At 32.5% G+C, this 288358-nt stretch overlaps 2 protein-coding genes across 2 annotated transcripts; both read right to left on the bottom strand.

Moving 5' to 3' along the window:
* Positions 1-81922: 81922 nt before the first annotated feature.
* Positions 81923-202099, bottom strand: LOC100375757 (mediator of RNA polymerase II transcription subunit 17-like). Its single transcript, XM_085507745.1, has 13 exons — positions 201991-202099; positions 201303-201461; positions 192747-192882; positions 192194-192377; positions 191681-191827; positions 191093-191220; positions 190874-191005; positions 156363-156568; positions 94046-94102; positions 86114-86251; positions 85476-85590; positions 83617-83765; positions 81923-82477 (listed from the first exon to the last, which is right to left on the bottom strand). The coding sequence occupies exons 1-13, from the start codon at positions 202080-202082 to the stop codon at positions 82264-82266; spliced, it is 1857 nt and encodes a 618-aa protein (XP_085363871.1). The 5' UTR covers positions 202083-202099; the 3' UTR covers positions 81923-82263.
* A 62517-nt stretch (positions 202100-264616) lies between these two features.
* LOC100375300 (uncharacterized) lies at positions 264617-287854 on the bottom strand. Its single transcript, XM_002741513.3, has 5 exons — positions 287379-287854; positions 265971-266093; positions 265780-265878; positions 265195-265669; positions 264617-264900 (listed from the first exon to the last, which is right to left on the bottom strand). The coding sequence occupies exons 1-4, from the start codon at positions 287554-287556 to the stop codon at positions 265413-265415; spliced, it is 657 nt and encodes a 218-aa protein (XP_002741559.2). The 5' UTR covers positions 287557-287854; the 3' UTR covers positions 264617-264900; positions 265195-265412.
* Positions 287855-288358: the final 504 nt, after the last annotated feature.

The raw sequence follows: 288358 nt of genomic DNA, 5'->3' as shown, positions 1-288358 counted from the left end.
AGATATAAAAAATGACATTAATCATACAGATATAAAAAATGAGATTAAGCATACAAATATACAAAATGACTTTAAGCATACGGATATACAAAATTACATTAATCATACAGATACACAAAATAAGATTAAGCATACAGATATACAAAATGAGATTAAGTATACAGATATACAAAATGACATTAATCATAAAGATATACAAATTGACATTAATCATACAGATATACAAAATGACATTAAGCATACGGATATGCAAAATGACATTAGGCATACAGATATACAAAATGACATTAAGCATACAGATATGCAAAATGAAATTAGGCATACAAATATACAAAATGACATTAGGCATACAGATATACAAAATGACATTAAGCATACAGATATACAAAATGACATTAAGTATACAGATATACAAAATGACATTAATCATAAAGATATACAAATTGACATTAATCATACAGATATACAAAATGACATTAAGCATACGGATATGCAAAATGACATTAGGCATACAGATATACAAAATGACATTAAGCATACAGATATACAAAATGACATTAAGCATACAGATATACAACATGACATTAAGCATACAGATATACAAAATGACATTAAGAATAAAGATATACAAAATGACATTAAGCATACAGATATACAAAATGACATTACGCATACAGATATAGAAAATGACATTAAGCATACAGATATACAAAATGACATTAGGCATACAGATATACAAAATGACATTAGGCATACAGATATACAAAATGACATTAAGCATAAAGATATGCAAAATGACATTAAGCATAAAGATATGCAAAATGGCATTAGGCATACAGATATACAAAATGACATTAGGCATACAGATATACAAAATGACATTAAGCATAAAGATATGCAAAATGACATTAAGCATAAAGATATGCAAAATGACATTAGGCATACAGATATGCAAAATGACATTAGGCATACAGATATACAAAATGACATTAGGCATACAAATATACAAAATGGCATTAAGCATACAGATATGCAAAATGACATTAAGCATAAAGATATACAAAATGACATTAAGCATAAAGATATGCAAAATGACATTAGGCATACAGATATACAAAATGACATTAGGCATACAGATATACAAAATGACATTAAGCATAAAGATATACAAAATGACATTAGGCATACAGATATACAAAATGACATTAAGCATACAGATATACAAAATGACATTAGGCATACAGATATACAAAATGACATTAAGCATACAGATATACAAAATGACATTAGGCAAACAGATATACAAAATGAGATTAAGCATACAAATATACAAAATGACATTAAGCATACAAATATACAAAATGACATTAAGCATACGGATATGCAAAATTACATTAATCATACAGATACACAAAATGAGATTAAGCATACAGATATACAAAATGAGATTAAGTATACAGATATACAAAATGACATTAATCATAAAGATATACAAATTGACATTAATCATACAGATATACAAAATGACATTAAGCATACGGATATGCAAAATGACATTAAGCATACGGATATGCAAAATGACATTAGGCATACAGATATACAAAATGACATTAAGCATACAGATATACAAAATGACATTAAGAATAAAGATATACAAAATGACATTAAGCATACAGATATACAAAATGACATTACGCATACAGATATAGAAAATGACATTAAGCATACAGATATAGTAAATGACATTAGGCATACAGATATACAAAATGACATTAGGCATACAGATATACAAAATGACATTAGGCATACAGATATACAAAATGACATTAGGCATACAGATATGCAAAATGACATTAAGCATACAGATATAAAAAATGGCATTAGGCATACAGATATACAAAATGAGATTAAGCATACAAATATACAAAATGACATTAAGCATACGGATATGCAAAATGACATTAGGCATACAGATACACAAAATGACATTAGGCATACAGATATACAAAATGACATTAAGCATACAGATATACAAAATGACATTAGGCATACAGATATAGAAAATGACATTAAGCATACAGATATACAAAATGACATTAGGCATACAGATATACAAAATGACATTAAGCATACAGATATAAAAAATGGCATTAGGCATACAGATATAAAAAATGAGATTAAGCATACAGATATGCAAAATGACATTAAGCATACGGATATGCAAAATGACATTAGGCATACAGATATACAAAATGACATTAGGCATACAGATATACAAAATGACATTAAGCATACAGATATACAAAATGACATTAGGCATACAGATATACAAAATGACATTAAGCATACGGATATGCAAAATGACATTAGGCATACAGATATACAAAATGACATTAGGCATACAGATATACAAAATGACATTAAGCATACAGATATACAAAATGACATTAGGCATACAGATATACAAAATTACATTAAGCATACGGATATGCAAAATGACAATAGGCATACAGATATACAAAATGACATTAGGCATACAAATATACAAAATGACATTAAGCATACAGATATACAAAATGACATTAGGCATACAAATATACAAAATGACATTAAGCATACGGATATGCAAAATGACATTAGGCATACAGATATACAAAATGACATTAGGCATACAGATATACAAAATGACATTAAGCATACAGATATACAAAATGACATTAGGTATACAGATATGCAAAATGACATTAAGCATACAGATATGCAAAATGACATTAGGCATACAGATATACAAAATGACATTAAGCATACAGATATACAAAATGACATTAGGTATACAGATATACAAAATGACATTAGGCATACAGATATACAAAATGACATTAAGCATACGGATATGCAAAATGACATTAGGCATACAGATATACAAAATGACATTAAGCATACAGATATACAAAATGACATTAGGCATACAAATATACAAAATGACATTAAGCATACGGATATGCAAAATGACATTAGGCATACAGATATACAAAATGACATTAGGCATACAGATATACAAAATGACATTAAGCATACAGATATACAAAATGACATTAGGCATACAGATATACAAAATGACATTAAGCATACAGATATACAAAATGACATTAGGCATACATATATACAAAATGACATTAGGCATACAGATATACAAAATGACATTAGGCATAAAGATATAAAAAATGAGATTAAGCATACAAATATACAAAATGACATTAAGCATACGGATATGCAAAATGACATTAGACATACAGATATGCAAAATGACATTAAGCATACAGATATAAAAAATGGCATTAGGCATACAGATATAAAAAATGAGATTAAGCATACAAATATACAAAATGACATTAAGCATACGGATATGCAAAATGACATTAGGCATACAGATATACAAAATGACATTAAGCATACAAATATACAAAATGACTTTAATCATACAGATATAAAAAATGACATTAGGCATACAGATATACAAAATGACATTAAGCATACAGATATACAAAATGACATTAGGCATACAGATATAAAAAATGAGATTAAGCATACAAATATACAAAATGACATTAAGCATACGGATATGCAAAATGACATTAGGCATACAGATATACAAAATGACATTAAGCATACAAATATACAAAATGACTTTAATCATACAGATATACAAAATGACATTAGGCATACAGATATACAAAATGACATTAAGCATACAGATATACAAAATGACATTAGGCATACAGATATAAAAAATGAGATTAAGCATACAAATATACAAAATGACATTAATCATACAGATATACAAAATGACATTAGGCATACAGATATACAAAATGACATTAAGCATACAGATATACAAAATGACATTAGGCATACAGATATAAAAAATGAGATTAAGCATACAAATATACAAAATGACATTAGGCATACAGATATACAAAATGACATTAAGCATAAAGATATACAAAATGACATTGAGCATACAGATATACAAAATGACATTAGACATACAGATATGCAAAATGACATTAAGCATAAAGATATGTAAAATGACATTAAGCATACAGATATACAAAATGACATTAAGCATACAGATATACAAAATGACATTAAGTATACAGATATACAAAATGACACTAAGCATAAAGATATGCAAAATGACATTAGGCATACAGATATACAAAATGACATTAAGTATACATATATACAAAATGACATTAAACATAAAGATATGCAAAATGACATTAAGTATATATATATACAAAATGACATTAATCATACAGATATACAAAATGATATTAGGCAAACAGATATACAAAATGACATTAGGCATACAAATATACAAAATGGCATTAAGCATACAGATATGCAAAATGACATTACGCATACAGATATAGAAAATGACATTAAGCATACAGATATACAAAATGACATTAGGCATACAGATATACAAAATGACATTAGGCATACAGATATACAAAATGACATTAGGCATACAGATATACAAAATGACATTAGGCATACAGATATGCAAAATGACATTAAGCATGCAGATATACAAAATGACATTAAGCATAAAGATATGCAAAATGACATTAGGCATACAGATATACAAAATGACATTAAGCATACAGATATACAAAATGACATTAATCATACAGATATACAAAATGACATTAAGCATACAGATATACGAAATGACATTAAGCATACAGATATACGAAATGACATTAAGCATACAGATATACAAAATGACATTAAGCATACAGATATACAAAATGACATTAGGCATACAGATATACAAAATGACATTAAGCATACAGATATACAAAATGACATTAGGCATACAGATATAAAAAATGAGATTAAGCATACAAATATACAAAATGACATTAAGCATAAAGATATGCAAAATTACATTAGGCATACAGATATACAAAATGACATTAAGCATACAGATATACAAAATGACATTAAGCATACAGATATACAAAATGACATTAAGCATACAGATATACAAAATGACATTAGGCAAACAGATATACAAAATGACATTAAGCATACAGATATACAAAATGACATTTGGCATACAGATATAAAAAATGAGATTAAGCATACAAATATACAAAATGACATTAGGCATAAAGATATACAAAATGACATTAGGCATACAGATATGCAAAATGACATTAGGCATAAAGATATACAAAATGACATTAAGCATACAGATATGCAAAATGACATTAGGCATACAGATATACAAAATGACATTAATCATACAGATATAAAAAATGACATTAATCATACAGATATAAAAAATGAGATTAAGCATACAAATATACAAAATGACTTTAAGCATACGGATATACAAAATTACATTAATCATACAGATACACAAAATAAGATTAAGCATACAGATATACAAAATGAGATTAAGTATACAGATATACAAAATGACATTAATCATAAAGATATACAAATTGACATTAATCATACAGATATACAAAATGACATTAAGCATACGGATATGCAAAATGACATTAGGCATACAGATATACAAAATGACATTAAGCATACAGATATGCAAAATGAAATTAGGCATACAAATATACAAAATGACATTAGGCATACAGATATACAAAATGACATTAAGCATACAGATATACAAAATGACATTAAGTATACAGATATACAAAATGACATTAATCATAAAGATATACAAATTGACATTAATCATACAGATATACAAAATGACATTAAGCATACGGATATGCAAAATGACATTAGGCATACAGATATACAAAATGACATTAAGCATACAGATATACAAAATGACATTAAACATACAGATATACAACATGACATTAAGCATACAGATATACAAAATGACATTAAGAATAAAGATATACAAAATGACATTAAGCATACAGATATACAAAATGACATTACGCATACAGATATAGAAAATGACATTAAGCATACAGATATACAAAATGACATTAGGCATACAGATATACAAAATGACATTAGGCATACAGATATACAAAATGACATTAAGCATAAAGATATGCAAAATGACATTAAGCATAAAGATATGCAAAATGGCATTAGGCATACAGATATACAAAATGACATTAGGCATACAGATATACAAAATGACATTAAGCATAAAGATATGCAAAATGACATTAAGCATAAAGATATGCAAAATGACATTAGGCATACAGATATGCAAAATGACATTAGGCATACAGATATACAAAATGACATTAGGCATACAAATATACAAAATGGCATTAAGCATACAGATATGCAAAATGACATTAAGCATAAAGATATACAAAATGACATTAAGCATAAAGATATGCAAAATGACATTAGGCATACAGATATACAAAATGACATTAGGCATACAGATATACAAAATGACATTAAGCATAAAGATATACAAAATGACATTAGGCATACAGATATACAAAATGACATTAAGCATACAGATATACAAAATGACATTAGGCATACAGATATACAAAATGACATTAAGCATACAGATATACAAAATGACATTAGGCAAACAGATATACAAAATGAGATTAAGCATACAAATATACAAAATGACATTAAGCATACAAATATACAAAATGACATTAAGCATACGGATATGCAAAATTACATTAATCATACAGATACACAAAATGAGATTAAGCATACAGATATACAAAATGAGATTAAGTATACAGATATACAAAATGACATTAATCATAAAGATATACAAATTGACATTAATCATACAGATATACAAAATGACATTAAGCATACGGATATGCAAAATGACATTAAGCATACGGATATGCAAAATGACATTAGGCATACAGATATACAAAATGACATTAAGCATACAGATATACAAAATGACATTAAGAATAAAGATATACAAAATGACATTAAGCATACAGATATACAAAATGACATTACGCATACAGATATAGAAAATGACATTAAGCATACAGATATAGTAAATGACATTAGGCATACAGATATACAAAATGACATTAGGCATACAGATATACAAAATGAGATTAAGCATACAAATATACAAAATGACATTAAGCATACGGATATGCAAAATGACATTAGGCATACAGATACACAAAATGACATTAGGCATACAGATATACAAAATGACATTAGGCATACAGATATAGAAAATGACATTAAGCATACAGATATACAAAATGACATTAGGCATACAGATATACAAAATGACATTAAGCATACAGATATAAAAAATGGCATTAGGCATACAGATATAAAAAATGAGATTAAGCATACAGATATGCAAAATGACATTAAGCATACGGATATGCAAAATGACATTAGGCATACAGATATACAAAATGACATTAGGCATACAGATATACAAAATGACATTAAGCATACAGATATACAAAATGACATTAGGCATACAGATATACAAAATGACATTAAGCATACGGATATGCAAAATGACATTAGGCATACAGATATACAAAATGACATTAGGCATACAGATATACAAAATGACATTAAGCATACAGATATACAAAATGACATTAGGCATACAGATATACAAAATTACATTAAGCATACGGATATGCAAAATGACAATAGGCATACAGATATACAAAATGACATTAGGCATACAAATATACAAAATGACATTAAGCATACAGATATACAAAATGACATTAGGCATACAAATATACAAAATGACATTAAGCATACGGATATGCAAAATGACATTAGGCATACAGATATACAAAATGACATTAGGCATACAGATATACAAAATGACATTAAGCATACAGATATACAAAATGACATTAGGTATACAGACATGCAAAATGACATTAAGCATACAGATATGCAAAATGACATTAGGCATACAGATATACAAAATGACATTAAGCATACAGATATACAAAATGACATTAGGTATACAGATATACAAAATGACATTAGGCATACAGATATACAAAATGACATTAAGCATACGGATATGCAAAATGACATTAGGCATACAGATATACAAAATGACATTAAGCATACAGATATACAAAATGACATTAGGCATACAAATATACAAAATGACATTAAGCATACGGATATGCAAAATGACATTAGGCATACAGATATACAAAATGACATTAGGCATACAGATATACAAAATGACATTAAGCATACAGATATACAAAATGACATTAGGCATACAGATATACAAAATGACATTAAGCATACAGATATACAAAATGACATTAGGCATACATATATACAAAATGACATTAGGCATACAGATATACAAAATGACATTAGGCATAAAGATATAAAAAATGAGATTAAGCATACAAATATACAAAATGACATTAAGCATACGGATATGCAAAATGACATTAGGCATACAGATATGCAAAATGACATTAAGCATACAGATATAAAAAATGGCATTAGGCATACAGATATAAAAAATGAGATTAAGCATACAAATATACAAAATGACATTAAGCATACGGATATGCAAAATGACATTAGGCATACAGATATACAAAATGACATTAAGCATACAAATATACAAAATGACTTTAATCATACAGATATAAAAAATGACATTAGGCATACAGATATACAAAATGACATTAAGCATACAGATATACAAAATGACATTAGGCATACAGATATAAAAAATGAGATTAAGCATACAAATATACAAAATGACATTAAGCATACGGATATGCAAAATGACATTAGGCATACAGATATACAAAATGACATTAAGCATACAAATATACAAAATGACTTTAATCATACAGATATACAAAATGACATTAGGCATACAGATATACAAAATGACATTAAGCATACAGATATACAAAATGACATTAGGCATACAGATATAAAAAATGAGATTAAGCATACAAATATACAAAATGACATTAATCATACAGATATACAAAATGACATTAGGCATACAGATATACAAAATGACATTAAGCATACAGATATACAAAATGACATTAGGCATACAGATATAAAAAATGAGATTAAGCATACAAATATACAAAATGACATTAGGCATACAGATATACAAAATGACATTAATCATACAGATACACAAAATGAGATTAAGCATACAGATATACAAAATGAGATTAAGTATACAGATATACAAAATGGCATTAAGCATACAGATATACAAAATGACATTAAGCATACAGATATACAAAATGACATTAATCATACAGATACACAAAATGAGATTAAGCATACAGATATACAAAATGAGATTAAGTATACAGATATACAAAATGACATTAATCATAAAGATATACAAATTGACATTAATCATACAGATATACAAAATGACATTAAGCATACGGATATGCAAAATGACATTAGGCATACAGATATACAAAATGACATTAAGCATACAGATATAAAAAATGAGATTAAGCATACAAATATACAAAATGACATTAAGCATACGGATATGCAAAATGACATTAGGCATACAGATATACAAAATGACATTAAGCATACAGATATACAAAATGACATTAAGAATAAAGATATACAAAATGACATTAAGCATACAGATATACAAAATGACATTACGCATACAGATATAGAAAATGACATTAAGCATACAGATATACAAAATGACATTAGGCATACAGATATACAAAATGACATTAGGCATACAGATATACAAAATGACATTAGGCATACAGATATACAAATTGACATTAATCATACAGATATACAAAATGACATTAAGCATACAGATATACAAAATGACATTAGGCATACAGATATGCAAAATGACATTAAGCATACAGATATACAAAATGACATTAAGCATACAGATATACAAAATGACATTAAGAATAAAGATATACAAAATGACATTAAGCATACAGATATACAAAATGACATTACGCATACAGATATAGAAAATGACATTAAGCATACAGATATACAAAATGACATTATGCATACAGATATACAAAATGACATTATGCATACAGATATACAAAATGACATTAGGCATACAGATATACAAAATGACATTAAGCATAAAGATATGCAAAATGACATTAAGCATAAAGATATGCAAAATGGCATTAGGCATACAGATATACAAAATGACATTAGGCATACAGATATACAAAATGACATTAAGCATACAGATATACAAAATGACATTAGGCATACAGATATACAAAATGACATTAGGCATACAAATATACAAAATGGCATTAAGCATACAGATATGCAAAATGATATTAAGCATAAAGATATACAAAATGACATTAAGCATAAAGATATGCAAAATGACATTAGGCATACAGAAATGCAAAATGACATTAGGCATACAGATATACAAAATGACATTAAGCATACAGATATACAAAATGAGATTAAGCATACAGATATACAAAATGAGATTAAGTATACAGATATACAAAATGACATTAATCATAAAGATATACAAATTGACATTAATCATACAGATATACAAAATGACATTAAGCATACGGATATGCAAAATGACATTAGGCATACAGATATACAAAATGACATTAAGCATACAGATATACAAAATGACATTAAGAATAAAGATATACAAAATGACATTAAGCATACAGATATACAAAATGACATTAGGCATACAGATATAAAAAATGAGATTAAGCATACAAATATACAAAATGACATTAAGCATAAAGATATGCAAAATGACATTAGGCATACAGATATACAAAATGACATTAAGCATACAGATATACAAAATGACATTAAGCATACAGATATACAAAATGACATTAAGCATACAGATATACAAAATGACATTAGGCAAACAGATATACAAAATGACATTAAGCATACAGATATACAAAATGACATTTGGCATACAGATATAAAAAATGAGATTAAGCATACAAATATACAAAATGACATTAGGCATAAAGATATACAAAATGACATTAGGCATACAGATATGCAAAATGACATTAGGCATAAAGATATACAAAATGACATTAAGCATACAGATATGCAAAATGACATTAGGCATACAGATATACAAAATGACATTAATCATACAGATATACAAAATGACATTAATCATACAGATATAAAAAATGAGATTAAGCATACAAATATACAAAATGACATTAAGCATACGGATATACAAAATTACATTAATCATACAGATACACAAAATAAGATTAAGCATACAGATATACAAAATGAGATTAAGTATACAGATATACAAAATGACATTAATCATAAAGATATACAAATTGACATTAATCATACAGATATACAAAATGACATTAAGCATACGGATATGCAAAATGACATTAGGCATACAGATATACAAAATGACATTAAGCATACAGATATGCAAAATGAAATTAGGCATACAAATATACAAAATGACATTAGGCATACAGATATACAAAATGACATTAAGCATACAGATATACAAAATGACATTAAGTATACAGATATACAGAATGACATTAATCATAAAGATATACAAATTGACATTAATCATACAGATATACAAAATGACATTAAGCATACGGATATGCAAAATGACATTAGGCATACAGATATACAAAATGACATTAAGCATACAGATATACAAAATGACATTAAGCATACAGATATACAAAATGACATTAAGCATACAGATATACAAAATGACATTAAGAATAAAGATATACAAAATGACATTAAGCATACAGATATACAAAATGACATTACGCATACAGATATAGAAAATGACATTAAGCATACAGATATACAAAATGACATTAGGCATACAGATATACAAAATGACATTAGGCATACAGATATACAAAATGACATTAAGCATAAAGATATGCAAAATGACATTAAGCATAAAGATATGCAAAATGGCATTAGGCATACAGATATGCAAAATGACATTAGGCATACAGATATACAAAATGACATTAGGCATACAAATATACAAAATGGCATTAAGCATACAGATATGCAAAATGACATTAAGCATAAAGATATACAAAATGACATTAAGCATAAAGATATGCAAAATGACATTAGGCATACAGATATACAAAATGACATTAGGCATACAGATATACAAAATGACATTAGGCATACAGATATGCAAAATGACATTAAGCATGCAGATATACAAAATGACATTAAGCATAAAGATATGCAAAATGACATTAGGCATACAGATATACAAAATGACATTAAGCATACAGATATACAAAATGACATTAAGCATACGGATATACAAAATGACATTAGGCATACAGATATACAAAATGACATTAAGCATACAGATACACAAAATGACATTAAGTATACAGATATGCAAAATGACATTAAGCATACAAATATACAAAATGAGATTAAGCATACAAATAATACAAAATGACATTAAGCATACAAATATACAAAATGACATTAAACATACGGATATGCAAAATTACATTAATCATACAGATACACAAAATGAGATTAAGCATACAGATATACAAAATGAGATTAAGTATACAGATATACAAAATGACATTAATCATAAAGATATACAAATTGACATTAATCATACAGATATACAAAATGACATTAAGCATACGGATATGCAAAATGACATTAAGCATACGGATATGCAAAATGACATTAGGCATACAGATATACAAAATGACATTAAGCATACAGATATACAAAATGACATTAAGAATAAAGATATACAAAATGACATTAAGCATACAGATATACAAAATGACATTACGCATACAGATATAGAAAATGACATTAAGCATACAGATATACAAAATGACATTAGGCATACAGATATACAAAATGACATTAGGCATACAGATATACAAAATGACATTAGGCATACAGATATACAAAATGACATTAGGCATACAGATATGCAAAATGACATTAAGCATACAGATATAAAAAATGGCATTAGGCATACAGATATAAAAAATGAGATTAAGCATACAAATATACAAAATGACATTAAGCATACGGATATGCAAAATGACATTAGGCATACAGATATACAAAATGACATTAGGCATACAGATATACAAAATGACATTAAGCATACAGATATACAAAATGACATTAGGCATACAGATATAGAAAATGACATTAATCATACAGATATACAAAATGACATTAGGCATACAGATATACAAAATGACATTAAGCATACAGATATAAAAAATGGCATTAGGCATACAGATATAAAAAATGAGATTAAGCATACAGATATGCAAAATGACATTAAGCATACGGATATGCAAAATGACATTAGGCATACAGATATACAAAATGACATTAGGCATACAGATATACAAAATGACATTAAGCATACAGATATACAAAATGACATTAGGCATACAGATATACAAAATGACATTAAGCATACGGATATGCAAAATGACATTAGGCATACAGATATACAAAATGACATTAGGCATACAGATATACAAAATGACATTAAGCATACAGATATACAAAATGACATTAGGCATACAGATATACAAAATGACATTAAGCATACGGATATGCAAAATGACATTAGGCATACAGATATGCAAAATGACATTAAGCATACAGATATAAAAAATGGCATTAGGCATACAGATATAAAAAATGAGATTAAGCATACAAATATACAAAATGACATTAAGCATACGGATATGCAAAATGACATTAGGCATACAGATATACAAAATGACATTAAGCATACAAATATACAAAATGACTTTAATCATACAGATATAAAAAATGACATTAGGCATACAGATATACAAAATGACATTAAGCATACAGATATACAAAATGACATTAGGCATACAGATATAAAAAATGAGATTAAGCATACAAATATACAAAATGACATTAAGCATACGGATATGCAAAATGACATTAGGCATACAGATATACAAAATGACATTAAGCATACAAATATACAAAATGACTTTAATCATACAGATATACAAAATGACATTAGGCATACAGATATACAAAATGACATTAAGCATACAGATATACAAAATGACATTAGGCATACAGATATAAAAAATGAGATTAAGCATACAAATATACAAAATGACATTAATCATACAGATATACAAAATGACATTAGGCATACAGATATACAAAATGACATTAAGCATACAGATATACAAAATGACATTAGGCATACAGATATAAAAAATGAGATTAAGCATACAAATATACAAAATGACATTAGGCATACAGATATACAAAATGACATTAATCATACAGATACACAAAATGAGATTAAGCATACAGATATACAAAATGAGATTAAGTATACAGATATACAAAATGGCATTAAGCATACAGATATACAAAATGACATTAAGCATACAGATATACAAAATGACATTAATCATACAGATACACAAAATGAGATTAAGCATACAGATATACAAAATGAGATTAAGTATACAGATATACAAAATGACATTAATCATAAAGATATACAAATTGACATTAATCATACAGATATACAAAATGACATTAAGCATACGGATATGCAAAATGACATTAGGCATACAGATATACAAAATGACATTAAGCATACAGATATAAAAAATGAGATTAAGCATACAAATATACAAAATGACATTAAGCATACGGATATGCAAAATTACATTAATCATACAGATACACAAAATGACATTAAGCATACAGATATACAAAATGAGATTAAGTATACAGATATACAAAATGACATTAATCATAAAGATATACAAATTGACATTAATCATACAGATATACAAAATGACATTAAGCATACGGATATGCAAAATGACATTAGGCATACAGATATACAAAATGACATTAAGCATACAGATATACAAAATGACATTAAGAATAAAGATATACAAAATGACATTAAGCATACAGATATACAAAATGACATTACGCATACAGATATAGAAAATGACATTAAGCATACAGATATACAAAATGACATTAGGCATACAGATATACAAAATGACATTAGGCATACAGATATACAAAATGACATTAGGTATACAGATATACAAATTGACATTAATCATACAGATATACAAAATGACATTAAGCATACAGATATACAAAATGACATTAGGCATACAGATATGCAAAATGACATTAAGCATACAGATATACAAAATGACATTAAGCATACAGATATACAAAATGACATTAAGAATAAAGATATACAAAATGACATTAAGCATACAGATATACAAAATGACATTACGCATACAGATATAGAAAATGACATTAAGCATACAGATATACAAAATGACATTATGCATACAGATATACAAAATGACATTATGCATACAGATATACAAAATGACATTAGGCATACAGATATACAAAATGACATTAAGCATAAAGATATGCAAAATGACATTAAGCATAAAGATATGCAAAATGGCATTAGGCATACAGATATACAAAATGACATTAGGCATACAGATATACAAAATGACATTAAGCATACAGATATACAAAATGACATTAGGCATACAGATATACAAAATGACATTAGGCATACAAATATACAAAATGGCATTAAGCATACAGATATGCAAAATGATATTAAGCATAAAGATATACAAAATGACATTAAGCATAAAGATATGCAAAATGACATTAGGCATACAGAAATGCAAAATGACATTAGGCATACAGATATACAAAATGACATTAAGCATACAGATATACAAAATGAGATTAAGCATACAGATATACAAAATGAGATTAAGTATACAGATATACAAAATGACATTAATCATAAAGATATACAAATTGACATTAATCATACAGATATACAAAATGACATTAAGCATACGGATATGCAAAATGACATTAGGCATACAGATATACAAAATGACATTAAGCATACAGATATACAAAATGACATTAAGAATAAAGATATACAAAATGACATTAAGCATACAGATATACAAAATGACATTAGGCATACAGATATAAAAAATGAGATTAAGCATACAAATATACAAAATGACATTAAGCATAAAGATATGCAAAATGACATTAGGCATACAGATATACAAAATGACATTAAGCATACAGATATACAAAATGACATTAAGCATACAGATATACAAAATGACATTAAGCATACAGATATACAAAATGACATTAGGCAAACAGATATACAAAATGACATTAAGCATACAGATATACAAAATGACATTTGGCATACAGATATAAAAAATGAGATTAAGCATACAAATATACAAAATGACATTAGGCATAAAGATATACAAAATGACATTAGGCATACAGATATACAAAATGACATTAATCATACAGATATAAAAAATGAGATTAAGCATACAAATATACAAAATGACATTAAGCATACGGATATACAAAATTACATTAATCATACAGATACACAAAATAAGATTAAGCATACAGATATACAAAATGAGATTAAGTATACAGATATACAAAATGACATTAATCATAAAGATATACAAATTGACATTAATCATACAGATATACAAAATGACATTAAGCATACGGATATGCAAAATGACATTAGGCATACAGATATACAAAATGACATTAAGCATACAGATATGCAAAATGAAATTAGGCATACAAATATACAATATGACATTAGGCATACAGATATACAAAATGACATTAAGCATACAGATATACAAAATGACATTAAGTATACAGATATACAAAATGACATTAATCATAAAGATATACAAATTGACATTAATCATACAGATATACAAAATGACATTAAGCATACGGATATGCAAAATGACATTAGGCATACAGATATACAAAATGACATTAAGCATACAGATATACAAAATGACATTAAGCATACAGATATACAAAATGACATTAAGAATAAAGATATACAAAATGACATTAAGCATACAGATATACAAAATGACATTACGCATACAGATATAGAAAATGACATTAAGCATACAGATATACAAAATGACATTAGGCATACAGATATACAAAATGACATTAGGCATACAGATATACAAAATGACATTAAGCATAATTATATGCAAAATGACATTAAGCATAAAGATATGCAAAATGGCATTAGGCATACAGATATGCAAAATGACATTAGGCATACAGATATACAAAATGACATTAGGCATACAAATATACAAAATGGCATTAAGCATACAGATATGCAAAATGACATTAAGCATAAAGATATACAAAATGACATTAAGCATAAAGATATGCAAAATGACATTAGGCATACAGATATACAAAATGACATTAGGCATACAGATATACAAAATGACATTAGGCATACAGATATGCAAAATGACATTAAGCATGCAGATATACAAAATGACATTAAGCATAAAGATATGCAAAATGACATTAGGCATACAGATATACAAAATGACATTAAGCATACAGATATACAAAATGACATTAAGCATACGGATATACAAAATGACATTAAGCATACAGATACACAAAATGACATTAAGTATACAGATATGCAAAATGACATTAAGCATACAAATATACAAAATGAGATGAAGCATACAAATATACAAAATGACATTAAGCATACAAATATACAAAATGACATTAAACATACGGATATGCAAAATTACATTAATCATACAGATACACAAAATGAGATTAAGCATACAGATATACAAAATGAGATTAAGTATACAGATATACAAAATGACATTAATCATACAGATATACAAATTGACATTAATCATACAGATATACAAAATGACATTAAGCATACGGATATGCAAAATGACATTAAGCATACGGATATGCAAAATGACATTAGGCATACAGATATACAAAATGACATTAAGCATACAGATATACAAAATGACATTAAGAATAAAGATATACAAAATGACATTAAGCATACAGATATACAAAATGACATTACGCATACAGATATAGAAAATGACATTAAGCATACAGATATACAAAATGACATTAGGCATACAGATATACAAAATGACATTAGGCATACAGATATACAAAATGACATTAGGCATACAGATATACAAAATGACATTAGGCATACAGATATGCAAAATGACAATAAGCATACAGATATAAAAAATGGCATTAGGCATACAGATATAAAAAATGAGATTAAGCATACAAATATACAAAATGACATTAAGCATACGGATATGCAAAATGACATTAGGCATACAGATATACAAAATGACATTAGGCATACAGATATACAAAATGACATTAAGCATACAGATATACAAAATGACATTAGGCATACAGATATAGAAAATGACATTAAGCATACAGATATACAAAATGACATTAGGCATACAGATATACAAAATGACATTAAGCATACAGATATAAAAAATGGCATTAGGCATACAGATATAAAAAATGAGATTAAGCATACAGATATGCAAAATGACATTAAGCATACGGATATGCAAAATGACATTAGGCATACAGATATACAAAATGACATTAGGCATACAGATATACAAAATGACATTAAGCATACAGATATACAAAATGACATTAGGCATACAGATATACAAAATGACATTAAGCATACGGATATGCAAAATGACATTAGGCATACAGATATACAAAATGACATTAGGCATACAGATATACAAAATGACATTAAGCATACAGATATACAAAATGACATTAGGCATACAGATATACAAAATGACATTAAGCATACGGATATGCAAAATGACAATAGGCATACAGATATACAAAATGACATTAGGCATACAAATATACAAAATGACATTAAGCATACAGATATACAAAATGACATTAGGCATACAAATATACAAAATGACATTAAGCATACGGATATGCAAAATGACATTAGGCATACAGATATACAAAATGACATTAGGCATATAGATATACAAAATGACATTAAGCATACAGATATACAAAATGACATTAGGTATACAGATATGCAAAATGACATTAAGCATACAGATATGCAAAATGACATTAGGCATACAGATATACAAAATGACATTAAGCATACAGATATACAAAATGACATTAGGTATACAGATATACAAAATGACATTAGGCATACAGATATACAAAATGACATTAAGCATACGGATATGCAAAATGACATTAGGCATACAGATATACAAAATGACATTAAGCATACAGATATACAAAATGACATTAGGCATACAAATATACAAAATGACATTAAGCATACAGATATGCAAAATGACATTAGGCATACAGATATACAAAATGACATTAGGCATACAGATATACAAAATGACATTAAGCATACAGATATACAAAATGACATTAGGCATACAGATATACAAAATGACATTAAGCATACAGATATACAAAATGACATTAGGCATACAGATATACAAAATGACATTAGGCATACAGATATACAAAATGACATTAGGCATAAAGATATAAAAAATGAGATTAAGCATACAAATATACAAAATGACATTAAGCATACGGATATGCAAAATGACATTAGGCATACAGATATGCAAAATGACATTAAGCATACAGATATAAAAAATGGCATTAGGCATACAGATATAAAAAATGAGATTAAGCATACAAATATACAAAATGACATTAATCATACGGATATGCAAAATGACATTAGGCATACAGATACACAAAATGACATTAAGCATACAAATATACAAAATGACTTTAATCATACAGATATACAAAATGACATTAGGCATACAGATATACAAAATGACATTAAGCATACAGATATACAAAATGACATTAGGCATACAGATATAAAAAATGAGATTAAGCATACAAATATACAAAATGACATTAAGCATACGGATATGCAAAATGACATTAGGCATACAGATATACAAAATGACATTAAGCATACAAATATACAAAATGACTTTAATCATACAGATATACAAAATGACATTAGGCATACAGATATACAAAATGACATTAAACATACAGATATACAAAATGACATTAGGCATACAGATATAAAAAATGAGATTAAGCATACAAATATACAAAATGACATTAATCATACAGATATACAAAATGACATTAGGCATACAGATATACAAAATGACATTAAGCATACAGATATACAAAATGACATTAGGCATACAGATATAAAAAATGAGATTAAGCATACAAATATACAAAATGACATTAGGCATACAGATATACAAAATGACATTAATCATACAGATACACAAAATGAGATTAAGCATACAGATATACAAAATGAGATTAAGTATACAGATATACAAAATGGCATTAAGCATACAGATATACAAAATGACATTAAGCATACAGATATACAAAATGACATTAATCATACAGATACACAAAATGAGATTAAGCATACAGATATACAAAATGAGATTAAGTATACAGATATACAAAATGACATTAATCATAAAGATATACAAATTGACATTAATCATACAGATATACAAAATGACATTAAGCATACGGAATGCAAAATGACATTAGGCATACAGATATACAAAATGACATTAAGCATACAGATATAAAAAATGAGATTAAGCATACAAATATACAAAATGACATTAAGCATACGGATATGCAAAATAACATTAATCATACAGATACACAAAATGAGATTAAGCATACAGATATACAAAATGAGATTAAGTATACAGATATACAAAATGACATTAGGCATACAGATATACAAAATGACATTAAGCATACAGATATACAAAATGACATTAAGAATAAAGATATACAAAATGACATTAAGCATACAGATATACAAAATGACATTACGCATACAGATATAGAAAATGACATTAAGCATACAGATATACAAAATGACATTAGGCATACAGATATACAAAATGACATTAGGCATACAGATATACAAAATGACATTAGGCATACAGATATACAAAATGACATTAGGCATACAGATATGCAAAATGACATTAAGCATACAGATATACAAAATGACATTAAGAATAAAGATATACAAAATGACATTAAGCATACAGATATACAAAATGACATTACGCATACAGATATAGAAAATGACATTAAGCATACAGATATACAAAATGACATTATGCATACAGATATACAAAATGACATTATGCATACAGATATACAAAATGACATTAGGCATACAGATATACAAAATGACATTAAGCATAAAGATATGCAAAATGACATTAAGCATAAAGATATGCAAAATGGCATTAGGCATACAGATATACAAAATGACATTAGGCATACAGATATAGAAAATGACATTAAGCATACAGATATACAAAATGACATTAGGCATACAGATATACAAAATGACATTAGGCATACAGATATACAAAATGACATTAAGCATACGGATATGCAAAATAACATTAATCATACAGATACACAAAATGAGATTAAGCATACAGATATACAAAATGAGATTAAGTATACAGATATACAAAATGACATTAATCATAAAGATATACAAATTGACATTAATCATACAGATATACAAAATGACATTAAGCATACGGATATGCAAAATGACATTAGGCATACAGATATACAAAATGACATTAAGCATACAGATATACAAAATGACATTAAGAATAAAGATATACAAAATGACATTAAGCATACAGATATACAAAATGACATTAGGCATACAGATATACAAAATGACATTAGGCATACAGATATACAAAATGACATTAAGCATACGGATATGCAAAATAACATTAATCATACAGATACACAAAATGAGATTAAGCATACAGATATACAAAATGAGATTAAGTATACAGATATACAAAATGACATTAATCATAAAGATATACAAATTGACATTAATCATACAGATATACAAAATGACATTAAGCATACGGATATGCAAAATGACATTAGGCATACAGATATACAAAATGACATTAAGCATACAGATATACAAAATGACATTAAGAATAAAGATATACAAAATGACATTAAGCATACAGATATACAAAATGACATTACGCATACAGATATAGAAAATGACATTAAGCATACAGATATACAAAATGACATTAGGCATACAGATATACAAAATGACATTAGGCATACAGATATACAAAATGACATTAGGCATACAGATATACAAAATGACATTAGGCATACAGATATGCAAAATTACATTAAGCATACAGATACACAAAATGACATTAAGCATACAGATATACAAAATGACATTAAGAATAAAGATATACAAAATGACATTAAGCATACAGATATACAAAATGACATTACGCATACAGATATAGAAAATGACATTAAGCATACAGATATACAAAATGACATTATGCATACAGATATACAAAATGAGATTAAGCATACAGATATACAAAATGAGATTAAGTATACAGATATACAAAATGGCATTAAGCATACGGATATGCAAAATGACATTAGGCATACAGATATGCAAAATGACATTAAGCATACAGATATAAAAAATGGCATTAGGCATACAGATATAAAAAATGAGATTAAGCATACAAATATACAAAATGACATTAAGCATACGGATATGCAAAATGACATTAGGCATACAGATACACAAAATGACATTAAGCATACAAATATACAAAATGACTTTAATCATACAGATATACAAAATGACATTAGGCATACAGATATACAAAATGACATTAAGCATACAGATATACAAAATGACATTAGGCATACAGATATACAAAATGACATTAAGCATACAGATATACAAAATGACATTAATCATACAGATATACAAAATGACATTAGGCATAAAGATATGCAAAATGACATTAGGCATACAGATATACAAAATGACATTAGGCATACAGATATGCAAAATGACATTTAGCATGCAGATATACAAAATGACATTAAGCATAAAGATATGCAAAATGACATTAGGCATACAGATATACAAAATGACATTAAGCATACAGATATTCAAAATGACATTAAGCATACGGATATACAAAATGACATTAGGCATACAGATATACAAAATGACATTAAGCATACAGATACACAAAATGACATTAAGTATACAGATATGCAAAATGACATTAAGCATACAAATATACAAAATGAGATGAAGCATACAAATATACAAAATGACATTAAGCATACAAATATACAAAATGACATTAAACATACGGATATGCAAAATTACATTAATCATACAGATACACAAAATGAGATTAAGCATACAGATATACAAAATGAGATTAAGTATACAGATATACAAAATGACATTAATCATACAGATATACAAATTGACATTAATCATACAGATATACAAAATGACATTAAGCATACGGATATGCAAAATGACATTAAGCATACGGATATGCAAAATGACATTAGGCATACAGATATACAAAATGACATTAAGCATACAGATATACAAAATGACATTAAGAATAAAGATATACAAAATGACATTAAGCATACAGATATACAAAATGACATTACGCATACAGATATAGAAAATGACATTAAGCATACAGATATACAAAATGACATTAGGCATACAGATATACAAAATGACATTAGGCATACAGATATACAAAATGACATTAGGCATACAGATATACAAAATGACATTAGGCATACAGATATGCAAAATGACATTAAGCATACAGATATAAAAAATGGCATTAGGCATACAGATATAAAAAATGAGATTAAGCATACAAATATACAAAATGACATTAAGCATACGGATATGCAAAATGACATTAGGCATACAGATATACAAAATGACATTAGGCATACAGATATACAAAATGACATTAAGCATACAGATATACAAAATGACATTAGGCATACAGATATAGAAAATGACATTAAGCATACAGATATACAAAATGACATTAGGCATACAGATATACAAAATGACATTAAGCATACAGATATAAAAAATGGCATTAGGCATACAGATATAAAAAATGAGATTAAGCATACAGATATGCAAATGACATTAAGCATACGGATATGCAAAATGACATTAGGCATACAGATATACAAAATGACATTAGGCATACAGATATACAAAATGACATTAAGCATACAGATATACAAAATGACATTAGGCATACAGATATACAAAATGACATTAAGCATACGGAATATGCAAAATGACATTAGGCATACAGATATACAAAATGACATTAGGCATACAGATATACAAAATGACATTAAGCATACAGATATACAAAATGACATTAGGCATACAGATATACAAAATGACATTAAGCATACGGATATGCAAAATGACAATAGGCATACTGATATACAAAATGACATTAGGCATACAAATATACAAAATGACATTAAGCATACAGATATACAAAATGACATTAGGCATACAAATATACAAAATGACATTAAGCATACGGATATGCAAAATGACATTAGGCATACAGATATACAAAATGACATTAGGCATATAGATATACAAAATGACATTAAGCATACAGATATACAAAATGACATTAGGTATACAGATATGCAAAATGACATTAAGCATACAGATATGCAAAATGACATTAGGCATACAGATATACAAAATGACATTAAGCATACAGATATACAAAATGACATTAGGTATACAGATATACAAAATGACATTAGGCATACAGATATACAAAATGACATTAAGCATACGGATATGCAAAATGACATTAGGCATACAGATATACAAAATGACATTAAGCATACAGATATACAAATGACATTAGGCATACAAATATACAAAATGACATTAAGCATACAGATATGCAAAATGACATTAGGCATACAGATATACAAAATGACATTAGGCATACAGATATACAAAATGACATTAAGCATACAGATATACAAAATGACATTAGGCATACAGATATACAAAATGACATTAAGCATACAGATATACAAAATGACATTAGGCATACAGATATACAAAATGACATTAGGCATACAGATATACAAAATGACATTAGGCATAAAGATATAAAAAATCAGATTAAGCATAGAAATATACAAAATGACATTAAGCATACGGATATGCAAAATGACATTAGGCATACAGATATGCAAAATGACATTAAGCATACAGATATAAAAAATGGCATTAGGCATACAGATATAAAAAATGAGATTAAGCATACAAATATACAAAATGACATTAAGCATACGGATATGCAAAATGACATTAGGCATACAGATACACAAAATGACATTAAGCATACAAATATACAAAATGACTTTAATCATACAGATATACAAAATGACATTAGGCATACAGATATACAAAATGACATTAAGCATACAGATATACAAAATGACATTAGGCATACAGATATAAAAAATGAGATTAAGCATACAAATATACAAAATGACATTAAGCATACGGATATGCAAAATGACATTAGGCATACAGATATACAAAATGACATTAAGCATACAAATATACAAAATGACTTTAATCATACAGATATACAAAATGACATTAGGCATACAGATATAAAAAAATGAGATTAAGCATACAAATATACAAAATGACATTAATCATACAGATATACAAAATGACATTAGGCATACAGATATACAAAATGACATTAAGCATACAGATATACAAAATGACATTAGGCATACAGATATAAAAAATGAGATTAAGCATACAAATATACAAAATGACATTAGGCATACAGATATACAAAATGACATTAATCATACAGATACACAAAATGAGATTAAGCATACAGATATACAAAATGAGATTAATCATACAGATACACAAAATGAGATTAAGCATACAGATATACAAAATGAGATTAAGTATACAGATATACAAAATGGCATTAAGCATACAGATATACAAAATGACATTAAGCATACAGATATACAAAATGACATTAATCATACAGATACACAAAATGAGATTAAGCATACAGATATACAAAATGAGATTAAGTATACAGATATACAAAATGACATTAATCATAAAGATATACAAATTGACATTAATCATACAGATATACAAAATGACATTAAGCATACGGAATGCAAAATGACATTAGGCATACAGATATACAAAATGACATTAAGCATACAGATATAAAAAATGAGATTAAGCATACAAATATACAAAATGACATTAAGCATACGGATATGCAAAATAACATTAATCATACAGATACACAAAATGAGATTAAGCATACAGATATACAAAATGAGATTAAGTATACAGATATACAAAATGACATTAATCATAAAGATATACAAATTGACATTAATCATACAGATATACAAAATGACATTAAGCATACGGATATGCAAAATGACATTAGGCATACAGATATACAAAATGACATTAAGCATACAGATATACAAAATGACATTAAGAATAAAGATATACAAAATGACATTAAGCATACAGATATACAAAATGACATTACGCATACAGATATAGAAAATGACATTAAGCATACAGATATACAAAATGACATTAGGCATACAGATATACAAAATGACATTAGGCATACAGATATACAAAATGACATTAGGCATACAGATATACAAAATGACATTAGGCATACAGATATGCAAAATGACATTAAGCATACAGATATACAAAATGACATTAAGAATAAAGATATACAAAATGACATTAAGCATACAGATATACAAAATGACATTACGCATACAGATATAGAAAATGACATTAAGCATACAGATATACAAAATGACATTATGCATACAGATATACAAAATGACATTATGCATACAGATATACAAAATGACATTAGGCATACAGATATACAAAATGACATTAAGCATAAAGATATGCAAAATGACATTAAGCATAAAGATATGCAAAATGGCATTAGGCATACAGATATACAAAATGACATTAGGCATACAGATATAGAAAATGACATTAAGCATACAGATATACAAAATGACATTAGGCATACAGATATACAAAATGACATTAGGCATACAGATATACAAAATGACATTAAGCATACGGATATGCAAAATAACATTAATCATACAGATACACAAAATGAGATTAAGCATACAGATATACAAAATGAGATTAAGTATACAGATATACAAAATGACATTAATCATAAAGATATACAAATTGACATTAATCATACAGATATACAAAATGACATTAAGCATACGGATATGCAAAATGACATTAGGCATACAGATATACAAAATGACATTAAGCATACAGATATACAAAATGACATTAAGAATAAAGATATACAAAATGACATTAAGCATACAGATATACAAAATGACATTAGGCATACAGATATACAAAATGACATTAGGCATACAGATATACAAAATGACATTAAGCATACGGATATGCAAAATAACATTAATCATACAGATACACAAAATGAGATTAAGCATACAGATATACAAAATGAGATTAAGTATACAGATATACAAAATGACATTAATCATAAAGATATACAAATTGACATTAATCATACAGATATACAAAATGACATTAAGCATACGGATATGCAAAATGACATTAGGCATACAGATATACAAAATGACATTAAGCATACAGATATACAAAATGACATTAAGAATAAAGATATACAAAATGACATTAAGCATACAGATATACAAAATGACATTACGCATACAGATATAGAAAATGACATTAAGCATACAGATATACAAAATGACATTAGGCATACAGATATACAAAATGACATTAGGCATACAGATATACAAAATGACATTAGGCATACAGATATACAAAATGACATTAGGCATACAGATATGCAAAATTACATTAAGCATACAGATACACAAAATGACATTAAGCATACAGATATACAAAATGACATTAAGAATAAAGATATACAAAATGACATTAAGCATACAGATATACAAAATGACATTACGCATACAGATATAGAAAATGACATTAAGCATACAGATATACAAAATGACATTATGCATACAGATATACAAAATGACATTATGCATACAGATATACAAAATGACATTAGGCATACAGATATACAAAATGACATTAAGCATAAAGATATGCAAAATGACATTAAGCATAAAGATATGCAAAATGGCATTAGGCATACAGATATACAAAATGACATTAGGCATACAGATATACAAAATGACATTAAGCATACAGATATACAAAATGACATTAGGCATACAGATATAAAAAATGAGATTAAGCATACAAATATACAAAATGACATTAAGCATACGGATATGCAAAATAACATTAATCATACAGATACACAAAATGAGATTAAGCATACAGATATACAAAATGAGATTAAGTATACAGATATACAAAATGACATTAATCATAAAGATATACAAATTGACATTAATCATACAGATATACAAAATGACATTAAGCATACGGATATGCAAAATGACATTAGGCATACAGATATACAAAATGACATTAAGCATACAGATATACAAAATGACATTAAGAATAAAGATATACAAAATGACATTAAGCATACAGATATACAAAATGACATTACGCATACAGATATAGAAAATGACATTAAGCATACAGATATACAAAATGACATTAGGCATACAGGTATACAAAATGACATTAGGCATACAGATATACAAAATGACATTAGGCATACAGATATACAAAATGACATTAGGCATACAGATATGCAAAATGACATTAAGCATACAGATATACAAAATGACATTAAGCATACAGATATACAAAATGACATTAAGAATAAAGATATACAAAATGACATTAAGCATACAGATATACAAAATGACATTACGCATACAGATATAGAAAATGACATTAAGCATACAGATATACAAAATGACATTATGCATACAGATATACAAAATGACATTATGCATACAGATATACAAAATGACATTAGGCATACAGATATACAAAATGACATTAAGCATAAAGATATGCAAAATGACATTAAGCATAAAGATATGCAAAATGGCATTAGGCATACAGATATACAAAATGACATTAGGCATACAGATATACAAAATGACATTAAGCATACAGATATACAAAATGACATTAGGCATACAGATATACAAAATGACATTAGGCATACAAATATACAAAATGGCATTAAGCATACAGATATGCAAAATGACATTAAGCATAAAGATATACAAAATGACATTAAGCATAAAGATATACAAAATGACATTAGGCATACAGATATACAAAATGACATTAGGCATACAGATATACAAAATGACATTAGGCATACAGATATGCAAAATGACATTAAGCATACAGATATACAAAATGGCATTAAGCATACAGATATGCAAAATGACATTAAGCATACGGATATGCAAAATTACATTAATCATACAGATACACAAAATGAGATTAAGCATACAGATATACAAAATGAGATTAAGTATACAGATATACAAAATGACATTAATCATAAAGATATACAAATTGACATTAATCATACAGATATACAAAATGACATTAAGCATACGGATATGCAAAATGACATTAGGCATACAGATATACAAAATGACATTAAGCATACAGATATACAAAATGACATTAAGAATAAAGATATACAAAATGACATTAAGCATACAGATATACAAAATGACATTACGCATACAGATATAGAAAATGACATTAAGCATACAGATATACAAAATGACATTAGGCATACAGATATACAAAATGACATTAGGCATACAGATATACAAAATGACATTAGGCATACAGATATACAAAATGACATTAGGCATACAGATATGCAAAATGACATTAAGCATGCAGATATACAAAATGACATTAAGCATAAAGATATGCAAAATGACATTAAGCATAAAGATATGCAAAATGGCATTAGGCATACAGATATACAAAATGACATTAGGCATACAGATATACAAAATGACATTAAGCATAAAGATATGCAAAATGACATTAAGCATAAAGATATGCAAAATGACATTAGGCATACAGATATGCAAAATGACATTAGGCATACAGATATACAAAATGACATTAGGCATACAAATATACAAAATGGCATTAAGCATACAGATATGCAAAATGACATTAAGCATAAAGATATACAAAATGACATTAAGCATAAAGATATGCAAAATGACATTAGGCATACAGATATACAAAATGACATTAGGCATACAGATGTACAAAATGACATTAAGCATACAGATATACAAAATGACATTAGGCATACAGATATACAAAATGACATTAGGCATACAGATATACAAAATGACATTAGGCATAAAGATATAAAAAATGAGATTAAGCATACAAATATACAAAATGACATTAAGCATACGGATATGCAAAATGACATTAGGCATACAGATATGCAAAATGACATTAAGCATACAGATATAAAAAATGGCATTAGGCATACAGATATAAAAAATGAGATTAAGCATACAAATATACAAAATGACATTAAGCATACGGATATGCAAAATGACATTAGGCATACAGATATACAAAATGACATTAAGCATACAAATATACAAAATGACTTTAATCATACAGATATACAAAATGACATTAGGCATACAGATATACAAAATGACATTAAGCATACAGATATACAAAATGACATTAGGCATACAGATATAAAATATGAGATTAAGCATACAAATATACAAAATGACATTAAGCATACGGATATGCAAAATGACATTAGGCATACAGATATACAAAATGACATTAAGCATACAAATATACAAAATGACTTTAATCATACAGATATACAAAATTACATTAATCATACAGATACACAAAATGAGATTAAGCATACAGATATACAAAATGAGATTAAGTATACAGATATACAACATGACATTAATCATAAAGATATACAAATTGACATTAATCATACAGATACACAAAATGAGATTAAGCATACAGATATACAAAATGAGATTAGGTATACAGATATACAAAATGACATTAAGCATACAGATATACAAAATGAGATTAAGCATACGGATATGCAAAATGACATTAGGCATACAGATATACAAAATGACATTAGGCATACAGATATACAAAATGACATTAAGCATACAGATATACAAAATGACATTAGGCATACAGATATACAAAATGACATTAAGCATACGGATATGCAAAATGACAATAGGCATACAGATATACAAAATGACATTAGGCATACAAATATACAAAATGACATTAAGCATACAGATATACAAAATGACATTAGGCATACAAATATACAAAATGACATTAAGCATACAGATATGCAAAATGACATTAGGCATACAGATATACAAAATGACATTAGGCATACAGATATACAAAATGACACTAAGCATACAGATATACAAAATGACATTAGGTATACAGATATGCAAAATGACATTAAGCATACAGATATGCAAAATGACATTAGGCATACAGATATACAAAATGACATTAAGCATACAGATATACAAAATGACATTAGGTATACAGATATACAAAATGACATTAGGCATACAGATATACAAAATGACATTAAGCATACAGATATACAAAATGACATTAGGCATACAGATATACAAAATGACATTAGGCATACAAATATACAAAATGGCATTAAGCATACAGATATGCAAAATGACATTAAGCATAAAGATATACAAAATGACATTAAGCATAAAGATATACAAAATGACATTAGGCATACAGATATACAAAATGACATTAGGCATACAGATATACAAAATGACATTAGGCATACAGATATGCAAAATGACATTAAGCATACAGATATACAAAATGGCATTAAGCATACAGATATGCAAAATGACATTAAGCATACGGATATGCAAAATTACATTAATCATACAGATACACAAAATGAGATTAAGCATACAGATATACAAAATGAGATTAAGTATACAGATATACAAAATGACATTAAGCATACAGATATACAAAATGGCATTAAGCATACAGATATGCAAAATGACATTAAGCATACGGATATGCAAAATTACATTAATCATACAGATACACAAAATGAGATTAAGCATACAGATATACAAAATGAGATTAAGTATACAGATATACAAAATGACATTAATCATAAAGATATACAAATTGACATTAATCATACAGATATACAAAATGACATTAAGCATACGGATATGCAAAATGACATTAGGCATACAGATATGCAAAATGACATTAAGCATACAGATATAAAAAATGGCATTAGGCATACAGATATAAAAAATGAGATTAAGCATACAAATATACAAAATGACATTAAGCATACGGATATGCAAAATGACATTAGGCATACAGATATACAAAATGACATTAGGCATACAGATATACAAAATGACATTAAGCATACAGATATACAAAATGACATTAGGCATACAGATATAGAAAATGACATTAAGCATACAGATATACAAAATGACATTAGGTATACAGATATACAAAATGACATTAGGCATACAGATATACAAAATGACATTAAGCATACAGATATACAAAATGACATTAGGCATACAGATATACAAAATGACATTAGGCATACAAATATACAAAATGGCATTAAGCATACAGATATGCAAAATGACATTAAGCATAAAGATATACAAAATGACATTAAGCATAAAGATATACAAAATGACATTAGGCATACAGATATACAAAATGACATTAGGCATACAGATATACAAAATGACATTAGGCATACAGATATGCAAAATGACATTAAGCATACAGATATACAAAATGGCATTAAGCATACAGATATGCAAAATGACATTAAGCATACGGATATGCAAAATTACATTAATCATACAGATACACAAAATGAGATTAAGCATACAGATATACAAAATGAGATTAAGTATACAGATATACAAAATGACATTAAGCATACAGATATACAAAATGGCATTAAGCATACAGATATGCAAAATGACATTAAGCATACGGATATGCAAAATTACATTAATCATACAGATACACAAAATGAGATTAAGCATACAGATATACAAAATGAGATTAAGTATACAGATATACAAAATGACATTAATAATAAAGATATACAAATTGACATTAATCATACAGATATACAAAATGACATTAAGCATACGGATATGCAAAATGACATTAGGCATACAGATATACAAAATGACATTAAGCATACAGATATACAAAATGACATTAAGAATAAAGATATACAAAATGACATTAAGCATACAGATATACAAAATGACATTACGCATACAGATATAGAAAATGACATTAAGCATACAGATATACAAAATGACATTAGGCATACAGATATACAAAATGACATTAGGCATACAGATATACAAAATGACATTAGGCATACAGATATACAAAATGACATTAGGCATACAGATATGCAAAATGACATTAAGCATGCAGATATACAAAATGACATTAAGCATAAAGATATGCAAAATGACATTAAGCATAAAGATATGCAAAATGGCATTAGGCATACAGATATACAAAATGACATTAGGCATACAGATATACAAAATGACATTAAGCATAAAGATATGCAAAATGACATTAAGCATAAAGATATGCAAAATGACATTAAGCATAAAGATATGCAAAATGACATTAGGCATACAGATATGCAAAATGACATTAGGCATACAGATATACAAAATGACATTAGGCATACAAATATACAAAATGACATTAAGCATACGGATATGCAAAATGACATTAGGCATACAGATATACAAAATGACATTAAGCATACAAATATACAAAATGACTTTAATCATACAGATATACAAAATTACATTAATCATACAGATACACAAAATGAGATTAAGCATACAGATATACAAAATGAGATTAAGTATACAGATATACAAAATGACATTAATCATAAAGATATACAAATTGACATTAATCATACAGATATACAAAATGACATTAAGCATACGGATATGCAAAATGACATTAGGCATACAGATATACAAAATGACATTAAGCATACAGATATACAAAATGACATTAAGAATAAAGATATACAAAATGACATTAAGCATACAGATATACAAAATGACATTACGCATACAGATATAGAAAATGACATTAAGCATACAGATATACAAAATGACATTAGGCATACAGATATACAAAATGACATTAGGCATACAGATATACAAAATGACATTAGGCATACAGATATACAAAATGACATTAGGCATACAGATATGCAAAATGACATTAAGCATGCAGATATACAAAATGACATTAAGCATAAAGATATGCAAAATGACATTAAGCATAAAGATATGCAAAATGGCATTAGGCATACAGATATACAAAATGACATTAGGCATACAGATATACAAAATGACATTAAGCATAAAGATATGCAAAATGACATTAAGCATAAAGATATGCAAAATGACATTAGGCATACAGATATACAAAATGGCATTAAGCATACAGATATGCAAAATGACATTAAGCATACGGATATGCAAAATTACATTAATCATACAGATACACAAAATGAGATTAAGCATACAGATATACAAAATGAGATTAAGTATACAGATATACAAAATGACATTAATAATAAAGATATACAAATTGACATTAATCATACAGATATACAAAATGACATTAAGCATACGGATATGCAAAATGACATTAGGCATACAGATATACAAAATGACATTAAGCATACAGATATACAAAATGACATTAAGAATAAAGATATACAAAATGACATTAAGCATACAGATATACAAAATGACATTACGCATACAGATATAGAAAATGACATTAAGCATACAGATATACAAAATGACATTAGGCATACAGATATACAAAATGACATTAGGCATACAGATATACAAAATGACATTAGGCATACAGATATACAAAATGACATTAGGCATACAGATATGCAAAATGACATTAAGCATGCAGATATACAAAATGACATTAAGCATAAAGATATGCAAAATGACATTAAGCATAAAGATATGCAAAATGGCATTAGGCATACAGATATACAAAATGACATTAGGCATACAGATATACAAAATGACATTAAGCATAAAGATATGCAAAATGACATTAAGCATAAAGATATGCAAAATGACATTAAGCATAAAGATATGCAAAATGACATTAGGCATACAGATATGCAAAATGACATTAGGCATACAGATATACAAAATGACATTAGGCATACAAATATACAAAATGACATTAAGCATACGGATATGCAAAATGACATTAGGCATACAGATATACAAAATGACATTAAGCATACAAATATACAAAATGACTTTAATCATACAGATATACAAAATTACATTAATCATACAGATACACAAAATGAGATTAAGCATACAGATATACAAAATGAGATTAAGTATACAGATATACAAAATGACATTAATCATAAAGATATACAAATTGACATTAATCATACAGATATACAAAATGACATTAAGCATACGGATATGCAAAATGACATTAGGCATACAGATATACAAAATGACATTAAGCATACAGATATACAAAATGACATTAAGAATAAAGATATACAAAATGACATTAAGCATACAGATATACAAAATGACATTACGCATACAGATATAGAAAATGACATTAAGCATACAGATATACAAAATGACATTAGGCATACAGATATACAAAATGACATTAGGCATACAGATATACAAAATGACATTAGGCATACAGATATACAAAATGACATTAGGCATACAGATATGCAAAATGACATTAAGCATGCAGATATACAAAATGACATTAAGCATAAAGATATGCAAAATGACATTAAGCATAAAGATATGCAAAATGGCATTAGGCATACAGATATACAAAATGACATTAGGCATACAGATATACAAAATGACATTAAGCATAAAGATATGCAAAATGACATTAAGCATAAAGATATGCAAAATGACATTAGGCATACAGATATGCAAAATGACATTAGGCATACAGATATACAAAATGACATTAGGCATACAAATATACAAAATGGCATTAAGCATACAGATATGCAAAATGACATTAAGCATAAAGATATACAAAATGACATTAAGCATAAAGATATGCAAAATGACATTAGGCATACAGATATACAAAATGACATTAGGCATACAGATGTACAAAATGACATTAAGCATACAGATATACAAAATGACATTAGGCATACAGATATACAAAATGACATTAGGCATACAGATATACAAAATGACATTAGGCATAAAGATATAAAAAATGAGATTAAGCATACAAATATACAAAATGACATTAAGCATACGGATATGCAAAATGACATTAGGCATACAGATATGCAAAATGACATTAAGCATACAGATATAAAAAATGGCATTAGGCATACAGATATAAAAAATGAGATTAAGCATACAAATATACAAAATGACATTAAGCATACGGATATGCAAAATGACATTAGGCATACAGATATACAAAATGACATTAAGCATACAAATATACAAAATGACTTTAATCATACAGATATACAAAATGACATTAGGCATACAGATATACAAAACTGAGATTAAGCATACAGATATACAAAATGACATTAGGCATACAGATATACAAAATGACATTAAGCATACAGATATACAAAATGACATTAGGCATACAGATATACAAAATGACATTAGGCATACAGATATACAAAATGACATTAGGCATAAAGATATAAAAAATGAGATTAAGCATACAAATATACAAAATGACATTAAGCATACGGATATGCAAAATGACATTAGGCATACAGATATGCAAAATGACATTAAGCATACAGATATAAAAAATGGCATTAGGCATACAGATATAAAAAATGAGATTAAGCATACAAATATACAAAATGACTTTAATCATACAGATATACAAAATTACATTAATCATACAGATACACAAAATGAGATTAAGCATACAGATATACAAAATGAGATTAAGTATACAGATATACAAAATGACATTAATCATAAAGATATACAAATTGACATTAATCATACAGATATACAAAATGACATTAAGCATACGGATATGCAAAATGACATTAGGCATACAGATATACAAAATGACATTAAGCATACAGATATACAAAATGACATTAAGAATAAAGATATACAAAATGACATTAAGCATACAGATATACAAAATGACATTACGCATACAGATATAGAAAATGACATTAAGCATACAGATATACAAAATGACATTAGGCATACAGATATACAAAATGACATTAGGCATACAGATATACAAAATGACATTAGGCATACAGATATACAAAATGACATTAGGCATACAGATATGCAAAATGACATTAAGCATGCAGATATACAAAATGACATTAAGCATAAAGATATGCAAAATGACATTAAGCATAAAGATATGCAAAATGGCATTAGGCATACAGATATACAAAATGACATTAGGCATACAGATATACAAAATGACATTAAGCATAAAGATATGCAAAATGACATTAAGCATAAAGATATGCAAAATGACATTAGGCATACAGATATGCAAAATGACATTAGGCATACAGATATACAAAATGACATTAGGCATACAAATATACAAAATGGCATTAAGCATACAGATATGCAAAATGACATTAAGCATAAAGATATACAAAATGACATTAAGCATAAAGATATGCAAAATGACATTAGGCATACAGATATACAAAATGACATTAGGCATACAGATGTACAAAATGACATTAAGCATACAGATATACAAAATGACATTAGGCATACAGATATACAAAATGACATTAGGCATACAGATATACAAAATGACATTAGGCATAAAGATATAAAAAATGAGATTAAGCATACAAATATACAAAATGACATTAAGCATACGGATATGCAAAATGACATTAGGCATACAGATATGCAAAATGACATTAAGCATACAGATATAAAAAATGGCATTAGGCATACAGATATAAAAAATGAGATTAAGCATACAAATATACAAAATGACATTAAGCATACGGATATGCAAAATGACATTAGGCATACAGATATACAAAATGACATTAAGCATACAAATATACAAAATGACTTTAATCATACAGATATACAAAATGACATTAGGCATACAGATATACAAAACTGAGATTAAGCATACAGATATACAAAATGACATTAGGCATACAGATATACAAAATGACATTAAGCATACAGATATACAAAATGACATTAGGCATACAGATATACAAAATGACATTAGGCATACAGATATACAAAATGACATTAGGCATAAAGATATAAAAAATGAGATTAAGCATACAAATATACAAAATGACATTAAGCATACGGATATGCAAAATGACATTAGGCATACAGATATGCAAAATGACATTAAGCATACAGATATAAAAAATGGCATTAGGCATACAGATATAAAAAATGAGATTAAGCATACAAATATACAAAATGACATTAAGCATACGGATATGCAAAATGACATTAGGCATACAGATATACAAAATGACATTAAGCATACAAATATACAAAATGACTTTAATCATACAGATATACAAAATGACATTAGGCATACAGATATAAAAAATGACATTAAGCATGCAGATATACAAAATGACATTAGACATACAGATATAAAAAATGAGATTAAGCATACAAATATACAAAATGACATTAAGCATACGGATATGCAAAATGACATTAGGCATACAGATATAAAAAATGACATTAAGCATACAAATATACAAAATGACTTTAATCATACAGATATACAAAATGACATTAGGCATACAGATATACAAAATGACATTAAGCATACAGATATACAAAATGACATTAGGCATACAGATATAAAAACTGAGATTAAGCATACAAATATACAAAATGACATTAATCATACAGATATACAAAATGACATTAGGCATACAGATATACAAAATGACATTAAGCATACAGATATACAAAATGACATTAGGCATACAGATATAAAAAATGAGATTAAGCATACAAATATACAAAATGACATTAGGCATACAGATATACAAAATGACATTAATCATACAGATACACAAAATGAGATTAAGCATACAGATATACAAAATGAGATTAAGTATACAGATATACAAAATGGCATTAAGCATACAGATATACAAAATGACATTAAGCATACAGATATACAAAATGACATTAATCATACAGATACACAAAATGAGATTAAGCATACAGATATACAAAATGAGATTAAGTATACAGATATACAAAATGACATTAATCATAAAGATATACAAATTGACATTAACCATACAGATATACAAAATGACATTAAGCATACGGATATGCAAAATGACATTAGGCATACAGATATACAAAATGACATTAAGCATACAGATATAAAAAATGAGATTAAGCATACAAATATACAAAATGACATTAAGCATACGGATATGCAAAATTACATTAATCATACAGATACACAAAATGAGATTAAGCATACAGATATACAAAATGAGATTAAGTATACAGATATACAAAATGACATTAATCATAAAGATATACAAATTGACATTAATCATACAGATATACAAAATGACATTAAGCATACGGATATGCAAAATGACATTAGGCATACAGATATACAAAATGACATTAAGCATACAGATATACAAAATGACATTAAGAATAAAGATATACAAAATGACATTAAGCATACAAATATACAAAATGACATTAAGCATACAGATATACAAAATGACATTAGGCATACAGATATACAAAATGACATTACGCATACAGATATAGAAAATGACATTAAGCATACAGATATACAAAATGACATTAGGCATACAGATATACAAAATGACATTAGGCATACAGATATACAAAATGACATTAGGCATACAGATATACAAAATGACATTAGGCATACAGATATGCAAAATGACATTAAGCATACAGATATACAAAATGACATTAAGCATACAGATATACAAAATGACATTAAGAATAAAGATATACAAAATGACATTAAGCATACAGATATACAAAATGACATTACGCATACAGATATAGAAAATGACATTAAGCATACAGATATACAAAATGACATTATGCATACAGATATACAAAATGACATTATGCATACAGATATACAAAATGACATTAGGCATACAGATATACAAAATGACATTAAGCATAAAGATATGCAAAATGACATTAAGCATAAAGATATGCAAAATGGCATTAGGCATACAGATATACAAAATGACATTAGGCATACAGATATACAAAATGACATTAAGCATACAGATATACAAAATGACATTAGGCATACAGATATACAAAATGACATTAGGCATACAAATATACAAAATGGCATTAAGCATACAGATATGCAAAATGACATTAAGCATAAAGATATACAAAATGACATTAAGCATAAAGATATGCAAAATGACATTAGGCATACAGATATACAAAATGACATTAGGCATATAGATATACAAAATGACATTAAGCATACAGATATACAAAATGGCATTAAGCATACAGATATGCAAAATGACATTAAGCATACGGATATGCAAAATTACATTAATCATACAGATACACAAAATGAGATTAAGCATACAGATATACAAAATGAGATTAAGTATACAGATATACAAAATGACATTAATCATAAAGATATACAAATTGACATTAATCATACAGATATACAAAATGACATTAAGCATACGGATATGCAAAATGACATTAGGCATACAGATATACAAAATGACATTAAGCATACAGATATACAAAATGACATTAAGAATAAAGATATACAAAATGACATTAAGCATACAGATATACAAAATGACATTACGCATACAGATATAGAAAATGACATTAAGCATACAGATATACAAAATGACATTAGGCATACAGATATACAAAATGACATTAGGCATACAGATATACAAAATGACATTAGGCATACAGATATACAAAATGACATTAGGCATACAGATATGCAAAATGACATTAAGCATGCAGATATACAAAATGACATTAAGCATAAAGATATGCAAAATGACATTAGGCATACAGATATACAAAATGACATTAAGCATACAGATATACAAAATGACATTAAGCATACAGATATACAAAATGACATTAGGCATACAGATATAAAAAATGAGATTAAGCATACAAATATACAAAATGACATTAAGCATACAGATATACAAAATGACATTAAGCATACAGATATACAAAATGACATTTAGCATACAGATATATACAAAATGACATTAAGCATACAGATATGCAAAATGACATTAGGCATACAGATATACAAAATGACATTAAGCATACAGATATGCAAAATGACATTAGGCATACAAATATACAAAATGACATTAGGCATACAGATATACAAAATGACATTAAGCATACAGATATACAAAATGACATTAAGTATACAGATATACAAAATGACATTAATCATAAAGATATACAAATTGACATTAATCATACAGATATACAAAATGACATTAAGCATACGGATATGCAAAATGACATTAGGCATACAGATATACAAAAGGACATTAAGCATACAGATATACAAAATGACATTAAGCATACAGATATACAAAATGACATTAAGCATACAGATATACAAAATGACATTAAGAATAAAGATATACAAAATGACATTAAGCATACAGATATACAAAATGACATTACGCATACAGATATAGAAAATGACATTAAGCATACAGATATACAAAATGACATTAGGCATACAGATATACAAAATGACATTAGGCATACAGATATACAAAATGACATTAAGCATAAAGATATGCAAAATGACATTAAGCATAAAGATATGCAAAATGGCATTAGGCATACAGATATACAAAATGACATTAGGCATACAGATATGCAAAATGACATTAAGCATACAGATATACAAAATGACATTAAGCATACAGATATACAAAATGACATTAAGCATAAAGATATGCAAAATGACATTAAGCATAAAGATATGCAAAATGACATTAGGCAAACAGATATGCAAAATGACATTAGGCATACAGATATACAAAATGACATTAGGCATACAAATATACAAAATGGCATTAAGCATACAGATATGCAAAATGACATTAAGCATAAAGATATACAAAATGACATTAAGCATAAAGATATGCAAAATGACATTAGGCATACAGATATACAAAATGACATTAGGCATACAGATATACAAAATGGCATTAAGTATACAGATATAAAAAATGAGATTAAGCATACAAATATACAAAATGACATTAAGCATACGGATATACAAAATTACATTAATCATACAGATACACAAAATGAGATTAAGCATACAGATATACAAAATGAGATTAAGTATACAGATATACAAAATGACATTAATCATAAAGATATACAAATTGACATTAATCATACAGATACACAAAATGAGATTAAGCATACAGATATACAAAATGAGATTAAGTATACAGATATACAAAATGACATTAAGCATACAGATATACAAAATGAGATTAAGCATACAGATATACAAAATGAGATTAAGTATACAGATATACAAAATGACATTAATCATAAAGATATACAAATTGACATTAATCATACAGATATACAAATTGACATTAATCATACGGATATACAAAATTACATTAATCATACAGATACACAAAATGAGATTAAGCATACAGATATACAAAATGAGATTAAGTATACAGATATACAAAATGACATTAATCATAAAGATATACAAAATGACATTACGCATACAGATATACAAAATGACATTAAGCATACGGATATGCAAAATTACATTAATCATACAGATACACAAAATGAGATTAAGCATACAGATATACAAAATGAGATTAAGTATACAGATATACAAAATGACATTAATCATCAAGATATACAAATTGACATTAATCATACAGATATACAAAATGACATTAAGCATACGGATATGCAAAATGACATTAGGCATACAGATATACAAAATGACATTATAGCATACAGATATACAAAATGACATTAAGAATAAAGATATACAAAATGACATTAAGCATACAGATATTCAAAATGACATTACGCATACAGATATAGAAAATGACATTAAGCATACAGATATACAAAATGACATTAGGCATACAGATATACAAAATGACATTAGGCATACAGATATACAAAATGACATTAGGCATACAGATATACAAAATGACATTAGGCATACAGATATGCAAAATGACATTAAGCATGCAGATATACAAAATGACATTAAGCATAAAGATATGCAAAATGACATTAGGCATACAGATATACAAAATGACATTAGGCATACAGATACACAAAATGAGATTATGCATACAGATATACAAAATGAGATTAAGTATACAGATATACAAAATGACATTAATCATAAAGATATACAAATTGACATTAATCATACAGATATACAAAATGACATTAAGCATACGGATATGCAAAATGACATTAGGCATACAGATATACAAAATGACATTAAGCATACAGATATGCAAAATGACATTAGGCATACAAATATACAAAATGACATTAGGCATACAGATATACAAAATGACATTAAGCATACAGATATACAAAATGACATTAAGCATACAGATATACAAAATGACATTAAGCATACAGATATACAAAATGACATTAAGAATAAAGATATACAAAAATGACATTAAGCATACAGATATACAAAATGACATTACGCATACAGATATAGAAAATGACATTAAGCATACAGATATACAAAATGACATTAGGCATACAGATATACAAAATGACATTAGGCATACAGATATACAAAATGACATTAAGCATACAAATATACAAAATGGCATTAAGCATACAGATATGCAAAATGACATTAAGCATAAAGATATACAAAATGACATTAAGCATAAAGATATGCAAAATGACATTAGGCATACAGATATACAAAATGACATTAGGCATACAGATATACAAAATGACATTAAGCATACAGATATACAAAATGACATTAAGCATACAGATATACAAAATGACATTAAGCATACTGATATGCAAAATTACATTAATCATACAGATACACAAAATGAGATTAAGCATACAGATATACAAAATGAGATTAAGTATACAGATATACAAAATGACAATAAGTATACAGATATACAAAATGACATTAATCATAAAGATATACAAATTGACATTAATCATACAGATATACAAAATGACATTAAGCATACGGATATGCAAAATGACATTAGGCATACAGATATACAAAATGACATTAAGCATACAGATATGCAAAATGACATTAGGCATACAAATATACAAAATGACATTAGGCATACAGATATACAAAATGACATTAAGCATACAGATATACAAAATGACATTAAGTATACATATATACAAAATGACATTAAGCATAAAGATATGCAAAATGACATTAAGTATACAGATATACAAAATGACATTAAGCATACAGATATATACAAAATGACATTAGGCAAACAGATATGCAAAATGACATTAAGCATAAAGATATGCAAAATGACATTAAGCATAAAGATATGCAAAATGACATTAGGCATACAGATATGCAAAATGACATTAGGAATACAGATATACAAAATGACATTAGGCATACAAATATACAAAATGGCATTAAGCATACAGTTATGCAATATGACATTAAGCATAAAGATATACAAAATGACATTAAGCATAAAGATATGCAAAATGACATTAGGCATACAGATATACAAAATGACATTAGGCATACAGATATACAAAATGGCTTTAAGTATACAGATATAAAAAATGAGATTAAGCATACAAATATACAAAATGACATTAAGCATACGGATATACAAAATTACATTAATCATACAGATACACAAAATGAGATTAAGCATACAGATATACAAAATGAGATTAAGTATACAGATATACAAAATGACATTAATCATAAAGATATACAAATTGACATTAATCATACAGATACACAAAATGAGATTAAGCATACAGATATACAAAATGAGATTAAGTATACAGATATACAAAATGACATTAAGCATACAGATATACAAAATGAGATTAAGCATACAGATATACAAAATGAGATTAAGTATACAGATATACAAAATGACATTAATCATAAAGATATACAAATTGACATTAATCATACAGATATACAAATTGACATTAATCATACGGATATACAAAATTACATTAATCATACAGATACACAAAATGAGATTAAGCATACAGATATACAAAATGAGATTAAGTATACAGATATACAAAATGACATTAATCATAAAGATATACAAAATGACATTACGCATACAGATATACAAAATGACATTAAGCATACGGATATGCAAAATTACATTAATCATACAGATACACAAAATGAGATTAAGCATACAGATATACAAAATGAGATTAAGTATACAGATATACAAAATGACATTAATCATAAAGATATACAAATTGACATTAATCATACAGATATACAAAATGACATTAAGCATACGGATATGCAAAATGACATTAGGCATACAGATATACAAAATGACATTAAGCATACAGATATACAAAATGACATTAAGAATAAAGATATACAAAATGACATTAAGCATACAGATATACAAAATGACATTACGCATACAGATATAGAAAATGACATTAAGCATACAGATATACAAAATGACATTAGGCATACAGATATACAAAATGACATTAGGCATACAGATATACAAAATGACATTAGGCATACAGATATACAAAATGACATTAGGCATACAGATATGCAAAATGACATTAAGCATGCAGATATACAAAATGACATTAAGCATAAAGATATGCAAAATGACATTAGGCATACAGATATACAAAATGACATTAGGCATACAGATATAAAAAATGAGATTAAGCATACAAATATACAAAATGACATTAAGCATACGGATATACAAAATTACATTAATCATACAGATACACAAAATGAGATTAAGCATACAGATATACAAAATGAGATTAAGTATACAGATATACAAAATGACATTAATCATAAAGATATACAAATTGACATTAATCATACAGATATACAAAATGACATTAAGCATACGGATATGCAAAATGACATTAGGCATACAGATATACAAAATGACATTAAGCATACAGATATGCAAAATGACATTAGGCATACAAATATACAAAATGACATTAGGCATACAGATATACAAAATGACATTAAGCATACAGATATACAAAATGACATTAAGCATACAGATATACAAAATGACATTAAGCATACAGATATACAAAATGACATTAAGAATAAAGATATACAAAAATGACATTAAGCATACAGATATACAAAATGACATTACGCATACAGATATAGAAAATGACATTAAGCATACAGATATACAAAATGACATTAGGCATACAGATATACAAAATGACATTAGGCATACAGATATACAAAATGACATTAAGCATACAAATATACAAAATGGCATTAAGCATACAGATATGCAAAATGACATTAAGCATAAAGATATACAAAATGACATTAAGCATAAAGATATGCAAAATGACATTAGGCATACAGATATACAAAATGACATTAGGCATACAGATATACAAAATGACATTAAGCATACAGATATACAAAATGACATTAAGCATACAGATATACAAAATGACATTAATCATACAGATACACAAAATGAGATTAAGCATACAGATATACAAAATGAGATTAAGTATACAGATATACAAAATGACATTAAGTATACAGATATACAAAATGACATTAATCATAAAGATATACAAATTGACATTAATCATACAGATATACAAAATGACATTAAGCATACGGATATGCAAAATGACATTAGGCATACAGATATACAAAATGACATTAAGCATACAGATATGCAAAATGACATTAGGCATACAAATATACAAAATGACATTAGGCATACAGATATACAAAATGACATTAAGCATACAGATATACAAAATGACATTAAGTATACATATATACAATATGACATTAAGCATAAAGATATGCAAAATGACATTAAGTATACAGATATACAAAATGACATTAAGCATACAGATATATACAAAATGACATTAGGCAAACAGATATGCAAAATGACATTAAGCATAAAGATATGCAAAATGACATTAAGCATAAAGATATGCAAAATGACATTAGGCATACAGATATGCAAAATGACATTAGGCATACAGATATACAAAATGACATTAGGCATACAAATATACAAAATGGCATTAAGCATACAGATATGCAAAATGACATTAAGCATAAAGATATGCAAAATGACATTAGGCATACAGATATACAAAATGACATTAGGCATACAGATATAAAAAATGAGATTAAGCATACAAATATACAAAATGACATTAAGCATACGGATATACAAAATTACATTAATCATACAGATACACAAAATGAGATTAAGCATACAGATATACAAAATGAGATTAAGTATACAGATATACAAAATGACATTAATCATAAAGATATACAAATTGACATTAATCATACAGATATACAAAATGACATTAAGCATACGGATATGCAAAACGACATTAGGCATACAGATATACAAAATGACATTAAGCATACAGATATGCAAAATGACATTAGGCATACAAATATACAAAATGACATTAGGCATACAGATATACAAAATGACATTAAGCATACAGATATACAAAATGACATTAAGTATACAGATATACAAAATGACATTAATCATAAAGATATACAAATTGACATTAATCATACAGATATACAAAATGACATTAATCATACGGATATGCAAAATGACATTAGGCATACAGATATACAAAATGACATTAAGCATACAGATATACAAAATGACATTAAGCATACAGATATACAAAATGACATTAAGCATACAGATATACAAAATGACATTAAGAATAAAGATATACAAAATGACATTAAGCATACAGATATACAAAATGACATTACGCATACAGATATAGAAAATGACATTAAGCATACAGATATACAAAATGACATTAGGCATACAGATATACAAAATGACATTAGGCATACAGATATACAAAATGACATTAAGCATAAAGATATGCAAAATGACATTAAGCATAAAGATATGCAAAATTACATTAGGCATACAGATATGCAAAATGACATTAGGCATACAGATATACAAAATGACATTAGGCATACAAATATACAAAATGGCATTAATCATACAGATATGCAAAATGACATTAAGCATAAAGATATACAAAATGACATTAAGCATAAAGATATGCAAAATGACATTAGGCATACAGATATACAAAATGACATTAGGCATACAGATACACAAAATGAGATTAAGCATACAGATATACAAAATGACATTAGGCATACAGATATACAAAATGACATTAAGCATACAGATATACAAAATGACATTAGGCATACAGATACACAAAATGAGATTAAGCATACAGATATACAAAATGACATTAAGCATACAGATATACAAAATGACATTAGGCATACAGATACACAAAATGACATTAGGCATACAGATATACAAAATGACATTAGGCATACAGATACACAAAATGACATTAGGCATACAAATATACAAAATGACATTAGGCATACAGATATACAAAATGACATTAAGCATACAGATATACAAAATGACATTAGGCATACAGATACACAAAATGAGATTAAGCATACAGATATACAAAATGACATTAAGCATACAGATATACAAAATGACATTAAGTATACAGATATACAAAATGACATTAAGCATACAGATATACAAAATGACATTAGGTATACAGATATAAAAAATGAGATTAAGCATACAAATATACAAAATGACATTAAGCATACGGATATGCAAAATTACATTAATCATACAGATACACAAAATGAGATTAAGCATACAGATATACAAAATGAGATTAAGTATACAGATATAAAAAATGACATTAATCATAAAGATATACAAATTGACATTAATCATACAGATATACAAAATGACATTAAGCATACTGATATGCAAAATGACATTAGGCATACAGATATACAAAATGACATTAAGCATACAGATATACAAAATGACATTAAGAATAAAGATATACAAAATGACATTAAGCATACAGATATACAAAATGAGATTAAGTATACAGATATACAAAATGACATTAATCATAAAGATATACAAATTGACATTAATCATACAGATATACAAAATGACATTAGGCATACAGATATACAAAATGACATTAGGCATACAGATATAAAAAATGACATTAGGCATACAGATATACAAAATGACATTAGGCATACAGATATGCAAAATGACATTAAGCATGCAGATATACAAAATGACATTAAGCATAAAGATATGCAAAATGACATTAGGCATACAGATATACAAAATGACATTAGGCATACAGATATAAAAAATGAGATTAAGCATACGGATATACAAAATTAGATTAATCATACAGATACACAAAATGAGATTAAGCATACAGATATACAAAATGAGATTAAGTATACAGATATACAAAATGACATTAATCATAAAGATATACAAATTGACATTAATCATACAGATATACAAAATGACATTAAGCATACGGATATGCAAAATGACATTAGGCATACAGATATACAAAATGACATTAAGCATACAGATATGCAAAATGACATTAGGCATACAAATATACAAAATGACATTAGGCATACAGATATACAAAATGACATTAAGCATACAGATATACAAAATGACATTAAGCATACAGATATACAAAATGACATTAAGCATACAGATATACAAAATGACATTAAGAATAAAGATATACAAAAATGACATTTAGCATACAGATATACAAAATGACATTACGCATACAGATATAGAAAATGACATTAAGCATACAGATATACAAAATGACATTAGGCATACAGATATACAAAATGACATTAGGCATACAGATATACAAAATGACATTAAGCATACAAATATACAAAATGGCATTAAGCATACAGATATGCAAAATGACATTAAGCATAAAGATATACAAAATGACATTAAGCATAAAGATATGCAAAATGACATTAGGCATACAGATATACAAAATGACATTAGGCATACAGATATACAAAATGACATTAAGCATACAGATATACAAAATGAGATTAAGCATACAGATATACAAAATGACATTAAGAATAAAGATGAACAAAATGACATTAAGCATACAGATATACAAAATGACATTACGCATACAGATATACAAAATGACATTAAGCATACGGATATGCAAAATTACATTAATCATACAGATACACAAAATGAGATTAAGCATACAGATATACAAAATGAGATTAAGTATACAGATATACAAAATGACATTAAGTATACAGATATACAAAATGACATTAATCATAAAGATATACAAATTGACAATAATCATACAGATATACAAAATGACATTAAGTATACGGATATGCAAAATGACATTAGGCATACAGATATACAAAATGACATTAAGCATACAGATATGCAAAATGACATTAGGCATACAAATATACAAAATGACATTAGGCATACAGATATACAAAATGACATTAAGCATACAGATATACAAAATGACATTAAGTATACATATATACAAAATGACATTAAGCATAAAGATATGCAAAATGACATTAAGTATACAGATATACAAAATGACATTAAGCATACAGATATATACAAAATGACATTAGGCAAACAGATATGCAAAATGACATTAAGCATACAGATATACAAAATGACATTAAGCATACAGATATATACAAAATGACATTAGGCAAACAGATATGCAAAATAACATTAAGCATACAGATATATACAAAATGACATTAGGCAAACAGATATGCATAATGACATTAAGTATACAGATATACAAAATGACATTAAGAATACAGATATATACAAAATGACATTAGGCAAACAGATATGCAAAATGACATTAAGCATACAGATATATACAAAATGACATTAGGCAAACAGATATGCATAATGACATTAAGTATACAGATATACAAAATGACATTAAGCATACAGATATATACAAAATGACATTAGGCAAACAGATATGCAAAATGACATTAAGCATACAGATATACAAAATGACATTAGGCATACAGATATACAAAATGACATTAAGCATAAAGATATGCAAAATGACATTAGGCATACAGATATACAAAATGACATTAGGCATACAGATATACAAAATGACATTAGGCATACAGATATACAAAATGACATTAAGCATACAGATATACAAAATGACATTAAGCATACAGATATACAAAATGACATTAAGCATACAGATATACAAAATGACATTAGGCATACAGATATACAAAATGACATTAAGCATACAGATATACAAAATGACATTAAGCATACAGATATACAAAATGACATTAAGCATACAGATATACAAAATGACATTAAGCATACAGATATACAAAATGACATTAGGCATAAAGATATACAAAATGACATTAAGCATACAGATATACAAAATGACATTAAGCATACAGATATACAAAATGACATTAAGCATACAGATATGCAAAATGACATTAAGCATACAGATATACAAAATGACATTAAGCATACAGATATACAAAATGACATTAAGCATACAGATATACAAAATGACATTAGGCATACAGATATACAAAATGACATTAAGCATACAGATATACAAAATGACATTAAGCATACAGATATACAAAATGACATTAAGCATACAGATATACAAAATGACATTAAGCATACAGATATACAAAATGACATTAGGCATAAAGATATACAAAATGACATTAAGCATACAGATATACAAAATGACATTAAGCATACAGATATACAAAATGACATTAAGCATACAGATATACAAAATGACATTAAGCATACAGATATGCAAAATGACATTAGGCATACAGATATACAAAATGACATAAGGCATAAAGATATACAAAATGACATTAAGCATACAGATATACAAAATGACATTAAGCATACAGATATACAAAATGACATTAGGCATAAAGATATACAAAATGACATTAGGCATACAGATATACAAAATGACATTAGGTATACAGATATGCAAAATGACATTAAGCATACAGATATACAAAATGACATTAAGCATACAAATATACAAAATGAGATTAAGCATACAAATATACAAAATGACATTAAGCATATGGATATGCAAAATTACATTAATCATACAGATACACAAAATGAGATTAAGCATACAGATATACAAAATGACATTAAGTATACAGATATACAAAATGACATTAAGCATATGGATATGCAAAATTACATTAATCATACAGATACACAAAATGAGATTAATCATACAGATATACAAAATGACATTAAGCATACGGATATCAAAATGACATTAGGCATACAGATATACAAAATGACATTAAGCATACAGATATGCAAAATGACATTAGGCATACAAATATACAAAATGACATTAGGCATACAGATATACAAAATGACATTAAGCATACAGATATACAAAATGACATTAAGCATACAGATATACAAAATGACATTAAGCATACAGATATACAAAATTACATTAATCATACAGATACACAAAATGAGATTAAGCATACAGATATACAAAATGAGATTAAGTATACAGATATACAAAATGACATTAATCATAAAGATATACAAATTGACATTAATCATACAGATATACAAAATGACATTAAGCATACGGATATGCAAAATGACATTAGGCATACAGATATACAAATTGACATTAAGCATGCAGATATACAAAATGACATTAAGAATAAAGATATACAAAATGACATTAAGCATACAGATATACAAAATGACATTACGCATTCAGATATAGAAAATGACATTAGGCATACAGATATACAAAATGACATTAGGCATACAGATATAAAAAATGAGATTAAGCATACAGATATACAAAATGACATTAAGCATACAGATATACAAAATGACATTAAGCATACGGATATGCAAAATTACATTAATCATACAGATACACAAAATGAGATTAAGCATACAGATATACAAAATGAGATTAAGTATACAGATATACAAAATGACATTAAGTATACAGATATACAAAATGACATTAATCATAAAGATATACAAATTGACATTAATCATACAGATATACAAAATGACATTAAGCATACGGATATGCAAAATGACATTAGGCATACAGATATACAAAATGACATTAAGCATACAGATATGCAAAATGACATTAGGCATACAAATATACAAAATGACATTAGGCATACAGATATACAAAATGACATTAAGCATACAGATATACAAAATGACATTAAGTATACATATATACAAAATGACATTAAGCATAAAGATATGCAAAATGACATTAAGTATACAGATATACAAAATGACATTAAGCATACAGATATATACAAAATGACATTAGGCAAACAGATATGCAAAATGACATTAAGCATACAGATATACAAAATGACATTAAGCATACAGATATATACAAAATGACATTAGGCAAACAGATATGCAAAATGACATTAAGCATACAGATATATACAAAATGACATTAGGCAAACAGATATGCATAATGACATTAAGTATACAGATATACAAAATGACATTAAGCATACAGATATATACAAAATGACATTAGGCAAACAGATATGCAAAATGACATTAAGCATACAGATATATACAAAATGACATTAGGCAAACAGATATGCATAATGACATTAAGTATACAGATATACAAAATGACATTAAGCATACAGATATATACAAAATGACATTAGGCAAACAGATATGCAAAATGACATTAAGCATACAGATATACAAAATGACATTAGGCATACAGATATACAAAATGACATTAAGCATAAAGATATGCAAAATGACATTAGGCATACAGATATACAAAATGACATTAGGCATACAGATATACAAAATGACATTAGGCATACAGATATACAAAATGACATTAAGCATACAGATATACAAAATGACATTAAGTATACAGATATACAAAATGAGATTAAGCATACAAATATACAAAATGACATTAAGCATATGGATATGCAAAATTACATTAATCATACAGATACACAAAATGAGATTAAGCATACAGATATACAAAATTACATTAAGTATAGATATACAAAATGACATTAATCATAAAGATATACAAATTAACATTAATCATACAGATATACAAAATGACATTAAGCATACGGATATGCAAAATGACATTAGGCATACAGATATACAAAATGACATTAAGCATACAGATATACAAAATGACATTAAGCATACAGATATACAAAATGACATTAAGCATACAGATATACAAAATGACATTAAGAATAAAGATATACAAAATGACATTAGGCATACAGATATACAAAATGACATTAGGCATACAGATATACAAAATGACATTAAGCATACAGATATACAAAATGGCATTAAGCTTACAGATATGCAAAATGACATTAATCATACAGATATACAAAATGACATTAGGCAAACAGATATGCAAAATGACATTAAGCATACGGATATACAAAATGACATTAGGCATACAGATATACAAAATGACATTAGGCATACAGATATGCAAAATGACATTAAGCATACAGATATACAAAATGACATTACGCATACAGATATACAAAATGACATTAAGCATAAAGATATGCAAAATGACATTAGGCATACAGATATACAAAATGACATTAGGCATACAGAAATGCAAAATGACATTAAGCATACAGATATAGAAAATGACATTAAGCATAAAGATATACAAAATGACATTAAGCATAAAGATATGCAAAATGACATTAGGCATACAGATATACAAAATGACATTAGGCATACAGATATACAAAATGACATTAAGCATACAGATATGCAAAATGACATTAGGCATACAAATATACAAAATGACATTAGGCATACAGATATACAAAATGACATTAAGCATACAGATATACAAAATGACATTAAGCATACAGATATAAAAAATGACATTAAGAATAAAGATATACAAAATGACATTAAGCATACAGATATACAAAATGACATTACGCATACAGATATAGAAAATGACATTAAGCATACAGATATACAAAATGACATTAGGCATACAGATATACAAAATGACATTAGGCATACAGATATACAAAATGACATTAAGCATACAAATATACAAAATGGCATTAAGCATACAGATATGCAAAATTACATTAATCATACAGATACACAAAATGAGATTAAGCATACAGATATACAAAATGAGATTAAGTATACAGATATACAAAATGACATTAATCATAAAGATATACAAATTGACATTAATCATACAGATATACAAAATGACATTAAGCATACGGATATGCAAAATGACATTAGGCATACAGATATACAAAATGACATTAAGCATACAGATATACAAAATGACATTAAGAATAAAGATATACAAAATGACATTAAGCATACAGATATACAAAATGACATTACGCATACAGATATAGAAAATGACATTAAGCATACAGATATAGAAAATGACATTAGGCATACAGATATACAAAATGACATTAGGCATACAGATATACAAAATGAGATTAGGCATACAGATATAAAAAATGAGATTAAGCATACAGATATACAAAATGACATTAAGCATACAGATATAGAAAATGACATTAAGCATACGGATATGCAAAATTACATTAATCATACAGATACACAAAATGAGATTAAGCATACAGATATACAAAATGAGATTAAGTATACAGATATACAAAATGACATTAAGTATACAGATATACAAAATGACATTAATCATAAAGATATACAAATTGACATTAATCATACAGATATACAAAATGACATTAAGCATACGGATATGCAAAATGACATTAGGCATACAGATATACAAAATGACATTAAGCATACAGATATGCAAAATGACATTAGGCATACAAATATACAAAATGACATTAGGCATACAGATATACAAAATGACATTAAGCATACAGATATACAAAATGACATTAAGTATACATATATACAAAATGACATTAGGCAAACAGATATGCAAAATGACATTAAGCATACAGATATACAAAATGACATTAAGCATACAGATATATACAAAATGACATTAGGCAAACAGATATGCAAAATGACATTAAGCATACAGATATATACAAAATGACATTAGGCAAACAGATATGCATAATGACATTAAGTATACAGATATACAAAATGACATTAAGCATACAGATATATACAAAATGACATTAGGCAAACAGATATGCAAAATGACATTAAGCATACAGATATATACAAAATGACATTAGGCAAACAGATATGCATAATGACATTAAGTATACAGATATACAAAATGACATTAAGCATACAGATATATACAAAATGACATTAGGCAAACAGATATGCAAAATGACATTAAGCATACAGATATACAAAATGACATTAGGCATACAGATATACAAAATGACATTAAGCATAAAGATATGCAAAATGACATTAAGCATAAAGATATGCAAAATGACATTAGGCATACAGATATACAAAATGACATGAGGCATACAGATATACAAAATGACATTAGGCATACAGATATACAAAATGACATTAAGCATACAGATATACAAAATGACATTAAGCATACAGATATACAAAATGACATTAAGCATACAGATATACAAAATGAGATTAAGCATACAGATATACAAAATGACATTAAGTATACAGATATACAAAATGACATTAAGCATACAGATATACAAAATGACATTAAGCATACAGATATACAAAATGACATTAGGCATACAGATATACAAAATGAGATTAAGCATACAAATATACAAAATGACATTAAGTATACAGATATACAAAATGACATTAAGCATATGGATATGCAAAATTACATTAATCATACAGATACACAAAATGAGATGAAGCATACAGATATACAAAATGACATTAAGTATACAGATATACAAAATGACATTAATCATAAAGATATACAAATTGACATAAATCATACAGATATACAAAATGAGATTAAGCATACAAATATACAAAATGATATTAAGCATATGGATATGCAAAATTACATTAATCATACAGATACACAAAATGAGATTAAGCATACAGATATACAAAATGACATTAAGTATACAGATATACAAAATGACATTAAGCATACAGATATACAAAATGACATTAAGCATACGGATATGCAAAATTACATTAATCATACAGATACACAAAATGAGATTAAGCATACAGATATACAAAATGAGATTAAGTATACAGATATACAAAATGACATTAATCATAAAGATATACAAATTGACATTAATCATACAGATATACAAAATGACATTAAGCATACGGATATGCAAAATGACATTAGGCATACAGATATACAAAATGACATTAATCATACAGATACACAAAATGAGATTAAGCATACAAATATACAAAATGACATTAAGCATACGGATATGCAAAATTACATTAATCATACAGATACACAAAATGAGATTAAGCATACAGATATACAAAATGAGATTAAGTATACAGATATACAAAATGACATTAATCATAAAGATATACAAATTGACATTAATCATACAGATATACAAAATGACATTAAGCATACGGATATGCAAAATGACATTAGGCATACAGATATACAAAATGACATTAGGCAAACAGATATGCAAAATGACATTAAGCATACAGATATACAAAATGACATTAGGCATACAGATATACAAAATGACATTAGGCATACAGATATGCAAAATGACATTAAGCATACAGATATACAAAATGACATTACGCATACAGATATACAAAATGACATTAAGCATAAAGATATGCAAAATGACATTAGGCATACAGATATACAAAATGACATTAGGCATACAGAAATGCAAAATGACATTAAGCATACAGATATACAAATTGACATTAATCATACAGATATACAAAATGACATTAAGCATACGGATATGCAAAATGACATTAGGCATACAGATATACAAAATGACATTAGGCATACAGATATACAAAATGACATTAGGCATACAGATATGCAAAATGACATTAAGCATACAGATATACAAAATGACATTACGCATACAGATATAGAAAATGACATTAAGCATACAGATATACAAAATGACATTAAGTATACAGATATACAAAATGACATTAGGCATACAGATATACAAAATGACATTAGGCATACAGATATACAAAATGACATTAGGCATACAGATATACAAAATGACATTAGGCATACAGATATACAAAATGACATTAGGCATACAGATATAAAAAATGAGATTAAGCATACAAATATACAAAATGACATTAAGCATACGGATATGCAAAATTACATTAATCATACAGATACACAAAATGAGATTAAGCATACAGATATACAAAATGAGATTAAGTATACAGATATACAAAATGACATTAATCATAAAGATATACAAATTGACATTAATCATACAGATATACAAAATGACATTAAGCATACGGATATGCAAAATGACATTAGGCATACAGATATACAAAATGACATTAATCATACAGATACACAAAATGAGATTAAGCATACAAATATACAAAATGACATTAAGCATACGGATATGCAAAATTACATTAATCATACAGATACACAAAATGAGATTAAGCATACAGATATACAAAATGAGATTAAGTATACAGATATACAAAATGACATTAATCATAAAGATATACAAATTGACATTAATCATACAGATATACAAAATGACATTAAGCATACGGATATGCAAAATGACATTAGGCATACAGATATACAAAATGACATTAGGCAAACAGATATGCAAAATGACATTAAGCATACAGATATACAAAATGACATTAGGCATACAGATATACAAAATGACATTAGGCATACAGATATGCAAAATGACATTAAGCATACAGATATACAAAATGACATTACGCATACAGATATACAAAATGACATTAAGCATAAAGATATGCAAAATGACATTAGGCATACAGATATACAAAATGACATTAGGCATACAGAAATGCAAAATGACATTAAGCATACAGATATACAAATTGACATTAATCATACAGATATACAAAATGACATTAAGCATACGGATATGCAAAATGACATTAGGCATACAGATATACAAAATGACATTAGGCATACAGATATACAAAATGACATTAGGCATACAGATATGCAAAATGACATTAAGCATACAGATATACAAAATGACATTACGCATACAGATATAGAAAATGACATTAAGCATACAGATATACAAAATGACATTAAGTATACAGATATACAAAATGACATTAGGCATACAGATATACAAAATGACATTAGGCATACAGATATACAAAATGACATTAGGCATACAGATATACAAAATGACATTAGGCATACAGATATACAAAATGACATTAGGCATACAGATATAAAAAATGAGATTAAGCATACAAATATACAAAATGACATTAAGCATACGGATATGCAAAATTACATTAATCATACAGATACACAAAATGAGATTAAGCATACAGATATACAAAATGAGATTAAGTATACAGATATACAAAATGACATTAATCATAAAGATATACAAATTGACATTAATCATACAGATATACAAAATGACATTAAGCATACGGATATGCAAAATGACATTAGGCATACAGATATACAAAATGACATTAAGCATACAGATATACAAAATGACATTAAGCATACAGATATACAAAATGACATTAAGCATACAGATATACAAAATGACATTAAGCATACAGATATACAAAATGACATTAGGCAAACAGATATGCAAAATGACATTAAGCATACAGATATGCAAAATGACATTAAGCATACAGATATATTAAATGACATTAAGCATAAAGATATGCAAAATGACATTAATCATACAGATATACAAAATGACATTAAGCATACAGATATACAAAATGACATTAAGCATACAGATATACAAAATGACATTAAGCATACAGATATACAAAATGACATTAAGCATACAGATATACAAAATGACATTAAGCATACAGATATAGAAAATGACATCAAGCATACATATATGCAAAATGACATTAAACATACAGATACACAAATTGACATTAATCATACAGATATACAAAATGACATTAAGCATACAGATATACAAAATGACATTAAACATATATATATATATACAAATTGACATTAATCATACATATATGCAAAATGACATTAAGCATACAGATATGCAAAATGACATTAGGCATACAGATATGCAAAATGACATTAATCATACAGATATACAAAATGACATTAGGCAAACAGATATACAAAATGACATTAGGCATACAAATATACAAAATGACATTAGGCATACAGATATACAAAATGACATCCAGCATACATATATGCAAAATGACATTTAACATACAGATACACAAATTGACATTAATCATACAGATATACAAAATGACATTAAGCATACAGATATACAAAATGACATTAAGCATACAAATATACAAAATGACATTAGGCATACAGATATACAAAATGACATTAGGCATACAGATATACAAAATGACATTAGGCATACAGATATACAAAATGACATTAAGCATACAGATATGCAAAATGACATTAGGCATACAAATATAGAAAATGACATTAGGCAAACAGATATACAAAATGGCATTCAGCATACAAATATACAAAATGACATTAGGCATACAGATATACAAAATGACATTAATCATATATATATACAAATTGACATTAATCATACATATATGCAAAATGACATTAAGCATACAGATATGCAAAATGACATTAGGCATACAGATATGCAAAATGACATTAATCATATATATATATATATACAAATTGACATTAATCATACATATATGCAAAATGACATTAAGCATACAGATGTGCAAAATGACATTAAGCATACAGATATGCAAAATGACATTAATCATACAGATATACAAAATGACATTAAGCATACAGATATACAATATGGCATTAAGCATACAGATATACAAAATGACATTAAGCATACAGATATACAAAATGACATTAAGCATACAGATATACAAAATGACATTAAGCATAAAGAAATACAAAATGACATTAAGCATACAGATATACAAAATGACATTAATCATAAAGATATACAAATTGACATTAATCATACAGATATACAAAATGACATTAAGCATACGGATATGCAAAATGACATTAGGCATACAGATATACAAAATGACATTAAGCATACAGATATACAAAATGACATTAAGCATACAGATATACAAAATGACATTAAGCATACAGATATACAAAATGACATTAAGAATAAAGATATACAAAATGACATTAAGCATACAGATATACAAAATGACATTACGCATACAGATATAGAAAATGACATTAAGCATACAGATATACAAAATGACATTAGGCATACAGATATACAAAATGACATTAAGCATACAGATATACAAAATGACATTAGGCATACAGATATACAAAATGACATTAAGCATACAGATATACAAAATGGCATTAAGCATACAGATATGCAAAATGACATTAAGCATAAAGATATACAAAATGACATTAAGCATAAAGATATACAAAATGACATTAGGCATACAGATATACAAAATGACATTAAGCATACATTTATACAAAATGGCATTACGCATACAGATATAGAAAATGACATTAAGCATACAGATATACAAAATGACATTAGGCATACAGATATACAAAATGACATTAGGCATACAGATATACAAAATGACATTAAGCATACAGATATACAAAATGGCATTAAGCATACAGATATGCAAAATGACATTAAGCATTAAGATATACAAAATTACATTAAGCATAAAGATATACAAAATGACATTAGGCATACAGATATACAAAATGACATTAGGCATAAAGATATGCAAATGACATTAAGCATACAGATATACAAAATGACATTAAGCATACAGATATACAAAATGACATTAAGCATAAAGATATACAAAATGATATTAAGCATAAAGATATACAACATGACATTAGGCATACAGATATACAAAATGACATTAAGCATACAGATATACAAAATGACATTAAGCATACAGATATACAAAATGACATTAGGCATACAGATATACAAAATGACATTAAGCATAAAGATATGCAAAATGACATTAAGCATACAGATATACAAAATGACATTAAGCATACAGATATACAAAATGACATTAAGCATAAAGATATGCAAAATGACATTAAGCATACAGATATACAAAATGACATTAAGCATACAGATATACAAAATGACATTAAGCATACAGATATACAACATAGTTGAACTCTGGTGACCTTGCCCTTTGTTATATAATATAATTCCCTTTAACATAGTTTGTTTCAATATAAATATACATTGTCATAATTAATTTTGAATACAAAAAAGTTTTGGGGTTGAACTAACAGTGGGGAGTCAGTCTACCGAATGTCCTTTAAAGATGTAAATATCTTACAAAAACATTTGTGCCTTATTTGTTTAATTATTTTAAGGGACATAATTTCCAGCTTTATTCAAAATAATTCAGATATTTTAGTATAAAAACAAATGCCTCATTGCAAAAAAAAAGTGCTGCATTTAGACGTGAATAGATTCATAAAACATGCAAGAAAACAGAAAATCTTAGCTGGCTTTTGTCCAAGTATTTTGTACAGGTGTCTGTCAAAAATTAATGATTCACTGAGACAAATATGAACTGCCTCATTGTGTGACTACTTTATTATATGAAAAGTAAAAAAAACCACCTTTTATGAATAGCTATCATGTTGCAAGCTCTGCTTTGTATGCAAATCAACTTAAATAGTTAGTTGGTGTCCAGTGGAGGGAGAAGTCAACAGTACTGTTGCCTCCTGAGAACCTACATCTTCAAACACTGCAATCTTTGTTTGAAGTGAGTTTTTAAACTAGTATTATAAAAACTCTATCATTCTGTTCTAATAGCTGAAACATATTCCTGTGAGTTTTCATTTGTCGAATGAACTGTTTGTCAAATACAGAATACATATATTTTAGAACAATTTTCTTTTTAAAATGTGGATGAAATGTTTGGTTTTTATGTATTTTTTATGTATTGTTTTTGATTTGATAACTTTGAACTAAACAGATTTTCTATTAGCTTCAGATCTTGATCAAAGTTTGGCACCCAGTTCATAGGAGTGCTTATATTGATTTTCTGACATCTTGTTTTCTGTAAAGATTTATTGGTAGGTTTGCAAATGTGTATCAGACTGTGCAATCTCTCCATGAGTTGGTTTTGAAACCCAGTAAGGGATTCTGAGATACATTACCAAGGATATTATTATAAGATAAATCATTTGCTTCATTGAACACATACAACAATGCATATTTCCACTGAGATCAGTGACCTTTGATGTGTATCACCAGTGATCAGTCAAGTAGAAACAGTCAAAATATTTTATCAGTTTTTCTCAATTTTTGCATGATATTTTCATACAGGACATCTGTTGTTCAAACTCAGGGAAGACTTTATACTGATGAACAAGGTGACCAAGTTTGATGAAGTTTGGAATAGAATTAGTAAAGTTATCATGCACACAATAACAATTATTAACGACGACGACGACGACGACGACGACCACGCAGGACAAAAATTTTCCCTTAATATACCTTTCCCTTCCATCTTTGATGGTACGGGCAAGGTAAAAATGACATTAAGCATACAATATACAAAATGACATTAAGTATACAGATATACAAAATGACATTAAGCATACAGATATACAAAATGACATTAAGTATACATATATACAAAATGACATTAAGCATAAAGATATGCAAAATGACATTAAGTATACATATATACAAAATGACATTAGGCAAACAGATATACAAAATGACATTAGGCAAACAGATATGCAAAATGACATTAAGCATAGAGATATACAAAATGACATTAAGTATACAGATATACAAAATGACATTAGGCATACAGATATACAAAATGACATTAGGCATACAGATATACAAAATGACATTAGGCAAACAGATATGCAAAATGACATTAAGCATAGAGATATACAAAATGACATTAAGTATACAGATATACAAAATGACATTAGGCAAACAGATATACAAAATGACATTAAGCATACAGATATGCAAAATGACATTAAGCATACAGATATGCAAAATGACATTAAGCATACAGATATACAAAATGACATTAAGCATACAAATATACAAAATGACATTAATCATACAGATATATACAAAATGACATTAAGCATACAGATATACAAAATGACATTAAGTATACAGATATACAAAATGACATTAAGCATACAGATATACAAAATGGCATTAAGCATACAGATATACAAAATGGCATTAATCATACAGATATACAAAATGACATTAAGCATACAGATATACAAAATGACATTTACCATACAGATATACAAAATGACATTAAGCATACAGATATACAAAATGACATTTACCATACAGATATACAAAATGACATTAAGCATACAGATATACAAAATGGCATTAATCATACAGATATACAAAATGACATTAAGCATACAGATATACAAAATGACATTAAGCATACAGATATACAAAATGACATTAAGTATACATATATACAAAATGACATTAAGCATAAAGATATGCAAAATGACATTAAGTATACAGATATACAAAATGACATTAGGCAAACAGATATGCAAAATGACATTAAGCATACAGATATACAAAATGACATTAAGTATACAGATATACAAAATGACATTAGGCAAACAGATATACAAAATGACATTAAGCATACAGATATACAAAATGACATTAAGCATAAAGATATGCAAAATGACATTAATCATACAGATATATACAAAATGACATTAAGCATACAGATATACAAAATGACATTAAGTATACAGATATACAAAATGACATTAAGCATACAGATATACAAAATGGCATTAAGCATACAGATATACAAAATGGCATTAATCATACAGATATACAAAATGACATTAAGCATACAGATATACAAAATGACATTTAGCATACAGATATACAAAATGACATTAAGCATACATATATGCAAAATGACATTAATCATACAGATATACAAAATGACATTAAGCATACAGATATACAAAATGGCATTAAGCATACAGATATGCAAAATGACATTAATCATACAGATATACAAAATGACATTAGGCAAACAGATATACAAAATGACATTAGGCATACAGATATACAAAATGGCATTAAGCATACAGATATACAAAATGACATTAGGCATACAGATATGCAAAATGACATTAATCATACAGACATACAAAATGACATTAGGCAAACAGATATACAAAATGACATTAGGCATACAGATATACAAAATGGCATTAAGCATACAGATATGCAAAATGACATTAGGCAAACAGATATACAAAATGACATTAGGCATACAGATATACAAAATGACATTAGGCATACAGATATACAAAATGACATTAGGCAAACAGATATACAAAATGGCATTCAGCATACAGATATACAAAATGACATCAAGCATACATATATGCAAAATGACATTAAACATACAGATACACAAATTGACATTAATCATACAGATATACAAAATGACATTAAGCATACAGATATACAAAATGACATTAAACATATATATATATACAAATTGACATTAATCATACATATATGCAAAATGACATTAAGCATACAGATATGCAAAATGACATTAGGCATACAGATATGCAAAATGACATTAGGCATACAGATATGCAAAATGACATTAATCATACAGATATACAAAATGACATTAGGCAAACAGATATACAAAATGACATTAGGCATACAGATATACAAAATGGCATTAAGCATACAGATATACAAAATGACATTAGGCATACAGATATACAAAATGACATTAGGCAAACAGATATACAAAATGGCATTAATCATACAGATATGCAAAATGACATTAATCATACAGATATGCAAAATGACATTAGGCATACAGATATGCAAAATGACATTAATCATACAGATATACAAAATGACATTAGGCAAACATATACAAAATGACATTAGGCATACAGATATACAAAATGGCATTAAGCATACAGATATACAAAATGACATTAGGCATACAGATATACAAAATGACATTAGGCATACAGATATACAAAATGACATTAGGCAAACAGATATACAAAATGGCATTAATCATACAGATATACAAAATGACATTAAGCATACAGATATGCAAAATGGCATTAAGCATACAGATATACAAAATGACATTTAGCATAAAGATATGTAAAATGACATTAAGCATAAAGATATACAAAATGACATTAAGCATACAGATATACAAAATGACATTAAGTATACAGATATACAAAATGACATTAAGCATAAAGATATGCAAAATGACATTAGGCATACAGATATACAAAATGACATTAAGCATACAGATATACAAAATGACATTAAGTATACATATATACAAAATGACATTAAGCATAAAGATATGCAAAATGACATTAAGCATACAGATATACAAAATGACATTAGGCATACATATATAAAATGACATTAAGCATACAGATATACAAAATGACATTAAGCATACAGATATACAAAATGACATTAAGCATACAGATATACAAAATGACATTAAGCATACAGATATACAAAATGACATTAGGCATACAGATATACAAAATGACATTAAGCATACAGATATACAAAATGACATTAAGCATACAGATATACAAAATGACATTAAACATACATATATACAAATTAACATTAAGCATACAGATATACAAAATGACATTAAGCATATAGATATACAAAATGACATCAAGCATACATATATGCAAAATGACACTAAACATACAGATACACAAATTGACATTAATCATACAGATATACAAAATGACATTAAGCATACAGATATATAAAATGACATTAAACATATATATATATACAAATTGACATTAATCATACATATATGCAAAATGACATTAAGCATACAGATATGCAAAATGACATTAGGCATACAGATATGCAAAATGACATTAATCATACAGATATACAAAATGACATTAATCATACAGATATACAAAATGACATTAATCATACAGATATACAAAATGACATTAGGCAAACAGATATACAAAATGACATTAGGCATACAGATATACAAATTGACATTAATCATACATATATGCAAAATGACATTAAGCATACAGATATACAAAATGACATTAGGCATACAGATATACAAAATGACATTAAGCATAAAGATATACAAAATGGCATTAAGCATAAAGATATACAAAATGACATTAGGCATACAGATATACAAAATGACATTAAGCATACAGATATACAAAATGGCATTAATCATACAGATATACAAAATGACATTAAGCATACAGATATACAAAATGACATTAAGCATACAGATATACAAAATGACATTAAGTATACATATATACAAAATGACATTAGGCAAACAGATATACAAAATGACATTAAGCATACAGATATGCAAAATGACATTAAGCATACAGATATGCAAAATGACATTAAGCATACAGATATACAAAATGACATTAAGCATAAAGATATGCAAAATGACATTAATCATACAGATATATACAAAATGACATTAAGCATACAGATATACAAAATGACATTAAGTATACAGATATACAAAATGACATTAAGCATACAGATATACAAAATGGCATTAAGCATACAGATATACAAAATGGCATTAATCATACCGATATACAAAATGACATTAAGCATACAGATATACAAAATGACATTTAGCATACAGATATACAAAATGACATTAAGCATACAGATATACAAAATGACATTAGGCATACAGATATACAAAATGACATTAAGCATACAGATATACAAAATGACATTAAGCATACAGATATACAAAATGACATTAAACATACATATATACAAATTAACATTAAGCATAAAGATATACAAAATGACATTAAGCATACAGATATACAAAATGACATTAAGTATACAGATATACAAAATGACATTAAGCATAAAGATATGCAAAATGACATTAGGCATACAGATATACAAAATGACATTAAGCATACAGATATACAAAATGACATTAAGTATACATATATACAAAATGACATTAAGCATAAAGATATGCAAAATGACATTAAGCATACAGATATACAAAATGACATTAGGCATACATATATAAAATGACATTAAGCATACAGATATAGAAAATGACATTAAGCATACAGATATACAAAATGACATTAAGCATACAGATATACAAAATGACATTAAGCATACAGATATACAAAATGACATTAGGCATACAGATATACAAAATGACATTAAGCATACAGATATACAAAATGACATTAAGGATACAGATATACAAAATGACATTAAACATACATATATACAAATTAACATTAAGCATACAGATATACAAAATGACATTAAGCATATAGATATACAAAATGACATCAAGCATACATATATGCAAAATGACATTAAACATACAGATACACAAATTGACATTAATCATACAGATATACAAAATGACATTAAGCATACAGATATATAAAATGACATTAAACATATATATATATACAAATTGACATTAATCATACATATATGCAAAATGACATTAAGCATACAGATATGCAAAATGACATTAGGCATACAGATATGCAAAATGACATTAATCATACAGATATACAAAATGACATTAATCATACAGATATACAAAATGACATTAATCATACAGATATACAAAATGACATTAGGCAAACAGATATACAAAATGACATTAGGCATACAGATATACAAATTGACATTAATCATACATATATGCAAAATGACATTAAGCATACAGATATACAAAATGACATTAGGCATACAGATATACAAAATGACATTAAGCATAAAGATATACAAAATGGCATTAAGCATAAAGATATACAAAATGACATTAGGCATACAGATATACAAAATGACATTAAGCATACAGATATACAAAATGGCATTAATCATACAGATATACAAAATGACATTAAGCATACAGATATACAAAATGACATTAAGCATACAGATATACAAAATGACATTAAGTATACATATATACAAAATGACATTAAGCATAAAGATATGCAAAATGACATTAAGTATACAGATATACAAAATGACATTAGGCAAACAGATATGCAAAATGACATTAAGCATACAGATATACAAAATGACATTAAGTATACAGATATACAAAATGACATTAGGCAAACAGATATACAAAATGACATTATGCATACAGATATGCAAAATGACATTAAGCATACAGATATGCAAAATGACATTAAGCATACAGATATACAAAATGACATTAAGCATAAAGATATGCAAAATGACATTAATCATACAGATATATACAAAATGACATTAAGCATACAGATATACAAAATGACATTAAGTATACAGATATACAAAATGACATTAAGCATACAGATATACAAAATGGCATTAAGCATACAGATATACAAAATGGCATTAATCATACCGATATACAAAATGACATTAAGCATACAGATATACAAAATGACATTTAGCATACAGATATACAAAATGACATTAAGCATACAGATATACAAAATGGCATTAATCATACAGATATACAAAATGACATTAAGCATACAGATATACAAAATGACATTAAGCATACAGATATACAAAATGACATTAAGCATACAGATATACAAAATGACATTAAGCATACAGATATACAAAATGACATTAAGCATACAGATATACAAAATGACATCAAGCATACATATATGCAAAATGACATTAAACATACAGATACACAAATTGACATTAATCATACAGATATACAAAATGGCATTAAGCATACAGATATGCAAAATGACATTAATCATACAGATATACAAAACGACATTAGGCAAACAGATATACAAAATGACATTAGGCATACAGATATACAAAATGGCATTAAGCATACAGATATACAAAATGACATTAGGCATACAGATATGCAAAATGACATTAATCATACAGACATACAAAATGACATTAGGCAAACAGACATACAAAATGACATTAGGCATACAGATATACAAAATGGCATTAAGCATACAGATATGCAAAATGACATTAGGCAAACAGATATACAAAATGACATTAGGCATACAGATATACAAAATGACATTAGGCATACAGATATACAAAATGACATTAGGCAAACAGATATACAAAATGGCATTCGGCATACAGATATACAAAATGACATCAAGCATACATATATGCAAAATGACATTAAACATACAGATACACAAATTGACATTAATCATACAGATATACAAAATGACATTAAGCATACAGATATACAAATTGACATTAATCATACATATATGCAAAATGACATTAAGCATACAGATATGCAAAATGACATTAGGCATACAGATATGCAAAATGACATTAGGCATACAGATATGCAAAATGACATTAATCATACAGATATACAAAATGACATTAGGCAAACAGATATACAAAATGACATTAGGCATACAGATATACAAAATGGCATTAAGCATACAGATATACAAAATGACATTAGGCATACAGATATACAAAATGACATTAGGCAAACAGATATACAAAATGGCATTAATCATACAGATATGCAAAATGACATTAATCATACAGATATACAAAATGGCATTAAGCATACAGATATACAAAATGACATTAAGTATACAGATATACAAAATGACATTAAGCATACAGATATGCAAAATGGCATTAAGCATACAGATATACAAAATGACATTAAGCATAAAGATATGTAAAATGACATTAAGCATACAGATATACAAAATGGCATTAAGTATACAGATATACAAAATGACATTAAGCATACAGATATGCAAAATGGCATTAAGCATACAGATATACAAAATGACATTAAGCATAAAGATATGTAAAATGACATTAAGCATAAAGATATACAAAATGACATTAAGCATACAGATATACAAAATGACATTAAGTATACAGATATGCAAAATGGCATTAAGCATACAGATATACAAAATGACATTAAGCATAAAGATATGTAAAATGACATTAAGCATAAAGATATACAAAATGACATTAAGCATACAGATATACAAAATGACATTAAGTATACAGATATACAAAATGACATTAAGCATAAAGATATGCAAAATGACATTAGGCATACAGATATACAAAATGACATTAAGCATACAGATATACAAAATGACATTAAGTATACATATATACAAAATGACATTAAGCATAAAGATATGCAAAATGACATTAAGCATACAGATATACAAAATGACATTAGGCATACATATATAAAATGACATTAAGCATACAGATATACAAAATGACATTAAGCATACAGATATACAAAATGACATTAAGCATACAGATATACAAAATGACATTAGGCATACAGATATACAAAATGACATTAAGCATACAGATATACAAAATGACATTAAGCATACAGATATACAAAATGACATTAAACATACATATATACAAATTAACATTAAGCATACAGATATACAAAATGACATTAAGCATATAGATATACAAAATGACATCAAGCATACATATATGCAAAATGACATTAAACATACAGATACACAAATTGACATTAATCATACAGATATACAAAATGACATTAAGCATACAGATATATAAAATGACATTAAACATATATATATATACAAATTGACATTAATCATACATATATGCAAAATGACATTAAGCATACAGATATGCAAAATGACATTAGGCATACAGATATGCAAAATGACATTAATCATACAGATATACAAAATGACATTAATCATACAGATATACAAAATGACATTAATCATACAGATATACAAAATGACATTAGGCAAACAGATATACAAAATGACATTAGGCATACAGATATACAAATTGACATTAATCATACATATATGCAAAATGACATTAAGCATACAGATATACAAAATGACATTAAGCATACAGATATACAAAATGACATTAAGCATAAAGATATACAAAATTGCATTAAGCATAAAGATATACAAAATGACATTAGGCATACAGATATACAAAATGACATTAGGCATACAGATATACAAAATGACATTAAGCATACAGATATGCAAAATGACATTAATCATACAGATATACAAAATGACATTAGGCAAACAGATATACAAAATGACATTAGGCATACAGATATACAAAATGGCATTAAGCATACAGATATACAAAATGACATTAGGCATACAGATATACAAAATGACATTAGGCATACAGATATACAAAATGGCATTAAGCATACAGATATACAAAATGACATTAATCATACAGATATACAAAATGGCATTAAGCATACAGATATGTAAAATGGCATTAAGCATACAGATATACAAAATGACATTAAGCATAAAGATATGTAAAATGACATTAAGCATAAAGATATACAAAATGACATTAAGCATACAGATATACAAAATGACATTAAGTATACAGATATACAAAATGACATTAAGCATAAAGATATGCAAAATGACATTAGGCATACAGATATACAAAATGACATTAAGCATACAGATATACAAAATGACATTAAGTATACATATATACAAAATGACATTAAGCATAAAGATATGCAAAATGACATTAAGCATACAGATATACAAAATGACATTAGGCATACATATATAAAATGACATTAAGCATACAGATATACAAAATGACATTAAGCATACAGATATACAAAATGACATTAAGCATACAGATATACAAAATGACATTAAGCATACAGATATACAAAATGACATTAGGCATACAGATATACAAAATGACATTAAGCATACAGATATACAAAATGACATTAAGCATACAGATATACAAAATGACATTAAACATACATATATACAAATTAACATTAAGCATACAGATATACAAAATGACATTAAGCATATAGATATACAAAATGACATCAAGCATACATATATGCAAAATGACATTAAACATACAGATACACAAATTGACATTAATCATACAGATATACAAAATGACATTAAGCATACAGATATATAAAATGACATTAAACATATATATATATACAAATTGACATTAATCATACATATATGCAAAATGACATTAAGCATACAGATATGCAAAATGACATTAGGCATACAGATATGCAAAATGACATTAATCATACAGATATACAAAATGACATTAATCATACAGATATACGAAATGACATTAATCATACAGATATACAAAATGACATTAGGCAAACAGATATACAAAATGACATTAGGCATACAGATATACAAATTGACATTAATCATACATATATGCAAAATGACATTAAGCATACAGATATACAAAATGACATTAGGCATACAGATATACAAAATGACATTAAGCATAAAGATATACAAAATGGCATTAAGCATAAAGATATACAAAATGACATTAGGCATACAGATATACAAAATGACATTAAGCATACAGATATACAAAATGACATTAGGCATACAGATATACAAAATGACATTAAGCATAAAGATATACAAAATGGCATTAAGCATAAAGATATACAAAATGACATTAGGCATACAGATATACAAAATGGCATTAAGCATAAAGATATACAAAATGACATTAAGCATACAGATATACAAAATGACATTAAGCATACAGATATACAAAATGACATTAAGCATACAGATATACAAAATGACATTAGGCATACAGATATACAAAATGACATTAAGCATACAGATATGCAAAATGACATTAATCATACAGATATACAAAATGACATTAGGCATACAGATATACAAAATGGCATTAAGCATACAGATATACAAAATGACATTAAGCATACAGATATACAAAATGACATTAAGCATACAGATATACAAAATGACATTAGGCAAACAGATATACAAAATGACATTAGGCAAACAGATATACAAAATGGCATTAAGCATACAGATATACAAAATGACATTAAGCATACAGATATGCAAAATGACATCAAGCATACATATATGCAAAATGACATTAATCATACAGATATACAAAATGACATTAGGCATACAGATATACAAAATGGCATTAAGCATACAGATATACAAAATGACATTAAGCATACAGATATACAAAATGACATTAGGCATACAGATATACAAAATGACATTAAGCATACAGATATACAAAATGACATTAAGCATACAGATATGCAAAATGACATTAAGCATACAGATATACAAAATGACATTAGGCATACAGATATACAAAATGACATTAGGCATACAGATATGCAAAATGACATTAAGCATACAGATATACAAAATGACATTAGGCATACAGATATACAAAATGGCATTAAGCATACAGATATACAAAATGACATTAAGCATACAGATATACAAAATGACATTAAGCATACAGATATGCAAAATGACATTAATCATACAGATATACAAAATGACATTAAGCATACAGATATACAAAATGACATTAAGCATACAGATATACAAAATGACATTAAGCATACAGATATGCAAAATGACATTAATCATACAGATATACAAAATGACATTAGGCATACAGATATACAAAATGGCATTAAGCATACAGATATACAAAATGACATTAAGCATACAGATATACAAAATGACATTAAGCATACAGATATGCAAAATGACATTAATCATACAGATATACAAAATGACATTAGGCATACAGATATACAAAATGGCATTAAGCATACAGATATACAAAATGACATTAAGCATACAGATATACAAAATGACATTAGGCATACAGATATACAAAATGACATTAAGCATACAGATATACAAAATGACATTAAGCATACAGATATGCAAAATGACATTAAGCATACAGATATACAAAATGACATTAGGCATACAGATATACAAAATGACATTAGGCATACAGATATACAAAATGACATTAAGCATACAGATATACAAAATGACATTAATCATACAGATATGCAAATACAATATCTTAATCTAAACTACAACATACAAATATCTTAATATAAACTACAAAATACAAATATCTTAATCTAAACTACAAAATACAAACATCTTAATCTAAACTACAACATACAAACATCTTAACAATGATGAAGTGTTCCAACCATATAGTCAATTGTAAACTGAAAACAGACTTCTGAAGGTAGAGTGAACCAAGTGAGTATTGGTCACCAAATCAGAGAGAAGAAAAACCCACTGGAGAGGAGCACTTGTAGCCAAGGTGTTTATTGCTCAACTGCTAGGCCTGGAACTGAGTCTAAATACTCACCAGATGTTCCATACAATGTATCAATATCATTATGCAAATAACTAAACTAAACGTCATAGCCTCAAATCATTACATCAATATACATCTAAAATCCTGTCTTCAAGGTTTTTTTAGGAGCAAGAAGGAAGAAGCACATCTTTTGATGATACAGTCAATTGTTTCTTAATTACTGACCAAATAAACTCTTTAATTTGTTAGTTGTCAGCTCCTTAATCCCATTTATTTCTATTTCTTTTTCACTATCAACATGGTAGATTTGACTGCATCAAGTCGTGACTTACATTCTGTCACGTAGATGAATTGTAACATATTGTACTCTGGTACATTATTGTTAAGTTCTGCAACCAAGTTTGAATACACATGCCTGCATCAATACCATCTACTTTCGCCACAGTTTGTCCAGCCAATGTACTGTGAACCACACGACATATTTTTTCTGGAATTCATATAACACATAGGAGAACATTTACCAGTTTTCCCAACGAGGTATATTAAGTATCCTCCCTGACTCCCTCCTAATGAGGGATCTTTGAATATGACTAATGATAAGTCGCCATCTCCATCACATTTTAGTCTCTGAATAACTTTGTTAGCTTCCAGTGTATGCTTAACTTTTCCATTACTACTATAAGCTGCTAAATTGCATGCATCATACAAAATATCGGGTGACCACGATGGGCAATCTATAAAATTTCACCAATTTTAAAACGTAATGATTCCTTTTTCAGATTAGTCAACAATGATTATTTTTGCATGGATCCACTCATATTTATCTGAATATGAGATTTTTATGAAGATATATTTTATCTTCTTTACTCGGAAAGTCAATTTCAACACGCAACTATCGTCCTTACCTAAGCAAAACTCAGAACGGACATGACTAATCACAGTAGTTTCAATTCTGGAATCCCACCCCATATAAAGTCATCTACATGGCTGGCTAAATAACAAATAACATTCCCATCCTCATTAACCCAGTAAACCACAGCAGGGTAAACTTGTTGCCCCAGAATCGATTTAACTTTGTAAATATATTGTAATGAAGCCTCTCCTAGTCCGCACACACTTCCGAAAAAGCAATTTCTTTCCTGGACATTTGGCTTCTCCAGGTGGCTGAACAAAAATTCTCTGTCTAATTATGCGTCTTTTGTCTCTCAACTATGGATTTCTGCTAGGTTTGCATCTCTCATAGAATATCGTCATGACATTGTCTGCATGATTGTCTGCAAACTCAGAAGGACTTATATTTATTTACATTGTATATTGTATTGAATGTTTGTAAACTGAAATAAACTCGATTTCAGCAAAAAGATCACGACTAACATTTTGTTGTTTAGTTGTCCACTGTATGACACCCATGTATTGAAGATAACCGTGCACTATGAGACAACCCGAAGTGGTGTAACTATCATAATGTTTTGTTATCGTTAGTGGCCTAAAAGAAGAAAAACACACTGATACAAAGTTGTTTCATTCAAAATCAATTAAATTTAAATCCTGTAAGGTAATTGAAGATAAAAAAAAATAATTATCAAATTTAGTTTTCAAGATATTGCACACTTTTAGGGCGTATTACAATGAACAAGAAATTAGACCAACGCCACGATTCTAGTCATTCTATCATTCGGGTGCTTAGAAAATTGCAAAATAGATTAAAAAAAATATGATATAGTAATGTAAGCATGAATATAATACTACAGGCCGTTTCTGTTGATGCAACCTCTGTCCCAAACTTTTAAGCCTTGAAAATAAATTAAAGTACAGACGTTTATGTGTAACCATAACCTGTGCTATATTTAGCACACTTAATGTACAAATACTGTCGTTCTTCTAAAAAAACATTGCGCAAGTAAAAAATCAGTTTTTTTTTTATATAGATAGGCTTGGAACGCATTTAAATATACGGAGACGCCGTGTTAATTTCTATTTCACTGTAGTCTTTGACGTTTCATAGATCTTCACTATCACAACACGTATAGCAACAAGGGGAATCTATATAGGATTACAACTACATACATAATCAACGATGGAGTGGCGCGACAGGATTCTCACTGGAATTTTACATCCGTTGTATGACGTCACTTGAATACGAGTCTAAATCGGTTTATAAATAAAAAATGTCAGCGACCCTTTTTTGATGAACACAACGAGTGCATTCCGTGTAGTAGTTTCATGAAAGGCACGTGACCTAGGTGATATGAACTATTCTCACCTGTTTCAAAGTCAATGACGCACCCTGCTAGTCAGGAACTGCTTTCAATGCAATGTTGTACAACAGCGGTCAAGTCTCAGTTAAGTTCGACAACAATCCAGCAGACATCGTTCATGATTTGTAAAAAATTGACTTTTTGAAACACGGGAGGGTGCTAATGTGTGTGAGAAAGTTCTGAGCAAGATACATTTGTTTTCAATTGTGGCACGGCTAGTGTAGTTGTAGCCGGCATGAGAACAGAACTTATCCCACAAGCAGGGATTTCTTGATAGGTACATGTCAATTCAAACACTGACAGAAGCACCGAAGCCAGTGTTTCCATTCAGAAGCGATTGAGATCCACAAGCCTGTTCAGGCGACTGAGGTCTAGGACAGGATGCCACCCTGACCACTTTGGAACGAGGAAGATGTGGAAATAGAACCCTGGGGGTTCTCCAGAGAGGCTGGCTACTTCCTGCCGGATCGTCTTCGCCTTGACCTCGTCCCTCGACAGAAGACCAGAGGGAGGATGAGGAGTCAGAGGAGGAGACTGGGGAGGAATCTGATACCCCTGAGACACTACTGCAGGCATCCATCGGAAACCCTCCTGCACCAAGCTGTTGTGTGCTGCTTGAGACGGGATCTGACGGGAACAGACAAGGAGCAGACAAGGGTTCAGAGCTAGAGCTCCCTGAACACCAGCCTACAGTGCAGGAGGACGAAGACGGAGTTGTACAACCATCCATGTACTGCCTCTCGCTCGACTGAAACCGCTCCTGCCATGAGGGCAGTATGGAGTTGCAGGACGTCGCACATAGTGAATCTCTGCACAACCAAAAACTGGTCCATCTGCCCAAGGATCGTGGTCCGTTGCTGAGCTGATGCCCCAAAGCCAAGGAAACTTATTCCATAAAGTTGGTGGCCTGCAGCAACATGGCCTTCCCAATCCTTGTCACCCGTCTTAACAAAGACATGTGTATCTGGATCGGGCAGGGAACCCGTGGAGGAGGCTGTGGCATCGAAAGCGTATCCCAAACCAGGAACTCATTGACAGTGTGCATAGCCCCAATGGAAGGCATAAGACAGGACCGATCCAAAACCAGGATCAACATTTTTGTCCTTGTCTCCCAAAGAGTACCAATCACCACCCTCCATCGCCCTCTGATCCCCCTCCACAGCCTGGGTCACATGAGGCACCCATGGGAGTTTGCCAGAAAGGCATAGTCTCCACGCCAACAGTGGAAGAGAAGAGCGCCAATGAAAAGGGATTCAAAGGCGTTCCCCAATCAGGGTAGGTGGGATCATCACTGGCCCCGCACGAAACAAAAGTCTTGTGCCAAGCACTGGCTGGTTTACAAGCTGGGTCCTTAACTGCATATTGATAAGAGATGTCTGGGCCCCAGTTGACTGGGTAGCCTGTGCTTGTCCTGACAAGGAGATGACAAAATGCTCACCGCTCCCTGCTGAGAGTGTAGTAGCTGTGCCCGCCAGGGGCACTGCGTACCACCCAACACAGGGGTACCAACACTGGAGCCCCCCTCTTGGAGGAACAAGTAGGGGCGATCTGTGCAGCTTGGTGAAGCAGAGGCAACAAGGCCTGCTTACACCCGGCCTGAGGGAAACTGGGTGGACAACACATAAAGAACCCCTGTCCAGAAGGGGGTCCACCTCCATAGGAGAGGTAGACGCCCCCTGTCCCACGGATGTGAGTTGTCCCCCCTCTGATCCTCTCAGGGGAGATCAAAGGAAGGATGGGATACATCAGATACAAAGCCTGGCAGAGGGGGGGGGGCAGCACAGCCGGTCCCCTTTTCACCTGATTCTCACCCCTGGTCCTCCTGCCTTGTACCCCTAGACTGCACGATGGAATCCACTTTGGCAGCTAAGCTAAGCAGCAAAGCCTTCCAAGCAGACTCATCACAATGGGAAGAGCCTTTTTCACCCTGTCTAACATTGGTAAGGGAAGACGATGAGGTCTGTCCCTGTACTTGCACAATCAACCCGGGTTGCATAAGTTTCAGTGGATTGGAACTGCTCAGCCTCTCTACCGTTGCCACCACCGTACTCGCCATCATTGTCAGTGTCATAGCAGGAACATGCTGTATCCCAGTGTCGGTACCAGCAATGGTTGGCAGTTTCGTTCCCACGGCAAAAGTGGTGGAGCAGGGTGTGCTCAACTCGGCACTACCGAACAGGGGAACTAACCCAGTGATGGGAGAAAGTCCCGCCGCCGGCACCTCCGAGACAGCGACCGACCCCTTTGCCACCTCAGAGGTGGGCAGTTACCTCAGTCGTCGAGCCCGCCACATTGAGCAGGGAGTCAGACCGTGGCAACTGTTGGTCTCCCTCAGCTACCAAGGGGAGGAAGAGAGTTTTCACTCATTGAATCAGACACATCGCTAGCTGTGACTGGGGACTTCCCCTGTTTAGAGTGACACTTACCAGCTTTATACGATCGCTTGCCCTCAGCTTTCAACCCCACCTCAAAGTACTTGCACAGATCGCAAATTCTCTTGAGGCAAAATTTACAACCACAGCATGAGTGGCAACACATGTGTGGGTCCGAAACTGGCATCTCTAAGTGGCAAAGTGAACATATCTTATGCGCTGATGGGATAGTAGGTCTTTTTAAATGACTTAGGCATGATGCAATCCAAGAAAAGACAAGAAATGAGAAAAACAAGAAAATTCACTCAGCCTAAAACGAAAATCAAGGCAGAATCAAACTGAGCAGGCAAGATCTGGGGCTCTTTTAATGGAAAGCCCTTACCTTAATGTAGAAACTGATATTGTCAAACGTCAAAGAACACTAGATTTCTAGGAAGCTGAGAATACACGTAAACTGCCTCCTTTGTTCAGCCAAAACAGCCAGCTGAAAAATGTCCCTGTTGGCTGTACCCGTAACAAAAGAGAATTGAGACAAAATTGACCTTGACAGCATGGTCGCCCTGGGGGGGGGGGGGGTTTGCTTAGTCAGGGCTTTTTTCTTAGAGAATTGTTACCCTGAGGTGTTCCTTTTGGACCAGGTATATTCTCTAATAGTTTATGTCTAGGCTCAGTAATAAATGAAATTTATTATTTCCACGGATTTCCGGTAGGTGATGTAGTAAACATACATGTACCGGTATATACCAATTGTAGGCATATTACAAACATGTGCAACTCTGATTAAAATTCATGTGACAAAGTGCCTTATAACTGTACACAGACACAAACCTTAATATGTCACACTGAAAAACACGTACAATGACTAGATTGGCATGCCTAAGACCAATCTTTGACATTACAAACAACATCCAGAATACATATAAAGTATTTCATGGTAAGAACAACCAACACGTGGAATAAGTGCATTACAATATACTAGCCCAATCAATATTGCACATACTACAATACCATCATAATGATAGTGTCCCTGTAATGTTTGAATTGTCCGTGCAAATTACTACTTATTATTCTCAATGTAGTCTTTTGAAGACACTAATCACAACATAATTCTAATAATGAATGCTCTTTCATATACACACTGCACACAATAAAAACATGACATCCAGTTGACTGTATACACTATCATATTCATTACCAATGTTTATTGAAATGAATCAAAACAATATATCGAGAATAAATATATAAAAATGTTTTTCAGAGAAAAAATAATTTTCAGCATTTTCACAAGATATATGAACACTTTAGATTCAATTATCTGCCGGGACTTCACAATAAGGGTCAATGTATTTGAGATACACCAATTGTGATAATGAATGTATTCATTATAAACAATATATTCATATAATGCTTGTATTTTATGACATACAAATATGTGTGATGTCCAGCAAATGTACGAGTACACTTGATTTAGGCAGGACTTGGTAAAAAAGTGAATAGCATATGTTCACTAGTTGAGAGCAGCCATCAAAAGTTCAATTTTATTGACAAGATTTCTTCCTTTCATTCTATCCATGTCAACCTCTTTAAAGTAACCACCAAGATTGTCCCACTTTGGATCCACGATGACATCACTCCTAGATTCGGTACCATTTTGTTGGTTTTTAGGTATTTGTACTGCAACTCTTACACCACTGTTTGGTCCATTCCTTATAGCAAGTACCCTGAAAATAATACAAATCAACTGTGATATCATGTTCAAATATGATCAGACATACATCATTGTGGAGAGTGACTGTGATATCATATTCAAATATCCTACTCTATGATCAGACATATACCAATGTGGAGAGTGACTGTGATATCATGTTCACATATCCTACTCTATGATCAGATATACATCAATGTGGAAAGTGACTGTGACAGCATGTTCACATATTCTACTCTATGATCAGACATACATCAATGTGGAGAGTGACTGTGATAGCATGTTCACATATTCTACTTTATGATCAGACATATATCAATGTGGAAAGTGACTGTGATAGCATGTTCACATATCCTACTGTATGATCAGACATATATTGTACATCAATGTGGAGAGTGACTGTGATAGCATGTTCACATATCCTACTCTATGATCAGACATACATCAATGTGGAGAGTGACTGTGATAGCATGTTCACATATCCTACTCTATGATCAGACATACATCAATGTGGAGAGTGACTGTGATAGCATGTTCACATATCCTACTCTATGATCAGACATACATCAATGTGGAAAGTGACTGTGATAGTATGTTCACATATTCTACTTTATGATCAGACATACATCAATGTGGAGTGCGACTGAGATAGCATGTTCACATATCCTACTCTATGATCAGACATACATCAATGTGGAGAGTGACTGTGATAGCATGTTCACATATCCTACTCTATGATCAGACATACATGTACATCAATGTGGAAAGTGACTGTGACAGCATGTTCACATATGCTACTTTATGATCAGACATATATCAATGTGGAAAGTGACTGTGATAGCATGTTCACATATTCTACTTTATGATCAGACATATATCAATGTGGAAAGTGACTGTGATAGCATGTTCACATATCCTACTGTATGATCAGACATACATTGTACATCAATGTGGAGAGTGACTGTGATAGCATGTTCACATATCCTACTCTATGATCAGACATACATGTACATCAATGTGGAAAGTGACTGTGACAGCATGTTCACATATGCTACTTTATGATCAGACATATATCAATGTGGAAAGTGACTGTGATAGCATGTTCACATATCCAACTGTATGATCAAATAGCCATTTTACTGTTTCGCCCCTTACCTTTCTCCGGTTGGTGAAATCATCATTATGCCGGCTGCGTTGCCTATTTTCTCCATATGTCCCACACCAAGGTGTGTACTACTCTGCAATACTTGCCACCCCATCACTTTGGATAATGCCTGAATACTGGTAATTTGGTGCTGTGTGATCTGAAATTCAAAATGATATACAGTTATTACAGATTGAAATAGCTTTGTTAATTATTTCATATACACAATATTCAGACTAAGAACAAAATCCCCATATAAATGAAAATATCAAAAATTTATTTATTTTGCAAAAACTGTTATTCTCCGTCAATATAATGGTGTTGATTTAAAGAAAGTTTTGGGTCTATTTTTTGAGAAAATGAGGTTTATATTTCAATGAATGGTGTTTTGTCAGAAGCTTTAACCTTAGACTTAAACCATATCTCAGATTGTTGGCTGGTGACACAAATTGTATATCGTAAATAGTGTACTTTTTATTTCAAAAGGCTGTTACAGTATTTTATAATAAAACAAATATGGTTTCATGTAACCATAGAACTATAGCCCAATAAATGAATATATATTCTTCAAATATGATTCTTTTTGCAGATGACTCCAAAATTTACAGAGATGTTAATTCTATGACTGATGCATTGCTATTCCAAAAAGTCCTGGATAGGGTGGTTGCATGGTGTTCAAAATGGCATTTAAAGCTTAACATAGAAAAATGTTTGGTTACAATTATGTAATTAGAGATTCCAGTTTGAAGCGAGAGACATCGGTCAAAGATCTGGGTATTGAGCTTGATGACTCTGAAATTTTCCAACCATATCAATATTATTGTTAAACAAGCAGCCTATCGGCAGAGATAGCTCCGCTGTTCGCAATGCAAATTTCAATTAAAGAACTGAAGACATCACAATATGTATAGTATCAAAGCAATCAGACTTACAGTTTTTAACAAGAAGTCGAAAATATCACTTTCTACCAAAAATGACAAAAATATTCACCAAAATTAGAGAATTAAAGATATCATCACGAAATGAACAAATCTGAGAAAGGTCCACATGTAGTATCTATATATGTAATATCAAAGCAATTGAATGTTTGGTTTTTAACAAGAAGTCGAAAATATCATTTTTCACCAAATATTACAAAAATTTTCACCAAAATTAGAGAATTGAAGATATCATCACAAAATGAACAAATCTGAGAGAGGTCCACATGTAGTAACTATATATGTAATATCAAAGCAATCAGACTTACAGTTTTTAACAAGAAGTCGAAAATATCACCTTTTACCAAAAATGACAAAAATATTCACCCAAATTAGAGAATTGAAGATATCATTACAAAATGAACAAAACTGAGAGAGGTTCACATGTAGTACTTATATATGTAATATCAAAGCAATTGGACTTGCGGTTTTTAACAAGAAGTTGAAAATATCACTTTTTTACCAAAAATGACAAAAATATTTACCAAAATTAGAGAATTAAAGATATCATTACAAAATGAACAAATCTGAGAGAGGCCCACATGTAGTACCTATATATGTAATATCAAAGCAATTGGACTTGCGGTTTTTAACAAGAAGTTGAAAATATCACTTTTTACTAAAAATTACAAAAATATTCACCAAAATTAGAGAATTGAAGATATGATCATGAAATGAACAAATCTGAGAGAGGTCTACCCAAGGTACATATACACCAAAGTATCAAAGCATTCAGGCTTGTAGTTTTCAAGAAGAAGTCGAAAAAGTAAAACATTGACACGGATGACGAACGCCGGATGACGAACAATCACTCATATGATAAGCTCCGCTCAACAAAGTCGACAGCGGAGCTAAAAATATTTGTGGTATTACTGGTAATACAACAAACGTACCTGAGTGTGGAGGAAATTTTTTATTTCTTGTTCTTCATACGATAACTGAATAACTCTACCATCTTTGCAGATAATTTTGATGTTATCCACACCAACCACTAACTGCAGGGGAGTCCTACAATGTGCAGACAAATAATGGGATACAGTGATATGGGACTGAATGGATGGTGCATATCAAATAATATAAATGTTGGTATTTTTGAAATAATCATATTATAAGGTTTATGAAATAACCACATAAAAGTACCTTGTAGTCTAGGCAATGGTAGGTTACTACCTACCAGTCTAGGCAATGAGTGAAGGATTAAATAGTGGCCAGAAATATGGCTAATTCACTGCATGCATGCAATTAATAAATGCAGAAATCTTGGATAAGTAGAAGAGACTTGAGAAATGTCAAGGTAACATTAAACTTCAATGGCAAAGCAATAACTTCATGATAAATATACAATATCACTGACCAAAAAAGTGTCAAACAGTGACTTTAATAATTAGCATACAATGTACACTCCGAGTGAGCAGCATCTATTTTTTGTGACTGGGCAACATCCTTGATAACTTTAATAAACACAAACACTGCCTTAACACATGTACTCTTACATGTACATGTTAATAACAAAGTAATTTTTATGTCTTACCGTCCAATTGTTTCATAACCATTTGACATGATCTGTAGCTTTACACTAGACTGTAGACTATGATTGGAGGCATTCCAGTGACATAATATACATGGGTCGTTCAACTCACGAGACAATTTGTCTATTATAGTACATACTCTATGAAGACACAAAGAATACATTTCTTAATTTTTATATTAGGTTTTTATATGTAAATTGGGTAGCAGACTATACATGAATACACTGCACCGATTACAACTAACTCCTAAAACTTAAGTATTGCTTGATTCTATGGTTTAAAACATCTAGTACAGCAACAATATATTTGAAACAGGAATTTTCTGCAGTTATTCCCCATGACACAATTTGAAAGTTTGAAGAATAAAACTTGAGATATCCTAACTAGGTTTTGAATTATGAACCTTATTTGTATTTTCAATTTCAATTTTTCAATTCAACAGTGTTCCCTCTCAACAAATATGGCCCATATGGTGGCGGCATTATGGCTGGATATCCACTCTGGACCAACGCTACAGAAAGATGGTGGTGGTTAGGGGGGACCCGGAGTCCATGGTGGGTATGAACTATGTGAATAGGCGGGTTCGGAGAACCCTCTGCCTAAATTCACTACGTTCAATTACCCACCATAGACTCTGGTCAGTCAAAATGACTACGTGTCAGATGCCGAAAGGTGGTATGTTTTCCGAGCAAACAGAAAAATCCCAGTCCGGGATGAAACACTCTACAATAATCACTCAACTCCTTAGATAATACCCAAAAGGGGTGGTGTCTTACTGTCACACGCAATGTAATATTACCGTAAATTGGTATAGTACAGGTGTGATGGTTCAAATACCAAAATGGCAACAGTAACAAATAGACTTCCCTGGCGGCGATGATAAAATACGAACACGGAGCCAACAGATGAGGTTTCAACTGGTACTGGTATTATTATACTCTGCAAACATCAAGTGCAATAATGTGGTAAAACTCCACTACTCCAATAACTAGATACTTAAACTCCAATACAATTCAACGAGATCTCCGATCTGATCTCAGTGCTGAACAACTCCCCTATATATACCCCCACTGTCTATAAATAGACCATTACATCAGCATACATAATGAGTCTGGAATTTACTATAAATTTCTAGAATGTTCCATTACCTTCTATTGCCTTCTACAGTGTTCTATTACCTATTCAACCGGTTTCTAAAAATCTAGAATATTCCACCCAGATACAATACGGTTCTAGAACATTCTCAGTGACACGGAAGTGGTAAACAAGTCGTATGCAACACTTACTTAAAATGCTGCTACGTGTGCCTGAGAAAGCTAGACCCCAACCCAATTCTAGGGGTATTAAGCTTTCGAAGTAAAGACCAAAACAGTTCTGCATGAGGGCATAGGCCGAAAAGCAGGACCTGGGAGCTTCCAGGAAGTGCTGATGGTAGAGAAATCTGTCCGCAAAAATGCTGAGACTGACTTATCGCCTATGAGTAGGGACCCTTGTGGACTGGGTCAGCAAACCAAGTCTGGCCCGCTATGACGGGACCCAACCTAAAGAGACCCTCTTCAATGGATTGGGTGTCTCTTAGGTAGTAGTTGATAAAGACGGTGTGTTCTCCAGAAGCCTGCCCTCAGTGTGTGCTTGAGGAGGGGCGCCTGACGCTAGCACTAGTGAGTTAGCAATCGCACAGACCTCATGCGCTCGTACTTGGTGTCTCTGCAAGCTCTGTGTCGAGGAAGTTAAAGTATTATAGACCTCTAATACAGTCGCAGTAATCCACCTGGTGATGGAAGTTGGGGGAGGCCGGCCTATCCTGCCTGCCTGGGCCATAACACAAAGACATGTGCCTGGCATCCCGTCCTGAATCCTTAGTACGGTTTGGTAGCAACTCTGTGCTCGGACCGGGCAGAGAAGCGATTCCCCCAGACCCTCCGGGCCGACAAAATTTGACAGCCGGGGGATGATGATCGGGTGAGGATCGTGTCCTGGGATTTGGTTCTTGGCAAGAAACCGATTTGTGTCTTTAGCACAACTTGATTGTCCATAACGGCAGTACATCGTTCGAGAAGGACAATGCCCCCTACTCTGGCCGACACCTACCTGAGGTGAGGGCCAGTAGGAAGACTATTTTCCACATCAAAAATTTGAGTGGTGCTGATCGAAGAGGCTCAAAGGGCGGTCTGCTTACAGCAGACAACACAAGCGACAAATCCCAGTTCGGCGGTTCTCTTGTACAGGGTCTCGTCGTCTAGAAAGCAGTAAATAATTTCCTAATAATAGGACAATCGGCTAGTCTTGTTTCTGAAACGTTCTCAATGGTGGGGGACAAAGCTGACCTGTAGCCAACGGTCACTGCGTAGGACAAACCCACTTCGTCAAAGAGGTGGACGAAGGAGTCTGCCACCTGGCCAATAGAGGTATGGTATGGATCAATCTCCCTTCTGCTACACCAATCAGTGTATGCTCACAACCTAGAAATGTAGGCAGCGTTGGTGGAATCCTTGTTTGCCCTGGCTCAGATAAACCTTTCGTATGTGCGGGTCTACTGAGAGCCCCTATGCGTGCAAGTGATACCCGCTGGGCTCGTTGGTAGTGCACCGTCCGGGTGGGACAGCAGGTCCAATAAGTCCAGAAGCACTACTGGTGTTTCAACTAGCATTTCTGACAGAAGTGGAAACTAGGCCTTGGTTGGCCAATTGGGTGCGACCAATGACAATATGCAGGTGTGCACCTGTCGAAGTTTCCTCCAGTGCCCGGTGAACGAGGGAGGGAAGGCAGGCGTACACAACTAAGTGGGTCCAGTGGTTTAGCAAAGCGACCCTGGTGCAGGCTCCTGGAGTTGGCAGGAGTGTTATGTACGTCGAGAGCTTGGCGTTCCAGGGTGCGGCAAACCTGTCTATCTTTGGACAGTCCCACAGCAGGAAACAGCCTGGAGGCTACCCACTGGGGTATCAGCCACTCAGTGGTCTGGAGACGGAGCCGCCCTGAAAGGGTGTCTGCCAGACTGTTCATCACCCCTGGAAGGTGTGGTGTGCGTTTAGCTCCACATTGTATTCCAGGCACCAAAAGAGAATTTGCTCCGCTATAACTGACAACGTCCCCCCTCCTTCTTGAAGGAGACCACCGCTGTGTTGCCTGAGCGGAGCAGGACTCGAGCTACGGTAGAAATCATGGTAGTGCTAAGTACACTGCTTTCAGTTCGAGCCGGTTGATATGGTGGTCCCGAAACCGATCGAGAAGCACATACTGTTTCAGTCTGCCTAGGTCCAGAACTGGATGCCCGCCACCTGTAGATTTGGTACTACGAACACATATGGGTAGAAGCCTGGATTTAATTCCGGCTGAACTACCCTGTGTATGTCGCTCTTTTCCAGCAAACTGCTACTTCCTGTCTGATTGCTTCCGCCTTGCGAGAGTCCCCTGGCAGTGCGCAATAGAGGAGACACTGAGGTGGGGGGATGGAGATTTCAGCAGTATCATGTAACAGAATGTCACCACCTGGAAAGGTCCAGGGATTGGTCACCCGCTGCCTCCAAACCGGACTACACTGGTGCAATCTGTGTACCACAGGGATATGTGGCCATGGGTTCAGTGGTTGTGAGGGGTGGGTGCTATCTTCTTTCATGAGGTGAGTTTCCCCAAGGCATGTGGTAGTCACTAAGTTGTGACCTGGCCACTCGCCAAACACATGCCCATCCCCCCTGTCGCAGAGGTAAGCGTCAAACATGCTTCCCCTGCTGCCGGGGTGGACGACCACCTGAGGAGGGTGAGGAGCCACCACCTGGACCCTTCCTCCCTGGGGGTCCACCGATACTCTTCCCTCCCATGGAAGGGCATGAGCGCTTGCCTCCTGGCTGACTCTGGCTAGCAGACGACGCTCTAGGGCATTGTGTTTTCTGTACTTGGGGCGCCCTCCGTTTACCCTTGGCAGGGCCAACTGGCTAGCGGATTCGATCTGAACCCTCTGGTTCATTGCACTCCGAAGCTCCGAGACTGCACGCGCCATTCCCCGAACAAAGAGGGTGGAAGATGTCCAGTCTACGTCACTAAGGTGGGGACGTACCCCTGACTCAGCTTGCCGGCAACAACACACACGTCTAAGACCGCGTCTCGTTGCACAGTAGTGGCCCTGGCCAAGAGAGCCAGGTGACACTAGGGGATGTCACACGTAGATGTGCGGTGGCCCACCAGTAAATGTGTCGCCTGGTCTAGGAGGTTGGTTCATTCTGCCTCCGAGGTCTTAAGAGTCCTGGGCATGCACGCTAATGCGCTCAAGGACATCTGCCCTGCCCCTTTACCTGGTTTGCCAAACGGAAATTAATGGTACCAGGGTCTGGGGAAGGAGCCATGGGATCCAGTTGGGGGTGTTTTGGTCTAATCCCACACCGACTGAGTAGCGTTTGGTGAGGCCATCAATACCATTGCGCACCCTGCACCCCACTCGGTCGAACAGGAAGAGACGTGTCAACAGGGTTGCTTTGGATCCTGACGCCCGTGATCCCATAAGCGTTGAAGCAGCCGTAAGTGGTCGCCTTAGGATCGATGATACTCTGCATCACCCCAATGGCATGGCTCACCGAGTCGTTACGGTTGGAAGACTCTGAGGGACCGCCCGAGGTGCCGATGTATCAAACGTGAGCAAACTGTCTCTTTTCAACTTAAAATATGTGAGAGAGCGTGTTCAACTGTGCATCTCATGACAGGGTTGGTTCCCTCTGGAGACGCCCGTGGGTTGGTAAGAAGGGAGTCAAAACCCACAAAGGCACAGCTAGCTGGTAAAATCGGGTAAACCAGACTGTGAGGATGCCCTCCGATCAGCGGGGGTAGGCTGAAAAAAATATCGGTACCTCCACCATTGGGCATCCTACTCGACGTCTCTGTACACAAAGTACCGGTAGCCGAGCGTGAGGACTTTCCACTCATGCCAAACACGCAACTCACTTTAACCGATTTTTACTGGACGTGCGACCTTGCTGTGAAAATACGAGCGACACGGTCAGTCTCAGCGATTTTGATCAGGCCTCAGAGTCCAGTGAAAAACACGTGCATTCAAGGCGAAAACTCTGAAACCGCACGCAGCCATGGCAAAAAACATTTCGGATGCGGGTTCTATGCTGGTAAATTCTGAATATAACCTCTTCACAGTCGTCTCGAAGATGAGGAGACAAAAAAACCAGGCAGCGAGCCTCTGGTGCTGTCATTACATCTATTCATTTCTAAATACATAGATCAAGCATAAAATGAAGACAACATGCATGAGGGAAGCAAATTACAGTTGGACAAGTCATGAATGACATAGCCTTCGCTAGTTGTCATTCTAAAGTTGCATGGACATAAATTGACAAACGTGATTTCTATGGCATTTTAAAGTTTATAGCACTCTCCATCCAGGTCAGCATTATTCTCAGCAAGGAAACCAGATAGCACCAAACCAGTACAACAGGTAAAATGACAAGGAAGTATACAAATCAGATCTGCAAATATGTAGAGTCAGTGTTGTGTCTGTTTGGATAAACTAGTTTGTGGCCCTGGATTAGTTTCAATATCTCTAATAAGGACAAGATTACTTTTCATACGACAATGATACAAATAAAGTGCAAAAATTTAGAACATTTAGTCCGAAGTAAGCAGAGGTTGTAGCATATGTGCTCCCATTGGCTGTTAGATTTAATTGAAAAAGATATTTTAGTCTTTTTAGTACGAAAAAATATTACTTAATAAATTTATACCAGCCAGAAAGAAATTGCAGTTCACACTGTACTATTTTAAACATGTTCTACCAAAGTCTAGGATGAACTAATTCACCAATTTGTTTCCACTCTACAAAGTTGTCAAATTAATATTCACGAGATTCTGCAAAAATAAATAATTAAGAATGTGCAAAAAGCCAGAGTACTTGTGTTTTCAATGTCATTAAAATCTGACCAGGGATATGCAGAAAATTTCACTTGAGCTGAACCAAATGGATGCCAAGCTATCAAATGAAATAAAAAAATACTATTGAGAAAAATACAAAAAAATAATACATATAATATAAAAGCAGATAGAAGTGCACAAAAAACTAATCAGCAGAGGTAGTGATCATCTAACCTAAGTGTATGTCAAATTTCCTTTGAACTGGATTGCAGTGTTCATTCTAAAAAATGGTCTCAGACTGGCTGCTAAATTGCATACTAATTAACATATTGTAGTTGTATTAAAATAATATATAAAATAATATCCGGAATTTTGAAAAAAAAAAATTATGACTATTAAGTCAACATCATTAAAATTGAGGATTACAAGAATTTGACCCCCTCCCTAATATTGTTTTACATATCTTTTAATGCACAATGTCAACAATAAAAAAACATGGCCACCGTTAAATCCATCTCAATCAAGGTCGGTAATTTATTTTCCTGCTCATAATGGAGATAAATTATGGTAGCTAAACATTGAAATTGCCACCCTGACTTCAGTACCGAAATAAATAGCTGATTGGGAAAAACTTCAACACCGCATGGAGCATGGAGGTCCCCGGTCACGAGTGTAGTAACGCACTCGGGTATCATATTTACTTCAAAGGTAATTTAAAAGTGATGATAGATTCATTGAAATTGAATTACAGTACTTTTCAATTTCATCATTGCTTTCAAGCAGTCATGGTTGGCCAACTTGACTTGTATGTTCTCAATAATTCTAGTCTAATATGTCGTCACGAAACCAAGTTTCAATCTGCTAGCAGTTGCCAATGAACACCGGAAATAGCAATCGTGCAACAGAATCATGATCAGCATGTTCTAAATTTTTACGTTTTTATTATTCCAGTATTTTATATGCTAAACGTTATACCCAAGCCTCTTGAATGACGAGATAAACTTTAGATTTACACGTTTCATAACCAGTTCTTGAACTGATAGCAGGACTGTTTTTCTGGCAAAGTGTGACACCTTGCGACCGCTAGTTTTTCACCAAAGTCAGGACACAAAAGGATAAATCAAAGTTCATAATAAATACCATAAGCACAGTTTCTTACCTTTGAGATAGAATTTAATCTATATAAGCCTTGTGCAAAGAAAGATACAGTCCCGGAATACAATATCCTCAGACGAAAACGACGCCGAATCCTCAGTGGTTAGACTGGCGCATACTCAATAAGGTATGCCAGTTCTCTTGTGAGATGTCGTTAAAACTCAAATTTTTCTGGCAAATTTCGGCATTTTTACTAGTAAAATGTTGAAAATCACAGAAAAACACAAGGAAACTTTGGCGAATCAAAACAATACTTGGCGTGCATATGTATGGCATTGAGAATTACATATGCACCAACTTGGAAAAACATTGGACAGAGCATATCAAAGTTATAAGAGGAACCCAATCTATAGGCCTTCGGCAGACTTCGTCTGCGAAGGCTAAAAAGGTGACATCACGAAATCGACAAGTGATTAAGCTATGACGCCAGGTTTTATCGCTTTGTTGGGAAAAATGCTACACACAAAGGGGAAAACGACACGAGGGTAAAAATGACAAGGAAAACTTATCCTACCAGCAACAATGACGGATGCCGTGGCAGCGGCAACAGCCCAAGTTAGAAACCCGGACAGGAAAAAGCAAGCGATCCAGGCAGAGCCGCTAAACCCCGCTCGATGCAGAGTGGATATCCAGCCGGAAAGGCGCCGCCATATGGGCTTGGTCACATGGTTCGTGACGTACTGAAAAAGAATCTTGGGGTCATGGGGCTTCCCCTGACCTAGATTCTATCTCTTCGTTATTGGCGGATTAATGCCTACAGTTCAGTCATTTTGACTGACTGGAGTCTATGGTGGGTAATTGAACATCGTGAATTTGTTTTTCTTTTAAATTTTGCAGAATTTTTGAGAACAACAAATATTGGTCCCCATTATAATCAAGAGCTTGTTAGAAGTATTACTCACAATAGATGTTGTTTGCATCAAAATATTTACCTTACTCTCAAAACAGTGTGTCGAACTTGCTTTAATATCTTTTCCAGTAGGCACTCACTGAAATGTAACATGAGACATGTAGTTTTCAACAATTCACACACACAACAACATTATATATAGTCATTAATCTTGATTCAGTGGCACTCACTGAAATGTAACATGAAACGTGTAGTTTTCAACAATTCACACACACAACAACATTATATATAGTCATTAATCTTGATTCAGTGGGACTCACTGAAATGTAACATGAGACGTGTAGTATTCAACAATTCACATACACAACAACATTATATATAGTCATTAATCTTGATTCAGTGGGACTTACTGAAATGTAACATGAGACGTGTAGTTTTCAACAATTCACACACACAACAACATTATATATAGTCATTAATCTTGAGTCAGTGGCACTCACTGAAATGAAACATGAGACGTGTAGTTTTCAACAATTCACACACACAACAACATTATATATAGTCATTAATCTTGATTCAGTGGCACTCACTGAAATGTAACATGAGACGTGTAGTTTTCAACAATTCACACACACAACAACATTATATATAGTCATTAATCTTGATTCAGTGGCACTCACTGAAATGTAACATGAGACGTGTAGTTTTCAACAATTCACACACACAACAACATTATATATAGTCATTAATCTTGATTCAGTGGGACTTGCTGAAATGTAACATGAGACGTGTAGTTTTCAACAATTCACACACACAACAACATTATATATAGTCATTAATCTTGATTCAGTGGGACTTGCTGAAATGTAACATGAGACGTGTAGTTTTCAACAATTCACACACACAACAACATTATATATAGTCATTAATCTTGATTCAGTGGCACTCACTGAAATGTAACATGAGACGTGTAGTTTTCAACAATTCACACACACAACAACATTATATATAGTCATTAATCTTGATTCAGTGGGACTTGCTGAAATGTAACATGAGACGTGTAGTTTTCAACAATTCACACACACAACAACATTATATATAGTCATTAATCTTGATTCAGTGGGACTTGCTGAAATGTAACATGAGACGTGTAGTTTTCAACAATTCACACACACAACAACATTATATATAGTCATTAATCTTGATTCAGTGGCACTCACTGAAATGTAACATGAGACGTGTAGTTTTCAACAATTCACACACACAACAACATTATATATAGTCATTAATCTTGATTCAGTGGGACTTGCTGAAATGTAACATGAGACGTGTAGTTTTCAACAATTCACACACACAACAACATTATATATAGTCATTAATCTTGATTCAGTGGGACTTGCTGAAATGTAACATGAGACGTGTAGTTTTCAACAATTCACACACAACACAACATTATATACATGTATAGTCATTAATCTTGATTCAGTGGGACTTGCTGAAATGTAACATGAGACGTGTAGTTTTCAACAATTCACACACACAACAACATTATATATAGTCAATAATCTTGATTCAGTGGGACTCACTGAAATGTAACATGAGACGTGTAGTTTTCAACAATTCACACACACAACAACATTATATATAGTCATTAATCTTGATTCAGTGGGACTTGCTAAAATGTAACATGAGACGTGAAATTTTCAACAATTCACACACACAACATTATATATAGTCATTAATCTTGATTCAGTGGGACTCACTGAAATGTAACATGAGACGTGTAGTTTTCAACAATTCACACACACAACATTATATATAGTCATTAATCTTGATTCAGTGGGACTTGCTGAAATGTAACATGAGACGTGTAGTTTTCAACAATTCACAACACAACAACATTATATATAGTCATTAATCTTGATTCAGTGGCACTCACTGAAATGTAACATGAGACGTGTAGTTTTCAACAATTCACACACACAACAACATTATATATAGTCATTAATCTTGATTCAGTGGGACTTGCTGAAATGTAACATGAGACGTGTAGTTTTCAACAATTCACACACACAACAACATTATATATAGTCATTAATCTTGATTCAGTGGGACTTGCTGAAATGTAACATGAGACGTGTAGTTTTCAACAATTCACACACAACACAACATTATATACATGTATAGTCATTAATCTTGATTCAGTGGGACTTGCTGAAATGTAACATGAGACGTGTAGTTTTCAACAATTCACACACACAACAACATTATATATAGTCAATAATCTTGATTCAGTGGGACTCACTGAAATGTAACATGAGACGTGTAGTTTTCAACAATTCACACACACAACAACATTATATATAGTCATTAATCTTGATTCAGTGGGACTTGCTAAAATGTAACATGAGACGTGAAATTTTCAACAATTCACACACACAACATTATATATAGTCATTAATCTTGATTCAGTGGGACTCACTGAAATGTAACATGAGACGTGTAGTTTTCAACAATTCACACACACAACATTATATATAGTCATTAATCTTGATTCAGTGGGACTCACTGAAATGTAACATGAGACGTGTAGTTTTCAACAATTCACACACACAACAACATTATATAAGGTCATTAATCTTGATTCAGTGGGACTTGCTAAATGTAACATGAGACGTGTAGTTTTCAACAATTCACACACACAACAACATTATATATAGTCATTAATCTTGATTCAGTGGGACTCACTGAAATGTAACATGAGACGTGTAGTTTTCAACAATTCACACACACAACAACATTATATATAGTCATTAATCTTGATTCAGTGGGACTTGCTGAAATGTAACATGAGACGTGTAGTTTTCAACAATTCACACACACAACATTATATATAGACATTAATCTTGATTCAGTGGGACTCACTGAAATGTAACATGAGACGTGTAGTTTTCAACAATTCACACACAACAACATTATATATAGACATTAATCTTGATTCAGTGGGACTTGCTGAAATGTAACATGAGACGTGTAGTTTTCAACAATTCACACACACAACAACATTATATATAGTCATTAATCTTGATTCAGTGGCACTCACTGAAATGTAACATGAGACGTGTAGTTTTCAACAATTCACACACACAACAACATTATATATAGTCATTAATCTTGATTCAGTGGGACTTGCTGAAATGTAACATGAGACGTGTAGTTTTCAACAATTCACACACACAACAACATTATATATAGTCATTAATCTTGATTCAGTGGCACTCACTGAAATGTAACATGAGACGTGTAGTTTTCAACAATTCACACACACAACAACATTATATATAGTCATTAATCTTGATTCAGTGGGACTTGCTGAAATGTAACATGAGACGTGTAGTTTTCAACAATTCACACACACAACAACATTATATATAGTCATTAATCTTGATTCAGTGGGACTTGCTGAAATGTAACATGAGACGTGTAGTTTTCAACAATTCACACACACAACATTATATATAGTCATTAATCTTGATTCAGTGGGACTTGCTGAAATGTAACATGAGACGTGTAGTTTTCAACAATTCACACACACAACATTATATATAGACATTAATCTTGATTCAGTGGGACTTGCTGAAATGTAACATGAGACGTGTAGTTTTCAACAATTCACACACAACAACATTATATATAGACATTAATCTTGATTCAGTGGGACTCACTGAAATGTAACATGAGACGTGTAGTTTTCAACAATTCACACACACAACAACATTATATATAGTCATTAATCTTGATTCAGTGGGACTTGCTGAAATGTAACATGAGACGTGTAGTTTTCAACAATTCACACACACAACATTATATATAGACATTAATCTTGATTCAGTGGGACTTGCTGAAATGTAACATGAGACGTGTAGTTTTCAACAATTCACACACAACAACATTACATATAGACATTAATCTTGATTCAGTGGGACTCACTGAAATGTAACATGAGACGTGTAGTTTTCAACAATTCACACACACAACAACATTATATATAGTCATTAATCTTGATTCAGTGGGACTTGCTGAAATGTAACATGAGACGTGTAGTTTTCAACAATTCACACACACAACATTATATATAGACATTAATCTTGATTCAGTGGGACTTGCTGAAATGTAACATGAGACGTGTAGTTTTCAACAATTCACACACACAACAACATTATATAAGGTCATTAATCTTGATTCAGTGGGACTCACTGAAATGTAACATGAGACGTGTAGTTTTCAACAATTCACACACACACAACATTATATATAGTCATTAATCTTGATTCAGTGGCACTCACTGAAATGTAACATGAGACGTGTAGTTTTCAACAATTCACACACACAACATTATATGTAGTCATTAATATTGATTGAGTGGGACTTGCTGAAATGTAACATGAGACGTGTAATTTTCAACAATTCACACACACAACATTATATATAGTCATTAATCTTGATTCAGTGGGACTCACTGAAATGTAACATGAGACGTGTAGTTTTCAACAATTCACACACACACAACATTATATATAGTCATTAATCTTGATTCAGTGGCACTCACTGAAATGTAACATGAGACGTGTAGTTTTCAACAATTCACACACACAACATTATATGTAGTCATTAATATTGATTCAGTGGGACTTGCTGAAATGTAACATGAGACGTGTAGTTTTCAACAATTCACACACACAACAACATTATATATAGTCATTAATCTTGATTCAGTGGGACTTGCTGAAATGTAACATGAGACGTGTAGTTTTCAACAATTCACACACACAACAACATTATATATAGTCATTAATCTTGATTCAGTGGGACTTGCTGAAATGTAACATGAGACGTGTAGTTTTCAACAATTCACACACACAACATTATATATAGTCATTAATCTTGATTCAGTGGGACTTGCTGAAATGTAACATGAGACGTGTAGTTTTCAACAATTCACACACACAACATTATATATAGACATTAATCTTGATTCAGTGGGACTTGCTGAAATGTAACATGAGACGTGTAGTTTTCAACAATTCACACACAACAACATTATATATAGACATTAATCTTGATTCAGTGGGACTCACTGAAATGTAACATGAGACGTGTAGTTTTCAACAATTCACACACACAACAACATTATATATAGTCATTAATCTTGATTCAGTGGGACTTGCTGAAATGTAACATGAGACGTGTAGTTTTCAACAATTCACACACACAACATTATATATAGACATTAATCTTGATTCAGTGGGACTTGCTGAAATGTAACATGAGACGTGTAGTTTTCAACAATTCACACACAACAACATTATATATAGACATTAATCTTGATTCAGTGGGACTCACTGAAATGTAACATGAGACGTGTAGTTTTCAACAATTCACACACACAACAACATTATATATAGTCATTAATCTTGATTCAGTGGGACTTGCTGAAATGTAACATGAGACGTGTAGTTTTCAACAATTCACACACACAACATTATATATAGACATTAATCTTGATTCAGTGGGACTTGCTGAAATGTAACATGAGACGTGTAGTTTTCAACAATTCACACACACAACAACATTATATAAGGTCATTAATCTTGATTCAGTGGGACTCACTGAAATGTAACATGAGACGTGTAGTTTTCAACAATTCACACACACACAACATTATATATAGTCATTAATCTTGATTCAGTGGCACTCACTGAAATGTAACATGAGACGTGTAGTTTTCAACAATTCACACACACAACATTATATGTAGTCATTAATATTGATTGAGTGGGACTTGCTGAAATGTAACATGAGACGTGTAATTTTCAACAATTCACACACACAACATTATATATAGTCATTAATCTTGATTCAGTGGGACTCACTGAAATGTAACATGAGACGTGTAGTTTTCAACAATTCACACACACACAACATTATATATAGTCATTAATCTTGATTCAGTGGCACTCACTGAAATGTAACATGAGACGTGTAGTTTTCAACAATTCACACACACAACATTATATGTAGTCATTAATATTGATTCAGTGGGACTTGCTGAAATGTAACATGAGACGTGTAGTTTTCAACAATTCACACACACAACAACATTATATATAGTCATTAATATTGATTGAGTGGGACTTGCTGAAATGTAACATGAGACGTGTAGTTTTCAACAATTCACACACACAACAACATTATATATAGTCATTAATCTTGATTCAGTGGGACTTGCTGAAATGTAACATGAGACGTGTAGTTTTCAACAATTCACACACACAACATTATATATAGTCATTAGTCTTGATTCAGTGGGACTCACTGAAATGTAACATATGAGACGTGTAGTTTTCAACAATTCACACACACAACAACATTATATATAGTCATTAATCTTGATTCAGTGGTACTCACTGAAATGTAACATGAGACGTGTAGTTTTCAACAATTCACACACACAACAACATTATATATAGTCATTAATCTTGATTCAGTGGCACTCACTGAAATGTAACATGAGACGTGTAGTTTTCAACAATTCACACACACAACAACATTATATATAGTCATTAATCTTGATTCAGTGGGACTCACTGAAATGTAACATGAGACGTGTAGTTTTCAACAATTCACACACACAACAACATTATATATAGTCATTAATCTTGATTCAGTGGGACTTACTGAAATGTAACATGAGACGTGTAGTTTTCAACAATTCACACACACAACAACATTATATATAGTCATTAATCTTGAGTCAGTGGCACTCACTGAAATGAAACATGAGACGTGTAGTTTTCAACAATTCACACACACAACAACATTATATATAGTCATTAATCTTGATTCAGTGGCACTCACTGAAATGTAACATGAGACGTGTAGTTTTCAACAATTCACACACACAACAACATTATATATAGTCATTAATCTTGATTCAGTGGCACTCACTGAAATGTAACATGAGACGTGTAGTTTTCAACAATTCACACACACAACAACATTATATATAGTCATTAATCTTGATTCAGTGGGACTTGCTGAAATGTAACATGAGACGTGTAGTTTTCAACAATTCACACACACAACAACATTATATATAGTCATTAATCTTGATTCAGTGGGACTTGCTGAAATGTAACATGAGACGTGTAGTTTTCAACAATTCACACACACAACAACATTATATATAGTCATTAATCTTGATTCAGTGGGACTTGCTGAAATGTAACATGAGACGTGTAGTTTTCAACAATTCACACACACAACAACATTATATACATGTATAGTCATTAATCTTGATTCAGTGGGACTTGCTGAAATGTAACATGAGACGTGTAGTTTTCAACAATTCACACACACAACAACATTATATATAGTCATTAATCTTGATTCAGTGGGACTCACTGAAATGTAACATGAGACGTGTAGTTTTCAACAATTCACACACACACAACATTATATATAGTCATTAATCTTGATTCAGTGGCACTCACTGAAATGTAACATGAGACGTGTAGTTTTCAACAATTCACACACACAACATTATATATAGTCATTAATCTTGATTCAGTGGGACTTGCTGAAATGTAACATGAGACGTGTAGTTTTCAACAATTCACACACACAACATTATATATAGACATTAATCTTGATTCAGTGGGACTTGCTGAAATGTAACATGAGACGTGTAGTTTTCAACAATTCACACACAACAACATTATATATAGACATTAATCTTGATTCAGTGGGACTCACTGAAATGTAACATGAGACGTGTAGTTTTCAACAATTCACACACACAACAACATTATATATAGACATTAATCTTGATTCAGTGGGACTCACTGAAATGTAACATGAGACGTGTAGTTTTCAACAATTCACACACACAACAACATTATATATAGTCATTAATCTTGATTCAGTGGGACTTGCTGAAATGTAACATGAGACGTGTAGTTTTCAACAATTCACACACACAACATTATATATAGACATTAATCTTGATTCAGTGGGACTTGCTGAAATGTAACATGAGACGTGTAGTTTTCAACAATTCACACACACAACAACATTATATAAGGTCATTAATCTTGATTCAGTGGGACTCACTGAAATGTAACATGAGACGTGTAGTTTTCAACAATTCACACACACACAACATTATATATAGTCATTAATCTTGATTCAGTGGCACTCACTGAAATGTAACATGAGACGTGTAGTTTTCAACAATTCACACACACAACATTATATGTAGTCATTAATATTGATTGAGTGGGACTTGCTGAAATGTAACATGAGACGTGTAATTTTCAACAATTCACACACACAACATTATATATAGTCATTAATCTTGATTCAGTGGGACTCACTGAAATGTAACATGAGACGTGTAGTTTTCAACAATTCACACACACACAACATTATATATAGTCATTAATCTTGATTCAGTGGCACTCACTGAAATGTAACATGAGACGTGTAGTTTTCAACAATTCACACACACAACATTATATGTAGTCATTAATATTGATTCAGTGGGACTTGCTGAAATGTAACATGAGACGTGTAGTTTTCAACAATTCACACACACAACAACATTATATATAGTCATTAATATTGATTGAGTGGGACTTGCTGAAATGTAACATGAGACGTGTAGTTTTCAACAATTCACACACACAACAACATTATATATAGTCATTAATCTTGATTCAGTGGGACTTGCTGAAATGTAACATGAGACGTGTAGTTTTCAACAATTCACACACACAACATTATATATAGTCATTAGTCTTGATTCAGTGGGACTCACTGAAATGTAACATATGAGACGTGTAGTTTTCAACAATTCACACACACAACAACATTATATATAGTCATTAATCTTGATTCAGTGGTACTCACTGAAATGTAACATGAGACGTGTAGTTTTCAACAATTCACACACACAACAACATTATATATAGTCATTAATCTTGATTCAGTGGCACTCACTGAAATGTAACATGAGACGTGTAGTTTTCAACAATTCACACACACAACAACATTATATATAGTCATTAATCTTGATTCAGTGGGACTCACTGAAATGTAACATGAGACGTGTAGTTTTCAACAATTCACACACACAACAACATTATATATAGTCATTAATCTTGATTCAGTGGGACTTACTGAAATGTAACATGAGACGTGTAGTTTTCAACAATTCACACACACAACAACATTATATATAGTCATTAATCTTGAGTCAGTGGCACTCACTGAAATGAAACATGAGACGTGTAGTTTTCAACAATTCACACACACAACAACATTATATATAGTCATTAATCTTGATTCAGTGGCACTCACTGAAATGTAACATGAGACGTGTAGTTTTCAACAATTCACACACACAACAACATTATATATAGTCATTAATCTTGATTCAGTGGCACTCACTGAAATGTAACATGAGACGTGTAGTTTTCAACAATTCACACACACAACAACATTATATATAGTCATTAATCTTGATTCAGTGGGACTTGCTGAAATGTAACATGAGACGTGTAGTTTTCAACAATTCACACACACAACAACATTATATATAGTCATTAATCTTGATTCAGTGGGACTTGCTGAAATGTAACATGAGACGTGTAGTTTTCAACAATTCACACACACAACAACATTATATATAGTCATTAATCTTGATTCAGTGGCACTCACTGAAATGTAACATGAGATGTGTAGTTTTCAACAATTCACACACACAACAACATTATATATAGTCATTAATCTTGATTCAGTGGCACTCACTGAAATGTAACATGAGACGTGTAGTTTTCAACAATTCACACACACAACAACATTATATATAGTCATTAATCTTGATTCAGTGGGACTTGCTGAAATGTAACATGAGACGTGTAGTTTTCAACAATTCACACACACAACAACATTATATATAGTCATTAATCTTGATTCAGTGGGACTTGCTGAAATGTAACATGAGACGTGTAGTTTTCAACAATTCACACACACAACAACATTATATACATGTATAGTCATTAATCTTGATTCAGTGGGACTTGCTGAAATGTAACATGAGACGTGTAGTTTTCAACAATTCACACACACAACAACATTATATATAGTCATTAATCTTGATTCAGTGGGACTTGCTGAAATGTAACATGAGACGTGTAGTTTTCAACAATTCACACACAACACAACATTATATACATGTATAGTCATTAATCTTGATTCAGTGGGACTTGCTGAAATGTAACATGAGACGTGTAGTTTTCAACAATTCACACACACAACAACATTATATATAGTCAATAATCTTGATTCAGTGGGACTCACTGAAATGTAACATGAGACGTGTAGTTTTCAACAATTCACACACACAACAACATTATATATAGTCATTAATCTTGATTCAGTGGGACTTGCTGAAATGTAACATGAGACGTGTAATTTTCAACAATTCACACACACAACATTATATATAGTCATTAATCTTGATTCAGTGGGACTTGCTAAAATGTAACATGAGACGTGAAATTTTCAACAATTCACACACACAACATTATATATAGTCATTAATCTTGATTCAGTGGGACTCACTGAAATGTAACATGAGACGTGTAGTTTTCAACAATTCACACACACAACATTATATATAGTCATTAATCTTGATTCAGTGGGACTCACTGAAATGTAACATGAGACGTGTAGTTTTCAACAATTCACACACACAACAACATTATATAAGGTCATTAATCTTGATTCAGTGGGACTTGCTAAATGTAACATGAGACGTGTAGTTTTCAACAATTCACACACACAACAATATTATATATAGTCATTAATCTTGATTCAGTGGCACTCACTGAAATGTAACATGAGACGTGTAGTTTTCAACAATTCACACACACAACAACATTATATATAGTCATTAATCTTGATTCAGTGGGACTTGCTGAAATGTAACATGAGACGTGTAGTTTTCAACAATTCACACACACAACATTATATATAGTCATTAATCTTGATTCAGTGGCACTCACTGAAATGTAACATGAGACGTGTAGTTTTCAACAATTCACACACAACAACATTATATATAGACATTAATCTTGATTCAGTGGGACTCACTGAAATGTAACATGAGACGTGTAGTTTTCAACAATTCACACACACACAACATTATATATAGTCATTAATCTTGATTCAGTGGCACTCACTGAAATGTAACATGAGACGTGTAGTTTTCAACAATTCACACACACAACATTATATGTAGTCATTAATATTGATTGAGTGGGACTTGCTGAAATGTAACATGAGACGTGTAGTTTTCAACAATTCACACACACAACAACATTATATATAGTCATTAATATTGATTGAGTGGGACTTGCTGAAATGTAACATGAGACGTGTAGTTTTCAACAATTCACACACACAACAACATTATATATAGTCATTAATCTTGATTCAGTGGGACTTGCTGAAATGTAACATGAGACGTGTAGTTTTCAACAATTCACACACACAACATTATATATAGTCATTAGTCTTGATTCAGTGGGACTCACTGAAATGTAACATGAGACGTGTAGTTTTCAACAATTCACACACACAACAACATTATATATAGTCATTAATCTTGATTCAGTGGTACTCACTGAAATGTAACATGAGACGTGTAGTTTTCAACAATTCACACACACAACAACATTATATATAGTCATTAATCTTGATTCAGTGGGACTCACTGAAATGTAACATGAGACGTGTAGTTTTCAACAATTCACACACAAACAACATTATATATAGTCATTAATCTTGATTCAGTGGGACTTGCTGAAATGTAACATGAGACGTGTAGTTTTCAACAATTCACACACACAACAACATTATATATAGTCATTAATCTTGATTCAGTGGCACTCACTGAAATGTAACATGAGACGTGTAGTTTTCAACAATTCACACACACAACATTATATATAGTCATTAATCTTGATTCAGTGGCACTCACTGAAATGTAACATGAGACGTGTAGTTTTCAACAATTCACACACACAACAACATTATATATAGTCATTAATCTTGATTCAGTGGGACTTGCTGAAATGTAACATGAGACGTGTAGTTTTCAACAATTCACACACACAACATTATATATAGACATTAATCTTGATTCAGTGGGACTTGCTGAAATGTAACATGAGACGTGTAGTTTTCAACAATTCACACACAACAACATTATATATAGACATTAATCTTGATTCAGTGGGACTCACTGAAATGTAACATGAGACGTGTAGTTTTCAACAATTCACACACACAACAACATTATATATAGTCATTAATCTTGATTCAGTGGCACTCACTGAAATGTAACATGAGACGTGTAGTTTTCAACAATTCACACACACAACAACATTATATATAGTCATTAATCTTGATTCAGTGGGACTTGCTGAAATGTAACATGAGACGTGTAGTTTTCAACAATTCACACACACAACAACATTATATATAGTCATTAATCTTGATTCAGTGGGACTTGCTGAAATGTAACATGAGACGTGTAGTTTTCAACAATTCACACACACAACAACATTATATACATGTATAGTCATTAATCTTGATTCAGTGGGACTTGCTGAAATGTAACATGAGACGTGTAGTTTTCAACAATTCACACACACAACAACATTATATATAGTCATTAATCTTGATTCAGTGGGACTTGCTGAAATGTAACATGAGACGTGTAGTTTTCAACAATTCACACACAACACAACATTATATACATGTATAGTCATTAATCTTGATTCAGTGGGACTTGCTGAAATGTAACATGAGACGTGTAGTTTTCAACAATTCACACACACAACAACATTATATATAGTCAATAATCTTGATTCAGTGGGACTCACTGAAATGTAACATGAGACGTGTAGTTTTCAACAATTCACACACACAACAACATTATATATAGTCATTAATCTTGATTCAGTGGGACTTGCTGAAATGTAACATGAGACGTGTAATTTTCAACAATTCACACACACAACATTATATATAGTCATTAATCTTGATTCAGTGGGACTTGCTAAAATGTAACATGAGACGTGAAATTTTCAACAATTCACACACACAACATTATATATAGTCATTAATCTTGATTCAGTGGGACTCACTGAAATGTAACATGAGACGTGTAGTTTTCAACAATTCACACACACAACATTATATATAGTCATTAATCTTGATTCAGTGGGACTCACTGAAATGTAACATGAGACGTGTAGTTTTCAACAATTCACACACACAACAACATTATATAAGGTCATTAATCTTGATTCAGTGGGACTTGCTAAATGTAACATGAGACGTGTAGTTTTCAACAATTCACACACACAACAATATTATATATAGTCATTAATCTTGATTCAGTGGCACTCACTGAAATGTAACATGAGACGTGTAGTTTTCAACAATTCACACACACAACAACATTATATATAGTCATTAATCTTGATTCAGTGGGACTTGCTGAAATGTAACATGAGACGTGTAGTTTTCAACAATTCACACACACAACATTATATATAGTCATTAATCTTGATTCAGTGGCACTCACTGAAATGTAACATGAGACGTGTAGTTTTCAACAATTCACACACAACAACATTATATATAGACATTAATCTTGATTCAGTGGGACTCACTGAAATGTAACATGAGACGTGTAGTTTTCAACAATTCACACACACACAACATTATATATAGTCATTAATCTTGATTCAGTGGCACTCACTGAAATGTAACATGAGACGTGTAGTTTTCAACAATTCACACACACAACATTATATGTAGTCATTAATATTGATTGAGTGGGACTTGCTGAAATGTAACATGAGACGTGTAGTTTTCAACAATTCACACACACAACAACATTATATATAGTCATTAATATTGATTGAGTGGGACTTGCTGAAATGTAACATGAGACGTGTAGTTTTCAACAATTCACACACACAACAACATTATATATAGTCATTAATCTTGATTCAGTGGGACTTGCTGAAATGTAACATGAGACGTGTAGTTTTCAACAATTCACACACACAACATTATATATAGTCATTAGTCTTGATTCAGTGGGACTCACTGAAATGTAACATGAGACGTGTAGTTTTCAACAATTCACACACACAACAACATTATATATAGTCATTAATCTTGATTCAGTGGTACTCACTGAAATGTAACATGAGACGTGTAGTTTTCAACAATTCACACACACAACAACATTATATATAGTCATTAATCTTGATTCAGTGGGACTCACTGAAATGTAACATGAGACGTGTAGTTTTCAACAATTCACACACAAACAACATTATATATAGTCATTAATCTTGATTCAGTGGGACTTGCTGAAATGTAACATGAGACGTGTAGTTTTCAACAATTCACACACACAACAACATTATATATAGTCATTAATCTTGATTCAGTGGCACTCACTGAAATGTAACATGAGACGTGTAGTTTTCAACAATTCACACACACAACATTATATATAGTCATTAATCTTGATTCAGTGGCACTCACTGAAATGTAACATGAGACGTGTAGTTTTCAACAATTCACACACACAACAACATTATATATAGTCATTAATCTTGATTCAGTGGGACTTGCTGAAATGTAACATGAGACGTGTAGTTTTCAACAATTCACACACACAACATTATATATAGACATTAATCTTGATTCAGTGGGACTTGCTGAAATGTAACATGAGACGTGTAGTTTTCAACAATTCACACACAACAACATTATATATAGACATTAATCTTGATTCAGTGGGACTCACTGAAATGTAACATGAGACGTGTAGTTTTCAACAATTCACACACACAACAACATTATATATAGTCATTAATCTTGATTCAGTGGGACTTGCTGAAATGTAACATGAGACGTGTAGTTTTCAACAATTCACACACACAACATTATATATAGACATTAATCTTGATTCAGTGGGACTTGCTGAAATGTAACATGAGACGTGTAGTTTTCAACAATTCACACACACAACAACATTATATAAGGTCATTAATCTTGATTCAGTGGGACTCACTGAAATGTAACATGAGACGTGTAGTTTTCAACAATTCACACACACACAACATTATATATAGTCATTAATCTTGATTCAGTGGCACTCACTGAAATGTAACATGAGACGTGTAGTTTTCAACAATTCACACACACAACATTATATGTAGTCATTAATATTGATTGAGTGGGACTTGCTGAAATGTAACATGAGACGTGTAATTTTCAACAATTCACACACACAACATTATATATAGTCATTAATCTTGATTCAGTGGGACTCACTGAAATGTAACATGAGACGTGTAGTTTTCAACAATTCACACACACACAACATTATATATAGTCATTAATCTTGATTCAGTGGCACTCACTGAAATGTAACATGAGACGTGTAGTTTTCAACAATTCACACACACAACATTATATGTAGTCATTAATATTGATTCAGTGGGACTTGCTGAAATGTAACATGAGACGTGTAGTTTTCAACAATTCACACACACAACAACATTATATATAGTCATTAATATTGATTGAGTGGGACTTGCTGAAATGTAACATGAGACGTGTAGTTTTCAACAATTCACACACACAACAACATTATGTTGTCAACTGAAACAACAACTGAAACAGCTACTAGTAGTTCACACTACAAGGATCACTACTACACTACTCAACCTGATTAATGTGGAGCATTTAACTAACTGACAAGATTGAATGACAAGTCCTTATTGCAAATCCAGACCATATACTTAATAACAAGACAAGGAAGAGAGGAAGAGAGTGGTAACTATCACTGTTAGTGATATTAGTGTTACACAAAGAGGACAAAGGACAACACATTGGCAGCCATTACAAAGACAAAGGAGTAAAATAAACAAAGCAACAGTCAATAGTATAGAGACAAAGAACTGGACAAAACAACCAGGTCAACTGTTTTGTATATATAATTATGGAAACCAAAACGCTGGAGATGGCTCAATATGACCAAAGTTCACTAATAAGTAAAGAGGAAGCACTAAAGACATTTCTCAATGGGTATGCTATAAGTTCTGATAACAACATAGAGATTAAATTCAACAAAGGCTCTGTTTCATTGTTTTCAAATGAAACACTGACAGACATATGGTTGCGATGTTTAAAACTAGCATATCCAGAGAATAGACACAACTATGAGTGTAAAGACAAAGAGAGCAGCACTCAGCTACGTTTGACAAACATACATGGTAACACTGTTACCATCAAAGTCTTCAAAAATGGTACACTTCTGATTCAAGGTAATTCCTACTATGCATGGATTATGAATGAAGGGAAACTGTTCTTGAATCATATCAAGGAAACTTTTCAGCTATCTGTTACAACCAACCAGACTGAATCAACTGATAGAAGATATCCCAAAAGAACTGCTGTACAAAAGCCACTGAAGTACAGGAGAGATGAAGAGAACTCCATAGAAGAGTTAGACGATAGTGTTGATGAAACAATGACTGAAAGAAAGAAAAGCCCAATGACAAGATCATCCAAGATCAATAACACACCATCAAGAATTCCTTGCCGTAAATCAATAACACCAGCTCTGGGAAACATAGCAACTTTAGACAACACAGAATTGGCTGCAACCTTAACTCAAATGTTTAAATCGGTTGAGCAGATAGACAAGAATTATTGTAATATCATCAAAACTGGACATGTGACTCAAGAATTAACAGATCAAATAAAGGCTGTTAAAGACAGTCTCACAATACAGTCCAAAGAAATGCAGAAAATCTCTAAAGTCCTTGCTAACCTAATGAAGAGTGATCTGTCTGCCAAAACATCAACAACCTCCACCAGCAACACCACCACCAACAACAACAATAACAACAAAGAAGACATGATTAATCTACAGCGGAAACTACACAACATGGAAGAACAGATGACTACAATGGAGAAAACTATACGTAGTAACAACCAGACCTTACTCTGCATCTCAGAAGCTCAAGAAACAACTATGTCAAAAATACAGAAATATCCTGATTCATTCACCAGTCTACTACAAGATAGCAGACAGCTACAACAAGATCTAAAGAAAAAGGAAAAGGAGATAGAGCAGACTCATCTTGAGAATAAAAATTTACAGAAACAGCTTGATGAATTGAGGTCTTCGAGATTACAAGACTTGCACTCCCCCAACCTGTATAATAATCTACCTCTAGATGACGATGACAATTCTGACAACTATGAATTAGTTACTAACAGGAAGAAAAGTGATGCAAGGGCTGTGCAGACAATGATTGTGGGTGATTCATTGCTGAGAGATGTGGACATCAAACGTGTGTATAGGAATACACATATTAGAACACTACGTGGGAGAAAGATTGAAGATATTGATGAATACATACAATCAACATCATACAAGGAAATCCAAACCATAGTCATTCATGTTGGCACAAATAACATTTCAGATGGGTGCTCAGTTCAGACATGTGCAGATGAGTTTGTAACTCTAATTGATAATACCAAACACAAATATCCAACAGCGAAAATCTGTGTCTCCTCCATCCTACATCGAAGGGACAACATTACAACAAATGAGAACACGGACCAACTAAATGACAAATTGAAACAACAGAGTGCTAATGGGGATAATTACATCTATATTGACAACAATAACATTAATTGTGACACTCATTTGATAGATAATGTGCATCTGAATCTCCGTGGGACAGCTGCTCTGGTGAAAAACATAAAAGATGCTGTTGGACCAATAATTGGTATTAAACGGGATGTCAAGAAAACCTACAAATCTAAATTAACAACCTCACAGAATGTCAACAAACAAAATACCCGCCAACAATCCAGAAATCATACAGACAACAATCAAGATTCCTTCTTCCCAGCTGACCCATACCAATTCCAACAAACACTATTGTCTCAAATGCTATTTCCAGGATTATCATTTCAACCTGATTGGAGGATGCACATGTACGGTCAAAGACCACAACAAAATCTTCAATAATGGTACAAAAACAACAATGCAGAAGGAGGACTTCATGGAAGTCAGGAAAACGAGCATTATCAATTTCATATTGGAATGTGCAAGGTGTAACTAGCAAATTAGAAAATAATGACTTTGTGAAAGATATAACATGTCATGACATCATCGGATTAGGAGAAACTTGGCTAAATCAAGCTTCTCAAAATGTTCTGAATATTCCTGGATATTACTCATACTCTATAACTCGAAAAAATCAGTCAAGAGGTGGAATATCTCTATTAATCAAACAACCTCTCAAAAAAGGAATATCTATAGTCAATACCAACTCTGATGACATGATATGGTGCAAGTTACAAAAGGATTTCTTTAATGTAACAAAGGATATATATCTATGCTTTATATACCACCCACCTGCAATTTCAAAATATTGCAAGCATGACTTTTTTGATGATTTACAAAATGAGATATGCAACTTCTCCAAACATGGCAATGTTGTTATACTTGGTGACATGAACAGCAGAACAGGGTTTCTCCCTGATCATATAGGCAATGACAATAACCCATTTATACCATTTTCATATTTATATGAGGAAAATAACATTACGTCAGTACGAAACAATAGTGATTCATCTGTCAATAGTCATGGTAGATCTTTAATAGAAATGTGTAAAAGTACTGGTCTTATAATATTGAATGGGCGTTTACCTGGGGATTCTAAAGGCAGTTATACCTGTTATCACTATAATGGTGCGAGCACTGTAGACTATGCAATAGCATCCCCTGATCTAATTCAAAATATTAAATATTTCAAGGTACATGACTTTACATGTACATCTGATCACTGCCAAATATCTTGTCTAATTACAGTGAATGATATTATTCGAACAGAGACAAGTGACAATAATTATTTAAACAATGAACCCAGAAGCTGGATATGGGACAAACTATCAGTATTTGAATATCAAGATAGATTAGCATCTAAAACAAGTCAGGAACAGATCAAATGCTTCTTAAATAATAGTTATGCTATGGATAAAAATGGAATAAATGAGGCAGTGAATGATTTTAACAAATTAATTGACAATTCCGCTAGTCAGGTTTTCAAAAGAAAAAGAAACATTAATAAAAGGAAAACTGAACTAAAATATAGGAGGAAATGGTATGATAGAGAATGTGTAATTCTTAAAAAGGACCTCTCCAACACAGCACGCTTACTCAGTAAGTACCCATTTGATGCTAAAGTTAGAGAAATATTTTATGCCAAGAAAAAAAAATATAAGAAATTAGTTAGGAAAAAGAGATTACAAGAACAAAATTCATTAGTTACAAAATTGGCAAACTTAAAAAATGCAAATTCTCAACAGTTTTGGAAATTGATCAACCAACTTAGGGATTCAAACAAAAATAGGTCAAACCCAATTTCACCAGAAGAATGGATCAAATATTATAAACAATTAAATAACGACAATTTAAACACAAATTTACCAAATGACTTGACATCTACAATTAAATCAACAGAAAATATAGAACACATAAATAATTCATGCATACTAAACAAAGAAATAACAGATAAGGAAATAAAAATAGCAATTAGTAAACTTAAACCCAGAAAGGCAGCAGGATATGATGGGTATTGCCCTGAATTATTGAAAGACAGCTCAGATTATTTAATTAAACCTCTGAAAAAATTATTTAATAATATATTACATTCTGCTATTTACCCAGATATATGGAATATCAGTATAATTTCTCATATTTATAAAAAAGGAGACAGATCTGAACCAGATAATTACAGGGGAGTCGCAGTTTCAAGTTGTATAGGCAAAACATTTTGCACAATAATAAATATTAGGCTATGCCAATTCATAGAAAGCAAGAATATCATAAACAACAATCAGGCAGGATTCAGAAAAGGGTACCGGACAACTGATCACATTTTTGTCTTAAAAACAATAGTTCATAAATATCTGAAACAAAACAAAAAAATTTATACTTGCTTCATCGATTTTAAAAAAGCGTTTGACAAAGTGTGGAGAGAAGGATTATTCTATAAACTGCTAAATAATGGTATTACTGGAAATATCTACAAATTAATTCAAAATATGTACCAGAATACAAAGGCATGCATTCGTTTTGGTGATAAGATATCTCCGATATTTGAAACTATCACAGGTGTAAGACAGGGATGTGTTATGAGTCCAATGCTTTTCAATCTATACGTCAATGACTTAAATAGTCCAATACAAAACAATGACAAAGATCAAGTTCAACTTAATAACATCAAAATTAGCTCACTGTTTTATGCAGATGATCTAGTTTTAATATCAGAAACAAATAAAGGTCTACAGAGATCAATCAATAATTTGGAGAAATATTGCCAAAATTGGAAACTCCAAGTGAATATGTCAAAAAGTAAAATTGTAATATTTAAAAGAGGATACTTGAGAAATACTGAAAAATTTACATATCAAGGTCAAAATATTAGTTGTGTATTTTCATACAACTACCTTGGGGTATCATTACAGTCGAATGGTAAATTCAGCGACACAAGAAATAATTTGGCAGACAAAGCCACAAGAGCTTTATATGCAATGATGACTTCTGTGCCAAAAGAAACTGACTGCAAAACAATGTTACACCTATTCAAAACATGTATAAGACCAATACTATTATATGGATCAGATGTATGGGGCTTCGAAATTCAAGAAAATAATAAATGGGACATTACACCAATCGAGAAAACCCATCTGAAATTTAGTAAAAGAATGCTTGGATTGAATAAATTTTCATCAAATCTAGCTTGTAGAGCAGAAATAGGTGAACTACCATTACTAGTAGACATCAAAATAAATCTTATAAAGTATTTGGCACGGATCAAAGAACTTCCAGAATGTAATTTAACAAAACAGGCATACCATGAACAGATAAACTGCAAACTCCCATGGATTATGTCAATTTACAAAGAGTTAAATAAGGAAGATAACACATTAGATATAAAGAATATCAATGACAAATTGAATGCAACAAAACAAAATATAAAGAGAATAGGAAACAATATTAAACAAAAATATATTGAATTCTGGAAGGAGACAATTATGGATAAACCTAAGTTGAGAACATATACTCAATTCAAAACAAACTACAACTTTGAAAGTTACTTAATTATACTGAATCTAAAACATAGAATTTCTGTCTCTAGATTCCGAACAAGTAATCACAGCCTAGCAATAGAAAAGGGTAGACATACCCAACCTAAAATTTCTTTGGAAAACAGGATTTGTAAACAATGTACTTTAGCAGACATAGAAGATGAAATGCATCTCCTCATCAAATGCCCAAAATATCACACACTGCGAATGGATATATTCTCAAATATACAGTTTCCTGATGAAACAAAAACTGACCAACAGAAATTTACATACTTAATGAAAAATTCTAACACAAATGTAATCAAACTTGTTGGAGAATTTATACACAGCTCGTTCTTAATGAGAAACGAGAAAGATACTTAACAAAAACACTAAAATCTATCATTTATTATTTGCTATAGTTATTTTGTTATTTTGTTTTTTAATATCTTACTTTTGTTGCTATAAACTGATGGAAACACTGTATTTCTAAGGATGCAATAAATTATCTTTATTATCTATCTTTATTATTATATATAGTCATTAATCTTGATTCAGTGGGACTTGCTGAAATGTAACATGAGACGTGTAGTTTTCAACAATTCACACACACAACATTATATATAGTCATTAGTCTTGATTCAGTGGGACTCACTGAAATGTAACATATGAGACGTGTAGTTTTCAACAATTCACACACACAACAACATTATATATAGTCATTAATCTTGATTCAGTGGTACTCACTGAAATGTAACATGAGACGTGTAGTTTTCAACAATTCACACACACAACAACATTATATATAGTCATTAATCTTGATTCAGTGGCACTCACTGAAATGTAACATGAGACGTGTAGTTTTCAACAATTCACACACACAACAACATTATATATAGTCATTAATCTTGATTCAGTGGGACTCACTGAAATGTAACATGAGACGTGTAGTTTTCAACAATTCACACACACAACAACATTATATATAGTCATTAATCTTGATTCAGTGGGACTTACTGAAATGTAACATGAGACGTGTAGTTTTCAACAATTCACACACACAACAACATTATATATAGTCATTAATCTTGAGTCAGTGGCACTCACTGAAATGAAACATGAGACGTGTAGTTTTCAACAATTCACACACACAACAACATTATATATAGTCATTAATCTTGATTCAGTGGCACTCACTGAAATGTAACATGAGACGTGTAGTTTTCAACAATTCACACACACAACAACATTATATATAGTAATTAATCTTGATTCAGTGGCACTCACTGAAATGTAACATGAGACGTGTAGTTTTCAACAATTCACACACACAACAACATTATATATAGTCATTAATCTTGATTCAGTGGGACTTGCTGAAATGTAACATGAGACGTGTAGTTTTCAACAATTCACACACACAACAACATTATATATAGTCATTAATCTTGATTCAGTGGGACTTGCTGAAATGTAACATGAGACGTGTAGTTTTCAACAATTCACACACACAACAACATTATATATAGTCATTAATCTTGATTCAGTGGCACTCACTGAAATGTAACATGAGATGTGTAGTTTTCAACAATTCACACACACAACAACATTATATATAGTCATTAATCTTGATTCAGTGGCACTCACTGAAATGTAACATGAGACGTGTAGTTTTCAACAATTCACACACACAACAACATTATATATAGTCATTAATCTTGATTCAGTGGGACTTGCTGAAATGTAACATGAGACGTGTAGTTTTCAACAATTCACACACACAACAACATTATATATAGTCATTAATCTTGATTCAGTGGGACTTGCTGAAATGTAACATGAGACGTGTAGTTTTCAACAATTCACACACACAACAACATTATATACATGTATAGTCATTAATCTTGATTCAGTGGGACTTGCTGAAATGTAACATGAGACGTGTAGTTTTCAACAATTCACACACACAACAACATTATATATAGTCATTAATCTTGATTCAGTGGGACTTGCTGAAATGTAACATGAGACGTGTAGTTTTCAACAATTCACACACAACACAACATTATATACATGTATAGTCATTAATCTTGATTCAGTGGGACGTGCTGAAATGTAACATGAGACGTGTAGTTTTCAACAATTCACACACACAACAACATTATATATAGTCAATAATCTTGATTCAGTGGGACTCACTGAAATGTAACATGAGACGTGTAGTTTTCAACAATTCACACACACAACAACATTATATATAGTCATTAATCTTGATTCAGTGGGACTTGCTGAAATGTAACATGAGACGTGTAATTTTCAACAATTCACACACACAACATTATATATAGTCATTAATCTTGATTCAGTGGGACTTGCTAAAATGTAACATGAGACGTGAAATTTTCAACAATTCACACACACAACATTATATATAGTCATTAATCTTGATTCAGTGGGACTCACTGAAATGTAACATGAGACGTGTAGTTTTCAACAATTCACACACACAACATTATATATAGTCATTAATCTTGATTCAGTGGGACTCACTGAAATGTAACATGAGACGTGTAGTTTTCAACAATTCACACACACAACAACATTATATAAGGTCATTAATCTTGATTCAGTGGGACTTGCTAAATGTAACATGAGACGTGTAGTTTTCAACAATTCACACACACAACAATATTATATATAGTCATTAATCTTGATTCAGTGGCACTCACTGAAATGTAACATGAGCCGTGTAGTTTTCAACAATTCACACACACAACAACATTATATATAGTCATTAATCTTGATTCAGTGGGACTTGCTGAAATGTAACATGAGACGTGTAGTTTTCAACAATTCACACACACAACATTATATATAGTCATTAATCTTGATTCAGTGGCACTCACTGAAATGTAACATGAGACGTGTAGTTTTCAACAATTCACACACAACAACATTATATATAGACATTAATCTTGATTCAGTGGGACTCACTGAAATGTAACATGAGACGTGTAGTTTTCAACAATTCACACACACACAACATTATATATAGTCATTAATCTTGATTCAGTGGCACTCACTGAAATGTAACATGAGACGTGTAGTTTTCAACAATTCACACACACAACATTATATGTAGTCATTAATATTGATTGAGTGGGACTTGCTGAAATGTAACATGAGACGTGTAGTTTTCAACAATTCACACACACAACAACATTATATATAGTCATTAATATTGATTGAGTGGGACTTGCTGAAATGTAACATGAGACGTGTAGTTTTCAACAATTCACACACACAACAACATTATATATAGTCATTAATCTTGATTCAGTGGGACTTGCTGAAATGTAACATGAGACGTGTAGTTTTCAACAATTCACACACACAACATTATATATAGTCATTAGTCTTGATTCAGTGGGACTCACTGAAATGTAACATATGAGACGTGTAGTTTTCAACAATTCACACACACAACAACATTATATATAGTCATTAATCTTGATTCAGTGGTACTCACTGAAATGTAACATGAGACGTGTAGTTTTCAACAATTCACACACACAACAACATTATATATAGTCATTAATCTTGATTCAGTGGGACTCACTGAAATGTAACATGAGACGTGTAGTTTTCAACAATTCACACACCAACAACATTATATATAGTCATTAATCTTGATTCAGTGGGACTTGCTGAAATGTAACATGAGACGTGTAGTTTTCAACAATTCACACACACAACAACATTATATATAGTCATTAATCTTGATTCAGTGGCACTCACTGAAATGTAACATGAGACGTGTAGTTTTCAACAATTCACACACACAACATTATATATAGTCATTAATCTTGATTCAGTGGCACTCACTGAAATGTAACATGAGACGTGTAGTTTTCAACAATTCACACACACAACAACATTATATATAGTCATTAATCTTGATTCAGTGGCACTCACTGAAATGTAACACGAGACGTGTAGTTTTCAACAATTCACACACACAACAACATTATATATAGTCATTAATCTTGATTCAGTGGGACTTGCTGAAATGTAACATGAGACGTGTAGTTTTCAACAATTCACACACACAACAACATTATATATAGTCATTAATCTTGATTCAGTGGGACTTGCTGAAATGTAACATGAGACGTGTAGTTTTCAACAATTCACACACACAACAACATTATATATAGTCATTAATCTTGATTCAGTGGCACTCACTGAAATGTAACATGAGATGTGTAGTTTTCAACAATTCACACACACAACAACATTATATATAGTCATTAATCTTGATTCAGTGGCACTCACTGAAATGTAACATGAGACGTGTAGTTTTCAACAATTCACACACACAACAACATTATATATAGTCATTAATCTTGATTCAGTGGGACTTGCTGAAATGTAACATGAGACGTGTAGTTTTCAACAATTCACACACACAACATTATATAGTCGTTAATCTTGATTCAGTGGGACTTGCTGAAATGTAACATGAGACGTGTAGTTTTCAACAATTCACACACACAACAACATTATATATAGTCATTAATCTTGATTCAGTGGGACTTGCTGAAATGAAACATGAGACGTGTAATTTTCAACAATTCACACACACAACATTATATATAGTCATTAATCTTGATTCAGTGGGACTCACTGAAATGTAACATGAGACGTGTAGTTTTCAACAATTCACACACACAACAACATTATATATAGTCATTAATCTTGATTCAGTGGGACTTGCTGAAATGTAACATGAGACGTGTAATTTTCAACAATTCACACACACAACATTATATATAGACATTAATCTTGATTCAGTGGGACTTGCTGAAATGTAACATGAGACGTGAAATTTTCAACAATTCACACACACAACGTTATATATAGTCATTAATCTTGATTCAGTGGGACTCACTGAAATGTAACATGAGACGTGTAGTTTTCAACAATTCACACACACAACATTATATATAGTCATTAATCTTGATTCAGTGGGACTCACTGAAATGTAACATGAGACGTGTAGTTTTCAACAATTCACACACACAACAACATTATATAAGGTCATTAATCTTGATTCAGTGGGACTTGCTGAAATGTAACATGAGACGTGTAGTTTTCAACAATTCACACACACAACAACATTATATATAGTCATTAATCTTGATTCAGTGGGACTCACTGAAATGTAACATGAGACGTGTAATTTTCAACAATTCACACACACAACAACATTATATATAGTCATTAATCTTAATTCAGTGGGACTTGCTGAAATGTAACATGAGACGTGTAGTTTTTAACAATTCACACACACAACAACATTATATATAGTCATTAATCTTGATTCAGTGGCACTCACTGAAATGTAACATGAGACGTGTAGTTTTCAACAATTCACACACACAACAACATTATATATAGTCATTAATCTTGATTCAGTGGCACTCACTGAAATGTAACATGAGACGTGTAGTTTTCAACAATTCACACACACAACATTATATATAGTCATTAATCTTGATTCAGTGGGACTTGCTGAAATGTAACATGAGACGTGAAATTTTCAACAATTCACACACACAACATTATATATAGTCATTAATCTTGATTCAGTGGGACTCACTGAAATGTAACATGAGACGTGTAGTTTTCAACAATTCACACACACAACATTATATATAGTCATTAATCTTGATTCAGTGGGACTCACTGAAATGTAACATGAGACGTGTAGTTTTCAACAATTCACACACACAACAACATTATATATAGTCATTAATCTTGATTCAGTGGGACTTGCTGAAATGTAACATGAGACGTGTAGTTTTCAACAATTCACACACACAACAACATTATATAGTCATTAATCTTGATTCAGTGGGACTTGCTGAAATGTAACATGAGACGTGTAGTTTTCAACAATTCACACACACAACAACATTATATATAGTCATTAATCTTGATTCAGTGGGACTTGCTGAAATGTAACATGAGACGTGTAGTTTTCAACAATTCACACACACAACATTATATATAGTCATTAATCTTGATTCAGTGGGACTCACTGAAATGTAACATGAGACGTGTAGTTTTCAACAATTCACACACACAACAACATTATATATAGTCATTAATCTTGATTCAGTGGGACTTGCTGAAATGTAACATGAGACGTGTAATTTTCAACAATTCACACACACAACAACATTATATATAGTCATTAATCTTGATTCAGTGGGACTTGCTGAAATGTAACATGAGACGTGTAGTTTTCAACAATTCACACACACAACAACATTATATAGTCGTTAATCTTGATTCAGTGGGACTTGCTGAAATGTAACATGAGACGTGTAGTTTTCAACAATTCACACACACAACAACATTATATATAGTCATTAATCTTGATTCAGTGGGACTTGCTGAAATGTAACATGAGACGTGTAATTTTCAACAATTCACACACACAACATTATATATAGTCATTAATCTTGATTCAGTGGGACTCACTGAAATGTAACATGAGACGTGTAGTTTTCAACAATTCACACACACAACAACATTATATATAGTCATTAATCTTGATTCAGTGGGACTTGCTGAAATGTAACATGAGACGTGTAATTTTCAACAATTCACACACACAACATTATATATAGACATTAATCTTGATTCAGTGGGACTTGCTGAAATGTAACATGAGACGTGTAGTTTTCAACAATTCACACACACAACATTATATATAGTAATTAATCTTGATTCAGTGGGACTCACTGAAATGTAACATGAGACGTGTAGTTTTCAACAATTCACACACACAACATTATATATAGTCATTAATCTTGATTCAGTGGGACTCACTGAAATGTAACATGAGACGTGTAGTTTTCAACAATTCACACACACAACAACATTATATAGTCATTAATCTTGATTCAGTGGGACTTGCTGAAATGTAACATGAGACGTGTAGTTTTCAACAATTCACACACACAACAACATTATATATAGTCATTAATCTTGATTCAGTGGCACTCACTGAAATGTAACATGAGACGTGTAGTTTTCAACAATTCACACACACAACATTATATATAGTCATTAATCTTGATTCAGTGGCACTCACTGAAATGTAACATGAGACGTGTAGTTTTCAACAATTCACACACACAACAACATTATATATAGTCATTAATCTTGATTCAGTGGCACTCACTGAAATGTAACACGAGACGTGTAGTTTTCAACAATTCACACACACAACAACATTATATATAGTCATTAATCTTGATTCAGTGGGACTTGCTGAAATGTAACATGAGACGTGTAGTTTTCAACAATTCACACACACAACAACATTATATATAGTCATTAATCTTGATTCAGTGGGACTTGCTGAAATGTAACATGAGACGTGTAGTTTTCAACAATTCACACACACAACAACATTATATATAGTCATTAATCTTGATTCAGTGGCACTCACTGAAATGTAACATGAGATGTGTAGTTTTCAACAATTCACACACACAACAACATTATATATAGTCATTAATCTTGATTCAGTGGCACTCACTGAAATGTAACATGAGACGTGTAGTTTTCAACAATTCACACACACAACAACATTATATATAGTCATTAATCTTGATTCAGTGGGACTTGCTGAAATGTAACATGAGACGTGTAGTTTTCAACAATTCACACACACAACATTATATAGTCGTTAATCTTGATTCAGTGGGACTTGCTGAAATGTAACATGAGACGTGTAGTTTTCAACAATTCACACACACAACAACATTATATATAGTCATTAATCTTGATTCAGTGGGACTAGCTGAAATGAAACATGAGACGTGTAATTTTCAACAATTCACACACACAACATTATATATAGTCATTAATCTTGATTCAGTGGGACTCACTGAAATGTAACATGAGACGTGTAGTTTTCAACAATTCACACACACAACAACATTATATATAGTCATTAATCTTGATTCAGTGGGACTTGCTGAAATGTAACATGAGACGTGTAATTTTCAACAATTCACACACACAACATTATATATAGACATTAATCTTGATTCAGTGGGACTTGCTGAAATGTAACATGAGACGTGAAATTTTCAACAATTCACACACACAACGTTATATATAGTCATTAATCTTGATTCAGTGGGACTCACTGAAATGTAACATGAGACGTGTAGTTTTCAACAATTCACACACACAACATTATATATAGTCATTAATCTTGATTCAGTGGGACTCACTGAAATGTAACATGAGACGTGTAGTTTTCAACAATTCACACACACAACAACATTATATAAGGTCATTAATCTTGATTCAGTGGGACTTGCTGAAATGTAACATGAGACGTGTAGTTTTCAACAATTCACACACACAACAACATTATATATAGTCATTAATCTTGATTCAGTGGGACTCACTGAAATGTAACATGAGACGTGTAATTTTCAACAATTCACACACACAACAACATTATATATAGTCATTAATCTTAATTCAGTGGGACTTGCTGAAATGTAACATGAGACGTGTAGTTTTTAACAATTCACACACACAACAACATTATATATAGTCATTAATCTTGATTCAGTGGCACTCACTGAAATGTAACATGAGACGTGTAGTTTTCAACAATTCACACACACAACAACATTATATATAGTCATTAATCTTGATTCAGTGGCACTCACTGAAATGTAACATGAGACGTGTAGTTTTCAACAATTCACACACACAACATTATATATAGTCATTAATCTTGATTCAGTGGGACTTGCTGAAATGTAACATGAGACGTGAAATTTTCAACAATTCACACACACAACATTATATATAGTCATTAATCTTGATTCAGTGGGACTCACTGAAATGTAACATGAGACGTGTAGTTTTCAACAATTCACACACACAACATTATATATAGTCATTAATCTTGATTCAGTGGGACTCACTGAAATGTAACATGAGACGTGTAGTTTTCAACAATTCACACACACAACAACATTATATATAGTCATTAATCTTGATTCAGTGGGACTTGCTGAAATGTAACATGAGACGTGTAGTTTTCAACAATTCACACACACAACAACATTATATAGTCATTAATCTTGATTCAGTGGGACTTGCTGAAATGTAACATGAGACGTGTAGTTTTCAACAATTCACACACACAACAACATTATATATAGTCATTAATCTTGATTCAGTGGGACTTGCTGAAATGTAACATGAGACGTGTAGTTTTCAACAATTCACACACACAACATTATATATAGTCATTAATCTTGATTCAGTGGGACTCACTGAAATGTAACATGAGACGTGTAGTTTTCAACAATTCACACACACAACAACATTATATATAGTCATTAATCTTGATTCAGTGGGACTTGCTGAAATGTAACATGAGACGTGTAATTTTCAACAATTCACACACACAACAACATTATATATAGTCATTAATCTTGATTCAGTGGGACTTGCTGAAATGTAACATGAGACGTGTAGTTTTCAACAATTCACACACACAACAACATTATATAGTCGTTAATCTTGATTCAGTGGGACTTGCTGAAATGTAACATGAGACGTGTAGTTTTCAACAATTCACACACACAACAACATTATATATAGTCATTAATCTTGATTCAGTGGGACTTGCTGAAATGTAACATGAGACGTGTAATTTTCAACAATTCACACACACAACATTATATATAGTCATTAATCTTGATTCAGTGGGACTCACTGAAATGTAACATGAGACGTGTAGTTTTCAACAATTCACACACACAACAACATTATATATAGTCATTAATCTTGATTCAGTGGGACTTGCTGAAATGTAACATGAGACGTGTAGTATTCAACAATTCACACACACAACAACATTATATATAGTCATTAATCTTGATTCAGTGGGACTTGCTGAAATGTAACATGAGACGTGTAATTTTCAACAATTCACACACACAACATTATATATAGACATTAATCTTGATTCAGTGGGACTTGCTGAAATGTAACATGAGACGTGTAGTTTTCAACAATTCACACACACAACAACATTATATAGTCATTAATCTTGATTCAGTGGGACTTGCTGAAATGTAACATGAGACGTGTAGTTTTCAACAATTCACACACACAACAACATTATATATAGTCATTAATCTTGATTCAGTGGGACTTGCTGAAATGTAACATGAGACGTGTAGTTTTCAACAATTCACACACACAACAACATTATATATAGTCATTAATCTTGATTCAGTGGGACTTGCTGAAATGTAACATGAGACGTGTAGTTTTCAACAATTCACACACACAACAACATTATATATAGTCATTAATCTTGATTCAGTGGCACTCACTGAAATGTAACATGAGACGTGTAGTTTTCAACAATTCACACACACAACATTATATATAGACATTAATCTTGATTCAGTGGGACTTGCTGAAATGTAACATGAGACGTGTAGTTTTCAACAATTCACACACACAACAACATTATATAGTCATTAATCTTGATTCAGTGGGACTTGCTGAAATGTAACATGAGACGTGTAGTTTTCAACAATTCACACACACAACAACATTATATATAGTCATTAATCTTGATTCAGTGGGACTTGCTGAAATGTAACATGAGACGTGTAGTTTTCAACAATTCACACACACAACATTATATATAGTCATTAATCTTGATTCAGTGGGACTCACTGAAATGTAACATGAGACGTGTAGTTTTCAACAATTCACACACACAACAACATTATATATAGTCATTAATCTTGATTCAGTGGGACTTGCTGAAATGTAACATGAGACGTGTAATTTTCAACAATTCACACACACAACAACATTATATATAGTCATTAATCTTGATTCAGTGGGACTTGCTGAAATGTAACATGAGACGTGTAGTTTTCAACAATTCACACACACAACAACATTATATAGTCGTTAATCTTGATTCAGTGGGACTTGCTGAAATGTAACATGAGACGTGTAGTTTTCAACAATTCACACACACAACAACATTATATATAGTCATTAATCTTGATTCAGTGGGACTTGCTGAAATGTAACATGAGACGTGTAATTTTCAACAATTCACACACACAACATTATATATAGTCATTAATCTTGATTCAGTGGGACTCACTGAAATGTAACATGAGACGTGTAGTTTTCAACAATTCACACACACAACAACATTATATATAGTCATTAATCTTGATTCAGTGGGACTTGCTGAAATGTAACATGAGACGTGTAATTTTCAACAATTCACACACACAACATTATATATAGACATTAATCTTGATTCAGTGGGACTTGCTGAAATGTAACATGAGACGTGTAGTTTTCAACAATTCACACACACAACATTATATATAGTCATTAATCTTGATTCAGTGGGACTCACTGAAATGTAACATGAGACGTGTAGTTTTCAACAATTCACACACACAACATTATATATAGTCATTAATCTTGATTCAGTGGGACTCACTGAAATGTAACATGAGACGTGTAGTTTTCAACAATTCACACACACAACAACATTATGTAAGGTCATTAATCTTGATCCAGTGGGACTTGCTGAAATGTAACATGAGACGTGTAGTTTTCAACAATTCACACACACAACAACATTATATATAGTCATTAATCTTGATTCAGTGGGACTCACTGAAATGTAACATGAGACGTGTAGTTTTCAACAATTCACACACACAACAACATTATATATAGTCATTAATCTTAATTCAGTGGGACTTGCTGAAATGTAACATGAGACGTGTAGTTTTTAACAATTCACACACACAACAACATTATATATAGTCATTAATCTTGATTCAGTGGCACTCACTGAAATGTAACATGAGACGTGTAGTTTTCAACAATTTACACACACAACAACATTATATATAGTCATTAATCTTGATTCAGTGGCACTCACTGAAATGTAACATGAGACGTGTAGTTTTCAACAATTCACACACACAACATTATATATAGTCATTAATCTTGATTCAGTGGGACTTGCTGAAATGTAACATGAGACGTGAAATTTTCAACAATTCACACACACAACATTATATATAGTCATTAATCTTGATTCAGTGGGACTCACTGAAATGTAACATGAGACGTGTAGTTTTCAACAATTCACACACACAACAACATTATATATAGTCATTAATCTTGATTCAGTGGGACTTGCTGAAATGTAACATGAGACGTGTAATTTTTAACAATTCACAAACACAACATTATATATAGACATTAATCTTGATTCAGTGGGACTTGCTGAAATGTAACATGAGACGTGAAATTTTCAACAATTCACACACACAACGTTATATATAGTCATTAATCTTGATTCAGTGGGACTCACTGAAATGTAACATGAGACGTGTAGTTTTCAACAATTCACACACACAACATTATATATAGTCATTAATCTTGATTCAGTGGGACTCACTGAAATGTAACATGAGACGTGTAGTTTTCAACAATTCACACACACAACAACATTATATAAGGTCATTAATCTTGATTCAGTGGGACTTGCTGAAATGTAACATGAGACGTGTAGTTTTCAACAATTCACACACACAACAACATTATATATAGTCATTAATCTTGATTCAGTGGGACTCACTGAAATGTAACATGAGACGTGTAATTTTCAACAATTCACACACACAACAACATTATATATAGTCATTAATCTTAATTCAGTGGGACTTGCTGAAATGTAACATGAGACGTGTAGTTTTTAACAATTCACACACACAACAACATTATATATAGTCATTAATCTTGATTCAGTGGCACTCACTGAAATGTAACATGAGACGTGTAGTTTTCAACAATTCACACACACAACAACATTATATATAGTCATTAATCTTGATTCAGTGGCACTCACTGAAATGTAACATGAGACGTGTAGTTTTCAACAATTCACACACACAACAACATTATATATAGTCATTAATCTTGATTCAGTGGGACTTGCTGAAATGTAACATGAGACGTGTAATTTTCAACAATTCACACACACAACAACATTATATATAGTCATTAATCTTGATTCAGTGGGACTTGCTGAAATGTAACATGAGACGTGTAGTTTTCAACAATTCACACACACAACAACATTATATAGTCGTTAATCTTGATTCAGTGGGACTTGCTGAAATGTAACATGAGACGTGTAGTTTTCAACAATTCACACACACAACAACATTATATATAGTCATTAATCTTGATTCAGTGGGACTTGCTGAAATGTAACATGAGACGTGTAATTTTCAACAATTCACACACACAACATTATATATAGTCATTAATCTTGATTCAGTGGGACTCACTGAAATGTAACATGAGACGTGTAGTTTTCAACAATTCACACACACAACAACATTATATATAGTCATTAATCTTGATTCAGTGGGACTTGCTGAAATGTAACATGAGACGTGTAGTATTCAACAATTCACACACACAACAACATTATATATAGTCATTAATCTTGATTCAGTGGGACTTGCTGAAATGTAACATGAGACGTGTAATTTTCAACAATTCACACACACAACATTATATATAGACATTAATCTTGATTCAGTGGGACTTGCTGAAATGTAACATGAGACGTGTAGTTTTCAACAATTCACACACACAACATTATATATAGTCATTAATCTTGATTCAGTGGGACTCACTGAAATGTAACATGAGACGTGTAGTTTTCAACAATTCACACACACAACATTATATATAGTCATTAATCTTGATTCAGTGGGACTCACTGAAATGTAACATGAGACGTGTAGTTTTCAACAATTCACACACACAACAACATTATGTAAGGTCATTAATCTTGATCCAGTGGGACTTGCTGAAATGTAACATGAGACGTGTAGTTTTCAACAATTCACACACACAACAACATTATATATAGTCATTAATCTTGATTCAGTGGGACTCACTGAAATGTAACATGAGACGTGTAGTTTTCAACAATTCACACACACAACAACATTATATATAGTCATTAATCTTGATTCAGTGGGACTTGCTGAAATGTAACATGAGACGTGTAGTTTTCAACAATTCACACACACAACAACATTATATATAGTCATTAATCTTGATTCAGTGGCACTCACTGAAATGTAACATGAGACGTGTAGTTTTCAACAATTCACACACACAACATTATATATAGACATTAATCTTGATTCAGTGGGACTTGCTGAAATGTAACATGAGACGTGTAGTTTTCAACAATTCACACACACAACAACATTATATAGTCATTAATCTTGATTCAGTGGGACTTGCTGAAATGTAACATGAGACGTGTAGTTTTCAACAATTCACACACACAACAACATTATATATAGTCATTAATCTTGATTCAGTGGGACTTGCTGAAATGTAACATGAGACGTGTAGTTTTCAACAATTCACACACACAACATTATATATAGTCATTAATCTTGATTCAGTGGGACTCACTGAAATGTAACATGAGACGTGTAGTTTTCAACAATTCACACACACAACAACATTATATATAGTCATTAATCTTGATTCAGTGGGACTTGCTGAAATGTAACATGAGACGTGTAATTTTCAACAATTCACACACACAACAACATTATATATAGTCATTAATCTTGATTCAGTGGGACTTGCTGAAATGTAACATGAGACGTGTAGTTTTCAACAATTCACACACACAACAACATTATATAGTCGTTAATCTTGATTCAGTGGGACTTGCTGAAATGTAACATGAGACGTGTAGTTTTCAACAATTCACACACACAACAACATTATATATAGTCATTAATCTTGATTCAGTGGGACTTGCTGAAATGTAACATGAGACGTGTAATTTTCAACAATTCACACACACAACATTATATATAGTCATTAATCTTGATTCAGTGGGACTCACTGAAATGTAACATGAGACGTGTAGTTTTCAACAATTCACACACACAACAACATTATATATAGTCATTAATCTTGATTCAGTGGGACTTGCTGAAATGTAACATGAGACGTGTAATTTTCAACAATTCACACACACAACATTATATATAGACATTAATCTTGATTCAGTGGGACTTGCTGAAATGTAACATGAGACGTGTAGTTTTCAACAATTCACACACACAACATTATATATAGTCATTAATCTTGATTCAGTGGGACTCACTGAAATGTAACATGAGACGTGTAGTTTTCAACAATTCACACACACAACATTATATATAGTCATTAATCTTGATTCAGTGGGACTCACTGAAATGTAACATGAGACGTGTAGTTTTCAACAATTCACACACACAACAACATTATGTAAGGTCATTAATCTTGATCCAGTGGGACTTGCTGAAATGTAACATGAGACGTGTAGTTTTCAACAATTCACACACACAACAACATTATATATAGTCATTAATCTTGATTCAGTGGGACTCACTGAAATGTAACATGAGACGTGTAGTTTTCAACAATTCACACACACAACAACATTATATATAGTCATTAATCTTAATTCAGTGGGACTTGCTGAAATGTAACATGAGACGTGTAGTTTTTAACAATTCACACACACAACAACATTATATATAGTCATTAATCTTGATTCAGTGGCACTCACTGAAATGTAACATGAGACGTGTAGTTTTCAACAATTTACACACACAACAACATTATATATAGTCATTAATCTTGATTCAGTGGCACTCACTGAAATGTAACATGAGACGTGTAGTTTTCAACAATTCACACACACAACATTATATATAGTCATTAATCTTGATTCAGTGGGACTTGCTGAAATGTAACATGAGACGTGAAATTTTCAACAATTCACACACACAACATTATATATAGTCATTAATCTTGATTCAGTGGGACTCACTGAAATGTAACATGAGACGTGTAGTTTTCAACAATTCACACACACAACAACATTATATATAGTCATTAATCTTGATTCAGTGGGACTTGCTGAAATGTAACATGAGACGTGTAATTTTTAACAATTCACAAACACAACATTATATATAGACATTAATCTTGATTCAGTGGGACTTGCTGAAATGTAACATGAGACGTGAAATTTTCAACAATTCACACACACAACGTTATATATAGTCATTAATCTTGATTCAGTGGGACTCACTGAAATGTAACATGAGACGTGTAGTTTTCAACAATTCACACACACAACAACATTATATAGTCGTTAATCTTGATTCAGTGGGACTTGCTGAAATGTAACATGAGACGTGTAGTTTTCAACAATTCACACACACAACAACATTATATATAGTCATTAATCTTGATTCAGTGGGACTTGCTGAAATGTAACATGAGACGTGTAATTTTCAACAATTCACACACACAACATTATATATAGTCATTAATCTTGATTCAGTGGGACTCACTGAAATGTAACATGAGACGTGTAGTTTTCAACAATTCACACACACAACAACATTATATATAGTCATTAATCTTGATTCAGTGGGACTTGCTGAAATGTAACATGAGACGTGTAATTTTCAACAATTCACACACACAACATTATATATAGACATTAATCTTGATTCAGTGGGACTTGCTGAAATGTAACATGAGACGTGTAGTTTTCAACAATTCACACACACAACATTATATATAGTCATTAATCTTGATTCAGTGGGACTCACTGAAATGTAACATGAGACGTGTAGTTTTCAACAATTCACACACACAACATTATATATAGTCATTAATCTTGATTCAGTGGGACTCACTGAAATGTAACATGAGACGTGTAGTTTTCAACAATTCACACACACAACAACATTATGTAAGGTCATTAATCTTGATCCAGTGGGACTTGCTGAAATGTAACATGAGACGTGTAGTTTTCAACAATTCACACACACAACAACATTATATATAGTCATTAATCTTGATTCAGTGGGACTCACTGAAATGTAACATGAGACGTGTAGTTTTCAACAATTCACACACACAACAACATTATATATAGTCATTAATCTTAATTCAGTGGGACTTGCTGAAATGTAACATGAGACGTGTAGTTTTTAACAATTCACACACACAACAACATTATATATAGTCATTAATCTTGATTCAGTGGCACTCACTGAAATGTAACATGAGACGTGTAGTTTTCAACAATTTACACACACAACAACATTATATATAGTCATTAATCTTGATTCAGTGGCACTCACTGAAATGTAACATGAGACGTGTAGTTTTCAACAATTCACACACACAACATTATATATAGTCATTAATCTTGATTCAGTGGGACTTGCTGAAATGTAACATGAGACGTGAAATTTTCAACAATTCACACACACAACATTATATATAGTCATTAATCTTGATTCAGTGGGACTCACTGAAATGTAACATGAGACGTGTAGTTTTCAACAATTCACACACACAACAACATTATATATAGTCATTAATCTTGATTCAGTGGGACTTGCTGAAATGTAACATGAGACGTGTAATTTTTAACAATTCACAAACACAACATTATATATAGACATTAATCTTGATTCAGTGGGACTTGCTGAAATGTAACATGAGACGTGAAATTTTCAACAATTCACACACACAACGTTATATATAGTCATTAATCTTGATTCAGTGGGACTCACTGAAATGTAACATGAGACGTGTAGTTTTCAACAATTCACACACACAACATTATATATAGTCATTAATCTTGATTCAGTGGGACTCACTGAAATGTAACATGAGACGTGTAGTTTTCAACAATTCACACACACAACAACATTATATAAGGTCATTAATCTTGATTCAGTGGGACTTGCTGAAATGTAACATGAGACGTGTAGTTTTCAACAATTCACACACACAACAACATTATATATAGTCATTAATCTTGATTCAGTGGGACTCACTGAAATGTAACATGAGACGTGTAATTTTCAACAATTCACACACACAACAACATTATATATAGTCATTAATCTTAATTCAGTGGGACTTGCTGAAATGTAACATGAGACGTGTAGTTTTTAACAATTCACACACACAACAACATTATATATAGTCATTAATCTTGATTCAGTGGCACTCACTGAAATGTAACATGAGACGTGTAGTTTTCAACAATTCACACACACAACAACATTATATATAGTCATTAATCTTGATTCAGTGGCACTCACTGAAATGTAACATGAGACGTGTAGTTTTCAACAATTCACACACACAACAACATTATATATAGTCATTAATCTTGATTCAGTGGGACTTGCTGAAATGTAACATGAGACGTGTAATTTTCAACAATTCACACACACAACAACATTATATATAGTCATTAATCTTGATTCAGTGGGACTTGCTGAAATGTAACATGAGACGTGTAGTTTTCAACAATTCACACACACAACAACATTATATAGTCGTTAATCTTGATTCAGTGGGACTTGCTGAAATGTAACATGAGACGTGTAGTTTTCAACAATTCACACACACAACAACATTATATATAGTCATTAATCTTGATTCAGTGGGACTTGCTGAAATGTAACATGAGACGTGTAATTTTCAACAATTCACACACACAACATTATATATAGTCATTAATCTTGATTCAGTGGGACTCACTGAAATGTAACATGAGACGTGTAGTTTTCAACAATTCACACACACAACAACATTATATATAGTCATTAATCTTTATTCAGTGGGACTTGCTGAAATGTAACATGAGACGTGTAGTATTCAACAATTCACACACACAACAACATTATATATAGTCATTAATCTTGATTCAGTGGGACTTGCTGAAATGTAACATGAGACGTGTAATTTTCAACAATTCACACACACAACATTATATATAGACATTAATCTTGATTCAGTGGGACTTGCTGAAATGTAACATGAGACGTGTAGTTTTCAACAATTCACACACACAACATTATATATAGTCATTAATCTTGATTCAGTGGGACTCACTGAAATGTAACATGAGACGTGTAGTTTTCAACAATTCACACACACAACATTATATATAGTCATTAATCTTGATTCAGTGGGACTCACTGAAATGTAACATGAGACGTGTAGTTTTCAACAATTCACACACACAACAACATTATATAGTCATTAATCTTGATTCAGTGGGACTTGCTGAAATGTAACATGAGACGTGTAGTTTTCAACAATTCACACACACAACAACATTATATATAGTCATTAATCTTGATTCAGTGGGACTTGCTGAAATGTAACATGAGACGTGTAGTTTTCAACAATTCACACACACAACAACATTATATATAGTCATTAATCTTGATTCAGTGGGACTTGCTGAAATGTAACATGAGACGTGTAGTTTTCAACAATTCACACACACAACAACATTATATATAGTCATTAATCTTGATTCAGTGGCACTCACTGAAATGTAACATGAGACGTGTAGTTTTCAACAATTCACACACACAACATTATATATAGACATTAATCTTGATTCAGTGGGACTTGCTGAAATGTAACATGAGACGTGTAGTTTTCAACAATTCACACACACAACAACATTATATAGTCATTAATCTTGATTCAGTGGGACTTGCTGAAATGTAACATGAGACGTGTAGTTTTCAACAATTCACACACACAACAACATTATATATAGTCATTAATCTTGATTCAGTGGGACTTGCTGAAATGTAACATGAGACGTGTAGTTTTCAACAATTCACACACACAACATTATATATAGTCATTAATCTTGATTCAGTGGGACTCACTGAAATGTAACATGAGACGTGTAGTTTTCAACAATTCACACACACAACAACATTATATATAGTCATTAATCTTGATTCAGTGGGACTTGCTGAAATGTAACATGAGACGTGTAATTTTCAACAATTCACACACACAACAACATTATATATAGTCATTAATCTTGATTCAGTGGGACTTGCTGAAATGTAACATGAGACGTGTAGTTTTCAACAATTCACACACACAACAACATTATATAGTCGTTAATCTTGATTCAGTGGGACTTGCTGAAATGTAACATGAGACGTGTAGTTTTCAACAATTCACACACACAACAACATTATATATAGTCATTAATCTTGATTCAGTGGGACTTGCTGAAATGTAACATGAGACGTGTAATTTTCAACAATTCACACACACAACATTATATATAGTCATTAATCTTGATTCAGTGGGACTCACTGAAATGTAACATGAGACGTGTAGTTTTCAACAATTCACACACACAACAACATTATATATAGTCATTAATCTTGATTCAGTGGGACTTGCTGAAATGTAACATGAGACGTGTAATTTTCAACAATTCACACACACAACATTATATATAGACATTAATCTTGATTCAGTGGGACTTGCTGAAATGTAACATGAGACGTGTAGTTTTCAACAATTCACACACACAACATTATATATAGTCATTAATCTTGATTCAGTGGGACTCACTGAAATGTAACATGAGACGTGTAGTTTTCAACAATTCACACACACAACATTATATATAGTCATTAATCTTGATTCAGTGGGACTCACTGAAATGTAACATGAGACGTGTAGTTTTCAACAATTCACACACACAACAACATTATGTAAGGTCATTAATCTTGATCCAGTGGGACTTGCTGAAATGTAACATGAGACGTGTAGTTTTCAACAATTCACACACACAACAACATTATATATAGTCATTAATCTTGATTCAGTGGGACTCACTGAAATGTAACATGAGACGTGTAGTTTTCAACAATTCACACACACAACAACATTATATATAGTCATTAATCTTAATTCAGTGGGACTTGCTGAAATGTAACATGAGACGTGTAGTTTTTAACAATTCACACACACAACAACATTATATATAGTCATTAATCTTGATTCAGTGGCACTCACTGAAATGTAACATGAGACGTGTAGTTTTCAACAATTTACACACACAACAACATTATATATAGTCATTAATCTTGATTCAGTGGCACTCACTGAAATGTAACATGAGACGTGTAGTTTTCAACAATTCACACACACAACATTATATATAGTCATTAATCTTGATTCAGTGGGACTTGCTGAAATGTAACATGAGACGTGAAATTTTCAACAATTCACACACACAACATTATATATAGTCATTAATCTTGATTCAGTGGGACTTGCTGAAATGTAACATGAGACGTGTAGTTTTCAACAATTCACACACACAACAACATTATATATAGTCATTAATCTTGATTCAGTGGGACTTGCTGAAATGTAACATGAGACGTGTAATTTTTAACAATTCACACACACAACATTATATATAGACATTAATCTTGATTCAGTGGGACTTGCTGAAATGTAACATGAGACGTGAAATTTTCAACAATTCACACACACAACGTTATATATAGTCATTAATCTTAATTCAGTGGGACTTGCTGAAATGTAACATGAGACGTGTAGTTTTTAACAATTCACACACACAACAACATTATATATAGTCATTAATCTTGATTCAGTGGCACTCACTGAAATGTAACATGAGACGTGTAGTTTTCAACAATTCACACACACAACAACATTATATATAGTCATTAATCTTGATTCAGTGGCACTCACTGAAATGTAACATGAGACGTGTAGTTTTCAACAATTCACACACACAACATTATATATAGTCATTAATCTTGATTCAGTGGGACTTGCTGAAATGTAACATGAGACGTGAAATTTTCAACAATTCACACACACAACATTATATATAGTCATTAATCTTGATTCAGTGGGACTCACTGAAATGTAACATGAGACGTGTAGTTTTCAACAATTCACACACACAACATTATATATAGTCATTAATCTTGATTCAGTGGGACTCACTGAAATGTAACATGAGACGTGTAGTTTTCAACAATTCACACACACAACAACATTATATATAGTCATTAATCTTGATTCAGTGGGACTTGCTGAAATGTAACATGAGACGTGTAGTTTTCAACAATTCACACACACAACAACATTATATAGTCATTAATCTTGATTCAGTGGGACTTGCTGAAATGTAACATGAGACGTGTAGTTTTCAACAATTCACACACACAACAACATTATATATAGTCATTAATCTTGATTCAGTGGGACTTGCTGAAATGTAACATGAGACGTGTAGTTTTCAACAATTCACACACACAACATTATATATAGTCATTAATCTTGATTCAGTGGGACTCACTGAAATGTAACATGAGACGTGTAGTTTTCAACAATTCACACACACAACAACATTATATATAGTCATTAATCTTGATTCAGTGGGACTTGCTGAAATGTAACATGAGACGTGTAATTTTCAACAATTCACACACACAACAACATTATATATAGTCATTAATCTTGATTCAGTGGGACTTGCTGAAATGTAACATGAGACGTGTAGTTTTCAACAATTCACACACACAACAACATTATATAGTCGTTAATCTTGATTCAGTGGGACTTGCTGAAATGTAACATGAGACGTGTAGTTTTCAACAATTCACACACACAACAACATTATATATAGTCATTAATCTTGATTCAGTGGGACTTGCTGAAATGTAACATGAGACGTGTAATTTTCAACAATTCACACACACAACAACATTATATATAGTCATTAATCTTGATTCAGTGGGACTTGCTGAAATGTAACATGAGACGTGTAGTTTTCAACAATTCACACACACAACAACATTATATAGTCGTTAATCTTGATTCAGTGGGACTTGCTGAAATGTAACATGAGACGTGTAGTTTTCAACAATTCACACACACAACAACATTATATATAGTCATTAATCTTGATTCAGTGGGACTTGCTGAAATGTAACATGAGACGTGTAATTTTCAACAATTCACACACACAACATTATATATAGTCATTAATCTTGATTCAGTGGGACTCACTGAAATGTAACATGAGACGTGTAGTTTTCAACAATTCACACACACAACAACATTATATATAGTCATTAATCTTGATTCAGTGGGACTTGCTGAAATGTAACATGAGACGTGTAATTTTCAACAATTCACACACACAACATTATATATAGACATTAATCTTGATTCAGTGGGACTTGCTGAAATGTAACATGAGACGTGTAGTTTTCAACAATTCACACACACAACATTATATATAGTCATTAATCTTGATTCAGTGGGACTCACTGAAATGTAACATGAGACGTGTAGTTTTCAACAATTCACACACACAACATTATATATAGTCATTAATCTTGATTCAGTGGGACTCACTGAAATGTAACATGAGACGTGTAGTTTTCAACAATTCACACACACAACAACATTATGTAAGGTCATTAATCTTGATCCAGTGGGACTTGCTGAAATGTAACATGAGACGTGTAGTTTTCAACAATTCACACACACAACAACATTATATATAGTCATTAATCTTGATTCAGTGGGACTCACTGAAATGTAACATGAGACGTGTAGTTTTCAACAATTCACACACACAACAACATTATATATAGTCATTAATCTTAATTCAGTGGGACTTGCTGAAATGTAACATGAGACGTGTAGTTTTTAACAATTCACACACACAACAACATTATATATAGTCATTAATCTTGATTCAGTGGCACTCACTGAAATGTAACATGAGACGTGTAGTTTTCAACAATTTACACACACAACAACATTATATATAGTCATTAATCTTGATTCAGTGGCACTCACTGAAATGTAACATGAGACGTGTAGTTTTCAACAATTCACACACACAACATTATATATAGTCATTAATCTTGATTCAGTGGGACTTGCTGAAATGTAACATGAGACGTGAAATTTTCAACAATTCACACACACAACATTATATATAGTCATTAATCTTGATTCAGTGGGACTTGCTGAAATGTAACATGAGACGTGTAGTTTTCAACAATTCACACACACAACAACATTATATATAGTCATTAATCTTGATTCAGTGGGACTTGCTGAAATGTAACATGAGACGTGTAATTTTTAACAATTCACACACACAACATTATATATAGACATTAATCTTGATTCAGTGGGACTTGCTGAAATGTAACATGAGACGTGAAATTTTCAACAATTCACACACACAACGTTATATATAGTCATTAATCTTAATTCAGTGGGACTTGCTGAAATGTAACATGAGACGTGTAGTTTTTAACAATTCACACACACAACAACATTATATATAGTCATTAATCTTGATTCAGTGGCACTCACTGAAATGTAACATGAGACGTGTAGTTTTCAACAATTCACACACACAACAACATTATATATAGTCATTAATCTTGATTCAGTGGCACTCACTGAAATGTAACATGAGACGTGTAGTTTTCAACAATTCACACACACAACATTATATATAGTCATTAATCTTGATTCAGTGGGACTTGCTGAAATGTAACATGAGACGTGAAATTTTCAACAATTCACACACACAACATTATATATAGTCATTAATCTTGATTCAGTGGGACTCACTGAAATGTAACATGAGACGTGTAGTTTTCAACAATTCACACACACAACATTATATATAGTCATTAATCTTGATTCAGTGGGACTCACTGAAATGTAACATGAGACGTGTAGTTTTCAACAATTCACACACACAACAACATTATATATAGTCATTAATCTTGATTCAGTGGGACTTGCTGAAATGTAACATGAGACGTGTAGTTTTCAACAATTCACACACACAACAACATTATATAGTCATTAATCTTGATTCAGTGGGACTTGCTGAAATGTAACATGAGACGTGTAGTTTTCAACAATTCACACACACAACAACATTATATATAGTCATTAATCTTGATTCAGTGGGACTTGCTGAAATGTAACATGAGACGTGTAGTTTTCAACAATTCACACACACAACATTATATATAGTCATTAATCTTGATTCAGTGGGACTCACTGAAATGTAACATGAGACGTGTAGTTTTCAACAATTCACACACACAACAACATTATATATAGTCATTAATCTTGATTCAGTGGGACTTGCTGAAATGTAACATGAGACGTGTAATTTTCAACAATTCACACACACAACAACATTATATATAGTCATTAATCTTGATTCAGTGGGACTTGCTGAAATGTAACATGAGACGTGTAGTTTTCAACAATTCACACACACAACAACATTATATAGTCGTTAATCTTGATTCAGTGGGACTTGCTGAAATGTAACATGAGACGTGTAGTTTTCAACAATTCACACACACAACAACATTATATATAGTCATTAATCTTGATTCAGTGGGACTTGCTGAAATGTAACATGAGACGTGTAGTTTTCAACAATTCACACACACAACATTATATATAGTCATTAATCTTGATTCAGTGGGACTCACTGAAATGTAACATGAGACGTGTAGTTTTCAACAATTCACACACACAACAACATTATATATAGTCATTAATCTTGATTCAGTGGGACTTGCTGAAATGTAACATGAGACGTGTAATTTTCAACAATTCACACACACAACAACATTATATATAGTCATTAATCTTGATTCAGTGGGACTTGCTGAAATGTAACATGAGACGTGTAGTTTTCAACAATTCACACACACAACAACATTATATAGTCGTTAATCTTGATTCAGTGGGACTTGCTGAAATGTAACATGAGACGTGTAGTTTTCAACAATTCACACACACAACAACATTATATATAGTCATTAATCTTGATTCAGTGGGACTTGCTGAAATGTAACATGAGACGTGTAATTTTCAACAATTCACACACACAACATTATATATAGTCATTAATCTTGATTCAGTGGGACTCACTGAAATGTAACATGAGACGTGTAGTTTTCAACAATTCACACACACAACAACATTATATATAGTCATTAATCTTGATTCAGTGGGACTTGCTGAAATGTAACATGAGACGTGTAATTTTCAACAATTCACACACACAACATTATATATAGACATTAATCTTGATTCAGTGGGACTTGCTGAAATGTAACATGAGACGTGTAGTTTTCAACAATTCACACACACAACATTATATATAGTCATTAATCTTGATTCAGTGGGACTCACTGAAATGTAACATGAGACGTGTAGTTTTCAACAATTCACACACACAACATTATATATAGTCATTAATCTTGATTCAGTGGGACTCACTGAAATGTAACATGAGACGTGTAGTTTTCAACAATTCACACACACAACAACATTATGTAAGGTCATTAATCTTGATCCAGTGGGACTTGCTGAAATGTAACATGAGACGTGTAGTTTTCAACAATTCACACACACAACAACATTATATATAGTCATTAATCTTGATTCAGTGGGACTCACTGAAATGTAACATGAGACGTGTAGTTTTCAACAATTCACACACACAACAACATTATATATAGTCATTAATCTTAATTCAGTGGGACTTGCTGAAATGTAACATGAGACGTGTAGTTTTTAACAATTCACACACACAACAACATTATATATAGTCATTAATCTTGATTCAGTGGCACTCACTGAAATGTAACATGAGACGTGTAGTTTTCAACAATTTACACACACAACAACATTATATATAGTCATTAATCTTGATTCAGTGGCACTCACTGAAATGTAACATGAGACGTGTAGTTTTCAACAATTCACACACACAACAACATTATATATAGTCATTAATCTTGATTCAGTGGGACTCACTGAAATGTAACATGAGACGTGAAATTTTCAACAATTCACACACACAACATTATATATAGTCATTAATCTTGATTCAGTGGGACTCACTGAAATGTAACATGAGACGTGTAGTTTTCAACAATTCACACACACAACATTATATATAGTCATTAATCTTGATTCAGTGGGACTCACTGAAATGTAACATGAGACGTGTAGTTTTCAACAATTCACACACACAACAACATTATATATAGTCATTAATCTTGATTCAGTGGGACTTGCTGAAATGTAACATGAGACGTGTAGTTTTCAACAATTCACACACACAACAACATTATATATAGCCATTAATCTTGATTCAGTGGGACTTGCTGAAATGTAACATGAGACGAGTAGTTTTCAACAATTCACACACACAACAACATTATATATAGTCATTAATCTTGATTCAGTGGGACTTGCTGAAATGTAACATGAGACGTGTAGTTTTCAACAATTCACACACACAACAACATTATATATAGTCATTAATCTTGATTCAGTGGCACTCACTGAAATGTAACATGAGACGTGTAGTTTTCAACAATTCACACACACAACAACATTATATATAGTCATTAATCTTGATTCAGTGGGACTTGCTGAAATGTAACATGAGACGTGTAGTTTTCAACAATTCACACACACAACAACATTATATATAGCCATTAATCTTGATTCAGTGGGACTCACTGAAATGTAACATGAGACGTGTAGTTTTCAACAATTCACACACACAACATTATATATAGTCATTAATCTTGATTCAGTGGGACTTGCTGAAATGTAACATGAGACGTGTAGTTTTCAACAATTCACACACACAACAACATTATATATAGTCATTAATCTTGATTCAGTGGGACTCACTGAAATGTAATATGAGATGTGTAGTTTTCAACAATTCACACACACAACAACATTATATAGTCATTAATCTTGATTCAGTGGGACTTGCTGAAATGTAACATGAGACGTGTAGTTTTCAACAATTCACACACACAACAACATTATATATAGTCATTAATCTTGATTCAGTGGGACTTGCTGAAATGTAACATGAGACGTGTAGTTTTCAACAATTCACACACACAACATTATATATAGTCATTAATCTTGATTCAGTGGGACTCACTGAAATGTAACATGAGACGTGTAGTTTTCAACAATTCACACACACAACAACATTATATATAGTCATTAATCTTGATTCAGTGGGACTTGCTGAAATGTAACATGAGACGTGTAATTTTCAACAATTCACACACACAACAACATTATATATAGTCATTAATCTTGATTCAGTGGGACTTGCTGAAATGTAACATGAGACGTGTAGTTTTCAACAATTCACACACACAACAACATTATATAGTCATTAATCTTGATTCAGTGGGACTTGCTGAAATGTAACATGAGACGTGTAGTTTTCAACAATTCACACACACAACAACATTATATATAGTCATTAATCTTGATTCAGTGGGACTTGCTGAAATGTAACATGAGACGTGTAGTTTTCAACAATTCACACACACAACATTATATATAGTCATTAATCTTGATTCAGTGGGACTCACTGAAATGTAACATGAGACGTGTAGTTTTCAACAATTCACACACACAACAACATTATATATAGTCATTAATCTTGATTCAGTGGGACTTGCTGAAATGTAACATGAGACGTGTAATTTTCAACAATTCACACACACAACAACATTATATATAGTCATTAATCTTGATTCAGTGGGACTTGCTGAAATGTAACATGAGACGTGTAGTTTTCAACAATTCACACACACAACAACATTATATAGTCGTTAATCTTGATTCAGTGGGACTTGCTGAAATGTAACATGAGACGTGTAGTTTTCAACAATTCACACACACAACAACATTATATATAGTCATTAATCTTGATTCAGTGGGACTTGCTGAAATGTAACATGAGACGTGTAATTTTCAACAATTCACACACACAACATTATATATAGTCATTAATCTTGATTCAGTGGGACTCACTGAAATGTAACATGAGACGTGTAGTTTTCAACAATTCACACACACAACAACATTATATATAGTCATTAATCTTGATTCAGTGGGACTTGCTGAAATGTAACATGAGACGTGTAATTTTCAACAATTCACACACACAACATTATATATAGACATTAATCTTGATTCAGTGGGACTTGCTGAAATGTAACATGAGACGTGTAGTTTTCAACAATTCACACACACAACATTATATATAGTCATTAATCTTGATTCAGTGGGACTCACTGAAATGTAACATGAGACGTGTAGTTTTCAACAATTCACACACACAACATTATATATAGTCATTAATCTTGATTCAGTGGGACTCACTGAAATGTAACATGAGACGTGTAGTTTTCAACAATTCACACACACAACAACATTATGTAAGGTCATTAATCTTGATCCAGTGGGACTTGCTGAAATGTAACATGAGACGTGTAGTTTTCAACAATTCACACACACAACAACATTATATATAGTCATTAATCTTGATTCAGTGGGACTCACTGAAATGTAACATGAGACGTGTAGTTTTCAACAATTCACACACACAACAACATTATATATAGTCATTAATCTTAATTCAGTGGGACTTGCTGAAATGTAACATGAGACGTGTAGTTTTTAACAATTCACACACACAACAACATTATATATAGTCATTAATCTTGATTCAGTGGCACTCACTGAAATGTAACATGAGACGTGTAGTTTTCAACAATTTACACACACAACAACATTATATATAGTCATTAATCTTGATTCAGTGGCACTCACTGAAATGTAACATGAGACGTGTAGTTTTCAACAATTCACACACACAACATTATATATAGTCATTAATCTTGATTCAGTGGGACTTGCTGAAATGTAACATGAGACGTGAAATTTTCAACAATTCACACACACAACATTATATATAGTCATTAATCTTGATTCAGTGGGACTCACTGAAATGTAACATGAGACGTGTAGTTTTCAACAATTCACACACACAACATTATATATAGTCATTAATCTTGATTCAGTGGGACTCACTGAAATGTAACATGAGACGTGTAGTTTTCAACAATTCACACACACAACAACATTATATATAGTCATTAATCTTGATTCAGTGGGACTTGCTGAAATGTAACATGAGACGTGTAGTTTTCAACAATTCACACACACAACAACATTATATATAGCCATTAATCTTGATTCAGTGGGACTTGCTGAAATGTAACATGAGACGAGTAGTTTTCAACAATTCACACACACAACAACATTATATATAGTCATTAATCTTGATTCAGTGGGACTTGCTGAAATGTAACATGAGACGTGTAGTTTTCAACAATTCACACACACAACAACATTATATATAGTCATTAATCTTGATTCAGTGGCACTCACTGAAATGTAACATGAGACGTGTAGTTTTCAACAATTCACACACACAACAACATTATATATAGTCATTAATCTTGATTCAGTGGGACTTGCTGAAATGTAACATGAGACGTGTAGTTTTCAACAATTCACACACACAACAACATTATATATAGTCATTAATCTTGATTCAGTGGGACTCACTGAAATGTAACATGAGACGTGTAGTTTTCAACAATTCACACACACAACATTATATATAGTCATTAATCTTGATTCAGTGGGACTTGCTGAAATGTAACATGAGACGTGTAGTTTTCAACAATTCACACACACAACAACATTATATATAGTCATTAATCTTGATTCAGTGGGACTCACTGAAATGTAATATGAGATGTGTAGTTTTCAACAATTCACACACACAACAACATTATATATAGTCATTAATCTTGATTCAGTGGGACTTGCTGAAATGTAACATGAGACGTGTAGTTTTCAACAATTCACACACACAACAACATTATATATAGTCATTAATCTTGATTCAGTGGCATTCACTGAAATGTAACATGAGACGTGTAGTTTTCAACAATTCACACACACAACAACATTATATATAGTCATTAATCTTGATTCAGTGGCACTCACTGAAATGTAACATGAGACGTGTAGTTTTCAACAATCCACACACACAACAACATTATATATAGTCATTAATCTTGATTCAGTGGGACTTGCTGAAATGTAACATGAGACGTGTAGTTTTCAACAATTCACACACACAACAACATTATATATAGTCATTAATCTTGATTCAGTGGGACTTGCTGAAATGTAACATGAGACGTGTAATTTTCAACAATTCACACACACAACAACATTATATATAGTCATTAATCTTGATTCAGTGGGACTTGCTGAAATGTAACATGAGACGTGTAGTTTTCAACAATTCACACACACAACAACATTATATATAGTCATTAATCTTGATTCAGTGGCACTCACTGAAATGTAACATGAGACGTGTAGTTTTCAACAATTCACACACACAACAACATTATATATAGTCATTAATCTTGATTCAGTGGGACTCACTGAAATGTAACATGAGACGTGTAGTTTTCAACAATTCACACACACAACAACATTATATATAGTCATTAATCTTGATTCAGTGGCACTCACTGAAATGTAACATGAGACGTGTAGTTTTCAACAATTCACACACACAACAACATTATATATAGTCATTAATCTTGATTCAGTGGGACTCACTGAAATGTAACATGAGACGTGTAGTTTTCAACAATTCACACACACAACAACATTATATATAGTCATTAATCTTGATTCAGTGGGACTTGCTGAAATGTAACATGAGACGTGTAGTTTTCAACAATTCACACACACAACAACATTATATATAGTCATTAATCTTGATTCAGTGGGACTCACTGAAATGTAACATGAGACGTGTAGTTTTCAACAATTCACACACACAACAACATTATATATAGTCATTAATCTTGATTCAGTGGCACTCACTGAAATGTAACATGAGACGTGTAGTTTTCAACAATTCACACACACAACATTATATATAGTCATTAATCTTGATTCAGTGGGACTTGCTGAAATGTAACATGAGACGTGAAATTTTCAACAATTCACACACACAACATTATATATAGTCATTAATCTTGATTTAGTGGGACTCACTGAAATGTAACATGAGACGTGTAGTTTTCAACAATTCACACACACAACAACATTATATATAGTCATTAATCTTGATTCAGTGGGACTCACTGAAATGTAACATGAGACGTGTAGTTTTCAACAATTCACACACACAACATTATATATAGTCATTAATCTTGATTCAGTGGGACTCACTGAAATGTAACATGAGATGTGTAGTTTTCAACAATTCACACACACAACAACATTATATAAGGTCATTAATCTTGATTCAGTGGGACTTGCTGAAATGTAACATGAGACGTGTAGTTTTCAACAATTGACACACACAACAACATTATATACAGTCATTAATCTTGATTCAGTGGGACTTGCTGAAATGTAACATGAGACGTGTAGTTTTCAACAATTCACACACACAACAACATTATATATAGTCATTAATCTTGATTCAGTGGGACTTGCTGAAATGTAACATGAGACGTGTAGTTTTCAACAATTCACACACACAACAACATTATATATAGTCATTAATCTTGATTCAGTGGCACTCACTGAAATGTAACATGAGACGTGTAGTTTTCAACAATTCACACACACAACAACATTATATATAGTCATTAATCTTGATTCAGTGGCACTCACTGAAATGTGAAATGTAACATGAGACGTGTAGTTTTCAACAATTCACACACACAACAACATTATATATAGTCATTAATCTTGATTCAGTGGGACTTGCTGAAATGTAACATGAGACGTGTAGTTTTCAACAATTCACACACACAACAACATTATATATAGTCATTAATCTTGATTCAGTGGGACTCACTGAAATGTAACATGAGACGTGTAGTTTTCAACAATTCACACACACAACATTATATATAGTCATTAATCTTGATTCAGTGGGACTTGCTGAAATGTAACATGAGACGTGTAGTTTTCAACAATTCACACACACAACAACATTATATATAGTCATTAATCTTGATTCAGTGGCACTCACTGAAATGTAATATGAGACGTGTAGTTTTCAACAATTCACACACACAACAACATTATATATAGTCATTAATCTTGATTCAGTGGCACTCACTGAAATGTAACATGAGACGTGTAATTTTCAACAATCCACACACACAACAACATTATATATAGTCATTAATCTTGATTCAGTGGGACTTGCTGAAATGTAACATGAGACGTGTAGTTTTCAACAATTCACACACACAACAACATTATATATAGTCATTAATCTTGATTCAGTGGCACTCACTGAAATGTAACATGAGACGTGTAGTTTTTCAACAATCCACACACACAACAACATTATATATAGTCATTAATCTTGATTCAGTGGGACTTGCTGAAATGTAACATGAGACGTGTAGTTTTCAACAATTCACACACACAACAACATTATATATAGTCATTAATCTTGATTCAGTGGCACTCACTGAAATGTAACATGAGACGTGTAGTTTTCAACAATCCACACACACAACAACATTATATATAGTCATTAATCTTGATTCAGTGGGACTTGCTGAAATGTAACATGAGACGTGTAGTTTTCAACAATTCACACACACAACAACATTATATATAGTCATTAATCTTGATTCAGTGGGACTTGCTGAAATGTAACATGAGACGTGTAGTTTTCAACAATTCACACACACAACAACATTATATACATGTATAGTCATTAATCTTGATTCAGTGGGACTCACTGAAATGTAACATGAGACGTGTAGTTTTCAACAATTCACACACACAACAACATTATATATAGTCATTAATCTTGATTCAGTGGGACTCACTGAAATGTAACATGAGACGTGTAGTTTTCAACAATTCACACACACAACAACATTATATATAGTCATTAATCTTGATTCAGTGGCACTCACTGAAATGTAACATGAGACGTGTAGTTTTCAACAATTCACACACACAACAACATTATATATAGTCATTAATCTTGATTCAGTGGGACTCACTGAAATGTAACATGAGACGTGTAGTTTTCAACAATTCACACACACAACAACATTATATATAGTCATTAATCTTGATTCAGTGGGACTTGCTGAAATGTAACATGAGACGTGTAGTTTTCAACAATTCACACACACAACAACATTATATATAGTCATTAATCTTGATTCAGTGGGACTTGCTGAAATGTAACATGAGACGTGTAGTTTTCAACAATTCACACACACAACAACATTATATATAGTCATTAATCTTGATTCAGTGGGACTCACTGAAATGTAACATGAGACGTGTAGTTTTCAACAATTCACACACACAACATTATATATAGTCATTAATCTTGATTCAGTGGGACTTGCTGAAATGTAACATGAGACGTGTAGTTTTCAACAATTCACACACACAACAACATTATATATAGTCATTAATCTTGATTCAGTGGCACTCACTGAAATGTAATATGAGACGTGTAGTTTTCAACAATTCACACACACAACAACATTATATATAGTCATTAATCTTGATTCAGTGGCACTCACTGAAATGTAACATGAGACGTGTAATTTTCAACAATCCACACACACAACAACATTATATATAGTCATTAATCTTGATTCAGTGGGACTTGCTGAAATGTAACATGAGACGTGTAGTTTTCAACAATTCACACACACAACAACATTATATATAGTCATTAATCTTGATTCAGTGGCACTCACTGAAATGTAACATGAGACGTGTAGTTTTTCAACAATCCACACACACAACAACATTATATATAGTCATTAATCTTGATTCAGTGGGACTTGCTGAAATGTAACATGAGACGTGTAGTTTTCAACAATTCACACACACAACAACATTATATATAGTCATTAATCTTGATTCAGTGGCACTCACTGAAATGTAACATGAGACGTGTAGTTTTCAACAATCCACACACACAACAACATTATATATAGTCATTAATCTTGATTCAGTGGGACTTGCTGAAATGTAACATGAGACGTGTAGTTTTCAACAATTCACACACACAACAACATTATATATAGTCATTAATCTTGATTCAGTGGGACTTGCTGAAATGTAACATGAGACGTGTAGTTTTCAACAATTCACACACACAACAACATTATATACATGTATAGTCATTAATCTTGATTCAGTGGGACTCACTGAAATGTAACATGAGACGTGTAGTTTTCAACAATTCACACACACAACAACATTATATATAGTCATTAATCTTGATTCAGTGGGACTCACTGAAATGTAACATGAGACGTGTAGTTTTCAACAATTCACACACACAACAACATTATATATAGTCATTAATCTTGATTCAGTGGCACTCACTGAAATGTAACATGAGACGTGTAGTTTTCAACAATTCACACACACAACAACATTATATATAGTCATTAATCTTGATTCAGTGGGACTCACTGAAATGTAACATGAGACGTGTAGTTTTCAACAATTCACACACACAACAACATTATATATAGTCATTAATCTTGATTCAGTGGGACTTGCTGAAATGTAACATGAGACGTGTAGTTTTCAACAATTCACACACACAACAACATTATATATAGTCATTAATCTTGATTCAGTGGGACTCACTGAAATGTAACATGAGACGTGTAGTTTTCAACAATTCACACACACAACAACATTATATATAGTCATTAATCTTGATTCAGTGGCACTCACTGAAATGTAACATGAGATGTGTAGTTTTCAACAATCCACACACACAACAACATTATATATAGTCATTAATCTTGATTCAGTGGGACTTGCTGAAATGTAACATGAGACGTGTAGTTTTCAACAATTCACACACACAACAACATTATATATAGTCATTAATCTTGATTCAGTGGGACTTGCTGAAATGTAACATGAGACGTGTAGTTTTCAACAATTCACACACACAACAACATTATATACATGTATAGCCATTAATCTTGATTCAGTGGGACTCACTGAAATGTAACATGAGACGTGTAGTTTTCAACAATTCACACACACAACAACATTATATATAGTCATTAATCTTGATTCAGTGGGACTCACTGAAATGTAACATGAGACGTGTAGTTTTCAACAATTCACACACACAACAACATTATATATAGTCATTAATCTTGATTCAGTGGCACTCACTGAAATGTAACATGAGACGTGTAGTTTTCAACAATTCACACACACAACAACATTATATATAGTCATTAATCTTGATTCAGTGGGACTCACTGAAATGTAACATGAGACGTGTAGTTTTCAACAATTCACACACACAACAACATTATATATAGTCATTAATCTTGATTCAGTGGGACTTGCTGAAATGCAACATGAGACGTGTAGTTTTCAACAATTCACACACACAACAACATTATATATAGTCATTAATCTTGATTCAGTGGGACTTGCTGAAATGTAACATGAGACGTGTAGTTTTCAACAATTCACACACACAACAACATTATATACATGTATAGTCATTAATCTTGATTCAGTGGGACTCACTGAAATGTAACATGAGACGTGTAGTTTTCAACAATTCACACACACAACAACATTATATATAGTCATTAATCTTGATTCAGTGGGACTCACTGAAATGTAACATGAGACGTGTAGTTTTCAACAATTCACACACACAACAACATTATATATAGTCATTAATCTTGATTCAGTGGCACTCACTGAAATGTAACATGAGACGTGTAGTTTTCAACAATTCACACACACAACAACATTATATATAGTCATTAATCTTGATTCAGTGGGACTCACTGAAATGTAACATGAGACGTGTAGTTTTCAACAATTCACACACACAACAACATTATATATAGTCATTAATCTTGATTCAGTGGGACTTGCTGAAATGTAACATGAGACGTGTAGTTTTCAACAATTCACACACACAACAACATTATATATAGTCATTAATCTTGATTCAGTGGGACTCACTGAAATGTAACATGAGACGTGTAGTTTTCAACAATTCACACACACAACAACATTATATATAGTCATTAATCTTGATTCAGTGGCACTCACTGAAATGTAACATGAGATGTGTAGTTTTCAACAATCCACACACACAACAACATTATATATAGTCATTAATCTTGATTCAGTGGGACTTGCTGAAATGTAACATGAGACGTGTAGTTTTCAACAATTCACACACACAACAACATTATATATAGTCATTAATCTTGATTCAGTGGGACTTGCTGAAATGTAACATGAGACGTGTAGTTTTCAACAATTCACACACACAACAACATTATATACATGTATAGCCATTAATCTTGATTCAGTGGGACTCACTGAAATGTAACATGAGACGTGTAGTTTTCAACAATTCACACACACAACAACATTATATATAGTCATTAATCTTGATTCAGTGGGACTCACTGAAATGTAACATGAGACGTGTAGTTTTCAACAATTCACACACACAACAACATTATATATAGTCATTAATCTTGATTCAGTGGCACTCACTGAAATGTAACATGAGACGTGTAGTTTTCAACAATTCACACACACAACAACATTATATATAGTCATTAATCTTGATTCAGTGGGACTCACTGAAATGTAACATGAGACGTGTAGTTTTCAACAATTCACACACACAACAACATTATATATAGTCATTAATCTTGATTCAGTGGGACTTGCTGAAATGTAACATGAGACGTGTAGTTTTCAACAATTCACACACACAACAACATTATATATAGTCATTAATCTTGATTCAGTGGGACTTGCTGAAATGTAACATGAGACGTGTAGTTTTCAACAATTCACACACACAACAACATTATATATGGTCATTAATCTTGATTCAGTGGCACTCACTGAAATGTAACATGAGACGTGTAGTTTTCAACAATTCACACACACAACATTATATATAGTCATTAATCTTGATTCAGTGGGACTTGCTGAAATGTAACATGAGACATGTAATTTTCAACAATTCACACACACAACATTATATATAGTCATTAATCTTGATTCAGTGGGACTTGCTGAAATGTAACATGAGACGTGTAGTTTTCAACAATTCACACACACAACAACATTATATATAGTCATTAATCTTGATTCAGTGGGAGTCACTGAAATGTAACATGAGACGTGTAGTTTTCAACAATTCACACACACAACAACATTATATATAGTCATTAATCTTGATTCAGTGCGACTCACTGAAATGTAACATGAGACGTGTAGTTGTCAACAATTCACACACACAACAACATTATATATAGTCATTAATCTTGATTCAGTGGGACTTGCTGAAATGTAACATGAGACGTGTAGTTTTCAACAATTCACACACACAACAACATTATATATAGTCATTAATCTTGATTCAGTGGGACTCACTGATATGTAACATGAGACGTGTAGTTTTCAACAATTCACACACACAACAACATTATATATAGTCATTAATCTTGATTCAGTGGGACTTGCTGAAATGTAACATGAGACGTGTAGTTTTCAACAATTCACACACACAACATTATATATAGTCATTAATCTTGATTCAGTGGGACTCACTGAAATGTAACATGAGACGTGTAGTTTTCAACAATTCACACACACAACAACATTATATATAGTCATTAATCTTGATTCAGTGGGACTTGCTGAAATGTAACATGAGACATGTAATTTTCAACAATTCACACACACAACATTATATATAGTTCATTAATCTTGATTCAGTGGGACTTGCTGAAATGTAACATGAGACGTGTAGTTTTCAACAATTCACACACACAACAACATTATATATAGTCATTAATCTTGATTCAGTGGGAGTCACTGAAATATAACATGAGACGTGTAGTTTTCAACAATTCACACACACAACAACATTATATATAGTCATTAATCTTGATTCAGTGGGACTCACTGAAATGTAACATGAGACGTGTAGTTGTCAACAATTCACACACACAACAACATTATATATAGTCATTAATCTTGATTCAGTGGGACTTGCTGAAATGTAACATGAGACGTGTAGTTTTCAACAATTCACACACACAACAACATTATATATAGTCATTAATCTTGATTCAGTGGGACTCACTGATATGTAACATGAGACGTGTAGTTTTCAACAATTCACACACACAACAACATTATATATAGTCATTAATCTTGATTCAGTGGGACTTGCTGAAATGTAACATGAGACGTGTAGTTTTCAACAATTCACACACACAACATTATATATAGTCATTAATCTTGATTCAGTGGGACTCACTGAAATGTAACATGAGACGTGTAGTTTTCAACAATTCACACACACAACAACATTATATATAGTCATTAATCTTGATTCAGTGGGACTTGCTGAAATGTAACATGAGACGTGTAGTTTTCAACAATTCACACACACAACAACATTATATATAGTCATTAATCTTGATTCAGTGGGACTCACTGAAATGTAACATGAGACGTGTAGTTTTCAACAATTCACACACAAACAACATTATATATAGTCATTAATCTTGATTCAGTGGGACTTGCTGAAATGTAACATGAGACATGTAATTTTCAACAATTCACACACACAACATTATATATAGTCATTAATTTTGATTCAGTGTGACTTGCTGAAATGTAACATGAGACGTGTAGTTTTCAACAATTCACACACACAACAACATTATATATAGTCATTAATCTTGATTCAGTGGGACTTGCTGAAACTTCAAAAATAAAAAAAAAACTTCAAACAAGCAGCCTGTCGGCTGAGATAGCTCCGCTGTTAGCAATGAACATTTCAATTAAAAAACTGAAGACATCATTAGAAAATGAACAATATGAATAGTATCAAAGCAATCGGACTTACAGTTTTTAACAAGAAGTCGAAAATATCACTTTTTACCAAAAATTACAAAAATATTCACCAAAATTAGAGAGTTGAAGATATCATCACAAAATGAACAAATCTGCGAGAGGTCCACATGTAGTACCTATATATGTAATATCAAAGCAATCGAACTTGCGTTTTTTAACAAGAAGTCGAAAATATCACTTTTTACCAAAAATGACAAAAATATTCACCAAAATTAGCGAATTGAAGATATCATCACGAAATGAACAAATCTGAGAGAGGTCCACATGTAGTACCTATATATGTAGTATCAAAGCAATTGGACTTGCGGTTTTTAACAAGAAGTCGAAAATATCACTTTTTACCAAAAATGACAAAAATATTCACCAAAATTAGAGAATTAAAGATATCATTACAAAATGAACAAATCTGAGAGAGGTCCACATGTAGTACCTATATATGTAATATCAAAGCAATTGCACTTGCGGTTTTTAACAAGAAGTCGAAAATATCACTTTTTACCAAAAATGACAAAAATATTCACCAAAATTAGAAAATTAAAGATATCAACATGAAATGAACAAACCTAAGAGAGGTCTACCCAAGGTACATATACACCAAGTATCAAAGCATTCAGGCTTGTAGTTTTCAAGAAGAAGTCGAAAAAGTAAAACATTGACACGGACAACGACGACGGACAATCACTCATATGATAAGCTCCGCTCGACAAAGTCGACAGCGGAGCTAAAAATAGGTAAAAATATTATACCAGTTGCACAACCTCACCAAAGCACATATTCTGTTGGCATCAGCTTTTTTCATTGACTTTTCTTTAAAACAAAATAATAACATGATTGTTGAAATAGTTGTAATATTTGTTATTATTCATTAATAGTTCAACCTTTCTATCTAAACTGCAAGGTTTCATGCTTGTCCTATTCTCGTCTCTCATGTACAAACTAAATTCATCATTACTGATAGTATTCAAGAAGAATAATTCTGGTGTTTATAACCTCAAAAGAGTATTTTTTTGTTACAAAATCTCACAAACTATTACATGGATGTCAAAACTTACCTATGTTGGTGTTCAGCCAGTTCTTTTTTACTAGTAGCATGTGGACCAGCGAGACGTCTTCGTTTGCTGACATTGATAGGTGCTGTCACTGGGTGAGGGGTACAAGGGTTCAAATTACTTTGGTGTAATTCTCGCAATAACTGGTGCAAGGAATGTTCTAATACAGCGCTATTTGGTGGAATGGATTTTATCGGACTATCTTGCTGCTGCGTAGTAAACAAAAGAAAAAATTGAAATTCTGTTTTGTTGGTGACTCACATAACACATTAAATAATTTGGTGGGACGGTTGTATTATATATATATATATATATATATATATATATATCTCAGTGTCATCTTGTATCTAATCGTCAAACAAGTACTTGTCATTATTAAGAGATATTGCTCTGGAACAGCATTAATTAAAACAAAATGGCCACTGGTCGCCCATTTTGAATACATCTGTAAATCTACAACATAATGTATAATGAACATATAAAATTTTGCCATGGCAGAGAAATGGCACTAGAACTGCATTCATTAAAACAAAATGGCCAATGAAGTCGGCCATTTTAACTCTGATCTGGAAATCATTTGATTTGATCATTTTCATCATCATGGAATGTGATTTGCATACTGAAATCTAGTAGCCATCTTCAGCATCATGGAATGTGATTTGCATACTGAAATCTACTAGCCATCTTCAGCATCATGAAATGTGATTTGCATACTGAAATCTAGTAGCCATCTTCATCATCATGGAATGTGATTTGCATACTGAAATCTAGTAGCCATCTTCATCATCATGGAATGTGATTTGCATACTGAAATCTAGTAGCCATCTTAATCATCATGGAATGTGATTTGCATACTGAAATCTAGTAGCCATCTTCATCATCATGGAATGTGATTTACATACTGAAATCTAGTAGCCATCTTTATCATCATGGAATGTGATTTGCATACTGAAATCTAGTCGTCATCTTCATCTTCATGAAATGTGATTTGCATACTGAAATCTAGTAGCCATCTTCATCATCATGGAATGTGATTTGCAAACTGAAATCTAGTAGCCATCTTCATCATCATGGAATGTGATTTGCATACTGAAATCCAGTAGCCATCTTCATCATCATGAAATGTGATTTGCATACTGAAATCTAGTAGCCATCTTCATCATCATGGAATGTGATTTGCATACTGAAATCTAGTAGCCATCTTCATCATCATGGAATGTGATTTGCATACTGAAATCTAGTAGCCATATTTATCATCATGAAATGTGATTTGCATACTGAAATCTAGTAGCCATCTTCATCATCATGGAATGTGATTTGCATACTGAAATCTAGTAGCCATCATCATCACCATGGAATGTGATTTGCATACTGAAATCTAGTAGCCATCTTCATCACCATGGAATGTGATTTGCATACTGAAATCTAGTAGCCATCTTCATCATCATGGAATGTGATTTGCTTACTGAAATCTAGTAGCCATCTTCATCACCATGGAATGTGATTTGCATACTGAAATCTAGTAGCCATCTTTATCATCATGAAATGTGATTTGCATACTGAAATCTAGTAGCCATCTTTATCATCATGGAATGTGATTTGCATACTGAAATCTAGTAGCCATCTTAATCATCATGAAATGTGATTTGCATACTGAAATCTAGTAGCCATCTTCATCATCATGAAATGTGATTTGCATACTGAAATCTAGTAGCCATCTTCATCATCATGAAATGTGATTTGCATACTGAAATCTAGTAGCCATCTTCATCATCATGGAATGTGATTTACATACTGAAATCTAGTAGCCATCTTCATCAACATGGAATGTGATTTGCATACTGAAATCTAGTAGCCATCTTCATCATCATGAAATGTGATGTGCATACTGAAATCTAGTAGCCATCTTCATCATCATGAAATGTGATTTACATACTGAAATCTAGTAGTCATCTTCATCATCATGGAATGTGATTTGCATACTGAAATCTAGTAGCCATCTTCATCATCATGAAATGTGATTTGCATACTGAAATCTACTAGCCATCTTCATCATCATGAAATGTGATTTGCATACTGAAATCTAGTAGCCATCTTCATCATCATGAAATGTGATTTGCATACTGAAATCTAGTAGCCATCTTCATCATCATGGAATGTGATTTACATACTGAAATCTAGTCACCATCTTCATCATCATGAAATGTGATTTGCATACTGAAATCTAGTAGCCATTTCATCATCATGAAATGTGATTTGCATACTGACATCCAGTAGCCATCTTCGTCATCATGGAATGTGATTTGCATACTGAAATCTAGTAGCCATCTTCATCATCATCGAATGTGATTTGCATACTGAAATCTAGTAGCCATCTTCATCATCATGGAATGTGATTTGCATACTGAAATCTAGTAGCCATCTTCATCATCATGGAATGTGATTTGCATACTGAAATCTAGTAGCCATCTTCATCATGAAATGTGATTTGCATACTGAAATCTAGTAGCCATCTTCATCATCATGAAATGTGATTTGCATACTGAAATCTAGTAGCCATCTTAATCATCATGAAATGTGATTTGCATACTGAAATCTAGTAGCCATCTTCATCATCATGAAATGTGATTTGCATACTGAAATCTAGTAGCTATCTTCATCATCATGGAATGTGATTTGCATACTGAAATCTAGTAGCCATCTTCATCATCATGGAATGTGATTTACATACTGAAATCTAGTAGCCATCTTCATCAACATGGAATGTGATTTGCATACTGAAATCTAGTAGCCATCTTCATCATCATGAAATGTGATTTGCATACTGAAATCTAGTAGCCATCTTCATCATCATGAAATGTGATTTGCATACTGAAATCTAGTAGTCATCTTCATCATCATGGAATGTGATTTGCATACTGAAATCTAGTAGCCATCTTCATCATCATGAAATGTGATTTGCATACTGAAATCTACTAGCCAACTTCATCATCATGAAATGTGATTTGCATACTGAAATCTAGTAGCCATCTTCATCATCATGAAATGTGATTTGCATACTGAAATCTAGTAGCCATCTTCATCATCATGGAATGTGATTTACATACTGAAATCTAGTCGCCATCTTCATCATCATGAAATGTGATTTGCATACTGAAATCTAGTAGCCATCTTCATCATCATGAAATGTGATTTGCATACTGACATCTAGTAGCCATCTTCATCATCATGGAATGTGATTTGCATACTGAAATCTAGTAGCCATCTTCATCATCATGAAATGTGATTTGCATACTGAAATCTAGTAGCCATCTTCATCATCATGGAATGTGATTTGCATACTGAAATCTAGTAGCCATCTTCATCATCATGGAATGTGATTTGCATACTGAAATCTAGTAGCCATCTTTATCATCATGGAATGTGATTTGCATACTGAAATCTAGTAGCCATCTTCATCATCATGGAATGTGATTTGTATACTGAAATCTAGGAGCCATCTTCATCATCATGGAATGTGATTTGCATACTGAAATCTAGTCGCCATCTTAATCATCATGGAATGTGATTTGCATACTGAAATCTAGTAGCCATCTTTATCATCATGGAATGTGATTTGCATACTGAAATCTAGTAGCCATCTTAATCATCATGAAATGTGATTTGCATACTGAAATCTAGTAGCCATCTTAATCATCATGAAATGTGATTTGCATACTGAAATCTAGTAGCCATCTTCATCATCATGAAATGTGATTTGCATACTGAAATCTAGTAGCCATCTTCATCATCATGGAATGTGATTTACATACTGAAATCTAGTAGCCATCTTCATCAACATGGAATGTGATTTGCATACTGAAATCTAGTAGCCATCTTCATCATCATGAAATGTGATGTGCATACTGGAATCTAGTAGCCATCTTCATCATCATGAAATGTGATTTGCATACTGAAATCTAGTAGTCATCTTCATCACCATGGAATGTGATTTGCATACTGAAATCTAGTAGCCATCTTCATCATCATGAAATGTGATTTGCATACTGAAATCTACTAGCCATCTTCATCATCATGAAATGTGATTTGCATACTGAAATCTAGTAGCCATCTTCATCATCATGGAATGTGATTTACATACTGAAATCTAGTCACCATCTTCATCATCATGAAATGTGATTTGTATACTGAAATCTAGTAGCCATTTCATCATCATGAAATGTGATTTGCATACTGACATCCAGTAGCCATCTTCGTCATCATGGAAAGTGATTTGCATACTGAAATCTAGTAGCCATCTTCATCATCATGAAATGTGATTTGCATACTGAAATCTAGTAGCCATCTTCATCATCATCGAATGTGATTTGCATACTGAAATCTAGTAGCCATCTTCATCATCATGGAATGTGATTTGCATACTGAAATCTAGTAGCCATCTTCATCATCATGGAATGTGATTTGCATACTGAAATCTAGTAGCCATCTTCATCATGAAATGTGATTTGCATACTGAAATCTAGTAGCCATCTTCATCATCATGAAATGTGATTTGCATACTGAAATCTAGTAGCCATCTTAATCATCATGAAATGTGATTTGCATACTGAAATCTAGTAGCCATCTTCATCATCATAAAATGTGATTTGCATACTGAAATCTAGTAGCTATCTTCATCATCATGGAATGTGATTTGCATACTGAAATCTAGTAGCCATCTTCATCATCATGGAATGTGATTTGCATACTGAAATCTAGTAGCCATTTTCATCACCATGGAATGTGATTTGCATACTGAAATCTAGTAGCCATCTTCATCATCGCGGAATGTGATTTGCATACTGAAATCAAGTAGCCATCTTCATCATCATGAAATGTGATTTGCATACTGAAATCTAGTAGCCATCTTCATCACCATGGAATGTGATTTGCATACTGAAATCTAGTAGCCATCTTCATCATCATGGAATGTGATTTACATACTGAAATCTAGTAGCCATCTTCATCAACATGGAATGTGATTTGCATACTGAAATCTAGTAGCCATCTTCATCATCATGAAATGTGATTTGCATACTGAAATCTAGTAGCCATCTTCATCATCATGAAATGTGATTTGCATACTGAAATCTAGTAGTCATCTTCATCATCATGGAATGTGATTTGCATACTGAAATCTAGTAGCCATCTTCATCATCATGAAATGTGATTTGCATACTGAAATCTACTAGCCATCTTCATCATCATGAAATGTGATTTGCATACTGAAATCTAGTAGCCATCTTCATCATCATGAAATGTGATTTGCATACTGAAATCTAGTAGCCATCTTCATCATCATGGAATGTGATTTACATACTGAAATCTAGTCGCCATCTTCATCATCATGAAATGTGATTTGCATACTGAAATCTAGTAGCCATCTTCATCATCATGAAATGTGATTTGCATACTGAAATCTAGTAGCCATCTTCATCATCATGGAATGTGATTTACATACTGAAATCTAGTCGCCATCTTCATCATCATGAAATGTGATTTGCATACTGAAATCTACTAGCCATCTTCATCATCATGAAATGTGATTTGCATACTGAAATCTAGTAGCCATCTTCATCATCATGAAATGTGATTTGCATACTGAAATCTAGTAGCCATCTTCATCATCATGGAATGTGATTTACATACTGAAATCTAGTCACCATCTTCATCATCATGAAATGTGATTTGCATACTGAAGTCTAGTAGCCATTTCATCATCATGAAATGTGATTTGCATACTGACATCCAGTAGCCATCTTCGTCATCATGGAAAGTGATTTGCATACTGAAATCTAGTAGCCATCTTCATCATCATGAAATGTGATTTGCATACTGAAATCTAGTAGCCATCTTCATCATCATCGAATGTGATTTGCATACTGAAATCTAGTAGCCATCTTCATCATCATGGAATGTGATTTGCATACTGAAATCTAGTAGCCATCTTCATCATCATGGAATGTGATTTGCATACTGAAATCTAGTAGCCATCTTCATCATGAAATGTGATTTGCATACTGAAATCAAGTAGCCATCTTCATCATCATGAAATGTGATTTGCATACTGAAATCTAGTAGCCATCTTAATCATCATGAAATGTGATTTGCATACTGAAATCTAGTAGCCATCTTCATCATCATAAAATGTGATTTGCATACTGAAATCTAGTAGCTATCTTCATCATCATGGAATGTGATTTGCATACTGAAATCTAGTAGCCATCTTCATCATCATGGAATGTGATTTGCATACTGAAATCTAGTAGCCATTTTCATCACCATGGAATGTGATTTGCATACTGAAATCTAGTAGCCATCTTCATCATCATGGAATGTGATTTGCATACTGAAATCTAGTAGCCATTTTCATCACCATGGTATGTGATTTGCATACTGAAATCTAGTAGCCATCTTCATCATCGCGGAATGTGATTTGCATACTGAAATCTAGTAGCCATCTTCATCATCATGAAATGTGATTTGCATACTGAAATCTACTAGCCATCTTCATCATCATGAAATGTGATTTGCATACTGAAATCTAGTAGCCATCTTCATCATCATGAAATGTGATTTGCATACTGAAATCTAGTAGCCATCTTCATCATCATGGAATGTGATTTACATACTGAAATCTAGTCGCCATCTTCATCATCATGAAATGTGATTTGCATACTGAAATCTAGTAGCCATCTTCATCATCATGAAATGTGATTTGCATACTGACATCTAGTAGCCATCTTCATCATCATGGAATGTGATTTGCATACTGAAATCTAGTAGCCATCTTCATCATCATGAAATGTGATTTGCATACTGAAATCTAGTAGCCATCTTCATCATCATGAAATGTGATTTGCATACTGACATCTAGTAGCCATCTTCATCATCATGGAATGTGATTTGCATACTGAAATCTAGTAGCCATCTTCATCATCATGAAATGTGATTTGCATACTGAAATCTAGTAGCCATCTTCATCATCATGGAATGTGATTTGTATACTGAAATCTAGTAGCCATCTTCATCATCATGGAATGTGATTTGCATACTGAAATCTAGTAGCCATCTTTATCATCATGGAATGTGATTTGCATACTGAAATCTAGTAGCCATCTTCATCATCATGGAATGTGATTTGTATACTGAAATCTAGGAGCCATCTTCATCATCATGGAATGTGATTTGCATACTGAAATCTAGTCGCCATCTTAATCATCATGGAATGTGATTTGCATACTGAAATCTAGTAGCCATCTTAATCATCAGGAATGTGATTTGCATACTGAAATCTAGTAGCCATCTTCATCATCATGAAATGTGATTTGCATACTGAAATCTAGTAGCCATCTTCATCATCATGAAATTTGATTTGCATACTGAAATCTAGTAGCCATCTTCATCATCATGGAATGTGATTTACATACTGAAATCTAGTCGCCATCTTCATCATCATGAAATGTGATTTGCATACTGAAATCTAGTAGCCATCTTCATCATCATGAAATGTGATTTGCATACTGACATCTAGTAGCCATCTTCATCATCATGGAATGTGATTTGCATACTGAAATCTAGTAGCCATCTTCATCATCATGAAATGTGATTTGCATACTGAAATCTAGTAGCCATCTTCATCATCATGGAATGTGATTTGCATACTGAAATCTAGTAGCCATCTTCATCATCATGGAATGTGATTTGCATACTGAAATCTAGTAGCCATCTTTATCATCATGGAATGTGATTTGCATACTGAAATCTAGTAGCCATCTTCATCATCATGGAATGTGATTTGTATACTGAAATCTAGGAGCCATCTTCATCATCATGGAATGTGATTTGCATACTGAATTCTAGTCGCCATCTTAATCATCATGAAATGTGATTTGCATACTGACATCCAGTAGCCATCTTCGTCATCATGGAATGTGATTTGCATACTGAAATCTAGTAGCCATCTTCATCATCATGGAATGTGATTTGCATACTGAAATCTAGTAGCCATCTTCATCATCATGGAATGTGATTTGCATACTGAAATCTAGTAGCCATCTTCATCATCATGAAATGTGATTTGCATACTGAAATCTAGTAGCCATCTTCATCATCATGGAATGTGATTTGTATACTGAAATCTAGTAGCCATCTTCATCATCATGGAATGTGATTTACATACTGAAATCTAGTAGCCATCTTCATCAACATGGAATGTGATTTGCATACTGAAATCTAGTAGCCATCTTCATCATCATGAAATGTGATTTGCATACTGAAATCTAGTAGCCATCTTCATCATCATGAAATTTGATTTGCATACTGAAATCTAGTAGCCATCTTCATCATCATGGAATGTGATTTACATACTGAAATCTAGTCGCCATCTTCATCATCATGAAATGTGATTTGCATACTGAAATCTAGTAGCCATCTTCATCATCATGAAATGTGATTTGCATACTGACATCTAGTAGCCATCTTCATCATCATGGAATGTGATTTGCATACTGAAATCTAGTAGCCATCTTCATCATCATGAAATGTGATTTGCATACTGAAATCTAGTAGCCATCTTCATCATCATGGAATGTGATTTGCATACTGAAATCTAGTAGCCATCTTCATCATCATGGAATGTGATTTGCATACTGAAATCTAGTAGCCATCTTTATCATCATGGAATGTGATTTGCATACTGAAATCTAGTAGCCATCTTCATCATCATGGAATGTGATTTGTATACTGAAATCTAGGAGCCATCTTCATCATCATGGAATGTGATTTGCATACTGAATTCTAGTCGCCATCTTAATCATCATGAAATGTGATTTGCATACTGACATCCAGTAGCCATCTTCGTCATCATGGAATGTGATTTGCATACTGAAATCTAGTAGCCATCTTCATCATAATGAAATGTGATTTGCATACTGCAATCTAGTAGCCATCTTCATCATCATCGAATGTGATTTGCATACTGAAATCTAGTAGCCATCTTCATCATCATGGAATGTGATTTGCATACTGAAATCTAGTAGCCATCTTCATCATCATGGAATGTGATTTGCATACTGAAATCTAGTAGCCATCTTCATCATGAAATGTGATTTGCATACTGAAATCTAGTAGCCATCTTCATCATCATGAAATGTGATTTGCATACTGAAATCTAGTAGCCATCTTAATCATCATGAAATGTGATTTGCATACTGAAATCTAGTAGCCATCTTCATCATCATGAAATGTGATTTGCATACTGAAATCTAGTAGCTATCTTCATCATCATGGAATGTGATTTGCATACTGAAATCTAGTAGCCATCTTCATCATCATGGAATGTGATTTGCATACTGAAATCTAGTAGCCATTTTCATCACCATGGAATGTGATTTGCATACTGAAATCTAGTAGCCATCTTCATCATCATGGAATGTGATTTGCATACTGAAATCTAGTAGACATCTTCATCATCATGAAATGTGATTTGCATACTGAAATCTAGTAGCCATCTTCATCACCATGGAATGTGATTTGCATACTGAAATCTAGTAGCCATCTTCATCATCATGGAATGTGATTTACATACTGAAATCTAGTAGCCATCTTCATCAACATGGAATGTGATTTGCATACTGAAATCTAGTAGCCATCTTCATCATCATGAAATGTGATTTGCATACTGAAATCTAGTAGCCATCTTCATCATCATGAAATGTGATTTGCATACTGAAATCTAGTAGTCATCTTCATCATCATGGAATGTGATTTGCATACTGAAATCTAGTAGCCATCTTCATCATCATGAAATGTGATTTGCATACTGAAATCTACTAGCCATCTTCATCATCATGAAATGTGATTTGCATACTGAAATCTAGTAGCCATCTTCATCATCATGAAATGTGATTTGCATACTGAAATCTAGTAGCCATCTTCATCATCATGGAATGTGATTTACATACTGAAATCTAGTCGCCATCTTCATCATCATGAAATGTGAATTGCATACTGAAATCTAGTAGCCATCTTCATCATCATGAAATGTGATTTGCATACTGACATCTAGTAGCCATCTTCATCATCATGGAATGTGATTTGCATACTGAAATCTAGTAGCCATCTTCATCATCATGAAATGTGATTTGCATACTGAAATCTAGTAGCCATCTTCATCATCATGGAATGTGATTTGCATACTGAAATCTAGTAGCCATCTTCATCATCATGGAATGTGATTTGCATACTGAAATCTAGTAGCCATCTTTATCATCATGGAATGTGATTTGCATACTGAAATCTAGTAGCCATCTTCATCATCATGGAATGTGATTTGTATACTGAAATCTAGGAGCCATCTTCATCATCATGGAATGTGATTTGCATACTGAAATCTAGTCGCCATCTTAATCATCATGGAATGTGATTTGCATACTGAAATCTAGTAGCCATCTTAATCATCATGGAATGTGATTTGCATACCAAAATCTAGTAGCCATCTTCATCATCATGAAATGTGATTTGCATCCTGAAATCTAGTAGCCATCTTCATCATCATGGAATGTGATTTGCATACTGAAATCTAGTTGCCATCTTCATTATCATGGAATGTGATTTGCATACTGAAATCTAGTAGTCATCTTAATCATCATGGAATGTGATTTGCATACTGAAATCTAGTAGCCATCTTAATCATCATGGAATGTGATTTGCATACTGAAATCTAGTAGCCATCTTCATCATCATGAAATGTGATTTGCATACTGAAATCTAGTAGCCATCTTTATCATCATGGAATGTGATTTGCATACTGAAATCTAGTAGCCATCTTCAGCATCATGGAATGTGATTTGCATACTGAAATCTACTAGCCATCTTCAGCATCATGGAATGTGATTTGCATACTGAAATCTACTAGCCATCTTCATCATCATGGAATGTGATTTACATACTGAAATCTAGTAGCCATCTTTATCATCATGGAATGTGATTTGCATACTGAAATCTAGTAGCCATCTTCAGCATCATGGAATGTGATTTGCATACTGAAATCTACTAGCCATCTTCATCATCACGGAATGTGATTTGCATACTGAAATCTAGTAGCCATCTTCATCATCATGAAATGTGATTTGCATACAGAAATCTAGTAGCCATCTTCATCACCATGGAATGTGATTTGCATACTGAAATCTAGTAGCCATCTTCATCATCATGGAATGTGATTTACATACTGAAATCTAGTAGCCATCTTCATCAACATGGAATGTGATTTGCATACTGAAATCTAGTAGCCATCTTCATCATCATGAAATGTGATTTGCATACTGAAATCTAGTAGCCATCTTCATCATCATGAAATGTGATTTGCATACTGAAATCTAGTAGTCATCTTCATCATCATGGAATGTGATTTGCATACTGAAATCTACTAGCCATCTTCATCATCATGAAATGTGATTTGCATACTGAAATCTAGTAGCCATCTTCATCATCATGAAATGTGATTTGCATACTGAAATCTAGTAGCCATCTTCATCATCATGGAATGTGATTTACATACTGAAATCTAGTCGCCATCTTCATCATCATGAAATGTGATTTGCATACTGAAATCTAGTAGCCATCTTCATCATCATGAAATGTGATTTGCATACTGACATCAAGTAGCCATCTTCATTATCATGGAATGTGATTTGCATACTGAAATCTAGTAGCCATCTTCATCATCATGAAATGTGATTTGCATACTGAAATCTAGTAGCCATCTTCATCATCATGGAATGTGATTTGCATACTGAAATCTAGTAGCCATCTTCATCATCATGGAATGTGATTTGCATACTGAAATCTAGTAGCCATCGTTATCATCATGGAATGTGATTTGCATACTGAAATCTAGTAGCCATCTTCATCATCATGGAATGTAATTTGTATACTGAAATCTAGGAGCCATCTTCATCATCATGGAATGTGATTTGCATACTGAAATCTAGTCGCCATCTTAATCATCATGGAATGTGATTTGCATACTGAAATCTAGTAGCCATCTTAATCATCATGGAATGTGATTTGCATACCAAAATCTAGTAGCCATCTTCATCATCATGGAATGTGATTTGCATACTGAAATCTAGTAGCCATCTTCATCATCATGGAATGTGATTTGCATACTGAAATCTAGTAGTCATCTTAATCATTATGGAATGTGATTTGCATACTGAAATCTAGTAGCCATCTTAATCATCATGGAATGTGATTTGCATACTGAAATCTAGTAGCCATCTTCATCATCATGAAATGTGATTTGCATACTGAAATCTACTAGCCATCTTCATCATCATGGAATGTGATTTGCATACTGAAATCTAGTAGCCATCTTCATCATCATGGAATGTGATTTGCATACTGAAATCTAGTAGCCATCTTCATCATCATGGAATGTGATTTGCATACTGAAATCTAGTAGCAATCTTAATCATCATGAAATGTGATTTGCATACTGAAATCTAGTAGCCATCTTAATCATCATGAAATGTGATTTGCATACTGAAATCTAGTAGCCATCTTCATCATCATGAAATGTGATTTGCATACTGAAATCTACTAGCCATCTTCATCATCATGGAATGTGATTTGCATACTGAAATCTAGTAGCCATCTTTATCATCATGAAATGTGATTTGCATACTGAAATCTAGTAGCCATCTTCATCACCATGGAATGTGATTTGCATACTGAAATCTAGTAGCAATCTTAATCATCATGAAATGTGATTTGCATACTGAAATCTAGTAGCCATCTTCATCATCATGAAATGTGATTTGCATACAGAAATCTAGTAGCCATCTTCATCACCATGGAATGTGATTTGCATACTGAAATCTAGTAGCCATCTTCATCATCATGGAATGTGATTTACATACTGAAATCTAGTAGCCATCTTCATCAACATGGAATGTGATTTGCATACTGAAATCTAGTAGCCATCTTCATCATCATGAAATGTGATTTGCATACTGAAATCTAGTAGCCATCTTCATCATCATGAAATGTGATTTGCATACTGAAATCTAGTAGTCATCTTCATCATCATGGAATGTGATTTGCATACTGAAATCTACTAGCCATCTTCATCATCATGAAATGTGATTTGCATACTGAAATCTAGTAGCCATCTTCATCATCATGAAATGTGATTTGCATACTGAAATCTAGTAGCCATCTTCATCATCATGGAATGTGATTTACATACTGAAATCTAGTCGCCATCTTCATCATCATGAAATGTGATTTGCATACTGAAATCTAGTAGCCATCTTCATCATCATGAAATGTGATTTGCATACTGACATCAAGTAGCCATCTTCATTATCATGGAATGTGATTTGCATACTGAAATCTAGTAGCCATCTTCATCATCATGAAATGTGATTTGCATACTGAAATCTAGTAGCCATCTTCATCATCATGGAATGTGATTTGCATACTGAAATCTAGTAGCCATCTTCATCATCATGGAATGTGATTTGCATACTGAAATCTAGTAGCCATCGTTATCATCATGGAATGTGATTTGCATACTGAAATCTAGTAGCCATCTTCATCATCATGGAATGTAATTTGTATACTGAAATCTAGGAGCCATCTTCATCATCATGGAATGTGATTTGCATACTGAAATCTAGTCGCCATCTTAATCATCATGGAATGTGATTTGCATACTGAAATCTAGTAGCCATCTTAATCATCATGGAATGTGATTTGCATACCAAAATCTAGTAGCCATCTTCATCATCATGGAATGTGATTTGCATACTGAAATCTAGTAGCCATCTTCATCATCATGGAATGTGATTTGCATACTGAAATCTAGTAGTCATCTTAATCATTATGGAATGTGATTTGCATACTGAAATCTAGTAGCCATCTTAATCATCATGGAATGTGATTTGCATACTGAAATCTAGTAGCCATCTTCATCATCATGAAATGTGATTTGCATACTGAAATCTACTAGCCATCTTCATCATCATGGAATGTGATTTGCATACTGAAATCTAGTAGCCATCTTCATCATCATGGAATGTGATTTGCATACTGAAATCTAGTAGCCATCTTCATCATCATGGAATGTGATTTGCATACTGAAATCTAGTAGCAATCTTAATCATCATGAAATGTGATTTGCATACTGAAATCTAGTAGCCATCTTAATCATCATGAAATGTGATTTGCATACTGAAATCTAGTAGCCATCTTCATCATCATGAAATGTGATTTGCATACTGAAATCTACTAGCCATCTTCATCATCATGGAATGTGATTTGCATACTGAAATCTAGTAGCCATCTTTATCATCATGAAATGTGATTTGCATACTGAAATCTAGTAGCCATCTTCATCACCATGGAATGTGATTTGCATACTGAAATCTAGTAGCAATCTTAATCATCATGAAATGTGATTTGCATACTGAAATCTAGTAGCCATCTTAATCATCATGAAATGTGATTTGCATACTGAAATCTAGTCGCCATCTTCATCATCATGGAATGTGATTTGCATACTGAAATCTAGTAGCCATCTTCATCATCATGAAATGTGATTTGCATACTGAAATCTAGTAGCCATCTTCATCATCATCGAATGTGATTTGCATACTGAAATCTAGTATCCATCTTAATCATTATGGAATGTGATTTGCATACTGAAATCTAGTAGCCATCTTTATCATCATGGAATGTGATTTGCATACTGAAATCTAGTAGCCATCTTCATCATCATGGAATGTGATTTGCATACTGAAATCTAGTAGCCATCTTCATCATCATGAAATGTGATTTGCATACTGAAATCTAGTAGCCATCTTCATCATCATGAAATGTGATTTGCATACTGAAATCTAGTAGCCATCTTTATCATCATGGAATGTGATTTGCATACTGAAATCTAGTAGCCATCTTCAGAATCATGGAATGTGATTTGCATACTGAAATCTACTAGCCATCTTCAGCATCATGGAATGTGATTTGCATACTGAAATCTACTAGCCATCTTCATCATCATGGAATGTGATTTACATACTGAAATCTAGTGGCCATCTTTATCATCATGGAATGTGATTTGCATACTGAAATCTAGTAGCCATCTTCAGCATCATGGAATGTGATTTGCATACTGAAATCTACTAGCCATCTTCAGCATCATGGAATGTGATTTGCATACTGAAATCTAGTAGCCATCTTCATCATCATGAAATGTGATTTGCATACTGAAATCTAGTCGCCATCTTCATCATTATGAAATGAAATTTGCATACTGAAATCTAGTAGCCATCTTCATCATCATGGAATGTGATTTGCATACTGAAATCTAGTAGCCATCTTCATCATCATGGAATGTGATTTGCATACTGAAATCTAGTAGCCATCTTCATCATCATGGAATGTGATTTGCATACTGAAATCTAGTAGCCATCTTCATCATCATGAAATGTGATTTACATACTGAAATCTAGTAGCCATCTTCATCAACATGGAATGTGATTTGCATACTGAAATCTAGTAGCCATCTTCATCATCATGAAATGTGATTTGCATACTGAAATCTAGTAGCCATCTTCATCATCATGAAATGTGATTTGCATACTGAAATCTAGTAGTCATCTTCATCATCATGGAATGTGATTTGCATACTGAAATCTACTAGCCATCTTCATCATCATGAAATGTGATTTGCATACTGAAATCTAGTAGCCATCTTCATCATCATGAAATGTGATTTGCATACTGAAATCTAGTAGCCATCTTCATCATCATGGAATGTGATTTACATACTGAAATCTAGTCGCCATCTTCATCATCATGAAATGTGATTTGCATACTGAAATCTAGTAGCCATCTTCATCATCATGAAATGTGATTTGCATACTGACATCAAGTAGCCATCTTCATTATCATGGAATGTGATTTGCATACTGAAATCTAGTAGCCATCTTCATCATCATGAAATGTGATTTGCATACTGAAATCTAGTAGCCATCTTCATCATCATGGAATGTGATTTGCATACTGAAATCTAGTAGCCATCTTCATCATCATGGAATGTGATTTGCATACTGAAATCTAGTAGCCATCGTTATCATCATGGAATGTGATTTGCATACTGAAATCTAGTAGCCATCTTCATCATCATGGAATGTAATTTGTATACTGAAATCTAGGAGCCATCTTCATCATCATGGAATGTGATTTGCATACTGAAATCTAGTCGCCATCTTAATCATCATGGAATGTGATTTGCATACTGAAATCTAGTAGCCATCTTAATCATCATGGAATGTGATTTGCATACCAAAATCTAGTAGCCATCTTCATCATCATGGAATGTGATTTGCATACTGAAATCTAGTAGCCATCTTCATCATCATGGAATGTGATTTGCATACTGAAATCTAGTAGTCATCTTAATCATTATGGAATGTGATTTGCATACTGAAATCTAGTAGCCATCTTAATCATCATGGAATGTGATTTGCATACTGAAATCTAGTAGCCATCTTCATCATCATGAAATGTGATTTGCATACTGAAATCTACTAGCCATCTTCATCATCATGGAATGTGATTTGCATACTGAAATCTAGTAGCCATCTTCATCATCATGGAATGTGATTTGCATACTGAAATCTAGTAGCCATCTTCATCATCATGGAATGTGATTTGCATACTGAAATCTAGTAGCAATCTTAATCATCATGAAATGTGATTTGCATACTGAAATCTAGTAGCCATCTTAATCATCATGAAATGTGATTTGCATACTGAAATCTAGTAGCCATCTTCATCATCATGAAATGTGATTTGCATACTGAAATCTACTAGCCATCTTCATCATCATGGAATGTGATTTGCATACTGAAATCTAGTAGCCATCTTTATCATCATGAAATGTGATTTGCATACTGAAATCTAGTAGCCATCTTCATCACCATGGAATGTGATTTGCATACTGAAATCTAGTAGCAATCTTAATCATCATGAAATGTGATTTGCATACTGAAATCTAGTAGCCATCTTAATCATCATGAAATGTGATTTGCATACTGAAATCTAGTCGCCATCTTCATCATCATGGAATGTGATTTGCATACTGAAATCTAGTAGCCATCTTCATCATCATGAAATGTGATTTGCATACTGAAATCTAGTAGCCATCTTCATCATCATCGAATGTGATTTGCATACTGAAATCTAGTATCCATCTTAATCATTATGGAATGTGATTTGCATACTGAAATCTAGTAGCCATCTTTATCATCATGGAATGTGATTTGCATACTGAAATCTAGTAGCCATCTTCATCATCATGGAATGTGATTTGCATACTGAAATCTAGTAGCCATCTTCATCATCATGAAATGTGATTTGCATACTGAAATCTAGTAGCCATCTTCATCATCATGAAATGTGATTTGCATACTGAAATCTAGTAGCCATCTTTATCATCATGGAATGTGATTTGCATACTGAAATCTAGTAGCCATCTTCAGAATCATGGAATGTGATTTGCATACTGAAATCTACTAGCCATCTTCAGCATCATGGAATGTGATTTGCATACTGAAATCTACTAGCCATCTTCATCATCATGGAATGTGATTTACATACTGAAATCTAGTGGCCATCTTTATCATCATGGAATGTGATTTGCATACTGAAATCTAGTAGCCATCTTCAGCATCATGGAATGTGATTTGCATACTGAAATCTACTAGCCATCTTCAGCATCATGGAATGTGATTTGCATACTGAAATCTAGTAGCCATCTTCATCATCATGAAATGTGATTTGCATACTGAAATCTAGTCGCCATCTTCATCATTATGAAATGAAATTTGCATACTGAAATCTAGTAGCCATCTTCATCATCATGGAATGTGATTTGCATACTGAAATCTAGTAGCCATCTTCATCATCATGGAATGTGATTTGCATACTGAAATCTAGTAGCCATCTTCATCATCATGGAATGTGATTTGCATACTGAAATCTAGTAGCCATCTTCATCATCATGAAATGTGATTTGCATACTGAAATCTAGTAGCCATCTTCATCATCATGAAATGTGATTTGCATACTAAAATCTAGTAGCAATCTTCATCATCATGAAATGTGATTTGCATACTGAAATCTAGTAGCCATCGTCATCATCATGGAATGTGATTTGCATACTGAAATCAAGTAGCCATCTTCATCATCATGAAATGTGATTTGCATACTGAAATCTAGTAGTAGCCATCTTCATCATCATGAAATGTGATTTGCATACTGAAATCTAGTAGCCATCGTCATCATCATGGAATGTGATTTGCATACTGAAATCAAGTAGCCATCTTCATCATCATGAAATGTGATTTGCATACTGAAATCTAGTAGTAGCCATCTTCATCATCATGAAATGTGATTTGCATACTGAAATCTAGTAGCCATCTTAATCATCATGGAATGTGATTTGCATACTGAAATCTAGTAGCCATCTTAATCATCATGAAATGTGATTTGCATACTGAAATCTAGTAGCCATCTTCATCATTATGAAATGTAATTTGCATACTGAAATCTAGTAGCCATCTTCATCATCATGGAATGTGATTTGCATACTGAAATCTAGTAGCCATCTTCATCATCATGGAATGTGATTTGCATACTGAAATCTAGTAGCCATCTTCATCATCATGGAATGTGATTTGCATACTGAAATCTAGTAGCCATCTTCATCATCATGAAATGTGATTTGCATACTGAAATCTAGTAGCCATCTTCATCATCATGAAATGTGATTTGCATACTAAAATCTAGTAGCCATCTTCATCATCATGAAATGTGATTTGCATACTGAAATCTAGTAGCCATCTTAATCATCATGGAATGTGATTTGCATACTGAAATCTACTAGCCATCGTCATCATCATGGAATGTGATTTGCATACTGAAATCTAGTAGCCATCTTCATCATCATGAAATGTGATTTGCATACTGAAATCTAGTAGTAGCCATCTTCATCATCATGAAATGTGATTTGCATACTGAAATCTAGTAGCCATCTTAATCATCATGGAATGTGATTTGCATACTGAAATCTAGTAGCCATCTTAATCATCATGAAATGTGATTTGCATACTGAAATCTAGTAGCCATCTTCATCATCATGAAATGTGATTTGCATACTGAAATCTAGTCGCCATCTTCATCATCATGAAAAGTGATTTGCATACTGAAATCTAGTAGCCATCTTCATCATCATGGAATGTGATTTGCATACTGAAATCTAGTAGCCATCTTCATCATCATGGAATGTGATTTGCATACTGAAATCTAGTCGCCATCTTCATCATCGTGAAACGTGATTTGCATACTGAAATCTAGTAGCCATCTTCATCATCATGGAATGTGATTTACATACTGAAATCTAGTAGCCATCTTCATCATCATGGAATGTGATTTGCATACTGGAATCTAGTAGCCATCTGCATCATCATGGAATGTGATTTGCATACTGAAATCTAGTAGCCATCTGCATCACCATGGAATGTGATTTGCATACTGAAATCTAGTAGCCATCTTCATCATCATGAAATGTGATTTGCATACTGAAATCTAGTAGCCATCTTCATCATCATGGAATGTGATTTGCATACTGAAATCTAGTAGTCATCTTCGTCATCATGGAATGTGATTTGCATACTGAAATCTAGTAGCCATCTTCATCATCATGGAATGTGATTTGCATACTGAAATCTAGTAGCCATCTTCATCACCATGGAATGTGAGTTGCATACTGAAATCTAGTAGCCATCCTCATCACCATGGAATGTGATTTGCATACTGAAATCTAGTAGCCATCTTCATCATCATGGAATGTGATTTGCATACTGAAATCTAGTAGCCATCTTCATCATCATGGAATGTGATTTGCATACTGAAATCTAGTCGCCATCTTCATCATCATGAAATGTGATTTGCATACTGAAATCTAGTAGCCATCTTCATCATCATGGAATGTGATTTACAGACTGAAATCTAGTAGCCATCTTCATCATCATGGAATGTGATTTGCATACTGGAATTTAGTAGCCATCTGCATCATCATGGAATGTGATTTGCATACTGGAATCTAGTAGCCATCTTCATCATCATGAAATGTGATTTGCATACTGAAATCTAGTAGCCATCTTCATCATCATGGAATGTGATTTGCATACTGAAATCTAGTAGTCATCTTCATCATCATGGAATGTGATTTGCATACTGAAATCTAGTAGCCATCTTCATCATCATGGAATGTGATTTGCATACTGAAATCTAGTAGCCATCTTCATCACCATGGAATGTGATTTGCATACTGAAATCTAGTAGCCATCTTCATCACCATGGAATGTGATTTGCATACTGAAATCTAGTAGCCATCTTCATCATCATGGAATGTGATTTGCATACTGAAATCTAGCAGCCATCTTCATCATCATGGAATGTGATTTGCATACTGAAATCTAGTTGCCATCTTCAGCATCATGGAATGTGATTTGCATACTGAAATCTACTAGCCATCTTCATCATCATGGAATGTGATTTGCATACTGAAATCTAGTAGCCATCTTAATCATCATGAAATGTGATTTGCATACTGAAATCTAGTAGCCATATTAATCATCATGAAATGTGATTTGCATACTGAAATCTAGTAGCCATCTTCATCATCATGGAATGTGATTTGCATACTGAAATCTAGTAGCCATCTTAATCATCATGGAATGTAATTTGCATACTGAAATCTACTAGCCATCTTCATCATCATGGAATGTGATTTGCATACTGAAATCTAGTAGCCATCTTAATCATCATGAAATGTGATTTGCATACTGAAATCTACTAGCCATCTTCATCATCATGAAATGTGATTTGCATACTGAAATCTACTAGCCATCTTCATCATCATGGAATGTGATTTGCATACTGAAATCTAGTAGCCTTCTTCATCATCATGGAATGTGATTTGCATACTGAAATCTAGTAGCCATCTTCATCATCATGGAATGTGATTTGCATACTGAAATCTAGTAGCCATCTTCATCATCATGAAATGTGATTTGCATACTGAAATCTAGTAGCCATCTTCATCATCATGAAATGTGATTTGCATACTAAAATCTAGTAGCCATCTTCATCATCATGAAATGTGATTTGCATACTGAAATCTAGTAGCCATCTTAATCATCATGGAATGTGATTTGCATACTGAAATCTACTAGCCATCGTCATCATCATGGAATGTGATTTGCATACTGAAATCTAGTAGCCATCTTCATCATCATGAAATGTGATTTGCATACTGAAATCTAGTAGTAGCCATCTTCATCATCATGGAATGTGATTTGCATACTGAAATCTAGTAGCCACCTTCATCACCATGGAATGTGATTTGCATACTGAAATCTAGTAGCCATCTTCATCACCATGGAATGTGATTTGCATACTGAAATCTAGTAGCCATGTTCATCATCATGGAATGTGATTTGCATACTGAAATCTAGCAGCCATCTTCATCATCATGGAATGTGATTTGCATACTGAAATCTAGTAGCCATCTTCAGCATCATGGAATGTGATTTGCATACTGAAATCTACTAGCCATCTTCATCATCATGGAATGTGATTTGCATACTGAAATCTAGTAGCCATCTTCATCATCATGGAATGTGATTTGCATACTGAAATCTAGTAGCCATCTTCATCATCATGGAATGTGATTTGCATACTGAAATCTAGTAGCCATCTTCATCATCATGAAATGTGATTTGCATACTGAAATCTAGTAGCCATCTTCATCATCATGAAATGTGATTTGCATACTAAAATCTAGTAGCCATCTTCATCATCATGAAATGTGATTTGCATACTGAAATCTAGTAGCCATCTTAATCATCATGGAATGTGATTTGCATACTGAAATCTACTAGCCATCGTCATCATCATGGAATGTGATTTGCATACTGAAATCTAGTAGCCATCTTCATCATCATGAAATGTGATTTGCATACTGAAATCTAGTAGTAGCCATCTTCATCATCATGAAATGTGATTTGCATACTGAAATCTAGTAGCCATCTTAATCATCATGGAATGTGATTTGCATACTGAAATCTAGTAGCCATCTTAATCATCATGAAATGTGATTTGCATACTGAAATCTAGTAGCCATCTTCATCATCATGAAATGTGATTTGCATACTGAAATCTAGTCGCCATCTTCATCATCATGAAAAGTGATTTGCATACTGAAATCTAGTAGCCATCTTCATCATCATGGAATGTGATTTGCATACTGAAATCTAGTAGCCATCTTCATCATCATGGAATGTGATTTGCATACTGAAATCTAGTCGCCATCTTCATCATCGTGAAACGTGATTTGCATACTGAAATCTAGTAGCCATCTTCATCATCATGGAATGTGATTTACATACTGAAATCTAGTAGCCATCTTCATCATCATGGAATGTGATTTGCATACTGGAATCTAGTAGCCATCTGCATCATCATGGAATGTGATTTGCATACTGAAATCTAGTAGCCATCTGCATCACCATGGAATGTGATTTACATACTGAAATCTAGTAGCCATCTTCATCATCATGAAATGTGATTTGCATACTGAAATCTAGTAGCCATCTTCATCATCATGGAATGTGATTTGCATACTGAAATCTAGTAGTCATCTTCGTCATCATGGAATGTGATTTGCATACTGAAATCTAGTAGCCATCTTCATCATCATGGAATGTGATTTGCATACTGAAATCTAGTAGCCATCTTCATCACCATGGAATGTGATTTGCATACTGAAATCTAGTAGCCATCTTCATCACCATGGAATGTGATTTGCATACTGAAATCTAGTAGCCATCTTCATCATCATGGAATGTGATTTGCATACTGAAATCTAGTAGCCATCTTCATCATCATGGAATGTGATTTGCATACTGAAATCTAGTCGCCATCTTCATCATCATGAAATGTGATTTGCATACTGAAATCTAGTAGCCATCTTCATCATCATGGAATGTGATTTACAGACTGAAATCTAGTAGCCATCTTCATCATCATGGAATGTGATTTGCATACTGGAATCTAGTAGCCATCTGCATCATCATAGAATGTGATTTGCATACTGGAATCTAGTAGCCATCTTCATCATCATGAAATGTGATTTGCATACTGAAATCTAGTAGCCATCTTCATCATCATGGAATGTGATTTGCATACTGAAATCTAGTAGTCATCTTCATCATCATGGAATGTGATTTGCATACTGAAATCTAGTAGCCATCTTCATCATCATGGAATGTGATTTGCATACTGAAATCTAGTAGCCATCTTCATCACCATGGAATGTGATTTGCATACTGAAATCTAGTAGCCATCTTCATCACCATGGAATGTGATTTGCATACTGAAATCTAGTAGCCATCTTCATCATCATGGAATGTGATTTGCATACTGAAATCTAGCAGCCATCTTCATCATCATGGAATGTGATTTGCATACTGAAATCTAGTTGCCATCTTCAGCATCATGGAATGTGATTTGCATACTGAAATCTACTAGCCATCTTCATCATCATGGAATGTGATTTGCATACTGAAATCTAGTAGCCATCTTAATCATCATGAAATGTGATTTGCATACTGAAATCTAGTAGCCATATTAATCATCATGAAATGTGATTTGCATACTGAAATCTAGTAGCCATCTTCATCATCATGGAATGTGATTTGCATACTGAAATCTAGTAGCCATCTTAATCATCATGGAATGTAATTTGCATACTGAAATCTACTAGCCATCTTCATCATCATGGAATGTGATTTGCATACTGAAATCTAGTAGCCATCTTAATCATCATGAAATGTGATTTGCATACTGAAATCTAGTAGCCATCTTCATCATCATGAAATGTGATTTGCATACTGAAATCTACTAGCCATCTTCATCATCATGGAATGTGATTTGCATACTGAAATCTAGTAGCCTTCTTCATCATCATGGAATGTGATTTGCATACTGAAATCTAGTAGCCATCTTCATCATCATGGAATGTGATTTGCATACTGAAATCTAGTAGCCATCTTCATCATCATGAAATGTGATTTGCATACTGAAATCTAGTAGCCATCTTCATCATCATGAAATGTGATTTGCATACTAAAATCTAGTAGCCATCTTCATCATCATGAAATGTGATTTGCATACTGAAATCTAGTAGCCATCTTAATCATCATGGAATGTGATTTGCATACTGAAATCTACTAGCCATCATCATCATCATGGAATGTGATTTGCATACTGAAATCTAGTAGCCATCTTCATCATCATGAAATGTGATTTGCATACTGAAATCTAGTAGTAGCCATCTTCATCATCATGGAATGTGATTTGCATACTGAAATCTAGTAGCCATCTTCATCACCATGGAATGTGATTTGCATACTGAAATCTAGTAGCCATCTTCATCACCATGGAATGTGATTTGCATACTGAAATCTAGTAGCCATGTTCATCATCATGGAATGTGATTTGCATACTGAAATCTAGCAGCCATCTTCATCATCATGGAATGTGATTTGCATACTGAAATCTAGTAGCCATCTTCAGCATCATGGAATGTGATTTGCATACTGAAATCTACTAGCCATCTTCATCATCATGGAATGTGATTTGCATACTGAAATCTAGTAGCCATCTTAATCATCATGAAATGTGATTTGCATACTGAAATCTAGTAGCCATATTAATCATCATGAAATGTGATTTGCATACTGAAATCTAGTAGCCATCTTCATCATCATGGAATGTGATTTGCATACTGAAATCTAGTAGCCATCTTAATCATCATGGAATGTAATTTGCATACTGAAATCTACTAGCCATCTTCATCATCATGGAATGTGATTTGCATACTGAAATCTAGTAGCCATCTTAATCATCATGAAATGTGATTTGCATACTGAAATCTAGTAGCCATCTTCTTCATCATGAAATGTGATTTGCATACTGAAATCTAGTAGCCATCTTCATCATCATGAAATGTGATTTGCATACTAAAATCTAGTAGCCATCTTCATCATCATGAAATGTGATTTGCATACTGAAATCTAGTAGCCATCTTAATCATCATGGAATGTGATTTGCATACTGAAATCTACTAGCCATCATCATCATCATGGAATGTGATTTGCATACTGAAATCTAGTAGCCATCTTTATCATCATGAAATGTGATTTGCATACTGAAATCTAGTAGTAGCCATCTTCATCATCATGAAATGTGATTTGCATACTGAAATCTAGTAGCCATCTTAATCATCATGGAATGTGATTTGCATACTGAAATCTACTAGCCATCTTCATCATCATGGAATGTGATTTGCATACTGAAATCTAGTAGCCATCTTAATCATCATGAAATGTGATTTGCATACTGAAATCTAGTAGCCATCTTTATCATCATGAAATGTGATTTGCATACTGAAATCTAGTAGCCATCTTCATCATCATGGAATGTGATTTGCATACTGAAATCTAGTAGCCATCTTCATCATCATGAAATGTGATTTGCATACTGAAATCTAGTAGCCATATTCATCATTATGGAATGTGATTTGCATACTGAAATCTAGTAGCCATCTTCATCATCATGGAATGTGATTTGCATACTGAAATCTAGTCGCCATCTTCATCATCATGAAATGTGATTTGCATACTGAAATCTAGTAGCCATCTTCATCATCATGGAATGTGATTTAAATACTGAAATCTAGTCGCCATCTTCATCATCATGAAACGTGATTTGCATACTGAAATCTAGTAGCCATCTTCATCATCATGGAATGTGATTTGCATACTGAAATCTAGTAGCCATCTTCATCATCATGGAATGTGATTTACATACTGAAATCTAGTAGCCATCTTCATCATCATGGAATGTGATTTGCATACTGGAATCTAGTAGCCATCTGCATCATCATGGAATGTGATTTGCATACTGAAATCTAGTAGCCATCTGCATCACCATGGAATGTGATTTGCATACTGAAATCTAGTAGCCATCTTCATCATCATGAAATGTGATTTGCATACTGAAATCTAGTAGTCATCTTCATCATCATGGAATGTGATTTGCATACTGAAATCTAGTAGCCATCTTCATCATCATGGAATGTGATTTGCATACTGAAATCTAGTAGCCATCTTCATCATCATGGAATGTGATTTGCATACTGAAATCTAGTAGCCATCTTCATCACCATGGAATGTGATTTGCATACTGAAATCTAGTAGCCATCTTCATCACCATGGAATGTGATTTGCATACTGAAATCTAGTAGCCATCTTCATCATCATGGAATGTGATTTGCATACTGAAATCTAGTCGCCATCTTCATCATCATGAAATGTGATTTGCATACTGAAATCTAGTAGCCATCTTCATCATCATGGAATGTGATTTGCATACTGAAATCTAGTAGCCATCTTCATCATCATGGAATGTGATTTACATACTGAAATCTAGTAGCCATCTTCATCATCATGGAATGTGATTTGCATACTGGAATCTAGTAGCCATCTGCATCATCATGGAATGTGATTTGCATACCGGAATCTAGTAGCCATCTTAATCATCATGAAATGTGATTTGCATACTGAAATCTAGTAGCCATCTTCATCATCATGGAATGTGATTTGCATACTGAAATCTAGTAGCCATCTTCAACATCATGGAATGTAATTTGCATACTGAAATCTAGTAGCCATCTTCATCATCATGAAATGTGATTTGCATACTGAAATCTAGTAGCCATCTTCATCATCATGGAATGTGATTTGCATACTGAAATCTAGTAGCCATCTTCATCATCATGAAATGTGATTTGCATACTGAAATCTACTAGCCATCTTCATCATCATGGAATGTGATTTGCATACTGAAATCTAGTAGCCATCTTCATCATCATGGAATGTGATTTGCATACTGAAATCTAGTAGACATCTTCATCATCATGGAATGTGATTTGCATACTGAAATCTAGTAGCAATCTTAATCATCATGAAATGTGATTTGCATACTGAAATCTAGTAGCCATCTTAATCATCATGAAATGTAATTTGCATACTGAAATCTACTAGCCATCTTCATCATCATGGAATGTGATTTGCATACTGAAATCTAGTAGCCATCTTAATCATCATGAAATGTGATTTGCATACTGAAATCTAGTAGCCATCTTTATCATCATGAAATGTGATTTGCATACTGAAATCTAGTAGCCATCTTCATCATCATGGAATGTGATTTGCATACTGAAATCTAGTAGCCATCTTCATCATCATGAAATGTGATTTGCATACTGAAATCTAGTAGCCATATTCATCATTATGGAATGTGATTTGCATACTGAAATCTAGTAGCCATCTTCATCATCATGGAATGTGATTTGCATACTGAAATCTAGTCGCCATCTTCATCATCATGAAATGTGATTTGCATACTGAAATCTAGTAGCCATCTTCATCATCATGGAATGTGATTTAAATACTGAAATCTAGTCGCCATCTTCATCATCATGAAACGTGATTTGCATACTGAAATCTAGTAGCCATCTTCATCATCATGGAATGTGATTTGCATACTGAAATCTAGTAGCCATCTTCATCATCATGGAATGTGATTTACATACTGAAATCTAGTAGCCATCTTCATCATCATGGAATGTGATTTGCATACTGGAATCTAGTAGCCATCTGCATCATCATGGAATGTGATTTGCATACTGAAATCTAGTAGCCATCTGCATCACCATGGAATGTGATTTGCATACTGAAATCTAGTAGCCATCTTCATCATCATGAAATGTGATTTGCATACTGAAATCTAGTAGTCATCTTCATCATCATGGAATGTGATTTGCATACTGAAATCTAGTAGCCATCTTCATCATCATGGAATGTGATTTGCATACTGAAATCTAGTAGCCATCTTCATCATCATGGAATGTGATTTGCATACTGAAATCTAGTAGCCATCTTCATCACCATGGAATGTGATATGCATACTGAAATCTAGTAGCCATCTTCATCACCATGGAATGTGATTTGCATACTGAAATCTAGTAGCCATCTTCATCATCATGGAATGTGATTTGCATACTGAAATCTAGTCGCCATCTTCATCATCATGAAATGTGATTTGCATACTGAAATCTAGTAGCCATCTTCATCATCATGGAATGTGATTTGCATACTGAAATCTAGTAGCCATCTTCATCATCATGGAATGTGATTTACATACTGAAATCTAGTAGCCATCTTCATCATCATGGAATGTGATTTGCATACTGGAATCTAGTAGCCATCTGCATCATCATGGAATGTGATTTGCATACCGGAATCTAGTAGCCATCTTAATCATCATGAAATGTGATTTGCATACTGAAATCTAGTAGCCATCTTCATCATCATGGAATGTGATTTGCATACTGAAATCTAGTAGCCATCTTCATCATCATAAAATGTGATTTGCATACTGAAATCTAGTAGCCATCTTCATCATCATGAAATGTGATTTGCATACTGAAATCTAGTAGCCATCTACATCATCATGGAATGTGATTTGCATACTGAAATCTAGTAGCCATCTTCATCATCATGGAATGTGATTTGCATACTGAAATCTAGTAGCCATCTTCAACATCATGGAATGTAATTTGCATACTGAAATCTAGTAGCCATCTTCATCATCATGAAATGTGATTTGCATACTGAAATCTAGTAGCCATCTTCATCATCATGGAATGTGATTTGCATACTGAAATCTAGTAGCCATCTTCATCATCATGAAATGTGATTTGCATACTGAAATCTACTAGCCATCTTCATCATCATGGAATGTGATTTGCATACTGAAATCTAGTAGCCATCTTCATCATCATGGAATGTGATTTGCATACTGAAATCTAGTAGCCATCTTCATCATCATGGAATGTGATTTGCATACTGAAATCTAGTAGCAATCTTAATCATCATGAAATGTGATTTGCATACTGAAATCTAGTAGCCATCTTAATCATCATGAAATGTAATTTGCATACTGAAATCTAGTAGCCATCTTCATCATCATGAAATGTGATTTGCATACTGAAATCTAGTAGCCATCTACATCATCATGGAATGTGATTTGCATACTGAAATCTAGTAGCCATCTTCATCATCATGGAATGTGATTTGCATACTGAAATCTAGTAGCCATCTTCAACATCATGGAATGTAATTTGCATACTGAAATCTAGTAGCCATCTTCATCATCATGAAATGTGATTTGCATACTGAAATCTAGTAGCCATCTTCATCATCATGGAATGTGATTTGCATACTGAAATCTAGTAGCCATCTTCATCATCATGAAATGTGATTTGCATACTGAAATCTACTAGCCATCTTCATCATCATGGAATGTGATTTGCATACTGAAATCTAGTAGCCATCTTCATCATCATGGAATGTGATTTGCATACTGAAATCTAGTAGCCATCTTCATCATCATGGAATGTGATTTGCATACTGAAATCTAGTAGCAATCTTAATCATCATGAAATGTGATTTGCATACTGAAATCTAGTAGCCATCTTAATCATCATGAAATGTAATTTGCATACTGAAATCTAGTAGCCATCTTCATCATCATGAAATGTGATTTGCATACTAAAATCTACTAGCCATCTTCATCATCATGGAATGTGATTTGCATACTGAAATCTAGTAGCCATCTTTATCATCATGAAATGTGATTTGCATACTGAAATCTAGTAGCCATCTTCATCATCATGGAATGTAATTTGCATACTGAAATCTAGTAGCCATCTTCATCATCATGGAATGTGATTTGCTTACTGAAATCTAGTAGCCATCTTCATCATCATGGAATGTGATTTGCATACTGAAATCTAGTAGCCATCTTCATCATCATGAAATGTAATTTGCATACTGAAATCTAGTAGCCATCTTCATCATCATGGAATGTGATTTGCATACTGAAATCTAGTAGCCATCTTCATCAACATGGAATGTGATTTGCATACTGAAATCTAGTAGCCATCTTCATCATCATGAAATGTGATTTGCATACTGAAATCTAGTAGCCATCTTCATCATCATGGAATGTGATTTGCATACTGAAATCTAGTAGCCATCTTCATCATCATAAAATGTGATTTGCATACTGAAATCGGCACAGATCTAGAAGCAGTACCTACACACGAATTGGTGACGTCATAAAATACATGACCTTCAATCGGGGTCGTTTCCTCGGTATATACGAATTGGTATATACAAATTACAATAAAGATACTGAAGACATTACACATAAGGTAAAACAAATCACGTGACAATATAATGATAATAACGGTAATAAATCCTACTAGCTTAACAGTTGAAGAGAACGCTCATATAGTCAGTCGGGTGACGCCGAGGGTCACGAACTGTGTTGCAAAATGGCCGTGTGGTTGAAACTGGGTCATGGCGTGACGCGTGAGGAAGACATCATTAAACACTCAAAATCACAATAAAACGGGGAAGTGGTTGCATATTACGGCGTAGCTAACATGGGAAATAAAAAAACGCCCAATACAAACGACATGGGTTCGAATCACACTAGATACACACTCACCAGAACCGAAGCAATCAGAAACCAGCAATCGTTTTGGCTTTTCCGTTCAACTCATCGGAACACTGGAGTAGTTAGAAAAATGAACACCACTTAACGACCAACGTCGTGGCGTGGTACACAAGCGTGCCATCAAAATAAAACAAAATTAGCTTGAAAAGACAGTGGGTTCGAGTCCCGCTCAGAGCTACCGTAAAAACGTAAATCAAATAAACTGAAATCTCTCAAACCGTAAACAAGTAAACAAAGAACGTCGCAAAAAAATAATAAACCTCACAAAACTCCACCATACAAAACTGAATGAATAAATAATAAAATAACTAACGTCTTAAACTGGACGACGCGCAATTTGTTCAACAGTTTCCAGATTGTGACAAGAGATAAACAAGACCCAAGTCAAGGTAAGTTTTGTTAAAGTGTCGATGGCGTTCCCTATATTACGAAAACAATTCAGGCAACAGACGAATATCTTCTGTGGTGTTGTTGAATTTATACCGTGTCTGCGGAATTGTTGATTGAGGGTTCGAAGCCAGCAGTTAACATTTTGTTAGAAAGTTTCACAATTAAATCAAATATCCAATGATACCAGTATATTTATTTCATTATTTTAACAACTTGCAATGGTGGAAGTTGGTCAAACACGAGTTCTTACACCTAAATAAGTATCAAATATTTGTCGACACATTTATTCTCTCAACCTTGTAGAGGTGGAAATTAATTAAACAACAGGTATTTACTCACAAATATAATGGTCAATATTTGTCCATACATTCATTCTGTCAATTTAAGAACTTGTAATTGTTGGAATTAATCAAATGAGAGTTGTCTACACCAAAATAAGTTTCAAATACTTGTCCATACATTTATTCTCTCAATTTAACAACTTGTAATGGTGTAAAATAATTAAACGAGAGTTGTCTACACCAAAATAAGTCTAAAATATTTGTCCGCACATTTATTCTCTCAATTTAACAACTTGTAATGGTGTAAAATAATTAAACGAGAGCTGTCTACACCAAAATAAGTCTAAAATATTTGTCCGCATATTTATTCTCTCAATTTAACAACTTGTAATGGTGTAAAATAATTAAACGAGAGCTGTCTACACCAAAATAAGTCTAAAATATTTGTCCATACATTTATTCTCTCAATTTAACAACTTGTAATGGTGTAAAATAATTAAACGAGAGTTGTCTACACCAAAATAAGTCTAAAATATTTGTCCGCACATTTATTCTCTCAATTTAACAACTTGTAATGGTGTAAAATAATTAAACGAGAGCTGTCTACACCAAAATAAGTCTAAAATATTTGTCCGCACATTTATTCTCTCAATTTAACAACTTGTAATTGTGGGAATTAATCAAACGAGAGCTGTCTACACCAAAATAAGTCTAAAATATTTGTCCATACATTTATTCTCTCAATTTAACAACTTGGAATGGTGTAAAATAATTAAACGAGAGCTGTCTACACCAAAATAAGTCTAAAATATTTGTCCGCACATTCATTTTCTCAATTTAACAACATGTAATTGTGGGAATTAATCAAACGAGAGATGTCTACACAAAAATAAGTCTAAAATATTTGTCCGCACATTTATTCTTTCAATTTAACAACCTGTAATTGTGGGAATTAATCAAACGTGAGTTGTTTACATCAAACTAAGTATTTAATATTTGTTGAGACATTTATTCTCTCAATTTAACAACTTGTAATGGTGTAAAATAATTAAACGAGAGTTGTCTACACCAAAATTAATCTCAAATATTTGTCCACACATTTATTGTCACAATTTAACCACTTGTTAATAGTGGAAATTACTTAAATGCGACTTGTTTAATCAGTTGACATCAATGCAACTTACCCGCAGACAGTGCACAACAGAGTATCATTATTGAGCAATTATAAACAAAAACGTGTCTTGGCATTAGGGTTAGGGTCGGGTCAGGTATGGGCAACGGAATTATTAACAGGAATGTGTCTTGACATTAGGGTTAGGGTCGGGTCAGGTATGGGCAACGCAAATGGCAAACACCCAATTGGCAAGATGTACACTAACGGGTTATGGCATGCATATAGTAAAAACACAAGTAAAAACACAAAATTGGCAATTTTTTGGACAATTGTAACTCAATAATAGAAATATGTTGTATTTCTATATATATACACACTATATAGTCTTATCAAATGCAAACACATCCAGTCAATCCAATGTGGTCTTGTGGGTCAGTTCTCTGCATAGTGATCAGGAGGACCTGGGTTCAATTCCCTTGCCTGCCCATCTTTTTCTCGCAAACGCCATTTGGCAATAAAGCTAAATATGACAACAAATTATTTAATTTGCATGACTACCCACATAGCTCAGTTGATTTGTACTATGTCAGCAATGTGAGCGATCGCTGGTTCGAATCCAGTATGTTTAGATTTTTGAATGCTAGTGAAGACAGTGCTCCTATGAATAGGACTTAAATCCTAACTCCTGTGTGAAGACACTCGTGGTACAGAGGACAAGACAGTGCGCTGGGAACTCAAAGATCGCAAGTTCGAATCACGGATTGGACACTCCTACAAAAGACATGAAAGACGTTAAAAACATAAACAGCGGATTCAAAAACTCAAGTCAAACAGAACACAAGAATACTACCCCACATGGAAGCCAGTCGAAGTCGTCGAAGAACGAACACAGTCGAAGAAGGAACACAGTTGACAGCTGTAGGTCACGTGCAACAACAGACACGAGGAGCATGGCTGCTCTCCAAATGGGTCCCTTCTTTTGTATTGACCCCCTAAGGATTGCTAATCCCCCTTTCTAACTCTTCCCCCAAAAATAATATATCGCCCCTTTTAAAATGTATTGACCCACAAATTAATGAATATTCATGAGCACAGAAACTGCTACGTCATGAATAAATTAGCATAATTTAAAAAAAATTTGCATAAAGTGTAGGTACTCCTTCTGGAGCTCTGCCCTGAAATCTAGTAGCCATCTTCATCATCATGAAATGTGATTTGCATACTGAAATCTAGTAGCCATCTACATCATCATGGAATGTGATTTGCATACTGAAATCTAGTAGCCATCTTCATCATCATGGAATGTGATTTGCATACTGAAATCTAATAGCCATCTTCATCATCATGGAATGTAATTTGCATACTAAAATCTAGTCGCCATCTTCATCATCATGAAATGTGATTTGCATACTGAAATCTAGTAGCCATCTTCATCATCATGGAATGTGATTTGCATACTGAAATCTAGTAGCCATCTTCATCATCATAAAATGTGATTTGCATACTGAAATCTAGTAGCCATCTTCATCATCATGAAATGTGATTTGCATACTGAAATCTAGTAGCCATCTTCATCATCATGAAATGTGATTTGCATACTGAAATCTAGTAGCCATCTTCATCATCATGGAATGTGATTTGCATACTGAAATCTAGTATCAAGCTTCTCTTTAATACAAGGGATCATCACAAAACAGAGCAATGATGACAGACAGACAGACAGACAGACAGACAGACAGACAGACAGACAGACAGACAGACAGACAGACAGACAGACAGACAGACAGACAGACAGACAGACAGTCAGGCAGGCAGGCAGACAGACAGACAGACAGGCAGACAGACTTATTAGTGACATGTATATTTGTAGGGTGTAATAACAATGTAGGTGTACCTACCTTCTTTTCTATGTTTGTTTCATGGCAAAGTGTAATGCGTAGCTGAATTCCTGGGAATACGTGAGAGACTATTTGATTGCCAACCACCAGATGTGGAATGGGTGCTTTCAATTGTACTGCTTCTCTTGCAAGCTGCAATCAAAAATCATATTACAAAAGAATTTTCATGAGCCACAGGAAATAGTAAGAAAATGTATCAGTGGATATATAAAATTTTACCTGGGCAAAAAGCTCTTTACAAAACAAGACAGTCTGTGCAGCTTCCAACTTTTCCTGCCAAAGCGACTCACTAGGCACTCTACCTCTGAGACAGTGGAACAGTCCAGCTTGAGCAAGGTCTGTTCCTTCTAAAAATTATATATATAAAATTAGTAAATACATAACAGTATAACTGTCAAATAATATGATGCACATAGATGACTTTATTTCTTGTCTGTGCGTATCAACCAATCTGGTCTAAATGATCACACATTTACTGAATGTACATTTGTAAGTGACAAGATTCAAATGGATATAGTTTTTGATAAAGCAGACTACAAGTTTTATAAAGTGAAATGGCCACCAGATGGCCATTTTGCCATATTTATTTGACCTGCACTGTATAAAATGTGCCTGACATTTCTTACATACAGCAGGACACAGTTATTAAATTCTGTAATGACTTGTATATGTGCACTATATAAAGTCTGCATCAAATCTTACAAGCAAGACTACATTAGAAACATGATTACAGACATATCACAGCTGAGTACAATTCATAATAATAATTGTACTGAAAACTGAGGTTATCAATAAATCTAAACATACCTGGTTGGACACACACATGTATGTAACTTTTCCCTTCCAAATCACTTGGTACTGTAATTTCTAATGGATATTTTTGCCCTGGTGTGGCGCCATTCTCAATTGCTTTGCTCACTTCAAATGCTCCAGTGTGCCAAAACCTAGAACCAGCTAGAAAACAATAATAAAATCAGAGTTATCTTCAAGTTGGTAATATCAGATTTCAAAATGTTCACAAATAGAAATAAAAAAATCTAAAAAATACATATTTGTTAATTTCTCCACTGATACATTCATAGCAATTGATTTTTATTTGTGACTCATTACCTCAGTCAATAATTACAATGCATCATTTTTCAATATCTTTGGAAGAAAATATAACATTGGCTGCATAAACATTTTTGAAAAACAGAGAGACAGGAGCTGTTTAAAACATTACAACATTAATGTGGATTAGTATGTTGAAACAATTCTGTTTGATAAAATATCTTGATTTAGTGTATCAACAATAGCACTTCTCACTGCAGTCTTGCTTACCTGTTTTAAAACTGAGGTCACCTATGATATTCTTACCAACCCTTTTCAGTCTCCAATTCTGATGCAGCTTTAATAACTCAACATGGAAGTCATGTTTATTGCTTTTTAGACTTCCAGAAACAACTTGTGACTTAAATAGTCTGCCTGCACCTTCAACCAGAATCTGTGCAGCTCCAGAAAGACTCTGAAAATAAACATTCAAGGTATGGGTCTGTTATTTTGATAAACAAATCTTTACTCCTTGCTATTTGTATTATATATTCTATTTAGGTCAAGTGCAAGGCAACTGATCAGTTCAATCTGACCTGACAGATTTTTGTGTTTATGTTTATAATTCTGATCTTTTCTTAGATACTGGCACATATTTGCTATGTGACAAAACACTGGATATGTGTCCTGTTAATGGCTACATTGATAAAAACAGGTACACAATTTGTTACAGATGAATGTCTTCAGAAAACACATACTACCCCCCCCCCCACCCCACACCTAACATTGACAAATACATACAAATTAGTTTCAATGATTAGCTAAACACTAGTTTTTAACCTACCCGCTTCTTTGCTAAGAGTTGTAAAGCTGGTTTTGAAATGGCTTCCTCTTGGGATACTTCATCCAGTACCATATACCGTGTCTCTTTGGCGATGCTTAGTACATCAGCTAGAACACATACTTCAGTGAAAGCATTCCTGGATGGAAATGAGAGCAAAACAAAGCATCATAATTATCACATACCAGATTTGGTTTGTAAGTTTTGCAGGAGAACTGATATATTTTTTTCAATACATGTGTATATATATATATATACCCCTTCTGAGGAAACCTATAGGTATCTAGAGGCAACATGTACAATTGAAGTGGAGGGCTAGGGTTAAGATTAGGGTTAGGGGTGGTGCTGTAAAAAAAACCTTGACAATGCAGTTGAGATAAAATAGCTGTTAACACATTGTTGTCCTTCATTTCTAAGTCTGTAAGTGGGTCTGACCTGCTGACAGGAAATGATAGTATGCTTGGGTAATATGCAAAATGCAATAAATACTGGCTAAAAACATAATTTCCTGCCAATGCAATCAAAATGAGTGGCCTCTCAAAGATAGAACTTCATAACGATCCCCCAAACGTTGCCAGGACAAATCACAAACAAGAATAGACAATGAATTTACACCTCTGTTTCCTCCCACGCTAACCAACTTTCCCCAACACTAAAGAAAAAATCATTTGTCTCTGCTCACTTCCTGTTCCGGCCTGTCTTTGAGAATAAGAATACAAGGTATCACTCTATGTTCCACCCACTTTGAAGGTACAATCATCTCAAAATCTGAGGTCGAGTTGTGATGTCTGCTTGTATGTTCGGAGGGCAAGCAGATGCCATACAAGACAAGTCTGCATGTACTACTGACTCTTACCTTTTAATAAGACAATAAAATCCATTAAACTAGCGGTAAAACTGGTTTTCAGTTGGGAATATATAAAGATATTGATAGACTAGAAGCTAGGCCCAGGTCCAAACTGTCCAAATACTATATTTTGAACACCGGCATAAAAATACACAATTTGTTGGGTGGGAAATTCCTCAATGGTTATTCCTGAATTTCAGTGCTTTAGAAATCTAAATAACTATGATTGTGATCAGTATTTTACAAACCCAAACCATTTCTTGGTGTGATTCAGGTGTGTCATTGTCTTTGAAAGACTGCATTGTGAAGTTTGCCGTCCACCATCTTGGATGAGTTGGTCTGTGCTATTTTTTATTAACAGGCAGGAGTGTCAACCACACATCCACACTTTCATTTAGCGGCTTATGCCCTTAATAAAGTTCTAAAAAGGCAAGTGAAATAATTGCTATGTTTACACAACATTCTATCGGAGCCGAACTACTGCTCGTCCCATCGATTAACCTAATGTATATACTTTCAAGTTATTGTCATGCAAATTTACCATCTTTTAATTGTTCAACTGTGATATGTGTAACAATTGTCAATCTAAACCTAGTAGAGACACGTTGCCGTACCGAGACGGCTTCAACTATTTTTATCTTTGGTGTCTTTAAACTGTTTCTTCAATTTCCATTACATCTGGTTCAATCATCCTTACTTGTTTTTTCATACACCATTTTTCTGTTTCTTGTTGAGCTATCAATCTATCTATTTTAATGAGAGGTTACTTGAAGAAGGCGATTGAGTGCGTGTTTTTGGCTTGATTGCGTTTACACAGTTGGAGCCATAATGGAGCCCAATCCAGAGGTATGTATGGGGGTCTAAAAACTAACTCTGCGACGTGATTGTGCGACTCGCCGAATGTCGATTATTGCACTCTGCGACAGGATCGCAGTGTCACTCTGCGAAGAGCACGATTCCCATTGGTTGGTTGGTCGAAAAGCGCGAATCTCAATGGTCGATCGATTTAAGGGTACACAGCATGCATTATAGAAATGTTTAGTTTTAAATGGTTATTTCGCGACTGCTCGCGAACTACGGTAAACAAGTATTTACCGACGACATGAAGCACGGTTCAGTAATCAGCAAGTATTTAACATTGATTAATTAACATATATAACATCTCCCGGAGGAGATGAAAGGGGTTACAAAACACATGCACGTTGGTGTTGGCTGCCTTATTATGGTGTAACATCAGGAAGCTGGTAACATTAACGCCATCTTGAAGTTGTAAGGCTTTGTCCGCAACAATGCTCATTAGCATAGGCGGCAGCTTTAAAGCGAGAAGAGCGCGAAGTACGTTTCACACGGTGTGAAGTATAATTTTTTATGACTATATTCATCACTTTGAATTCCCAAATAAAGCGTGTAGCGGGTCAAACTGTTTCTAGGCAATCAATATCGTTTTATTAAGAATATTAAGAGAACAAAAACGTAAAGCTATGTGAATGGATTGAAACTACTGCTGAAGATAGAAAACTAAAACGGCAGTGTCAACGGAAAATTAGATGGGTGCACGCTCTCTGCATAAACAGAACGATGGCTTTGTTTATTTGGCCGATGTCGACGAGCAAAAGATTTCCTGTACTCACTTCCTCGTCTGATCACCGACCTTCAACGATCTCATGTATCGGTGTCGTCATCGGTTAAGTAGTTGAAACTCTTTCGCGTTGATGCGAATATTTCAGCCTAATCGTCCCTTTCGAACCACTTGCGAGGTTGGTCATAATATGACCTAAATGAAAAATTCTTGAAAAATAAATATAAATTGCGTAAACAAGGGGTGAACGCGAAAGTCCTGTAATTTTATATCGGAATCGCAACAGGCTGTAGGCAAGTCTAAATTAGTAAATATGGAGATTTTTCTTTGCCTCCTCTTCTCATTGGCATCTTTGCTTTCTTTCTTAACATCATCATTGCGTTAGTAAGATGGTGTTATTAAAATAGAATATAGACTTAGAAAATAAAACAATTTCTCAGACCATGGAAGGTACTAATGGAAGGAGTCACGACGCCTCTCAAGTGGCCACTTAAACTTCTTAACAGGCTTATTTTCTATTGTTTCAAACCAAGTTAATCCTGATGAGGACATTGTCTAGCTCATTTTTGATGTCGATGATAGTTTGCGATTGTTTACACAAGTAACGAGTTAGCGGAATATGTACAACCCCGCCGATTTTTAAATGTGACCATAAAATGTATGCGCATTATGAAACTACGGTCATCACACATGCGCACTCAGTTGGTTTAGGTGTGATAGGTCAAAATACGTATTTCACAACCGGAAATTCAACAGATGAACGTTTGACTTCACATATTTCACATGTTTTAGTTATTAGCAACTGTAACAAGAACAAGATTTCAGTGTCTAAAACAAAAATTCCTAAGGACTCCTAAAAAATATTATCACAGAGAAAGTGTCTAGGCATGCCCTTCTTTTGATACTATCTTTTCTGGTGGCGTTCGCCGATGCCCAGTGGTCGAAAATTTCAATAGTTTCGGGCGTCAAACCCACACAATGACAATGGTACCAGTGAATAATGTAATGGTTATTGTCACAGGCAATCATTGATTAAGTCTCATCACCATTTCAAATACAAAAAGATTCACGATAGTTCATCAGTTCTTCTCCAATAGATGTTATATCTGCTAATTTTTCATTAAAGTTCGCCAACAACTCCGGAAACAACAGTATTCAAACTAGACGCCATTTTCAGCATTTTACATGCGAGGTTCGTCTATCGCTTCCGAACATGCTCTGAATATTACCGAATGCTCGAGACTGGAGTAACCATTGTACGAAAGTGTTAAGAGCGAACAGAACCAATGTTTGTGAACACACATTGACAAATGATCATGGGGCAAAGTTAAAACAATAGCGTCGTGGCTCCTTCCGTTAGTACCTTCCATGCTCAGACGAAGTCTTGACTGATAATAATGCTGACAATGGACGTTAGATTAATATGCATTGTTTGCGACAGAAAGCTTGTCACCTGTTCTATCAGAATCGTCAACAACAGAGTATTACCAGTAGTATACATATACATGTACATGTTAGAAACATTATGCAACTATTCACGAAACGGTAGTAGTGTTAGCGTTTGAGCACTGGTCTTTCCGAAATATCAAAAAGCTGGGATGATGAATCAAGGTACAAAGTAACCGTTTTATCAATTATTGAAAAATCTAGATAAAAAAAATTTCCCTTCCCGCTACATTAAGATCAATATGGACCACCGAAATTTGGCGTTCATTTAAAAAAATAAACCATAATTTTCATTAATACTGACTTCGAAAATTATGATACAAAAATAATTCCATTCATACCACAACCAACGCCGTTTTTGTTTACTTTTCCCAACTGTTACAAAGTATTTCATATCTGGTTAAAATACCAGCCAGTCGATCGTAGACCACAAGTTTGGAGTCCGTTTATGATCTAAATGAAGGCAGACGATTGCAAACAACTGCTGTCATGACAAAACGTTGCACATCGTGAATGATTTTTTTTTCACTGCATGCAAATTATTTTCCCTGATGCATTCAACAAAGTCAAAGCTGACGTACAACATTCGTAGCAGAACGCATGAAAAGTACTTCGCGTTCCACTCGCTTTGAAGCTGCCGCCTATGCTAATGAGCATAGTCGTCCGGACGAAGCCTTACAACTCCAAGATGGCGATAACTTTACACCGTAAATTAACAGGCAGTCAAAACTAATGTGCACGTTACACTATTTAATTTTTCTAGCCAGCGGTGTGATGTGTCTAATCACCGTAAACCATGTGTCATTTGTTTGGTCCCACAATTTGTCTTCCATGTGCTTGCCGATCACCGAACAGTGTGGCATGTCGCCGGTAAATAGTGTTTACACACAGTCATTTGGGGGCTGAAAATCAATAAATACTAATTTAAAAAAAAATTCATCCGCTATACGTATATTATAAATAAACAAGTTGTGAAACAAAGCACCTAGTAAATCGACACCCTGTCGGTTTCAAATTTCAATTTCTTACCTTAAAATGCGAAACAAAAATTTTAGAGGGGATCAGGTGTTACATTAATAACCATTGTTCATAATCGCTAACTTGGTTTTATTCAAAACTGCACAAATGTCATGAACGAAAATGGCCAGCGGCCAGAATCAAGGGGGATTCGCACAGAGTTCTGGGTAAATCAAGGAAATACTCGCTGTTACAGTACGCCTGATTGGCTGAAAATGAGTATGCGCAACTTGTTTATTTATATACGTATAGCGGATGATTTATTTTTTAAATTAGTATTTATTGATTTTCAGCCCCCAAGTGACTGTGTGTTCACACACTTTTTTTTTACCGTACCATTTTTACCATTTAAAACTTAATTTTTTATAAGTCATGCAGTGAACATCGACCATTGGGATTCGCGCTGTTCGACCCACCCACCAACCAATAGGAATCGTGCTCTTCGCAGAGTGACACTGCGATCCTGTCGAAGAGTACAATAATCGACATTCGGCGAGTCGCACAATCGCGTCGCAGAGTTAGTTTTTAGACCCCCATACATACATGCAATCCAATCAGAGCTCAACCCCGAGGGTTTATAGGAGCCAAATTCAAGCCGGCTCAAGTCGCAGGGTTTCGATAAAATGCTGTTGTGTAAACGGAGCAAATGGATACTGACTGCATAACTTCTCTATCAGTCACCAGTGCATGTATTTCATAATTATTCCATGAAAACATTTTTACAAATGTAAAATTTCCAATTTCCAAAGCATATCCACTATATGTTTCACTTGCGAGGTCTGAAATGATACAAATTTGCCTATGAAAAGTACATTTATTAATGAATTAATAAATGAATGAATACACAATTTGAACTTGCTGAACTGAGAATGTTCGATGATATTTAACATGTACTTTGGTGGTGGTGCAGAATTTGATAAAAAGTTAAAATAAATAGTCAGAGCAGCAGCAATGTATGAAAATGACAAGTGGGCTGCAGGACAATTGCCTTTTTTAAGTACAGTGCTTCACATCTTCTCCTACAGGCAGTGTCGTCCCATATTGTTACTAACACCACTCTCTCGACTGAAGATAAGTGTAATCCTTAATTAACCTTTTTTTGAGGTGCACACAAGACGAAGAACAAGTGTTATATTTATAACAAGTCATTGAAAATGACACAGTTCCCGTTAAGTTCTCTTTGTGCTCGTCATATTAAAGCGGAGGGGTTGTCGCGAGCGTGTCCTTGAAACTTGAGTTCCAAGTGGTGTATACAACAGATTGTTTATTTACATCAAAACACGTGTTTCATGTCATAGTAATATGGCAAAAATAAAAACAGCTGTTATTCAGCCATCTTTGATCTGATTATGAAACACACTGATATGTATGATGTATGTGCCAAATTGTGAAAATATAGTAGTAAGGCCAAAAAGTCAGATGGCTGTCAATCGGCCATCCTTGACCAGATTTTGAAACATATTGTCATGGACATGCATCCTAACATGTATAAAGTACATGTATGTGCCAAATTTGAATGAAAACTGACAGAGCACGTCCAAGATACCACATAAAAAAACAAAAACAAGATGCCTGCCAGTCGACCATCTTTGATCTAATTGCGAAATAAATCGTCATGGACATGTATCCTAACATGTATAATCTATGTACCAAGTTTGAATGACAACTGACAAAGCATGTCCAAAATACAACATTTTCAAAAAACAAGATGGCTGCCAGTCGGCCATTTTGAATCGAATCGCTAAACCACTGCATGTGCATATGTCCCACATAAAGTACTAGGCACATGCAAAGAATGAACGGAATCGGTCCAAGAGATTCTGAGATATGACTCCGAACGAACGCACGGACGGATGGAGACCAAATTACAAGTCCCCGTTTTCAGACTTTGTCCGAACGGGGACTAAAAAACAACACATATTAATGGTTCAGCTCCTAGATGTGATATTTTATTTCAATAAATAGTAATTTCCGTCGTACACACAAAACGAGAAATGATCAATGCAAAATGATCACATCCTCCTGTTATAGTGCTTCTTTTTTACCCACAATCCATGCTGTGGACTTCCTGTTATAGTGCTTCTTTCTTACCCACAATCCATGTCGTGGACTTCCTGTTATAGTGCTTCTTTCTTACCCACAATCCATGCTGTGGATTTCCTGTTATAGTGATTCTTTCTTACCCACAATCCATGTCGTGGACTTCCTGTTATAGTGATTCTTTCTTACCCACAATCCATGCTGTGGATTTCCTGTTATAGTGATTTTTTTCTTACCCACAATCCATGTCGTGGACTTCCTGTTATAGTGCTTCTTTCTTACCCACAATCCATGCTGTGGATTTCCTGTTATACTAGTAATCGTTGTGTCATCACCGGAAGCGCTGTCCCAGCACAAACCTGTGTCATATGACGCCTTACTAGCCGATTTTGGCTAAAATAGCGCTCCGCCGCCTCTTTACACTTGTGTTTATACACGGAACTTGATAATTTTTTTTCCAATTTAAGTTGCTTTTCAATCACATATTTTTGTGAAATATTGTTTAGTGAGTGAAATATTAATGTCATAAATAATTCAATATTCGAAACAACAGAAACTAACACATAATAACGATAATCAAATTTGTGTTTGAAGTTTGAAAAGTACCTGCGTAATTTCCGGTTTCAACTAGTTCAACGCGATAAAATCACGCATAGAACGCCTTCCGAAACAGACACTAGCAGCGTAAACTTATTGCTAATTTGGGCTCAGTTTGTTCTTACATGTTTTTTCTAAGTTTTATTTATCATTATTTAGTAAAAATGCCTCTTAAACGATACATTCGTAAAATACGTGCCAATCGACGATTGACTTTGAAATGTTCGAAGTTTGGAACAAACTCCGGCACACCTTGCGCGATATGCGTCAGATCGGTGGAGAAGACGCCGCCTGCAGCGCCAATGACCGGTAGTGCTTCTTTCTTACCCACAATCCATGTCATGGACTTCCTGTTATAGTGCTTCTTTCTTACCCACAATCCCATGTTGAGGACTTCCTGTTAAAGTGCTTTTATCATATATATAATGCTAAATCTACATTTTTAAAAAAGTTTTTTTTTGTGTGTGTTTTCAGGAAGTGTACAACACTATAAAATATTCATAATATGCATAGTGTTTGACTGTAGCCTCATCAGGTCTGTACATTATCACAAAGCATCACTGATATCTAAAAATAATAATTATTATACATCTGTCACTGTAACGCCATTAGTTACAGTGTGCCATAATTTTGCACACTCAGACAGTACGCAGCGCATCGACCTTCGCTGCGCGTTGGTAGATAGTCTGCTGGACTGTCTGTGCATACCGGTACTTTGAGGTTTTCTCGTAATAACCACATATTATAATATAGTTTATTGCATCTTTATGAATAGTTTTTATTACTGGTAGTGTGTATCAAAAACATTTTATGAGAAAAACAAGTACTTGAATACGTAATGACAAATAAAAGTAGATAACATATATTATTTGTATGCAGTATGAATATAGTGTAGACTTGACTTCACCTGAGTGTCCTCAGAACGTTCAACAAGCATACATCAGTGTTGTGGCTTCTGTGTGCCCACACAAGTCATCCTTTGAGGTACTACATGTAGTAAATAAATGTTATCCGTCCAGGATAATGTCCCTACCTCAGTTTATTTCTCACTGATTCCCATGGCCACTGAGGAGGCTGGAATGGTGTCAATTCTTCATCCTTTTCTTTCTCACCACTAACCTCGTCTTCGTCAGATTTACCAAAGTCTATCTTATGTGCAAGTTTCGTAAGGTTTTCTGACATAGACAGAGGCCTGAAGAGGAATATTAAGACATGAATAAATAGTTTTAAATTTTACAAGTAACAAAAGAGGGCGCTGCTTAATGAGATTAGACCAACTAAAGAGGTTTTGGATTGGAACTCTGAATAAATACTTAAATCCAGTATGGTGTTGGTTTATACAGTGTAGTTCTATATTCCATGGTTATGGCTACAATATTCCTAAATTGGTGACTCTGAGAACATTGTTTTAGACTGGGGGGAGAGGATTTGAAACCATTGGGAAACAAGTTCGGACAATAATATTCTTTTATTATTATGCGTATATACACACTATATACTGCATCTCTGATCTACGTTATCTGCTAAGCGTGGGTTGGTGGTGTCTGGGCTTCTATGAGGTTCACAGCAAAGGATGTAGAGGCTTGAGCCATAGCCGTACAAGAAGAGAATCGAGATCATAGTCGCCTATATTTTGATATAAATCGACCGAACCAGAATAAAAAAAACAATAAACCAAATATTATAGTTAAACTGATGAACCATGTTTCACCCGTACTCACGTTACATAGGTTTCTTGGCCATCCAGTGCCACCTCTTGTATTTGATGTTCGAGGACGGGCTCAACACTCACTTTGACACCGGAGGCCGCCATCTTTGTTATGTTATGAATCTTACAAGTTCCCGTAGAGGGCGCACTGAGCAAAGCCGTGCAGGAACACATATTTCTCTCAGTAAGCGTAATTTAAGGCCGTGACAGTTGTCACGAAGGGTTTTCTTTTCTATTCAGTGATACCAAAATGAAGAAATAACGGCTATTGACGGATTTAGTATTACATAACAGCAGCTATAATAGTAAAAGCAGTATATTATACTAGAGTATTCTAAACAGATTTTGTTGTGGTGTGAAAATATACAAAATTACCAATCACAACGCGTTTACGGGTGCATGTGCAGTGGGCGTTAGCAGTAGTTTCTATAGTAAATGAAAGGAATTCTTTTGATTTGAATGACAATTATTTGTTTTACGAATATTTCATATATTTCCATAAAAACATTCATGCATTTATGAGGTTCACTGTAGTACATACTAAATGTGTGTGTCTTTATAAGATTACTCATTCAGAATCTTAAGGGTCGGACTGGTGGAAATTGGTTTTATTCAAATATCGATATTTTTTTCTTGACATTCACAGTATTTGTACAATTTGTTTGCTCACATGGCAGAATTGACACGATGTTTATAAGAACAAATACGAGACAACAAAACAACAACAAAAATACAAATAATGATAATATCACTACATCTACAAATGCATCTTTCGTTGTATTTTACCAACACGAAAGTAGAACGAAATATTAATGCTTTACCAGATATTCAGTCTTGATTTTAAAATAGTGATATAGCGAAATCTTGCATTTCATTTCATTTTTTATGTCAAAAAAATATAAAACGTTGCGTTTTTCATGTTAGATTTCCAAATACATAAATCGCCAATCGTAGTGCAAAAATATACTATTTATATATTAATTCTAAATCTCTTAATCAACTGAAAGTTATAAATGTTTTCACTTTTAGTCCAAACTTTAAAAAATTGTTGTTATGTAACTAATAATTATTTGGGAAATTCTATATTTGTTATGAGTGTCATATTTTTCTAAATTGACAAGTTAACATTAAATATGACACTGATGTATCACTCACAGCAATGTGTTTTTCTTTTATTTCTCGTTTAATGAAAATGTGATAATTCGCATCACTCGGTTGAACTGGCCACGCGACGATTTCGTGATTGGGTCAAAGATTGGTGGCCATTTTATTAATTTTATTTATTTTATGATTTTATTTATTTCATAATGACCGACCAGCAGCCATTTTATGTTTGACAATTTTTTTTCCAGACATATATTTCAGACATACTTCGGGCAATTCACTTCAAAGTTTATACGCAGGCAACATCAAATGAAAGATAGCCAACTACTGACCGTTTTAGTTGTTGAAAAAAAACACTAAAATCGGATATGTTGACATGTTGAACCAAATCTTGGCCATGTGTTGTTTGACTTTATTCTTACTTATTTTTTTAAATGCACTATAATTGATTATTTTGAAATGTTTGGAACCCAATCTCGCACTTTTGTAATTTCATTTTCAAACTCACTCATCGCTAGTATTATTCACATTCAATCTCATTAATAATACTAGTTTACATAAATTTGATGAAAATGGCAATCATGTGAATTTAAGATTTGTATTGTAAAGTAAAAGAAAATATCACCGTTATAAATATGTATATATACATACCGCTCCTATGGAAGACATCTAAATGCAAATGCATTCTATAATAACTGACTCTGATCACTTCCAGAATACAAGTGTGTCTATTTACAACTACTATACAAATGAAACGTAAGAAGTAATATAAATAAATACGCATTCTTAAATAATGTGTTACGTGATAAAAAGATTTATACTAAAAATTCATGCTATGTGATGAGTTCCCTTGGTAATTGCTCGCCAAATGACCTGAAACCACCAACGTCCTGAAAAATAGGGTTCATGTAGTGTTTTATTTTTATGATTAGGGCGGAGATACCGTTATCTACTCAATTTATGCCAATATGACCAACGGATTGCAAATTAATGATTCTGTTTGGTCGGGGTTTAAGTCATGTCTGTTATTTTCTACCGATGGTGTCCCATGGCAATGCTCAATAAGTTTCTTCTTTCTGAATGTTACTTGTAAGTTGGTCTCAGGTTGTGTTTACATCATTACAATATGTGTGTTGATACCTATGGCATTGCTGTTGGCTGATTCTCACGTCTTGTGGGATCTCATTAAGTGTATGGTGTTCATAACAACAAAGTCCCACTTCAGACTTTGTATAGTACGTTTATTTATATGTCTCATTCAAGATTTTTTTCTTGGTATGCATGAACGCTAATTGTACCAGGTCACCTGGCGAGTGACCCCCTCCCCTGGAATGTGGTATATGAAAGAGACAGTCAAATTAATGTGATGGTAGGATGTTTTGATTTGTGGGAGCTAGTTATTGTAAAATTCTTACAGCAAATGTCAGAAGTATTGGATCAGCAAGTTAGCAAATTTACTAATTAATTCACTAGAACTTTCGTTTTTATAAAGAAGATTTGACTATCAATTCAATCAGTCCTGTAAAACCCCATAAACTTTTTTAAAATACTGTTTTTTGGAGATGACTAGCATTTGATTGTGACAGAATAAAGGGTAGTATTTGAATCGTAAGTCATTTGCTCCCGCCAAAACCAAAGTATTTGTCAAATTAGTGAGTGATTTTGCTTTCTTGCTGTCCCAATTCTTCAGAGACTTGCTGTAATGACAGTAGAAGATGATACGTGAGAATCATATGCGATGTCCTGAGTAAAGACAGATTGACAAGAAAACAATTACAGGATGTAATCTGATGATATGGATCTTGTGGTCAATGTGGAGTAGGCATGTGACGTTGGCGTCGTTGTAGTATCGGAAATAGGCAACAGCAGTAGTTGTACTGATAATGACATTGATATGAACGATAATGATCAAGTGAACACATGCGTACATTAGACTATAGATTGGATATGCCATACTATTGTATTTCTTGTATATACAAAGAAGTATCGAACTCTAAATTACATAGAGATAAACATATAAATCTGAATGAATGTTGTATGTTGTAAATTTGTCAATGCTGTCATACTAAAATAGGCCAAGTTCAAATAGGTCGTGACCTGTGCAGTGACAAGCCATGTATGTATGTGTCAGATAGTGAGTTGTTTATCTGTACAGTAAAGCCATTTCAAAATTGTTTCGAGTCCCCAGTGTAAGCAGCAAGTAGAGCATATGGAAATTCTGTGACTTCCTAATTACTTTGAAGATTACATTGCGACGTTTCGGGTCAAGTATCTGGCAACAAGGGACGTTTAATACAGTATTTCAATAAATAAGCAACACACAGACTCGCCATACCAAAAGACATTAGGTGTCAAGTGTTCTTATATGTCGAGACCGGTGATTACGATGTCATGACTTGCCCACAACGCATTCATTGAATGCAATCACGTGATCTACCAGCATGGTTAGTTATGTGACGCGCCGAAAGGCCAGGATAGATTGTTTGAAAATAAAACGTGAAATAACGCAAAGCTTCGAATTGGAAAATCACGTTTCTATATGGAGCTGTAATTCTAGTAATATACTAGTATTTTCAAGTTTCATAAACATCAATTATTAAGATCTAACTAATATTTTTTTCATAAAACACATTAGAATTTCACAAATAATTATTAGTTTCATAAAATTTGTTTTTTAAAGTTTGGACTAAAAGTGACATTTACAACTTTCAGTTGATTAAGAGATTTAGAATTAAAGTAAATAGTATTCCTGAGACTTACCACGTGACGTAGGGTTACTACCTGAACTGTTGGACTACTTCCTGTGATTATAAATAGAACTGTCACATCCGGTCACACCCGAGAGTGAATAACGTTATTTGAATCCAGCTTGATAATCGCAACACAAACTGAAAGTATGCCCGGGCTTAAATGATTACAATCAGTTACTAGTCGTAAAGATTGAACCCCGTCGGTGACTGGGAATTCGCACTTGTAAGACATTCGCACACCTTACTGAAATAATAGTATAGTATATTTTATTTGACACTAAATAATATATTTTGTTACATTATCTGTGGTCAAAAGACATTAAATATAATAAAACACAAGTACACACACGAGACAAAAGAAAATACATAAATAACTAAAGTCTAAGTAAAATTACTTATAGTAAAATAAAATGCTGTCAATAAATTTGCTAGCACTATTGGCAATGAACCCATCTCTCGAACTTAAAATTTCTGTAAACATTTGTTGTTTTGATAGTTTAAGGATACTTTCATTATAAATGCTAACTACATTCAGAAATTCAGTACGAGCATTTGTTATTCCAGTATGGTTACAGTATAAGAGTGCATGCATTTCATTGCAAATAGCCTCATTGTTACAATGTTGGCACTTTCTTTCCTCTGGAGGTATCCCTTGATATCTAAGTTTTTCAATTGGTAGGGTATGTGCAGATATCCTAAATTTGGTGAAGCTGGTTCTATGTTGTGCATTTTTTACTTGATTCAAATATGGTTCAAATTTATATGTAGGTTTGAACTGAGTGTATGTACGTAATTTATTGTTTTGGGTTGTCTGGACTGTTGGTAGCCAAACTTTTTCAACATAGATTTCTTTTAATTTTGACTTAAGCAGAGTATTGTCATCAGCATCACCAGTTTTAGTTATTTCCTGTAATTTATTTACAAATGTTGCCCATGTATTACCTTTGATTTTGGTTTCTGAGATGTAAGCACAATGTACTAAGTGACTGCAATTGCTGGTGTTGTTTTCAATTCTTTTCTTGTATTTAAATAATTGTGCACATATTTCAGTAATAACAGGATAACTTCCAAGTTCAGCTCTAGAAGCAATATTACTTGAACGCCTGTGCACTCCTAATATACTCTTACAGAACTTAATGTGAAGTTGCTCAAATTGTGATCTGTCATTAAAGAGATTATTAACAAATCTTTCTGTCTCAATTTGATCATCCTGTTTAGATTTGTAAATCTTGAAGGTAAAAGCCCCCCAAATTTCTGAGCCATACATTAAGATCGGTAAGACTGTACTTTTAAAAAGCTGTAAAGCATTACTAATAGAAAGAGTTTGGTTATGTAAAGTGATAGTTTGCCTAAGAATACCTAATGCAGGTTGTGCTTTCATCACCAGATTTTCAATGGCAAGTTTAAAATTACCATTACTTTGAAAAATGATACCAAGATAGTTATATGATGTAACTACTTTGATTTTGTTATCATTTAGGTAGAAATCCATTTCAATTAGCCTACCTAATTTATTCAATACAATAATTTTTGTCTTATTGATATTGACTTGAAGTTTCCACTTTTTGCAGTACTGTTCAAGTTTATCAAGACTATTTTGCATTCCTGCACTTGAATCTGAGAGTATCACAACATCATCAGCAAAGAGTAATGAATTGATTGATACAACTTCCAGATTCACAGGATTTGAATGAATATTTTTAGAAAGATCATTAATATAAATGTTAAACAGGAGTGGGCTAAGATTGCACCCCTGTTTTACACCAATTGATGATAAAAATCTATCAGTGCAACCATGTGTTGTTTTGATTGCATATTTTGTGGTAGAGTACATTGATCTTATCAAGTGGAAAAAATTACCCCTGACTCCTGCTTTCAGTAATTTAAACAACATGCCTTCTCGCCAAACACTATCAAAAGCCTTTCGCAGGTTGACAAAACAAGCATATAGATATGCTTTATTCCCCTTATTGGTATATTTATTAATGAGTGATTTTAATATGAAAATACTGTCAGTTGTACGGTGGTTCTTTCGAAAACCGAATTGCTCATTTTGAATATAGTTTTGGTTGTCCAAATATAATTGTAGCCTATTGTTAAGAATAATATTAAAAAGTTTTGAAATGGAATTTGATAAGGCAATTCCTCTATAGTTGTTAACATCTGTAATATCCCCAGCTTTATGCAGTGGTACTAGATAACTAGTGTTCCACTCAGTTGGAAATCTTCCACTTGATAAGATTTGATTGAAAAGTTTGTTAATACAAAGTATAAGTGATGGCGTGGAGTATTTGAACATCTCGTTGGTTATAGCATCAGGACCAGATGATTTTCCAGTTTTTAGTTTGTGAATAGCATCATTAATTTCTTTAATGGTAATCTTTTTATCAAGATCAGGGTTACCACTTAGTTTAGTGATGCTCTCCTCTAGTGCTGTCTGTACTTCTAACTCAGTAGCTTTGTCAGAAGTTCCAGACTTTACGTTATAGAGGGAAGGGAAATGATTAATCCATTCTGCTGCAGAAACTGAAGGTGAACTTTGTTTACCATCGCAGTTGTTAAATTCTTTAATTTGTTTAATGGTTTGCCAAAAATGTTCTGGATTATATTTCTTCATACTTAATAAATTGTTTAACAGTTTTTGTTTGAATTTACATTTTTTGAATTTGATTTGCTTTCTATAAAGCTTGTTCAGTTTTTGTCTTTCCATTCTCAGTGTTACATCAAATGAAAATTTATCAACTTTCTTTGAAATGTTTTTCAGGTTCTTTCGGATAGTTTCCAAGTCACTGTCAAACCATTTATGCTTAGTATTTCTTTTTGTATTTTTATTAGAATTCTTAATTTTGACAAATTTCATAGATTTGTCTGCAGCAGAATGAATTATGTCATTGAACTCTAATACCAAGCTATCACTGTCTTTGTGTTCAAAGTTAGTTTCCAGAAAATGTTTAATTTGACTAGTAGTTTCTTGAGAATTTAGTTGCGAAATGAAGCTTGATTTTGAAGAATTGTTCCAGATATTAATATCATAAGAAAAATATACCGGGAAGACGTACCCCCAACAAAAGAAACAATTCTGATCCTGGCATTCTGACAGTACCTTCCCCCTTTTCGTATTTGTTGGTTTTCCACTTTGAAGAGATCTTACAAATATTTTGTGTTAATTTTTCTAGAAGAGTTAGCGATGTTTTTGCTTGGGGAACGTTTTTTGTCGATTTTTAAGCGATGATTTATAGCACGACATGTATAATGTAGCCCCTTGCTGAACAATAGATCTCTGTAAGACGCGAAAACTTCTACCACGGGGATAAAAGACAGAAGGAGTTACACCTGCTTTAAGCCTATTAAATTTTCTTTGTTTCTAGTCGAGTTAATCCTCTTATCTTATCGGTTTGAACGTCCTTTAATACCCATAATCATTTCCGACGCTAGCGTTCACGTTCTCGTAACCACAGTCCCTCTATCACCGGTGATAGAGGGACTGTGTCGTAACCAAGGGCGAGTTTTTTTTTCTCGGTTGCTATGCGTTGTTTTATGAGAGTAATTTTACTTGCGCGAGGCATCTAGAAAGAGCGCCATTGTTAAGACAAGTTTATTCATGTTTGAATTTTTTAAAATCAGCCAATCTATCAGTAAGTTATGTCGTTGTTTCCGGTTTTTCGTTGAATTTCTATAGGTTATTTCAACTGCTGTTTCCGCAGGGATGCACCAAATTGGCCCACTTAAGTGTTAGTTCAAATTGAAGTCTACTTTACGATCTTTGCGATGGTGTTAAAACCCCCGGAGTACTCCGTGCATGCAGTAGAGGACGGAAACTTTAACTGTTTTTTGTCTTTTACCTCCATGCTTCGACATACCTATGCAATGGAAGTACTGGGGGGGGGGAAGGGTAGACGTAGTATTGTCCGTGTCTCGTGTAAAAATACATTCAGATAAATCTAATGAACTATTTATATGAAATGCTCTTTGATCTGATGCTAGAGATCACCTAATGTTCACAGTTGTACCTTCGTTTCTACAAAACGGTCGCCATCTTGTAGAATGACGGAATGGTAGAAAACTCATATCCTCGGGGGCGGACATCCGGGCATTTTCACCGCCTGGCAACCCGCGGCGGTGAAAACAAAGGCCCAAAACTCGCATAAAACGGTACTTTGGGATGATTGTTGAGACTCCTCTGAACAATGCAACAAAATTAGCCCTACGTGTGTAACATATATAAATTTGGTTGTTCGCGATTACTTTAAAGTTGAGTTTGTGTTGTTTTCTCGAATTTTCACCGGCTCCTCGACCGGCGTTCTACAGCAGTGCGCACAGAGCCCATAGAAATGCATGGTACAGTGGTGCGCGTCGTAGCAACGTGAACGTCTGTGACGTAGCTCCGCCCCCGAGGATACACACTTCTGCTATTCTTGTTTTAAGAACTGAAACCAATTTATTAGAATCTATAAAACCATCGCTGGAAAAATCAATAAAACCTTACAAATGTGTTTCTTCCTATAACGTTGCTGTTTGTTGAGGGTTGAAGTCTGATATCAAAGTGGTAGTTTCCAGCTTCCCAATCATTATGATACATTTACTATGTACGTTGGAAACGATCGGCAACTGTACTGATACAGGTGAATGGCACTCATATTTGCTGGTCTACTCTAATGATGAAAATCTCTTGTTATATGAACAATTATAAAATACTATTACACCACATTACAATGTATTATAATACCACTTTCTATATTTAATATAAGTCAAACTAAGATAAACTTAGCTAGAAATTTATCGCCTGCCGTGCATGTTAAATTTATTTTTAACCCATCCAAAATTAGTATAAAGGTGGGAGTGGTAGGTCGAGGGGAACACATTTTAGTAATATTGCTTTCTCGTCCTAGTAAATCGAGACGTGTCAAAATTATTCCTTCCCTGCCACGTAGATATAACATGTGCGTTGCATCTCGTTCACGTTAATGTTAATTCAAAATGACATCCGTGGAAATTAACAACGGTTTTTAGCAATAAAACTGATCATATCCCACTTTATACATTCGACATAGAATAATAAAAGGTGAAAAGGAAAGACAAACTAACACCTGAGATAATTTGCTGTATTTCATAGTTTATTGGACAAAGAAACGTGATTGCTGTCGATATCTATACACGTACTTAGTGATAAATTGCAAACATTGACATCGACACATCCTATGGGATTGGAAATGAATTTTTATTTTAACCGATGTCTTTCAAGGCTGTTGTCATTTGACATCTGATGACAGTTACCGGAAATTTAAAGTTTTATAATAACTCTCATCCGTTGCCTCTGAGGCGTATTGATGTAATAATTTTGAAAGATTTGAGTGCTAGATTCAATATACAGAGTTATGAAATCACTTTTTAACAAAACATGTTTTTTCAACAGTTATTTATGAACGGGCTGATTTTGTAATCAAAGCGAACCCGAATTCGGGGAGTTTATTGTTTTGTCGATCGCTGATCGAACTGAATAAATGACAAACTCATTAAAACATTAACGGCAGTGTAAATCACCAATCGGCGAGAAACGCTAAAAGGAGTTCCTAAAATTTGATACCTGATGTAGTTTCATAACTTCCTAATATTTCCAGTATATCCAACTTGTGAAATTCAGCTTTACCTTGTTGTTGCTATGTGAAATTCAGCTTTACCTTGTTTTGCTATGTGGCATGAAACCTTAAAATCAATCGCGTAGAGAACTTACATTCGAATGAAAAAAACATGAAATTCTTTATACTCAGAGCTGTTTGTGTCAAGGTGTAAATGAAAACCATTAAATTAAATTCACTTTTATTCGCATACGCGTACATCTTAAACACACGTTGAATCTAATTCTGCAGCGAAAAAAAAAACACACAAAAAAAAAACACACGGAAATACATTTGAAGGACAGGATACATTAGCATGATGATAAACACTGATGATATTTAGATGACTTCTGTCTAAGTATTTCACAAATAGCCGCGTTCCATCGACTCATCTCTACTGTCAAGTATTCATTGAACATTCTGCGTAGTTGCGATTTGAGAACAAAAAGCGATTGCTTCGTGGATAGACATATTAGCTAGAGATTTGAATAAGTCGTGGTGATTATACTCTGGATGAGTGAGCTTGTTTCAAAGAGACGCCTATCACTATTTCGTTAAATCACTGTATGCCACTTTGAGACGTTTGATTCACAAGCCACTTGCCCGACTCCTTTACTTAAATTAACCATTGTTTTGACCCGTCTTATGATGTCAACCGTAACTCCACCTTGTAAAGCTCGTAGCATCAAACTATATGATAATATATAATTGTTATGTCCACAATTTAAACTATGACGACAAATAGGACGTTTAGTTCTTATTGAAATGCACATAACACACATGTCAACTAATAGACACATATCGTCATCTCATAGGATATTCGGGTTTTATATCGTTAATACAACGTGTTTAAATAACGTCAAACTTCGTACACTATTAAATTGTACTTTTCAAGGAAATTGAATAACCAGAGTAGGATGACAGCTTCTTCGAATCAAATATGAACGATGTATAATTCGGTCATCTCTTTGTATTGATCTACTGCAAAATATGTTTAGTCAGAACGAATTTCTTATACGGATTGATTACACTATGATCAGTTCACATAAATACTGAAAAATATTAGCTTCCCAAATTTACTAGCTGGGAATAAGAGAAAATAAAAATTATTATGAACTCATCCCAATTAGAGCAAAATTACACCAAAACGAAACATCATGACCGTCCACCATTATTAACTAACTCTTCTACTCGTTGTGAATATGATGACCGCCTACGACAATATAATGTTCACATGTATTATTTTGATACAGGTAATAATAATTTGTAAATGATCTGTTGAACATATGGTTTTAATTGTCAACGTCACGTACTAAAATTTAATCGCGAACTGCATATCAATGATGAACTTAGTTATTCACTGCACGTATCACCATGACAACAATGTTAATTTGGTACGAAATATGATTTGTCAATATAACCCATGGTGGTTAACTCGAAGTATTATCCAGGACATGTTATGTTACAATACTAGATGACATACATACTCATACGATGCGGTAGTATTTTCAAAAAAAGTATCTTCGTTTACAAATGTGTTTATGTCTGGTGCTTTGATGAACACAAAATGTTTCCAGTTCAAATGTTGACACCATGTTATGCCTAGTGAATGGAGCAATCTAGTAAAGACGATTAGACAACAATAGTACTGTATTTAGACGGGCGCCATGTTTATTTAACAACATACTAATTTCATAGAACTACTACTTGGTTACTATAGCAGATGACAAACATACCCATTTCATAGAATTACTACTACTTCGTTACAATACTAGATGACAAACATACTCATTTCATAGAACTACTACTTGGTTACTATACTAGATGACAAACATACTCATTTCATAGAACTACTACTTGGTTACAATGCTAGATGACAAACATACTCATTTCATAGAACTACTACTTGGTTACTATACTAGATGACAAACATACTCATTTCATAGAACTACTACTTGGTTACTATACTAGATGACAAACATACTCATTTCATAGAACTACTACTTGGTTACAATACTAGATGACAAACATACTCATTTCATAGAACTACTACTTGGTTAAAATGCTAGATGACAAACATACTCATTTCATAGAACTACTACTTGGTTACAATACTAGATGACAAACATACTCATTTCATAGAACTACTACTTGGTTACAATGCTAGATGACAAACATACTCATTTCATAGAACTACTACTTGGTTACAATACTAGATGACAAACATACTCATTTCATAGAACTACTACTTGGTTACAATACTAGATGACAAACATACTCATTTCATAGAACTACTACTTGGTTACTATACTAGATGACAAACATACTCATTCAATAGAACTACTACTTGGTTACAATACTAGATGACAAACATACTCATTTCATAGAACTACTACTTGGTTACTATACTATTGACAAACATAATCATTTCATAGAACTACTACTTGGTTACTATAGCAGATGACAAACATACTCATTTCATAGAACTACTACTTGGTTACAATACTAGATGACAAACATACCCATTTCATAGAACTACTACCTCGTTACAATACTAGATGACAAACATACTCATTTCATAGAACTACTACTTGGTTACTATACTAGATGACAAACATACTCATTTCATAGAACTACTACTTGGTTACTATACTAGATGACAAACATACTCATTTCATAGAACTACTACTTGGTTACAATACTAGATGACAATCATACTCATTTCATAGAACTACTACTTGGTTACAATGCTAGATGACAAACATACTCATTTCATAGAACTACTACTTGGTTACAATACTAGATGACAAACATACTCATTTCATAGAACTACTACTTGGTTACTATACTAGATGACAAACATACTCATTTCATAGAACTACTACTTGGTTACAATACTAGATGACAAACATACTCATTTCATAGAACTACTACTTGGTTACAATGCTAGATGACAAACATACTCATTTCATAGAACTACTACTTGGTTACAATACTAGATGACAAACATACTCATTTCATAGAACTACTACTTGGTTACAATACTAGATGACAAACATACTCATTTCATAGAACTACTACTTGGTTACTATACTAGATGACAAACATACTCATTTCATAGAACTACTACTTGGTTACAATACTAGATGACAAACATACTCATTTCATAGAACTACTACTTGGTTACTATACTATTGACAAACATAATCATTTCATAGAACTACTACTTGGTTACTATAGCAGATGACAAACATACTCATTTCATAGAACTACTACTTGGTTACAATACTAGATGACAAACATACCCATTTCATAGAACTACTACTTGGTTACAATACTAGATGACAAACATACTCATTTCATAGAACTACTACTTGGTTACAATGCTAGATGACAAACATACTCATTTCATAGAACTACTACTTGGTTACAATACTAGATGACAAACATACTCATTTCATAGAACTACTACTTGGTTACAATGCTAGATGACAAACATACCCATTTCATAGAACTACTACTTGGTTACAATACTAGATGACAAACATACTCATTTCATAGAACTACTACTTGGTTACAATACTAGATGACAAACATACTCATTTCATAGAACTACTACTTGGTTACTATACTAGATGACAAACATACTCATTTCATAGAACTACTACTTGGTTACAATACTAGATGACAAACATACTCATTTCATAGAACTACTACTTGGTTACTATACTATTGACAAACATAATCATTTCATAGAACTACTACTTGGTTACTATAGCAGATGACAAACATACCCATTTCATAGAACTACTACCTCGTTACAATACTAGATGACAAACATACTCATTTCATAGAACTACTACTTGGTTACTATACTAGATGACAAACATACTCATTTCATAGAACTACTACTTGGTTACTATACTAGATGACAAACATACTCATTTCATAGAACTACTACTTGGTTACAATACTAGATGACAATCATACTCATTTCATAGAACTACTACTTGGTTACAATGCTAGATGACAAACATACTCATTTCATAGAACTACTACTTGGTTACAATACTAGATGACAAACATACTCATTTCATAGAACTACTACTTGGTTACTATACTAGATGACAAACATACTCATTTCATAGAACTACTACTTGGTTACAATACTAGATGACAAACATACTCATTTCATAGAACTACTACTTGGTTACAATGCTAGATGACAAACATACTCATTTCATAGAACTACTACTTGGTTACAATACTAGATGACAAACATACTCATTTCATAGAACTACTACTTGGTTACAATACTAGATGACAAACATACTCATTTCATAGAACTACTACTTGGTTACTATACTAGATGACAAACATACCCATTTCATAGAACTACTACCTCGTTACAATACTAGATGACAAACATACTCATTTCATAGAACTACTACTTGGTTACTATACTAGATGACAAACATACTCATTTTATAGAACTACTACTTGGTTACTATACTAGATGATAAACATACTCATTTCATAGAACTACTACTTGGTTACAATACTAGATGACAATCATACTCATTTCATAGAACTACTACTTAGTTACAATGCTAGATGACAAACATACTCATTTCATAGAACTACTACTTGGTTACAATACTAGATGACAAACATACTCATTTCATAGAACTACTACTTGGTTACAATGCTAGATGACAAACATACTCATTTCATAGAACTACTACTTGGTTACTATACTAGATGACAAACATACTCATTTCATAGAACTACTACTTGGTTACAATACTAGATGACAAACATACTCATTTCATAGAACTACTACTTGGTTACTATACTAGATGACAAACATACTCATTTCATAGAACTACTACTTGGTTACAATGCTAGATGACAAACATACCCATTTCATAGAACTACTACTTGGTTACAATACTAGATGACAAACATACTCATTTCATAGAACTACTACTTGGTTACTATACTAGATGACAAACATACTCATTTCATAGAACTACTACTTGGTTACAATACTAGATGACAAACATACTCATTTCATAGAACTACTACTTGGTTACTATACTATTGACAAACATAATCATTTCATAGAACTACTACTTGGTTACTATAGCAGATGACAAACATACCCATTTCATAGAACTACTACCTCGTTACAATACTAGATGACAAACATACTCATTTCATAGAACTACTACTTGGTTACTATACTAGATGACAAACATACTCATTTCATAGAACTACTACTTGGTTACAATACAAGATGACAATCATACTCATTTCATAGAACTACTACTTGGTTACAATGCTAGATGACAAACATACTCATTTCATAGAACTACTACTTGGTTACAATACTAGATGACAAACATACTCATTTCATAGAACTATTACTTGGTTACTATACTAGATGACAAACATACTCATTTCATAGAACTACTACTTGGTTACAATACTAGATGACAAACATACTCATTTCATAGAACTACTACTTGGTTACAATGCTAGATGACAAACATACTCATTTCATAGAACTACTACTTGGTTACAATACTAGATGACAAACATACTCATTTCATAGAACTACTACTTGGTTACAATACTAGATGACAAACATACTCATTTCATAGAACTACTACTTGGTTACTATACTAGATGACAAACATACCCATTTCATAGAACTACTACCTCGTTACAATACTTGATGACAAACATACTCATTTCATAGAACTACTACTTGGTTACTATACTAGATGACAAACATACTCATTTTATAGAACTACTACTTGGTTACTATACTAGATGACAAACATACTCATTTCATAGAACTACTACTTGGTTACAATACTAGATGACAATCATACTCATTTCATAGAACTACTACTTAGTTACAATGCTAGATGACAAACATACTCATTTCATAGAACTACTACTTGGTTACAATACTAGATGACAAACATACTCATTTCATAGAACTACTACTTGGTTACAATGCTAGATGACAAACATACTCATTTCATAGAACTACTACTTGGTTACTATACTAGATGACAAACATACTCATTTCATAGAACTACTACTTGGTTACAATACTAGATGACAAACATACTCATTTCATAGAACTACTACTTGGTTACTATAGCAGATGACAAACATACCCATTTCATAGAACTACTACCTCGTTACAATACTAGATGACAAACATACTCATTTCATAGAACTACTACTTGGTTACTATACTAGATGACAAACATACTCACTTCATAGAACTACTACTTGGTTACTATACTAGATGACAAACATACTCATTTCATAGAACTACTACTTGGTTACAATACAAGATGACAATCATACTCATTTCATAGAACTACTACTTGGTTACAATGCTAGATGACAAACATACTCATTTCATAGAACTACTACTTGGTTACAATACAAGATGACAATCATACTCATTTCATAGAACTACTACTTGGTTACAATGCTAGATGACAAACATACTCATTTCATAGAACTACTACTTGGTTACAATACTAGATGACAAACATACTCATTTCATAGAACTATTACTTGGTTACTATACTAGATGACAAATATTCTCATTTCATAGAACTACTACTTGGTTACAATACTAGATGACAAACATACTCATTTCATAGAACTACTACTTGGTTACAATGCTAGATGACAAACATACTCATTTCATAGAACTACTACTTGGTTACAATACTAGATGACAAACATACTCATTTCATAGAACTACTACTTGGTTACAATACTAGATGACAAACATACTCATTTCATAGAACTACTACTTGGTTACTATACTAGATGACAAACATACCCATTTCATAGAACTACTACCTCGTTACAATACTTGATGACAAACATACTCATTTCATAGAACTACTACTTGGTTACTATACTAGATGACAAACATACTCACTTCATAGAACTACTACTTGGTTACTATACTAGATGACAAACATACTCATTTCATAGAACTACTACTTGGTTACAATACAAGATGACAATCATACTCATTTCATAGAACTACTACTTGGTTACAATGCTAGATGACAAACATACTCATTTCATAGAACTACTACTTGGTTACAATACTAGATGACAAACATACTCATTTCATAGAACTACTACTTGGTTACTATACTAGATGACAAACATACTCATTTCATAGAACTACTACTTGGTTACAATACTAGATGACAAACATACTCATTTCATAGAACTACTACTTGGTTACAATGCTAGATGACAAACATACTCATTTCATAGAACTACTACTTGGTTACAATACTAGATGACAAACATACTCATTTCATAGAACTACTACTTGGTTACAATACTAGATGACAAACATACTCATTTCATAGAACTACTACTTGGTTACTATACTAGGTGACAAACATACCCATTTCATAGAACTACTACCTTGTTACAATACTAGATGACAAACATACTCATTTCATAGAACTACTACTTGGTTACTATACTAGATGACAAACATACTCATTTTATAGAACTACTACTTGGTTACTATACTAGATGACAAACATACTCATTTCATAGAACTACTACTTGGTTACAATTCTAGATGACAATCATACTCATTTCATAGAACTACTACTTAGTTACAATGCTAGATGACAAACATACTCATTTCATAGAACTACTACTTGGTTACAATACTAGATGACAAACATACTCATTTCATAGAACTACTACTTGGTTACAATGCTAGATGACAAACATACTCATTTCATAGAACTACTACTTGGTTACTATACTAGATGACAAACATACTCATTTCATAGAACTACTACTTGGTTACAATACTAGATGACAAACATACTCATTTCATAGAACTACTACTTGGTTACTATACTAGATGACAAACATACTCATTTCATTGAACTACTACTTGGTTACAATACTAGATGACAAACATACTCATTTCATAGAACTACTACTTGGTTACAATACTAGATGACAAACATACTCATTTCATAGAACTACTACTTGGTTACAATACTAGATGACAAACATACTCATTTCATAGAACTACTACTTGGTTACAATACTAGATGACAAACATACTCATTTCATAGAACTAATACTTGGTTACTATACTAGATGACAAACATACTCATTTCATAGAACTACTACTTGGTTACTATACTATTGACAAACATAATCATTTCATAGAACTACTACTTGGTTACTATAGCAGATGACAAACATACCCATTTCATAGAACTACTACCTCGTTACAATACTAGATGACAAACATACTCATTTCATAGAACTACTACTTGGTTACTATACTAGATGACAAACATACTCATTTCATAGAACTACTACTTGGTTACTATACTAGATGACAAACATACTCATTTCATAGAACTACTACTTGGTTACAATACTAGATGACAATCATACTCATTTCATAGAACTACTACTTGGTTACAATGCTAGATGACAAACATACTCATTTCATAGAACTACTACTTGGTTACAATACTAGATGACAAACATACTCATTTCATAGAACTACTACTTGGTTACTATACTAGATGACAAACATACTCATTTCATAGAACTACTACTTGGTTACTATACTAGATGACAAACATACTCATTTCATAGAACTACTACTTGGTTACAATACTAGATGACAATCATACTCATTTCATAGAACTACTACTTGGTTACAATGCTAGATGACAAACATACTCATTTCATAGAACTACTACTTGGTTACAATACTAGATGACAAACATACTCATTTCATAGAACTACTACTTGGTTACTATACTAGATGACAAACATACTCATTTCATAGAACTACTACTTGGTTACAATACTAGATGACAAACATACTCATTTCATAGAACTACTACTTGGTTACAATGCTAGATGACAAACATACTCATTTCATAGAACTACTACTTGGTTACAATACTAGATGACAAACATACTCATTTCATAGAACTACTACTTGGTTACAATACTAGATGACAAACATACTCATTTCATAGAACTACTACTTGGTTACTATACTAGATGACAAACATACTCATTTCATAGAACTACTACTTGGTTACAATACTAGATGACAAACATACTCATTTCATAGAACTACTACTTGGTTACTATACTATTGACAAACATAATCATTTCATAGAACTACTACTTGGTTACTATAGCAGATGACAAACATACTCATTTCATAGAACTACTACTTGGTTACAATACTAGATGACAAACATACCCATTTCATAGAACTACTACTTGGTTACAATACTAGATGACAAACATACTCATTTCATAGAACTACTACTTGGTTACAATGCTAGATGACAAACATACTCATTTCATAGAACTACTACTTGGTTACAATACTAGATGACAAACATACTCATTTCATAGAACTACTACTTGGTTACAATGCTAGATGACAAACATACCCATTTCATAGAACTACTACTTGGTTACAATACTAGATGACAAACATACTCATTTCATAGAACTACTACTTGGTTACAATACTAGATGACAAACATACTCATTTCATAGAACTACTACTTGGTTACTATACTAGATGACAAATATACTCATTTCATAGAACTACTACTTGGTTACAATACTAGATGACAAACATACTCATTTCATAGAACTACTACTTGGTTACTATACTATTGACAAACATAATCATTTCATAGAACTACTACTTGGTTACTATAGCAGATGACAAACATACCCATTTCATAGAACTACTACCTCGTTACAATACTAGATGACAAACATACTCATTTCATAGAACTACTACTTGGTTACTATACTAGATGACAAACATACTCATTTCATAGAACTACTACTTGGTTACTATACTAGATGACAAACATACTCATTTCATAGAACTACTACTTGGTTACAATACTAGATGACAAACATACTCATTTCATAGAACTACTACTTGGTTACAATGCTAGATGACAAACATACTCATTTCATAGAACTACTACTTGGTTACAATACTAGATGACAAACATACTCATTTCATAGAACTACTACTTGGTTACAATACTAGATGACAAACATATTCATTTCATAGAACTACTACTTGGTTACTATACTAGGTGACAAACATACCCATTTCATAGAACTACTACCTTGTTACAATACTAGATGACAAACATACTCATTTCATAGAACTACTACTTGGTTACTATACTAGATGACAAACATACTCATTTTATAGAACTACTACTTGGTTACTATACTAGATGACAAACATACTCATTTCATAGAACTACTACTTGGTTACAATACTAGATGACAATCATACTCATTTCATAGAACTACTACTTAGTTACAATGCTAGATGACAAACATACTCATTTCATAGAACTACTACTTGGTTACAATACTAGATGACAAACATACTCATTTCATAGAACTACTACTTGGTTACAATGCTAGATGACAAACATACTCATTTCATAGAACTACTACTTGGTTACTATACTAGATGACAAACATACTCATTTCATAGAACTACTACTTGGTTACAATACTAGATGACAAACATACTCATTTCATAGAACTACTACTTGGTTACTATACTAGATGACAAACATACTCATTTCATTGAACTACTACTTGGTTACAATACTAGATGACAAACATACTCATTTCATAGAACTACTACTTGGTTACAATACTAGATGACAAACATACTCATTTCATAGAACTACTACTTGGTTACAATACTAGATGACAAACATACTCATTTCATAGAACTACTACTTGGTTACAATACTAGATGACAAACATACTCATTTCATAGAACTAATACTTGGTTACTATACTAGATGACAAACATACTCATTTCATAGAACTACTACTTGGTTACTATACTATTGACAAACATAATCATTTCATAGAACTACTACTTGGTTACTATAGCAGATGACAAACATACTCATTTCATAGAACTACTACTTGGTTACAATACTAGATGACAAACATACCCATTTCATAGAACTACTACCTCGTTACAATACTAGATGACAAACATACTCATTTCATAGAACTACTACTTGGTTACTATACTAGATGACAAACATACTCATTTCATAGAACTACTACTTGGTTACTATACTAGATGACAAACATACTCATTTCATAGAACTACTACTTGGTTACAATACTAGATGACAATCATACTCATTTCATAGAACTACTACTTGGTTACAATGCTAGATGACAAACATACTCATTTCATAGAACTACTACTTGGTTACAATACTAGATGACAAACATACTCATTTCATAGAACTACTACTTGGTTACTATACTAGATGACAAACATACTCATTTCATAGAACTACTACTTGGTTACTATACTAGATGACAAACATACTCATTTCATAGAACTACTACTTGGTTACAATACTAGATGACAATCATACTCATTTCATAGAACTACTACTTGGTTACAATGCTAGATGACAAACATACTCATTTCATAGAACTACTACTTGGTTACAATACTAGATGACAAACATACTCATTTCATAGAACTACTACTTGGTTACTATACTAGATGACAAACATACTCATTTCATAGAACTACTACTTGGTTACAATACTAGATGACAAACATACTCATTTCATAGAACTACTACTTGGTTACAATGCTAGATGACAAACATACTCATTTCATAGAACTACTACTTGGTTACAATACTAGATGACAAACATACTCATTTCATAGAACTACTACTTGGTTACAATACTAGATGACAAACATACTCATTTCATAGAACTACTACTTGGTTACTATACTAGATGACAAACATACTCATTTCATAGAACTACTACTTGGTTACAATACTAGATGACAAACATACTCATTTCATAGAACTACTACTTGGTTACTATACTATTGACAAACATAATCATTTCATAGAACTACTACTTGGTTATTATAGCAGATGACAAACATACTCATTTCATAGAACTACTACTTGGTTACAATACTAGATGACAAACATACCCATTTCATAGAACTACTACTTGGTTACAATACTAGATGACAAACATACTCATTTCATAGAACTACTACTTGGTTACAATGCTAGATGACAAACATACTCATTTCATAGAACTACTACTTGGTTACAATACTAGATGACAAACATACTCATTTCATAGAACTACTACTTGGTTACAATGCTAGATGACAAACATACCCATTTCATAGAACTACTACTTGGTTACAATACTAGATGACAAACATACTCATTTCATAGAACTACTACTTGGTTACAATACTAGATGACAAACATACTCATTTCATAGAACTACTACTTGGTTACTATACTAGATGACAAATATACTCATTTCATAGAACTACTACTTGGTTACAATACTAGATGACAAACATACTCATTTCATAGAACTACTACTTGGTTACTATACTATTGACAAACATAATCATTTCATAGAACTACTACTTGGTTACTATAGCAGATGACAAACATACCCATTTCATAGAACTACTACCTCGTTACAATACTAGATGACAAACATACTCATTTCATAGAACTACTACTTGGTTACTATACTAGATGACAAACATACTCATTTCATAGAACTACTACTTGGTTACTATACTAGATGACAAACATACTCATTTCATAGAACTACTACTTGGTTACAATACTAGATGACAATCATACTCATTTCATAGAACTACTACTTGGTTACAATGCTAGATGACAAACATACTCATTTCATAGAACAACTACTTGGTTACAATACTAGTTGACAAACATACTCATTTCATAGAACTACTACTTGGTTACTATACTAGATGACAAACATACTCATTTCATAGAACTACTACTTGGTTACAATACTAGATGACAAACATACTCATTTCATAGAACTACTACTTGGTTACAATGCTAGATGACAAACATACTCATTTCATAGAACTACTACTTGGTTACAATACTAGATGACAAACATACTCATTTCATAGAACTACTACTTGGTTACAATACTAGATGACAAACATACTCATTTCATAGAACTACTACTTGGTTACTATACTAGATGACAAACATACCCATTTCATAGAACTAATACCTCGTTACAATACTAGATGACAAACATACTCATTTCATAGAACTACTACTTGGTTACTATACTAGATGACAAACATACTCATTTTATAGAACTACTACTTGGTTACTATACTAGATGACAAACATACTCATTTCATAGAACTACTACTTGGTTACAATACTAGATGACAATCATACTCATTTCATAGAACTACTACTTAGTTACAATGCTAGATGACAAACATACTCATTTCATAGAACTACTACTTGGTTACAATACTAGATGACAAACATACTCATTTCATAGAACTACTACTTGGTTACAATGCTAGATGACAAACATACTCATTTCATAGAACTACTACTTGGTTACTATACTAGATGACAAACATACTCATTTCATAGAACTACTACTTGGTTACAATACTAGATGACAAACATACTCATTTCATAGAACTACTACTTGGTTACTATACTAGATGACAAACATACTCATTTCATTGAACTACTACTTGGTTACAATACTAGATGACAAACATACTCATTTCATAGAACTACTACTTGGTTACAATACTAGATGACAAACATACTCATTTCATAGAACTACTACTTGGTTACAATACTAGATGACAAACATACTCATTTCATAGAACTACTACTTGGTTACAATACTAGATGACAAACATACTCATTTCATAGAACTACTACTTGGTTACTATACTAGATGACAACATACTCATTTCATAGAACTACTACTTGGTTACTATACTATTGACAAACATAATCATTTCATAGAACTACTACTTGGTTACTATAGCAGATGACAAACATACTCATTTCATAGAACTACTACTTGGTTACAATACTAGATGACAAACATACCCATTTCATAGAACTACTACCTCGTTACAATACTAGATGACAAACATACTCATTTCATAGAACTACTACTTGGTTACTATACTAGATGACAAACATACTCATTTCATAGAACTACTACTTGGTTACTATACTAGATGACAAACATACTCATTTCATAGAACTACTACTTGGTTACAATACTAGATGACAATCATACTCATTTCATAGAACTACTACTTGGTTACAATGCTAGATGACAAACATACTCATTTCATATAACTACTACTTGGTTACAATACTAGATGACAAACATACTCATTTCATAGAACTACTACTTGGTTACTATACTAGATGACAAACATACTCATTTCATAGAACTACTACTTGGTTACAATACTAGATGACAATCATACTCATTTCATAGAACTACTACTTGGTTACAATGCTAGATGACAAACATACTCATTTCATATAACTACTACTTGGTTACAATACTAGATGACAAACATACTCATTTCATAGAACTACTACTTGGTTACTATACTAGATGACAAACATACTCATTTCATAAAACTACTACTTGGTTACAATACTAGATGACAAACATACTCATTTCATGGAACTACTACTTGGTTACAATACTAGATGACAAACATACTCATTTCATAGAACTACTACTTGGTTACTATACTTTTGACAAACATAATCATTTCATAGAACTACTACTTGGTTACTATAGCAGATGACAAACATACTCATTTCATAGAACTACTACTTCGTTACAATACTAGATGACAAACATACCCATTTCATAGAACTACTACTTCGTTACAATACTAGATGACAAACATACTCATTTCATAGAACTACTACTTGGTTACTATACTAGATGACAAACATACTCATTTCATAGAACTACTACTTGGTTACTATACTAGATGACAAACATACTCATTTCATAGAACTACTACTTGGTTACAATACTAGATGACAATCATACTCATTTCATAGAACTACTACTTGGTTACAATGCTAGATGACAAACATACTCATTTCATAGAACTACTACTTGGTTACAATACTAGATGACAAACATACTCATTTCATAGAACTACTACTTGGTTACAATGCTAGATGACAAACATACTCATTTCATAGAACTACTACTTGGTTACAATACTAGATGACAAACATACTCATTTCATAGAACTACTACTTGGTTACAATACTAGATGACAAACATACTCATTTCATAGAACTACTACTTGGTTACTATACTAGATGACAAACATACTCATTTCATTGAACTACTACTTGGTTACAATACTAGATGACAAACATACTCATTTCATAGAACTACTACTTGGTTACAATACTAGATGACAAACATACTCATTTCATAGAACTACTACTTGGTTACAATACTAGATGACAAACATACTCATTTCATAGAACTACTACTTGGTTACAATACTAGATGACAAACATACTCATTTCATAGAACTACTACTTGGTTACTATACTAGATGACAAACATACTCATTTCATAGAACTACTACTTGGTTACTATACTATTGACAAACAATCATTTCATAGAACTACTACTTGGTTACTATAGCAGATGACAAACATACTCATTTCATAGAACTACTACTTGGTTACAATACTAGATGACAAACATACCCATTTCATAGAACTACTACCTCGTTACAATACTAGATGACAAACATACTCATTTCATAGAACTACTACTTGGTTACTATACTAGATGACAAACATACTCATTTCATAGAACTACTACTTGGTTACTATACTAGATGACAAACATACTCATTTCATAGAACTACTACTTGGTTACAATACTAGATGACAATCATACTCATTTCATAGAACTACTACTTGGTTACAATGCTAGATGACAAACATACTCATTTCATAGAACTACTACTTGGTTACAATACTAGATGACAAACATACTCATTTCATAGAACTACTACTTGGTTACAATGCTAGATGACAAACATACTCATTTCATAGAACTACTACTTGGTTACAATACTAGATGACAAACATACTCATTTCATAGAACTACTACTTGGTTACAATACTAGATGACAAACATACTCATTTCATAGAACTACTACTTGGTTACTATACTAGATGACAAACATACTCATTTCATTGAACTACTACTTGGTTACAATACTAGATGACAAACATACTCATTTCATAGAACTACTACTTGGTTACAATACTAGATGACAAACATACTCATTTCATAGAACTACTACTTGGTTACAATACTAGATGACAAACATACTCATTTCATAGAACTACTACTTGGTTACAATACTAGATGACAAACATACTCATTTCATAGAACTACTACTTGGTTACTATACTAGATGACAAACATACTCATTTCATAGAACTACTACTTGGTTACTATACTATTGACAAACATAATCATTTCATAGAACTACTACTTGGTTACTATAGCAGATGACAAACATACTCATTTCATAGAACTACTACTTGGTTACAATACTAGATGACAAACATACCCATTTCATAGAACTACTACCTCGTTACAATACTAGATGACAAACATACTCATTTCATAGAACTACTACTTGGTTACTATACTAGATGACAAACATACTCATTTCATAGAACTACTACTTGGTTACTATACTAGATGACAAACATACTCATTTCATAGAACTACTACTTGGTTACAATACTAGATGACAATCATACTCATTTCATAGAACTACTACTTGGTTACAATGCTAGATGACAAACATACTCATTTCATAGAACTACTACTTGGTTACAATACTAGATGACAAACATACTCATTTCATAGAACTACTACTTGGTTACTATACTAGATGACAAACATACTCATTTCATAGAACTACTACTTGGTTACAATACTAGATGACAAACATACTCATTTCATAGAACTACTACTTGGTTACTATACTAGATGACAAACATACTCATTTCATAGAACTACTACTTGGTTACAATACTAGATGACAAACATACCCATTTCATAGAACTACTACCTCGTTACAATACTAGATGACAAACATACTCATTTCATAGAACTACTACTTGGTTACTATACTATTGACAAACATAATCATTTCATAGAACTACTACTTGGTTACTATAGCAGATGACAAACATACTCATTTCATAGAACTACTACTTGGTTACAATACTAGATGACAAACATACCCATTTCATAGAACTACTACCTCGTTACAATACTAGATGACAAACATACTCATTTCATAGAACTACTACTTGGTTACTATACTATTGACAAACATAATCATTTCATAGAACTACTACTTGGTTACTATAGCAGATGACAAACATACTCATTTCATAGAACTACTACTTCGTTACAATACTAGATGACAAACATACCCATTTCATAGAACTACTACTTCGTTACAATACTAGATGACAAACATACTCATTTCATAGAACTACTACTTGGTTACTATACTAGATGACAAACATACTCATTTCATAGAACTACTACTTGGTTACTATACTAGATGACAAACATACTCATTTCATAGAACTACTACTTGGTTACAATGCTAGATGACAAACATACCCATTTCATAGAACTACTACTTGGTTACAATACTAGATGACAAACATACTCATTTCATAGAACTACTACTTGGTTACAATACTAGATGACAAACATACTCATTTCATAGAACTACTACTTGGTTACAATACTAGATGACAAACATACTCATTTCATAGAACTACTACTTGGTTACTATACTAGATGACAAACATACTCATTTCATAGAACTACTACTTGGTTACAATGCTAGATGACAAACATACCCATTTCATAGAACTACTACTTGGTTACAATACTAGATGACAAACATACTCATTTCATAGAACTACTACTTGGTTACTATACTATTGACAAACATAATCATTTCATAGAACTACTACTTGGTTACTATAGCAGATGACAAACATACCCATTTCATAGAACTACTACCTCGTTACAATACTAGATGACAAACATACTCATTTCATAGAACTACTACTTGGTTACTATACTAGATGACAAACATACTCATTTCATAGAACTACTACTTGGTTACTATACTAGATGACAAACATACTCATTTCATAGAACTACTACTTGGTTACAATACAAGATGACAATCATACTCATTTCATAGAACTACTACTTGGTTACAATGCTAGATGACAAACATACTCATTTCATAGAACTACTACTTGGTTACAATACTAGATGACAAACATACTCATTTCATAGAACTACTACTTGGTTACTATACTAGATGACAAACATACTCATTTCATAGAACTACTACTTGGTTACAATACTAGATGACAAACATACTCATTTCATAGACCTACTACTTGGTTACAATGCTAGATGACAAACATACTCATTTCATAGAACTACTACTTGGTTACAATACTAGATGACAAACATACTCATTTCATAGAACTACTACTTGGTTACAATACTAGATGACAAACATACTCATTTCATAGAACTACTACTTGGTTACTATACTAGATGACAAACATACCCATTTCATAGAACTACTATCTCGTTACAATACTAGATGACAAACATACTCATTTCATAGAACTACTACTTGGTTACTATACTAGATGACAAACATACTCATTTTATAGAACTACTACTTGGTTACTATACTAGATGACAAACATACTCATTTCATAGAACTACTACTTGGTTACAATACTAGATGACAATCATACTCATTTCATAGAACTACTACTTAGTTACAATGCTAGATGACAAACATACTCATTTCATAGAACTACTACTTGGTTACAATACTAGATGACAAACATACTCATTTCATAGAACTACTACTTGGTTACAATGCTAGATGACAAACATACTCATTTCATAGAACTACTACTTGGTTACTATACTAGATGACAAACATACTCATTTCATAGAACTACTACTTGGTTACAATACTAGATGACAAACATACTCATTTCATAGAACTACTACTTGGTTACTATACTAGATGACAAACATACTCATTTCATTGAACTACTACTTGGTTACAATACTAGATGACAAACATACTCATTTCATAGAACTACTACTTGGTTACAATACTAGATGACAAACATACTCATTTCATAGAACTACTACTTGGTTACTATACTAGATGACAAACATACTCATTTCATAGAACTACTACTTGGTTACTATACTATTGACAAACATAATCATTTCATAGAACTACTACTTGGTTACTATAGCAGATGACAAACATACTCATTTCATAGAACTACTACTTGGTTACAATACTAGATGACAAACATACCCATTTCATAGAACTACTACCTCGTTACAATACTAGATGACAAACATACTCATTTCATAGAACTACTACTTGGTTACTATACTAGATGACAAACATACTCATTTCATAGAACTACTACTTGGTTACTATACTAGATGACAAACATACTCATTTCATAGAACTACTACTTGGTTACAATACTAGATGACAATCATACTCATTTCATAGAACTACTACTTGGTTACAATGCTAGATGACAAACATACTCATTTCATAGAACTACTACTTGGTTACAATACTAGATGACAAACATACTCATTTCATAGAACTACTACTTGGTTACTATACTAGATGACAAACATACTCATTTCATAGAACTACTACTTGGTTACTATACTAGATGACAAACATACTCATTTCATAGAACTACTACTTGGTTACAATACTAGATGACAATCATACTCATTTCATAGAACTACTACTTGGTTACAATGCTAGATGACAAACATACTCATTTCATAGAACTACTACTTGGTTACAATACTAGATGACAAACATACTCATTTCATAGAACTACTACTTGGTTACAATACTAGATGACAAACATACTCATTTCATAGAACTACTACTTGGTTACAATGCTAGATGACAAACATACTCATTTCATAGAACTACTACTTGGTTACAATACTAGATGACAAACATACTCATTTCATAGAACTACTACTTGGTTACAATACTAGATGACAAACATACTCATTTCATAGAACTACTACTTGGTTACAATACTAGATGACAAACATACTCATTTCATAGAACTACTACTTGGTTACTATACTAGATGACAAACATACTCATTTCATAGAACTACTACTTGGTTACAATACTAGATGACAAACATACTCATTTCATAGAACTACTACTTGGTTACTATACTATTGACAAACATAATCGTTTCTTAGAACTACTACTTGGTTACTATAGCAGATGACAAACATACTCATTTCATAGAACTACTACTTGGTTACAATACTAGATGACAAACATACCCATTTCATAGAACTACTACTTGGTTACAATACTAGATGACAAACATACTCATTTCATAGAACTACTACTTGGTTACAATACTAGATGACAAACATACTCATTTCATAGAACTACTACTTGGTTACAATACTAGATGACAAACATACCCATTTCATAGAACTACTACTTGGTTACAATACTAGATGACAAACATACTCATTTCATAGAACTACTACTTGGTTACAATACTAGATGACAAACATACTCATTTCATAGAACTACTACTTGGTTACTATACTAGATGACAAACATACTCATTTCATAGAACTACTACTTGGTTACAATACTAGATGACAAACATACTCATTTCATAGAACTACTACTTGGTTACTATACTATTGACAAACATAATCATTTCATAGAACTACTACTTGGTTACTATAGCAGATGACAAACATACCCATTTCATAGAACTACTACCTCGTTACAATACTAGATGACAAACATACTCATTTCATAGAACTACTACTTGGTTACTATACTAGATGACAAACATACTCATTTCATAGAACTACTACTTGGTTACTATACTAGATGACAAACATACTCATTTCATAGAACTACTACTTGGTTACAATACTAGATGACAATCATACTCATTTCATAGAACTACTACTTGGTTACAATGCTAGATGACAAACATACTCATTTCATAGAACTACTACTTGGTTACAATACTAGTTGACAAACATACTCATTTCATAGAACTACTACTTGGTTACTATACTAGATGACAAACATACTCATTTCATAGAACTACTACTTGGTTACAATACTAGATGACAAACATACTCATTTCATAGAACTACTACTTGGTTACAATGCTAGATGACAAACATACTCATTTCATAGAACTACTACTTGGTTACAATACTAGATGACAAACATACTCATTTCATAGAACTACTACTTGGTTACAATACTAGATGACAAACATACTCATTTCATAGAACTACTACTTGGTTACTATACTAGATGACAAACATACCCATTTCATAGAACTACTACTTGGTTACAATACTAGATGACAAACATACTCATTTCATAGAACTACTACTTGGTTACAATACTAGATGACAAACATACTCATTTCATAGAACTACTACTTGGTTACAATACTAGATGACAAACATACTCATTTCATAGAACTACTACTTGGTTACAATACTAGATGACAAACATACTCATTTCATAGAACTACTACTTGGTTACTATACTAGATGACAAACATACTCATTTCATAGAACTACTACTTGGTTACTATACTATTGACAAACATAATCATTTCATAGAACTACTACTTGGTTACTATAGCAGATGACAAACATACTCATTTCATAGAACTACTACTTGGTTACAATACTAGATGACAAACATACCCATTTCATAGAACTACTACCTCGTTACAATACTAGATGACAAACATACTCATTTCATAGAACTACTACTTGGTTACTATACTAGATGACAAACATACTCATTTCATAGAACTACTACTTGGTTACTATACTAGATGACAAACATACTCATTTCATAGAACTACTACTTGGTTACAATACTAGATGACAATCATACTCATTTCATAGAACTACTACTTGGTTACAATGCTAGATGACAAACATACTCATTTCATAGAACTACTACTTGGTTACAATACTAGATGACAAACATACTCATTTCATAGAACTACTACTTGGTTACTATACTAGATGACAAACATACTCATTTCATAAAACTACTACTTGGTTACAATACTAGATGACAAACATACTCATTTCATAGAACTACTACTTGGTTACAATGCTAGATGACAAACATACTCATTTCATAGAACTACTACTTGGTTACAATACTAGATGACAAACATACTCATTTCATAGAACTACTACTTGGTTACAATACTAGATGACAAACATACTCATTTCATAGAACTACTACTTGGTTACTATACTAGATGACAAACATACTCATTTCATGGAACTACTACTTGGTTACAATACTAGATGACAAACATACTCATTTCATAGAACTACTACTTGGTTACTATACTATTGACAAACATAATCATTTCATAGAACTACTACTTGGTTACTATAGCAGATGACAAACATTCTCATTTCATAGAACTACTACTTCGTTACAATACTAGATGACAAACATACCCATTTCATAGAACTACTACTTCGTTACAATACTAGATGACAAACATACTCATTTCATAGAACTACTACTTGGTTACTATACTAGATGACAAACATACTCATTTCATAGAACTACTACTTGGTTACTATACTAGATGACAAACATACTCATTTCATAGAACTACTACTTGGTTACAATACTAGATGACAATCATACTCATTTCATAGAACTACTACTTGGTTACAATGCTAGATGACAAACATACTCATTTCATAGAACTACTACTTGGTTACAATACTAGATGACAAACATACTCATTTCATAGAACTACTACTTGGTTACAATGCTAGATGACAAACATACTCATTTCATAGAACTACTACTTGGTTACAATACTAGATGACAAACATACTCATTTCATAGAACTACTACTTGGTTACAATACTAGATGACAAACATACTCATTTCATAGAACTACTACTTGGTTACTATACTAGATGACAAACATACTCATTTCATTGAACTACTACTTGGTTACAATACTAGATGACAAACATACTCATTTCATAGAACTACTACTTGGTTACAATACTAGATGACAAACATACTCATTTCATAGAACTACTACTTGGTTACAATACTAGATGACAAACATACTCATTTCATAGAACTACTACTTGGTTACAATACTAGATGACAAACATACTCATTTCATAGAACTACTACTTGGTTACTATACTAGATGACAAACATACTCATTTCATAGAACTACTACTTGGTTACTATACTATTGACAAACAATCATTTCATAGAACTACTACTTGGTTACTATAGCAGATGACAAACATACTCATTTCATAGAACTACTACTTGGTTACAATACTAGATGACAAACATACCCATTTCATAGAACTACTACCTCGTTACAATACTAGATGACAAACATACTCATTTCATAGAACTACTACTTGGTTACTATACTAGATGACAAACATACTCATTTCATAGAACTACTACTTGGTTACTATACTAGATGACAAACATACTCATTTCATAGAACTACTACTTGGTTACAATACTAGATGACAATCATACTCATTTCATAGAACTACTACTTGGTTACAATGCTAGATGACAAACATACTCATTTCATAGAACTACTACTTGGTTACAATACTAGATGACAAACATACTCATTTCATAGAACTACTACTTGGTTACAATGCTAGATGACAAACATACTCATTTCATAGAACTACTACTTGGTTACAATACTAGATGACAAACATACTCATTTCATAGAACTACTACTTGGTTACAATACTAGATGACAAACATACTCATTTCATAGAACTACTACTTGGTTACTATACTAGATGACAAACATACTCATTTCATTGAACTACTACTTGGTTACAATACTAGATGACAAACATACTCATTTCATAGAACTACTACTTGGTTACAATACTAGATGACAAACATACTCATTTCATAGAACTACTACTTGGTTACAATACTAGATGACAAACATACTCATTTCATAGAACTACTACTTGGTTACAATACTAGATGACAAACATACTCATTTCATAGAACTACTACTTGGTTACTATACTAGATGACAAACATACTCATTTCATAGAACTACTACTTGGTTACTATACTATTGACAAACATAATCATTTCATAGAACTACTACTTGGTTACTATAGCAGATGACAAACATACTCATTTCATAGAACTACTACTTGGTTACAATACTAGATGACAAACATACCCATTTCATAGAACTACTACCTCGTTACAATACTAGATGACAAACATACTCATTTCATAGAACTACTACTTGGTTACTATACTAGATGACAAACATACTCATTTCATAGAACTACTACTTGGTTACTATACTAGATGACAAACATACTCATTTCATAGAACTACTACTTGGTTACAATACTAGATGACAATCATACTCATTTCATAGAACTACTACTTGGTTACAATGCTAGATGACAAACATACTCATTTCATAGAACTACTACTTGGTTACAATACTAGATGACAAACATACTCATTTCATAGAACTACTACTTGGTTACTATACTAGATGACAAACATACTCATTTCATAGAACTACTACTTGGTTACAATACTAGATGACAAACATACTCATTTCATAGAACTACTACTTGGTTACAATGCTAGATGACAAACATACTCATTTCATAGAACTACTACTTGGTTACAATACTAGATGACAAACATACTCATTTCATAGAACTACTACTTGGTTACAATACTAGATGACAAACATACTCATTTCATAGAACTACTACTTGGTTACTATACTAGATGACAAACATACTCATTTCATGGAACTACTACTTGGTTACAATACTAGATGACAAACATACTCATTTCATAGAACTACTACTTGGTTACTATACTAGATGACAAACATACTCATTTCATAGAACTACTACTTGGTTACTATACTATTGACAAACATAATCATTTCATAGAACTACTACTTGGTTACTATAGCAGATGACAAACATACTCATTTCATAGAACTACTACTTGGTTACAATACTAGATGACAAACATACCCATTTCATAGAACTACTACCTCGTTACAATACTAGATGACAAACATACTCATTTCATAGAACTACTACTTGGTTACTATACTAGATGACAAACATACTCATTTCATAGAACTACTACTTGGTTACTATACTAGATGACAAACATACTCATTTCATAGAACTACTACTTGGTTACAATACTAGATGACAATCATACTCATTTCATAGAACTACTACTTGGTTACAATACTAGATGACAAACATACTCATTTCATAGAACTACTACTTGGTTACTATACTAGATGACAAACATACTCATTTCATAAAACTACTACTTGGTTACAATACTAGATGACAAACATACTCATTTCATAGAACTACTACTTGGTTACAATGCTAGATGACAAACATACTCATTTCATAGAACTACTACTTGGTTACTATACTAGATGACAAACATACTCATTTCATAAAACTACTACTTGGTTACAATACTAGATGACAAACATACTCATTTCATAGAACTACTACTTGGTTACAATGCTAGATGACAAACATACTCATTTCATAGAACTACTACTTGGTTACAATACTAGATGACAAACATACTCATTTCATAGAACTACTACTTGGTTACAATACTAGATGACAAACATACTCATTTCATAGAACTACTACTTGGTTACTATACTAGATGACAAACATACTCATTTCATGGAACTACTACTTGGTTACAATACTAGATGACAAACATACTCATTTCATAGAACTACTACTTGGTTACTATACTATTGACAAACATAATCATTTCATAGAACTACTACTTGGTTACTATAGCAGATGACAAACATTCTCATTTCATAGAACTACTACTTCGTTACAATACTAGATGACAAACATACCCATTTCATAGAACTACTACTTCGTTACAATACTAGATGACAAACATACTCATTTCATAGAACTACTACTTGGTTACTATACTAGATGACAAACATACTCATTTCATAGAACTACTACTTGGTTACTATACTAGATGACAAACATACTCATTTCATAGAACTACTACTTGGTTACAATACTAGATGACAATCATACTCATTTCATAGAACTACTACTTGGTTACAATGCTAGATGACAAACATACTCATTTCATAGAACTACTACTTGGTTACAATACTAGATGACAAACATACTCATTTCATAGAACTACTACTTGGTTACAATGCTAGATGACAAACATACTCATTTCATAGAACTACTACTTGGTTACAATACTAGATGACAAACATACTCATTTCATAGAACTACTACTTGGTTACAATACTAGATGACAAACATACTCATTTCATAGAACTACTACTTGGTTACTATACTAGATGACAAACATACTCATTTCATTGAACTACTACTTGGTTACAATACTAGATGACAAACATACTCATTTCATAGAACTACTACTTGGTTACAATACTAGATGACAAACATACTCATTTCATAGAACTACTACTTGGTTACAATACTAGATGACAAACATACTCATTTCATAGAACTACTACTTGGTTACAATACTAGATGACAAACATACTCATTTCATAGAACTACTACTTGGTTACTATACTAGATGACAAACATACTCATTTCATAGAACTACTACTTGGTTACTATACTATTGACAAACAATCATTTCATAGAACTACTACTTGGTTACTATAGCAGATGACAAACATACTCATTTCATAGAACTACTACTTGGTTACAATACTAGATGACAAACATACCCATTTCATAGAACTACTACCTCGTTACAATACTAGATGACAAACATACTCATTTCATAGAACTACTACTTGGTTACTATACTAGATGACAAACATACTCATTTCATAGAACTACTACTTGGTTACTATACTAGATGACAAACATACTCATTTCATAGAACTACTACTTGGTTACAATACTAGATGACAATCATACTCATTTCATAGAACTACTACTTGGTTACAATGCTAGATGACAAACATACTCATTTCATAGAACTACTACTTGGTTACAATACTAGATGACAAACATACTCATTTCATAGAACTACTACTTGGTTACAATGCTAGATGACAAACATACTCATTTCATAGAACTACTACTTGGTTACAATACTAGATGACAAACATACTCATTTCATAGAACTACTACTTGGTTACAATACTAGATGACAAACATACTCATTTCATAGAACTACTACTTGGTTACTATACTAGATGACAAACATACTCATTTCATTGAACTACTACTTGGTTACAATACTAGATGACAAACATACTCATTTCATAGAACTACTACTTGGTTACAATACTAGATGACAAACATACTCATTTCATAGAACTACTACTTGGTTACAATACTAGATGACAAACATACTCATTTCATAGAACTACTACTTGGTTACAATACTAGATGACAAACATACTCATTTCATAGAACTACTACTTGGTTACTATACTAGATGACAAACATACTCATTTCATAGAACTACTACTTGGTTACTATACTATTGACAAACATAATCATTTCATAGAACTACTACTTGGTTACTATAGCAGATGACAAACATACTCATTTCATAGAACTACTACTTGGTTACAATACTAGATGACAAACATACCCATTTCATAGAACTACTACCTCGTTACAATACTAGATGACAAACATACTCATTTCATAGAACTACTACTTGGTTACTATACTAGATGACAAACATACTCATTTCATAGAACTACTACTTGGTTACTATACTAGATGACAAACATACTCATTTCATAGAACTACTACTTGGTTACAATACTAGATGACAATCATACTCATTTCATAGAACTACTACTTGGTTACAATGCTAGATGACAAACATACTCATTTCATAGAACTACTACTTGGTTACAATACTAGATGACAAACATACTCATTTCATAGAACTACTACTTGGTTACTATACTAGATGACAAACATACTCATTTCATAGAACTACTACTTGGTTACAATACTAGATGACAAACATACTCATTTCATAGAACTACTACTTGGTTACAATGCTAGATGACAAACATACTCATTTCATAGAACTACTACTTGGTTACAATACTAGATGACAAACATACTCATTTCATAGAACTACTACTTGGTTACAATACTAGATGACAAACATACTCATTTCATAGAACTACTACTTGGTTACTATACTAGATGACAAACATACTCATTTCATGGAACTACTACTTGGTTACAATACTAGATGACAAACATACTCATTTCATAGAACTACTACTTGGTTACTATACTATTGACAAACATAATCATTTCATAGAACTACTACTTGGTTACTATAGCAGATGACAAACATACTCATTTCATAGAACTACTACTTCGTTACAATACTAGATGACAAACATACCCATTTCATAGAACTACTACTTCGTTACAATACTAGATGACAAACATACTCATTTCATAGAACTACTACTTGGTTACTATACTAGATGACAAACATACTCATTTCATAGAACTACTACTTGGTTACTATACTAGATGACAAACATACTCATTTCATAGAACTACTACTTGGTTACAATACTAGATGACAATCATACTCATTTCATAGAACTACTACTTGGTTACAATGCTAGATGACAAACATACTCATTTCATAGAACTACTACTTGGTTACAATACTAGATGACAAACATACTCATTTCATAGAACTACTACTTGGTTACAATGCTAGATGACAAACATACTCATTTCATAGAACTACTACTTGGTTACAATACTAGATGACAAACATACTCATTTCATAGAACTACTACTTGGTTACAATACTAGATGACAAACATACTCATTTCATAGAACTACTACTTGGTTACTATACTAGATGACAAACATACTCATTTCATTGAACTACTACTTGGTTACAATACTAGATGACAAACATACTCATTTCATAGAACTACTACTTGGTTACAATACTAGATGACAAACATACTCATTTCATAGAACTACTACTTGGTTACAATACTAGATGACAAACATACTCATTTCATAGAACTACTACTTGGTTACAATACTAGATGACAAACATACTCATTTCATAGAACTACTGCTTGGTTACTATACTAGATGACAAACATACTCATTTCATAGAGCTACTACTTGGTTACAATACTAGATGACAAACATACTCATTTCATAGAGCTACTACTTGGTTAATTTGCCTGTATAATGTATATCACATTGATACGTACATTGTTTGAAGACTGTTATTATGGCTGGCTCGGGGTAAAATATAAAACTCGATACTATGTTATATATCTAGGTATCGCTGATAAATAATTAATCTGTGTGGTATAGTACATATACCATTACATTATAAATTTAGGTGTTTTAAAATATGACACCTTTTGTCCCCACTTTAATATTACTTTAAGTGATTTATTACTAAACACAAAAAGTGTTTCTCTTAAAATTACAAATGAGTTAATTTACCACACTACTTTGTAATAAAACGTTTAAAGTATTTATAAGCTTTTCCCCACTTTAAAAACACTCAAAGTGATTATAATCTGCATAATAGCGAGAAGTGTATTTTATGAAAACACTTTTATTGGAACATTTCAGGGATGTTTTTTCCCATAACATATTAGAAACACGTTTTAAAAGTGTTTCCACCAGAAACATTTATAAAACATGTTTATTATGACAGCACTTTTAAAAGTGCCTTTACTAGACACACATTTTGCAAAGTGTTCATAATCAAGACACGTAGAAACATTTCTAAATCGAAGACATGTTTCACAACTATTTTAAAGGTGATTTCACTAGACACACATTTTGAAAAGAATCTCCACCAGGAATATGTATTGAAAAAAATGTTTATCATCGCAACACTTTGAAAAGTAAATCACAATTTAATATTGACAAATGCATGTAACAGAGACACAATTTAAAATGTATTTACCCTGATAACATGGTAAAAAAATCATTAACATTATCAATATATCAAATGATCAAATCTTTGAATCCTTTCCTCACTGACATAAATGAAAAGGCCCAACTCCATGTGGTATTGTTGTCTCGGATGCAGTCCCTCCGGGCACATCAAATTCCTGGAGAAAAATAATGGGACATAAAAAAATCATTAATTTCATTTATTAGATGTCGGGATGGACGTAATGTGTTATGGAACCGTCTGGACCTGTAAATTCCGCACATAAAGAAACAAATGGAGGCCGCTGCAAATATCAATGTAGTACACAAATGTCGACGCTGACTCTATTCATTACATTTTCCACACGCTTCGCAACGGAGTAACAATATCATCATATCTTCAAGTTTGTTCAGGATAACATCCGGTTCCCTTCTTTCCAAAACATCTTTCTGTTCAAGTTGTTATTGCATGTGTGTTTGTTTTCTCAAGTGCCTCAAAATAAAACAGTTTCAAAGAATTTTTTTAGTTACACTGATGAAATTGTGTACACGTCGTATACATAAACACTTACAAAACATGCATAGTTGAGTGTTTTACCTTGAAAGATTACATGTGTGTTTGTGCTTCATGATAAAAGTGTTTTAGACACTCCCATGAACACAAATGTGTCTTATACATTAACACTTTATGAAACATTTGTAGTCTAGTGTTTCGGGTTGAAACATCGTTGGTGATTTGGCTTTCTGAAGTGTTTCAAACTGTACATTATTCGAGAGAAATCACATGTTTAAATCACATGCTCAAATGTGATTGGAACTACAACCAACCGTTCACCAAATGCGGATTAATAAAATCCGTTAGGCCACGAGGTACTTAATTCACCACGTGTCTCGATTCCTAGTTGTACTTAGGTTAGTAAGCCCATATAGGCTGGTGCTTGACATAAATTATTTTCTGGAAGTAATGTCATGACTCATCTCATTATGCGTTGACTAACGTCACTGTGATTGTCTTGTTGCCATATATACCATAATGTTTACTCACGAGTCCCCAGACTTTTCAGTCAATTTTCTTAATACTACTTGCATAAAGTTGGATGCATTAGTCCATAAATGTCCTATCAATAGACACTTTAATGACACATTAGAGTCCCGTAAAACACTCAGTGTTTTATTTTGAAAAGTGTATTTTTGTGTGTTTACAATGTGCTTAATTTTCATCAAAAGTGTTTTAATAACTCCCTAAAACACTTTTCTGAAAATACTAAAACACTACTTTTTTGATAGAAAATACAGGTGTTTTATTATATAATACACATGTTTTTAATTATAACAGTGTGTTTTAATGAAAAAAAAAACATGAAAGTGCTTGCAAATATTTACATTATAGCACGATTACCAACAATGCACAGATCAATAATACTTGTACAACGAATAAGTGATATATCATATACAATATATGCCTGTTATAGTGTATGTCTTTATTGTCTTTATTAATATTAAGATAGCACGTGTTTCTTAAATCTAAAATATATAATCTGATTACCAGTGGCCATGACAAGCAATTAGAATTACCATTATCATTTGTGTCACAGAAATGAAAAGCAACGACCTAATTCCCGAAATGTTAATGTTTCCTGAAATCTAACGTCCGGTTCGATAAAAAATACTCTTAAATAATTTACATTATACCTTTGTTGTGAACAATACATATCATAATTCATGGCAATATAGTCCTTACCATGGATACCGAAATGTCACACTGATTCAAAGTATTAGTGAAACATACCTGGGAATTTAATTGTCTAAACTCATATCCGTTTTTTTGTATATGAAGCTTGACCGTATAAATCACGATTTGCAATTTTTTTTCTTTAATTGATTGTACCTTTCAAAGAATTGTAAATTGAATTATAATAACTAATCAAAATAAGCAACTGATTTAGACGTATTTCATATTAGTATAAAATGTAGTCATTCCGTGTCGGAGGAATAATCTGTTTATATGGTATTGAATTATACAAAAAATCAACAAATACATTATTAAGATACATATTACATTAAATTTCACGTCTCGATACAACACATTATGTATTAGCACCAACCATCAACATCGCTGAGTTTCTTTGAGAAAATGGAATATCATTAGAAGAACGATTGATCGGAGGAACTTGACAGTTCCTGATTAGTATTGACTTTGATGACCCTCAATTATTTTGGATTCCCTGCTGAGGCGAATGTAGCGTTTTAGATCCCCAGGTTCAAATCCTCAATCATCGCATATAACAAGTGACTTAAACTTACACTTTTAAATCTTCATAGAACCAGTAAGAACCGCGTCAATGAATACATTATACATGTCTCGAAGCTTCGTAATGCTGCTGTGATGTATTAGTAGTATTACATATTGAATATGACAGATCTCAAGAAATATTGTCAATGTTTTTTTTTGTCCGAACTTGCAATGCAATACAGTGTGGCAAACAAATATGGATAAACTTCTATATTGATGAATAAAAAATATCGTAATGAATTACATGCAATGCTTATTTGAATACCACGATTTCATTAACCAAATTGATATTTATACGATAAATTGTTTACTTTTTCGTCTGTGTATTCGGTATTTTGACTGACTCGGAGTATATTATTACAAAGCTCACGAAATAGACACCCTGGTAAAGCATGTCCTTTGAATCCACTGAATAGAAGGTGTGGTCGTGGCGTAATTGACAAAATGTACCTTGACAGCAATGCTTATTTGAATACCACGATTTCATTAACCAAATTGATATTTATACGATAAATTGTTTACTTTTTCGTCTGTGTATTCGGTATTTTGACTGACTCGGAGTATATTATTACAAAGCTCACGAAATAGACACCCTGGCAAAGCATGTCCTTCTTACTTTTGATCGAATGTGTGTATATTTATTCAATCAATCAATCAATCAATCAATCAATCAATCAATCAATCAATCAATCAATCAATCAATCAATCAATCAATCAATCAAGTGAACCTGCCTTATTTATTATTATTTAATATCTTGAATTCATTTATATTTACTGTGTTTGAACTTTGACTTTTCTGTCTGCGGAAATAATTGTGCTATTTTTTGACGATTATTAGAAGTGATTTTAACAGTCTACACAGTGCAATGCAGTTTTACTCTTTTTGAGAAACACGTCTTTGATAAATGCATGGAATGAAATGTTGAGGTCAGCAAGGACCACTAAGTCAGTGTTAGTGTTGATGATACATTGTTAAATAGAGTCTATAACAAGACTCAAGTGCATACTCTATTGTCAGATAAATTAGCTATGCTACCATGACACTAAACCTAAAATAACAACGTTTACATTTAATACGACCAGAAAACTAACACCAAAATAACACAATAACTCGACTGATCATAATCAGTAATTAAACCTCATATAATGCCTATTACTGTACACAATGTTCAATATAATACTAAACACACACACACAGATTCCAAGATTTTAAAATCCGTATGTAACTCTACAAAGGATGCAAATACCAGCATCGACAGAACTCGTGTTGTGAACGGAATTAAAACTCAACAATGCGTATACATTCCAATTATTTACAGAGGTGCAAGGAATGGTTGAATAAACGATACTTAAAGCCTATAAAAATACTATCGGATTTTCGTCTGCAAAAGGTATCAGTTCACTTTACACAAGGGTGATTTTATAGACGTTATTTATATATAAAAATAATAATCGTATAGGCGATTAAACAGAGACTGCGTTACGGTGTGCACGGAATTGTTTCGATTGGTACGTCTGATTTTGTTTTTATAAAGATGAATGAAGAAAAATAACTTTCGAAAAAACTGGAAACTAGCATTATTTTGTTTCTAAATGCGTACAAAGGTGCGGTAAGAACAAATCGATGTATGGAGACCAATGATGATATTCGTTAAGAATGTCTCTCTTCTGACAGCAGCAGCTGCACTAGAAACAAGCTCATGGCGACGATAATGAATCACACTTACTCACGTGTCTTATACAAAACATATAGGAGATTCACTGTGATAACTTAGCAAGTGTTACAGTTAGCGTGACCTGAGCCTCCCCTAATACAACCCATATCTGTATTTCATACACTTCCGGGCCGTTTAGTATTGCTATAAACGCGGTATTGTGTTCGATTGTCTGGACTAGATTGGGATGATGATTATGTCAATGACAATCTGCGCTTACCTTAGCAGTAACCTGGTGTAATTAATTTATTACAATTCACAACCGAGTATATCAATATAAAATGTTGAACACAAGCGCCAAATAATACTAAAACTTGTCCATAATGCCGCTTTAAATTTGCAGTACACAATTATCTTTTACCACATTCACTGTGTCCGAGACAGCGGTATGGCATCGGCATTAGAACTATCCGGTTGTTGCACATATGTTGGACGATTTCTGAGGCTTGAATTACTCAGTATTAACCATGACGACGCCGCGGTACTTCATGTCTGAAACGCGGCGGTTCATGGACGCCAATTGCGATTGCCATTATAGGACAAGCCTTGATAAAAATATGTTGCGATTATTCTGCGGTTGACTTGTTCTGAATAATCATAGTTTGTGCACGAGTGACAATGGACAATATTGTTTACAACTACCGCATACAATCAATTTTGCTTTAATCATACCCAGCGAAATTACTTTTACTAAATTTTTTGTGTATGAGTCATCACAAAAATATCTGCGATACATTCCATTTATATATCTTTGTGTGTGCAATGTCAGCAATATATTTCATTTATATATCTCTGTGTCTGCAATGTCAGCAATATATTCCTTTTACATATCTCTGTGTCTGCAATGTCAGCAACATATTCCATTTATATATCTCTGTGTCTGCAATGTCAGCAATATATTACATTTATATATCTCTGTATGTGCAATGTCAGCAATATATTTCATTTATATATCTATGTGTCTGCAATGTCAGCGATATATTACATTTATATATCTCTGCGTTTGCAATGTCAGCAATATATTCCTTTACATATCTGTGTGTGTGCAATGTCAGCGATATATTCCATTTATTTATCTGTGTGTGTGAAATGTCAGCGATACATTACATTTATATATCTCTGTGTTTGCAATGTCAGCAATATATTATATTTATATATCTCTGTGTTTGCAATATCAGCGATATATTCCATTTATATATCTCTGTGACTGCAATGTCAGCAATATATTTCATATATATATATATATATATCTGTGTCTGCAATGTCAGCGATATATAACATTTACATATCTCTGTGTCTGCAATGACAGCGATATATTTCATTTATATATCTCTATGTCTGGAATGTCAGCAATATATTTCATTTATATATCACTGTGTTTGCAATGTCAGCGATATATTCCATTTATATATCTCTGTGTCTGCAATGTCAGCAATATATTACATTTATATATCTCTGTGTCAGCAATGTCAGCGATATATTCCATTTATATATCTCTGTATGCGCAATATCAGCGACATATTCCATTTATATATCTCTGTGTGTGCAATGTCAGCAATATATTTCATTTATATATCTCTGTGCCTGCAATGTCAGCAATATAGTTCATTTATATATCTCTGTGCCTGCAATGTCAGCAATATATTCCATTTATATATCTCTGTGTTTGCAATATCAGCGATATATTCCATTTATATATCTCTGTGTCTGCAATGTCAGCAATATATTTCATATATATATATATATATATATATATATATATCTGTGTCTGCAATGTCAGCGATATATAACATTTATATATCTCTGTGTCTGTAATGACAGCGATATATTTCATTTATATATCTCTATGTCTGGAATGTCAGCAATATATTTCATTTATATATCACTGTGTTTGCAATGTCAGCGATATATTCCATTTATATATCTCTGTGTCTGCAATGTCAGCAATATATTACATTTATATATCTCTGTGTCAGCAATGTCAGCGATATATTCCATTTATATATCTCTGTATGTGCAATATCAGCGACATATTCCATTTATATATCTCTGTGTGTGCAATGTCAGCAATATATTTCATTTATATATCTCTGTGCCTGCAATGTCAGCAATATAGTTCATTTATATATCTCTGTGCCTGCAATGTCAGCAATATATTCCATTTATATATCTCTGTGTTTGCAATGTCAGCGATATATTCCATCCATATATCTCTGTGTCTGCAATGTCAGCGATATATTCCATTTATATATCTCTGTATGTGCAAAATCAGCGATATATTCCATTTATATATCTCTGTGTCTGCAATGTCAGCAATATATTTCATTTATATATCTCTGTGCCTGCAATGTCAGCAATATATTCCATTTATATAACCCTGTGACTGCAATGTCAGCGATATATTACATATATTTATCTCTGTGTGTGCAATGTCAGCGATATATTACATTTATATATCTGTGTTTGTGCAATGTCAGCTATATATTTCATTTATATATCTCTGTGTGTGCAATATCAGCGATATATTTCATTTATATATCTCTGTGTGTGCAATATCAGCGATATATTCCATTTATATATCTCTGTGTGTGCAATGTCATCAAAATATTCCATTGATATATCTCTGTGTGTGCAATGTCAGAAATATATTCCATTTATATATCTCGGTGTGTGCAATGTCAGCAATATATTCCATTTATATATCTCTGTATGTGCAATATCAGCGATATATTCCATTTATATATCTCTGTGTCTGCAATGTCAGCAATATATTACATTTATATATCTCTGTGTCTGCAATGTCAGCGATATATTCCATTTATATATCTCTGTATGTGCAAAATCAGCGATATATTTCATTTATATATCTCTGTGTGTGCAATGTCAGCAATATATTTCATTTATATATCTCTGTGCCTGCAATGTCAGCAATATAGTTCATTTATATATCTCTGTGCCTGCAATGTCAGCAATATATTCCATTTATATAACCCTGTGACTGCAATGTCAGCGATATATTACATTTATTTATCTCTGTGTGTGCAATGTCAGCGATATATTACATTTATATATCTCTGTGTGTGCAATGTCAGCTATATATTCCATTTATATATCTCTGTGTGTGCAATATCAGCGATATATTTCATTTATATATCTCTGTGTGTGCAATATCAGCGATATATTTCATTTATATATCTCTGTGTGTGCAATATCAGCAAAATATTCCATTTATATATCTCTGTGCCTGCAATGTCAGCAATATAGTTCATTTATATATCTCTGTGCCTGCAATGTCAGCAATATATTACATTTATATATCTCTGTGTCTGCAATATCAGCGATATATTCCATTTTTATATCTCTGTCTCTGCAATGTCAGCGATATATTCCATTTATATATCTCTGTGACTGCAATATCAGCAATATATTCCATTTATATATCTTTGTGTGTGCAATGTCAGCAATATATTTCATTTATATATCTCTGTGTCTGCAATGTCAGCACTATATTCCTTTTATATATCTCTGTGTCTGCAATGTCAGCAACATATTCCATTTATATATCTCTGTGTCTGCAATGTCAGCAATATATTACATTTATATATCTCTGTATGTGCAATGTCAGCAAAATATTTCATTTATATATCTATGTGTCTGCAATGTCAGCGATATATTTCATTTATATATCTCTGTGTCTGCAATGACAGCACTATATTCCTTTTATATATCTCTGTGTCTGCAATGTCAGCAACATATTCCATTTATATATCTCTGTGTCTGCAATGTCAGCAATATATTACATTTATATATCTCTGTATGTGCAATGTCAGCAAAATATTTCATTTATATATCTATGTGTCTGCAATGTCAGCGATATATTACATTTATATATCTCTGCGTTTGCAATGTCAGCAATATATTCCTTTACATATCTGTGTGTGTGCAATGTCAGCGATATATTCCATTTATTTATCTGTGTGTGTGTGAAATGTCAGCGATACATTACATTTATATATCTCTGTGTTTGCAATGTCAGCAATATATTATATTTATATATCTCTGTGTTTGCAATATCAGCGATATATTCCATTTATATATCTCTGTGACTGCAATGTCAGCAATATATTTCATATATATATATATATATATATATATATATATATATATATATATATATATATATATATATATATATATCTGTGTCTGCAATGTCAGCGATATATAACATTTATATATCTCTGTGTCTGCAATGACAGCGATATATTTCATTTATATATCTCTATGTCTGGAATGTCAGCAATATATTTCATTTATATATCACTGTGTTTGCAATGTCAGCGATATATTCCATTTATATATCTCTGTGTCTGCAATGTCAGCAATATATTACACTTATATATCTCTGTGTCTGCAATGTCAGCGATATATTTCATTTATATGTCTCTGTATGTGCAAAATCAGCGATATATTCCATTTATATATCTCTGTGTGAGCAATGTCAGCAATATATTTCATTTATATATCTCTGTGCCTGCAATGTCAGCAATATAGTTCATTTATATATCTCTGTGCCTGCAATGTCAGCAATATATTCCATTTATATAACCCTGTGACTGCAATGTCAGCGATATATTACATTTATTTATCTCTGTGTGTGCAATGTCAGCGATATATTACATTTATATATCTCTGTGTGTGCAATGTCAGCTATATATTCCATTTATATATCTCTGTGTGTGCAATATCAGCGATATATTTCATTTATATATCTCTGTGTGTGCAATATCAGCGATATATTCCATTTATATATCTCTGTGTGTGCAATATCAGCAAAATATTCCATTTATATATCTCTGTGCCTGCAATGTCAGCAATATAGTTCATTTATATATCTCTGTGCCTGCAATGTCAGCAATATATTACATTTATATATCTCTGTGTGTGCAATATCAGCGATATATTTCATTTATATATCTCTGTGTGTGCAATATCAGCGATATATTTCATTTATATATCTCTGTGTCTGCAATACCAGCGATATATTCCATTTTTATATCTCTGTGTCTGCAATGTCAGCAATATATTACATTTATATATCTCTGTGTCTGCAATGTCAGCGATATATTCCATTTATATATCTCTGTGACTGCAATATCAGCAATATATTTCATTTATATATCTCTGTGTGTGCAATGTCAGCAATATATTTCATTTATATATCTCTGTGACTGCAATGTCAGCAATATATTACATTTATATATCTCTGTGTCTGCAATATCAGCGATATATTCCATTTATATATCTCTGTGACTGCAATGTCAGCAATATATTTCATTTATATATCTCTGTGACTGCAATGTCGGCAATATATTTCATTTATATATCTCTGTGACTGCAATGTCAGCAATATATTACATTTATATATCTCTGTGACTGCAATGTCAGCAATATATTTCATTTATATATCTCTGTGTGTGCAATGTCAGCAATATATTCTATTTATATATCTCTCTGTGTGCAATGTCAGCGATATATTTCATTTATATATCTCTGTGCCTGCAATGTCAGCAATATATTCCATTTATATATCTCTGTGTCTGCAATGTCAGCGATATATTCCATTTATATATCTCTGTGACTGCAATGTCAGCAATATATTTCATTTATATATCTCTGTGCCTGCAATGTCACCAATATATTTCATTTATATATCTCTGTGACTGCAATGTCAGCAATATATTACATTTATATATCTCTGTGACTGCAATGCCAGCAATATATTTCATTTATATATCTCTGTGACTGCAATGTCAGCAATATATTACATTTATTTATCTGTGTGTGTGTGAAATGTCAGCGATACATTACATTTATATATCTCTGTGTTTGCAATGTCAGCAATATATTATATTTATATATCTCTGTGTTTGCAATATCAGCGATATATTCCATTTATATATCTCTGTGACTGCAATGTCAGCAATATATTTCATATATATATATATATATATATATATATATATATATATATATATATATATATATATCTGTGTCTGCAATGTCAGCGATATATAACATTTATATATCTCTGTGTCTGCAATGACAGCGATATATTTCATTTATATATCTCTATGTCTGGAATGTCAGCAATATATTTCATTTATATATCACTGTGTTTGCAATGTCAGCGATATATTCCATTTATATATCTCTGTGTCTGCAATGTCAGCAATATATTACACTTATATATCTCTGTGTCTGCAATGTCAGCGATATATTTCATTTATATGTCTCTGTATGTGCAAAATCAGCGATATATTCCATTTATATATCTCTGTGTGAGCAATGTCAGCAATATATTTCATTTATATATCTCTGTGCCTGCAATGTCAGCAATATAGTTCATTTATATATCTCTGTGCCTGCAATGTCAGCAATATATTCCATTTATATAACCCTGTGACTGCAATGTCAGCGATATATTACATTTATTTATCTCTGTGTGTGCAATGTCAGCGATATATTACATTTATATATCTCTGTGTGTGCAATGTCAGCTATATATTCCATTTATATATCTCTGTGTGTGCAATATCAGCGATATATTTCATTTATATATCTCTGTGTGTGCAATATCAGCGATATATTCCATTTATATATCTCTGTGTGTGCAATATCAGCAAAATATTCCATTTATATATCTCTGTGCCTGCAATGTCAGCAATATAGTTCATTTATATATCTCTGTGCCTGCAATGTCAGCAATATATTACATTTATATATCTCTGTGTGTGCAATATCAGCGATATATTTCATTTATATATCTCTGTGTGTGCAATATCAGCGATATATTTCATTTATATATCTCTGTGTCTGCAATACCAGCGATATATTCCATTTTTATATCTCTGTGTCTGCAATGTCAGCAATATATTACATTTATATATCTCTGTGTCTGCAATGTCAGCGATATATTCCATTTATATATCTCTGTGACTGCAATATCAGCAATATATTTCATTTATATATCTCTGTGTGTGCAATGTCAGCAATATATTTCATTTATATATCTCTGTGACTGCAATGTCAGCAATATATTACATTTATATATCTCTGTGTCTGCAATATCAGCGATATATTCCATTTATATATCTCTGTGACTGCAATGTCAGCAATATATTTCATTTATATATCTCTGTGACTGCAATGTCGGCAATATATTTCATTTATATATCTCTGTGACTGCAATGTCAGCAATATATTACATTTATATATCTCTGTGACTGCAATGTCAGCAATATATTTCATTTATATATCTCTGTGTGTGCAATGTCAGCAATATATTCTATTTATATATCTCTCTGTGTGCAATGTCAGCGATATATTTCATTTATATATCTCTGTGCCTGCAATGTCAGCAATATATTCCATTTATATATCTCTGTGTCTGCAATGTCAGCGATATATTCCATTTATATATCTCTGTGACTGCAATGTCAGCAATATATTTCATTTATATATCTCTGTGCCTGCAATGTCACCAATATATTTCATTTATATATCTCTGTGACTGCAATGTCAGCAATATATTACATTTATATATCTCTGTGACTGCAATGCCAGCAATATATTTCATTTATATATCTCTGTGACTGCAATGTCAGCAATATATTACATTTATATATCTCTGTGACTGCAATGTCAGCAATATATTTCATTTATATATCTCTGTACCTGCAATGTCAGCAATATATTTCATTTATATATCTCTGTGTTTGCAATGTCAGCAATATATTTCATTTATATATCCGTGTCTACAATGTCAGCAATATATTCCAGTTATATATCTCTGTGTTTGCAATGTCAGAGATATATTCCATTTATATATCTCTGTGTCTGCAATGTCAGCAATATATTTCATTTATATATCTCTGTGCCTGCAATGTCAGCAATATATTTCATTTATATATCTCTGTGCCTGCAATGTCAGCGATATATTCCATTTATATATCTCTGTGCCTGCAATGTCAGCAATATATTCCATTTATATATCTCTATGTGTGCAATGTCAGCAATATATTCTATTTATATATCTCTGTGTGTGCAATGTCAGCGATATATTTCATTTATATATCTCTGTATGTGCAATACCAACGATATATTCCATTTATATATCTCTGTGTGTGCAATGTCAGCAATATATTTCATTTATATATCTCTGTGCCTGCAATGTCAGCAATATATTTCATTTATATATCTCTGTGCCTGCAATGTCAGCAATATATTCCATTTATATATCTCTATGTGTGCAATGTCAGCAATATATTCTATTTATATATCTCTGTGTGTGCAATGTCAGCGATATATTTCATTTATATATCTCTGTATGTGCAATACCAACGATATATTCCCTTTATATATCTCTGTGTGTGCAATGTCAGCAATATATTTCATTTATATATCTCTGTGCCTGCAATGTCAGCAATATATTTCATTTATATATCCCTGTGCCTGCAATGTCAGCGATATATTCCATTTATATATTCCTGTGTGTGCAATGTCAGCGATATATTTCATTTATATATCTCTGTATGTGCAATACCAACGATATATTCCATTTATATATCTCTGTGTCTGCAATGTCAGCAATATATTTCATTTATATATCTCTGTGACTGCAATGTCAGCAATATATTACATTTATATATCTCTGTGACTGCAATGTCAGCAATATATTTCATTTGTATATCTCTGTGCCTGCAATGTCAACAATATATTTCATTTATATGTCTCTGTGTTTGCAATGTCAGCATTATATTTCATTTATATATCTGTGTCTACAATGTCAGCAATATATTCCAGTTATATATCTCTGTGTGTGCAATGTCAGCAATATATTCCAGTTATATATCTCTGTGTGTGCAATGTCAGTAATATATTCCATTTATATAGCAATGTGTGTGCAATGTCAGCAATATATTCCATTTATATATATCTGTGTTTACAATGTCAGTGATATATATATATTCCATTTATATATCTCTGTGTTTGCAATGTCAGCGATATATTCCATTTATATATCTCTGTAATATGAGCGATGTATTCCATTTATATATATGCTGAATGGACCCTGCTATATCTTGCAATATAAACCTTTCTGTAGCAGGCTTGTTTAGCATGCATCTAACACAATTTTTAGGGAATATGCATGTGAAATATAATAGGCATTAATGACACGATATTCAGCTAATCAATTTAGAAAATTGCTTTTTAGGTCTGCACTGCTGGTAATATACTAGTATCCCCCAGGCAGCTATTGATAAACCAATCAACAAGCTTAGCGGGCTCCCGAATAAACGCATGTATTCTTTGATAACGTTTTTTTTACTACAGACAATGACATGCGATTATTGATAGGTTATGGAAACGTGATGTCATCTAAAAAAGAATGATTAACGAGATTGCTTCACAGGATATGATTACCGGTACCTCAATAATTTGCATATTTAAACTCTGCAAGTATCCCACACACACACCTTGGCCAGTGATTGTGTTTACATACATTATCCCCATTAACAATAATATCGGTGACAATCAATAATGCTAAATCATGTAAGCACAGTAAGTACAATTGCGCTTATAAACACGTTGAATTCACTATGATAATCGAAGACTGGATATACATATTACCGTTCTATAATTTATATAGGCAAACGCGTCACATATGGCTTTCCTCTACATATAACAATTGCATGCTATTTCGACAGTATGACAATCATGTAAGGATTTAACCTGTTCTGTAAATACAGTTATACATACCGATTTCTAAAGTTATAACAAATAACTTGCTCCTGCTTTGTTATCAGTATTTGTAGAAGACACGTGGGACTAAATTGTTTACACATAACGTACCATGGTCAATTGATATGTAGTTATATGTAACTTTACATTCTCCTTTACACTAAACCATTAGTTCACGTAACACTAACATGACCCCAAAGGAAGATAAGAGTTACAGAATGCAATTAATAGACACACTTGGAAAATACTATAGAAAAAAAGATGTACTGCTAGATTACATATTGTGATTCCTTGTGATATGTTGCCCTATGAGAAATCCATTGCCAGGATTCACACGACAGCATTTTATCAAAGCAAAACTATTTAGCCCCTCCCCCCACCAATAAACGGAAGATTATTTCGTTTATACGCTTGTGGTTAAACGTGAACGAACCGAAGTAAAGCTCTTTTAAGTCGAGCTGTTGAGCTCTGATAAATTCTTTCGTGTAAACGAGGTAATAATTTCTCTTTCTTACAACACAACACAACGCAGCAGCACCTTAGAGTCAAAAGGTCACAGTATTTGATTATTTGTATTCGTACATGACTTGGTTACAACATTCGGGTCAATTATTTCAAGTCATAATATAAGATTATGTATTTTCGCAATGTAAGTACAAGGAAACAAACCATTGCTTTCAAACATGGCACGCATGTCCCTTATGTTATGCCAATACTTCAAGAGTTAAGAGGTCAGCAGTCGAGGCAACTTGTTTGTAAGACCTAACGTGTAGCTATATCACAGGCTGGTATTTCCTATGAGTGCTTTCTAGTTATGTAAATGTTCGTTTTTCAATATATTTAATTGCTGGTAGAATGAATACTAGGATTCTGTGTGTGAATAGATTGAATACTATACATTGGACGTGTTGTTCGAAATTCAGGTCTGTGCATTACCATCTAGTCATTGTGAGGGCGTGTTTAATACAAGCCATTTCGAGACAATGTTTTTGTCTTTATGGTTCACCGGTTAGCGCACCTGCACGCAGTGGTGAGGCTCTTGGCTATGTGTATTTGCTCGAATACCGGGTTGCGTAATGTCAAAATGTGTTTGCCTGAAATGTTGAAATACAATCTGATTAGTTGTAATGGTTTCCATATTCAAGTTTTGTCGACCAATCATTCTCGGCTACAAATAACAAAGTTTTGAAAGTCATAGCAATATGATGCGTACACTATTCAATATTTAGTATTCTGAATTGACTGTAAAATCACATCATATGTTTAACACGTGCTTTGAAATGAAAAATGTGCGAATCATCAACAGTCTCGTCAATGTCTCACGAGTCTAATAAGTGACAGATTCTTTCTTTAGGAATCAATTACGCAGAAACATGAATAGAGAGTGAGAGAGTTTCGTATAATGGGTTTTGTAATAATGAATGATCATTTGTGGTGATCGATGTGTAGTGTCCTCAAAAAACTATCCAATACAGTCTATACGTTTGATGTAATGCTATTGAATCATTTAAAAACAATATTGTATGTTTATATAATTTATATTAATTTCAAAACATTAACATATATGTATTTAATGTCATGACAGATTGGATCCCATTTATTCAGATAGTGAATGCTTGTTATAAATGTCTCTTCGTGGAACAAAATGTATGTCGCAAACGGATATATATCACAGCCTCCACTGAACTGGTTGGAAAATATTCAACTGTGCAATAAAGCGTGTAGATGTGTAGAATTATCAACGACATTTAAAGCTTTTAACAATATAAAATTAGTATCTCATCGTGCACTTAACGATGTTATGATCCATTGCCATAGCAACACAATTGCTGCACAACGAATCAGCTTTGCATATTGTTATCAGCCGTAAGGATCTTGTTATCATATAATGACATTATTGTCATAGTGATGGCTTGGATCATGGGGACGAACATCATTAATTTAATAATGTACTTATGAGTTTGTTTGCAATCCTGACGACCAATTTGTTATTTAAATTAGCACATGAGTTCGTTGTAATGTCTTAACAGACGTTACTGCATATCATCTTCAGCTTAAGTTTCGCTACCACTGTAACAAAGCTACAGTGTTGTATTCCTTAAATTGACTTTGTCTATTTTTGTATTTTAAAATCGTGTGTGTCTTGAAGCTAGGATGAACATACAAAATGATGTTTTAACAAATGTATTTATCTAAGAGACTTTAAAAATGATCTAGTTATTATATCTCAATACAAATTATGGGTAATCACGTCATCCAGAATTGTTTGGGCGTCACTGATTTTCTATCCTTTAATGTAAAGATATATACAGATGACACTTGTTTTAGTGTACTAAATAGTTATTTATATAGTGACGTTTAATTTAAATTATAAGTGGAGATATTATACACGTTTTCAAATTAATTTATGTTTGAATTCATTATCTGGGAAGGTGACAAAACCGACAATGTTCCTTATAAAGTACCCTTATTGTAGCCATTTGTGTATACAATTGCTAATGTATAAAACATTGTATCAATACGATTCAGGTTCTGAAACAAACCTTAAATTCATGTAAGCTAGAAAGGTTTGGTGTTTTTATATTACAGAGAGGCTGAGTATCAGTGATCAGAGCGCCACGACATCAATTAGAACATTCATTACGTTCTGTAATAACTATGTCACCAAAACAACATAGTCATGCTTTCTCCCACTCACACGATCACCACGACATCAATTAGAACATTCATTACGTTCTGTAATACCTATGTCACCAAAACCACATAGTCATGCTTTCTCCCACTCACACCATCACCATTAGAAAGAGCTACATCCTCGTTTATTTGCATTTGAGATGAAGGTAATAAATGTTGGTAACGATATCCACTACAATAATTGCAACATAAACCTATGACATTTTAAATCCGATATACATCTAATTTATTTCCGATGAAATCCTACATAATTTTGATTCCTCGTGTTAACTTAGCTAATAAGAAATACAAAACTCTAGAACAAATTAACGTTGATGAGTGTGGCCTGGATGGTCCGAATTTTAAAATAAAAATATTAAACAGGTGGTGTATTTAGTATTATAAAAACAACCAGAATTTTCTAATTATGCAGATCAGTGTGCTACTACTAAGGGTACTATAATGAAACCCTCTTATCACCGCTTCAAATATGAGTATGAGATAATTACATATTGCACATCTTACATTCTAGATATTTTAAAACAACTATTGGTTGGTGTTTAATATTGGGTATAATATTGCAATATATAGGCGTATGTTGTTGACAGTTCATGGGCACCATTAAGATATTGAGTGTTGTGGGGTTAGAGGTCATCAATGCTATGTTTAGTAGTATATTCAATGATGCAACCCGTGCTGATTACTACGTTCAATCAAATCTTTACACATAAAATATGAATTACCATATATACGTTAACGTTTATGACTACGGATTGAATTTACGTGTCACCAGGAAATCGATTTATCGTGTTTTAAAAGATTATTGCTACTGCTATTAAGCCCTCTGAAATATTCACTTTAGGTGATTGTGATCAGAGTCTGTCACAGCGTGGGTCACTAATAGGATTCTTATCTCGCCTTCACATCACGTGGTAATGCACCACCTGTCTGGTAACATATACCATTTAGATGCTCCTATTTAAAAATATATATCATGCTGAATTAATTCATATATATAGACAACCTTTTTGTTCTTTTATTGTCAACACCCCCGGCATTGAATATATGGACACTTAAATGAATACTACATTCGCTAATACATAATGCACATAATAATAATAACATTCATGATATCACTGTAACAATAACACAGAATGTATGAATATATATATCAAATAATCTATGATATATAGCCTACCAAAGCCTGGAATAATAATGCATTCGTATTACTTGAATTGATACTATCAAAGTTATAAGATTTACTTTGAGGTGGTGTTTGCGACAGGGAGGTTGATCGTTTGAGCCCTAAGTCAATAGTTCACTCAACACTATACTCAAGTCTAATCATACATTCTGCCTCCACCACCAAATACGCACTATTAGTATTTGGGAGGACGACGTCTTATTGAATAGGGATGGAAAACACGGTTCGTCTTGCGTTCTCAGTGCAACCGTGTATCCTCATCGCAAAAAGTACTGGAATTACGCGAGGTGATGTCTCTTTCACTAATGGGCATAAAACATATTCGGTTAAATTGTTGATTACCTTTGAGTAGGTTCACAATTATTAAATAAAATAGAGTAATGTGATAAATGCATGTATAACGTGAAAGTATCAGGTTTCACTAGGATTTAATTTGTTTAACACTTTTGATATGTTGAGCATACTGGGATTCGACATGATGAATTCTATTCGACATGATGAATTCTATTCGACATGATGAATTCTATTCGACATGATGAATTCTATTCGACATGATGAATTCTATTCGACATGATGAATTCTATTGCAATGTTAATGTTACGAATTTCATTTATCAACACAAATATCTTTATCAAAGTTCTATGAATAATTATGCGTTAAAAACATTCTCAATATCTGATTTTACTGATATATAATTGTAGAGAAATCCATAATTAATTATTGAAAACGGTGTTTCATAATGAAGTATATACCTATCTTAAGATCTGTTATTATATGCAATAATATATTTTGAATTTAATACATTTGACATAAATAGTGACATAAAAGCAGATATTCGAAATTAACATTCATTTTATAAATTATTCATTGATTGTATTGTAAACACATGTTCATATTTAGTGGAGATTCATTTGCACATTAATCAAATTACGACACAAACGAATACGCTAATTGTGAAAGAAGATAATAGTACATTTATTTCTAGGATTCAACTCTATCATCGTAACAGTGTCTGAGAAAATATGTGATGTAAAATGTAAACAACCAGTATACTATATTGCGACTACAGTGGTGTGTCTGAATGTATTTCAATGTACATTCGTTTGTTTATTAGTATGTTAAAATTTGATTATTATTACTAAATATTACACGCATTGACGTTGAATCTTACCATGACAACACTTGGTTCGTATTGCAGACGTCGTTGAAACTCTTCCAGCCAATTTGCACATCTCTCGGGAGGTTCAGTTCAATTCACTTCGGTAGATTTGCAATTACTTAATTATATCTACTAGTAGTCCCTAGCTGCCACTGTTGATGAATCACAAAGTGTGAATAACGAAGTGAATTCACTCCTAAAGGTAACGATCGCTTGTAATAAATTATTTCCGCTAGATGGTCAGTGCCAGTATTTTACGTTAGTGTGAAATAAGGTCACAATGTAAAGTAAATATGTTCTGACTTGTGATTTATTGAAGAGAAAGTAAATTTAGTAGACGATACATTATTGAATAAAACATTTCAGCTCTAAAGGGTCATTTATGTGTTATAAATTATAAATTCTATATTAAAATTACATGTACTCAAACTTGTTGATATTTTCTCTGTAGTAATACAATAATTGGTTAATTAATGCATGCACCTTATGATGCTATCACCATTAATATGATACACTTTGTATTGTTCTGTTTAATAATGTTTAACCTGTTTTTTCATTGTACATTTTCTAAAACATTTTAACGATTTTACCATATTATAGCGAATCAACTACTTATCACGTTTTAGTGTGCTCATGAGAGTAAGAAATTGTCATTTTGAATCAAATCTTTTAATAAGGTTGCGTGCTGCATGCACCATGTCACAGGGAGTATCCAATCAGCGTCTCACCAATGTGTCCATTTAATCAGGTCGGCCGCCAGGCATGTCACCCTCCACTTCAATGATTTAGTGAAAACACCCAGGTAGGATTTCACCCATATTTTATTACATGGGTCCTTCTAGTTTCAACTATTTTACATACAATAGGTTTGACGAATGTAATATAGGGTTTGTACGTCCACCGAGGAATATTCAATGTCTTATAATGTACGTCGTAAAGTATATGTCATGTATGCAAAGTTACTTCTTGACACGTCCCAAAAAGTTGGGTAAGATTTGATGCACTCAAAGCCTGTTTATGTCCTGTGTGAAGTTATTCTGATTGGCTAAAAAGGAACGGTGATCAATTCGTAATTATTCCTGGTTTATTTATACGTATATTGACGTTGTTTATTGCACAGATTCTGTACATAAATATAAACATAGAAAATAGCTTTTCAGGCTCTTGATACGCAATTTACAACTCTAAAATAAGCCACTATTCATACGTCTCTGATTGACTGATTCCCTCAAATTTATAACGACAGGCAAGCAGTCATCTAGTTGCACTCATATAATAGTCGCGCGAGCAAATGAAAGAGTGATTAAACCCATCATTGCTTGGGCTGATAATGACATAAACTAATTTGGGGATTATGAGCGATTAAAGAAATGAAACTACTATACACTAACAATCCGTAGAACGTGTGTAGGTTACAAAACGATATTGAACGTTACTGTGACGTAACACGGGCCATAACATGCAACGACAGGAAACAAAACAAAACTTTAATGTGACTTTAATATACTACCGTGAAGGAATTCATGTTCATATAATACGTACTATTACACCCCATTTATAACGTAGTGATATATTCCACTACATTGAACTAATATGAGGTTATTACGAGGATACCTCAAAGTATGCATGAAGACAGCGGGAGTATCGACCGACGCGCAGCGATGCGACGGCGTATTAGTTACACATCGAGTTGGCAATTGGTTTTCATTTTTGCATGAAATATTAATTACAAACACATTACTAATATATATATAAACACAACAAACGAGATTAGAACGAACACCACGCCAAATACGTCTCACCAAATAGCTGTTCCAAAATATTTTATTCTAGCTGACCTGGCACCTGTCATAACCTATATGTCAACATAACCTATATGTCAACATAACCTATATGTCAACATAACCTATATGTCAGCATAACATATATGTTAACGTAACCTATATGTTAACATAACCTATATGTCAACATAAAATATATGTCAACATAACATATATGTCAACATAACATATATGTCAACATAACCTATATGTCAACATAAAATATATGTCAACATAACATGTGTCAACATAACATATATGTCAACATAACATATATGTCAACATAACCTATATGTCAACATAACCTATATGTCAGCATAACATATATGTCAACATAACTTATATGTCAACATAACATATATCTCATCATAACCTATATGTCAATATAACTTATATGTCAACATAACATATATGTCATCATAACCTATATGTCAGCATAACATATATGTTAACGTAACCTATATGTCAACATAACCTATATGTCAACATAAAATATATGTCAACATAACATATATGTCAACATAACATATATGTCAACATAACCTATATGTCAACATAACATATGTGTCAACATAACATATATGTCAACATAACTTATATGTCAACATAACATATATGTCATCATAACCTATATGTCAACATAACTTATATGTCAACATAACTTATATGTCAACACAACATATATGTCAACACAACTTATATGTCAGCGTAACCCATATGCCAACATAACCTATATGTCAACATAACATATATGTCAACATACCTATATGTCAACGTAACCTAAAACAGCTTTTGTTTGAGTAGCTTTTTTTGTTTTCAAAATTTGTTTCACCATGTTGTTTATAAAGCGTTCTTTTATGTTATTCTACGCATCAAGTGCATTTATATTGTACAAATATACACTTCACGGTATTCGTGTTGAAATATGTTTTATAACTATTATTATGTCGAAATTCCTCTATCTGACTTAGAGTGTGCATTTCTACCAGTTATTGGCACTTATATCACATTATAACCTAGATTAGCGTTGACGTGATGCACATGGCATTGACACGATAATACGATTAAACGTTTAAGTATGTTTCAATGATTAATTCAATCCCTTATAGTTGACCCACCTTGAGTCAAGCAGTAATGGATTTGCTTTGTTTTTTTAAAATATCCGACCAGCTGTTCGATTTGCTTCTAATCAATTAGAAAATTGTGATTGTCTGACGATGTTCCTCTATTAAATGTTCGTTATATGTCCACTCTTACTGTATTTAGCGCAATCATAAATGAACGTTTGATTGAAGAGCTGCGTTCATGTTCGATATAGTTATATGCGACGTGTGCAACTCACGCGCGACTATGAGATCTCAAAGACGATATGTACCAGCTTCTATCTGCTGTATTATGCGGCTGACAACCTACCTGTCCACCCATCCCTCTCACTAATTCATATCGAATGTGACACGTACAGGTCGAAGGTGGTGGTGTATTAATCGTGGGTAATAACTACGCCCGAAGTGAAGGGACAGCACAAGAACAGTTTATTGAATGTATAACATGAATGACGACTGTGTGAAACCATGTGTACTATAATCAGTTTGTGTTAATGCTATGTTAATTGAATTGTCCGAGTTGATGCTATCCCCATATGTCGCCACGAAACATCGTTTGTATCAATGAAGGAAGAATGTAGGATTATTAAACTAGACCTACATATGTTTATTGACATGCAAATTTCGACAACAGATGTTGAACTTACACATTTAAATGAGATATTGACATCACCACCATAGCGTATTTATATGACCATTGCAGGAGGATGAGCAGTTGACACCCTTGCCGATGTTAATGATTTGCATCTATTCACTCGATTATCCTAATTGTAATTATGACTAACAAATTTAAATATCCCCCAAAAGGATTTTAAGTGCTGTGTTCTTTAAATGAATACTACTGTAGGCTACTGTACGCATCATTAATACATTTTAAATGTGTTATCGTTGTCGGCTTTGATATATATGTAAATGTACAATTCAATGCTGAGTGCATTGTTCCAGGCTGGTACATGATAAGTAATCGACCTTGCATTATGATTAAATCGAAACCTTACTTGATGCCTTCAAAGTTCTTGTGATTTGTATATGCTCTGTGTTTCCTTCTAAGCGGCAGACAAACTGTGAACGATGATTACAGAATGCCTCCAGTGTACCTTCTCGGTATTATAATGAAATCATAATTACAATAATGAAATTTGTCCTGAATATCTGAATCAGCACTATAGTATCACATTGTTTGGTACTGATTACTTTATTATGAACATTGATATAAAACACACGTAAACACATAAATGTGGTATAAATGCCTCGTATCCTTAAATGATCAAATATCTCCATTATCATAAGACATTAATTCGTCGTGTGTATTGGACTTTCAATCACGCCGGCAGGTAGAACAAACAGACCTGGGTATGAGCTAAGACATTGCTAATAGGAATATTACTATCCAGTGAAATACTTGATGTGTGCTTGCTTGCGTCGACGTATAATATATACAAGGGAACAGCAGCGCTGAAATCAAATCATAGAAATAAATGTATAACTACGTATACGTAAACTATTTTGTATTTAATTGATCAACTTCACTAAATTAGAATATATCAATCGTCAGAAATTTAACTTGTACATTGCCATCTAGTCGCTGTCGAACTGCGTTCACTATACGTCATTTCGAACTAGTTAGTATTGCGTGGTTGATAGCGCGTCTAGTTACAGTGGTGAGGCTGTGATCATAAGATCAAATCATCTGTCTCATGTTGTGATATTTGTCTGATTGTTAGCATGTAACAACATATAAGAACTCACCTATCTGTGAAATGTACACTCATCTTCAACATAAATGTTCAGTACCAAAAGTGTTATATAAATAACGACATTTCCCTATGCATCACGGACATTGGCACCTGGAATACCACTTTCAATAAAAACAAATGCATGTTTCAGGCAGATAAGAAAATAATAAATTGCACAACAATTTGGCTTAGTCGAATGTTTTCTGAATTGAAGATTGATATACATGATAGTTAAACCGTTTCCTCGTTCACATCGTACAAGCCATCCAGTGAATAGTTCAGCGAATGAGTCACAAAACGATATCCATTAGCAGTCACATCCTTATTACCGCCGGGGCTTGAGATATAAGGTCTACCTTCACGGCTTTTCCGACAACAGCAACATATACAGAAAATAAAGCCAAGTAATACAACCACAACTCCGATAAGAAAACTTGCAGCGACAGCAACACTTGCATTTCCAAAAACTGATGATGACGAGGTAGCTTCTGAAAACAAAAGTTATATTTATTATTCATTAAGTGGAATGTTATCATATTTACAAATACAGGTCAAAGGTCATAGTGTAATTAAGGTGATTTGAACATAAAATACTTGCCGTCATCATGGCAACCATCGTAATACTCATCTCTACCATCTCTGCAGTCTTTTTTCCCATCACAACGACGAAAGTCTGGCAGCACAGCCAGACAACTATCTGCAAAAAGAAAAGGTAAGAAAGTATATTAGTGACAAATTGGTTCATAAATAACAGCCAGGGAATATAAAAATGTCAGTTTATCAACATACCTCCGTAACAAAGATCGAAATCTTCATCACTACCTTTATCACAGTGGTCAATACCATCACATCGTAATGCCCATACAAGGCAGATACCCTCGCCATTTACCAAACACGGATAACATAAATCATCTGCAAACAAATACAATAATATAATTCCATTGAGTGTCGGCATTTTATGTGTACCTACTGCAAGAGCAGGGGGAATTGCCACAAAAATGTATGAAGTCTAACCATCACAATGTATAACTACTTTTCGGAATGGGTATCGTTTATCGGTCAGAATGCGTGACGTCTAACAATCAGAATACATAACGTCCAGCAATCAGAATGCATAACGTCTAACAATCAGAATGCATAACGTCTAGCAATCAGAATGCATAACGTCTAACAGTCAGAATGCGTGACGTCTAACAATCAGAATGCGTGACGTCTAACAATCAAAATGCATAACGTCTAACAATCAGAATGCATGACGTCTAACAATCAGAATGTATAACGTCTAACAATCAGAATGCATAACGTCTAACAATCAGAATGCATAACGTCTAACAATCAGAATGCATAAAGTCTAATATTCAGAATGCATAACGTCAAACAATCAGAATGCATAACGTCAAACAATCAGAATGCATAACGTCTAACAGTCAGAATGCATGACGTCTAACAATCAGAATGCATGACGTCTAACAATCAGAATGCATAACGTCTAACAGTCAGAATGCATAACGTCTAACAATCAGAATGCATAATGTCTAACAATCAGAATGCATGACGTCTAACAATCATGATGCATAACGTCTAACAATCAGAATGCGTGACGTCTAATAATCAGAATGCATAACGTCTAACAATCAGAATGCATAACGTCTAACAATCAGAATGCATAACGTCTAACAATCAGAATGCATAACGTCTAACAATCAGAATGCGTGACGTCTAACAATCAGAATGCATAACGTCTAACAATCAGAATGCATAACGTCTAACAATCAGAATGCATAAAGTCTAATATTCAGAATGCATAACGTCAAACAATCAGAATGAATAACGTCAAACAATCAGAATGCATAACGTCTAACAGTCAGAATGCATGACGTCTAACAATCAGAATGCATGACGTCTAACAATCAGAATGCATAACGTCTAACAGTCAGAATGCATAACGTCTAACAATCAGAATGCATAACGTCTAACAATCAGAATGCATGACGTCTAACAATCATGATGCATAACGTCTAACAATCAGAATGCGTGACGTCTAATAATCATAATGCATAACGTCTAACAATCAGAATGCATAACGTCTAACAATCAGAATGCATAACGTCTAACAATCAGAATGCATAACGTCTAATAATCAGAATGCATAACGTCTAACAATCAGAATGCATGACGTCTAACAATCAGAATGCGTGACGTCTAACAATCAGAATGCATGACGTCTAACAATCAGAATGCTTGACTACCAGAATGCGTAACGTCTAACAATCACAATGCATAACGTCTAACAATCAGAATGCACAACGTCTAACAATCAGAATGCATGACGTCTAACAATCAGAATGCATAACGTCTAACAATCAGAATTCATAACGTCTAACAATCAGAATGCATAACGTCTAACAATCAGAATGCATAACGTCTAACAATCAGAATGCATAACGTCTAACAATCAAAATGCATAACGTCTAACAATCAGAATGCATAACGTCTAACAATCAGAATGCATAACGTCTAACAATCAGAATTCATAACGTCTAACAATCAGAATGCATAACGTCTAACAATCAGAATGCATAACGTCTAACAATCAGAATGCATAACGTCTAACAATCAAAATGCATGACGTCTAACCACCAGAATGCGTGACGTTTAACAATCAGAATGCATAACGTCTAACAATCAGAATGCATAACGTCTAGCAATCAGAATGCATTACGTCTAAAAATCAGAATGCATAACGTCTAACAATCAGAATGCACAACGTCTAACAATCAGAATGCACAACGTCTAACAATCAGAACGCATAACGTCTAACAATCAGAATGCATAACGTCTAACAATCAGAATGCACAACGTCTAACAATCAGAATGCATAACGTCTAACAATCAGAATGCATAACGTCTAACAATCAGAATGCATAACGTCTAACAATCAGAATGCATAAAGTCTAACAATCAGAATGCATAACGTCTAACAATCAGAATGCATAAAGTCTAATATTCAGAATGCATAACGTCAAACAATCAGAATGCATAACGTCAAACAATCAGAATGCATAACGTCTAACAGTCAGAATGCATGACGTCTAACAATCAGAATGCATGACGTCTAACAATCAGAATGCATAACGTCTAACAATCAGAATGCATGACGTCTAACAATCAGAATGCGTGACGTCTAACAATCAGAATGCATGACGTCTAACAATCAGAATGCTTGACTACCAGAATGCGTAACGTCTAACAATCACAATGCATAACGTCTAACAATCAGAATGCGTGACGTCTAACAATCAGAATGTATAACGTCTAACAATCAGAATGCATAACGTCTAACAATCAGAATGCATAACGTCTAACAATCAGAATGCATAAAGTCTAATATTCAGAATGCATAACGTAAAACAATCAGAATGCATAACGTCAAACAATCAGAATGCATAACGTCTAACAGTCAGAATGCATGACGTCTAACAATCAGAATGCATGACGTCTAACAATCAGAATGCATAACGTCTAACAATCAGAATGCATGACGTCTAACAATCAGAATGCGTGACGTCTAACAATCAGAATGCATGACGTCTAACAATCAGAATGCTTGACTACCAGAATGCGTAACGTCTAACAATCACAATGCATAACGTCTAACAATCAGAATGCACAACGTCTAACAATCAGAATGCATGACGTCTAACAATCAGAATGCATAACGTCTAACAATCAGAATGCATAACGTCTAACAGTCAGAATGCGTGACGTCTAACAATCAGAATGCGTGACGTCTAACAATCAAAATGCATAACGTCTAACAATCAGAATGCATGACGTCTAACAATCAGAATGTATAACGTCTAACAATCAGAATGCATAACGTCTAACAATCAGAATGCATAACGTCTAACAATCAGAATGCATAAAGTCTAATATTCAGAATGCATAACGTCAAACAATCAGAATGCATAACGTCAAACAATCAGAATGCATAACGTCTAACAGTCAGAATGCATGACGTCTAACAATCAGAATGCATGACGTCTAACAATCAGAATGCATAACGTCTAACAGTCGGAATGCATAACGTCTAACAATCAGAATGCATAACGTCTAACAATCAGAATGCATAACGTCTAACAATCAGAATGCATAACGTCTAACAATCAGAATGCGTGACGTCTAACAATCAAAATGCATAACGTCTAACAATCAGAATGCATGACGTCTAACAATCAGAATGCGTGACGTCTAACAATCAGAATGCATGACGTCTAACAATCAGAATGCTTGACTACCAGAATGCGTAACGTCTAACAATCACAATGCATAACGTCTAACAATCAGAATGCACAACGTCTAACAATCAGAATGCATGACGTCTAACAATCAGAATGCATAACGTCTAACAATCTGAATTCATAACGTTTAACAATCAGAATGCATAACGTCTAACAATCAGAATGCATAACGTCTAACAATCAGAATGCATAACGTCTAACAATCAAAATGCATAACGTCTAACAATCAGAATGCATAACGTCTAACAATCAGAATGCATAACGTCTAACAATCAGAATTCATAACGTCTAACAATCAGAATGCATAACGTCTAACAATCAGAATGCATAACGTCTAACAATCAGAATGCATAACGTCTAACAATCAAAATGCATGACGTCTAACCACCAGAATGCGTGACGTTTAACAATCAGAATGCATAACGTCTAACAGTCAGAATGCATAACGTCTAGCAATCAGAATGCATTACGTCTAACAATCAGAATGCATAACGTCTAACAATCAGAATGCACAACGTCTAACAATCAGAATGCACAACGTCTAACAATCAGAATGCATAACGTCTAACAATCAGAATGCATAACGTCTAACAATCAGAATGCACAACGTCTAACAATCAGAATGCGTGACGTCTAACAATCAGAATGCATAACGTCCAGCAATCAGAATGCATAACGTCTAACAATCAGAATGCATAACGTCTAACAATCAGAATGCTTGACTACCAGAATGCGTAACGTCTAACAATCAGAATGCGTAACGTCTAACAATCAGAATGCTTGACTACCAGAATGCGTAACGTCTAACAATCAGAATGCATAACGTCTAACAATCAGAATGCTTGACTACCAGAATGCGTAACGTCTAACAATCAGAATGCATAACGTCTAACAATCACAATGCATAACGTCTAACAATCAGAATGCACAACGTCTAACAATCAGAATGCATGACGTCTAACAATCAGAATGCATAGCGTCTAACAATCAGAATTCATAACGTCTAACAATCAGAATGCATAACGTCTAACAATCAAAATGCATAACGTCTAACAATCAGAATGCATAACGTCTAACAATCAAAATGCATAACGTCTAACAATCAGAATGCATAACGTTCTAACAATCAGAATGCATAACGTCTAACAATCAGAATGCATAACGTCTAACAATCAGAATGCATAACGTCTAACAATCAAAATGCATGACGTCTAACCACCAGAATGCGTGACGTTTAACAATCAGAATGCATAACGTCTAACAGTCAGAATGCATAACGTCTAGCAATCAGAATGCATTACGTCTAACAATCAGAATGCATAACGTCTAACAATCAGAATGCACAACGTCTAACAATCAGAATGCACAACGTCTAACAATCAGAATGCATAACGTCTAACAATCAGAATGCATAACGTCTAACAATCAGAATGCACAACGTCTAACAATCAGAATGCGTGACGTCTAACAATCAGAATGCATAACGTCCAGCAATCAGAATGCATAACGTCTAACAATCAGAATGCATAACGTCTAACAATCAGAATGCTTGACTACCAGAATGCGTAACGTCTAACAATCAGAATGCGTAACGTCTAACAATCAGAATGCTTGACTACCAGAATGCGTAACGTCTAACAATCAGAATGCATAACGTCTAACAATCAGAATGCTTGACTACCAAAATGCGTAACGTCTAACAATCAGAATGCATAACGTCTAACAATCACAATGCATAACGTCTAACAATCAGAATGCACAACGTCTAACAATCAGAATGCATGACGTCTAACAATCAGAATGCATAACGTCTAACAATCAGAATTCATAACGTCTAACAATCAGAATGCATAACGTCTAACAATCAAAATGCATAACGTCTAACAATCAGAATGCATAACGTCTAACAATCAAAATGCATAACGTCTAACAATCAGAATGCATAACGTTCTAACAATCAGAATGCATAACGTCTAACAATCAGAATTCATAACGTCTAACAATCAGAATGCATAACGTCTAACAATCAAAATGCATAACGTCTAACAATCAGAATGCATAACGTCTAACAATCAGAATGCATAACGTCTAACAATCAGAATGCACAACGTCTAACAATCAGAATGCATGACGTCAAACCACCAGAATGCGTGACGTTTAACAATCAGAATGCATAACGTCTAACAATCAGAATGCATAACGTCTAACAATCAGAATGCATAACGTCTAACAATCAGAATGCACAACGTCTAACAATCAGAATGCACAACGTCTAACAATCAAAATGCATAACGTCTAACAATCAGAATGCATAACGTCTAACAATCAGAATGCATAACGTCTAACAATCAGAATGCATAACGTCTAACAATCAGAATGCATAAAGTCTAATATTCAGAATGCATAACGTCTAACAATCAGAATGCATAACGTCTAACAATCAGAATGCATAACGTCTAACAATCAGAATGCATAACGTCTAATAATCAGAATGCATAACGTCTAACAATCAGAATGCATAACGTCTAACAATCAGAATGCATAACGTCTAACAATCAGAATGCATAACGTCTAACAATCAGAATGCATGACGTCTAACAATCAGAATGCATGACGTCTAACAATCAGAATGCATGACGTCTAACAATCAGAATGCATAACGTCTAACAATCAGAATGCATAACGTCTAACAATCAGAATGCATAACGTCTAACCACCAGAATGCATGACGCCTAACAATCAGAATGCATAACGTCTAATAATCAGACTGCATAACGTCTAACAATCAGAATGCATAACGTCTAACAATCAGAATGCATAACGTCTAACAATCGGAATGCATAACGTCTAACAATCAGAATGCATTACGTCTAACAATCAGAATGCATAACGTCTAACAATCAGAATGCACAACGTCTGACAATCAGAATGCAAAACGTCTAACAATCAGAATGCATAACGTCTAACAATCAGAATGCATAACGTCTAACAATCAGAATGCATAACGTCTAACAATCAGAATGCATAACGTCTAACAATCAGAATGCATAAAGTCTAATATTCAGAATGCATAACGTCTAACAATCAGAATGCATAACGTCTAACAATCAGAATGCATAACGTCTAACAATCAGAATGCATAACGTCTAATAATCAGAATGCATAACGTCTAACAATCAGAATGCATGATGTCTAACAATCAGAATGCATGACGTCTAACAATCAGAATCCCTAACGTCTAACAATCAGAATGCATGACGTCTAACAATCAGAATGCATGACGTCTAACAATCAGAATGCATGACGTCTCACAATCAGAATGCATAACGTCTAACAATCAGAATGCATAACGTCTAACAATCAGAATGCATAACGTCTAACCACCAGAATGCATGACGCCTAACAATCAGAATGCATAACGTCTAATAATCAGACTGCACAACGTCTAACAATCAGAATGCATAACGTCTAACAATCAGAATGCATAACGTCTAATAATCAGAATGCGTGACGTCTAACCACCATAATGCATAACGTCTTGACTACCAGAATGCGTGACGTCGGACCACCAGAATACACAATGTGCATAATATTTATCAATTACATTATTTGTCGTCTATGGTATATACGATAAATCACCTATGTAGATGATTTCTGATTGTTTTAATATCATTTGTCTTATGTAGGCGCTAACGGGACGGCGCGATTCGCCCACTCTTTCGCAAACACCTGACATCACTTCTTGGTCCTAAACTTGAGTTCAATATATAATTCTTTTGTGTAATAATTGTTGTGAATGTTCTGATACCGATTTCATCTCGTTTATCACATTAATTTTTGTACTACCTGTGTGTAAGTGCTGTATCCCATGTACATTGTTATATGTCGATTGTAATCCATATAACACGTTTGATATTGGATTGATGGATGGGTATGTCAGTGTTTCTTATTTTATTCAGTATTGTAAATTAGTAACAAATTTGTACAAAATTGATCTCAAATCTATTGTGGTTTGATATACCTGCGCTATCAATGGATTTTTTCAGTAAATGTAAATAGGAACTTATGAAGTAAGAATCGAGATATGATGCCTGTTCAATTCCCCCACCAACTGCTGAGTTTTTACTGATTACTCTTTGTCAGTCAACCATGGAATGTTTGTTGAAAAGAATTCATAGTGTATTGTGAAAATTATGTACTTGTCGTTCGTGAAAGGGCCATAGTTAGATTAACATATCGACTGTATCACTGCCCAGGTATCTGCATTTGGCTTTTCATCCACTGACTACGCATAGTAAGAAATGGTCCTTCGTATGCGTATCAATAATGCCCTGTATGTTCAGTATACGCAGTTTTAGGCGTTTGCGTGTATTACGTCGATACGTCGATACGTTCTCAATTAATCTTATTCCAACCAATACACCTGTCGTAGAGATAAATCACAATTCAAATCATGATTCTTGTATTACGTATTGGAGTACCTGTCAATCAGCCGCCGTGAACGGTGACTGTGTATTGTATACGGATCGTGATAACCATCGCAATCACCGAGAACACATTGAAGCACTTAATTTCCCAAAGAAAATATTTGAATGCTGAATCATTATACGCCCCATGGGATGATTAGGTAAAAGCCACTAATATATTTTCAACTATATGACGAGGTACGCAGGATATGCACGTGCAATTTTCGTTTTATAAATGCAAGTCTTACTCCACATACGACCTAATATTGTTTAATATACAGCGTACATGAGTAGTCAAGTTCTTGTATCAAAGGTGAATCGCTTTTCACGTCCAGTTGTATTTGCAAACTAATTGCCCAAATTTCATTCTTTTTAATTTCAACCTCTTCGACCAAATAGAGTTAGCTAGTCAAAAATCTGTGGAGAGTGGGAAGTCGCGTTCATAACATCCACCATTATAAAGAAACAATTTTCATTCTATAGGTTCCTTCAGTCTTTGAATAGTTTGCCCCGACAATAACAAGTCTTCTAATCTGCGAAATAGGTTGTCTGCTTTGTAGTGGCCATGGTGCATATGTATATCATACACATGCGTATTTATTTTTTTTTTATTTTATTTATTTATTTATTTATTCATTCGTTTATTTATTTATTTATTTATTTATTTATTTATTTATTTATTTATTTATTTATTTATTTATTTATTTATTTATTTATTTATTTATTTATTTTTTATTTTTTTATTATTGAATGATGGACCGCACAACTTAAGTGTACACATGTATTGAGTAGAATGCGTCCTTTGTCCCACCGAAACCGCTTCTCTTTGCGTCAATTGGAGCACCGAAAACAAAAACAGTACATGTGACCAGCAGCTTTCCTTCCGCTCTGAATGGACGCCATTAATTCCTCAAATACGAATGTCACGAGCCTGAAAGTAGCAGAATAAATATCTGTTTTGAACCAGTGTTTTTTTACCCGATGTTATTTTTTATCCGAGGTCAATGAATAATAAAGACACGTGCAACCTTGTCTGTGTTGATTATTAGTCAGTAATTCAGCGAATCAAATCGTATGATGTTCGATATCATTTCTTTTATTCCCCAAGTACCGCTGTCACTGGTCTCGGCACATTGTCTCGGCCCGGGGTCTCGGTCTGGGGTCTCGACCTGGGGTCTCAGCACATTGTCTCGGCCCGGGGTCTTGGCACATGGTCTCGGCCCGGGGTCTCGGCCTGGGGACTCGGCCTGGGGTCTCGGCCCGGGGTCTCGGCCTGGGGTCTCGGCCTGGGGTCTCGGCCCGGGGTCTCGGCCTGGGGTCTTGGAACATGGTCTCGGCCCGGGGTCTCGGCCCGGGGACTCGGCCTGGGGTCTCGGTCCGGGGTCTCGGCGTTATACTCGCCCGTCTATTTCCTCGTGTCCAGTTTCGTGAGTTTCTTGCTAATATGCAGCTAATACTGGATATAACGTATAATTATAGTTACTCGCATGTCATATTGTGAAAACCACACACGTTGCAGAGTGATACATTTTGTAAACTTTTCAAATGTTCTAACGATTTCTTAGAAATCTACGCTATGCTATACCGATTTAATCGTCGGTCTTTCCATTGTTACTATAAAGTACAAGTTAATATAGATTGCTACACGTGTTACAATAATAGTAGTACATAGGTATTTACGACGACACATTGGATTTATCTTATTAACAATTATCTCAGAATATAGAGCAAATTGTATGTAAATAAATAAACTACGTAATTTGTGTTTTGAATATCTTATAAATATATTATACATTATTGCGTTTATATTATACATCATTGATATTTACCACTGAAAATATACAAATAACTGAAAATAGATTGTATGTTCTTATGTTCGTCCTTCTAGACACATTTAGCGCTTGAGTCAACCTTGTCACCGTCAATCATAGCACATGTTTGTTTGTTATCCTCAGAAACGAAATCAAGCAACAGCGACTGAAAGTCGTCTAGCATAGAAATGGAATGATATCGTACCAAACCCAGCTAGAAAGATTTACACATTTGGACAGTGTCTAACAGGATTAGAGTCACGCGTGATAATAACCATATCACCCCATTAAATGATATCATCTAACAGCAGCCAACATAATGTTTAATTTAGTTACTGACCGTCCAGGCGTAGTGTAAGAATTTATAGCATGTCAGATAGCAGCACCATAAATATAATTGTATCGTGTCTGCTGTCAAGCACTATATCGGTGTTTCACATTTACTCAGATACTCTTTTCTGATGTTGAAATAGCAATTAAAAAAGAAACAACTGAAACGCACGATCGAGTAATCAGACATATGCTTGGTAATGTCATGGAAGGTACTAACGGATGCCAACTATTCACTTTCTATTTATTATTTGTTAGTACTTGTTCCATGGTCACAATGCGGTTGCAGGCGTAGGAGCGTTTTATATAGATAAACGAGAGTTGAACTCTGATCATGTGCTGGTCATTTGTACACTTGACAAATCGGATATCGGATCAAACTAAATGCCTACGTTTCACCTGATGTTGGACCAACTTTACGAACACGGACGGTCATGCCGTTATTGTATCTAATTTCACGACTTGCTCATCTATATATACTTCCATTATGCAAATTTGTAACGTAGCTCCTGCAATATAAAGCGAAATTGCACTGTTGACAATTCATGTTTCATTTAAAAGAGACTTTCAAATACAACAAATGTGAATCTGTGCTAAACACACTGTTATCATCATGAATCTGTCTTCTATGTTTATTTGCCGGCTCACATCTTTCAGCAACTGTTACAAACTAAAGCGTGATTCGGACAAGATTCACTGAGAACGATTTACAACAGTATTATATTCTAGAGACATTATAGATTACATTGATGTTATGTATTCAACATTTCAACGGTACTTAATAACTGTCAGCCATAGAGGGCAATCAATTCATATTATTGCACTCAGCAAATTTTAATATGACAATTTAATGCACAGTTCTTGTCTCCAACGCTGTAGTAATAAATCGTATACTTTAGTGCGTACCTGTCTCCTCCATTACTTGGGTCAGTAGTTTAATAAATAAATGTTCTGTCGACAAACTGAAACGTACTATTGTATGATACACATATATGAATGTGATTCGGATTGTGAAGATTATGATTATATATATGAAGATTTCTCAGCCCTAACATTGTGTATTTTTCATATTTCGACAGTATTGGCTTCACACTGTTAAAAAGTCTGGGCTCAAGATAAATACACCACCTACATAGTGTGCACATTTCATATCAATTAGGCAACATTCTCTGAGCTATTCAAGGTTGAATCTCTAACTCGTTGAAACACATAGAATGATCCTTTAAAACATAACAAATAATTTAACGCATTTAAATATATGTAAAATATTTTCCACGTGTGGTAGAACTAACTAGAAATAAGAAAAGCACATAACATAATTGTAAGTGGCTGAGTGTTAACAAACCCGCATATACACCTTAATTAGATAATGAATAATATTTTCGTTATTTTCTCGTATCGTCTATATAATATTATACGCAATTGACGATTCGTATTTAATTACTGACACCTCGGCGTGATTATTTTATTAAATAAATTGGTGAATGATCAAAATCACGTTTATAGTTTACGTTGAATAACAATTCAGTGTCTATAATGTCTTAGAATAAAATAAGTTGTCTGTTTTTGCTTTATTGTCTATTGTATCTCATCTGGGTATGAATGACGACATAGTCCAGTCAAGCGATATTGCTAAACTATGATGAGAATGTAAACTACTCTCTTAAAAACAGAGTAAAAGTCAAGGTTGAGTTGAGATGTAAACAACTAATGACAGCTAGTAGTTCCATGCATTCACAATCAACATACCGAGGCACCATTTTAATACAAATATGTGATTTTAATAAATTTGTGGCTTTTAAATAACTGGTACTCAAGAATTTGTTAAGTTTGAACATAATCAGACCAAGCATGTGTGAGAGACTACTGGAACGGACGCACGCAGAGTAATCAAATATATGATACAATGCAACACTCTATATTTTGAAACGACATCACAACTTAGACATTAAGTACTATAATTTTAATGACTACTATATAGTTAATGAATGTACGTAATGAATAATGCTCATAAAAACAACGGCGCTATAATTATCTAGAAAAAAATGTACTTGTATATTATGATCAATAACCTATTTTCAGAGCATGGTCTGTGAATTTCACTTTGAACCAAACAGATATATGCGTTCACATCTTCCGTGTTTACAGTTTGTGTCATGTGACGGGATTGTGCTCTACGCCCCTTCAGTTGCCATGCCCAGTCTATGTCGAATTGATCTTTAATCGCTCTTTATAACAATGAAAAGTGATGTTCTTTCACTAGCATGCTGTGTATATTTTAATATTCATTTGTTTGACATGTTTTACTGTATTCAATATCATCATTAAAACCAACCAATAATTGAAAGTCTGGTTTTAAGAAAATAAGAGCACTTAAATTGTGCTCGTAAAAGGTTTTCATTGGCATACCTAATGTTATTCACTTTTAGGCGGGAATTACATTAGACTCCCCAGTATAATTTTATCGATCATGCATGTGTTTTTAATAAACGAAAACGTAATGTCAATTACTATTTCACGATTATAAACACCGTAAAACTGACATTATATTCACTTTCAATACTTGTTGACGTCAAACAGATGATTGTGCATGTTACGTTATATTACTTATCCAGTCAGTTTCATTATTGAAAGGCATGAAATTAATTTTCTGAAGTGTCAGATTCCCTTTCATACTTTCCCTGCCGTCTGTTTGCGTTGAAGCTGAGTGCTAATCCTGCCCATCGGAAAATACGGCTTTCAAATTCTTATCCAATTCTAGTAAGTAGTCCCTACTGTCACTATTCACAATTTTAAGACATAATCCAAACTGATTATCCTATTACAAAAAGCATTATTTGACAGTGTGTATTTGCTGACGACCCACGCTACAGTTGTAAAAATATTCGAAAACAAAATATAAAAGACATTTGCTTGAATTACCCAGACCTGACTGTGAATGACGGTGACTGTATTTCTAACCGTAAATGCAATAACCACTTAAATGTGTTTAACGGACAACAAATGTGAATAAAAAAAAACATGTTAAGCAAGCAATTATTTATTCATTTCCACCTTCGGTAGATCGGCTCTTTTCAGATAGCAGTCACCGTTTTAACGATAAAAGCAATCTAACCATTCGCATTTAACAATAATACAACGGGGGAAGTGTTTAGGGTGATATTTATGTTACGTCACTGCGAAATATAAATATGCAAAATTTAACATTTTGGTAGTAAAATCACATTGAACAAATTGTCGTAAATATGTTAAATAATAAGCTATAAACAATGTAAGCAATTCTTACAGCTGATTTTAGCATCGTTAAATGTAATGACATACATTGATTTTTACCAATATTCATGCCTCATTATCTATGTATAAGCGTTAACAACGCAATACGTCATGTCGTTACGGCTTCTAATGGGAGTTGATGTTGGTTCTTTTTCATCAAGTGAATATTTCACGGTTGAAGACCAATTCTCAACGAACGCTTTTGAATTCTTAGAATCCGTTATCTAAATAAGTGACACTACATTTGTCATATATCTGTAGCTAACGTGAACAATTGCGTTATTGATACTATACAATTTTATTATATACTTGAACGAATATTTGTTTCACCCAGTAATTTCTACCGCTTAGATAAGTCATGAAAGCCATCTGCCGTTGAACATGTTGTAACATTAGGAAAATACAAGGAGTAGATGTATTTGTGAATTACATAAGAGTAAGGCGACATTCAAATGCAACACGATTTACTGTTTGAATATAGGAACTTACAAGAGGTACTTATGTACATGCTACTGATACTTACATCTATTTCACTTTAGATTGACCACATTGACCTTGTCATGACGAGTACAGGGTCAATGACTTCATACTCTACAACGTATATATTCATGTATGCGATCGTCATAAATATAACTTTGATTACAGCTTCATGTGATGACGTAAAATAAAGCGAGGTTAGCTCTGCATTTAATATAAGGATGGAACAGATGGCATGAATGTAATATAGTTATCACGTAGCATGTATTATATAAATTCACTGATCCATCATTACAAATTAGTTTTTTTTCCCTATATTATATACAATATAATATGATACTAAAACATCATACAAGTTGTCTTAACATATGTTTTTAATTTTTGTGTTATTACTAAACATTATTTTTAATATTTCCCCCGTGTACAGCATTTCAACATATTTAACTCTAAGATGAGAAATGAATATTTTCGACGAGCAATCTCTCTCAATGATGTCACTCATCGTATATGAATAACGAGCTTCACCAAATTGCATTATCACGTATGCAATATTGAGAGTAAGATGGGTGACCGTCATATTATTGCAACTCTCTGTTCATTGTTAATTTATTCAAATAATACATATATTACCTATATATAGTATGATACTACGCATGTGTAGATTATTCTACATTCTAAATTTCATATCATGAAATCATGAAAATATGCTGAAATGTTGATTTTGTTGTCAAGTTTCTTGTCAAACTTGTCAAACAGAAAAACAAAACAAAACTATTGTAATATTCATCAATAGAACTCGAAAGCTTTCCAGACTACGCTTAGCATTGTGTAATACCACTTACAAGTACTTCGTATATTATACACATCTGCTTAGGAATAACATTTTCATTCATATTAGCGGAGCCTTTTACTTATGCTGTACCGAATTCGGACTGTACATTTGATAAAAAATGATTCAACATTTCCAAATATGACTGTAATTGTGTTGGTTGTCATTGGGTCCTCTGTGATATATAAACGTACATCCCATAATATATATAGTAATCAATGAACGGTTCACTAACACGCGGCCAATGTAATGATGAGAATGATTAAAAGCCATCCACTTCACCATTAATAGTTGCTAATGATATTTCAATCACTGACTAATTTTATTTTATATCATGATATATTGTAAACATTATATGTATAAATAAGCTAGATATATGAGCACACTTAATTAGCAACATGAAGTGGATTTATAGAATGCATCTATTCGGGAATCCTACCTAATCTCAGCGATTTGAGATGTTTGCCGGTAGCCATGCGTATCCAGCTCTATTAGATGCTATAAGTTGGGCTGATAAGGCACTGATATTCGTGCTTACATTATCAGTGAGTTGTCATGTCCTCCACCACATAAATTCATTAAGTTATACAAAATCGTAATAAACATAAAATCAAGAACTACTCATTTAAATCAGACATATAAGAATGAAGCTATACTGAACTTACACTTGACCCTAATTGGTGCATGCACCGTACGTTTGCTACTCTATATTCAAGACGTACGACACACGTACAATGGTGGGAATACTAGTTGGAACGTGAAATATTGTTCTTGTATTAGTATTAAAGGGTCAATAGACATATGACTGACGCATTCCAAAATAATAAGTTACATAATTAATTTACATGAACATTACAATGTTGAGTAACTCGTTGGTTTCATTCGAAAAACTGGTTGAATTAGACGCGATGCTACCGATTTGATTTAATATGAAAACATAATTGTCTATACGTATTCGCTATATGTGTTCACTATATGTTTTCACTATATGTTTTCACTATATGTTTTCACTATATGTTTTCAGCGGAAGCAGCACTACACACGATTGTAGATGATAAATGAGTATCTCGGGATGACAAAAATAAACATGTTTGTAATACCTGACTTTGGAAATAAAGGTGTGAATTATGTATGGAAACAATTTCAGTTGCAGAATAAAGCAACGTCCCATTTCATTTACAAATGTCGATTTACGTTGGTACGGTAAATTATGTAGAGACTCATGGAAATTTCCCCGCAGTTAAATCAGTAATTAATTAAAACAACTCATATGTATACGATTATATCTTTTATTGAACCTACTTAGGACAAGACCGCACCTAATGTGATGTTTTTATCAAGTTAAAATATAATCGGCAAAAGAAAAACGATTAGTGACATATGAAGATTTTTTAGGTGACAATATATGGCTGTCAGTCGTGTGGTGACAATATGTGGCTGTCAGTCGTGTGGTAACAATATGTGACTGCCAGTCGTATGGTGACAGTATGTGACTGTCAGTCGTGTGGTCACAATACGTGGCTGTCAGTCGTGTGGTGAAAATATGTGGCTGTCAGTCGTGTGGTGACAATATGTGGCTGTCAGTCGTGTGGTGACAATATGTGGCTGTCAGTCGTGTGGTGACAATATATGGCTGTCAGTCGTGTGGTGACAATATGTGGCTGTCAGTCGTGTGGTGACAATATGTGGCTGTCAGTCGTGTGGTAACAATATGTGACTGCCAGTCGTATGGTGACAGTATGTGACTGTCAGTCGTGTGGTCACAATACGTGGCTGTCAGTCGTGTGGTGAAAATATGTGGCTGTCAGTCGTGTGGTGACAATATGTGGCTGTCAGTCGTGTGGTGACAATATGTGGCTGTCTGTCGTGTGGTGACAGTATGTGGCTGTCAGTCATGTGGTGACAGTATGTGACTGTCAGTCGTGTGGTGACAAGATGTGGCTGTCTGTCGTGTGGTGACAATATGTGGCTAGCAGTCGTGTGGTGACAGTATGTGGCTGTCAGCCGTGTGGTAACAATATGTGGCGGTCAGTCGTGTGGTGACAATATGTGACTGTCAGTCGAGTGGTAACAATATGTGGCTGTCAGTCGTGTGGTGACAGTATGTGGCTGTCAGTCATGTGGTGACAATATGTGGCTGTCAGTCGTGTGGTGACAATATGTGGCTGTCAGTCGTGTGGTTACAATATGTGTCTGTCAGTAGTGTGGTGACAATATGTGGCTGGCAGTCGTGTGGTAACAGTATGTGGTTGTCAGTCGTGTGGTGACAATATATGGCTGTCAGTCGTGTGGTGACAATATGTGGCTGGCAGTCATGTGGTGACAATATGTGGCTGTCAGTCGTGTGGTGAAAATATGTGGCTGTCAGTCGTGTGGTGACAATATGTGGCTGTCAGTCGTGTGGTGACAGTATGTGACTGTCAGTCGAGTGGTGACAATATGTGGCTGTCAGTCGTGTGGTGACAGTATGTGGCTGTCAGTCGTGTGGTGACAATATGTGGCTGTCAGTCATGTGGTGACAGTATGTGACTGTCAGTCGTGTGGTGACAATATGTGGCTGTCTGTCGTGTGGTGACAATATGTGGCTAGCATTCCTGTGGTGACAGTATGTGGCTGTCAGCCGTGTGGTAACAATATGTGGCAGTCAGTCGTGTGGTGACAATATGTGACTGTCAGTCGAGTGGTAACAATATGTAGCTGTCAGTCGTGTGGTGACAATATGTGGCTGTCAGTCATGTGGTGACAATATGTGGCTGTCAGTCGTGTGGTGACAATATGTGGCTGTCAGTCGTGTGGTGACAGTATGTGACTGTCAGTCGTGTGGTGACAATATGTGGCTGTCAGTCGTGTGGTGACAGTATGTGGCTGTCAGTCGTGTGGTTACAATATGTGTCTGTCAGTAGTGTGGTGACAATATGTGGCTGGCAGTCGTGTGGTAACAGTATGTGGTTGTCAGTCGTGTGGTGACAATATATGGCTGTCAGTTGTGTGGTGACAATATGTGGCTGTCAGTCGTGTGGTGACAATATGTGGCTGTCAGTCGTGTGGTGACAGTATGTGACTGTCAGTCGTGTGGTGACAATATGTGGCTGTCAGTCGTGTGGTGACAGTATGTGGCTGTCAGTCGTGTGGTTACAATATGTGTCTGTCAGTAGTGTGGTGACAATATGTGGCTGGCAGTCGTGTGGTAACAGTATGTGGTTGTCAGTCGTGTGGTGACAATATATGGCTGTCAGTTGTGTGGTGACAATATGTGGCTGGCAGTCACGTGGTGACAATATGTGGCTGTCAGTCGTGTGGTGAAAATATGTGCTGTCAGTCGTGTGGTGACAATATGTGGCTGTCAGTCGTGTGGTGACAGTATGTGACTGTCAGTCGAGTGGTGACAATATGTGGCTGTCAGTCGTGTGGTGACAGTATGTGGCTGTCAGTCGTGTGGTGACAATATGTGGCTGTCAGTCATGTGGTGACAGTATGTGACTGTCAGTCGTGTGGTGACAATATGTGGCTGTCTGTCGTGTGGTGACAATATGTGGCTAGCATTCCTGTGGTGACAGTATGTGGCTGTCAGCCGTGTGGTAACAATATGTGGCAGTCAGTCGTGTGGTGACAATATGTGACTGTCAGTCGAGTGGTAACAATATGTAGCTGTCAGTCGTGTGGTGACAGTATGTGGCTGTCAGTCATGTGGTGACAATATGTGGCTGTCAGTCGTGTGGTTGCAATATGTGGCTGTCAGTAGTGTGGTGACAATATGTGGCTGGCAGTCGTGTGGTAACAGTATGTGGTTGTCAGTCTTGTGGTGACAATATATGGCTGTCAGTCGTGTGGTGACAATATGTGGCTGGCAGTCGTGTGGTGACAATATGTGGCTGTCAGTCGTGTGGTGACAATATGTGGCTGTCAGTCGTGTGGTGACAATATGTAGCTGTCTGTCGTGTAGTGACAATATGTGGCTAGCAGTCGTGTGGTGACAGTATGTGGCTGTCAGCCGTGTGGTAACAATATGTGGCGGTCAGTCGTGTGGTGACAATATGTGACTGTCAGTCGAGTGGTAACAATATGTGGCTGTCAGTCGTGTGGTGACAGTATGTGGCTGTCAGTCATGTGGTGACAATATGTGGCTGTCAGTCGTGTGGTAACAGTATGTGGTTGTCAGTCGTGTGGTGACAATATATGGCTGTCAGTTGTGTGGTGATAATATGTGGCTGGCAGTCATGTGGTGACAATATGTGGCTGTCAGTCGTGTGGTAACAGTATGTGCCTGTCAGTCGTGTGGTGACAATATGTGACTGTCAGTCGAGTGGTAACAATATGTGGCTGTCAGTCGTGTGGTGACAGTATGTGGCTGTCAGTCATGTGGTGACAATATGTGGCTGTCAGTCGTGTGGTGACAATATGTGGCTGTCAGTCGTGTGGTGACAGTATGTGACTGTCAGTCGTGTGGTGACAATATGTGGCTGTCAGTCATGTGGTGACAGTATGTGGCTGTCAGTCGTGTGGTGACAGTATGTGGCTGTCAGTCGTGTGGTGACAATATGTGGCTGTCAGTCGTGTGGTGACAATATATGGCTGTCTGTTGTGTGGTGACAATATGTGGCTGGCAGTCGTGTGGTGACAGTATGTGGCTGTCAGTCGTGTGGTGACAGTATGTGGCTGTCAGTCGCGTGGTGACAATATGTGGCTGTCAGTCGTGTGGTGACAATATGTGGCTGTCAGTCATGTGGTGACAATATGTGGCTGTCAGTCGTGTGGTAACAGTATGTGGCTGTCAGTCGTGTGGTGACAATATATGGCTGTCAGTCGTGTGGTGACAATATGTGGCTGGCAGTCGTGTGGTAACAGTATGTGGCTGTCAGTCGTGTGGTGACAATATGTGGCTGTCAGTCGTGTGGTGACAATATGTGGGTGTCAGTCGTGTGGTAACAGTATATGACTGTCAGTCGTGTGGTAACAATATGTGCCTGTCAGTCGTGTGGTGACAATATGTGGCTGTCAGTCATGTGGTAACAATATGTGGCTGCCAGTCGTGTGGTAACAGTATGTGGCTGTCAGTCGTGTTGTGACAGTATGTGTCAGTCAGTCGTGTGGTAACAGTATGTGGCTGCCAGTCGTGTGGTGACAGTATGTGGCTGCCAGTCGTGTGGTGACTGTATGTGGCTGTCAGTCGTGTGGTAACAGTATGTGGCTGCCAGTCGTGTGGTGACAGTAGGTGACTGTCAGTCGTGTGGTAACAGTATGTGGCTGCCAGTCGGTTAAATTTTATTGAAATCACAAAATAACTGAAGTGACTGGTAGCAACTTGTAAGAATGCCCACAGTCAGCCATTTTGAAGTAAATCGCAAAACACAATGACGGGCGTCGGTAATCTACCACGAATATTGCCAATGTCATATGTGGATGAAATTGATCTCTTCATGACTGCGAAAAGGTTAATAACATAACGAAATGTTGATTGTTTGTGTTATGGGAGGATACATTGGTCACTAGTCAGTCAAAGCCTTTCAAAGCTCGTTGTCTTTATACCTAATTATTTGTTTTTACTACGTTCAACGAGGACTAACATGTGGCCTGCTTTGATAACTACTAATGTATCAAACAATGGAACAGTGTGACGTTCCATACGACATGATACTACAGTAGTGTTATTGATGTTCTTTACAGAGTACATCCATAATAACACATACCATATGTTGCACGGGGAGTGTCAGTGTAGAGTGGATTAGAAAAGGTCAGATAACTCATATTCTCCAGTAAATTCCCCTCCTTGTGTTTAGATCATTTCGCCTGATTGAAGCCTGTTCAATACGCGGGTCTATAATACACTTGTATTTTATAGTAGTATCAGATAAAGTGTAGTGTACCCAGCTTATATTATTTCGAAGCCAAAATGCAAACCACATTTATTTAAATAACAATTAGCAAATACATTTCTTAACACGTGTAAGCATAGGGGACAAATTAAAATTAATTCAACCAGCTTTGCTTAAGTTTGTTTGCTTCTTCCTTGTATATTATGTCACCACTCTACCCATGCACATACGAAAACGTATAGTGATAACAGCCACGCACTGTGTATGTATGACAGCCATACCATAGATTAAAACGACAATAAAGAACTTGATACTAACGAGTAACCACAAGTTAATAGTCACAGAAATATGTTTTATCGGGAATAATAACTATCATTGTGCGTAGATGTATGCGGTATGAGGTATGTAACGTGTGTTTCAATGATGGGGTGGTCTTTCTTGGTTTACTCCATGTTACTTTGTGTTAACACACAACTTGTTCCGTGTCACTTGTCGCCGGCACAAGCTTAATACTGATTAGTCGAACGACTAGCGATGAATAGTCCAACTATCGAGGTTATATAACACACGCGATTGCCTGGCGTACGGTATTAATAATGAGTGTGTATAAAACTGGTTGTATTCACTATGCGGCGTCTATATTCTATGTGATTTTTTTTAATTGTGGTGTCAGGAATAAATTGAACTGATAACAAGTTGAATCTTGATACACATTCCTGATTATTTCCGAGTGGGTTTAGAAATAAGAATTCGTGTCAGTGTAATCATCATAAAGTAGTTTGATGGCACTTGATCCCACCCGAAGTACAAACAACATGAAAAAACATGTGATCGGTAACTGATATTACCATTATGGCTCAAATCACCATTGTCGATAGTATTAAAAACAACTCTTACCATCTTTGGCCGCGATGTCCGTCACTTCTTGGGATGCCACTGCTATTGTGCAAAATAGAACAACAGGTAAAACGTAAATAGTGTCCCGTGTTTGTGTCGGGAAATTTGTTAGTCCGTACATGTGTGACCGTGAACGTAAGACCACGGCTGTAGGCGAGACTCGCACTATATTTGGCATTCCAAACAGCGGACTATCAAAACACACCCCAATCTATCTGCTGACAGATGCGTTGACGGGACGAGACATTTAGCTTTCTGTTCGCATGAAACAACGGTGAATTGCGGTCAGTACTGGTACCATGTAATTCGTCAACTATACATCCATAGCAGTAGATTATTCATCCAATAAATCTGTTGCATTGAATAATTGGGTTAGCTCTTCCTCGTGGTGTGGCTTTTTACATAATTCCCAATAATAACAAATCCCGTTTGCCTATATTAAGACTATATGTCCTATGTATTCCGACCTGCTCGTGTTATTGGGTATGTGCTGCTACATTAGTCTGTTACCGTCTAGTACTCCCTAAGAGTCTGTTAATAAACCCATTGATGGCGTGGTTTCGTTTGATAGAACTTGAGTTATATACCCAGACAACGACATTTGACATTTTATTAATTCGCGTTAAATAAGTTAAATGATTGAACACAAACAGAAATTTATGTGGACATTTATAGGTGGATTGATATATGTGTTCACAGTTTATACGTTATCGAAAAGATTTTAATTAAATAGCGTTATATATTTATACGATTGACAAAAAACACAAATTTCAAATGTCTTGGTATGACCCGTGATCATGAGAGTATGCCGCTAACATAGGTGAATATTGATCACAGGCCACGTGACCATGATAAGTAACTCATATGCAAATTAATTCAAGTCATGTACCAATACGTCTTACGGTAACAGATTAAGTGACGCCGACTATATTACTAAATATTTGAAATTATCAACATAGATATGACATTCATCAAAATTG

This window comes from Saccoglossus kowalevskii, chromosome 2, assembly GCF_978046115.1.
Source record: "Saccoglossus kowalevskii chromosome 2, keSacKowa6.1, whole genome shotgun sequence".
NCBI classification, from domain to species: Eukaryota; Metazoa; Hemichordata; class Enteropneusta; family Harrimaniidae; genus Saccoglossus; species Saccoglossus kowalevskii.
This window is presented reverse-complemented; position numbering and strand designations above follow the sequence as displayed.

Bases quoted from the DNA above. Each gene is read 5' to 3' on its own strand.
- LOC100375757 (XM_085507745.1), bottom strand. From the start codon at position 202,082: ATGGCGGCCTCCGGTGTCAAAGTGAGTGTTGAGCCCGTCCTCGAACAT. The intron at 85,591-86,113 runs GTAAGACATAAA...TGCACATTGTAG, and splicing joins GGTTATGAAACAATTGGACG to GACTCCCCTGCAGTTAGTGG. The intron at 83,766-85,475 runs GTACGTTTGTTG...TTTGAATTTCAG, and splicing joins AAAATTTCCTCCACACTCAG to ATCACACAGCACCAAATTAC.
- LOC100375300 (XM_002741513.3), bottom strand. From the start codon at position 287,556: ATGCCAAATATAGTGCGAGTCTCGCCTACAGCCGTGGTCTTACGTTCA. The intron at 266,094-287,378 runs GTAAGAGTTGTT...ATTTGTTTGCAG, and splicing joins GGACATCGCGGCCAAAGATG to ATGATTTATGTTATCCGTGT. The intron at 265,670-265,779 runs GCAAGTATTTTA...TTTTGTTTTCAG, and splicing joins CGATGGTTGCCATGATGACG to AAGCTACCTCGTCATCATCA.